This window comes from Stomoxys calcitrans, chromosome 3, assembly GCF_963082655.1.
Source record: "Stomoxys calcitrans chromosome 3, idStoCalc2.1, whole genome shotgun sequence".
In the NCBI taxonomy this organism is placed as follows: domain Eukaryota; kingdom Metazoa; phylum Arthropoda; class Insecta; order Diptera; family Muscidae; genus Stomoxys; species Stomoxys calcitrans.
The window spans coordinates 8,487,321-8,769,938 of record NC_081554.1 but is presented as its reverse complement, the minus strand read 5'-3'; the positions used below and the strand labels follow the sequence as shown (position 1 = coordinate 8,769,938).

At 38.0% G+C, this 282,618-nt stretch overlaps 7 protein-coding genes and 1 long non-coding RNA gene across 11 annotated transcripts; 4 read left to right on the top strand and 4 right to left on the bottom strand.

The window, feature by feature from the left end:
• Window positions 1-42,254: 42,254 nt before the first annotated feature.
• LOC106091918 (matrix-remodeling-associated protein 5) lies at window positions 42,255-44,409 on the top strand. Its single transcript, XM_013258624.2, has 4 exons — window positions 42,255-42,492; window positions 42,556-42,658; window positions 42,726-43,686; window positions 43,754-44,409. The coding sequence occupies exons 1-4, from the start codon at window positions 42,368-42,370 to the stop codon at window positions 44,164-44,166; spliced, it is 1,602 nt and encodes a 533-aa protein (XP_013114078.1). The 5' UTR covers window positions 42,255-42,367; the 3' UTR covers window positions 44,167-44,409.
• A 3,675-nt stretch (window positions 44,410-48,084) lies between these two features.
• LOC106091976 (seminal metalloprotease 1) lies at window positions 48,085-49,010 on the bottom strand. The gene is made up of 2 exons (XM_013258705.2): window positions 48,747-49,010; window positions 48,085-48,673 (listed from the first exon to the last, which is right to left on the bottom strand). Exons 1-2 carry the CDS (start codon window positions 48,970-48,972, stop codon window positions 48,126-48,128), a joined length of 774 nt encoding a protein of 257 aa, XP_013114159.2. The 5' UTR covers window positions 48,973-49,010; the 3' UTR covers window positions 48,085-48,125.
• Window positions 49,011-124,007: 74,997 nt separating this feature from the next.
• On the top strand, window positions 124,008-124,789 carry LOC131996358 (uncharacterized). Its single transcript, XR_009397796.1, has 2 exons — window positions 124,008-124,464; window positions 124,518-124,789. It is a non-coding gene; the product is annotated as an uncharacterized LOC131996358 (long non-coding RNA).
• An 11,265-nt stretch (window positions 124,790-136,054) lies between these two features.
• LOC131996396 (uncharacterized) lies at window positions 136,055-136,778 on the top strand. The gene is made up of 2 exons (XM_059366061.1): window positions 136,055-136,219; window positions 136,281-136,778. The coding sequence occupies exons 1-2, from the start codon at window positions 136,116-136,118 to the stop codon at window positions 136,771-136,773; spliced, it is 597 nt and encodes a 198-aa protein (XP_059222044.1). The 5' UTR covers window positions 136,055-136,115; the 3' UTR covers window positions 136,774-136,778.
• Window positions 136,779-146,244: 9,466 nt separating this feature from the next.
• Window positions 146,245-262,780, top strand: LOC106092151 (synaptotagmin 1). Of its 4 annotated transcripts, none has more exons than XM_059364637.1 (10): window positions 146,245-146,339; window positions 220,107-220,305; window positions 220,387-220,643; window positions 220,707-220,796; window positions 225,031-225,225; window positions 225,349-225,525; window positions 248,766-248,874; window positions 250,556-250,689; window positions 260,671-261,130; window positions 261,300-262,780. In XM_059364637.1, the coding sequence occupies exons 2-9, from the start codon at window positions 220,116-220,118 to the stop codon at window positions 260,875-260,877; spliced, it is 1,359 nt and encodes a 452-aa protein (XP_059220620.1). In that variant the 5' UTR covers window positions 146,245-146,339; window positions 220,107-220,115; the 3' UTR covers window positions 260,878-261,130; window positions 261,300-262,780. The 4 variants fall into 4 exon arrangements, with proteins under 4 accessions (XP_059220620.1, XP_059220618.1, XP_059220619.1 ...); XM_059364635.1 differs by having other exon boundaries at window positions 248,760-248,874; XM_059364636.1 differs by having other exon boundaries at window positions 220,701-220,796.
• Window positions 176,766-181,453, bottom strand: LOC106091880 (seminal metalloprotease 1-like). Its single transcript, XM_013258570.2, has 2 exons — window positions 181,228-181,453; window positions 176,766-177,427 (listed from the first exon to the last, which is right to left on the bottom strand). The coding sequence occupies exons 1-2, from the start codon at window positions 181,451-181,453 to the stop codon at window positions 176,766-176,768; spliced, it is 888 nt and encodes a 295-aa protein (XP_013114024.2).
• On the bottom strand, window positions 182,723-183,577 carry LOC106091869 (zinc metalloproteinase nas-13-like). The gene is made up of 2 exons (XM_013258560.2): window positions 183,334-183,577; window positions 182,723-183,267 (listed from the first exon to the last, which is right to left on the bottom strand). The coding sequence occupies exons 1-2, from the start codon at window positions 183,551-183,553 to the stop codon at window positions 182,723-182,725; spliced, it is 765 nt and encodes a 254-aa protein (XP_013114014.2). The 5' UTR covers window positions 183,554-183,577.
• LOC106091858 (seminal metalloprotease 1-like) lies at window positions 188,544-189,285 on the bottom strand. The gene is made up of 2 exons (XM_013258550.2): window positions 189,222-189,285; window positions 188,544-189,082 (listed from the first exon to the last, which is right to left on the bottom strand). Exons 1-2 carry the CDS (start codon window positions 189,283-189,285, stop codon window positions 188,544-188,546), a joined length of 603 nt encoding a protein of 200 aa, XP_013114004.2.
• Window positions 262,781-282,618: the final 19,838 nt, after the last annotated feature.

Below are 282,618 nucleotides of genomic sequence, written 5' to 3'. Positions count from 1 at the left end.
TGCGTATTCAGGATTCACCATATAAAAGCCGCATATCGCCGAAATTTGGGAAGTAAGTTGCAATACAACATGCAATATGTGAACGGAGTATGGATCAGACCGTAGTATATTTGGATAAAGCTGCTATATAGACCGATCTGCGGATTAAGGGACTTAAACTCATAAAAGACACATCTATCATTCGATTTCTGTAATTTGGAACAGTGAGTTAGACAAGGCCATTCGATATCCGAACCAAGTATAGGCAATAGCAGAACTTATTAAGATATTGCAGTAATGAAGAGCGATCTGCTGATTTAAGGTATTAAACAAATAACAAGTAAAAGTTACAAACAGAATGACGAAATTAGTATACCCCCATTCTATGGTGGAGGGTATAAAAAGTGCATTTAGTGCCCGATTTGACAGAAATTTGGAACAGTAAGTTGCGCTTGGCCAAACGATATCCGAACCGATCATGGTCCACATTAGACCTGCCTTCTAAACCGATCTGCCGATTTAGGGTTTTTGCATGACATAGTGCATTTGTGTGGTACTATGTCATGCAAAAACTATCCTCTCGCTATACCCTCGGTCGCCAGTATTAGGAAACTACTGCTACAATTTTTTTCAGATGTTCTCGCCAGGTTTCGCACCCAGGCGTTCAGCGTAATAGGCGGATATGCCAACCTCTGCGCTAGGGTGGGCACCCTCAAACAATCATAAAAGTCTCATTTATAAACCATTTTCTCTGAAATTTGAATCCATAACATGTGTAAAAGGCTTCTCGGCTTCATGAGCCTAATATATTCAGATCGACCCTATGTGGATATAGTAGGGTTATAATAAAACAGAGTAGCAAATATATCCGTGGTGATGGGTTTCTAAAGTTCAGCACGACCGAATTTAATGATATTTTACTTTTTATACCCTACACCACTACTGTGGTACAGGGTATAAGAACTTAGTGCATTTGTTTCTAACACCCAGAAGGAAGAGATTCGATTTTGCTATGTCCATCTGTCCATGTTAATTTATGTACAAACTATAGGCCGCAGGTTTCATCCGATCGCCTTCAAACTTAGTATAGGTATGTTTTTCGACCTAGAGACGTAGCCTATTGAAATTGGAAAAAATCGGTTCAGATTTGTATATAGCTCCAATATATATGTTTGTCCGATTTGCAGTAATAGTGCAATAAAATCAGTCATTTGTTATCCGATTCTCTCGAAATTTGGAAGGAAGGATTTTCTTATGACCCACGACATTGCTGATGAATTTCATAGAAATCGGTTAAGATTTAAATATAGCTGTCATATATGTATATCGCCCGATTTTATCTCAAAGAGCCACTGCAAGCGCATTTATTGACCAATCTTGCCAAAATTTTGCACTACGCTTTCCGCGACGACTACCACAATGATTTTATATAGCTCCTTTATATATATTCGTCAGATTCGAAATTTTATACGGATTGTTTAGTAACCCATCTGAAAATATCCGCCGAGGTCATTCAAAATTGGTTCAGAGTTGGATATAGCTCCCACATTGTACTTATACGGTAGGTGTAGGATATTATACAGTCTGCACCGGCCGACTTTTGCCCTTCCTTACTGGTTGGTATTTATTTTGGAGTTCATAAAAATAAAATATCGTTCAATTGTTTATGAAAAAGTACAAATTTCTTGCAAATTCAAATTTGCCCTCGAACATTCAACGAAGGAACAGGGGGAAAACTTCTCACTCTACTGCCCAAGTGAAGTTTAAGCCCAATGGTAAGGGACGCGTTATGCAGGTCGATACCTCTTTGGGGAAAAGTTTTTACATGACATGTTATGCCATTTATATGGCATAATACCTCATAAAATGTCGTCAACGTTAGAAGGGAATAGCCACCGTTGCAAATTTTTCTTGCGACATAGGCGCAAAAAATACATACATTTCTAAATGCCAGTAATACAAAGATTCTGTTTGTAGCCAAAATAAAACCCCTTTTGAACTAGTTTTGAATAAAAGCAATACTTAAATTTAACCCAAGCAACTTATATTTTATCAATATTAAGTTGCAGTTCAATAAAAACAAAAAAAAAGCAAACAAACACTCAACGAATGATTGACCATGGGCGAAAAAAATATCATTCATGCCATCATCGTAGACATAGTAGCTCGTCAAAGGTATTAAACAGTCAGTGTTGGACGAATGGAAATTTCTTGCATACATGTCTGTGAACAGCTTTTATTGATTGCCTTATATAAACAAGGGCGATGACAACGATAACACTCAATAAAAACAAGGACAACAACATGGCCACTCTCTCACACACACATAAGTGGTGAGCTTTCATATTTCACACATACAAACTTACATAGTTTCAAGAGGAGAAAGCATTATGCAAGTCGTTGCACAGCATACGCTCACAAGCACAGCCACACGTAGGAAATGATTTGGTTTGTTGTTGATATCGCCTTACTGTCAATTTAATTCAATTAATTTTCCAATTATTGCCTTTTAATTTCGTTCAATTTATCTGGCAAATATAACCATAGCCACACTTGAAGAAAGAAAGAATGATTGAAAGTTTTTAGAAGGATTTTGAAAAAATAAAGTGAAAAATTCTTTAGCAAAACAGGTTTTAAAGAGGAGGAGATGGTCCTCTGTGGCTTTCTAAAACCACAAACGTACACTCGAACTAAATACTTCATAACCTTTAAATGGATCCTGGCCAAGCCAGTCATTTTTGATCTTAATACTTAACACATATTGTGCAAGGTTTTTATGATCCTTCTTGAATATCTCAACTAAAGTGTTTTCTACAAAAAAAATCCAATACCGAAGAAAGGGGGGATAATCATATTATCATTCCATTTGTATCATATCGAAATATTTATTTCCGACATCACAAAGGATACATATTCTTGATCGTCGAAAGTTCTAGGACGATATAGCCATGTATATCCATCAGTCTGTGTGTGGTAATCACGCTGCAGACTTTGAATATTAAAGCACGCTAACTTTCGAAGCTATTGAAAATTTGAACAAATAATTTTTAATAGTGCAGGTCAGTTGGCGTTGTAAATGGGCCAGATCGGTCCATGTTTTTATATAGTTGCCACATAAACCGATCTTGGGTCTTGACTTCCTAAGGGCGCAATTCTCGTCCGATTTGACTGACATTTTGCTCGTGATGTTTTGTTACGTCTTCCAACAACTGAACCAAATATTATAAAAATCGGTGAATGACCTAATACGGCTGCCATATAAACCGATCATGGATCTTGACTTCTTCAGCTTTTAGAGGGCACAATTCTCATCCGTTTTGGGTGTAATTTTGCACGAATTACTCTGTTATGACTTTCAACAACTGTATTGAGTATGGTTCAAATCGGTTCATAACCTTGTATAGCTGCCATATAAACCGATCTTGGATCTTGACTTCTTGAACCTCTAGAGGGCGCAACTCTCATCCGATTTGGCTGAAATTTTGGATAAGGTGTTTTGTTATGTCTTCCAAGAACTGAGCTTACTACAGCGTAAATCAGTACATAACCTGATATAGCTGCCATATAAACCGATAATGGGTTTTGACTTCTTCAGTGGCTAGAGGACGCAATTCTTATCCGATTTGGCTGTAGTTTAGCACATGGTATGACTTCCAACAACTGTGCTAAGTATGGTTCAAATCGGTTAATAACCAGGTATAGCTGTCATATAAGCAGATCTGGGATCTTGACTTCTTGAGCCCCTAGAGAGCGCAATCCATATAAGATTTGGCAGAAACTTTATACAACGACTTCTTCCATGATCTTCAGTATACGTTTCCAATATGGTCTGTAACGATCTTTAGCTTAATACAGCTCCCATGCAAACAGATCGAACGATTCTGCTTTCTGAGCCCCTACAAGGCGCAATTCTTATCTGAATTGACTGAAATATTACACAATGACTTCTACAATGTTCACCATTCAATTCTTTCATCGTCCGAAGCGAACTACAACTTGATATAGCTCCAATAACATAACAGTTCTTTTTCATTATTATTTGTTTGCCTCAAAAGAGATACCACGCAGTGTTTCAAGCGCCTTGCGCTCATTATAAAATCTCTGACACCAAGTCTCTCCTCTCCTCTCCTCTCCTCTCCTCTCCTCTCCTCTCCTCTCCTCTCCTCTCCTCTCCTCTCCTCTCCTCTCCTCTCCTCTCCTCTCCTCTCCTCTCCTCTCCTCTCCTCTCCTCTCCTCTCCTCTCCTCTCCTCTCCTCTCCTCTCCTCTCCTCTCCTCTCCTCTCCTCTCCTCTCCTCTCCTCTCCTCTCCTCTCCTCTCCTCTCCTCTCCTCTCCTCTCCTCTCCTCTCCTCTCCTCTCCTCTCCTCTCCTCTCCTCTCCTCTCCTCTCCTCTCCTTTTATTGTAAGAATAAAAGCAATTTTTCTGCATGTACCCACCACACACTTTCTTTCGATTTCGTTAAAGCACTCAGACCACAGATACAACCACACAAATACATTTATGGTGCTGGTATGAGAGCCACACTTATATAAATACAGCATGTGAGTCCGAATTTATATGCAGCAAATCCATGTGCGTAAGTGTGAAAGTGTTCTTGATGGTTATATTCACACACATACAGACACATACTCACACGTGAAAGCACACATTGCATCTAGAAGAGTATGTCTTGGCATGCATCCAAGCTCCATCATGCTTCAGTGCACAAACAAATAGTTGCAAGGGGGTTTGTTGAGCACGTGTGTATGTGTCAGTACCTGGACATTTCGACACATGTTTTTGCATAAGGGTGGATGGCAGTAAACAGACTTTTTCTTGAGTTAGGTGGGAAATAGGACAGCCCAGTAGCGAGCTCAAATGACCAGTGGATTAAAGGGGATTGCAGTAGACAAACTCTGGCTCGATTTAAGAAGAAATTAGAAACACCCTGATGAATTGTTAGTAAGTTTTAGTGCTGAGATTATGGTTTCAATTACCTTTCGCTGCTGTGATATCCCAATAGACAAAAATTGTCCAAGTGAGTTTTATTTCAAACCTTAAACTACCTTCGGATTTCATAGCCATATAGTGGATGAAGAAAAAGATTTAAGTAAACTTTTATCATCATATAAGGTGTTTGTATTGGGAAAATTTTTCTGATCAACAGTCAGTAATCACACTAGTAAAGGTTTTAGAATGAGCGCAGAAGATCGAGGCGCCTGTAATGCAATTCTACGTTCCGCTAGTGGAACAAATGTTTTGTCATAGCCAATTAAAGTAAATTAAAGTAAGTAATACCGCTTTAAGTTCGGCTGTGACACAATATAGATACCCACCACCACGGATTTATTCAATAACTTCTTTGATTAGAACTCTTATATCCATATAAGGTCGATCGGACTCATATTTGGTACAGGTACCGAGAGTTTTTATACAAGTTATGGATTAAAATTTCATACAAATCGGTTAATAAATGAAGGTTTTATGACCTTAGAACTCTAAATCGGCAGATCGAAAAATACGGTAGCTATATCCAAATAAGTTCAAATATCGACCATAATCGGTCCGGATATCGGTTGGCCTAATGCAACTCAAAAATGCAAATTTAACAAACTTCTCACATATCAATGAGTGCAGTCCGATGTAAGTTTAAGCGCGATTAAAGAGGTCCTCCTTTTTATAGGCGAGTCCGAACGGCGAGCAGCAGTGCGACACCTCTTTGGATAGAAGTTTATACATGGTGGTCTCGGTGTTTTTCTGGTGGTCTCACCAGGATTCGAACCCGGTTGTTCAGCGTCATAGGCGGACATGCTTACCTCTGCACTACGGTGGCCTCCTCAAGTGCAACTCACTATTCTCAATTTCAGTCAAATCGGTAAATAAATGCGTTTTTATGTGCTTAAGACCCTAATACGGCAGATAGGTCTATATGACATCTATATCGTAATAAATTCTGCTGTTGGTTTGGATATCGGTGGCCCAATCAAACTCACTGTGCAAAATTTCAGCGAAATCGGATATAAATCGGATAATTCAGCATATTCGTAGAGCATGTTGTGTTGATCCTCCCTATTATTCATATATACCTGTTGTATATATGTGAAATTTAAAAATCCTTACCATTACTATTGTTCGAGTGCTGTTTGCGTTGTGCATTATTTTGTTGTCGACTCATTAAAAATCATTTTTCAACATTTAATTGGTAATTTGTCAATATTTCATATGTCTTTGAACGTATGGACATCTTCTGTCCATGTCCACATCCTTTTGGGGGATTCCAACAGGTAGAGAAGAAAGGGAGAACTATTTTAACCCATATCCTATATTCTCTTAAACAAAAGACACGCGTTATAAAATTGTGGCTTTGAGGCTATTTAAGCAAGAGAGCAGCACTTCGTCTTCTATAGGCTAATTAAGGAAGCTTTACCAGCAACTGTAAACACGACAATATCAAACAAACTGCAAACTGGATCAAAAGGCTCCCGAATGAGAGAAATTCAATTATAGGTCACGTGGACTGATGTGAATAATAATATGTCATTCTATTTAAAATAAATACCATCGAATGAAATCAAATGAAAACAGAGTAGATTGCCATTAAGATGGCTGGACAAAGAATAATAGAGACAGTTTTCAAATTTACCAAAGTTGTGTTGAAACTTTTTCAACTTTCTGAGTTTAAGATGCTTTACGGACGATCCATTATGGCTTATAGCTTTTTTAGTCAAAAATTCAATGATGAATGCCATCTATATTTGGCAACGGTACTTTAGGTAAGGTTAGTTTAGGTTGAAAAAAGAGTCAGCAATTCCGTGCTACTTACAAAATCCTTAAGCGTTTTCCATACCAAGCCCATAAGTTGGTTAATGTTTGGTATTGTGTCCAAACCTGAGTGCCGATATCTTTTAATCGCGAAAGCCGTGCAGCTCCCATATTAACCTATCTCCCGATTTTGCTTCTTGAGAACCTACAAGGCGCAATTCTTATCCGAATAAACTGAAATAATACGCAATGACTTCTACAATGTTCAGCATTCGTTTATGGTCCGAATCGGACTATAACTTGATATAGCTTCAATAGCATAACAGTTCTTATTCAATATTCATTGTTTGCCTAAAGGGAGATACCGCGCATAGAACTCGACAAATGCGATTCATGGTGGAGGGTATTTAAGATTCGGCCGAGCCGAACTTAGCACGCTCTTACTTGTATTAGTTGCTTACAGGAGGCCACCGTAGCTCAGAGGTTAGCGTGTCCGCCTATGACGCTGAACGCCTGGGTTCGAATCCTGGTGAGACCATCAGAAAAAATTTTCATACTTCCCCTACCGCATAGGCATGAACATTGCATCACCTATATTCTATCTAATGAGCTTGCTGATGTCAGTTTGGTAAGCAATTGTCATTTGAAAAAACTTTTCTTTGAGTTTTATACCTTGTTAACTTATTGCTAGATTATTAAAAAAACATTTCTTCTTTCTTAATGATAACGTCATCTTCCCTCTGCGGCTAATGGCCAACATCATTATGCCATTAAAATTGGCTTTCAAGAAAAACCAATTCATTAACATATTAAAGGATATCGATGGGAGCACAGTTATTTCCACAGTTGGTTAAGGCAAACAACTATCGATGATAGCAGTCTTATCTCTTGTCGGCAAAACTATTGAAACTTTTCAGGACAATAAAAAAACTAGAAAAATTTTTTGTTTTTTTTTTTTTTTCTGTCTGATTGTTGTTGCTGGCTATGTTTAAAATTTGTCTAATTTTGAATGCTCTCGCAGGAGACCAAAGGCTTCCTGCTCTAGTGGGTGTGGGAGCAAATGAAGCCAAGATGGCAATGCGGCCACTAATGACCGCCGTTTTGTGCTAATGACACAAGTTTCATGCAATTTCTCGTCTATCTTTTTTTATCTTTTTCTCTCTTTGGCTTTTGGTGTTCATATAAAAATTTTGGTGGTTTTTGCAGCCGAGTGCGAAATAGTTGTTTAGTTAGTGGCTGACTTAGCTGTTGTGGGTAGAAATAGCCACGGTGGATAAACGGTGAATATCCAGGAATATTTTTGTTTGATATGGATAAACAACATACAGAAACCTGGCTTGATAAAAGGAACTCAATAGCAGTTTGTGAATATACGAAACATCTCTCTGCCGACAAAATTCAATACAATTTTTTGTAAAACAAAATTTTATAAAATTTTCTCTATGACATTTTCTCTAATGAAAAGATCTTCTGAAAACAATATAAAAAAATGTCTTTCCACATAAGTCGGGCGGTGCCGACTTAATAATGCCCTACACCTACCCTATAAGTACAAAGTGGGAGCTATATCTTACTCTGAACCAATTTTGATGGACCTTGGCAGACATTTTCAGATAGGTTATAAAACAAACCATATCAAATTTCGAGCAATGCAAATATGTTCAAACTGCAAATTTTGCCCATGAACATTCCACTAAGGAACAGGGGCAAACTTCTCACATATCAATGAGTGTAATCCGATTTAAGTTTTTAGCTCAATGATAAGGGGCCTCCTGTTTAGAGCCGAGTCCGAACGGCGTACCGCAGTGCGACACCTCCTTTAAGAGAAGTTTAACATGGCATAGTACCTCACAAATGTTGCCAGCATTAGGAGGGGAAAACCAACGCTGAAAATTTTTTCAGCGTCATAGGCGGACATGCTAACCTCTGTAATAATAACAGTCATAACAAAAGTCCTGCCTGCCAAATTTCGAGATAATCGGTAAACAAATGTAAGAAGGAGATTAACGCCTTCTCTGAGGATGGCAAAAACCGCATCGTTTGGGTGCCGGACGATAATGGAATAAGGGGTAATGAAAAGGCAGACGATTTGGCGGTGAAGGCCAAAGGACTGCCGTCAATAAACTTGGTTAACCCAAAGCCTTTCGGAGCGACGCAGTCCAACTTAAGGGAGTGGGCGACGAATGCTCATTCAACATTGTGGAACAATGAAACGACCGAAAGGACTGCGAAAATCCTATGGGGAGATTCAGATTGTGAGAGGACGAGGCTATTACTGAAAGGAAGTTAGAAAGGGGTCAGTATAACTCTCGGTATCATAACGGGACACATAGGACTACGAGCTCACTTATGTAAAATCGGTGCTGCAAGTGATAGGGCATGTGCAGGGCATACGGGGAAGATGATGAGACGTTGGAGCATTTCCTTTGTCATTGCAGATACCGGCACTTAGATGAAGACACTATACCAGACATGAACCAACAGAAAACAATTAAGAATTTTGTAAGTAGCACGGAATTCCTTACTTAAAATTTTCTTTTTAGAGCTTACTTTATGGTTTTTAGAGCGCTCAACAAACCGATTACTGGCTTATGTGTGTGTTTCCATAGTGGCATGCGGCAGATTAATATCTGCACCCTCTTTTCAACCTTACCTAACAAATGAGCACTTCATTGCAATATTTCTTAACATCGGTCGATCTACCGTTTTGACTTCTTGAGCCCTTACAACTTCAAGTTTTGTCCGATTTGGCTGCAATTTGGCATGTAACATTCAGTTGTCACTTCTAATAACTGTATCTAGTACGGTCCGAATCGGTCAATAACCTGATATAACTCCCATATAATCCGATCTCCCGATTTTGATTTCTTGAGCCTTTATAAGCCGCAATTTTCGTTCAATTTTACCAAAATTTTTCACTTATAAGCCGTAATTTTCGACCGATTTGGCTTAAATTTTGCATGTAGTGTTCTGTTATGACTTCTAATAACTCTGCTTATTGCGGCCTAAATCGGTATATAACCTGATATAGCCCCCATATCAACCGATGTCAAAATTTGACTTTTTGAGTCCTTACAAACCGCAATTTTTGTCCGAATTTGCTGAAATTTTTTAAGTTTTATTTTGTTATGACTTCCAACAACTTTGCGAAGTACAGTCCGAATCGGTCTATAAGCTGATACCACAGTACCACAGTAGTGGGGTTATGCAAAATTCAAATTTGAGGGCTGTCCGATTCAATTTGAAGCTCAATATTAAGGGAACTCCTTTTTATAGTCGAGTCCGTGAGGCGTGCTGCAGAGCGACACCTCCTTGGGGAGAAGTTTTTCACATGGCAAAGTACCTCACAAATGTTGCGAGCATTAGGAGGGTATAACCACCGCCGAAAATTCTTTTCTGACGTTCCTGCCAGGATTCGAACCCAGGCGTTCAACGTCATAGGCGGGCATGCTAGTCGATGCGCTAGTGGTGTGGGCATAAAAACAAGTAAAAGCATGCTAAGTTCGGCAGGGCCGAATCTTATATACCCTCCACCATGGATCGCATCTTTTCAAGTTGTTTAAATAACATCTTGAATTTATATATGAGGACCATACTTGTCATGACTGTTAGAAATCATAGAAAATTACCCCCCCATTAAATCAACTAAAAGTTGCAGCTCAGAGTGTAAAATTGGGAAATCGGTTTATATGGCAGCAATATCAGGTTATCAGCCGATTAAGACCATACTTGGCACAGGTGTTGGAAGCTATTTCACAACGATATGTGCAAAATTTCGTGATTTAATTTAAGCCTCCTCGGACTATATTTAGATATAGCTGTCATATAGACCGATCTCCCGATAAGGGGTCTGAAGGCCAGGAAAGCTTTAATTTGTATCCGATTTCGCTAAAATTAAAAACAATGGGTTATTTTAAGCCTCCCGACATCTGACATAAACATGGTTCAGTTCGGACAATATTTAGATACAGCTGCCATACAGACCGATCTCCCGATAAATGGCCTGAAGCCCATAAAAGCTTTAATTTTTATCCGATTTCCCTGAAATTTGTAACAGTGGGTTATTTTAAGCCTCCTGACATCTGACGTAAATGAAGTTCAGATCGGACTATATTTAGGTATAGCTGTCATATAGACCGATCTCCCGATAAAGGGTCGGAAGACCATAAAAGCTTTATTTTTTATCCGATTTAGCTGAAATTTGAAATAGTGCGCAGTTTTAAGCCTCCTAATATCCGACCCAAATATGGTTCAGATCGGACTATATTTAGATATAGCTGTCATATAGACCGATCTCCCGATAAGGGGTCTGAAGGCCAGAAAAGCTTTAATGTTTATCCGATTTCGCTGAAATTAAAAACAATGGGTTATTTTAAGCCTCCCGACATCTGACCTAAACATGGTTCAGTTCGGACTATATTTAGATACAGCTGCCATATAGACCGATCTGCCAATAAGGGGTCTAAAGCCAATAAAAGCTTTATATATTTATATATTTCGCTGAAATTTGAAACCGTGAGTAGGTCAAGACCTCCCAACAGCCGACCTAAATATGGTTCTGATCGGACTATATTTAGATATAGCTGCCATATAGACCGATCTGCCGATAAGAGGACTAAATCCCATTAAAACTTTATTTATTACCCGATTTCGCTGAAATTTTAAACAGTGAGCAAATTAAGACCTCCCAACATCTGACCTTAATATGGTTCAGATTGGTTTATAATGGGATATATCCGCCAAAAAGATCAATATTTTGTCTTACATAATTGAATAGTGACATATATATTAGACCACTCAATTTCCGTGCCGAATTTGAGTGCATAAGTTATCCAATTTTCACCGGATTGTGACGAAATAGGGTTTACATATATACCCGAGGTGGTGCCTTTTTACTTGTTTTTTTTTTTTTTCAATTTGTAAAAGTTCAAAAAATTTGGCCTAAAAGTCACACCTTCTATAAATTTCTTTTCCTTCATAACCACTGTGCAACAATTTTATTAGATGAGCCATACAAAACATTGTGGTAGAAAGTTTCTTAATTTAGTTTTATTTTCTATCATTTACATTCAGTAGCTAACGCTATTCTCCTTCTTTTCTTCTTCTCTCCCTCCCTCTACCCCTCCCTCACCATATCTCATTCACTCTCATAGTTTGGCGGTGTGCGTGCCAATGTTCGGGTATTTTGAAAATATTTTTGATTTTAATTCCAAAAGGAGCGTATAAAAGTTCGCAAAAGCTAAAAAAATTTCCCACTCACTGGCAAAATGAATTTAAAGTGTTCTTAATGTGAAACAAAATTCATGTGTATTGTGATGTGCCTGTGTGTGTGTGACCCCAAACACACACAAGAAAAAGGCAGTTTTTTTTTTTTGCTGAAATGAGTTTTAAGCCAAAAATATGTATGCTTGAGTCATTATCTTGGAATTCCCAGGGGTTATGGTCCTATGAAAAATTATAAACCTCCAAATGAAGATAAGAGCCAAATGAACATAATGTTTGAGTCAAGACAACATTTTTGAGACAAGCATGTCATAGGCACATTAAATATTACAACACTCGAAAATACTCACACTAACGCCCACATAACTCCAACACCATGTTCATGTCCATGTAGGCGCTAACATTTGTTAGCAGCATAAAGGACAAAAAAATAGGAAAACCCAAACACTTTCAGCCATATGAGCAAATGATGTCTGTGGCCAACTTTACACTGTTTACATCACTCACACACACTCTAAAATGCCATGGCTGGCACATATATTAACACACTTATGGGGTCCTAGTCCTAAACCGGAACTTGGACATAGCCAAAACAATCCAACAAAGTGTTGTTGATGCCACATACTGTGAACATAGCTATGAACTACGACAAACAACGCAAAGCACAACAATACCAGTAAGGATAATAGAGAAAAAACTCTCACCCAATGTAAAGAGGCAAAAAAAAAATACCCAAAGAACTTGAACAAAACAAAGCTGAAGTAGTAGCTCAACAACCAACATCGACTCGTTGGGCCAAGTTGGGCTATCACCCGACGCACAATATTGTCCACCACAAAAGTGGACAACTAAGTTACACCACCGAGATAAACGCAATTTACACGCTTGCTTTGCGACAACAGCAACAAGCGGCTCAGCGGCAGCAACACAACACTCCATGTGGGCTAAACAGAACAACAATGTGGACAACAAGGACATCAAACACATGAGCAAAAGAGCAGAACATAAAGAAACAAAAAAAAAAAACATGAAAACTTTTGCGGATTTTGCAATTGCACTGAAGAGCATTAAAAAACGAATTTAGGACACTGATGTACATCTTCTGGACTGGGAATATCTTGCAGATGGATGGGTTATATGGTATGATAGCACAAAATGAAGATGTTGTAAATTTAGCTATGTTTACAACAAAAAGGCAGAAAACACAAAAAAAAGTCAGCTTAAGATCTAAGTTGAAAAAACAACAAGACAGCAAGAGCCGAAGGGTTACCAGAAAAATAATTTAAGATCGAAGGCGACACGCTGACCAGGAATATACATTAGCTCGTCTATATCATAAGGCTAGAAGAATAGCACCTCAGCAGATTATACGGAACTCCGTCGTTTCATTGAAATTTTTCTTCTCCCCTGCTTTCCTTTTCCTCTTAAACAGCCATATTTCTGTCTTTTCTGGGTTGACATTGAAACCCCTGGGGCCCTTTAGGGCCTTCTGCATAGCTAGGTAAGGATCTGAACCAGCTTTGCAAAAGGGCCAAACGGGTCTTGCATATGGCATATGACTGAGCTAGACCCAGGTGTCTCAATGTTGACCCAGAGAAGACGGAAATATGCCTGTTCACAAGGAAGATGAAGGTGGGCCAATTTGGCGCGCCACATTTCCTCAATTAAACGATTTCGATATCTGACAAGGTCAAATACTTAGGAGTGATCTTGGATAGGAAACTTAATTGGAAGTGTCACATTCAGGAGCGTACTAAGAAGGCTCACAGATGTTGGGCTTTATGTAGACGGGCCGTAGGTTCGAAATGGGGCCTGAATCCGAGGATAGACCACTGGATCTACAGAAGTGTGATTAGACCTATACTTACTTACGCCTCCGTAGTTTGGTGGACTGCTATGGAGAAAAAGTGCAACGTTAGGACCATACAACTGGTTCAAGGAACATGTTGCCATGGCATAGGCGGAGCCATGTAGATCACGCCCACTAGGACACTAGAGACTATTCTAGATATCCAACCCGTTGACATACAGATTAAATGTGAGGCAGCCACTGCGGCTACGAGACTTAAAGCGATGGGAGAATGGATTTAGGATGGGAGCAGCTCATACCATTGTGGTATAATCGAGGCGACGATAGGAAACCTGGAAGGAAAGGAAGAGGTTTTCGATCGGACCTGAGACACTTGAGGTCGAGTGCGAGACACTGCTGCCAGCTGCACAGTCTTGGACTGACGGAACCCTAATATAACCGTCCGGAAGATCATGATACACGGATTGATCAAAGCTAGGGGAAAGAGTGGGCCTGGGAGTCCATATTGAGAACCCAGAGACTGACATCTGTTTTAGACTGCCTGACCATAATACGGTGCTGCAGGCAGAGATCCGGGCGATCACGAAATGCGTGAGGTGTCGTACGAACGCAAGGACGTCGAGTGTAAACATCTTTACGGACAGTAAAATTGCCATAAGGGCAATAAAAAAAAATTGCCAGCCAAGACGGTAAGATCACGATCAGTCTTGCAGTGAAAGAAGGAGATTAACGCCTTCTCTGAGGATAGCAAAATCCGCTTTGTTTGGGTGCGGGACATAATTGAGTAAGGGGGGAATTAAAGGACAGACGATTTGGCGGTGAAGGCCAGGGAACTGTCGTCAATAAACTTGGTTAACCCGAAGTCATTCGGGTCGACGTAGTCCGAGTTAAGAGCGTGGGCAACGAATGCTCATACAACCTTGTAGAACTGCGAAACGGTCGCTATGACGGCGATGGGAGAATGGATTGAGGATGGGAGCAGCTCATACCATCGTGGTATAATCGAGGCGACGATAGGAAACCTGGTTGGAAGGTAACCAGGACGGTAAGGTTAGGAACAGTCTTGCAGTGTAAGAAGAAGATTAATGCTTTTACTGAAGATGGAACAATCCGCATCGTTTAAGTGCCGAGACATAACGGAGTAAGGTGGAATGAAATAGCAGACGATTTGGCAGTAAAGGCCAGAGAACTGTTGTCGATGAACTTGGTTAACCCGAAGACTTTCCGGTCGCCGCAGGCCGATTTAAGGGCGACAAACGTAACACTGTGGAACAGCGACCCAGTCGGTAGGACGAAGAAAATCCTATGGGGTGATCCAGATCATCAGAAGTCGAGGCTATTACTGAAAGGAAGTAAGAAGGAGGTCAGTATTGCTCTCGGTATCATAACGGGACACATAGGACTACGAGCTCACTTATGCAAAATGGGTGCGGCAAGTCATAGCATGTGGGGAAGATGATGAGATGTTGGAGCATTTCTTGTGTCATTGCTCGGCTTTCGCTGCTAACAAACACCGGTACTTATTGTAAGTAGCAAAGAATTCTTAACATAGATTTTCTTTTTCGAGGTTACTTTTTGTTGTTAGAGCGCACAACAATCCGATTACTGGCTTAGGTGTATGTCCATAGTGGCATGGGACGATTTTATATCCTTTTTAACCAATCCTAACCTAATCTAGTTTTGCGGGAACATGTATCTAAAATCTTGCCTTTTGGGAAAATTTTTACTGAAATTATGTTTCTAGGGAAAATTAAATAAAAATGCTATCTTTGGAGAAAACTTCAATCAATTTTGCTTTTTGCAGAAAATTTTATTAAAATTTTGTCTAAAAAAAAAAAATCATTTAAATTTTGTCTTTAGTGAAATGCTTTTCATTTGTCCTTAGTATACTCCACCTATTGAAATTTTCAAGGCAATCTGGAACTTTCCTCGCTCTTTGACCAAACCTAAAGATTTATACTATTGACTAGCATGGTAAATTAAATTAATTTTCAACAAGAATTAAATCACTTCAAAGTTTGCCTTTGTTGTAGAAAAGTCTTTCAGACTTTCATTCATGTAGAAATGCTTCAGCAATGATTCATGCTCTGTTCGCATTTGAAAAGATTTATTGTGTAATGTTTACATTAAAAGGCGACATTACACTCAATGCTTCTTTGCCGAATGACACAACACTCATAGCAAAAGCTTAACTTCAAACTTGGCACAGCTCAGAGTAATCCATTTTCAAGAACTTCATAAAGTTGCAAAAAAACAATTTGCAACAAACTGCATGTAGAAATGCAACAATAATTAACACATTCCCCCAAAAGAAGAAAAGGTCTCAAAAGGAGAATGATGGATTTTTTCATGTGTCGCAACTAAATTGCCTTTCATTTAACCTAAGCAATGACCCAGCAACTTTTTTCAATTAACTTTTTCTCTGGGCCCACAAAAAATGTGCAACGTCACTTTCTATCGCCTCAACATGCACGCCCTTTTGGCGTGGCCCTAAAAGCTATACAACCAACTGATATCCTGTTTCTTGCTACACTTGTTGTAGCTGTTGCTGTAGTTGATGGTGTTGCCGATGTTGTTGCTATTGCTGTCAAACACTTGAAGCGTTTCATGTAATGACAAGCCAAAAACAACACCACTACAAAACTGCTGCTGCTACTGCCACTGCTACTGCTACTTGTAGTAGCTAGTGTTGCATAAACTTGTAAATTGTTGTTGTCATACAAACGATTCAACACAAAGGACATCCTAACTCACTCGCACCGGATTTCAGCGATACTATCACACAAACACATGCGAGCCGGGCGACAGACTTCAGGCCAGCAAAGGATGTCCTTACAGAGACATTGTTTTGTGTTACATCATCATTGCCATGATTATGAACCAGAGTGCGTCAAGCTTTGACTGGTTTCCATAGCCAGTGCCTGATAAAACCAACTAAACAACCAACCAAGCAACGAGCCACAACCTCATGGCGGAGATGGAATGTACGTCTAACCGGAAATTAAGACGAATCCTTTTTTTCTGTCATGTAGTTTTATGATTTTTCTGCCTTTTGCTAGGAATTGTCTTCATCCAGGCGGTTGGCGATTAAACGAGTAGTCGAAAACCATTGAAAATGATAAAGCGTTTTGAGCCAACAACGTTTTAAAGTGACAAATGTTTTATGAGCTTTAACTGGGGAAAAAGAGAATTTATTGCAGAAAATAAACAGCAACTAAGCTTTAACTCATGACTTAATGATGGATAGAAAGTATAAATAACATTTAATTTTCGAAAATGTTTTACCACAAACTATTTTATTGAAATATGTGAAAATCACATGTATTCCTCATCTTGTATGCCCATTATAATTTACCATAGATTTGGCATAGGCCCTCAAATTTTGCATCCTTGCATCTGGGACGATAAGAGTAAAGCTTATAATGGGAAGCAAATAAGCCTCATAAGCGAATTATAGCTAAGGCGAACAAATGGCATATGGAATCGGAACGAGAAAATCTGTGGATCGCTTATAGAAGGAAAGCCAATGAATTACCTAAGCGAAGGATAAAGGATTCGGGTAAGTGAAGGAATCTTGTAAATGAAGGATTCGGGTAAGCAAAGGAATCGCGTAAACGAAGGAATCGCATAAGCGAAGGAATCGCATAAGCGAAGGAATCGCATAAGCGAAGGAATCGCATAAGCGAAGGAATCGCATAAGCGAAGGAATCGCATAAGCGAAGGAATCGCATAAGCGAAGGAATCGCATAAGTGAAGGAATTGCATACGCGAAGGAATCACATTAGCGAAGGAATCACATAAGCGAAGGAATCGCATAAGCGAAGGAATCGCATAAGCTAAGGAATCGCATAAGCGAAGGAATCACATAAGCGAAGGAATCGCATAAACTAAGGACTCACATAAGCGAAGGAATCGCATAAGCGAATGAATCGCATAAGCGAAGGAATCGCATAAGCGAAGGAATCGCATAAGCGAAGGAATCGCATAAGCGAATGAATCGCATAAGCGAAGGAATCGCATAAGCTAAGGTATCACATAAGCGAAGGAATCGCATAAGCTAAGGACTCACATTAGCGAAGGAATCGCATAAGCGAAGGAATCGCATAAGCTAAGGTATCACATAAGCGAAGGAATCGCATTAGCTAAGGACTCACATAAGCGAAGGAACCACATAAGCGAAGGAATCGCATAAGCGAAGGAATCGCATAAGCGAAGGAATCGCATAAGCGAAGGAATCGCATAAGCGAAGGAATCACATAAGCGAAGGAATCGCATAAGCTAAGGACTCACATAACCGAAGGAATCGCATCAGCGAAGGAATCCCATAAGCGAAGGAATCGCATAAGCGAAGGAATCGCATAAGCGAAGGAATCGCATAAGCGAAGGAATCGCATAAGCGAAGGAATCGCATAAGCGAAGGAATCGCATAAGCGAAGGAATCGCATAAGCGAAGGAATCGCATAAGCGAAGGAATCGCATAAGCGAAGGAATCGCATAAGCGAAGGAATCGCATAAGCGAAGGAATCGCATAAGCGAAGGAATCGCATAAGCGAAGGAATCGCATAAGCGAAGTAATCGCATAAGCGAAGGAATCGCATAAGCGAAAGAATCACATATGCGAAGGAATCGCATAAGGGAAGGAATTGCATAAGCGAAGGAATCGCATAAGCGAAGGAATCGCATAAGCGAAGGAATCGCATAAGCTAAGGTATCACATAAGCGAAGGAATCGCATAAGCTAAGGACTCACATAAGCGAAGGAATCGCATAAGCGAAGGAATCGCATAAGCGAAGGAATCGCATAAGCGAAGGAATCGCATAAGCGAAGGAATCGCATGAGCGAAAGAATCACATATGCGAAGGAATCGCATAAGGGAAGGAATCGCATAAGCGAAGGAATCGCATAAGCGAAGGAATCGCATTAGCGAATGAATCGCAAAAGCGAATTAATCGCAAAAGCGAAGGAATCGCATAAGCGAAGGAATCGCATAAGCGAATTAATCGCATAAGCGGAGGAATCGCATAAGCGAATGAATCGCATAAGCGAAGGAATCGCATAAGCCAAAGAATCGCATAAGCGAAGGAATCGCATAAGCGAAGGAATCGCATAAGCAAAGGAATCAGGTAATCAAACGTATTAGGTAAGTTATTCAAACACCTAAGCAAAGTGAAGAAGGGGATTATGAACGCGATAAAGGATAGAAATAAACTGTTACGAGTGGCTTTCGAACCGCGATGAATCATAACCGGTGCACACAGACCGTTACATTTGTTAAATTTATTGAGCTTACTTGTGCAAGAGTTCTATTTTGTCGAGGCTCTGGTCCAGTAAAAGGAGAACAATTTAATCTTAAACAAATAACAAGTAAAAAGGCATTAAGTTCGGCCGGGTCGAACTTTGGATGCCCACCAACTCGGGTATATATGTAAACCCCATTTCGTCACATTCCGGTGAAAATTGGATAACTTAAGCACCCAAATTCGGCACGGGCATTGAGTGGTCTACTATATATGTCACTATTAAATTTTGTAGAACCAAATATTGGTCTTTTTGGCAGGTATATCCAAATATAAACCGATCTGAACCATATTAAGGTCGGATGTTGGGAGGTCTTTGCCTACTCATTGTTTCAAATTTCTGCGAAATCGGGTAATAACTGAAGCTTTTATAGGCTTCAGTCCCCTTATTGGCAAATCGGTCTATATGGCAGCTATATCTAAATATAGCCCGATCAGAACCATATTTAGGTCGGTTGTTGGGAGATCTTAACCTACTCACTGTTTCAAATTTCAGCGAAATCGGGTAATAAATGCGCCTGTTACAGGCTTAAGAATAAATCGTCTAAATCGCCAGATCGGTCTTTATGGCAACTTTATCCAAATATAGTCCGATGTGCCCCATTCAAGAACTCAACCTGCGTATAGAAAACCCAGTAAAGAAGGGCGGTAGTGACTGTATAATACCCTACACCTACCCTAAAAGTACTATGTAGGAGCTGTATCCAATTCTGAACCAATTTTGATGGACCTGGGTGGATATTTTCAGATGAACCATTTTTTTCTAATTTAAATAGTCTCTACATGCCTGTACCAAATTTTGAGACGATCGGATGAAAACTGCGACCTATAGCTTGTACCATAATACGGTCCTGCAGGCGGAGATCCGGGCGATCACAGAATCCGTGGAGTGATGTGGCGCTAACGCGAGGACGTCGAGTGTGAACAACCAGGACGGTAAGGTCACGAACAGTCTTGCAGTGTAAGAAGGAGATTAACGCCTTTCGTTTGGGTACGGGCCATAATTGAGTAAAGGGGGAATTAAAGGACAGACGATTTGGCGGTGAAGGCCAGAGGACTGCCGTCAATAAACTTGGTTAACCGGAAGCCTTTCGGATCGACGCAGTCCGAGTAAAGACAAAGGGCGACGAAAGCGCATGCAACATTGTGGAACACCGAAACGGTCGGTAGGACGGCGATTATCCTATGGGGGGGATCCAGATCGTGAAAAGACGAGGCTATTACTGAAAGGAAGCAAGAAGGAGGTCAGTATTGCTATTGGTATCATAACGGGACACATAGGACTACGAGCTCACTTATGTAAAATCGATGCTGCAAGTGATAGAATGTGTAGGGCATGCGGCGAAGATGATGAGACGTAGGAGAATTTCCTCTGTCACAGATACCTGCACATAGGTGGAGACACAATACCAGACATGAACCAACTTAGAGGAGTGGCAGGAAAACAATTAAGGATTTTGTAAGTAGCACGGAATTCCTAACTTAACATTTTATTTTTCGAGGTAACTTTTTAGTATTTAGATCGCACAACAAGCCGATTACTAGCTTAGGTGTATGCCCATAGTGGATTATTATCTGCAACCTCTTTCCAACCTAACCTAACCTTAACTGTCCCGCCATTTCAATAGCTCATGAAATATGAAAACCATTTAAACTATTTTTGCCATTTCAAAAAAATCCACGCCTTAATCATCCGCAATGACCTTTTGCACAACAATTGAATCCATCATCAATCAATACCAATATGTACCACAAACTGCGTGGTGAAAGTCAAGCCCCACAACTAGACCAATAGACCATGGACAAACAGAATTAGGCCAAACAGAGTCAATGGGGAAAACAACAACAGAGCAACAGCCAAACAAAAGTGGCTGCGAGAAAAATTCACTGCACTTCGCCATTGGTAAAACTGAAAAAAAGGCGAAACTTATCTGCGTTTAACTCCCAGCGATGGCCATTTGGGTTGGCTGCATCGCTTAGGAGAAGAACGAATGGAGAACAGAATCGCCCCAAAAAATAAACCAAGCATAACTATAATTTGTGCGCCTAATTAAGTGCGGCAGCAAGAGCGGCTTCTGCAGCAGTAGCTTCAGACTTTTTAATTAAGAATCTTAGACATTATTCATTTTAGCACGGCGTCGACGAAGCTGCAATGCTTTTGGCTTAAAAAAAAAACGAACGCCCAGACAGAAGCTATTGCACACTGTCAGAAAAACCTGAACTAAAATGTAGCCAAGTGCATAAATAATGGCCGATTCTCACTACAATGACAGCTGATAATAATTTGTGTGATGATAATGCAAATGCATGCGGCAGAAACATATGTTTTTCTACGGTTTTAAATATTTATTGTTGCCGGACAGATAGACAGACAGACAGACTCATGAAAATTTATTTATTTTATTTATTTTTTGTTAAGTCAATGTGTTATTCAAATTTATTTGCCATATGATGTGATGACGCTAGGGGCAGGATGAAAAAGACAATGGGGAAAAAACGATAATGAAAATTTTAATAAACTTTAAGAAATTAACACAAATTAATATAAAAAAAAATCAAGTAAAAGCGTGCTAAGTTCGACCGGACCGAATCTTATATACCCTCCACCATTGATCGCATTTGTCGAGTTCTATGCGGGGTATCTCTTTTTAGGCAAACAAAGGATAAAAGAAAAGAATTGCAATGCTAATTGAATTGAATGTTGGGCACCACAGTAGAAGTCTATGTGTAAAATTTCAGCCAAATCAAATAAGAATTGGGCCTTTTAGGGGCTCAAGAAGTCAAATAGAGAGATCGGTTTATAAGGGAGCTGTATCAGGCTGAAAACCGATTCAAACCATATTTGACACGTATATTGAAGGTCATGGGTCGTTGTACAAAATTTCAGCCAAATCGGATAATAATTTCGCCCTCTTGAGGCCCAAGAAGTCAAGATCCCAGATCGGTTTATATGGCAGCTATATCATGTTATGGACCGATTTGAACCATATTTGACACAGTTGCTGGAAGTCATAACAAAACACGTCATGCAAAATTTCAGCCCAATCGGATACGATTTGCGTCCTCTAGAGGCTCAAGAAGTCAAGACCCCAAATCGGTTTATATGACAGCTTTGTCAGGTTATAGACCGATTTGAACCATAATTGGCACAGTAGTTGAAAACCATAACAAAACATCTCATGCAAAATTTCCGCTAAATCGGATAGGAATTTTGTCCTCTAGAGGCTCAAGAATTCAAGACCCCAGATCGGTCTATATGGCAGCTATATCAAAACATAGACCGATATGGCCCATTTACAGTCCTAACCGACCTACACTAATAAGAAATATTTGTGCAAAATTTCCTTTTAAAATACCTTTACTCCTTCGAAAGTTAGCGTGCTTTCGACAGATAGACGGACGGACGGATGGACAGGCGGACAGACGGACGGACGGACGGACAGACGGACAGATGGGCGGACGGACGGACAGACGGACGATCGGACAGACGGACGGACGGACAGACGGACGGACGGACAGACGGACGGACGGACAGACGGACGGACGGACAGACGGACGAACAGATGGACGGGGACAGACGGACGGACGGACAGATGAACGGACGGACAGACAGGCAGATGAACAGACGGAGGGACGGACAGACAGACGGACGGACATGGCTAGATCGACATAAAATTTCATGGCGATCAAGAGTATATATACTTTTTGGGGTCTCGGAGGAATATTTCGAGGGGTTACAAACAGAATGACAAAATTAGTATACCCCCATCCTTTAGTGGAGGGTATAAAAATACATTGAAATGATAAAGACAAGAATGCACGCTTTAAGTTCGTCATAAAATCTTGTGTAAAATTAAAAAAAAAAAAAATCGTATAAAAATTTTACCTTCAATGAGCTCAAGATTTGTATATGGTACAGGGTATTATAACTTTGTGCATTTGTTGGTAACACCCAAAAAGAAGAGAAATAGAATAAGTATACCGATTGACTCAGAATCACTTTCTGATTCGATTTATCTATGTCCGTCTGTCTGTCTGTCCATGTTAATTTGTGTACAAAGTACAGGTCGCAATTTTTATCCGATTGTCTTCAAATTTTGTTTTTTGGTCTAGAGGCAAAGCCTATTGAAATTGGAAAAAATAGGTTCACATTTGGATATAGCTTCCATATGTATGTTCGTCCGATTTGGAGTAATAATGCAATAAAATGATTACTTGTTAATCAATTCTCCCGAAATTTGGCAGGAAGGCTTTTCTTATGACTCTCAATATTACTAGTAAATCTCATAGAAATCGGTTCAGATTTGGATATAGCTCCCATATATATGTTCGTACCATTTGCTGTAATGCAGCAAAAATATGGTCACTTGTTAACCGAATCTCTCCTAATTTGGCAGGAAGGCTTTCCTTACGATTCTCAATGATGCTGGTGAATTTCATAAAAATCGATTCAGATTTGGATATAGCTCCCATATATATGTTCGTCCGATTTGCAGTAATACAGCATTAAAATGGTCATCTGTTAACCAATTCTCTGAAAATTTGGCAGGAAGGATTTTCTTATGACTCTCGATATTACTGGTAAATCTCATAGAAATCAGTTCAGATTTGGATATAGCTCCCATATATATGTTCGACCGATTTGCAATAATACAGCAATAAAATGGTCATCTGTTAACCGATTCTCTGGAAATTTGGCAGGAAGGATTTTCTTATGACTCTCGATATTACTGATGAATTTCATAGAAATCGGTTCAGATTTAGATATATAGATATATATGTATCGCCCCATTTTCACTCCTAGACCCACTGCAAGCGCATGTTTTGGCCATTCTTCGCAAAATTTTGTACAATGGTTTCCTCGACAACTTCCACAATATCCATAAAGTTTGGTCGAAATCACCACAGATTTAGATTCAGCTCCCATGTTTATATTTGTCAAATTATTGATAATTTGTTGTCATTTTGCTTTGCTCGAAATTTGATACAGGAATTTTAATAATCGATCTGCATACATCGTCCGAGGTCCATCAAAATTGGTTCAGAATAAGATGTAGCCCCCTTTTGTTTTTGTAGGCTAGGTGTAGGGTATTAAAAAGTCGGCACCGCCCGACTTTTGCTTTTCCTTACTGGTTTTTTCTGGAAGAAAGATTGATGCTGAAGCTGCAAGGACTAACTTTCTTCATTTTTGTTTTGTTCAGTGTATTGTAATAGTTGCACCAAGCTGAGCACATCCTTAGGCCATAACTTCGCGATTCTTTTACAAATGCAGCTTCCCCCATTCCTTCAACTTTGCATTACGCTGAGACTACAAATCAAACAAAACAAAAAAAGCATAAAATAAATTCCAAAGAACAGGACACACAAAATGTAAGTAGTATAACAAAAGCGAACAACAGAGAGCCACAAGGATATGAGTGAAGAGGAGAAAAATCAAAAGAGTGCTTGTTATGCATTTCGTTTCGTTGCTGGTCTTATGGCCATTTCTTGAGCCCGCACGGATGCCAATGGCATTTAAATAATGAGCATTTAAGCGGATTAAATTAAAGCCCAAATTAAGTGGTCGACTGTTACTTTTCCATTTTTCATGTTTGCAGCGGGCACTAAAGTCATTTACATTGTTTTCATATGTAATTGGTGCCCCCCGCATCGCCCGACGTTAAGAGGATGGGTACATGGAGAAGAAAATGAATCTGGAAAGCAACGATTGTTGTATGAGAGATCTGTGAGGACAAAGGACAAAGTCTTAAAACTATTATCAACTGCTGCAGAATGCCATTGCCTTGGCACGTGAACCTTTGTAGCTGAGTGACGGAATGGTTGTTGTATGCCCTACACTACAACTGTGATGATTTAGTTGCTAGAAAAAGATGAAGTTGAAGTAGCAACTCGGAGACTTGATTAATATAGTTTTTTTTATAGATAAAGCGACGCTTAAGAACTGATAATCCAAACTCTCTACCAACTAAGGCCGCTTCAGAATTTCCCTATATGTGGAATATACGAACTCTCTAAAGCGATGCACAGCATACTCTCTCACGGCTATGATAAAAAAATTAAAATTCGATTTTACAACCTCGGTTTCGTAAAGGCTTTACAACAATACCGAACGGCGACACGTTATACTAAAGCTGCCACCATGCAAGACATTCAGTTAGGCTGGGCCAAACTTTGGATTTACACTACCTCGGATATATACATGTGTATGTTAACCACATTTCGCCAAAGTCGCATGAAAAATTCGACATGATGACCCGAAGAAATTTATTCCAAGAATTTTTCTATATGGCAGCTATATCTAAATGTAGTCCGTTCTGGATCATAATTGGTAGGGATGTATAATTTCAGCTCAATCGGGTTAAATGAACCTCGAAGTGCTGCAAACGCAACAGATGACTCTGTATACGCCACTAGACTGGCCCAATTTCTTCACGATTGCCCTTCTCATCCATATGATATGGTGGCACAAATGTCATGCCACAAAACCTCTATTCGTGAACGAAACGTTTGCCCGAGGAGCCGAAAAAAGCAACATTGTAGTGGATAGCAACAGCCGAGCAGTTCTTCAGCCACATCAACCGCGGACGTACATCTGCTACTGTATGTCTATGTGCGTAGAGATTCCGACCATCAGCCATTCCAAAATAATTGGCGCAAAACTTGACAGGCTTAATGGATTAAGCCCACATATTACTACAATTTATGACGGAGTAAGGCCGGGCCGCACCGGCTCTTGTACAAATACTTAGTGCCTATGATGATCGATATGACAATGCGGGTTATTGGCTCCTTTAAATAACCAATGGCCAACCTGTTCCAGCGGCGATAGTTCCTTTGGACTGGCTCGAGCTTGCTCATCTATAAGGAGCCTCCTTTTTAAAGTCGAGTCCGAACGGCGTGCCGCAGTGCGACACCTCTTTGGAGAGAGGTTTTACATGGTATAGTACCTCACAAATGTTGCCAACATTAGGAGGGGCAAACCACCGCTGAAAATTTGTTATGATGGTCTCGCCAGGGTTCGAACTCAGGCGTTCAGCGTCATTGGCTGACATGCTTACCACGGTGGCCTAAGAGCGTAAGATTCGATTCTACCACAGGAAGCCTCTAGGTCAGGCAATGAATCAATCAGATGTAAATTGCATTGGCAAAGGATATGGTAGCGGAAGGTGATGAGTAACTAATCTTGGAAACCATTCACCGCCTATCCAATCATCTCAGTAAACCAGAGTAGTTCCTGCTAAGCTTCATTTTAGCAGATGAAGCCTTCACAATAACAATTATGCTAAAAATATTGGGTTGCCCAAAAAGTAATTTTTCATATAGTCGGCGTTGACAAATTTTTTCACAGCTTGTGACTCTGTAATTTCATTCTTTCTTCTGTCAGTTATCAGCTGTTACTTTTAGCTTGCTTTAAAAAAGTGTAAAAAAAGTATATTTGATTAAAGTTCATTCTAAGTTTTATTAAAAATGCATTTACGTTCTTTTAAAAAAATCCGCAATTACTTTTTGGGCAACCCAATATTTCCAAAGATCTAGATTTGTCCCGCATGCAACCAGAAATCAAACAACACACGTCTAATATTCGTCCATCACGTTGACGGAATGAATGTCGTTTTCGTGCTGTATCCCTGTCCTTCCCAGAACCTTCTGTACATACGGATGGCCCTAAATTGAATTGGGTCGAAATGTTAAAAGTTTTCACTGAGTTCCTCGGAATCAGGGAATCATACAAACTTCTGTACGGCTGTAGCGTCTTTCCGGCGGAGGTACACGTGGTTTTGAGACCAATGGAGATGATGCCGATGCGGACTTTCGCAATATACATGGACAGTAAGGCAGTGATGAAGCGTCAAAGCGAGACTGGTTAAAGGATACAACTGCACCATCAAGGTGATGCAAGAAATGAGACAGCAGACGAATTGGCCAAGAATGGATCCTTAACACGGATCATGCTACGGAATCAGCCCTCTGCTATGCAAGAGCTGGGTACTTTTAGGGTTTTTCTAATACCATTTCCTTAAGAAACCCTTTTAGTACTCTTTACTTAAGGAAAGAATAGTTTTAGTACTTTAGGTATGAATCCTTAATAGCCACATATCATCCTAGGGAATCAGACCTCTGCTGTGACTGTTAAGTAAAGGGTAGTCTTAGTACCCCTTCCCTAAGGAAAGGGTAGTTTTAGTATCCTCTTTCTAAAAGAGCAGTTTTAGTGTCCATTCCTACAGAAAAGGGGTAAATTTTGTACCCATTCCTATAGAAAAGAGTAATTTTAGTACCAATTTTTAAGGAAAAGGGTAATTTTAGTACGAATTTTTAAGCAAAAGTGTAATTTGGTACCTACTCCTAAATGAAAAAGTAGTTTTCATGCCGATTCCTAAAGAAGAGGGTGATTTAAGTACCCATTCCAACGGAAAAGGATAATTTTAGTACCCATTTTTAAGGAAAAGTGAAGTTTGGAACCCATTTTTAAGGGAAAGGGTAGTTTTAGTATCCATTCCTAAGGAAAAGGGTAGTTTTAGTACTCATTCCTACAGAAAAGAAAAATTTAAGTACCCATTCCAGCGTAAAAGGGTAATTTTAGTACAAATTTTTAAGGAAAGCGGTAGTTTTGTAACCATTTCTAAGGAAAGGGTGGTTTAAGTAACCATTTCTAGGGCAAAGGGAAGTTCGGTACCCGATCCTAAGAGAAAGGGTAGTTTTAATACCCATTAATAAGGGAAGTGCAACTTTAGTACTCTTTTCTAAGAAAAATTTTAGTTTTAGTACCCTTTCCCAAGAGAAATGATAGTTTTAGTACCCATTCCTAAAGGAAAGGTTAGTTTTAATATCGTTTCCTAAGAGAAAGGGTAGTTGTAGTACCCTTTCCTTAGAGAAATGGTAGAATGGTAGTTTTAGTGCCCATTTCTAAGGGAAAGGGAAGTTTTTGGACACATTCCTAGTGGAAGTTTTAATACTTCTTAGGGGAAAGTATAGTTTTAGTACACATTCCAAAAGGAAAGAGTAGTTTAAGTATCCATTCCTAAGGAAAAGGGTAGTTTCAGTACCCATTCCTATGTGAATGGGTAGTTTTAGTACTCATTTCTAAGGAAAAGGTGGTTTTAGTACCCATTTCTAAGGGAAAGGGTAGTTTTAATACCCAATCCTAAGGGAATGGGTTGTTTTTGTACACATTCCTAAAGGAAAGCGTAGATTTAGTACCAATTCTCAAGGGAGAGGGTAATTTTAGTAGCTGATTCAAGTCATACCGACATACCGATGTTGGGTGGCTTGGAATATATTCACAATCCATTCCCTGATCGAAGTCTCATTCTAACCAGACACAGAACTTAAAAGACCCTTTCCCGAATCGGAATCGGTGCCAGGTAGCCAGAGACTCTCCTTTGTCTGTTCACCGCATTTATAGCATCCGGAATGGAACCGTAGTCGTATACTCTTGCTTAAGCAGCACTGAACACACACATTAATAAAGTGCATCCCCAGCCTTGCTTCCAAACGTGCCTGCGGTTTGAACCCTTACGCTGACGTGATTCCGACGCCAGCCAGTCTCTGCAACGTTTGAAACTCTCTGTTGCAAATCCTCTTCTCCTCAACTTTCCACAGAAGCTATTTGAAATTGGTTTTGATCGTTAACGCATAGTGGGAAAGACGATAAGGGAAAGATCGAGGTGCTTGGATATCTGTTGCTGGTTCGCACAAAAGATCAAACAGTCTGTGACCGTCAGTTAAGTAGGAAAGTGCTACATCACACGTAGTAGAGTCGTGCTTTACCACACGTATTATAGTCGACTATGCTTGATGTAAGCCTTTTTTTCCTTAAAACCCAATAGCAAACGACACTCCCCCCAAATATCTCTAGAAAATTAAAGAGACCAGCCCATTTCGCCTCCCAATTCTGGTTGGGCATGGGTAAATGAAAAAAGTTTTCATTTAAGTAAAATTAAATGTGAAATGGATTTTTGGCCCAGCGCCCAAATACACAACAGACACAACATGAGCCAAGTGCTTGGGCCAAAAACGAAAAAGGACTAAATCGTGAAGACAAATTGTTCTAAACAAAATGTGCTTTAATTTTACTTTTGGACCATAAATAAAATGCTTACATTGAAAGTGTGATAGTCTGGCGCTTTCTCTCCCGTTGCCTGGTGTCGCCAAGCCAGTATTTACATTTACACCAAAGGACGCGGCATTCCACGGGTTATCCTTAAAGCGTTCAAGTATTTGAGCATTTGGATGCATGCATGAATGGCCAAATACCGGACGGAGCTAAAGGCTTGCTTTGGACGGAAGTCATGGTGCGCCTTGGTGTTTTGTTGTTGACAGCGCCTTGTTAGCCTGCAAACGGAAACAACTAAGGAGCGGGACAAATCTTAAGAATTATTGTCTAAATTGTTTCAATGCTTGCCAGTACAAATGAGAATATCAGCTATGCATACATTGGTATGTACAGCCACTGGTAAGTTAATTAAAACGCCATGACTTCTTAAAAGTGTGAATAAATATTTTTTTAAATTTTCTCAAAGGATCAAAAATTATCAAAGGATCTCAAATTATCAAATGACAAGTGCGGCGTTAGCAGTTTTATGGGCTTTAGCTTCCATACTAACTTGTTTAAAGTGTTAAATCATTGGCTGTTGTTACTGTGGAATATCTCGTTAACATGTCATGTCCACTATAATGTGTAGGCCATGTAAGCTAATCATGGTGTGGAGTGCGGCCACTACCACACGGCCGGGCGGCAATATCAATTCGCTGTTGAACATTTTAGTGCGCTTTAAGCCACAAAAACGGAAGGAAGTCTTTCATTTCCGTTACGCGAGAAATTGCTTCAACATTTTCAGCAATGGCGGCAAATGAATGCAGACAAACCCACAGACAGACAATCCAATTGAATGACGAACACAAAGACACACAGCGACTGTGAGACATGCATTTGAATTTTGTTAAATTCTGCAAGTGGCATTTATTTACTGACAACATTAACAGTCCCAAGTTCGTGTCTATGCCCTCTCGCCCCCATCCCTGGCATCATCCCTTTCACAATTTCAAACGCCCACTATCCAACCATTCCATACCATTAGTCAGTGCATTCATCTCTGAATGGCAACCACATTAGTTGCCACAAAATTCAATTGCTTTCGAGTTGAAATGAGTGGGCGTAACCTTCTACAGCTATCCAACTCTGTGTCCGTCCGTCCATCTACCCGGCCATTTGTCTGCCCGCCATTCACTGCATTTGCGGTTAGTGTTTTGTGGCTTCATTTGGTTTCCTATTCCAAGACTCCGCTTTTCTCGTCTGCGCTGTTTTTGCACTTTGAATTGCAGCGCTAAAAAAGAGTCGGGAAAAAAAATCTCCATTCCATGTTTTCGGACGTGCATGTCGTTCGGACATTAATCTTTGAATCGTTGGGTTAATGTTCAAGATTCAAGATTAAGTTCCTTTTTTTTCCTGCCCCCTTCAGTTCTTCGCTATGCAAACTGGCAAATGGATGCTGTCTAAAACATCCAAAGTGTTATTGATTTTGGTAATGCAAAGTGCTTATAAATTATCTCCCAAAGGATATTGAATCGAATTTATTGGAATTATTTTGGTCATTTTAAGAAAGAAGCGCAGAGTAGGGAGAGATGGATACAAAAATCAATCGAAATGATTCCAAGAGTCTTAAGGAAATCGTTAGTTATGATAAGTAATTTAAAGATAAAGTACGATATTAAAGAAGCGACAATTGTGGTTGTGTTGCTGGGCCAGGTTCAACTTCAGATTTGCATCCCCAACTGACAATTAATTATGTCGAAACAGGGCCCAATGTAGATCATTGGGTCCCATTGCCCATGAACATTCCATTAAGGAACAGGGGCAAACTTCTCGCATATCAATGCAAACACTGTCCGATTCAAGTTTAAGTTCAATGACAGGGAATCATTGAATCATACCTAGCAAGGGTATTGAAAGTCATAACAAAGTCATGTTATTTCAAATTTCAGCCAAATCGGATGAAAATTGAGGCTTATAATGGCTCCAGAAGTAAAATCCGGCGATCGGTTTATATGGGGGCTATATCTGTTTGTCTTCCGGTCTATTGGTCAAGGTTGCCGGTTGGAAACGCAAATCAACTTCGAAGCTCAGTTCTATTCGTGATTTGGATCTAAACCATAGCCACCACGTTAATGCCAAAGAGGGCCTCACCATTGCAAGGCTGGGACCAAAGTCACACCCATGGTCTCCCGTCAAACACACCCCACACCCGTCACACCCATCGTAGTAAACACAAGAAGTCAAGATCCCAGATTGGTTTATATGGCATCTGTATCAGGTTATGGATCGATTTGAACCATATTCGACACAGTTGTTAGAAGTCATAACAAAACACCTCATGCAAAATTTCAGCCAAATCGTATAAGAATTGCGCCTCTAGTGGCTCAACAAGTCAAGATCCAAAATCGGTTTATATGGCAGCTATATCAAAACAAATTTGAAAGGAGGAGTTTAAACGGTTTGGAAGGAGGAGTTAAAGGGGGGGTCCTGATAATAAAATCAGCATCGTGCAAGAGCACGATGTTATTTGAGCCCCATAATGCCAATCATTTTGAAGGTGGCTATCAAGATATTCAGGGCAACGGGTCTCGTTTAGATCCACACAAATAAATTTTTGTTGTTGTTTTAGATATCCACATTCCACATCTTTAAAGATTTGTAGGTCCTCCTGTGTCTATCCCACTTGGGGGTAAAAAGTGTACTCTACTACCAAAGACCTTTTATTGCTGCCTTCATATATTATTTTAATACCTTGTTTTTTGGGGGTAGGATATGGGGAGGTGGATTGCCCTCCGTCACATCCTTTCATTTGAGTACAATATATTCTCGGCCGTCCAACATGAGAGTAGCTTTTATCGGGAGGAGGGGGTCGCTCCCCCCGACGCCAAGACCCAAAACACAATTGATTTGAGTCCTTTATTGTCGTGATATAAAAGTCCTGCTGGACGGCAAGACGGCTGGATGTGACCCAGAATCTTGAATCTTTATATCATTATAAATTCGAACTCTACTACTATAACAGAAGATTTAAGCTTTGTAAAAAATAAAACACATTTAAAAAAAACAAAAAATATAAATTTAATTTCTTAAAATTTTACTTTTTCCTATATATTTATTTCGCACTAGTATTAAAATATCTAATTTTGATAAAAGTTTCAGTGCAATAGGAATTTTTGGTTAGTTCATTTCCTCCTGTAACAAAATATGATGTATGAATCGGTGCCCACAGAAATGATGGATATGCTTGTTTGCCAGCAAGATTATTATCTTCAAAAAGATTTTGAATCATACGACATATTTAAAAATTAGAACAGTAGAACACGTTTTTTTGTTGTTATTGCCAACACTGTCGTTGATAACTTCTTTGGGGCAGCTAAAGCAGCATACAATTTAGTGGCAACTCTGCTTAACATATGGTATATCATGTGGGGAAACAAAGCTTTTCCAATATTAATTGTCGAAATAGTAAGTGTGTTCGTGTACTCAAAAATTTTTAGATATTGTTACTGGAAGTCGTTCGCGTACTTTATTTGCTAGCAAACGAGAGCTGAAGAGAGCGTAAGAGCAAACTCAATCTTAAGAGTTTGGTAATTGACAGGTTGGAACCATCAACTGGAGGTTTCTTTTCACACCAGAAATTAGCAGCATCGATCAGCTGTTTTATGAAAACTAGCTCACCCAGGCGTGCGCCCTCTTTAACAATATATAGAATAGAAATTTCCACATATTTGTATTATTAACTTCTAAGTTTTATGACTCTATCTTGGCTTTAAAGGTTTGTGTACAATGCAACGAACAAGTTACACTCAGAAAAATTTTGATGTTATAGCAGAAAGTCTTCTGGAAATGGGACAGTGGTATTTTTATACCCTACACCACCACTGTGGCACAGAGTGTTATAACTTAGTGCATTTGTTTGTAACACCCAAAAGGAAGAGAGATAGACCCATTAATAAGTATACCGTGTGTCTGTTAATTAGTCCGTCCGTCTGTCCGTCTATCTATATTAATTTGTGTACAAAGTAGAGGTCGAAGTTTTCATCCGATAGTCTTAAAATGTGGTACAGGCATGTTTTTCGGCCTAGAGACGAAACTCATTGAAATTGGAAACAAGTAAAAGCATGATAAGTTCGGCCGGGCCGAATCTTATATACCCTCCACCATGGATCACATTTGTCGAGTTCTTTTCCCGGAATCTCTTCTTAGGCAAAACAGGATATAAGAAAAGATTTGCTCTGCTATAAGAGTGATATCAAGATATGGTCCGGTTTGGACCACAATTAAATTACATGTTGGAGACCTGTGTAAAATGTCAGCCAATTCGAATAAGACTTGCTCCCTTTGGGGGCTCAAGAAGTAAAACAGAGAGATCGATTTATATGGGAGCTGTATCGGGCTATAGACCGATGCAGACCATAATAAACACGTATGTTGATGGTCATGAGAGAATCCGTCGTACAAAATTTCAGGCAAATCGGATAATAATTGCGACCTCTAGAGGCTCAAGAAATCAAGAATCCAGATCGGTTTATATAACAGCTATATCAGGTTATGAGTCGATTTGAACCATACTTGGCACAGTTCAAATCATTCAAATCGGATAAGAATTGCGACATCTAGAGGCTCAACAAGTCAAGACCCAAGATCGGTTTATATGACAGCTATATCAGGTTATGGACCGATATGGCCCATTTACAATACCAACCGACCTACACTAATAAGAAGTATTTGTGCAGAATTTCAAGCGGCTAGCTTCACTCCTTCGGAAGTTAGCGTGCTTTCGACAGACAGACGGACGGACGGACATGGCTAGATCGACATAAAATGTCACGACTATCAAGAATATATATACTTTATGGGGTCTCAGACGAATATTTCGAGTAGTTACAAACAGAATGACGAAATTAGTATACCCCCATCCTATGGTGGAGGGTATAAAAATCGGTTTAGATTTGGATATACCTCCCATATGTTCGTCGGATTTTCAATAATTATGCAATAAAATTGTCATTTATTGACCGATTCTCTCGAAATATGGCAGGAACGGTCTTTTTATGACTTTCGACAATACTGGCGAATTTCATGGAAATCGGTTCAGATTTAGATATTGCTGCCTTATATATATATATATATATATTGCCCGATTTTAACTTCTAGAGTTACAGCAAGCGCATTTGCTAACCGATCTTTCCAAAATTCTGCGCTACGCATTCTTTGATGACTACCACAATATCTAAGAAGTTTGCTCGATTTAGATATAGCTTCAGATTTAGATATAGCTCCCATATATATGTTCGTCCGATTTTGAGAAATATTACAATAAAGTGCTTATTTGCTAAACGATTCTCTCGTAATTTGGCAGGAGCGATTTTCTTATGACTCACGAAATTACTGGTGAATTTCATTGAAATCGGTTCTGATTTAGATATAGCTCTCACATATATATATCGCCCGATTTTCACTCCTAGAGCCATTGCAAGCACATTTATTGACCAATCTTCCAAAAACTTCGTACAATGATTTCCTCGACGACTGCCACAATATCTTTAAAGTCTGCTCAAAATCGAATCAGATTTAGATATAGCTCCCATATATATGTTCGACCGATTTGCAATAATATTGCAATAAAATGGTCTTTTGTTAACCGATTCTCTCGAAATTTGGCTCTCGACATTACTGGTGAATTTTATGGGGATCGGTTCAGATTTAGATATACCTCTCATATAAATATTGCCCGATTTTAACTTCTAGAGTCACAGCAAGCGCATTTATTGACCCATCTTGCCAAAATTTTGCAACACGCTTTCCTCGACGACTGCCACTATATCTGAAAAGTTTGCTCGAAATCGGATGAGATTTAGGTATAGCTCCCATATATATGTTCGTCCGATTTTGAGAAATATTGCAAGAGAGTGCTCATTTTTTTAACCGATTCTGTCGAAATTTTGCAAGTAGGAATTTCTTATGACTTTCAAAATAACTGGTAAATTTCATAGAAATCGGCCCAAGAGCCACTACGAGCGCATTGCTTGACCAATCTTGCCAAAATTGTCCACAACGTTTTCCCCGACGACTACCACATTATCTAAGAAGTTTGCACGAAATTGGATCAGAATTAGAAATAGTTCCCTTATACAAGTTCATCACGTCAACCGTAGTTATTACATTTTGAACATATTTGCCCGCCGAGGTCCATCACAATTGGTTCAGAATTGAATATAGCTCCCACATTGTACTTATAGGGTGGGTGTAGGGTATTATAAGGTCGTCGGCACCACCCGACTTTTACCCTTCCTAACTGGTTTTCATCTATATTCTGCACTCGCCTTTATAAAACCCTTGGCCGTCTAATAATATATATCAGCGGTTTAATTCAAATATATAACAAAAGAGAGTAAAGACCATTCTTACTCTCCTGCAAATTTTTTCTGAAAAAATACGCGAACAGACCTGATAACAGATGCCAAACAAATTCAGAGAGGAAAAGATTTGTTTTTAGGTAGTTCTCAATGCAATTCAGGTAAATGAGAATGCCAAACTCTTATCTCAATTTCTTATCTTTACTTTTAATACCCACCATCATAGGATGGGGGTATACTAATATAGTCATTCCGTTAGTAACACCTCGAAATATTCGTCTAAGACGCCAAAAAGTATACATATTCTTGATCGTTTCGACGATCTAAGTCGATCTAGCCATGTCCATCCGTCTGTCGAAATCGAACGCGTAACGATACCCGCTTGCAATTTTGCACAGATACTCAATATTGATGTAAGTCGTTGAGGGTTGCAAATAGGCCATATCAGACAAATAAACCGCACTCCCCATTTGACTTCTTGAAGCCAAAATTTTTGTCCGATTTGACTGAAATTTTGCACATAGTGTTCTCCTATAATTTCTAACAACTGTGTCAAGTACGGTTCAAATCAGTCTATAACCTGATATAGCTCCCATATAAACCGATCTCCCGATTTGACTTCTTGAGATCTTACAGTCCGCAAATTTTGTCCGATTTGGTTGAAATTTTGTATGTAGTGTTCTATTATGACTTCCAACAACTCTGCTTAATACGGCCTAAATCGGTCTATAACCTGATATAGCCCCCATATAAATCCATCTCCCGATTTGACTTCTTGAGCTCCTGGAAGCCATAATTTTTGTCCCATTTGGGTGAAATTTTGCTTGCGGTGTTCTATCACGACTTCCAACAACTCTGTTTAATATGGCCTAAATCGGTCTATAACCTGATATAGCCCCCATCTAAACCGAACTCCCTATTTAACTTCTTGAGCCCTTACAGGCCGCAATTTTTGTCCGATTTGGCTAAAATTTTGCACGTGGTGATCCGTTATGACTTTAAACAACTTTGCCGAGTACGGTCGAATCAGTCTATAACCTGATATAGCTCCCATATAAACCGATCTCCCGATTTGACTTCTTGAGCCCCTGGAAGCCATAATTTTTGTCCCATTTGGCTGAAATTTTGCTTGCGGTGTTCTATCACGACTTCCAACAACTCTGTTTAATATGGCCTAAATCGGTCTATAGCCGGATATAGCCCCATCTAAACCGAACTCCCGATTTGACTTCTTGAGACCTTACAAGCCGCAAATTTTGTCCGATTTAGCTAAAATTTTGCACGTGGTGTTCCGTTATGTCTTCAAACAACTGTGCCTAGTACGGTTCAAATCGGTCCATAACCTGATCTTGCTCGCATATAAACCGATCTCCCGATTTGACTTCTAGAGCCCTTACAGTCCGCAATTTTTGTCCGATTTGGCTGAAATTGAGCATGCGGTGTTTTATTACGACTTCCACTAACTGTGCCAAATACGGTCCAAATCAGTCTATAGCCCGATATAGCTCCCATATAAAGCGGTCTCTCGATCATCCTTGTTCGGTTCCTAGAACTTTTAATTTTTGCTGTTTTGACAGAAGTTCGGTATGTAGAATAAAATTGTGCCCTTGAAATAAATTTATTTTCTATAAACTTTTGCAGAATCCATGGTGATGGGTTCCCAAGATTCAGCATGGCCGAATTTAGCACGCATTTACTTATTTTTTTAACAGGTGAAAAATTACGAATTGCATTTATTTGTTGTGTTTAGATTTCAAATTCTGTACAGCTATTAGGAATAGAGGTTTTCATTCAAAACTATTGCTTATCTGTAGAAAAAAAGTAAAAAATAGATAACAACGCCCAAAAACTTCCCTGTCACAGCAGTACCAGACGCAACAGAAAATTACTCATATGTTGCAATGCAATTGATAACATGTAGATAATTCTTATCTTATCAAAATCTCGTTGAGCTACAATTTGTTGGGCAAAGTGTATTTTAGCTAAAGAATGGTAAATAATTTGGATTTTTATAGCCACCACCATGGCATGGGGGGGTATACTAATGTAGTCATTCCGTTTGTAACGCCTCAAAATATTGATATGCGATCCCATAAAGTACATATACATCGATCCAGTCGATCTATTCCTGTCCATCCTTAAGTCTGCCGTGGTTTGGCCGATCCTCACTTATGGATGCCTGGTGTGGCAGCGTGCCTTTAAGAGGGTGGGTCTACTTGGTATGATGGAGAAGGTAAAAGGTATTGCTGATATCGAGGGCTAGTACGAGTGCTCCAAGAGCAGCACTGAATGCAGTACTTGATCTGATCTGATCTGAACTTGTTCGGGGAATTTGTGCCGTTACGAACATTTCTTAGACTGAGGCAGTGTGGGACATGGCACTCTTCGGATTTCGAGCATTCAGAAGGCCGCGGGTGAGGGACGACTTCTTGGCATTGGCGACACAACGGACCAAGTGCCGGGCGGATCTTTCTTCGATGGCGATCCGGAGGTTGTTTTCCTGGGAAGGAAGCTTTGTGCTGGAGGCGTCCCACCCTTTTTGGGTTCCTCTGTTTATATAGTTTTTGTTGAACTCCTAATTAAAGGGAGTCACATAGACTTCTGAACAGGTTCAGTGTCCATCAGGGTAAAGTTTTTGTGATCCCCAGGGCCTTAAATGTAATACCGAGTCACCCAGAAAGAAGAATGTCATAATCACTTTCTAATTCGATTTGGCTATTTCCGTCAGATTTAACGAAATTTTTCACAAAAGATGCTCATATGACTGCCGACATTTCCGCTGATTCTCTAAGAAATCGGTTCAGATATAGATATAGCTACCATTTAGCTTGTTTATTCTGTGTTCTTCTCAAAATTTGTACAACGCACAGTGTTGCTAAATCGAATAAAATAGTTCTAGAACTTTTGAACGGATAGAGATATGTACATAAAATTCCACAGAGTCAATGTTGTACATGCAAGATTTGAGGACTTTAGTAGGTCTAGAGGCTAATCCATTTCTAATCCGCATAACTTTTGACTTAAGAATCGGATTTCTAAACATATATAAATTCAATTTGTTTTTTTTTTTATTTGTTTCTTTGTTCCGTTTAGACTCAAAAACAGCTGAACCGATTACCTTGAAATTTTCACAAATTGTGTAGGTTGGTCTAGAAGGAAGCATAGGCTATATAATTTTTTGATATCGGGAAGGGGGCGGACCCTCCCCCTTACCCCAAAAATACTACCCAAAAATAAAAGTTAACCGATCGGGACGATATGGGATTCAAATGAAAGGTATTGAAGAAGAGAATACGAATTTCATAATAAATGTTGGGTCCAAGTACCTGGGGAGCCGCCCCAGCCCCAAAACCACTTAAAATAGATTTATTTGACAATATGGGACTCAAATGAAAGGTATTCAGGAGTAGATTACGAATATGGTCAGGAAGTAGGAATAGACTTTATAATTTGTTGATAACGGAAGGGGGCGGACCCTCCACCGTTACCCCAAAAACACCATCCAAAATCAAAAGTGTACCGATAAAGACAATATGAATATCATGGAAGTTATTAAAGAGTAGAACACGAATATGGTATTAAAAATTGGGTCCAAGTTCCCAGGAAGTCACGCTAACCCCAAAATGTCTAAAAACAGAAAAATTGGTATTCCATATCAATATGGGGCTTACATGAAAGGTATTCGGGAATAGATTACGAATCTGGCATACAAAATCAGATCGAAGTGTAGGGGGTCACCCCTCCCCCCAAAAACTCCCCTAATGGGCAAATGACACATCATGACTATATGGGACTCGGTTTGTTTGTTTGTTCCGTAGAATAAAAATAAAGGAAACATAGTTTATATAATTTTTAGATATCGGATGGTGGCTGACGCTCCCCCTTACACCAAAAACGCCACCCAAATCCAAAAGAGGACTGATGGGCACAATATGGGTATCAAATGGATGGTATTGGAGACTGGAAAATAAAAATCATATTAAATTTTGGGTCCAGCGGGCCGCCCCAAACCAAAAACTCCTCCAAACAGAAATATTCGACGTTCCTATCAATATGGGACTCAAATGAAAAGTATCCAGCAGTAGATTACAAATTTGTGCATAAAAAATTAGGTCCAAGAAATGGGAGGTCGCCTCACCTCCAAATGGGCATATCAGCCTACCATGGCTATATAGGATTGAAATGAAAGATATTTGGGAGTAGATTAAAAATATGACATTAAAATTTGCGTTCAAGTCAAGGTTGCTCTTTTCCTCCTTAAAATACGTCGAATAGATTAATTGACCCATTACGGCAATATGGGACTCAAATGAAAGTTATTTGAGAGTAGAAAACTAATTTGATATTCAATTTTAGGGGTACGCCCTAAATCACCCCTTAAACTGAATTTTGTTTCCGACTATAGCAATATGGAGCATATTTAAGTCGAAATGTCTCCCCTGATTTCAAAAATACCAGATCTCGGAGATTGGTAATGCGATTAGTTCGTAATAGTTTAGTTATAGACCAATCACGGCAATATAGAGCCATGTGTTTGGAGAGCCCCCCCCCCCCCCCCCACCCCAAAATACCCCCCTTTTATATGAAAGGTATTTGGGGTTGATATTTATTTTAAAGCCGAGCCCATACGGTATGCCGCACGACACCTGCGACACCTCTTTGGTGAGAATTTTTTACATGACCATGCATGGTATGGTAACTCGCAAATGTCGCAAGCATTAAGAGGGGATAACCACCGCTTTACATTTTGTCCGAAGTTCCGCCATGATTCGAACGCAGGCGTTCAGCGTCATAGGCGGACACAGGCTACAGTAGCACGATAATCACATTCAGGGCGAAGTGTCCCCACGATAAATAGATATTAGAGAGTTAAAGAAGGCGCAGCGGAGCAGGAGCCTGTAATACGGCTCCCAATATCCGACCCAAGTATAGGTCAGATCTGACCATACTTAAATATATCTGCCATATAGACCGATCTGCCGATTAAGTGACCCATAAAAGCTGTATTTATTACCCGAAAAGTGCGATGTTTTAAGCCTCATCACATGCGACCCATATATTGTTCAGATCGGACGATTTTTAGATATAGCTGCTATATCGGCCGATCTGCCGATATAATTTCTAAATCACTTAAAAGAGAGGTAACAAACTCAGACATGGCTTGAAATACCTTTGAACGTAAAGAAGTATCAAAGGCGGCTTTGTAGTCAACAAAGAGATGGTAAGTGCTATTTGTCCTTTTCACTTCTTTTCCAGGATTTGGCACAGTGTTAAAATCTGCACCAAGGTGGATTTACCAGGTCTAAAGCCGTATTGATAGGTCCTAAATATCTCATTGACTTTAGGTTTCAATCTATCACACACTACACTCGAGAGTATCATGTATGCGATGGGTAGAAGACTTATTCCTCTGTAGTTGGCACATTCCGTCTTGTCTTCGGGTATGCGTTCTTCTAGCCAGATTGTGCAGATAAGCTGATGCATACGCCTTATCGGCATGTCGCCACCGATCATAAATAGTTCAGTGGGTAACCCCTCGGCTCCTGCTGCCTTGTTGTTCTTTAGTCGGGTCACTGCTATTTGGACCTCATTCTGACTAGGAGGTAAACATTCCATACCATCGTCAGGGATTGGTTCTGCGTTATCCACTTCGACGCCAACGTCCGACACTAGCAGTTGGGAAAAATGTTCTTTCCATATGCTCAGCATGTTATCTGTGTCAGTTGCCAGATTTCCTTCTTTGTCTCTGCAGGAGGATGTGCCTGCACCAAAACCATCGGCTTGATGTTTGAGTGGGCAATAGTTTGCCACTGCGCCATTATATCATCGGAACAAAGAGTGCTTTCATCAAGCAGTTAGGTCAGTCGAGTGGAGTATGCCGCTGCCATTTGTTGTGTTTGTAGCTTTTCAATGTCCAGCTTCCGTGCAGTGTCAGATCGTACTTTCCTCACCATGTTCAAACGGGTGCGAACCTTTGCTGCAACAAGGTAATGATCCGAATCTATATTCGCTCCACGGATGGATCGTACATCTAACACGCTGGATGAATGCCTTCCATCTATCACAACGTGATCAATTTGGTTTCTCGAATATTTTTATGTTGAAATCTGGTGCTACTAACTACCATGTTTTTTGCCGCGGCGAAATCTATCAGCCTCAACCCATTACTGGACGTTATCTTGTGGAGGCTAAACTTTCCGACTGTTGGACCAAAAATGTCTTCTTTCCCTATCTTCGCATTAAAATCTCCCAGAACGATTTTAATATCATGGGCGGGGCAGCGGTCATATTCTCTCTGGGCGCTCGTAGAAAATATCCTTGGTCTGCTCTTCTTTGTGTTCCTTCGGCGCATGGGCACAAATAAGGCTGATGTTGAAGAATTTAGCTTTTATGCGGATTGTGGCTAGCCTCTCATCCACCGGAGTAAAGCTGGAGAAAAGGTGTTTCAGTCTACGACTAACCACAAATCCACAGCCAAATTCATGCCTCGTGTTATGGCAGCTATAGTATAGTTAGTCACCGTTTGGTGTTTATTATTAGATAAAACTATCATACAATAATGTTGCCGAATTTCTACCCGACTTTTGTCCGTCCGTAATTGTTTGAGTTTATAATATTTCCCACTTTGCATCCACTGCAGTAGCATAACTTTGTGGTCGTTGAATTCTACACCAAAGTCTTTCAACACTTTTGGAAATTCGAAGGCAACGATTACTCATTGGCCCATCGCAGTAAGACCAGGGATTTTAGTCGTGTTTCTTACGTCGAAAACAAAGCATGAACACAAAAAAAAAATCAAAATAAAAATTTCAATAACAGAAACACAATGAACGAAAGCTATCAGTGTTTCAATGAATTTCACTAAACGAGGAATCAACGAAAACAAAAAATAGTTAAACAAATTGCAGTTCAAAACCTGGTGACAATGGCAAAAGTACTAATTTTCGGCATTATTGTGGCTCAGCTGGCTTTGGTACGAGCAGATTCTAATGCTTGCCCAAGATTTTGTAAATGCGATTTATATCTCAATTTAAATAGGGCTCAATGTAGGTAAGAAACAAAGACAACCTTAAGTTAATTCGAACAAGTGAAATACCTCATGCATTTTTAAAGCTCTAAAAAACTTATAAGTGCTGAAATTGATGCCCCCAAATATGTGCAAATTCTGGACTTAAGCTACAATGAAATTGCCGCTATAGAAAACACATCATTGCAGGTTGTTCTTCTTTATATAGCAAGTGATTCATAATTTGTAATGCCTTTTAAATTCCCCTCTCTTTTAGAAATATTCTCACCTCAAATATCTCAATCTCTCCCACAATGCAATTCAAGCCTTGGATTTGTATTCTTTTTCCCATCTTGGGCGCCTCATGGAACTAGATCTCTCCTACAATCGTCTCGAGTATATGGATGAGCGTTTATACGAAAGGAATCGTCTGTTGACTAAACTCAACCTAGAGGGCAATAAATTCACGACCTTGTCCACCAAACCTTTGTTGAAGAGCTCTTCGCTGACGGCAATCAATTTGAGAAATTCGCAATTGATTTACATTCATGAGTCCATGTTCTCAGCCTTGCCCAATCTGAGAGAACTGGACCTATCACAAAATCTTTTGAATAGCTTCAATGCCAATGATTTCATAGGCTTTCGGCATTTGCAGAGAGTAAATCTATCTCACAATCCTTTTAAATGTAGTCAACAGATTCGGGAGAATTTAGATTTGCTGAAAAGCCAAGGCATAACTGTTGTGGTAGAACAATGCCAGTTGGAGTCAACGGAAATCATTAGCCCCATTGAGTCTTTGGGTAACAATGAAAAATACCAAAAAATGATAATGGCACCTGCTATGGGAAAAAGAGTGGAGCAAGAAGATGATGAAGAATCTAATCTTTTAAAGCAATGGCATTTGACTCTGGACAGTGAAGAAGACATCGACCAAGACGAACACTTGGATCTTGACTCATCTGAGGCTGAGGATGGATATCTGGCCAGCAGTGAATGGCTACGTTTTGCCCCGGATGAGGTGCTCTGTGAAGCACAAAAGTTTCGACTTTGTCAAAGTTATAGGCACTGCCTTGTCGAGCTCAACACTGCCCGACATGAAAAACGAGCTTTGGATGCGTTTACCTCCAATGAGGCGAAATTTTCCTTCTTTCTGGGAGCAGCATGTGGTATAGCTCTCATTATAAGCATTTTAAGCTGTGCTTTATGCGTGAAAAGTTCTTGCAAGACCCACATAAGGGGTAGGTGCATACATGTATGCAACAATTTTCCAAAATGTTACAGTTTTTTATTTTTGGTATTTTTAAGCACACCGCCCTGATATTGCCAATCAAGAACTTGACGATTTCACCTCTCAACCTATGGCGCGCCAGCAATTGCCTCCTGCTAGCCGTAGGCAGCCCCACCGACGAGCCCCTAATCCCCCTGCTCGTCCTGCTTTGGTGCGCTACGAAGGACCTGTAGGTGAAAATTTCCTTTCACGACTATTTGGTCGTCCTGCCAGACGCCAATATTATAGAAGCATCAATCAAAATACGGCCACTCTAATAAGACGTTTAAGTCGCAGCAATTTGTTCAACAACCGTTTGAGCCAACATCTTGCGGATCGTCAGAATTCCAGAGAGGCCTCTAGCCCAGAGCCTCAGGAATATAACCCATCAGCACCGAGACCTGAAACTCCCCCACCTTGCTATGGAGATTGCGTGGTGGATGTTAAGTAGTTGTTCGATATTTCGAAGAGTTAAGAAAAAAACATTATCTCAAACATTTCCGAGAGGGTTAAAATTTAACAAAAAAACGAGACTGTAGCTTAAAATTATACAACTGCCTTTTTATGTAAAATAAAAAAAAAAATTTACCCTCATAACTTCATAAATTAATGTAAAGTACGCAATATGTGGAAGGGTGGAAAATCAAAGTCTGCCATGTATTCTATAAAAAAATAGTCTAAAAACCTATGTCAAATTTCGTCAAAACCGGCATCACATATTCGTTGGACTGGGAATGGCGTCACAACAACACCAAACGGTGACAAACTACACTATAGCTGCCAAGACACGAGGCTTGAATTTGACTGCGGATTTGTGGTTAGTAGGAGACTGAAACACCCTGTCTCCAACTTTACTCCGGTGGATGAGAAACTAGCCACAATCCACATAGAAGCAAAATTTTTCAACATCAGCCTTATTTGTGCCCTTGCCCCGATGGAAGACAAGGACGAGCAGACCAAGGATATTTTCTGCAAGCACCTAGACAGAGAATACGACCACTGACCCCCATCGGATAATAAATGCGGCTTGATACGGCCTCTAGAGGCTCAAGAATTCAAGATCCGAGATCAGATTATACGAGACCAATAACAAGTTTTAAACCAATTTGAACTATAATTAGTGCAATTGTTAGAAATTAGAACAAAACACTTCGTGCAAAATTTCAGCCAAATCGGATAATAATTGCGGCCTCTAGAGGCTCAAAAAGTCAAGATACGAGATCGGTTTATATGGGAGCTATATCAGGTTACGAACCTAGTGGTTGATGGTGAAACCAAAACACTTTATGCTAAATTTCAGCCAAATAGCATAATAATTGTGCCTTAAGTGGCTCAAGAAGTCAAGATCCGAGATCGGTTTATATGGGAGTTCTATCAGGTTATGAACCAATTTGGACCATACTTGGCGGGATTGTTGGAAGTGGAAAATTTCAGTCAAATAGGATACGAATTGCCCCCTCTAGAGGCTGAGAAGTAAAGATCTCATATCGGTTTTTGTTTTTTTTAATAAGGGTAATGAAAAGTGCTTTTTTTAGGAGAGGGATGGCACCTCAAACATTTCGACTCAAATATGGATATCAAATTCGTGCTGCACTCCCAAATCCATTTAATGTGAGCCCCAAAAGCCATGGTCGGTAAATATGAACCGTATGGAGGGTGTTTTGGGCTGGGGTGGCCACCGGCACTTTGCTCTGAAAATAAATATCAAATTCGTTCTTTACTCCCAAATACCGTTGATATGAGCTCCATATTGCTATAATCGGAAATGAAGTTCAGTTAAGGGGTTGCTTTAGGTAGCACCCCCAAAAATTTGCCTCCAAAATTGGATATGAAATTCGTTTTCTACTCTCAAATACCCTTTATTTGAGTCCCATATTGTCAAAATGGGTCAATGAACCTATTTGACTTATTTTTGGAAGGAAAAGCGTCACCTAGACTTGAATACAAATTTTAATGCCATATTCGTAATCTACTCATAAATACCTTTCATTTGACTTCCATATAGACATGGTCGTCTAATAAGCCCATTTGGGGGTACTTGGGGTGGAGCGACCTCCCATTACTTGAAACTAATTTGTTATGCTATATTTGTCCCATATTGCCATAATGGGCCAATTAATCTATTCGACGTATTTTTGGGAGGAAAAGAGCCACCTTGACATGAACGCAAATTTTAATGTCATATTTTTAATCTACTCCCAAATATCTTTCATTTGAATCCCGTATAGCCATGGTCGGCTGATATTCCCATTTGGGGGTAAGGCGACCTCCCATTGCTTGGGCCTAATTTTGTATGCCAAATTTGTAATCTGCTGTCGAAAACTTTTCATTTAAGGACCACATTGACATGACATGAACGTCGAATATATCTGTTTAGAGGAGTTTTTGGGTTGGAGAGGCCCGTTGGGAACTTGGACCCATATTTAAGAACGATATTCGTTTTCTAGTCTCCAATACCTTTCATATTGTTCCTATCGGCCCACTTTTGGTTTCGGATGGCGTTGTTGGGGTAAGGGGGAGGTACCTCCCCCCCATCCGATATCCAAAAATTATATAGCCTATGTTTCCTTCCAGACAAAAGCCCTTCTCCAAAACCCCCTTAAAATAGGTTTATTTGACGATTACGATAATATGGGACTCAAATGAAAGGTATTAGGGAGTAGATTACGAATATGGTCAGGAAGTAGGAATAGGCTTTATAATTTATTTATATCGGAAGGGGGCGAACCCTTCACCGTTACCCCAAAAACACCACCCAAAATCTAAAGGGGACCGATAACGACAATATGGGTATCAAACGAAAAGTAGGCGGGAGTAGATAACGTATCTGGCATACAAATTCATGTCAAAGTATAGGGGGTTACTCCACCCCCCAAAAACGCCCAAAATGTACACATTAGCCAATCACGGATATATGGGACTCGGTTTATTTGTTCCGTATAGACTGAAAAACTGCAGAACCGATTTTCTCGAAATTTTATGTTGGTCTGAAAGGAAGCATACGCTATATAATTTTTCGGTATCGGAAGGGGGACGGACCCTCCCCCTTATGCCTAAAATAAACCCCATATTCAAAAGTGGAACCATTGGTGCAATATAGGTACCAAATGAAAGATATTGGAGAGTAGAATACAAATATGGTATTAAAAATGAAGTCTAAGTACCCATCGGGCCGCCCCAACCCCAAAACTCCCCCAACAGACATATTGGACGTTCATTTCAATGTGGGGCTCAAATGAAAGGTATTCGGGAGTAGATTTCGAATCTGGCATGCAAAATCAAATCGAAGTATAGGGGGTCACGCCAACCCTCAAAAACGACATTAAACCCATTATGACATTATGGCTGAACCCATTTCCTTAAAATGTTCATAGATTGTGTACGTTTGTCTGGAAGGAAACATAGACTATATAATTTTTAGATATCGGAGGTGGAGGCAGACCCTCCTCCTAACACCAAAAACGACACCTATGTCCGAAAGTGTTCCGATGGGCGTAATAAGGGTATCAAATGCATGAGGAGAACAGAAAACGAATATGGTATTAAAATTTGGCTCCAAGGCTCCAAGTTTGATATCCAATTTTGGCGCCAAGTGTTTTGGGGTACGTCCTAAAGCACCCCCTAAACTGAACTTTATTTCCGTTGGTAATAAAGAACGAATTTGATATCCATATTTGAGTCGAAATGTCTGAGGTACCATCCCTCCTCTAATGAGAACATTACCCTGAGGAAGAACATTGCCACCAGGAACCGAGAAGGGGCAATTTCTCACACATCAATGAGTGCTTTCCGATTCAAGTTTAAATCCAATGATAAGGAACCTTTTTTTATAGCCGAGTCCGAAAGGCGTTCCGCAGTGCGACAACTCTTTGGGGATAATTTTTTAAATGACCAATGAAACCACCAGGATTCGAACGTGTTCAGCGTCATAGACTACAATGACACGAATTCGATATCCGCATTCAGGGCGAAGTGTCCCCACCCTAAAAAGATATTAGAGAGTTTAAGAAGGCGCAGCGGAGCGGGCCCCGTTCGGCTAGTGTTATATATAAAGATGGAGTCCTAGATCAATATTTCGAGGTGTTACAAACGGAATGACTAGATAAGTATGCTCCTATCCTATGGCAGTGGGTATAAAAAAAAATAAAAAATATTTTAGCTGTGGTTATTCCCTCCGAATGCTGGCGACATGTAAAAACTTCTTCCCCAAGGAGGTGTCGAACTGCGACACGCTGTTCGGACTCGTTTATAAAAATCGGACAGCACTCATTATGAGATACGTGAGAAGTTTGCCACTGTTCCTTAATGGAATTTTCAACCTCAAATTTGCTTTACCTTAATATTCAAAAAATTTTCAGAAAAAAGACTCAATTTCATAATATTTATTTTCAAAAATACCACCCATCACAATCACTTCACCCAAACGGGGCACTGATACATAAGGTTCAATTTGGCAATATCGCTGGAACTCAAGGCACGACGCTGGCCTATTTCAATATCCTCACCCAGCAAGGGAACAATGGTCTTTTCGCCATTCTTGGAAAAGGCGGTAGAGCTATAATGCAAAATGCTGCCATAATCATATTGAATGCCAAAGTCCGAAACAGTATTTTCATCGTATTTCTTGAAATTACTCTCCTTGCCATCCTTGATATTCTCCTCCACTATGCGTACAAAATCATCTCGATCGGAGGCACACTGTTGATGGTGGAAGCCAAGGGAGTGCAAGACCTCATGCATAATGGTGCCCAATTTAAAACAGCCCTTATCCAAGGGATCAACTTGCAAATTCAAAGTCTGCAATTTGCCACGATAGCCCACCTTGGTGTGGCAGCCACTGGGCTCACCAATGAAGTGGAGATAAGCGGTCATATCACCACTGGCTGGAATGAAGCGAATGCAAGAAACCTCTTCGATGGTTTGGAGAGCACGCAAAATATGGGCTGTGTGATCGGCATCTAGAATGAACGAAAGTAGATTTCAGCATTTTGTTTGTTTACTATTTTTTTTTTTTTTTTTGCTTAAACTCACCAAAAACTTCATCAATTTTAAAGTGAACCACACCATTGGGCCATTTCCTGCTTTCGGCTATTTCTCCATTGCGGGTAAACTCCACTTCCATGTCGCCTTGGAAGTAGCCACCAATCAACTCATGATCCTCTTCCTGCTCATTCCAAGTATCAACGGGAGCTGTTAGTCCCTGCACCACCAAAACACCCAGTATGATCCATTTCAGCCAAATAAAGAGCGATTTCATTTTCGCATGTACTCCGTTGGTGTATTAACTTCAAACAAATAGCAGAGTTCTCATGAACTCATTTCGACAATTTATAGCCTGCAAAACAACCACTTTGAAATGTTGATAATATTTTAACAAACTGATCAGTATCACTCCTTTGCAGCCACTTGAACAGCACCAACTTTCGTCATGGAAAATGTTGAACAAAAACACAAAAACAAAAAAACTGAAGATAGAACATTTGCTGTTCGAAAAAAGTATGAATTTTTAAATTTTAAGAGCTTTAAAAGAGCGGTGATTGTTAAGCTTTTAGAGAAACGCATACCCACTATTTTTGGACCTAATAAACGAAATATCATGAGGATCGGTTAATGATAACACGTGCCGCAACGGCATTCCAAAATGGAAGAGTACATTTTTATACCCACCACCGAAGGATGGGGGTATATTCATTTTGTCAATCCGTTTGCAATACATCGAGATATCCATTTCCGACTCTATCTTATATATAAAATTCTATTTGTGTTTGTTTGCTCGGATAGATATTTTGGGGTTCGGGCAACTTCCTGGGTGCTTGGACCCAATTTTTAATACCATATTCGTATTCTACTCTTCAATACCTTTCATTTGATATCCATATTGTCTTTATCGGTCCTCTTGTGATTTTGGGTGGTATTTTTGGGGTAACGGGGACCCTCCCCTCTTCCGATATCAACAAAATGTAAAGTATATTATTTATTATTTCTTAATGAAAGGTATTCGTGAGAAGATTACGAGTCTGGCATACAAAATCAGATCGAAGTTTAGCGGGCCACCCCACCCTCCCAAACTCCCCAAATGTGCATAGGACCCATCATGACTATAAGGGACTCGGTTTGTTTGCTTGTTCCGTAGAATCAAAAAAAAAGAAACAAAGGATATCTAAAAATTATATTTAGATATCGGATGTTGGTTGACCCTCCCCCTTACACCAAAAACGCCACCCAAAACCAAACGAGGACTGATGGGCACAATATGGTTATCAAATGAAAGGCAGTGGAGACTAGAAAATGGAAATCATATTAAATTTTGGGTCCAAGTACCCAGTGGGCCGCCCAACCCAAAAACTCCTCTAAACAGAAATATTCGACGTTCCTATCAATATGGGACTTAATGAAAGTATCCGTCAACAAATATGGCCTACAAAATTAGGTCCAAGTAATGGGAGGTCGCCTCACCCCCAAATACCCAAATGGGCATATCAACCGACCATGGCTATATAGGATTCAAATGAAAGATATTTGGGAGTAGATTAAAAATATGACATTAAAATTTGCGCTTAAGTCAAGGTGGCTCTTTTCCTCCTAAAAAGATGTCGAATAGATTAATCGATCCATTATGGCAATATGGGACTCAAATGAAAGGTATTTGAGATAGAAAACGAATTTGATATCCAATGTTGGAGGTACGCCCTAAATCACTCTTAAATTGAATTTTGTTTCCGACTATATCAATAAGGAGCTCAAATCAATGGTAGTTGGGACTAAAGAACGAATTTGATATATATTTTCAGGGCAAAGTGCCGGTGGCCTCCCCAGCCCCAAAACACCCTCCAAACGGTTCATACTTACCGACCATGACAAAATGGGGTTTTGAACCCTTGTGAAGGGATTTGGGAGTGCAAAAGAATTTGATATCCTTATTTGAGTCGAAATGTCTCCCCTAAAAAGCACTTCTCATTACCCTAGTTTCAAAAATACCAGATCTCGGAGATTGGTGATGCGATTAGTTCGAAATTTTTTGCACTCTAACAATCACCAAAAAAAACATGGTTTCTATTGTTGGGAGCCAGCCCAAAATCCGCCAAATGGATATATGGACCAATCACGCCGATATAGAGCCATGTGTTTGGGGAGACGCCCCACCCCAAAATACCTATTTGGGGTGGATATTTATTGATTTTCGGAAAATTTATATTAATTTTCGGGACGAAGACCCTGGAGTCCACTCTACCTTCAAACACAACGTATTTATGTTTCTGAAAGTAGAGCACGAATTTTATATTAACTTTGATGGCCAACTGACCACCCCCGAAATACCCCCTAAACCCGAAATATTTACCAATACAGTAATATGGGCCTCCAAAGGAAGACATTTGGGAGTAGAGTAGAAATATACCCAGGAACCGAGCGGGGGCAATCTTTTCATACATCAATGAATGCTTTCCCATTCAAGTTGAGTTTATCAACGATAACGGACTTTTTTTATAGCCGAGTCCGTACGGTGTGCCGCAGAGCGACATCTCTTTTGGAAGAATTTTTTTCATGACCATGCATGGTATTGTGCCTCGCAAATGTCGCAAGCATTAAGAGGGGATAACCACCGCTTTAAATTTTGTCCGAATTTCCGCTAGGATTCGAACGCAGGCGATCATCGTCATTGGTGGACATAGGCTACAGAAGCATGATATCCTCATTCAGGGCGGAGTGCCCCTCCCTAAAAAGATATAAGAGAGTTAAAGAAGGCGCAGCGGAGCGGGCCCTGTCCAGCTAGTAAAGTATATATATTCTTGATCAGCGTAAAAATCTAAGACGATCTAGCCATGTCCATTCGTCTGGCCGTCTGTCTGTTGAAATCACGCTACAGTCTTTTAAAATAGAGATATTGAGGTAAAACTTTGCACAGATTCTTTTTTTGTCCATAAGCAGGTTAAGGTCGATGATGGGCTATATTGGACTATATCTTCATATAGCCCCCATATAGACCGATCCGCCAATTTAGGGTCATAAAAGCTATATTTATTATCCGATTTTGCTGAAATTTGGGACAGTGAGTTGTGTTAGGCCCTTTGAAATCCTTCTTCAATATGGCTCAGTTCGGTCCAGATTTGGATATAGCTGCCATATAGACCAATCCGCCGATTTAGGGTCTTAGGCCCATAAAAGCCATATTGATTATCAGATTTTGCTGAAACTTGGGACAGTTAGTTGTGTTAGGCCATTAGACATTTTTCTTCAATTTGGCCCTGATTGGTCCAGATTTGGATATAGCTGCCATATAGACCGATCTCTCGATTTGAGGTTTTGGGCCCATAAAAGCCTCATTTATTGTCCGATGTCGCCGAAATTTGGGGCAGTGAGTTAGGTTAAGCCCCTTAACATACTTCTGAAATATGGCACAGATCGCTCAAGATTTGGATATAGCCCCCATATAGACCGATCTGCCGATTTGAGGTCTTAGGCCCATAAACGCCACATTTATTATTCGATTTTACTGAAATTTGGGATAGTGAGTTCTGTTAGGCCATTCGACATCCTTCGTCAATTTGGTTCAAATCGGTCCAGATTTGGATATAGCTGCCACATAGACCGATATCTCGATTTGAAATCTTGGCCTCATAAAAGGCGCATTTATAATCCGATTTCATTGACATTTGACACAGTGACTTATGTTAGGCTTTTCGACATCCGTGTCGTATAAGATTCAAGATTCAATATTTTGTTATACACAATTAGACAATGACTTGTGTTCATAAGCATTTGGTCCAAATCGGAAAATATTTCGATATAGCTGCTATGGGTCATAAGGTATGCATTTTTCATCGGATTTTGACGAAAGTTGGTTTACATTTATACCCGAGGTAGTGGTTATCCAAAGTTCGGACCGGCCGAACTTAACACCTTTTTACTTGTTTAACATATTTTGACTTCAAAAATGGTATATCTTTTTAATGATTTATCGAATTATGATGCATACTGCAGAAAAATCATTGTAAATTTTTTCATCAAATCGAACCACAAATGCCTACGTGAAATCCAAAATACAAAACCAATCTCGCCCAAAATTTCAAAAAATTTAAAGTTGGTTATCCCCGAAGCGCGAAATTGTATAACCCTCTATAATTTTTGTAGGGATTTTCAGCACCATTCAATAAAAACAGAATTTTGGAAATCAAGCTAAAAATTAAGATTCGGCAGCCGGAAACATTTTTCGAAAAGCCGAGGTAAACAACTTTAGGAGCCTGACAGTGTTATTTCTACACATTTTCAAACGGCATATTTTTTACTACTTTTTTCGATGGTATACAACTGTGTGGCGGCTCAATAGATATATTTAAACCATTTATATGCCCATGAAGTGGTCCCGAAATTGTTGTACTGTTTGTATCTCTTCTTCCAAATTTTGCGCAATATTTTTTTTAGTCCCCTTGCACCATGAAGGCCAAGTTGCATTTGACACTGGATAATAAACAGGAGTTGTAAGTTTAACTTTGCATTTTGTCCGCAGTTTTTTGTCAGCAAGATGCCAACTTTTATGTTAAAAATAAATTCACTTAAAGTTTAGCATTTGTTTTTGTTTTTTTTTTCTTTTTTTTTGTTTTCATCCTATTCGCTTGTTTCGCTTTGCTTTCAAAAAAATATTTTCAGTTTCTCGTATTTGGTGGCGGTCGTAGTCAGCTTAGAGGGATCTGCGGTTTAAAGTCAGTTTGCGACGGTGACAAAAGCGTTGGTCGCCATGGCCATGGTATTTTTCACCAAAGGATTATGCCAAAAGTTTTTCATTAATTTTTGAATGTTTTGTATTTTCACGCACAAAAAACTTTGTTGCAGAGACTGTCGAACAATTGTGACAGCGGGAAAACAAAGTTTAGCCGCATTATAATTTTCTTTTGGAGACACTACCTACAGTAGATGCAACACAAGAAATGGATAAAAACTTCAGATGTGTATTTTCGAGATCGGTCTATAAGGCTGCTAAAGAAAAACTTTGACTTCTCGGGACCATATTGAGTAGAGAAGGTAAACTATTGATAATCGTAACATTCGATAATATCGATATCGTATGAAAATGACACGCAACAAGTAAAACCGTGTTAAGTTCGGCCGGGCCGAATCTTGGGAACCCCCTACCATGAATTCTGCTAAAAATTTATACAAACTAAATTTAGTTGAAGGGCATCATTTTATTCTACATACCAAAATTCTGCCCAACCAGCAAAAATTACAGCTTCTAGGAACCAAACAAGGATAATCGAGAGATCGCTTTATATGGGAGCTGTATCAGGTTTTACACTAGCTTGGACCAAACTCGCAGATTTGGACCGTTGTTGGCACAGTGGTTGGAAGTCGTAACAGAACACCGCATGGGAGTTATACCAGGTTACTGACCGATTTAGACTTTTCTTGGTAAAGTTGTTGCAAGTCATAACAAAACACTACATGCAAATTTTCAGCCAAAATCGGTCAAAAATTGTGGCTTGTAAGAGCTCAAGAAGTCAAATTGGGAGATCGGTTTATACGAGAGCTATATCAGGTTACAGACCGATTAGGACCGTACTTGGCACGATTATTGAAAGTCATAACAGAACACCATCGGCAAAATGTAAGCCAAATCGGACAAAAATTGCGGCTTCCAGGGGCTTAAAAAGTCAAATCGAAAGATCGGTTTATATGGGAGCTATATCCAGATCTGAACCGATATGGCCCATTTTCAATCTCCTATGACTTACATGAAAAATAAATATCTGTGCAAAATTTTAAGCGGCTTGCTTTACGAGTTCGGCCGCTGTCGTGATTTCGACAGACGGACGGACGGACATGGCGAGCTTGATTCAGGCTGTCGATATTTCGAGGTGTTACAAACAGAATGACTAGGTTACTATATCTCCATCCTATGGTGGTGGGTATAAATATCAGAAGATCGTTTTATATAAAAGCAATATTAATGCACAGACCAAAACAAAAAAAAAATTAAACAAGTAACAAGTAATCTTTGGACACCCACAACCTCGGGTATATATATGTAAACCACCTTTCGTCAAAATCCGATGAAAAATGCATACCTTATGCCCCATAGCAGCTATATCGAAATATGTTCCGATTTGGACCAAATACTTATTAGTACAAGTCATTGTTCAATTGTGCATAACAAAATATTGGCCTAACATATGTCACTGTGTCAAATTTCAGTGAAATTGGATTGGAGATAACGGTCTATATGGCAGCTATATCCAAATCCGGACCGATTTGTGCCAAGCTGCAGAAAATTTTCAAAGAGTCCGACACAATTCACTGTCCCAAATTTCGGCGACATCTGACAATAAATGCGTCTTTTATGGGCGCTAGACCTTAAATCTAGAGATCGGTCTATATGGCAGCTACATCCGAACCTGGACCGATCTGGGCCAAATTAAAGAAGTCCAAACACAACTCACTTTTCCAAATTTTAGCAAAATCGGCTAAAAAATGTGGCTTTTATGGGCCTAAGACCCTAAATCGGCGGATCGGTCTATATGGCAGCTTTATCCAAATCTGAAACGATCTGTGCCATATTGCAGAAGTATATTGAGATGCTTAACTTGACTCACTCTCCTAAATTTCGGCGACATCGGACAATAAGTGCGCTGTTTATGGGTCCAAAACCATAAATCGAGAGATCGGTCGATATGGCAGCTATATCCAAATCTGGACCGATCTGGGCCAAATTGAAGAAGGATGTCGAAGGGCCTAAAACAACTCACTGTCCTGAGTTTCAGCAAAAACGGATAAAAAATGTGGCTTTTATGGACCTAAGACCATAAATCGGCGGATCGGTCTATATGGCAGCTATATCCAAATCCGGACCGATCTGAGCCAAATTAACAAAGGATGTCGAAGGGCCTAACACAACTCACTGTCCCAAATTTCAGCAAAATCGGATTATAAATGTGGCTTTTATGGGCCTAAGACCCTAAATCGGCGGATCGGTCTATATGGGGGCTATATGAAGATATAGTCCGATTTAGCCCATCTTTGAACTTAACCTGCTTATGGACAAAGAATGAATCTGTGCAAAGTTTCAGCTCAATATCTCTATTTTTAAAGACTGTAGCGTGATTTCAATAGACAGACGGTCGGACATGGCAAGATCGTCTTAGATTCTTACGCTGATCAAGCATATATATATTTTATAGGGTCGGAAATGGATATTTCGTTGTCTTGCAAACGGAATGACAAAATGAATATACCCCCATCCTTCGGCCGTGGGTATAAAAATGAATGAACTCTTCATTGGAATCGATTGTACAGTCAATATAATTTAATGTTTGAGGATTATTTCATGAAAATGTTGATTATGAATGCTCCTCAAATGGTCGATAACGGTCCGTATAAATTAATGTTTGAAGATTATGTCATGAAAATATTGACCGTGATTGCACCTCAAATGGTCCATCCGCTTTGTCCAATTTTGGCATTCTCTTTCCAACATTTGGGTCAGTATCTCACGAATAAATGCTTCAATGTTGTCTTCCAATGCATCAATTGATGCATTGTCTGTATAGAGATGAGATTTAACATAGCCCCACAAAAAATAGTCTAAAGGCGTTAAATCGCACTATCTAGGCGGCCAATTGACCGGTCCCATACGTGAAATAAAATGTTCTCCGAACTCGCCTCTCAAAAAGGCCATTGTTACGGGTGCTGTGTGACATGTGGCACCGTCTTGTTGAAACCACATGTCATGCAAGTCAAGCTCTTGCATTTTGGGTAAAAAAAAGTTGGGTATCATCTCACGATAGCCCTCACCATTCACAATTACTGTTCGTTTCGCATAATCTTTGAAGAAGTGCGGTCCAATGATGCCACCAGCCAATAAACCGCACCAGACTGTGACTTTTTCTAGATGCATTGGTAGCTCTTGCAATGTTTTTGGCTGATCTTTTCTCCAAAATCGACAATTCGGCTTGTTTATGTACCAATTGAGCCAAAAATTAGCTTCGTCGCTCAATGGAAGAAGCGCGCGATGAACTTTATTTAAAGAGCAAGCAATTGCAATTCATGGTTGAGTTATAGACCAAACTGAATTTGTTTGACTGTGAAACAAAACACGTTAACTGCGTGGGCTGTTTACACTAATGTTGCCTAAAAGATAATAGCTAAAAAATCTCCCTTTATTAAATATAGAATAGGTTAATGTGGCAGTCTGACATCAGACTCACTCAGACGTTTTCGTTCATTGTGATACCACAGGAACTGCAGCCGGAAGATGCCTTCCAGCTCCTACCTTTAAGCCAGTAAATCAGTCAATCATGACGGACACTATGACTAAGATGCCTGTTCTAGCCAGTGCGATTGAACTCTTTAAGTCTAAATTGGCCCACATAATTTTGGAGTGTTCACAACCCGCACTTTGTGACCTACTGTCGTTAGGGTCGCATGAGCTCTGATTCTGAAGACTTAGTTTACAAATCGCTAGAGGCATATTCACAGATTTCAGTTCCCTGAAAAGTTGTCCCGACATCTCGTCTGTTCTACAATTCCCTAGGATAACCTTGTGGGCCGGCACCCAGAACAGGTGGATTTTGAACTGTTTAACCAACGAGAAGAGCATTTTTTGAATTCAGAAATACATACTCTAAAGAGTTAATGGCTGCCTGGTTGCCCCAGAAGATATTTATGCCCATCATCGTTATGACATTATATCTCAGCCATTCCACTACTTCTTTAATTTCAAGGATAAACTTCTCGATATGACCAATCCTAGATCTTCAGAGTACACCTTAAGGCCCACCTGGCCGTTTAGTTTGGAACCATCTGTATAGCAATCTATGTAACTTATATTGCAAGGAAAAGTGGTAGTATTAGGATATAATAAGCGATTAAATATCATGGCCTCATAGAAAAGGTATTTTTTGATCCGTTGGTTGATATGTTCTTAAAATCTCATCTTTTAAAATTAAAAGTCATAGATATATTTCCATTTGAAGCCACAAAATATTCTGATGTTTTGTTTCCAAGAATGTATTCATTTCAAATTTGTTAAGATAACCAAGTAGCTGTTCTATCACTTTTTCAACATCACCATCATCGCCGACCTTGCCTGGTTGTTAGTTGTAGCTGTTGCATTTAACTTTAAGTTTGAAGTTTACCTGGTTTCCAGTGTTGCGGCAACTATGAAACTTTACTATTTTTTCCCTATTCAAACACCATACGATAGGGTGTACATTAATCTAGTCACTCCGTTTGTAACAACTGCAAATATTGATATGGGACCCTATCTTCTTTTTCTTCTTATATATATAACAAGTAAAAAGGCGTTAAGTTCAGCCGGGCCGAACGACCTTTCGTCAAAATCCGGTGAAAAATGCATACCTCATGCCCCATATCGAAATATGTTCCGATTTGCACGAAATACTAATAAATACAAGTCACTGTTCAATTCCGTAAAACAAAATTTTGATCTTTTTAGAATATCTAAAAATAAACTGATCTGAACCATATACGACCTGGATTTCGAAAAGCCTAACATAAGTCACTGTGTTAAATTTCAGTGAAATCGGATCTTTTATTTGGCCAAGACTTTAAATCGACATATCGGTCTATATGGCAGCTATATCTAAATCTGGACCGATTTGGACCAAGTTGCAGATAAATATCGAAGAGCCTAACACAACTCACTGTCCCAAATTTCGTCGAAATCGGACAATAAATGCTCCTTTTATAGGACCAAAACTTTAAATCGAGAGATCGGTCTATATGACAGCTTTATCCAAATCTGGACCGATCTGTGCCATATTGTAGAAGTATGTCGAGGGGCTTAACACGACTCACTGTCCCAAATTTCGGCGACATCGGACATTAAATGCGTCTTTTATGGGCCCAAAACCTTAAATCGAGAGATCGGTCTATACGGCAGATATATATATATATATATATATATATGCAAATCTTTACCGATCTGAGCCAAATTTATGAAGGATGTCGAAGAGCGTATGCAACTCACTGTCCCAACTTTTATTGTATTATCGGATAATAAATGTGGTTTTTGTGGGCCTAAGACCCTAAATCGGCGGATTGGTCTATATCCAAAAAAAAAACCGACCGGACCCTCCCCTTTCCCTTTTTTTCAGAAATCCCAGATCTCGGAGATGCGTGATGCGATTTAAGCGAAATTTTTTGTGCTCTCTTATAATAATCTACAAATAGAAATTTAATATCCAAATTTCGAATGGGGTTCCTAGGGGAGGGGCCACACCACCCCCAAAATCTACCATATATATATGTATATACCAAAATCACGACATTCTGGAACTCAAATGAAAGATTTTTTAGATCAAAAAACGTATCTGATATCCAATTGTCGGACCAAGTGCTAGGGGGACCACCCCAAGCCCCAAAACAACCCAAAATCGGACATATTTAGCGACCATTTCAATATGGGACTCAAATCAAAGGTATTTGCGAGTAGAATATGAATCTGATATCCAAATGTGAGACCACGTTTCTGGGGGTCCACCCCTACCCCAAAACACCCCCCAAACTGAACTTATTTACTGACCATGGGATTATGGGGCTTAAATAAAAAGTATTTGAATGTAGAATACGAATCTGATATCCAAATATGGGACCAAGTGTTTGGGGGGCCGACTCTCACCAAAAACATCCCCCAAAGGGGACAAATTTACGACCATAGCAAAATGGGGCTCAAATAAAAGGTCTTTGGGAGAAAAGCACGAATTTGATATCAATATTCGGGAAAAGTGTCTATGGGGCCACCCCACCCCAACAACACCACCCAAATAGGAAGTATTTTCTGACTTTTGCAATATGAGGCTCAAATAAGAGGGTTTATAAAGTGGAATACGAATCCGATATATATTTTCAAGGCCAACTCACTGAGTGGCCGCCCATCCCTCAAAACATCCCTCATGCCGGTCATGTTTGCCGACTATAGAAATGTGGGGCTCAAATTAAAGGTATGTGGGAGTAGACCACGTATCTGGTATCAACATTAGGGGCCAACTGTCTAGGGGACGTCTGACCACCATAACGACCCCCAAATAGGACGTATTTGCTCACCAAGACAATTTGGGTCTTCATGACTGTGGAGCTCGATATTCTTAGTTTTTAGCCCCATCCACTCAAAACCAATGGCAATATGGGGTTTAAAAATATGGCATTTGAAAGAAGAGTACCATGCTGATATTTTTAGGGCCAAGTATCTGGGGGGCCTCCTCACCCCCGAAAACACCCCTAAATCAGACATCAAGGGAATATCGGGGTGAAATAAAGTATTTTAAGAATGGAGTACACCTTACATCCTAACTTAAATTCGTAGACCAACAAAGATCATATGGGATTCAGATAAAGCCACTTATATTGTTAAACTGTTAGTCAAGCGATATTCTATTTTCGTAGCATGGTATTTCACTAAAAGCTCTTTAAATATTCAAAGGGAAATTTTGCTCCACATAAAGTAAAAGAAGGCGCATCAAATCGGGCCCGGTTCAGCTAGTAAAGTATATATTGGGTTGCCCAAAAAGTAATTGCGGATTTTTTAAAAGAAAGTAAATGCATTTTAAATAAAACTTAAAATAAATTTTAATCAAATATACTTTTTTTACACTTTTTTTCTAAAGCAAGCTAAAAGTAACAGCTGATAACTGACAGAAGAAAGAATGCAATTACAGAGTCACAAGCTGTGAAAAAATTTGTCAACGCCGACTATATGAAAAATCCGCAATTACTTTTTGGGCAACCCAATATATTCTAAATCATCTTGACACTCCAAGTCAATCTAGCCATGTCGGCCTGTCCACCTCTCCGTCTGTCGCTTGAAATTTTGCTCATATGCTTCCTATAGATGTAGATCGTTAGGGATGATAAATGGGCCATAACGGTTCAGATTTCCATATAACTCCCATCTACAGTGGTCCTTCACCTTGATTTTTTTAAGCCCGTGGAAACTGCAATTATTTCTAATTTGGCTGAAATTTTGCACATAGTGTTCTGTAACGACTATGATGCCAAATATGATTTAAATTGATTTTTAACCTGAAATATTTCATATAAACCGATCTCCAAATTTGACATCTTCAGCTCCTGAAAGCCTAAATTTTTTTTTTTCGATTGGACGGAAATTTGTACATAGTGTTTTGTTTTGACTGTCAACAATTTTGACAAGTATGGTCTTAATCGGTGTATGGTCAGATATAATTCTCATATAAACCGATCTCCGATTTGGCATCTTGAGCCCCTGAATGTCTTAATACTTATATATACGATTGGGCTGAAATGTGGTATGTAGTGTTCTATATTCTGATAACCCGGTCTGTAACCAAGTGCAGCTATGCCCTTCAACTAAATTCATTTTGTGTAAACTTTTAGCTGAATCCATGGTGATGAGTTCCCAAAATTCGGCCTCGCCGAACTTAGTACGCTTTTACTTCTTTTGTTTACTATCCAAGGTATTCACAACTAGTGTTTGAGTGTATTGTGTGTGGGTTGTTAAAATGTTTGTCCTTTTTGTTCGGTGTTGTCTCCTGAAGATTGTTAAACTTGTCCATGTATTTATAGTTGCTGTTCATTGCCATATGAAGTTTTACTTTTTTTGCCTCTATGCTTTTTTTCGTCATTATCTTGTGAAAGTGAGAATTCTTAAGAGATTGTTTTTGTTGCTTTTCTCTTTATTTCGAGAAGAATAGATTTCCCTCAAACGTATTGATGGTTTTTTGCACTGTACCGAACCAAAGTTGGTTTTTGTAAATGAATGAATATGGCTGAGCTGCTTCTAATGTTCATTTTGGGAAAAGTTTTGCTAAAACAATTCATTCAAGAGCATAAATAAAACTTCTTTTTATTGATATACAATCCTTTGTGGATTTGAGGTATTTTCCTTCTACTTTATTTTGCTCCTACTGTGTCTCTTTCCTTTTTCTTAGAGTTTTTTTTTTCCTATTTTCTTGCGGCAATCATGTATGTGGTCAGCAACTCTCTTTGATTTAGAGGATAAAACAAGAGGAGATTTTGATTAGGAAAATAAATGAATTGTCATTTTTCTTTGAGAAAGGCATTTTCCTAAGCGAAACGAAGAGTTTTCCATTAAAAAGGTGCATGCAGGAAATGAAATGACTGAAAAAGCCATTAAATTGAAACTTCTTGAAACGATTTGAGTTCTAAAGCACCTTAAGACAGGACATTTTTAAAATTTTGGTTGAAATTTTCTACGGCGAATGGATGATTTGCTTTCCGTGCGAAACTTTCAAACCAAATATTCCAAATTAAACTACCATAGTTAACTTAGTTGTAATCCTATTTGGCTGAAATTTTGATACATTGTTCTCTTATATGTTAACTACTTGCTGTAGCCGGTCCGCTCTACTGCGCCTTCATTAGCAGCATGCGTGAAAAAAGTTTCTAACTTACAACCATATGTATCTTCCCAGTACAATTTGTTTATTTACTATCAAATTCCTTTTATTCTAACCCATATAGCCACGATTGACAAATATTCACATTTTGGGAGGCATTTTGAGGTTGGGCAACCACTCATTCCTAATCCACTCCCGAAAACCTCTTATTTGAGTCCAATATTGTCATGATGGTCTAATACGCCCACTTGGGACGGTTTTGGTTTTGGGACGCCCCCTTGGTAGTTACTCCCAATTCTTAATATTCGATAACCATATTCGTACTCTACTCTCGAATGCCTTTCATGGGAGTCCCATATGGCCCCGATTAACACACTTTAGATTTTTGGCGGTTTAGGGCTTGTGATGGCGCTCTAGATACTTGTATCCAAGATTTGACACCATATTGGTATTCTACTCCCGAAAACCTTTCACTCACTTACGACCCATATTGTCCCAATCGGTTCACTTTGATTTTTGATGGTATTTTTGGGGTGGTTTTGAGTTTTGGACGGCTCGCTAGGTATCTGGACCCAATTTTAAATATCATATTCATACGCTACTCCCAAACACCTTTTATTTGAGTCCCATTTCGTCCCGATCGGTCCACTTTCAATTTTGGTCGCTACTTTTGGGGTTGTTTTGGGCCTGGAGCGGACTCCTAAGTAATTGGACCCAACTTTTAATACCATATTTGTATTTAACTCCCAAAAACATTTAATTTGTCCTGCTGTCAGACATCAAGGAATAAATTTGTATGTCAGATTTGTACTCTACTTTTAAATGCCTTTCATTTGCAATCCATATTGCCAAAACGGTAAAAGTACCCTGTTGGGTGGTGTTTTTGGGGGTGCGGGACCCTCCCGACATTCGAGATGACATTCTAATGCCAAGTTTCTACTCCGCTCCTAAATACCTTTCATTTGATACCCATATTGTTCCAATCGGCAAACATGCCCGTTCGGGTGGGTTTTGGGATGGGGCGTCCCCCTGGTTATTTGACCCCAAACTATTTTACCAATTTCGTGTTTTGGGGTACCATAAGGTGGCCTAATAAATTTCGCTTAAATCGGTGCGCCGATCTCCAAAATCTGACGGTTTTTGAAAATTGCTGTAGGAGGGAAGAGGGTCAGCCCTATTTGGGATATCAACAAGTAAAAAGGCGGTAATTTTGGCCGGGCCGAACTTTGGATACCCACACCCTCGGGTATATATGTAAACCACATTTCATTAAAATCCGGTGAAAATTGCATACCTTATGTCCCATAACAGTTACATCGAAATATGTTCCGATTTGGACCAAATACTAATAAGTACATACGCTTTATCTAAAAACAAACCGATCTCAACCATTTACGACATGGATGTCGAAAAGCCTAACATAAGTCATTGTGTAAAATTTCAGTGAAATCGGATTATAAATGCGCCTTTTATGGGGCAAGACTTTAAATCGGTATATCGGTCTACATGGCAGCTATATCCAAATCTGGACCGATTTAGGCCAAGCTGCAGGAAAATGTCGAAGAGCCTAATACAAAGCACTGTCCCAAATTTCGGAGAAATCGCACAATAAATGCGGTTTTTATGGTCCCAAAATCTTAAATCGAGAGATCGGTCTATATGGTAGCGATATTCAAATTTGCACCGATCTGGGCCAGATTGAAGAAGGACAGCGAAAAGCCTAACTTAACTCACTGTCTAAAATTTCAGCGACATCGGACAATAAATGCGCCTTTTATGGCCCCAAAACCTAAAACCGAGAGATCAGTCTCAGTATGGCAGCTATATCCAAATCTGGACCGTTCTGTGCCATATTGCAGAAGTGTGCCAAGGGGCCTAATTTAACTCACTGTCCCAAATTTAGGCGACATCGGATAATAAATGCGCCTTTTATGGGCCCAAAACCTTAAATCAAGAAATCGGTCTATATGGCAGATATCTAAATCTGAACCGATCATGACCAAATTGAAGAGAGATGTAGAAAGGCCTAAGACAACTCACAGCTATAACCAAATCTGGACCGATCTGGGCCAATTTAACGAAGGATGTCGAAGGGACTAAAACAACTCACTATCCGAAATTTCAGTAAAATCGAATAATAAATGTGGCTTTTATGGGCGTAAGACCCTAAATCGGCGGATAGGTCTATATGGGGGCTATATCAAGATATAGTACGATATAGCCCATCTTAACCAGCTTATGGAACAAACTTAACCTGCTTATGGACAAAAAAAGAATCTGTGCAAAGTTTCAGCTCAATATCTCGATTTGTATAGTGATTTCAACAGACAGAAAGACGGACATGGCTAGTTCGACTTAGTATTTACGCTGATCAAGAATAGATATACTCTGTAGGGTCGGAAATGGATATTTCGATGTGTTACAAACGGAATGACAAAATGAATATATCCCCATCCTTCGTTGGTGGGTATAAGAAACGTAAAAGCAAAGTTAAGAAAAATTTTATCTTTAGCAACAATATTTTCGAGAAGGAGCGGGCCTGAGCCAAATTTTGTTTTTTAAGAATATTTAATTGAAATTAAGTTTTAGGAGAAAATTTCAATGATATTTTGTGTACAGCGGACATTTTATTGAAAAGTTGTCCTTAGAAAAAAAATTTTGGGGCGAGGGGGCTGGGCCCACTCTGGCTACGTCCCTGGTTTAAAATATATCAAAATCTGAACCGATTTTTGCACTTGTATGGAAACTTCAAATAAAACATCTCATGCAAAATCTTATAAAGATCGGAGCAAAACTGTGGCTTTTACAATCTTAACAAGTAAAAACGCATTTAGTTCCGCAGTGGAGAACTTTTGATACCCACCACCATATTTGGTTCGGGTGCCGAAAAGCTCTATACAAGCAACAGTTCCAAATTTCAGCGAAATCGAGTAGTAGTGCGCCGTTCATGTGATAAAGCCCTAATTCGAATGATCGATCTATATGACAGTTATATCTAAATATGCTCCTATCTGGACCATATTTGAGTTGGATGTGGGGAGTTTTAAAGGAACTCGCCGTTTCAAATGTCAGTAAAATCGAAATATATGTACGGTTTAAGGTACATATAAATGCACCTTTTATGGTCTTAAAACTGAAGCTGACAATCGGTCTCAATGACAGCTATATCTTAATACAGCCACCTCTGAACGATATTCATGACAGCTGTTGGGCATCTTGATACAACTCACTGTTCACAATTTCAGCGTAGTCGGGTAATAAATGCGCCTGTTATAGCCCTAAGACCCAAAGTCCGCACATTGGTCTATGTGGCAGCTATATCCAAATATATGCCGATCCATTTTTTGTTCGAATATCGGCAGGCCTAATTAAACTCACTATGCCAAATTTCAACGAAATCGGGTAATAAATGCTTCGGTTATAGGCTTAAGACCCTAAATCGGTCAATGTGGCAGCTATACTCAAATATAGTCCGATGTGGCCCATTCAAAAACTTAAACTGCGTATAAAAGAAATACAAGTCTTTTGCACACGTAATGGGACGTTAAATAAAACATCTCATGTTTTCATCTCTCAATTTTGTAAAGATCGCCACAAAATTGTGGCGACCACGGACTTCAAAGTCCATATCGGGTGAAATATATATTGGGTTGCCCAAAAAGTAATTGCGGATTTTTTAAAAGAAAGTAAATGCATTTTTAATATAACTTAGAATGAACTTAAATCAAATATACTTTTTTTATACTTTTTTTCTAAAGCAAGCTAAAAGTAACAGCTGATAACTGACAGAAGAAAGAATGCAATTACAGAGTCACAAGCTGTGAAAAAATTTGTCAACGCCGACTATATGAAAAATCCGCAATTACTTTTTGGGCAACCCAATATATGGGAGCTTTATCTAAATCTGATCAGATTTTAATTCAAATTTCAATAGCGTTCGTCCTTGGATCAAAAGGGAAACTTGTGCAAAATTTCATGACAATCGGACAACAAATTGGATCTGTACCTTGATAACAAGAATACATGGACAGGCACAGGTAAATCCAATCAGAAAGAGGTTCTCAGCCAATCGGTATACTTATCAACGGGTCTACCTCATCTCATTCTTAGCGTTGCAAACAAATGCACAATGTTATAATACCCCATACCACAGTAGTAGTATGCGGTATAAATAAAGCTAAAATTATTTGGTAAAAAATGGGTTAAGCTTTAATGTTGTACATACTCCTCCATACATACTTCAGTACTCCCGCTTCTGGGTTAATAGAGTATTGCCATACACATGCATAGAGAGAGAGAGAGAGATGTACGACACCATGTTCTTACAAACTTTAGACTATAATGGTCATGCGAGTATGTGTTATACATGTGCGTTGCTTATCTTCATACGAAAAATGTAAACTAGGATTAATGCTATTAAAACCAATGGTGAAATATGAAGACGCCCCTTCTTCTCTCTCCAACCATGTTAACCATAACCCCTTAAATTTATAACTACACTGCACTTGCATGGGGGGTTTTACTACCCGGTTTAGTCGCTCTCGGCTGGTCCATGGTAAGCCAAACAATTTTGCTACGGTTTAAGGCAGTGCTCTTCTAAGCAAGCCATCATCGGCAGCAGCAACAATATCCTGTTGCGCACAATTTCTCCTTGTCCTCTTTGCTTTATCAGGGTTTTACATAGCCAAGATTTTAATTGTATTTGTAATTCATTTCAATGCAATTATTGCAATTTGTGCAACGAGAACGGCCACAATAAGACAAGGAAAAATATACAGAGCAAAGGGAAAGTATGGAAAAAAATTACAAAAAAAAAACATATTTTCGCTGTTATCCTTTTTAGATTGGTTTTCCATTAAGTACCAACAGAAGCAGAGAGTCATTGAGGGGCATGGAGTAGGGTAGGGGAATTGCTTGCCACCTCCTCAGCCATAGCAAACGATTATCATGTTGTGTGCCCTGTTTGCGCAGTTATTTACAAAGCAATTAGCAACGACAAAAATAAAACCAAAGAACAAGCACTGCGACGACAGTTAAGTATTCGGTGTTAAGGAAGCAATAATAGCAATTTAAAATGAGTGCAATATGTTGCCCAGAAATATTTGCAGCAAACTTAAAAAAATTTGCATTTCGCCCTTACAAAATTTGAGGAAATAGTCCCTAGAGCAGACAGCAAACAAAATTTTGCCCTTAGAGTTGGCTTTCGAAAGTATTTTCTTTGGTTTTCCCTAGGCCCTTAGAAGACCCCTTACAGACAGCTCTCGACTTCCTTTGTCTGAACATCACCTTCACTCACTCATCTTGAGTTTAATTAATCGTATATTTCTCCCTTAGGGCCAACAGCTGTTATACTTTTGAAGTTGTTTCTTCCATTGAGCCCAAAGTGAATGCAGCATTTATGGAGTCGCCAGCTTATTTCAACAATGTTTTTGGCTTTAACACCAGCCCTTGCCCATCGCTGAGCATTTGTGGCAATAGTTGAGGTTACAATAGTTTTGGTGTGCAACCCTCGAAGAATTGTTTTCAGCACTTTGCAACTTGCAAATTCTGATGGAAAACTTTAAGTTAGTTAATTGGCGAAAAAAGTACCCCATAGTTTTGCGAGACTCAAGAAAACAGAAGTATTTGACTATTATAAATTTAGAGTGAATTAGGATGGCGTGATGTTAGAGTGTTAACTGAAGAAGATGATTAATTAAAAAGGCCCCTACTTTTATTCTTAACCAGCAATGGCAGACCACTAGTGTCGCTTAATGATTATGCCATCCCGAAGAAAACAAAGGCGAACAATAGCTGTGTTTTATTTTAGTACAGTGCAATGAAATTTTTATGAAAATGGCATCCTTCCAGGACAACGAAGTTCTGGATAAATTACCAGTGCAGGCTTATGTAGAATATCTGTTGTCAGTATTGCCATGATATGTTTTTCACATGTTCCCAGGCATGTTTTGCAAATTTTATTTATAAATTTTACAATTATTCACCGATTTTTCTCACAAATTTTTTTTGACAGATTGGCAAATGGCGTTACCATCCTATGGCAAGCGAATAAACTTGCACTGAAAATTCTTTTTTGCGTTATATTTTTGCCCTTCGCGACTTGTCTGGCCAGTACTAAAATAAAACACAGCAAATACGAGGGTTGTCCTTTATATTTCGCGATTGGACAGCCAATGTGTTGCAATCTGCCAACTGACAGCTCTATCGTAAAGATTGACTTTCTTGAGGTTATACGTACTCAGAACGTTTTAACATATGAGCGCGATTTGCGTTGTTTACAATACCTAACAAGTAAAAAGGCGTTAAGTTCGGCCTGGCCGAACTTTGGATACCCACCACCTCGGGTATATATGTAAACCACCTTTCATCAATATCCGGTGAAAATTAAAAATCTTATGTCCCATAGCAGTTATATCGAAATATGATCTGATTTGGATCAAATACTAATAAGTACAAGTCATTGTCCAATTGCAGAAATATGTGGAGGGGCTTAATTTGACTCACTGTCCCAAATTTCGGCGTAATCGGCCAATAAATGCGCCTTTTATGGGCCCAAAATCTTAAATCGCGGGATCTGTCTATATGGCAACTATATTCAAATCTGGACCGATCAGGGCCAAATTTAAAAAGGACCTAACAAAACTTACTGTCCCAAATTTCAGCAAAATCTGATAATAAATGTGGATTTTATGGGCCTTAGACCCTAAATCGGAGGATCGGTCTTTATGGCAGCTATATTCAAATCTAAACCGATCTGTGCTATATTGCACAAAGGTGTCAAAGAGTCTAACACAACTTACTGTCCCAAATTTCGGCAAAATCGGACAGTAAATGCGTCTTTTAGGGGCCCAAAACCTTTAATCGAGAGATCGGTCTATATGGCAGCAATATCCAAATCTGGACCGACGTGGGCCAAATAGAAGAAGTATGACGAGAGGCCTAACACAACTCACTGTCCCAAATTTTGTCAAAATTGGACAATAATTGGACAATATGTGCCCAAGACCTTAAATCGAGAAATCGGTCTATATGGCTATATCCAAATATAGACCGATCTGGAACAAATTAAGGTCGGAAGCAACACTGTCCCAAATTTCAGCAAAATCGGATAAAAAATGTGGGCCTAAGACCCGAAATCGGAGGATCGGTCTATATGGGGGCTATATCAAGTTATAGTCCGAACTTAAACAGCTTATGGACAAAAAAAATATCTCTATTTTTAAAGACTGTAGCGTGATTTCAACAGCCAGACGGACGGACATGGCTAGATCGTCTCAGATTCTTACGCTGATCAAGAATATTTTGGTAATTGCGGATTTTTTAAAAGAAAGTAAATGAATTTTTAATAAAACTTAGAATGAACTTTAATCAAATATACTTTTTTTTACACTTTTTTTCAAACTAAAGGTAACAGCTGATAACTGACAGAAGAAAGAATGCAATTACAGAGTCACAAGCTGTGAAAAAAATTGTCAACGCCGACTATTTGAAAAATCCGCAATTACTTTTTGGGCTACCATATATCAGATTATAAACCGATTTGAGCCGTACTTGGCAAAGATGTTGAAAACCATAAGTGCCAGTGGTAACTGCTTCGAAGCTAAGATAGATACCAGTTTGGGTATTTGTACACGATGGGTGCGACTAAATACGATGTGGACAAGGCGACGACATTTGAAACAGTTTCCTATTTAAGTCTTCCCAAGATTTATTTTCCAATAATAAAGGAAAACGCGGACGTATATTGGGATGTGTATTACACACCGCTCAAGGAATACAATAAGATTAACAGAGGGGAAAAACGTGCCTCCTGGAAGCTTTTCTGTGACCAGATCGATAACGTTATGAAGTCGCCAAGATGAAAAAGTTTCTCTCAAAAACCTATGTACAAACTGAAACGTTAGTAGACGACATGGGAGCGGTCAAACGCGTAAAGCTAGCCACTTGGAATTTTCAACAGATACTTAATATTAACGTAGGTCATTGGGGATGGCAAATGATTTGACTTCATGAGCCCCTGGAAGCCGCGATTGAGCTGAAATTTTGCTATGTTATGTTTAACTATGACTTCCAAAAACTGTGCCAAGTACGGGCCGAATCGATCTATAATCTGATATAGCTCCGATATAAGCCGATGTAACACCTCAAAATATGCTTCTAAGGCTCCCTGTCCGTCCGTCCGTCTGTCCGTTCGTCTGTCTGTCCGTCCACCCGTCTGTCTGTCGAAAGCACGCTTACTTTTGAAGGATCTCGATTTCTTGAGCCTCTAGAGGGCGCAATTCTCATCCGATTTGGCAGAAATTTTGCATAACGGCTCCTCCCATGACCTTCATTATACGTGTCCAATATAGTCTGATTCGATCTATAGCTTAATACAGCTCCCATATAAAACGATATAACGATTTTGCTTCTTGAGCCCCAACAAGGCGCAATTCTTATCCGAATGGACTGAAATATTACCAAGTTCGGACGGGCCGAATCTCATATACCCTTCACTTTGGATAGCATTTATTAAGTTCTTTGCCCGGTATCTCTTTATATGCAAACAAATGATAACGGATAAAACTTGCATGCTATTAAAGCTTTATCAGGTTTTGGACCAATTCAGGCCATACATGGTTTGGATTCTGGAGACCATAGTGGAAGTCATCGAGCAAAATTTTTTGGCGGTATATATAGGAGCTATATCAGGCTATAAACCGATTAAGACTATACTTGGCATAGTTGTTGGAAGACTAAACAAAATACTTCATGATAAATTTTAGCTAAATTGGATAATAATCACGCACTCTAGACTTAAGAAGTTAAGATTCCAGATCGACTTATATGGCAGCTAGTCGTTGAAAGTCGTAACAAAACGCTACGTGCAAAATATTAGCCAAATCGGATAAGAATTGAGCCCTCTAGGGGCTCAAGAAGCCAATATCCGAGATCGGTTTATATGGCAGCTATGCCATTACATGAAACGATTTGGCCCATTTACAATCCCAACGGACCTGCACTAATAAGAAGTATTTGTGCAAAATTGCAAGCTTGCTTTCGACAGACAGTCAGACATGGCTAACTCGACTTAGCACTTCAAGATAATCAAGAATATATATACTTTGTTAGGTCTCAGATCAATATTTCGATGAGCAAACTGAAGGACTATATTAGTATACCCCCACCCTATGGTGAAGGGTATAAAGATACATGTCTCTGATAATAATAACCAAAAAGTTCTTTGCCCTTTTTAATACTTATCGAGACTATAAACCGTTCAAATCCGTCTGAGTACAAGACCTCTTTTGTCCATTTTCATGATCCATAATTGTATGATTTACCTGTTGCGCGTCAAACACAAATAGAAAATCCTACCTGTAACACTACGACAACAATAACCCATAGAGATGTTCCAAAAACACCATCTACTCTATGTATCCTTTGACAAAAGCATGCCAATTTCGTGTGTGTGGTCTTTATGCCCTAACAGCCATTGCTATGGGCCTAACTGTATGTCTATGCCAGCCAGCCAACCATTCATCAGAGCTTCAACTCTCTAGACATGTGGCTAATCGCTTTAATTCGCAAGTATTGTGAATTCGAATGCTGGTGCGGTTTTCACATTTGGAGTCACTTTCCCATTACCATTCAGTTTTACATCGTTCTGCGTGTGTGTGTGTTTGTGTTTTTTTGGCATTTGCAACCAATGACAATGATGATAAGGATCTTTGTGACAGGAGTATTACGAGCATTCTGCCTTTGTTCGTCAACAAACTAAACATTTTCATTTGTACGTCTAATCGTCCCTTAAGGCAAATTTGTTGAACATCATCATTTTGTAGATGTTAGGGTTGCGGCGTTGTCTTTGTCGTCCTGCTCGCTATCGGCCACATCCTCATTCTGCTTTGTCTAGCGTTAGCATATGCCCAAAACATACTTATGAATGGATATGGATACACGCGTCTAACCTCCCATATACAAATAATAAAAAAAAACTTCTGTTCGAGAGCATGCCAGTAATGGACACGCCAAAGGCAAAAGTACATTTCCAACACCTTTGAAATGGTGTGTTATTTTGTTTTTTTTTTTTTTGTTTTTAGAGTTATTCCATATAAAAAAGAATTGTTGTCAGCAGCTTTGATACTTCGTTTAAGAAGAAAACAAATGCATGGTGCACCACGTCCTTTAAACGCAAGACTGACGCTCGGGATTCTCGGGAAAAACAAAATTTCAGTCGAAATTAAGTTTTTACTACAAAAAAAAGAAAAATAAAAAAAGAGAACACGATGTTCGCCACTCCTTCACCACCACTCTTTTTTACCAACTCAGAGCAATAGCCAGCGCAAAAAGTGGTCATATCGAGCAAAATTGAATGGATTATGGAATTTAGATTACTTCTACACATTTTTGTTTTTCGAATCAATAAAATTTAGCCGAAATTTAGCATGAAGTGTTTTTTTACTTCTAACAACTGAGTTAAATATGATCTAAATCGTCTAAATCAGCTTATAACCTGATATAGCTGCCATGCTTTGACTTTTTGGCCCTCGATTTGGCTGAAATTTTGCTGGTGGTGTTTTTCTATTCGAAAAAGTCATTCAAAGAACTTGACAAATGAGATCCATGGTGGAGAGTATATCAGATTCGGCCCGGCCGAACTTAGCACGTTTTACTTGTTTCGAATAGAACGCATTGAATTCCAATGATTTCTAGCTGGAATATATTCGTTATGTGTCAAGTTTCATTCATTTTTGAGTACGATTCAAAAGTCGGGATTTTGCGATATTTTTCCCAATATTAGGGAGTCGGGATAATCCCGACCATCAGACAAGCCGAGGTGCACCTTATTTACATCTAATCACAAAGTGATTCTAAGTCAATCGGCATACTATAAATATGGTTCCGGCTTTTCTGTTCGTAATTACAAAGTTTAACTTAATTATTGATCCTCTTCTTCTTTTCTTTTCTCTACTCAACCCCTATTGTACCTCTACCCTACCTCTATTCTACTTTTACTCTACCCTCTATTTACATCTACTATATCTCTACTTTACATATATTCTAATTCAAATCAACCTCACCTCACCTCACCTCACCTCACCTCACCTCACCTCACCTCACCTCACCTCACCTCACCTCACCTCACCTCACCTCACCTCACCTCACCTCACCTCACCTCACCTCACCTCACCTCACCTCACCTCACCTCACCTCACCTCACCTCACCTCACCTCACCTCACCTCACCTCACCTCACCTCACCTCACCTCACCTCACCTCACCTCACCTCACCTCACCTCACCTCACCTCACCTCACCTCACCTCACCTCACCTCACCTCACCTCACCTCACCTCACCTCACCTCACCTCACCTCACCTCACCTCACCTCACCTCACCTCACCTCACCTCACCTCACCTCACCTCACCTCACCTCACCTCACCTCACCTCACCTCACCTCACCTCACCTCACCTCACCTCACCTCACCTCACCTCACCTCACCTCACCTCACCTCACCTCACCTCACCTCACCTCACCTCACCTCACCTCACCTCACCTCACCTCACCTCACCTCACCTCACCTCACCTCACCTCACCTCACCTCACCTCACCTCACCTCACCTCACCTCACCTCACCTCACCTCACCTCACCTCACCTCACCTCACCTCACCTCACCTCACCTCACCTCACCTCACCTCACCTCACCTCACCTCACCTCACCTCACCTCACCTCACCTCACCTCACCTCACCTCACCTCACCTCACCTCACCTCACCTCACCTCACCTCACCTCACCTCACCTCACCTCACCTCACCTCACCTCACCTCACCTCACCTCACCTCACCTCACCTCACCTCACCTCACCTCACCTCATCTCAACTCTACTCTACCTCACCTCTACTCTACCTCACCTCTACATCCACTCTACCTCACCTCTACCTATATTTACTTCTAATCTACCACTACTCAACCTCTTTTCTACATAAATTCTACCTTTTTTCTATCACTACTCCACCCCGACTCTATATCTTCTCTAGCTCTACTCCATCCTCTATTCTACCTCTACTTTATCTCTACTCTACCTCTTTTCCACTTCTATTCTATCTCTACCTCTACTATTACTATTGAATGACGGTGTTGCCCACCACTGCTTAAGAGTGGCTTACTGAAGAACAACTCGATAGACCGATGGATAAAGGGTAGCCCCTCAAAGCTCCCATTAAGTTTCCATAAAGGCTGAACTCCAGTTTTGACTTATTCAAGCTCTCGCGAGCTTAATTTGAGTCCAGCTAAAAAATGTCCTTTTTCAACCACGAATGGCTCATACAAGCGTAAGCACTTTTTTTTTTGGTGCTTGTGTCAGCAGGCAAGGCGCGCATATCTGTATTCTAGTGTTCCCACCTCGTTTTTTATGTAGAAAATTTAATTTCCAACCATTTACAGGTGTCGGTGGGACTCTTTCATATTGGTGCCCAGATCTATGTTGGCGTTTTTTGGAAGTTTTTTTTTCCTTGTTATTGTGTTTTTTTTACATTTTCTGCCAACGTGGACTAAGAATGGGTAGAGAGAATTGGTATGGAGGGGGGCTTTAAAACAAATAAGCACAAATTTGTGTCTGGGGAACGATGTTTGGCTTTTATGTTGGCAAACAAACAAAACATACACGAGTCCCAACATCATCTACCATCTACCATCAACAACAACATCACCATCTCCATATCAATGGGACAAATACAAGGATGAACATCAACAGCAGCAGCGGCCACCCCACCATTACCAGCCATAACCGGAGTGCTGCTTTGACAAGAACACGACCAACAACAACGGAACAATCAAACCTCCATTAAGGACCTGGTCCAAAGGAAGGATGTCACATAATGTTGGCTGCTGGGGTTGTTTATGGGGGGGGGGGGGGGAGAGGAGGGGCACAAAATAAACATGACGACTGGCTTAATAGGGAATGTTTTCCATTGAAAGGGTTTAGTTGTCTTTTCTTTTTATATGGGCTCTTCATATTATTTTACCGATGATGCTCATGCCGATGACGCTGTAGATGTTATTGCTTTTGCTGCTGCTTTTGTTCCTGCCATGTAGGATCATCGGCAAACGATAAGGAAACAATTATCGTCGCTACATCCCAAACAAGCGATCAATGTTTATGTGATTTTTGTTGTTCGCGGAACTACGCATTGCTCTGGCATCCACACAGCAACAACAACAACAACAAAATGGCAGTGAATGAACGTTGGCATAAGGTCTCCCATAATTGTTTTGACAAGGGTTGGATTTGCATCTAATCACACCTGAAGTGGAAGTTATCGTTATTTTATGTTAAAGAGGATCAAATACCTGGCTGTTGGCTTTTATATGGGATTTCTTAATTTAGTTAGAAATACTTAAAACACTTTGGCGCTTCCGATGGGTTACAAATAAAAATTTTAGGTTCATCCCGTGTTTAGTTTTTAGTCTCAACGCAAAATTGTTAAAATGCTACAAAATGTTATTTCATTTATTCAACCGGGCCGAATCTTATATACCCTCCAGCGTAGATCGCATTTGTCGAATTCTTTTCCCGATATCTCCTTTAGGCAAACAAAGTACAATATAAAAGAAAAGAATTGCCATAATATTGGAGCTATATCAAGCTATGGTCCGATTCGGACCATAATTGAATTGAATATTGGAGAAGTCATTGTGTAAAATTTAAGACAATACGAGTAAGAATTGCGCCCTTGAGGCGCTCAAGAAGTAAAAAAGAGAAATCGGTTTATATGGGAGCTGTATCAAGCTATGGACCGATTCGGATCATACAAATCATACGTTGTACAAAATTTCAGCCAAATAGGATAATACTTACGCCCTCTGGAGGCTCAAGAAGTCAAGATCCCCGATCGGTTTATATGGCATCTATACCAGGTTATGGATCGATTTGAACCATATTCATCATAGTTGTTAAAAGTCATAACAAAACATGTCATGGGAAATTTCAGCCAAATCGGACGAGTATTGCGGCCTCTAGACGCTCAAGAAGTAAAGACCCCAGATCGATATATATGATAGCTATATCAGGATATGGACCGGTTTCAACCATACTCAACACAGTTGGTGTTTCATGCAAACTTTCAGCTGATATAGCCCATTTACAATCCCAACGGACCTACGCTAATGAGAAGTATGTGTGCAAAATTTCATGCGGCTAGCATGCGAAAGTTAGCGTGCTTTCGACAGACAGACGGACGGACATGGCTAGATGGGGTCTTAGACGAATACTTCGAGGACGAAATTAGTATACCCCCATCCAATGGTGGAGGGTATAAAAATGAACCAAGCCTTCTATTATGTTGTTAGTATATGAACTGAAATAAGTTTGATTACATTTACAAAAATTTTACCCATACTATATGGGGGTATGCTAACTACGTAGTTTCGTTCGTGACTCATTCTGTGGCATAAAATTCCCCCAAGCCAAACTAAACGCGCTTTTCTTTGTTTATGACTACCAGGAATCAACATTTGTCAGGTTTGCTTCCTAAAACCACAGCCTTGGATATGGGAAAAAAGTTTGGTTTGGCTTCGTTCGACTCTGTGACTTAAGACCGGTTCGTGCCGATTATTGGAAATAAAGTCAGCTTTAAACGCTTCAGTTGTGGGAACCGAGATTAGTTTTTGGAAACCCATGAAATATCTGAGAATAAATGTTGATACTAGGGATTAAGGTGGGTTGTGGTAACAAAGATCGTTCCTTATAGCATAGTTTTAATTGCTAAGGTCGGTGCTTGGAACCAAGAATGGTTGTGGGAACGAAAATTGGTTCTGGGTTATCAAGGTAGGTTCTGAGAACCAAGATTGGTTCTGCGAATTGGAAACCAGGGATGGTTCTGGGAACCAGGGATGGTTCTGGGAACCAGGGATGGTTCTGGGAACCAGGGATGGTTCTGGGAACCAGGGATGGTTCTGGGAACCAGGGATGGTTCTGGGAACCAGGGATGGTTCTGGGAACCAGGGATGGTTCTGGGAACCAGGGATGGTTCTGGGAACCAGGGATGGTTCTGGGAACCAGGGATGGTTCTGGGAACCAGGGATGGTTCTGGGAACCAGGGATGGTTCTGGGAACCAGGGATGGTTCTGGGAACCAGGGATGGTTCTGGGAACCAGGGATGGTTCTGGGAACCAGGGATGGTTCTGGGAACCAGGGATGGTTCTGGGAACCAGGGATGGTTCTGGGAACCAGGGATGGTTCTGGGAACCAGGGATGGTTCTGGGAACCAGGGATGGTTCTGGAAACCAGGGATGGTTCTGGGAACCAGGGATGGTTCTGGGAACCAGGGATGGTTCTGGGAACCAGGGATGGTTCTGGGAACCAGGGATGGTTCTGGGAACCAGGGATGGTTCTGGGAACCAGGGATGGTTCTGGGAACCAGGGATGGTTCTGGGAACCAGGGATGGTTCTGGGAACCAGGGATGGTTCTGGGAACCAGGGATGGTTCTGGGAACCAGGGATGGTTCTGGGAACCAGGGATGGTTCTGGGAACCAGGGATGGTTCTGGGAACCAGGGATGGTTCTGGGAACCAGGGATGGTTCTGGGAACCAGGGATGGTTCAGGGTTGGTTCTTGCAACCAAAGTTTATTCTGGCAATCAATGTTTATTCTGAGCACCAGGGATGGTTCGGGATATCAGGGTTAGTTCTGGGAACCAGTTTCTGTTCACTGAACTAGGTCTGGTTCTTAGAACTAAGAGAGGACAGTTTTACGGTGGGGAACCCTCCCTGACTTATTCTGCCTTTACATTGTCCAAGGCCTTGAAGGATGCCATATTGTCTGTTATAATTCTAGGTTAAGAAGGCGGTATATCGTTTCTCAAGTTTTCATTTGGAGCCAATATATAGTCACAAACCTATTCCTGGATGCAGTAGACTCCTCCCGCAGTGTCACCGAGATATCGTTTCAAGTGTCTAGTGTTTTGGAGAAGACCCTTAATCCCGTCCCTAATTCCCACCTGGAGTCATCAGTGAAAAGCAAGAACTCACGCTACTTTATCAGAGCATCCATGTCCTACTCCTGTCTTTCAGTTAAGCGAATCCTTATCATACTACATCCGTTGCATATCCTGCATCGCTTCCAAACCCCTATACGATGTGAGTATTATCTCTCCCATGATTCCGGTGCAAGACTATTTTTGCACCTTCTGTATCATTTCGGTGCTAGATCCTTTTCCTTCCACCATTCCAGTGGCCCATGTAGTGGTCTGATAATGGACGGGTATCCCCCTGCAGGAGTAGTAGGCACCTTCTTTTCCTACTCCTTCCTCCGTTTTCCTTTGTTCTCATCTAAAGGACTTGGAATCAGTAGATCGACATTAATAGCAGAGATATCCGAATACGGTTCGATCAAGAGCATATATGGCACAGTATTCGTAAGACGGACTAAGAATCGGACTTAGAAAACTTATTTTGCGAGGTCTAGACCTCATAAAGGGCTGTCGGCTTATATGCTGCGAAGTGAGGATAAATTTGTTTCACTCTGAAATTCGCATTCATTATTTTTTTTTAAGAACGCCAGAAGAAGAGTTTAATTTTTGCCAATTTAAACTTTTGTCCAAATTGCATCAAATGTCTGTGTTGTATTTAGTTGAATTATGTCTGTGCATGCATTTGTGTGACTTGAACATTTTCAAACATTGCCTTTGCAATTATCCACTTAGTAAGGACTATCCATTGTGAAACCGCAACATAGCTGCTATCCTTCAATTCCTTCCTTCGTCGCATGACAATTAGGATCATTATCGTGAGTGTGCTGAAGTGGAGCAAAGTGCTTGTGCATCATCGCTTTAATTACTTTCATGGCACGTAATGCAATTAATTGAATTACGAAAATATTGCCACAAACAAATCATTGTAGTGGTAATAGCCTTGGAGTTGTTTGCCAGCAGGATGATACTGATAGTGATGATGATGATGATGACGACGATAAAGAAGAATTGCAGTGAATAGACAGACCACTACTGTCAAGGCATTGGTAACGAAACGAAATTTAAGAATTGGGTAGAGAGAAGCTTGGATGGCTAAACTGCAATCAATATTTTTTAAATCTTAAGCAAATAATGCGTAGTCTTTCTGCTAAGGTTACCTTAAGACAAAAGTTAAATTTTTATAAGACATTTATTATGACATCAACATTCTTCTTATGCCCGCAGGATAAATAAATTCGACTTATGCTCACCATATGCCCATTTGTGTCATTTTAAGCTACGAACAAGACAAATGTTATCGAGTTTGTTTTTCAGTTCATTTCGACAACGTGACCACTTAAAAAATATTAAATCAGTTTAACACACACATTCGCAGACTGGCATGACAGCATTACTCCATTATTTCAATATCAGACGTCAGGCAAGAGCTTTAGCAGGGAAAGACATTGCTGCTATCGACGGCTTGTGTGAAGGTTTGTTTGTTTTGTTTGTATTCGCATAAGATTTGGACAGAGAAAACGGAAACCAAAATCAATTTCAACATAAGTCATGTGAGCAATTTTTATTGAAAAAAGACAGAATCAATGTCTCTTGGGGTTATTTTAACAAAAGAAAGTTGTCGTAGCAAATTAAATAGACAGCAAAGTTTTGCCAAAAAGCAAATTTAAAAATGGGTTTTCTATATTAAGAGTGTCAGCTCGGTAATCTTTTAGTTATGAAGTAAAATTAAATTTGCCAATTTAAGAAATAAGTATACAAATCAAAAAAATTAAATAGACAGTAACAAGTAAAAGAGTGCTAAGTTTGGCAGGGCCGAATCTTATATACCCTCCACCATGGATCGCATTTGTCGAGTTCTTTTCCCGGCATCTCCTCTAAGGCAAAAAAGGATATAAAAAAAAGATTCAGACCATAATAAACACATATGTTAAACACGTATGGTCATGTACAAAATTTCAGGCAAATCGGATAATAATTGCGACCTCTAGAGGCTGATTTAAACCATACTTAACGCAGTTGTTGAACGTGATACCAAAACACCACGTGCAAAATTTCAGTCAAATCGGACCAGAATTGTGCCCTCTAGAGACTCAAGAAGTAAAAACCCAAGATCGGTTTATATGGCAGCTATGTCAGGTTAGGAACCGATTTGAACAATACTTGGCACAGTTGTTGGATATCATAACAAAAGACTTCGAGGCAAAGTTCATTCAAATCGGATAAGAATTGCGCCCTCTAGTGGCTCAAGAAGTCAAGATCCCAGATCGGTTTATATGGCAGTTATATCAGGTTATGAACCGATTTGAACCATATTTGGCACAGTTGTTGGATATCATACTACGTGCCAAAATTCATTCAAATTGGATAAGAATTGCGCCCTCTAGAGGCTCAAGAAGTCAAGACCCAAGATCGGTTTATATGACAGCTATATCAGGTTATGAACCGACTTGAGCCGTACTTGGTACAGTTGTTGAATATCATAACAAAATACGTCGTGCAAAATTTCATTCCAATTGGATAAGAATTGCGCACTCTAGAGGCTCAAGAAGTCAAGACCCAAGATCGGTTCATATGGGAGTTACAATATATGAAAATATGGACCGATATGGCCCATTTACAATCTTAACCGACCTACGCCAATGAGAAGTATTTGTGCAAAATTTAAAGCGGTTAGCTCTACTCCTTCGGAAGTTACCGTGCTTTCGACAGACAGACGGACGGACAGACGGATAGATATGGCTAAATCGACATAAAATGTCACGACGATCAAGAATATATATACTTTATGGGGTCTCAGACGAATATTTCGAAAGTTACAAACAGAATGACGAACTTGGTATAAAAATGTCAGATGGCTAGATCGACTTAAAATGTAGTGGCGATCATGGGGTCTACAACTATATTTCGTTTTGAAACAAAGGGAAGGTCGAAGTTTTTATACCCACCACCTACGGATGGGGGTATATTCATTTTATCATTCCACTGGCAACATAGCGAAATATCCATTTCCGACCCTACAAAGTATATATATTCTTGATCGTCGTAAAAATCTAAGACGATCTAGCCTTGTCCGTACGTCTTTGAACAGATTATTTTTTTGTCTATAAGCAGGTTAAGTACGAAGATAGGCTATATCGGACTATATCTTGATATAACCCCCATATAGACCGATCCGCCGATTTAGAGTCTAAGGCACATAAAAGCCACATTTATTATCCGATTTTGCTGAAAATTGGGACAGTGGTTAGTTAACATCCTTCTTCAATTTGGCCCAGATGGGTCCAGATTTGGATATAGCTGCCATATACAGATCGCTCTCCATTTAAGGTCTTGGGCCAATAAAAAGCGCAATTATTGTCCGATTTTGCCAAAATTTGGGACAGAGAGTTATGTTAGGCTAGTCAACACCCTTCTTCAATTTGGCCCAGATCGGTCCAGATTTGGATATAGCTGCCATGTAGACCGATCTCTCGATTTAAGGTCTTGGGCCCATAAACGGCGCGTTTATTGTCCAATTTTGCTGAAATTTGGGACAGTGAGTTGTGTAAGGCCCTTAGACATCTACCTGGAATATGAGTTCTAAGACAACTCACCTTTAACAGTCTTCTTTAATTTGGCTCAGATCGGTCAAGATTTTGATATAGCTGCCATATAGAACCTCTCGATATAAGGTTTTGGCCCATAAAAGGCGCATTTATTGTCCGCTTTCGCCGAAATATTGGACAATAAGTTGCGTTAGGTCCTTCGACATCCCTTTCCAATTTGGCCCAAATCGGTTCAGATTTTGATTAAAGTCTAGGGCCCATAAAAATTGCATTTATTGTAGGGTAGGAAATTGATATTTTCATGTGTTGCAAACGGAATCGTCAAATTACCCATCCTTCGGTGATGGGTAAAGAAACTAAAATCGGTGATATATCAGTTATCAGTAGTCAAACAAAATTGAAAGTCATAGTCAAACACTACTTGCAAAATCTCAGCCAAATCAGGCTGCAATTGCGCCTTCTAGAGGCTCAAGAAGTAAAATCGGAAGATTGGTTTATACGCCAGCTATGTCAAAATATGAATCGATTTGGCTTATTTACAATCCAACTGACCTACACTGATAAGAAAAATTGGTGTAAAATTTTAAGCGCCTAGCTTTACTCCTGCGAAAGTTAGACTGCTTTCGACAGACAGGCGGACGGACGGACATGACTAAATCGACTTTGAATGTCCAGGACGATCATGAATATACAATAAAAATCGTTTCAGCCGTTTAAGGAATCATACACAAAAACAAAAGAACAAACTTTGACTTTTACATAAAAGTTACCATTTGATGGTATTTCTTGGTTTTATCGCTTAGTCAGCCATTTACTGTTTACAATTTAAATTAATCTTTAAAAATGTGTCACTTATGACATGTTAGTTTAGAAGAAAGCATTTTTTAATCCAAACTATGCCATCTTAAAGTCAGAGATTTTCAGTGCTGCTTGTTGTTCAACACACCCATACATATGCTGTAAAGGAGACTCGCCATAGCCTGTGAAGCCATATTCCAAAATTTTGCACTTCTCTGGCCACAAATCCTTATGACTGCACATGCCTATAATCCATGGTAGGATTTGATGATTTAGTAACTGTTTCTTGTTTTCCTTATAGCAGAGCATCGATTGAAGCCCATGGGCCATAAACGAAGATGGCTAAAAAAGTTTGGAAAAAAGAATCGTAGAATCAAAATCTGCCACCCACCATAATAAATAGTGTAGGCAATAAACTTCACTCTCTCTTCTACAAAGGACCTGTGAATCCCATTGTTAACTAGCAACTACAAAAAATGAGATCAAGCCCCTCCCGTTGGCGTGGAGCTCTTTGCAAGTATTGACCTTAAATATCTCATTTCAGCAATGGAGACATGAGCGGCTATAGATAGCGTAAAGTGAAAGAGCCGAGCATCTTACCATCCACGAAATCATAGAACTACATACTGTCACTACATCGTAGTCACCAGTAAAGGGAGCTTTTATACACCTTGATGGAACCTCTAGCTACCATATAGACCGATCTCCCGATAAAGGGTCTGAAGACCATAAAAGCTTTATTTATTACCCGATTTCGCCGAAATTTGCAACAGAGAGTAGTTTAAAGCCTATCGACATCTGACCTAAATATGGTTCACATCGGACTATATTTAGATATTGCTGGCATATAGACCGATCTCCCGATAAATGGTCTGAAGACCATAAAAGCTTAATTTTTTAACCGATTTCGATGAAATTTGGAATTGTGCGCAGTTTTAAGCTTCTCAACATCCAACCCAAATGTGGTACAGATCGGACTATATTTAAATATAGCTGCCATATAAACCGATCTCCCGATAAAGGGTCTGAAGCCCATTAAAACTTTATTTTTTAACCGATTTCGCTGAAATTTGAAACCGTGGGTAGTTTTACTCCTCAAATATGGTTTAGATCGGACTATATTCAGATATAGCTGCGATATTGACCTATCTGCCGATAAAGGGTCTGAAGGCAATAAAAGCTCTATTTATTAACCGATTTTGATGAAATTTTAAACAGTGTGTAGTTTTAGGTCTCCCGACGTCCGTCCCGAATATGGTTTGTATCGGACAATATTTAGATATAGCTTCCATACAGAGCGATCTGCCGATGAAGGGTCTGAAGCCCATAAAAGCTTTATTTTTTATCCGATTTCGCTGAAATTTGAAATACAAAATTCTGACTTATATTTATTAGACCACTCAATGTGCGTGCCGAATTTGGATGCAATTTTCACCAGATTGTGGCGAAAGGGGGTTTACATATACACCCGAGGTGGTGGGTATCCAAAGTTACTTAAAGCCTTTTTAATTGTTTTCGAATACCTCCATAATTTCCACTAAATCTTTCAATCAAACTGGCCACACAACCCTCGTATTAATGCATATGTCAGTTTTCGTTTTGTTTTTTCTTGTTGCCTTAGCAAATACAAATGTATGGCCATGACTGTTTGGAATTGCAAAAGTGTTTTGCAAGTACGAGTATGATATGTGTCGCCTGCCTCAGAATATTCGAATGTTTGAGTTCAGCCCAAAAATAGGCAATGGATTTGAACAGAATAACAACAATCCCATAAGTATGCTAATGATCATTTTGTAAGCACCGCCACACAAAGTTTTACGATGAGTTGGCAATTTTCATGAGGAAGCCTAACATCGTACTCAGCCAAACCCTTCAAAATACCAACAAACGTTGTTGCCACAATGGAGAGAACAAAATCTGTTTTTTGCCTGCACCATGTGAGAATTGGAGCACAGCTCCTTGGCCAGCACTGACAATGGGGCTTTAAGATTTCTAAGTCTATTGTATGCCTTGATGTCGGATCCACTTGTAAGGCTGGCTATATGCGGCAACGGAGTACATGCGAATTGCAACAAAAGCACATTTGGTTTGGCCAGCGCTATGCTTTAACTCGTTTCTCGTTTAGTTCCTTTTTGCTTCTCCATTTACTCTATTAAAAATTCATAAACGCTTCGCTTTTATGGCCCATAAAAGGCATGAGTAAGGCAACGACACAACAAAAGAGGAGAGTGAGTGAGTTGGGCGACGGGTTGGAGTTAAGGGTATGGCGGTATTTGAAAACCGAATGATGAATATGGGCCAAAAGCAATTTCCTGACTCATTGCACACGCAATATTGCGAAAGGCAAAACGGGCCAAACTAAGGCTAAACCAAAACAAAAGACCAACAATACTGTTGTTGTTTTTACTTTTGTTGCTCTTGTTGTGTTGAGGCAAGAATATTTGCAGTAAATTTTTGTTACGCAATATGAAATGTTAAGTTATTAGAGATGCTTGGGCCAGAGCTTAGAGGATTTTATAAAACACCAAATAAACCAGACGTTGGAATATTGCGCACGCCATTTTTGGTAGTAAATAAATGAGAGAGAGAGAGAGAGAAGAATTTTCAGACAGACAAAATTTTTAAGAAATTTTCTATGAAGAGGATATTTTAAAGCGATATTTTTCGAAAAACTAATTTTCTTTAAAGTTTACTAGAATTTTCAATGCAATTTGTTAAGGAGTTTTTTTCTCTAAAGACTTAATTTCAATAAACTTTTCTCTCATGACAAAATTTCTATGCAATTTTCTCGAAAGAAAAAATGTGAATTGAATGGAAGAAAAGAAACTTCTCTTAGGAAAAAATATTTTAATCAAATTTTCTCTAACGAAAAATTTAAAAGAAAAAAATGTTAATGAAATTTTCACTTAGAATAAAATTTTAATGAGATTTTCCCAACGACAAACTTATTACCAATTTTTTCAGAAGAAACAATTTCTGTGAAATTTTCTCTAATGAAAAAATGTGTGTTTTTAGTAGAATATTCAAGAATGGCTCAATTTGTTGGTTCTTGAATTTCTCAAGTCGTTAAGATTGCCAAGATCTCCCAAAACTGAGGATTTATGTGCATAGTATGGCAGTATCTTGAGGAGGGAGGAAGGGACTTAGGTTAGACGAGGTAAAAGTGGCAGTCCTTTACAGACTCACTTAGACAATTTTAGTTCGTTGTGAGATTACAGTAGCGACAGACCCCGGTTTTGTGTTGGCATCAAACGCACTAATAAACTATTCAGGCGCACCTGAGGGAGGGACTTACACCGACAACAACCAGGAAATGGAGGAACCACTGATGAAGACGAATTTTCAAGCCAGCCAATAGAAGATTAGCGATCAGAATGTCCTATTAAGCTCAATGATAAGGAGCTTCAATGGGAGTACGAGCGGCGAGCCACTAGGTAAAGATGATTTAACATGGCAGGATACGTCACAAATGTAGCCACCATTAGTAAGGGGATAACCACCACTGAACATTTTTTCTGATGTTCACGCCGTTATTTGAAAACAGGCGTTCCGAGTCATAGACGGAATTGCTAACCTCTACGCCACTATAGCCTCCAAGTGATTTAAGGTGTAAACGTTTAAAAAGATTTCAACTGTTGAGCTTTGCTTTTGTCGACATTGTATGTAGAGTTGCATTTTTAATGAGCGTGCGTACTATGTAACTCCACCTTAGCGGTGGTAGTCTGTCTTTCGCGCTCGCTTCCAAATTCCTTCTCACAGAATCGTTCCTGGCCGTAATTAGATTCTGTTGGGGTTTACCCTATTTCGGGAGTATAAAAGTGTCGTTCAGAAATGGACTTCAACGGACCATCAGAACTCCGGAAAATTTCGAATGAGTGGGTCCGTTAGTTGTATGTTCTGCCTATCGTTCAGCTCGCCAACACTCAGATGCTAGGGAATTTACGACACCACTGTTTTTTATGGGGTTATTTAAAATTCCTTGCTTATGTCGATCGACCGCGGATCAAAGCATAACTCTCTAAAACTACATTCGCGACGTCATTGCCAACTTTCCAATTGATATGCTGCAAAAGAGGACACGAATTTCTAAAACCGACTTAAACAATGTATGCGCAATGAGGGTCGTCATTTACACCATATCATTTTCAAGACTGCATGAAAAAAATTTGGGATAGTGTATTCTTAAATAAAACAAGTAAAAAGGCGTTAAGTTCGGTCGGCCAAACTTGGGATACCCACCACCTCGGGTATATATATAAAACACCTTTTGTCAAAATCCGGTGAAAAATGCATACCTTATGCCCCATAGCAGCTATATTTATATATGTTCCGATTAGGACCAAATACCAATAAGTACAAGTCATTGTTCAATTGAGTATTACAAAATATTGATCTTTTTAGTAGCTATATCTAAAAATAAAACGATCTGAACCATGTACGACACGTATGTCGAAAAGCCTAATATAAGTCACTGTGTTCAATTTCAGTGAAATCGGATTATAAATACGCCTATTATGGGGCCAAGACTTTAAATCGAGATATCGGTCTATAAGGCCAAGTTGCAGAAAAATGTCGAAAAGCACAACACAACTCACTGTCCTTAATTTCAGCGAGATCGGACAATAAATGGGCCTTTTATGGCTCCCAAAACCTTAAGTCGAGAGATTGGTCTATATGGCAGCTATTCCAAATCTTCATCAACCTAGGCTTAATTGCAGAAATTTATCGAAGGGCTTAACTTAACTCACTGTCCCAAATTTCGGCGATATCGGACAATAAATGCGCCTTTTATGGACCCAAAAACTTAAATCGAGCGATCGATCTATATGGCAGCTATATTCAAATTTACACCGATCTAAGACAAATTGAAGAAGTATGTCAAATGGCCTAAAACAACTCAATGTCCCAAATTTTGGAAAAATCGGACAAAAAATGCGCCATTTACTGGCGAAAGAGCTTAAATCGAGAGATCGGTCTATATGGTAGCTATAACCAAATTTGGACCGATCTGTGCCAAATTGAAGAAGGATGTCGAAGAGCCTAACACAACTCACTATCCAAAATTTCTGCAAAACCGGATAATAAATGTGGCTTTTATGGACCTTAGACCCTAAATCGGCGGATCGGTCTATATGACAGTTATATCCGAATCAGGACCGATCTGGGCCAAATTGAAGATGGATTTTGAGTGGCCTTACATCACTTACTGTCCCAAGTTTCAGCAAAATCGGATAATAAATGTGGCTTTTGTGGGCCTAAGACCCTAAATCATCGGATCGGTCTATATGGAGGCTATATCAACATATAGTCCGATATAGCCCATTTTAGAATTTAAGCTGCTTATGGACGAAACAAATCTGTGCAATGATTCAGCTCAATATCTCTATTTTTAAAGACTGTATCGTGATTTCAACAGAAAAACGGACATGGCTAGATCATCTTAGATTTTTAAGCTGATTCTTCGGTGGTGGGTGTAAAAAGAATTCAAATATTAATAGAAATTTTTTATTGAAATTTCAAATTAGAAAGTTTCTCTAGCACATCATGTAAGAGATGATATGGACAGTGCTAAATCGGTGGAGAGGTGAGAATCTGTACAAGGATGCGCAATTGGCAGAGTAATTTTGCCTACTGTCAACCGCAGGAGAACAAAGTAGCTGCTGACTTTTGATACAAAGTCACTGAGTACTATTACATGAATTATTACCGGTTACTTTTTAATAGACCATAGATGGCGCACATGAAAACTCCGCATAATGATTACAGCAGAATTTGATTTGACGAGAATGAGAAGGTGGTAATCGAGCACTTGCTGTTTTTGTATTCGGGGGTCTTCAGTTGCACCGGCTTTCCATCTTGGGGAGGCGGGTTTTCTCCCATCAGGGTGATGTTGATGAAGTATATCTAACAGTTCTCCCCATATATGTGAACAGGACTGGATAATTTCGGCAGTGGAGGCCAAGAAATCCTACATGTGCGGGTAGACGCGCAGGACCACGAGTGTGTGCCAACACACCGAGTAGACTCTTAGTGGGGAGTGGATCGGTGCTCCTCCAGTTGAAGTAGACACTTAGATGGGCATGGACCGGACTTAGGTGGGCATGGACCGGACATAGGTGGGCATGGCCGATTGCTCTCTACACTCTTTAAAAACCTCGTTGACATCTTCATCTCCCCCTCTCGTCTCTTGGTCTGATCTGGCAAATCACACTTTTCCTTTTTTTTATCACCTACACTTCATCTCTGACTAGAGTATCACATTAGAACAAAAGTGGTGCTTAGCCATCCAAAAGAGGCCCTTCTACTTTTTTGGGGATTTTATATAATTCACTGGTCCACTTTTCAGTGTAATCGGGAAATAAATAAGCCTTTTATGAGTCCACCCTTTTATAATGAAGTGGGTTTATATGGTGATTATATCTAAATATCCCGACATGGTCCAAACTCAGTACACCGATGTGTAAAACTAACTGCTTCAAATTTCATCTTAACCGTTATGGACTGAGGAGAAAATCGGGAGATCGGTTTATATATGTTATATCAAAATAAAGTCTGATGAAGCCCATTTTTTGAACTTAACCTGCCCATGGTAAAAGAATATCTGTGAAAAGTCTCTGGTCTGGTGCGCTGATTTTAGCATGTCCGCCTATGACGCTATACGCCTGGGTTCGAATCCTTGCGAGAACATCCGAAAAAATGTTCTGCTCTGGTTATACCCTCCCAATGCCGGCGACAATTTTACATGACATTCCAGTAAAAAATTTTCCCCATAGAAGTATCGCACTGGGGTATACCGTTTAGACTCGGCTTTAAAAAGGAGGTCCATTATATCAGATGTTTCTCCCTGTTTCACCTCGTCCTTCGTTGCTGGATTTAAAAATAAACTTCTGCACTCTTACATTGACACACATTTAGATTTCATGAATATCTTGCACAAAGATCCTTTTGATACTTTCTTCCTTATTTGGTTTAAACAAATATTGAATTACTTAATACGTTTAAGCTCTCCCACGAGCAATGGGACGAGTGTTGAATGTTGCATTTCACTTTAATTTTCCACACCAAAGAAGGAAGAACTGCATGGTGGCATTATCCGCAAACAAGAACAACAACAGAACATTCTGTATCACCACCACATATTTTTAATACATAAACTGACATTGCCTCATCCTCCCACCACAAGGCAATATAAATTCTACACTCTCCGACTGAGAACAGTGTGTGCAGACATCTGGATATATCAAATATTCCATGAGGACCATGAGCCACGAGGATGCTCATCCACTTACAAAATAAAGGAGACATAAACTTGAACGCCAGGCAACACATCGTGCACAGGACATGCACTACATGCACACCCAAATACAGAGACACATTTATGTATAAGCAAATAAATTGTTGCACGTGTGACTGGCAGCCGTGGACAGTAAAGGACTGGATTGGTTAGCTGGCTGACCACAGCAAGACAACCGCGTCCATTGCCTCATGTTCAACACTCAGTCTGAATTCTTTATACGCTTGCTGGAACACTTTTGCATGGGTGTTAACATTTTGTTCACTGATTTTTTCACTTTAAACTCTGAACTGATCTTCTTGGCCACTGGTACGTGAACATGAATGATTCGTCCCCCTTTTGGTTTCTCAAACATAGTGCGTGCACACATTTTCCCCAAAATCACTGACTGGAAATCACCGAATAAAACAAAAATGGGAAAAGTACACCAGAATGCAACAGCGGACGTGGATACATGATACATGTTTTATGACAGACCAGCATAGGACAAAGGACGACAACATGAAACAACAAATCTAGAATTATTTTAAAAATTTACTGAAACCGAACAAACTCTCATTCGCCAAGCACAAAAAAAAACGCTTTCTGAAATGTCACGCAGGCAAATTTTTAACAAACTTTCTCTAGATATAAAATTTTAACTAAAAATTTTCTCTAAAGGCAAAATTTCAAAGAAATTTTCTCTAAAGACAATATTTCAAAGACATTTTTTCTAAAGACAAAATTTCAAAGAAATTTTCTCCAAAGACTATTTTCTTTAAAAAAATTTTTAATAAAATATTCTCTGTAAAATATGTGAATGAAATTTTCTTTAAACAACCCGAATTTATACAAAACTAGCTGGATGGGGCCCGCTCCGCTGCGCATTCTTTAACTCTCTAACATCTTTTTATGGTGGGGACACTTCGCCTTGAATGTGGATATCGTGCTACTGTAGCCTATATCCGCCTATGACGCTGAAAGCCTGCGTTTAAATCCTGGCGGAACATCGGGCAAAATCCAAAGCGGTGGTTATCCCCTCTTAATGCTGGTGACATTGTACAATGCCATGCATGGTCACTTAAACCATTTTCCCCAAAGAGGTGTCGCACTGCGGTACGCCGTTCGAACTCGGATCAAGTTTACATTGAGTGTAAACTTGATTCGGAAAGCACTCATTGATGTGGGAGAAGTACACCCCTGCTCGGTTCCTGGTGTTTTTAAAAATTAAGGTAATGAGAAGTTCTTTTGAGGGGAGGGATGGCACCTTAGATAATTGACTCTAATATGGATGCCAAATTCGTGCTGCACTTCCATATCCCCTTAAATTTGAGCCCCATATTCCCATGGCCGGTAAATATGACCCATTTGGAGGGTATTTTGGGGCTGGGGCGGCCCCCGGCACTATATGCTATAGGGCGTACCTTGGCTCTGAAGTGGACATAAAATTCGTTTTCTACTCTCAAATACCTTTCATTTGAGTCCCACATTGTCATAATGGGTCAAATAACCCATTTGACGTATCTTTGGGATGAAAAGCGCCACCTAGACTTGAACGCTAATTTAAATGTCAAATTCGTAATCTACTGCCAAATACCTTTCATTTGAGTCCCATATAGCCATGGTCGGCTAATATACCCATTTGGGGGGTATTTGGGGATGGGAGAACTCCCATTACTTGGGCCTAATGTTTTATGCCATATTTGTAGTCTACTGCCTAATACTTTTCGTTTGAGTCCCATATTGATATGAACTTTGAATATATCTGTTTAGAGAAGTTTTTGGGGTTGGAGGGACCCGCTGGGTACTTGGACCCAAATTTTAATACCATATTCGTTTTCTGGTCACCAAAACCTTTCATTTGATACCCTTATTGTGCCCATCAGACTACTTTCGGATATGGGTGGCGTTTTTGGGGTAAAGGGGGAGGGTCCGCCTACACCCGATATCTAAATATTATATAGCCTTTGTTTCCTTCCAGATAAACGTGAACAATCCATGAAAATTTTAAGAAAATCGGTTCAGCCAAGTATCATATAGCCATAATGGGTTTAATGGCGTTTTTAAGGAATGGCGTGACCACATATAATTCGATCTGATCTTGTATGGCAGATTCGAAATCTACTCCCGAATACCTTTCATTTGAGCCCCATATTGAAATGAAGATCCAATATGTCTCTTTGGGGGAGTTTTGGGGTAGGGGCGGCGCGATGGGTACTTAGACTCAAATTTTAACACCATATTCGTATTCTTCTCTCCAATATCTTTCATTTGATACCTATATTGTCCCGATGGGTTCACTTTTGATTTTGGGTTGTGTTTTTGGCATAAGGGGGAGGGTCCGTCCCCCTTCCGATACCGAAAAACTATTCAGCCTTTGTTTCCTTCCAGACCAACCTACCCAGTATATATGAAAATTTCTAAAAAATGGTTTCTGCAGTTTTTCAGTCTATACAAACAAACCGAGACCCATTTAACCGTGATTGGCTAATGTGCCCATTTTGGATGTTTTTGTGGGAGTGGGGTGATCCCCTTTACTTCGACATGAATTTGTACAACAGATTCGTTATCTACTGCCGCATTCTTTTCTTTTGATAAAGGGTGATTTTTTTGAGGTTAGGATTTTCATGCATTAGTATTTGACAGATCACGTGGGATTTCAGACATGGTGTCAAAGAGAAAGATGCTCAGTATGCTTTGACATTTCATCATGAATAGACTTACTAACGAGCAACGCTTGCAAATCATTGAATTTTATTACCAAAATCAGTGTTCGGTTCGAAATGTGTTTCGCGCTTTACGTCCGATTTATGGTCTACATAATCGACCAAGTGAGCAAACAATTAATGCGATTGTGACCAAGTTTCGCACTCAGTTTACTTTATTGGACATTAAACCAACCACTCGAATGCGTACAGTGCGTACAGAAGAGAATATTGCGTCTGTTTCTGAGAGTGTTGCTGAAGACCGTGAAATGTCGATTCGTCGCCGTTCGCAGCAATTGGGTTTGTGTTATTCGACCACATGGAAGATTTTACGCAAAGATCTTGGTGTAAAACCGTATAAAATACAGCTCGTGCAAGAACTGAAGCCGAACGATCTGCCACAACGTCGAATTTTCAGTGAATGGGCCCTAGAAAAGTTGGCAGAAAATCCGCTTTTTTATCGACAAATTTTGTTCAGCGATGAGGCTCATTTCTGGTTGAATGACTACGTAAATAAGCAAAATTGCCGCATTTGGAGTGAAGAACAACCAGAAGCCGTTCAAGAACTGCCCATGCATCCCGAAAAATGCACTTGGTGTGGTTTGTACGCTGGTGGAATCATTGGACCGTATTTTTTCAAAGACGCTGTTGGACGCAACGTTACGGTGAATGGCGATCGCTATCGTTCGATGCTAACAAACTTTTTGTTGCCAAAAATGGAAGAACTGAACTTGGTTGACATGTGGTTTCAACAAGATGGCGCTACATGCCACACAGCTCGCGATTCTATGGCCATTTTGAGGGAAAACTTCGGAGAACAATTCATCTCAAGAAATGGACCGGTAAGTTGGCCACCAAGATCATGCGATTTGACGCCTTTAGACTATTTTTTGTGGGGCTACGTCAAGTCTAAAGTCTACAGAAATAAGCCAGCAACTATTACAGCTTTGGAAGACAACATTTCCGAAGAAATTCGGGCTATTCCGGCCGAAATGCTCGAAAAAGTTGCCCAAAATTGGACTTTCCGAATGGACCACCTAAGACGCAGCCGCGGTCAACATTTAAATGAAATTATCTTCAAAAAGTAAATGTCATGGACCAATCTAACGTTTCAAATAAAGAACCGATGAGATTTTGCAAATTTTATGCGTTTTTTTTAAAAAAAAAGTTATCAAGCTCTTAACAAATCACTCTTTACTAACATTGTCCTTATCGGTCCACTTTTGATTTTGGGTGGTGTTTTTGGGGTAACGGTGGAGGGTCCGCCCCCTTCCGTTATCAATAAAGAATAAAGCCTTTTCCTGCTTCCTGACCATATTCGTAATCTACTCCCGAATACCTTTCATTTGGGTCCCATATTGCCATGATCGTCAAACAATCCTATTTTAAAGGGTTTTGGGACTGGGGCGGCCCCCCAGGTATTTAAAGCCAACTTTTATTGTGAAATTCGTACTCTAGTCTTGAATACCTTTCATTTGAATTCCATATTGTTCCGATCGGTCCACTTTTATTTTTGGCTGGTACTTTTGGGATAAGGAGGAGGGTCCGCCCCCTCCCGATATCAAAAAATTATATAGCCTATGTTTCCTTCCAGATCAACCTACACAATCTGTGAAAATTTCAAGGTAATTGGTTCAGCCGTTTTTGAGTCAAACAAACAAACACAATTTGAATTTTAAATACAAGATGTATAAAATATTAACCTGTGTTCAAATACTGGACCTTTCAGCAAAACCAGTTTTCCCCTCCTTTGAACATACCTTATAATTTTTGACAGGACTTTCAAATAAATATAAAAAAGATTTAAAAGAATGTGCAGTTCATGGCAACCGTGTAACCGCACTAAGGCCATGCTTGAGTGAAACATACGTTACTTGAAATTCAACAGATTTATTGAAACAACAGACTCGTTGAAGTTCTATGATAAATTATATGGTCCGCCAGAATGCGCCTCGAGATAATTCGTCCTCTTTCGCTTGGATTAATATGCATTGTTGGTTGGCGTGCATTGCGTTGAATGTGTGTGTGTGTGTGTATGCAGCTTCTTATTTGAACAGCAACTCAGGAAGGATGCACACCAACATATTCCTGTCAATGCTACATTACAGCCAAACAGAAACAATACAAAATGGGTAGAACACAATAAAAATTTTATTGAAGGGTGAATAAAAGACAAGTAGAAATTGACTAAATTTAGGCAAAATACAATCTTTTAGTAACCTAAGCTACAGCAAATAGAACAAGTAAGAACGTGCTAAGTTCGACCGGGCCGAATCTTACATACCCTCCACCATGGATCGCATTTGTGGTGTTCTTTGCGCGGTATCTCTTTTTAGGCAAACAAACAATATTGAATAAGAACTGTTATGCTATAGGAGCTATATCAAGTTATAGTCCCATTCGGGCCATAAATCGATTGATTGCTGAACACTGTAGAAGTCATTGTGTAACATTTCAGTTCATTCGGGTAAGATTTGCGCCTTGTAGGGGTGCAAGAAGCAAAATCGAGAGATCGGTTTATATGGATGTTGCATCAAGTTATTGATCGATTCCGACCATATTAGACACGTATGTTGAAGGTCATGAGAGAAGCCGTTGTACAAAATGTCTGCCAAATCGGATGACAATTGCGCCCTCTAGAGGCTCAAGAAGTCAAGATCGTAGATCGGCTTATATGACAACTATCCCAGGTTATAAACCGAATTGAATCATACTTAGCATAGATGTTGGAAGTAATAACAACACACTACGTGCAAAATTTCAGTCAAATCATGTGAGAATTGCGCCCCCTACAGGCTCAAGAATTCAAGACACAGGATCGGTTTTTATGGTAGCTATATCAGGTTATGCACCGATTTAGACCAAACTTAGCACAGTTGTTGGAAGTGATACCAATACACCACGTGTAAAGTTTCAGTCAAATCAGGTGAGAATTGCGCCCCCCTAGAGGCTCAAGAAGTCAAGTCCCAAGATCGGTTTATAAGGCAGCTATATTAAAACATGGACCGATTTGGCCCATTTACAATCCCAACCGACATACACTAATAAAAAGTATTTGTGCCAAAATTCAAGCGGCTAGCTTTACTCCTTCGAAAGTTAGAGTGCTTTCGACAGACAGACGGACGGACGGACATGGCTAGATCGACATAAAATGTCATGTCGATGAAGAATATATATACTTTATGGCGTCGTAGACGAATATTTGGGGAGTTTTAAACAAAATGACGAAATTAGTATACCCCCATCCTATGGTGAAGGGTATAAAACGCTTTTATAAGCTTCACACCCTTTATCGGCAGAACGGTCTATATAGCAGCTATATCCCAATTTGGTCCGATTTGGCCCATTCAAGAACAGCCTGCATGAAAGAGACGTATCTATGCCAAATTTCAGCTCAATATCTCAATCTTTGATGGCTGTAGAGGGATTAAAACATACGTACGGTAAGACGGACAGACACACGGACATCGTTACATCGTCTTAGAATTTTACGACGATCCGAAATATATATACTTTGTAGGGTCGGAAATTGATATTCCGATGTGTTGCAAACGGAATGACTAAATGAATACACCCCCTATCCTACGGTGGTGGGTATAATAATATCCTTGATGAGATCCAATAGGACTTTGTTTATTAGGAGTTTTGTAGAAAATTCATGAATTGATTTTAAGGCGGACATCTCATTACTCTGCAACAATATACCCTTAGTTCTTACAATAAATCTCAAAAAACAAAAGTAAACTAAGGTATAACTTCTTAATAAATTTTAATCCTAATTCATGTCAATGCCACAAATTAGCATAACACATAATAAACGCAACATTGATGTGAAACTTTTAAATCAATCTGTATGTGATACCCCATAGGAAAGTTATGTCAAACGCACTTTAGGTTTAGTTTCTTGTTAGACAAACACACGCACATACAACATACAACTTAATGGGATACGGAAACAAGCAACAGTGACCAGTAATGCCATATTGCATCAACTTGCAACGGAAAACGATCCCGATTGTGTGGCCATCGTTAGAGGATATGTTTGCATGTGTGTGTGTGTGTGTGCGTGCGTGTGGCTATGCACATTTGCAAATATAATGTCTTTTGTCACATAAGTTCAGGAAATTGCCTTTTATGTTGTGTGCAAGCATTCGCACAAAAACGCACACAAACCCAAACACACCTTCGAATTGCTTGTGCATGCATGCCCATACTGTGCTAAATCATTTAGGGTATCACGGTTGGTCACATGTGTCTCCACAGTCCATTACAAAGTGCACTACACCTGCTGACTGCTTGCCCAGAGGGGCTGCATGCTTGGATTACGTGTAAAACTTAATCCTGTGCACGAGTCCTGTTATCGTTATCCTTGGAAGAACTTACACCTACATACTCGTACGCACTGATTTGCAGAGTGCAACACATCATTATCCCTACAAGCATGCATGCATGCATGCATGTTGTCAACAATGCAACGAATAAGAGAAATGCATGCAAAAGCATGTGGGTGGGTGTGTATGTGTGTGTATGAGTGCGTATATATGCTCTCCACCATATGTCCGTTTTGAGAATTGTGCATTGCGTGCACTTTGTGTGCTCAATTGAGAATAAAATTGTATGCGAATACGAGTATACGATGGTGTGTGTGCTTGTGAGTCTGAGCTTCGATGCAACTGTTGAAATGACACATGATCCTAATCGGGCAACAAGTACAGTAAATGGCCATGCAAATTTTACGGTTAAAATATCTCGCCAGTGCTAAATAAATTTGATAGATACATAATTTACCCTCAAAAATCCTAGAGGTTTTGGGGCAGGTCAACTTCAAGTTTTTTCACAAAAATATCATGCATTCTTAGTAGGTTATTAAGGATATTGTGTCGGAGCCGAAAAGTTTCGACTCCTTTAAGTCGCCAGACCCTGAGTGTCGCCGGTTGAAATACAAGCTGTGTCCGACAGACTTGCTCATTGGCTTAGGGAGGGGCTTTTATCAGCATGTCATATATACCTGTGGGATGGAAGACACAAAGGTCATTTTCATTCAAAAAGCAGAAAAACCGTACCATACGATACGAAGATATTTACCCTATTAGTCTGTCATCCTTCATCCTGAAGACTCTAGACATATCTTAGATCACTGGAGATTGCCTGTGTCGGAAATATCATGCGTATATTAAGGGCAAGTCCTAGGTAGACGGGCTCGAAATGGGGCCAGAATCCTAGGATAGTCCACTGGCTCGACAGGAGCGTGATTAGACCAATACTTACATACGCCTCAGTAGTTTGGAGGTCTGCTATGGAGAAAAAGTGAAACATAAGGACCATACAACAGGTTCAGAGAACATGTCATGGCATAGGCGGAGCGATGAGGACCTCACCCACTAGGGCACTGGAGACTATTCTAGATATCCGACCCATTGATATACAGATTAAGTGTGAAGCAGCCACTGCGGCTATGAGACTTAAGGCGATGGGAGAAAGGATTGAGGATGGGAGCAGCTCATACTATCGCGGTATAATCGAGGCGACGATAGGAAACCTGGAAGGAAGGGAAGAGGTTTCCGATCGAATACCTGAGATGAACCTTGAAGTCGAGTGCGAGGAACTGCTGCCATCGGCACAGTCTTGGATTCTTGGACGGAAACCCTAGTATTACCATCTGGAAGATCATGTTACATGGATGGATCAAAGCTAGAGGACAGAGTGGCCTGGGGGTTTACATTGAAAACCCAGGGACTGAGATATGTTTTAGACTGCCTGACCATAATACGGTCCTGCAGGCGGAGATCCGGGCGATCACGGAATGCGTGAAGTGGTGTGGTGCTAACGCGAGGACGTCGAGTGGGATCATGACCGACAGTAAAATTGCCATATGCCAATAACAACCAGGACAATAAGGTCACGAACAGTCTTGCAGTATAATAAACAAATTAACGCCTTCTCTGTGGATGGGAAAATCCGCATCGTTTGGGTGCCGAGCCATAACGGAGTAAGGGGAAATGAAAGGGAGACGATTTGGCGGTGAAGGTCAGAGGACTGCCGTCAATAAACTTGGTTAACCTGAATCCTTTCGGGTCGACGCAGTTCGAGTTAAGGAAGTGGGCGACGAATGCGCATGCAAAATTGTGGAACAGCGAAACGGTCGGTAGGACGGCGAAAATCCTATGGGGGAGATCCAGATCGTGAGAAGACGAGGCTATTACTGAAAGGAAGCAAGAAGGAGGTCAGTATAGCTCTCGGTATCATAACGGGACACATAGGACTACGAGCTCACTTATGCAAAATCGGTGCGGCAAGTGATAGCATGTGTAGGGCATGCGGGGAAGATGATGAGACGTTGGAGCATTTCCCTTGTCATTGTCCGGCTTTCGCATACAACAGATACCGGTTCTTAGGTGGAGACACAATATCAGACATGAACCAACATAGGGGAGTGGTATTGCTCAACAAGCCGATTACTGGCTTAGGTGTATGTCCATAGTGGCATGGGGCGGATTAATATCTGCACTCTCTTTTCAACCTAACCTAACCTAAGGGCAAGTCCGCTGAAACAGTCCTTCACGACCTAATGTTTCATTTACTGAAAGCGCAAAATACATAGGCAGGAAATTAATCTTCACATCCAACATTTTTGAAAGGGCAAGAAAGGTGTACACCTGCAAGAGAGCCATTGCCAAAAGTTTGGTGTATAAACAGGGTGTCATGCATTGGGTATATACTGCAGTTGTCAGACCTATAATGCTATATGGTGTTGTGGTCTGGTGGACGGCTCTTCAAAAGTCTACCTACTGTTCAATATTCAACCGGATCCAAAGGATAGCTTGTTCCTAAATGCTATATGGTGTTGTGGTCTGGTGGACGGCTATTCAAAAGTCTACCTACTTTTCAATACTCAACCGGATCCAAACGAAATCTTATTTGGACATCACAGCCGCACTGAGAACTACACCATCTGATGCACCGAATATAATGCTACACCAAATTCTTTTGGACATTGTGGCGAAACAAATTGCTGCGGCCACTTCTGTGAGGCTAAGGGAGCTTTCTCTTTGGTCATGTGGCGGCTACAAACACTGTGTTTTCCTTGATACAATGTCCGATGTTCCAGACAGTCTGGATTACACCTAAGTTGCATTTTGATAAAAAGTATTGTAACACTATTCCTGAAAGAACCGATTGGAACTACGATATCCTAGATCTAATGATCTAGAAATGGTCATATCGAGATGATTACCCGACCAATATGGTATGTATCAAGCAGATATCCTTGCTATTAAAGAGGTGGAGGAATGGCTAGGATGTAATTTCATAATGACGATTGACATAAATCTCTTCTCAGACAGCTAGGCAGCTTTTAAATCCCTGGATAACGTATTTCTGAATTCAAAAACCGCCCTCGACTGTCGCAGATCTCTCAACGAGATGACTGAACAGTTCTGTGAGCTTTCAGAAGTTATGTGGCCTAATCAAGACTTGAAGAGGTCTACTGCTTTGCTGTCACTGGCTAGAACAGGCATCTCAGTCACTGTGACGTCATAGTGTACGTCCTGACAGGTCACTGTCTGATCAGAAAACATGCTGACTGACTGAAAGTTGCCAGCAACGACTTTTGCCAAAGCTGTGAGGACATCGAAGAAAAAGAGACTATGGAACATCTGCTCTATATGTATTCCGTACTGGCAATCAGAAGGAATTCCACTTTAGATTCTCATTTCGTTGAGAACTTGTCTGATTTAGCAGATGTGAACATCCGCAAGTTGTTTGGCTTTTTAAAGCGATCTGGACGATTCAACGGTAGGAACTAGAAGGCATCTTCTTTCTTCTGTGGTCTCACAATGGACGAAAACTTTGAAGTGAATCTGTTGACAGACTGCCACTTTAATCTAACTCGGGAATTGCAGCGGCCTCAATGCACTGGGATTTACGTATTAATGTCAAATTCGTCTCTACACCTAATTTTTAAATTTGTATGCCCTCCACCATTGGATGAGGGTATACTAAATTCGTCATTCTGTTTGTAACACCTCGAAATATGCGTCTGAGACCCCATAAAGTATATATATTCTTCACCATTAGTCCTTTTAAGTCCATCTAGCCATGCCCGTGCGTCTGTCCATCTGTCTGTCGAAAGCACGCTAACTTTCGAAAGAGTAAAGCTAGCCGCTAGAATTTTGCACAATAACTTTTTATTAGTGTAGGTCGGTTGGAATTGTAAATGGGCTAAATCGGTCCATGTTTTGATATAGCTACCATATAACCGATCTTGGGTCTTGACTTCTTGAGCCTCTAGAGAGCGCAATCCTCTACCGATTTGACTGAAAATTTGCATTTGGTGTTTTGGTATCAATAACAACGCTTAGTATGGTTCAAAACGGTCCATGTTTTGATATAGCTGCCATATAAACCGATCTTGGGTCTTGACTTCTTGAGCCTCTAGAGGGCGCGATTTTCGTCCGATTTGACTGAAACTTTGCACGTGGTGTTTTGGTATGACTTCCAGCACCTGTGTTAGGTATGATTTAAATTGGTTCATAATCTGGTATAGCTGTCATATAAACCGATCTTATATTTTGATTTCTTGAGCCAATAGAGCGCGCAATTCTCATCCGATTTAGCTGAAATTTTGCATGAGGTGTTTCGCAAATGGGGACACATCCTGATATAGCTTCCATGTAAACCGATCTGGGATCTTAACTTCTTGAGTCTCCAGAGGGCACAATTCTCATCCGATTTGGCAAAAATTTTGTACAAAAGCCATTTACGTGTCTAATATGGTCTGAATCGATCAATAGCTTGATACAGCACCCATATAAACCTATCTCCCGCTTTTGCTTCTTAAGCCCCTAAAAGGCCAGTTTTATCCGAATGAACTGAAATATTACACAATGTCTTCTACAATGTTCAGCATTCATTTATGGTCCGAATCGGACTATAACTTGATATAGCTCCAATAGAATAACAGATCTTATTCAATATCCATGGTGGAGGGCATATAAGATTCGGCCAGGGCGAACTTAGCACGCTCTTACTTGTTCTATACTATTTTTCGGTCTAAAAACTCTATCCGCCGCTTATAGAGTCGCAGCAACCCTTAGACATTGGGACCAACATTTCCAGAAAAAGTTTGAAACTCATTTTTAAATATCTTTGATTTCAGTAAAATTTTGTTCCATTTAATCTATCGATGTCCTTTTTTTTCAAATTTTTCCTCTTTTTCCAATCATGTTTTATTCTTAAATCTTTCCTATGTTAATTAAGTTTCCTTAGAAGAGAACTTCAGCACAAATTGTTTTTCAAAAGCCAGTTACTGTGAACGCAATCACGCTTCCCCAAATGGACTGACGACTCTAAGGAAGTCTCTTAATACCGATAATGCCTTATCGTTCATGTGGTGTGCGTGTGTCATTTGGCTAGCTGGTAATTCTACACTAATGTGTGTGAGTTACCGGTCTTCTTGTCCTTGCTGTTGCTGTTGTCCCGTGTGTTGTGGTGTGGCTTGGTGTATGTTTACTTTGCCATTGTTGATGGCGCTGGCATAGTCATGGCCATTGTCCTTGCCTCGTGTGCTCGCTTAGTCTCACATTTGGTCTTGTCCATACCATGGTTAATTGTGCTAATTATTGGCATATTTGTTGTGGTCCTTCGGATCGTTTAGGACAATTGCTTAGATTTATTTTGATGTCTTTGGTGTCAACATTTGGTAATTCCCTTAATGACTAGTCCGCATTACGAATGGCAAGTGGGCTTAGAGTGAAATCTTACATTAGCAAATTCCCCATGGGATTTTCATATTTTGTGTGGCATGAACAAAAGGCCATGGGTCGCTATACTGACCGACCGGGAGGCCGGCTAAAAGACCTGCAAATATAAATCGGCATCAGCACATAATCATCGAGTGCAACAATTCACTTTAACCTAATGGATGGATGCCAGGGATTGTAAATGGATAATTTGGTAGTAGCGGAAATCTCATGGCACACATGGCTATGAGATGAAATTTCGCCAAAATAAGCAAAATGCAACAATGCAGGTATACTGTTGATGTGGAGTAGGCAATTATGGGGATCAATGAAATGGATGAGATGCATAATGCCTTCATTCAGAGGCTAATTTGACTTATGAAGCAATGCATTGAATTGGTAATTAATCATTGTAATATGGCTAGATCTTGGTTGCAACTATCCACACAATCCAATCGAATGTTTGAAACTCCTCTAAATATTCGTCCAAGACCCAGTGAAGTATATATATATTATTGATCGTCGCGTCATTTTAGGTCAATTTAGCCATGTCCGTCCGTCTTTCCGCCCGTCCGTCTGTCTGTCGAAAGTGCGCAAACTTTCGAAGGAGTAAAGCTAGCTGCTTGAAATTCTGCACCAATACTTGCTATTAGTGCATTTCGGTTGGGATTGTAAATGGGCCATATCGGTCCAAGTTTTGACATAGCTGCCATATAGACCTTAAAACATTTTTCTGCGGTGGTTATCAGCCCACCAAATGCTGGCAACATTCGTGAGTATTTCAGCCATGTACAACTTCTCAATAAAGAGGTGTCACTTTTCAGTGACACGCCTTTCGGACTCGGCATAAAACAGAAGGTCACCTTATCATTGAGCTTAAATTTGAATCGGGCAGCACAAAATTGATAATCTGAGAAGTTATTTTCCCTCTAATTTGTTCCATGATGGGATGTTCAGGAAACATTAAACCACTAAAACCCTATAAACCGAGCTGGGGTCTTGACTTCTTGAGCCTCTAGAGGGCTGAAATTTTGCATGAGGTGTTTTGCTATGATTTCCAACAACCGTTCTGTGAGCGGTTGAAATCGGTTCATAACTTGATATGGCTGTCATATAAAACGATCTGGGGTTTTGACATATTGAGCCTCTAGAGGGCGCAATTCTTATCCGATTTGGCTAAAATTGCAAGACTTGTTTTTGGATATAACTTCAAATAACTGTGCCAAATGTGGTCTAAATTGCTTCCATATAAACCGATCTTGGATCTTGACTGCTTAAACCACTACAGGGTGCAATTCTTATCCGATTTGGCTGAAATTTTGTACAAGCGCTTCTCCTATAACCTTCAACATACGTGTCAAATATGGTCTAAATCGGTCTATAGCCTGAATCAATTCCCATTTTAACCCATATAGGATCTTGACTTCTTGAGCTTGTAGAGACTTCTTGATCGTCATGTCATTTCAAGTCGATCTAGCCATGTCCGTCCGTCTGTCTGTCGAAAGCACACTAACTTTCGAAGGAGTAAAGTTAGCCGCTTGAAATTTTGCAAAAACTCTTGTTTAGTGTATGTCGGTTGGGATTGTAAATGGGCCAAATCGGTTCATGTTTTGATATAGCTGCCATATAAACCGATCTTGGGACTTGACTTCTTGAGCCTCTAGAGGGCGCAATTCTCGTCCGATTTGACTGAAATTTTGCACGTAGTGTTTTGGTATCACTATCAACAACTGTGTTTAGTATAGTTGAAATCGGTTCATTATCTGGTATAGCTGCGATATAAATTCATTTTGGATCTTGACTTCTTGAGCCTCTAGAGGGCGCAATTCTTATCCGATTTGGCTTGCATGAGGTGTTTTGTTATGACTTCCAATAATTGCGCTTAGTATGGCGCAAATCGGTACATAACCTGATATAGCTGCCATATAAACCGTTCTGGGATCTTGACTTCTTGAGCCTCTAGAGGGCGCAATTGTCATCCGATTTGTGCAGACATTTTGTACAACGACTTCTCTCATGACCTTCAACATTCGTGTCTAATATGGCCTGAATAGATCAATAGCTTGGTGCAGCTCCCATATAAATCTATCTCCCGATTTTGTTTCTTGAGCTCCTACAAGGCGCAATTCTTATCCGAATGAACTGAAATATTACACAATGACTTCTACAGTGTTCAGCAATCATTTATGGTCCGAATCGGACTATAACTTGATATGGCTCCAACATCATAACAGTTCTTATTCAACATTCTTTGTTTGCCTGAAAAGAGATAACGCGCATAGAACTCGACAAATGCGATCAATGGTGGAGGGTATATAAGATTCGGCCCGGTCGAAGAAAGAACGCCTTTTACTTGCTTTAATTGGTTTTGGTTCAAGGTAATGTAAGGTTTCCAACGATTTGAAGGGTATGATATAACTCATTCAAATCATTGGAAAAATTACCTCATAATTTATAAAATACGAATGATTTTTCGCCAGGGCCATGCAAAATATCTCCCAAATCTCTCTTCAAATATATTAATGAATTTTTTCCATCCCTTGATCCTTTTCTCATCCTTCAGCTGATTTGAATTCTGAGCATACTCTTTTTTTTAATCTAAACACACCTACAGCCCAATAAACCAGTTCTTTGGAGAGATAGCTGACATTCAGCATCGATAACCCCAATCATTTGCCAAACAGCTTTTGACGATGAACTTTCCCTGAAATAGCAAAGAAAAAACAGGCTATAATCCTTCCTAATACAAAAAATATGAACCAAAAAATTCCTATGAATGCGGATAAATTTTTGGGTTTCTATCGATTAAAACCCCCTTAACATCTACTGCACCGTGAACTATTGAGGTTGAGTTGAAAAAGATGGAAACCCAAATATCCTCCACTTGTTCGGCAGGCAGGCAAAAATTTGACATATTACCTGCCAGTTGTGCGTGTACAAAGAGGGGACAGAACATGAATAGTGGATGAATGGATTGTTGGCATGGGTGAGCCTAGAAAAAATAACCACAAGACTAATCCTCATCTAACGAGACAAAGTTGTGATATTCACCAAGAAGAGAAAAAAAACGACACGAAATGAATCAAGCCAAAGAAAAATATGACGGCTTAACTTAAGCTCCAAAGCAGACAGAGGTGAAGGTTGTATGAGCAACACGAGGAGAGTGAGTGAAATTTAGGAAAAAAAAACCGAAAACAAATAAAAAGAAGTAAAAGCGTGCTAAGTTCGGCCGAATCGTGTATACGCTCCTCTATGGATCGCATTTGTAGAGTTCTTTTCCCTGTATCCCTTTTTAGGTGAACCAAAGAAAAAGAATTGCTATGCTATTGGAGCTATATCAAGTTATGGTCCGATTTGGACCATAAGTCATTGTGTAAAATTTCAGCCAAATCTAATAAGAATTGCGACCGCTTTATGGGGGAGATGTATCAGGCTATAGACCTATTCAGACCATAATTTACACGTATGTTGAAGGAAGAAGCTTGGAAGAAGCAGTTGTACAAAATTTCAGTCAAATCGGTTAATAATTGTGCCCTCTAGAGGCTCAAGAAGTCAAGATCCCAGGATGCTTTATATGGCAGCTATATCAAGTTATGAACCGATTTGAACCATATTCGACACAGTTGGTGGAAGTAATATCAAAACACTTCGTACCAAGTTTCAGCCAAATCCAATAAGAATTGCGCCCTATAATGGCTCAAGAAGTCAAGATTTGAGATCGGGTTATATGGTAGCTTCCTGTCATTGGAAGTCATAACAGAACACATCATTCAAAATTTCAGCTAAATCGGATAGTAATTGCGCCCTTTAGAGGCTCAAGAAGTCAAGACCCAAGATCAGTTTATTTGGCAGCTATAACATGTTATAGGTCGATTTGACCCGTACTTTACACAGTTGTTGGAAGTGGTACCAAATTTCAGCTAAATCGGATAATAATTGCGCCCTCTAGAGGCTCAAGAAGTAAAGATCCTAGGATGGTTTATATGGCAGCTATATCAGGTTATGAACCGATTTGAACCATATTTGACACAGTTCTTGAAAGTAATATCAGATCATGTCATGCCAAGTTTCAACCAACCAATAAGAATTGCGCCATATAGTGGCTCAAGAAGTCAAGATTCGAGATCGGTTTATATGGCAGCTTCCTGTTATTGGAAGTCATAACAGAACCTCATTCAAAATTTCAGCCACATCAGATAATAATTGCGCCCTCTAGAGGCTCAAAAAGTCAAGATCCCAGAATGATTTATATGGCAGCTATATCAGGTTTTGGACCGATTTCGACCATACTTGGCTCAGTTTTTGGAAATCATAACAAAACACCTTATCAAAATTTCAGCCAAATCGGATTGCAATTGCGCCCTCTAGAGGCTTAAGAAGCCAAAACCCCAGATCGGTTTATATGACAGCTATAACAGGTTATAGACCGATTTGAACCGTACTCAAAACAGTTGTTGGAAGTGGTACCAAAACACCATTTGCAAAATTTCAGCTAAATCGGATAATAATTGCGCCCTCTAGAGGATCAAGAAGTCAAGACCCCAGACCCCAGAACATGGACCAATATGGCCCATTTACAATCCCAACCGACCTACACTAATATTTGTGCAAAATTTCAAGCGCCTAGCTTTACTCCTTGGAAAGTTAGCGTGTTTTCGATAGACAAACGGACGGACAGACAGATAGACGGACGGACATAGATCGACTTAAATCGTTATGACGATCAAAAATATATGTACTGTAGGGGGTCTACGATGAATATTTCGAGGAGTTACAAACAGAATGATGAAACTAGTATACCCTCATCCTATGGTGAAGGGTATGAAAATATTATCAAGTTTGTCTGCTTATTGCTTATCTTCCATTAGCTAATAAGCCCCAATCTTTTTTTTCAAGTTTTCAATCAAAGACCCTTAATTATGTTACCCTCCTCCTATTTCCAATAAATTCCTCTCGCATATTGCGAAATAAAAAAAGACAAACATCATACATACATCATCAACACAACAGCAAAAACGCTACCACTTTCAAACCAACTTCTACCTGTGAATCAGAAGCAGGAACAGCTCCAGACCGACCAATTGGCACTACAACTACAAGGATACTAAGCAAGCTAATGGTGGATAACAGTGCCATATACAAACAGTTTAACGGCTATCGATCTCTGCACCCCGTAACATATATCACTACCGGCGGTATGGTGCAAAGAAAATATTTACCCTAAGGATTCAAGGACTCCTTCATCACAGCATATCTCAAAGTCAAGGGAGAATAGTAAGAAAAGAAAAACACCGGCCAAACGAAAACCCATTGAGAGCCAACTGATAAATCACTTGACAGTATAACCAAATGATACCCAGACTATGGTATAAGTACACCTGCTGCCTGCTACCTGCTACCTACTACAGAACATGTACCAGAGCAGCTTAAGTGTGAATACGTGTCATGGAGATACAAATAGCTGTAGTAAGTGATTCCACTCACTACAAAAGCCATAAATAAAATATTTTGATATAAAACAATGCGAATACATGCAAATGGTATAGAACAATATAATAAATTCACAGATAAAAACACATTTTTTTTATTTATTTTATTTCTTATTTCTTGGACGTGGTTATTGTCCTCCAAAACTTTAGCTAAAATTTCAAAAGGTGCATATGAATACGGATTCCAAAAGGCTAATTAATGTTAAAGAGAGAGTGACTCTCTCTCTTTAACTGAATTTCTAGTAGCTTATTATCAAGCCTTTTTATACCCTCCACCATAGGCTGGGGATATACTAATTTCGTCAGCTGTCATATAAACCGATCTGGGGTCTTGACTTATGGAACCTCTAGAGGACACAATTTCAATCCTATTTGGATGAAATTTTGCATGCGGTGTTTCGTTATGACGTCCAATATTTTTACCAAGTACGGTGTAAATCGGTCCATAACCTGATATAGCTGCCATATAAACCGATCTGGGACCTTGACTTCTTAAGCCTCAAGAGGGCGTTCAATGACCTTCTAACCGTGCTAAGTTCCTCCGAGCCGAATCTTATATACCCTCCACCATAGATCGCATTTGTCAAGTTTATTCAATGACTTTTTTAGATATGTAGAGCTATATCAAGTTATTGACCGATGTGGACCGTCCCTGTCATAGCGATTGGAAGAAACAGGAAAACACCACCTCCAAAAGTTTAGGCAAGTCGAGTAATAATTGCCCCCTCCAGAGGCTCAGAAAATAAAATTTGGAGGTGGGTTTATATGGCAGATAGATCAGATTATCAACCGATTTAGAACATACTGGGAACAGTTGTTGGAAGTTATACCAAAACGATATATGCAAAATTTCATCAAAATTGAATAAGAATTGCGCCCTCTAGAAGCTCATGAAGTCAAGACCTAACATCGGTTTATATGGCAGCTATATCAAAACATGAACCGATTTGGCCCATTTTCAATCTCAATCCCTACACTAATAAGAAGTATTTGTGCAAAATTTACTCTTTCGAAAGTTAGCTTGCTTTCGACAGACAGACGGACGGAGGAACCGACATGACTAGTTCGACTTAAAATGTCTTACGATCAAGAATATATATATATATGGGTTATGGGGTCTTAGACGCATATTTCTAGACATTACAAACGGAACATCCTATGGTGGAGGGTATACAAATTAAATTGGTGCAGATGGTAGAGTTTGACGCCCTGGTGAAAATAGGGTACTAGCTTTTTTGATATTGGACCCTAAACATACCCCAATTTTCAAAACCCTAAATCTCAGAGATGGGTACACCGATTTAAGCGATATTTTGTATGTCACCTTATGATACCCCAAAAACATGAAATTGGTGTAACATTTTGGGGTCAAATAACCTTGGGAGACGCCCCATCCCAAACCCCATCCGAATGAGCATGCTTACCGATTGAGACAATATAGGTATCAAATGAAAAATTTTTAAGAGTAGAGTACGAACTTGATATAGAAATTTCTTCCCAAGCTTTTGCGGGGTCCCCCACTCCAAAAACCCCCAAAAAGGACGTTTTCACCGCTTTGGACAATATTAGTATCAAAACAAAGGTATTTAAAAGTAGAGTACAAATCTGAGAAAAAAAATTTGTTCCTTGGTGTCTGAGGCGAATCCCCAACTCCATAACCCTAGCGGGGCATATTTACCAATTGGGACAATATGGATATCAAGTGAAAAGTATTTGAAAGTAGAGTACGAATCTGATATAAAACTGTATTCCTTGATGCCTGATATATACAACTGTATTCGTTTGGTTGCTGGGCCATTGCGGACTAAGGGCGAACAAAAACGGAGACTAATCCTTTCGGGGCGACGCATTTCGAGACAAGGACGCAAGTGACGAACTCGCATGCAGCACTGTGAAGGGGGATCTGAGAATGACATAATCCACATCGTTTGGATGCTGGGCCATTGCGGAGTAAGGTGGAAAAAACGGAAGACGAATCCTTTCGGGGCGACGCAGTTCGAGTTCAGGACGTAGGCGATGATCTCACATGCAGCAGGCGGATACACATAGTGAAAATGGTCACATAGGATGCTAGCTAACTTATGCAACATAGTGCGGCAATTGATTGCATGTGTAGGGTATGTCAATTCCCGGTTTTCGCAGCTTGTAGACTCCGTCACTTAGGTGTGGATTCCATAATAGACTTAGGGGTATAGCATGGAAAACGATTAAGAATTTTGACAACGCATGAAGTTTGTTCGCGATTACTTTTCGGATTTAGAGAAAATAACAAACCAAGTAGCTTGTTTGTGTATCCATTATGGCAGAGGCAAAAAAGAATCCGCACTCTCTTTTCAAATAAGCCTAACCCACTGTGCGCCCTTTGCTTCTGCTGAAGGATGTTGGAAAGGAAGTGGGGAGAAAGTCTAAAAATGATTCACTGGATGTATACAGCCACCGTAGCGCAGAGGTTAGCATCTCCGCCTGAACGCCTGGGTTCGAACCCTGGTGAGACCATCAGAAAAAAATTTCAGCGGTGGCTTTCACCTCCTAATGCTACAATAGTAACATTTGTGAGGTACTATGCCATGTAAAACATCTCTCCAAGGAGGTGTCGCACTGCGGCACGCCGTTCGGACTCGGCTATAAAGAGGAGGCCCCTTATCATTGAACTTCAATTTGAATCGGAGTGCAGTCATTGATATGTGAGAAATTTGCCCCTGTTCCTTAGTGAAATGTTCATTGGCAAAATTTGCATTTGGATGTATACAGCAAGTGCTGGCATATGTAGCTCGGTATTGGGTGAAGATTCCAGATAAGACGACTCCAACTCCAAATCACTGATTCGTTGGGATCCACAAAGCAGATAGCTTGAAAGCGATGCTAGATATACAACCGATTGTGGTCTATTTTATGAACGTTGCACTTAGGCTGAGGTAGCTCGCTATGCTGAACGAGGATAGGGACGTCCACATTTCCATTCTGGCTATTATGGACGTGGAGAACTGAGAGGAGAACTGGACTGAGGAGGGCGACGAAACGATTCAGGTTTGGAATCTTCAGGATGTGTGAATTGGTTGATTTATTGGTTGAAAGACACGAATCAGGAGTTCGATCAAAGATTGGCTTGCGTCGGGATCACTGAGGCATTGAGATCCGAACCGTAGTCGGGCTTGGAAGCGATGCTTAATATGCAGCCCATAAAGGTCTATATTCCAGAATTTGCCGGCTCGATATGCTGGGCGCCCCGATAGCCGAGTTGGTAGCGTGCTTGGATTACCAGTGCAGGGGCGTAGGTTCGATTCCCGCCAGAAGCCTTGGTCTGTCGGTACTGTGGTATCACAATGGACTTAAAATTGTGAGTCTGTAAAGACTTAAGTGAGTCTGTAAAGGACTGCCACTTTTACCTTACCTATCCTATGCTGAAGTGGGATGGGTACAGCCACAGATCCATTCTGTCTATCAAGAATGCGAAGGGTAGACTGAGGGAAGTCTCAGACTACCTGGCTCCAAGACCATCTCGGGGTCAAAATATTCCAGATTCACTTTGCCCGAAGAGAAAATTAGTAGACAAATGCTGCTTTTAAGGAGAATGAGACCTCTGTATTCACATACGGCTGCAAGATTGAAGTCAGGGACATGACTGGGTCACACGATATTGGTATGTCGCTGGGACTACCGAACGGGTGTATGGTATTTCAAGCTGAGATATGCGCCATCACAATAGCTTCAGGAGATTACCACCATCTAAATTGAGAATTTATTTGGACAGTATTGCGGTGCTCAAGGTCTTGGATTCAAGGATGATGAGGTTGGGGTGCGTGGCGCGATGTTTGGAGTATTTGAATGAACTTTGGGTTCATAACATGGATCTGACTTGACTTCTCGAATATGGTGGCCTTCCTGGAAATGAGAAAGCAGACGAATATGCGAAAAAGGGTTCTTCCACAGCAGACAAACTTATCACCGGTCTCGCTTTTGTGCCTTTTTCGGACTTCTGAGCATAGTAGAGGGCATGTCCGATGCTAGCTTGCTGGCGAGTACACTCTGATTCGCACTATTACGTAACCTGGCACTGTGCCTTATGTCGGCGCTAATGAAAAATCCCACATGGAGATATTTGCAGAAGCTTTCTTGACTAGGATGAGAAGCAAACTATAGAACACTTGCTTTGTTCATGTCCGAATCTACAGGGGCACATGCTTTTCATTTTAAGCAGACGGTACTTCTAGGATCTGGGTGAACTTGCAGAAGTATATCCAGTAGATTTTTTCAGAAACCTACTGAAGAAACTTTAAAATGGTGTCGATTGGGAACGCGCTAAAATCCTGCATGCTGGTTCCCTACTCTATTCTTACATTTTTCCATCTACCTATCTCGTCTCAGGGTCACATCTAAGAACTAACAATTTGCCTTCTCATTTTCTCTCTACATTTCTTTCACGCTAGGCTGCCTCAATGGGCCAGTAAAGGCCCATTGAGGCAGCCTTCGAGCATTCGAGCGAACTCACTTTTTGTACCCTCCACCATAGGATGGGGGTATACTAATTTCGTCATTCTGTTTGTATCTCCTCGAAATATTCGTCTAAGACCCCATAAAGTAAATATGTTCTTGATCGTCATGACGTTTTAAGTCAAACTAGATATGTCCGTCCGTCTGTCTGTCGAAAGCACGCTAACTTTCGAAGGAGTAAAGCTATCCGCTTGACATTTTGCACAAATACTTCGTATAAGTATAGGTCAGTTGGGATCGTAAATGGGCTATATCGGTCCACGTTTTGATATAGCTGCCATATAAACCGATCTGGGATCTTGACTTCTTGAGCCGCTAGAGGGCACAATTCTAATCTGATTTGACTGAAATTTTGTATGAGATGTTTTATTATGACTTTCAATAACTGTGCTGAGTATGGTTGAAATCGATCCATAACCTGATATAGCTGTCATATAAACCTATCTGGGGTCTTGATTTCTTGAGCCTCTACAGGGAGTAATTCCTATCCGATTTTGCTGAAATTTAGCATGAAGTGTTTTGTTATGTGGTGAGTATGGTTCAAATCGGTCCATAACCTGATATAGCTGCCATATAAATCGATCTAGGGTCTTGACTTCTTTAGCCTCTGCAGAGAGCAATTCCTATCCGATTTGGCTGAAATATTCCATGATGTTTTTTTTATGACTTCCAATAACTGTGTTAAGAATAGTTCAAATCGGTCCATAACCTCATATAGCTGCCATATAAACCGATCTGGGGCCTCGACTTCTTGAGCCTCTACAGGGAGTAATTCCTATCCGATTTTGCTGAAATTTTGCATGAGGTGTTTTGTTATGATTTACAACAATTGTGGTGAGTATGGTTCAAATCGGTCCATAACCTGATATAGCTGCCATATAAATCGATCTAGGGTCTTGACTTCGTGAGCCTCTAGAGGACGCAATTATTGTCCGATTTGGCTGAAATTTTGCATGGCGTCTTTTGTTATGACTTTCAACAACTGTGCTAAGAATAGTTCAAATCGGTCCATAACCTGTTATAGTTGCCATGTAAACCGATATGGAATCTTGACTTCTTGAGCCTCTAAAGGGTGCAAGTATTATCTGATTTGGCTGAAATTTTGTACAACGGCTTCTCTTATGACCTTTAACATACGTGTCGAATATGGATTGAATCGGTTTATAGCCTAATATAGCTCCCCTATAAACCGATCTCCCTATTTTACTTCTTCAGCCCCTAAAGTGAGCAATTCTTTCCATATTTGGCTGATATTTTACATAATGACTTTTACTATGGTCTACGATATTCAGTTCAATTATGGTCCGAAATTAACCAGAACTTGATAGCCTAGAAAGAGATACCGTGGCAAGAGTTCGACAAATGCGATCCATGGTGGAAAGTATATACGATTCCGCCCGGCCGAACTTAGCACGCTTTTACTTATTGTGGCTACCTTTAGCCACATAAAACTTTTATGCGGGGAAGTGTCTTTCTAACACCGTACGGCCTCTGCTATTAAAAGACGATATGTACCTTTGTAGCCTGGATACCTTAAAGATTCCTGGTTTAACAACTATAGCTCTATTTTCAAACACTGACAAATATTTGCAACTACACTTTGTCCGTCGGCCCGATACATAACTTAAACATTTCAAGTAGAAAAAGCTAAAATTGCTGCTGAGTTAAATTTGACGAATCTCTTAACGCAACTTGTTGTGAAAAATTCCATCCCTTTAACATTATTTGATCATGGACATTCTGTCTGCTGATTTCACCTGCATACCGTTATGGCTAAACAAATATTCAAAGGCAAAACGAAAACAACAATTAATCCCACAATCGACAGCCATCCATCAAGTGCATAGGGGGCCAAAGAAAAGGCAGACACGAGACTAAAAAAAGAATGCACCCACCCACCCGTCCAATCAATTGTAACAAAAATCAATGGAGCATTTCTAGCATCGAGTAACTACAAACGAGCATTTGGTACCGTCATCTAGTAAAGGCAAAATGAAAAATTACCCTCAACCTTTTGAAGAGAAAAGTAATGCCCAAAAACAAAGCTTGAAATATGCAGACATTCCTAGTCTGTAGTAATCCTTGGTCAAATTCATGGCAGCGAAATATTCAGTGCCGGGCTACAAGGTAGTTACAACGCATTGCACTGCCAAAGCGAAGGGGTGATTGCGAAAATGGAAGAGAATACACGGAATTTTTGGTCTATGAACAATGATGATGATGATGATGACTTTTCGACAGTTGAAACTCGCTTTGGAGGTTTGGTAATCATATGCTGAATAGTAAGATTTTGTATTCCATATTGTCCCCAACGGGGATGGGGCACCAGTTGTCAATTTGGCCTCTCATTTTGATGTCAGATACATACTATACTCCCAAATAGTTTTACATTTCATTAAAGTCCTATATAGTCTCATTAGATTACATGTTCAGCCAGAGTGTTTTTGGATGGTCCCGTTGTTACAGATTCCTAACTTTTGATATCAAATTTCTACTCAATTTCTTATATGGGTCCCATATTGACCCGTTCAGTATTTTTTCTGTGTACCCACTGTCTTGTTTCGTTCACAAGTTCTCAGCTGAATTTTAATCCATCACTCATACACGGATTTATGGGTCGGAACTACTACACATTTCAGTGGCTTGCTGGCCAAACATTTATTCAATAGCAAATCTTCTGTTGTTATTGTTGTTGTGTTTGTCGATGTCTATGTTGCTGCTTTAGTTGCTTTCTACTTTCGTGGCACTTTATTGTATGTATGTATTCATTCTTTATTTTATTTTATTAAACGTTATAAAAATATATAATACTATATGTTTTATTTATTATCTATAAAGAATATTCAGCATGGTTTTTCTTAAACCGTCTGCTGGAAAATTGAGTTTAAAAATTTACGTTAAAATTAATAATTAAATTCATTTATCAATAAATCTCTGTATTTAAGGGCTTCTCTAAGGTAATTATATAAAGTAGACCAGGACATATCTTCACCTCCATCTAACTGAAAGATAACCTCATTTTCATCAAGAAAAGTTTTGTTAAAAAATTTTAGTCTGTAATTGGAAAATATTGGGCATCTGCCCACGAAGTGACATACTGATTCCTCTTCTCCCATATTACAAATAGAGCATATACGACTAATGTTATTTCGGTAGATAGATCCGTTTAAAGGCAAAATATCTCCTCTGGCTCGTATAATGCATGATATTTGACTTAGTTTAAAACTGTTGTTGCAGTATATTGGTCCTACTTCATAATTAAGGTATTTGTAGATTCTGTGAGCACTCTCACGGGCTTTGGTCATGTGATCCCTTAGGCTACGCATTTTTATTCCTTCAATAAGTTGATAGCATGCATTATTCCATGTTTCCTTGCTTTCGCCAATATCAGCACTTTGGATTTGGTATTTTGATAGCATTAATTTTAAATCATTGTACCAAGAAATATTTCTTTCTATAACTTTCAGAGAAAGTTTATTTGGCAATCGATGCCCTTGCATTTCAAATATCACTTTTTGCAAGTACTTTAAGTGCATTGAATAAGTGTACACATATCCTTCCTCGTAGCTTGTTTCCAAAGCCAATAAGTAATTGGGCGTATTTTCTGGTAGCTTCAGTATACGTTTAATAAAATATCTGTATAATTTTTCCACGTCCTCAAAATAAGCATTTCCCCATATTTGTGAACCATAACTCTGGATCGCTCTACAAACTGACAGAAACATTTTCCACTTCGCAGTTAGTGAAATATTCGGTTTTCCTGTGAAATCCTTCCATGTTACATTCAGACAAATTTTGGATGCATTATTTTTATTCTCAATATGTTTAGCGAAAGAAAGCTTTGGTGTCAAAGTTATGCCAAGGTACTGATATTCATTTACAACCCTCAGACTTTCTCCCTTATATTTCCATGTTTCAACGTCAGCAATTCTCCCTCCTTTTCTGAATACCATCACTTCTGACTTGTCTTTGTTTACTTCCATTCCCCAGAGATCACAATACTCTGCCAGATTGTTTATCATTTTTTGTAGTATATCTTTATCATCTGATATTAAAACAATATCATCTGCATACATCAAAAGACGGACATTCAAATTGTCTATGTATAGACCACCTCCTAAAGCATCGTGCAGATCATTTAAATAAAGGGCAAAGAGTAAGGGCGATAGCAGGCAACCTTGTTTCACTCCACATTTTGTTTCAAAATATCCAGACAACTCCTTACCGTTCCATATCGTTGATTTTGTATTCTTATATACTTTAGCAATAAAATCCACAATTTTTGATGAGAGCCCTATTGTGTGCATTTTGTATATAAGTTGCTGTCTTGGAACCCTGTCGAACGCTGCTTTGAAGTCGACAAAAAATGAGTAAACTTTTTTTCTTTCAGCAAGCTTTAGATTTATAATTGACACTAGGTTAAAAACATTGTCAATTGTCGAATATCCTTTTCTAAAACCAGCTTGAAACTCATTTAACACCTGCAGTCTATTCGTCCACTCAGTTATTCTGTTATTTATCATGCCCAACAAAAGCTTTGCTATGCAGTTCATAAAACTTATTCCTCTATAATTTCCGACTGCATTAATATCACCTTTTTTATGTATGGGGAATATAACGCTGGTGCGGAAAGTATCGAAGTCTTGGCTACCATTGAAAATTTTTGTATAAGTTTGACATAAAGCTGAGAGAAAGTCATCCGTAGCATTGATAAAAAACTCGTATGGAATACCGTCTTCATGGCACTTTATTGTCTTTGCCCAAATCATTGTGGCTTGAGTTGACAGCGAGCAAAACTTGCGGCTGTTGCGGTGGCTTGTATCGACGAGCAGGTATTTCAAGGATACCAGGACCCTCACTACCATCACCACCACTCCTTCACAAGGACCCCCAACGCACATTTTACTTTCTCAAGAGAAATGTGAGCCATGGCAAAAGAACGACAAATAAAAGTGATTTAAGATCTGTAGTCCGGCATCATCTGTGCAAAAAACGTTGTACGTGTATGTGTCTTTGTGCGTTGGAGTGTGTGTTGAAGTTTTCTGTCAAAATATTTCAAGGATCATTATTGGCACGTTTGGTATTTGTCAAGTGGATGTGCATTGAAGAGTTTGCGGATTTTCATGTCACCGTTTGGCATAAAAGAGTTTGCCTTTAACATCTTCCATCTTTGCTTTTGATGCATATATAGATAGGCAAGGATGAGAATAACCCAGAATTTAAAGCAAAGGGAATTATTTATTATTTTGGCATATTCAAAATGGAGAACTGATTAGTGTGGTTTCTAAAATTTCATTTGATTTGGATGCCATTTCTTTCATATGAATGATTGATTCAAGAATATTAAATGTCGAGATGACCAAGTGATGGAAGAATATATAGACTTATCTTTTTCCTTTTATATCCAACACAATAGGATGGTGGTATATTAATCTAGTCATTCCGCTTTCCTCGAAATATTGATCTGCGACTCCATAAAGTATATATATTCTGGATCGTCTCGACATTCTGTGTCTAACTAGCCATGTCATTCTGTCCGTCCGTCTGTCGAAGTAACGAGTAAAGTTAGCCCCTTGAAATTTTGCACAGATACTTTTTATTGATGTAGGTCGCTGGGGATTGCAAATGGGCCATATCGTGTCAGATTTGGATATAGCCCCCATATAAACCGAAACCACTATTTAACTTCTTAAGCCCCTAGAAGCCTCAATTTTCATACGATTTCGCTAAATTTCCATGACAAGTATAATTCGAATCGGTCTTTAAAGAGGTATAGCCCCATATAAACAGATCCCCTCAATTTTCATTCCATTTGGCTTAACCGGCCTGTAAACAGATATAGCCCTGTTTTGGCTTCTTCAGGCCTTAAAAACCTAAATTTTCACTGGATTTGGCTGAAATTTAGCCTAAACCCCTACCTAATGACTTACAACATCAATTCCAAGTTTTATCCGAATCGGTCAATATGGTGATATAGGCCCCCCTCGATATGGCTTCTGGAGACCAAAATAATTCAGTTAACATTCTTCAGGTACATTTTTAGCGAATGCCATGGTAGTGGGTACATAAGATTCGGCCCGGCGGAACTTAGCAGATACAGATACTTTTTATTGATATAAGTCGTTGGGGATTGCAAATGGGCCATATCGGTTCAGATTTGGACATTGCCCCCATATAAACCGATATCCCTATTTAACTTCTTAAGCCCCTAGAAGCCTCAATTTCATACGATTTCGCTGAAATTTGGAACAAAGACTTGAGTTATGATTTTCAACATCCAAGACAAGCATGATTCGAATCGGGTTTTAAAAAGGTATAGCCCCTTATAAACGGATCCCCTCAATTTTCATCCCATTTGGCTTAACCGGCCTGTAAACAGATATAGCCCGGTTTTGGCTTCTTCAGGCCTTAAAAACCTAAATTTTCACCAGATTTGGCTGAAATTTAGCCTAAACCCCTACCTTATGACTTACAACATCAATTCCAAGTTTTATCCGAATCGGTCAATATGGTGATATAGGCCCCCCTCGATATGACTTCTGGAGACCAAAATAATTCAGTTAACATTCTTCAGGTACATTTTTAGCGAATGCCATGGTAGTGGGTACACAAGATTCAGCCCGGCGGAACTTAGCACGCTTTTACTTGTTAGTTTTGTTTTGCATTGAGTAAAACAAAATCACCCAGGAATCAACATCGGCAGGATCGCGATCGTGTGCAGATGTATACTCGAAAAGTGAGAATTTTTCAGACAGACAGTACCATACAGCCATGTGGACGCGTCTGATAAGCTTTGGCTTCCTATCTTATTTTTCTGATGCTATGTGCGTTCGAAATAGTACCCTGGTACTAAATAGTACCCTGGTACTAAATAGTACCCAGTTACTTAATAGTACCCTGGTACTCAATAGTACCCTGATATTAAATAATGCCTTGATATCAAAAAGTAACCCGGTACGACATTTTGTTAAGTCTCTAAGTAAAGTCACCTTGATGATGGGTCACCCATTCAACCTAGCCTAGATAAGGTTAGCTTTGATATGGAGACTTCTTAGACAATTTTATCTACTACAATACCACAATAACCACAGACCAAAGCCTCTTGTTCGAATGATGCCCATGACTCCCGCACTGGTTATCTAAGCACTCTGTCAATTCAATCCCAATAAAATTAAAGAATATCAAGTAGAAGGCGTTAAGTTCGGCCGGGCCGAATTTTGGATACTCACCACCTCGGGTATATATGTAAACCACCTTTCGTCAAAATCCGGTGAGAAATGCATAACTTGTGCCCCATAGCAGCTATATCGAAGTATATTCCGATTGTTCCGATGCTCCGAAGGGCCTAACACAACTCAATGTCCTAAATTTTGGACAAATCGAACAATAAATGCTCCTTTTATGGGTCTATATGGCAGCTATATTCAAATCTGGACCGATCTGGGTCAATTTGAAGAAGTCGAAAGGCCTAACACAACTTACTGTCACAAATTTCGGAAACATCGGAAAATAAGTGTGCCTTTTAGGGCCCAAAACCTTTAATCGAGAGATCAGTCAATATGGCAGCTATATTCAAATCTGGACCGATCTGGGCCAAAATGAAGAAGGACGTCGAAGAGCCTAACTAAACTCACTGCCTCAATTTTCAGCAACATCGGACAATAAATGCGCCTTTTATGGCCCCAAAACCAACAACCGAGAGATCGGTCTATATGGCAGCTATATCCAAATCTAAACCGATCAGGGCCAAATCGAAGAATAATGTGGAAGAGCCGAACACAACGTACTGTCCCAAATTTCCGCAAAATTGGATAATAAGTGTGGCTTTAATGGGCCTAAGACCCTAAATCGGAGGATCCGTCTATATGGCAGCTATATCCAAATCTGATTTCTTATCTTCTTTCTAAGTTTTTCCCGGAATTTCTTAAATTATGCAAATATTTTTAGCAAACCAAACACCCGAATTTTCTTTTATAAGCTTAACAAGTCATATTTCTAACCCTAGGTGTAGACTAGATGTCTGCTGATGATAGTTATGCTAATATGTTTGTGTGTATTTACATATGTTAATATGTATGCAAATGTGAGAGAAAGATTTTCGAGGCCGTTATAGATATACTTGTGTATGTAGGTGTGTATATGTGTGTTTATATTTTTATTGATTAATAATGAAATCCTCTGACGTTTAATAACATTATCACCATATCAATGTTGTTTTATTGTCTAGTCATTTGTTTGTTTTAAAAGATTTTGGGATTTATGCGTTTACCAAAGTTAAAATGATTTATGCATACAGTGAAGGCCAAATGTTTTCTTAGGTAGGCATAGCTGAATATGATTTAATTTAAAACGGTAATAGAAATATTTTTGGTATTTTGTGGATTATTGGTTACTACTACTACTACTTGTTTTGGGGGGAGACTGTTTTAAATAACCATAAATTATTAGAAAATTATTGTTGGTTATACAAAAAGGTGTCAAAACAAATATTTATCATTACTTTACATGACATGCAGTTTGACAAAAAGCCAAAGGGTTTGGAAAACCTTCAACACAATGCAAATGAAACGAACACCATGAGACATTAAAATTTTGGACAATCATTAAACAAAGGAATTTAAAGTTGATTAGTGGAATGTTTGGGGTACACTCAGTTTATAGCATGATGAAATATTCTCTTAAAGAGAAATTTTTGTAAAATTTTCCTCAAAGACAAAATTTCAAAAAACAAGTAAAAAGGCATAAAGTTTATCCGGGCCGAACTTTGAATACCCCCCGACTCTGATATATATACTAAATGCTTTTGATCATAATACCGTGAAAAAAGTATCATTTGTGAACCCATAGCAGCTATATGTAAATAAAGTCCGGCATCCACCTTATTCAAGAAGGCTATAAAACTCATTGTACCAAGTTAATCGATTAAAAAATTCACCTTTTATGGGCCTGAGACCGACCTAAATCATACAGCCCACGGATATCGAAAAGCATAACATGGCCCACTGTGTCAAATTTCAGTAAAATCAATCAATAATTGTGCATTTTACAGATCTAAAATCTTAAATCGGTAGATCGGTCTATATACAGCTATATCTGAATATACATCGATCTGAGCCGTATTGAACATTAATGTCAAAGGACCTAACACAGCCCACTTTGCCAAATTTAAGCAAAATCGAGTAATAAAAGTGCTTTTATGGTCCCAAGAACTTAATTCGTTCTGGCGAATTAAGTTCTTGGTATATATGACAGCTACAGCCAAATATGGACCGATCTGGGCCGTATTAAACAGGGATGTCGAGGAGCCTAACACAACTCAACACGCTACATTTGAACGAAATCGTTTAATAAATTTACCTTTGATGAGCCTAAAACCTTAAATTGGTATATATGGCAGCTACATCCAAATGTAGACCAATCTGGGCCGTATTGAACTGGGATGTCAAATGGCCTAACGCAACTCACTGTCCTAAATTTCGGTGAAATCGGACGATAATGCACCTTATATGGGCCCAAGACCTTAAATTGAGAGATCGGTCTAGATGGCAGCTATACCCAAACCTGGACCGTTCTGGACCAAATTGAAGCAAGATGTCGAAGGACCTGACAGAAATCACTGTCCCAAGTTTCGGCAAAATCAGACAGTAAATGCGCCCTTTATGGGCCGAAGACCTTAAATCAAGAGATCGGGGTTTATGGCAGCTATACCCCAATCTGGACCGATTTGAGCCAAATTAAAAAAGAATGTCGAAGAACCTAACGCATCTCACTGTCCCAAATTTCGGCAAAATTGGACAGTAAATGTGCATTTTATGGGCCCCAGACCTTAAATTGAGAGATCGGTCTATATGGCAATTAAATCGAAATATAGACCGATTTTAACCATACTCGGTAAGAATGTCAATGGGCCTAAAACAGCACTTTGAGCCTTATTTCACCGAAATCAGTTAATAAACTCATCTTTTATGAACCTAAAACTTTAAATGTGGAGATCGGTATATATGGCAGCTTTATCCAAGCCTGGACCTATCTGAGCGGTATTGAACAGGTATGTCGAGGAGCCTAAGTCAAATCACTAACCCAAACTTCAGCGAAATAGGACAGTCAATGCGACATTATGGACCAAAGTAGAATTCGTTGTGTAAAATTGCAGCCAATTCGAATGAAAATGTCGCCCTTTAGGGTTCAAGAAGTAAAATAGGGAGATCGGTTTATATGGGAGCTGTATCAGGCTATGGAACGATTCACCATATCGCACACGTATATTGAAGGTCATGAGAAAAGTCGTTGTACAAAATATCAGCCAAATCGGATAAGAATTGCGCTCTCTAGTGGCTCAAGAAGTCAAGACCCAAGATAGGTTTATATGGCAGCTATATCAGGTTATGGACCAAATCAGACCATATTTGGCACAGTTATTGGATCATAGTCATAACAAAGCACTTCTTGCAAAATTCCTGCCAAATCGGATAAGAATTGTGGCTCAAGAAGTCAAGATTCAAGATCGGTTTATATGGCAGTTATATCAGGTTATGGACCGATTTGAACCAAACTTAGCATAGTTGTTGGAAGTCACAACAAAACTACGGTTTCTTCTACGGCTACCACAAAACATGCGAATTTTGATCGAAATCGGTTCAGGTTTGGATATAGCTTCTATATATATGTTCGCAAGATTTGATCGAATACAGCAATAATATAGTCATTTGTGGACGGATTCACATGAAATTAGGCACAAAGGATTCCCTTATGACTCTCGATACTGCTTTTGAGTTTTAAAGAAATCGGTTCATATTCAGATATAGCGCCCATATTTATGTATCACCCGATTTTCACTTTTACAGCCTTGCTCACAGTATTTCTTAATAGATTTTTTTTCTAAATTTTGCACAATGTCTTTTCCTATTGTATTAACTGTGTATACCGATTTCGGTTAAAATCTATTTAGATATAGTTCTCATGTGGACTAATAACGGTTATCAATTGACCAATAATTTGGTCATATGATAACCAATCTTCCCAAAATTTGTCACTAAGGTTTCTCTTATCACTTTTTTGATCACTTGTTAATTTCATAGAAATTTGTTTAGATTTAGCTCCCATATGTATGTATTTCTCATGTAAACCGATTCCCCAATTAGTGTACGTCACCATTGCAGTAGCTTCTCAAGATTCGGCCAGCCGAACTTGGCACATTTTTACAAATATTATTCATTGTAAATAAAGGGTGATTTTTTTGAGGTTAGGATTTTCATGCATTAGTATTTGACAGATCACGTGGGATTTCAGACATGGTGTCAAAGAGAAAGATGCTCAGTATGCTTTGACATTTCATCATGAATAGACTTACTAACGAGCAACGCTTGCAAATCATTGAATTTTATTACCAAAATCAGTGTTCGGTTCGAAATGTGTTCATTCACCGTAACGTTGCGTCCAACAGCATCTTTGAAAAAATGCGGTCCAATGATTCCACCAGCGTACAAACCACACCAAACAGTGCATTTTTCGGGATGCATGGGCAGTTCTTGAACGGCTTCTGGTTGCTCTTCACTCCAAATGCGGCAATTTTGCTTATTTACGTAGCCATTCAACCAGAAATGAGCCTCATCGCTGAACAAAATTTGTCAAAATTTGAACACATTTCGAACCGAACACTGATTTTGGTAATAAAATTCAATGATTTGCAAGCGTTGCTCGTTAGTAAGTCTATTCATGATGAAATGTCAAAGCATACTGAGCATCTTTCTCTTTGACACCATGTCTGAAATCCCACGTGATCTGTCAAATACTAATGCATGAAAATCCTAACCTCAAAAAAATCACCCTATATTTCATTATTAAATAAAAATAGTTAAAAAAGCTTTTTCTCTCAATTTTATATCTTTTCGATTAACGATTTGCGGAATAAACTTTTTTGTTTCCCCATTTTAATGTCATTATTTAATTATCCTGTATCCTAAAGGGGATTAATTTCGAACGATTCATTTCGATTTGCCAAAGATTAGCAATCTCCATGCACAATGACATTATCGGCTATCCATGCAACGCAAGCCAAAAACAATTTATCCTCGTATCATACTATGATAGTGACAAAAAGGCGGTACTAATGAACTCAGTATTCCCCTAGGAAGGGAGGTTAATCGCAAACAAATAAACCAAAACAAACAAAAAAAAAACAATTTATTTCATTGAATAACATTGTCAACCTTTGTTAGCCGATTTAAGGCAACAGATTTAAAATGTCAATCAAAAACGTAGAGAGAAAAAAACCAACAACAACAATATCTCAACCTCATGCGTAACCAAAGCCACTAATTTAACAACTTTAAACTGATCCAAATTATGGTGACAGCAAATTTCCATACAAATTAACACATCTCCACGTGTGTAAGGGTTCTGCCCAGGTTCGTATGTGTGTCTGCCATGCAAACATTTTTGATTGCCAAATTATCTTCAGTGAATCTTCTAGGTGAAGGTTATGATCGCGGGCGAGTTTGTTTAAGAGTTGCACACGATTCCCCTGTCGTGAGGAGTGGTGTCTTCCAGCATTCTGCGAAGGTTAAGTTGCTAACGTGTAAGTCGGAAGAGTTTTGGAAGATCTTATAATCGGGCATGAATCTTGTGGACAGAATCATTAGTGTTCTGGAAAATAAATAAAATAATCTTCTGGAAGAGTTGCGCATTACTCTCTCGGACGAGTAATATAAATGTTTTTTAAAATTTATTAAATATTATTCTATAAGACTTGCTATTCTATAAGACTAGTTGTTCGCTTGGAAGATGTAAAAATGCTTTCGTTTGTTTATCAAAAATGTAACAACTTCGACAAAAATTAAAAAATCTTCGTTTGTTTCTCTTTCGAGACAAGCTCAATGATCGGAGATTACAAATGGAAAAGGAAAGCCAAAGATAGCAACACACTCCAACCACTATGGGACGCATTTCGTCTTTGGTTAGAAGACTTTTCAACCATATTAGGTGTGACGGCTTCAAAGGTCGTGCGTTGGCATGTTGTATTTCAATCGTATTAATTGCGAAAACGCATCTATGATACAACTACCACATTAACCACGCTCGACAACCATGTCTATTAGCAGTACTTATTCCCAATGCATGTGTTTTTGTGTAATGACAGACATTTTGCCCCCATGGCAATTACACTACTTCCGTAGCACATATGATTATGTACATCAGTTCGAAGTTGTATTGATGGCTTCGAACACAACGACAACGACTTTCGCTGTTGCTCCGTGTACCCAGGTTCAAATCCCGGCCGGGCTTTGCCGAATTTTTTCATTTTTCATGTTTATTTTCCCCTGTTAGGTCGAATATCATTAAATTTTTCAATTTTTGTTTGTTTCTCTTTCGAGACGAGCTCAATGATCAGAGATTGCAAATGGAAAAGGAAAGCCAAAGATAGCAACACACACGAACCACTATGGGACGTATTTCTTCGTCATACTAAGTACCAATCGTCATATAAGCCAAGTGAGAATTTAATACAAGTCCTGAATGCTCCACATATGAAAATACAGGCGAACCTCGATTATCCAGGAATCGATTATATGGGAACCTCCATTATTCGGTTGTCTATTAGCTGAATCCTTCTGTCCGATACTTCCATTATTAAATTCAGCCGATGGTCTAAGATGCAATATGAAGACTTATCGAAAAATTTTCCAGATATAGAAATGACAGATACTATACATCAGATAATGCTACAGAAATATTAAATGCAACGAACGATTTTACTATATGATTAGATAGCTCAGGTTTAATCATGTTTCCAAATTTGTCCGATGGCGAAATTAAAGATATGACATATGGCACAGATAAGATTCAAAAGAAAAACAAGAAGTAAAATAGAGAGATCGATTTATATGGGAGCTGTATCGGGCTATAGACCGATTCAGACCATAATAAACACGTATGTTGATGGTCATGAGAGGATCCGTCGTACAAAATTTCATTCCAATCGGATAAGAATTGCGCCCTCTAGAGGCTCAAGAAATCAAGACCCAAGATCGGTTTATATGGCAGCTATATTAGTTTATGTACCGAATTGAACCATACTTGGCACCGTTGTTGGATATCATAACAAAACACGTGGTGCAAAATTTCATTCTATTCGGATAAGAATTGCGTACTCTAGGGGCTCAAGAAGTCAAGACCCAAGATCGGTTTATATGGCAGCTATATCAAAACATGGACCGATATGGCCCATTTACAATACCAACCGACCTACACTAACAAAAAGTATTTGTGCAAAATTTCAAGCGGCTAGCTTTACTTCTTCGGAAGTTAGCGTGCTTTCGACAGACAGACGGGCGGACGGACGAACGGACAGACGGACGGACATGGCTAGATCGACATAAAATGTCGCGACGATCAAGAATATATATACTTTATGGGGTCTCAGACGAATATTTCGAGTAGTTACAAACAGAATGACGAAATTAGTATACCCCCCATCCTATGGTGGAGGGTATAAAAATGCTAATGAAACTGATGGGGAAGAAGTTTTTCACCCAAAAATATCTTTAAAAGAAGGCGTACATGGTTCCACAAAATGTTTTGGACTTCTTGGAATGCCCTAGCTACTCGGCCATTTCAGACCAAAACAAATGTTATTAAAGACCCGATCATCCAGGATAATCGAGGCCCGACTGTAAAAGTAATCGCGAAAAGTTAACACGAGCGATTTATAAAGAAATCCTCTAGACGATAATAACTCGACGAGTTGCATAACAATCTTCTCGAAGAGTCGCTAAAAAATCCGCACACGCAATGGATTGCCCAATGATATCACAGAAGAGTGTTTCGTGACTTATACAGACGATTAAAACACAATGGGCTGTTCGATAATTGTCGCGAGGAGTTACTAAAACTTCCTCACAAGCAAATGTTGGCCAATGGGAGCCCATATGGTAGAACACTTGCGTAATAATCTTCCAGAAGATTGTTTTATTTATCGCGGGGACGAACGCTCTTCCAAAATCATGAAAAATGTTTCCAGGGTACTGTCTAGTATATGTGTCTGTGACAGTGTGTGTTTTTGTGGGCCTAGTATGGATTCTCATTGTGTTGCCAGCACATTACAGGGGATAATTGAATTTAACAGAAAATAGCCCACCCATAGACAGACAGACAAAGAGGCTTTGGCCAAATGACCCTTCTTTCCCACTGACTTAACAAACAACAACCAAGGAATCGAAATGACAATGATGTCTTCGGATAAACACTAGTGGGGTATGATACCCCTCTATACCCTATAACAATGGAGCCACCTACGTTGGGATTTTAGACAAAATAGTTCTCCACATGCCTCTCCACATTTTTCTTTCAGGCTAATGTCTGTAACGGATAAATGGAAACCCCAACACATGCTGGGCTACCTGCCTCCGAGTTAATCGAAAAAAAATATAGGTTATAACGAAGCAAAGTCGACTTTATGCTACCCTACACCGACTTTGAGCTACCCTCTAACGCAATCTTTTTGCAAAGGGTGTTTTTCGGGTTGCCAACACTGGTTTGCTAATTTTATGGCCAAACGTAATATGTGAAAAAGAAAAGTGTTCAATATACTCTGCCATTTCATCACGGCGAAACTGACAAACAAGACAAAAACTGCAAACCGTTGATATTTATTAAATTCGTGCTTTGTGTCACCATAGGATTCTTGATAGTCGTGACATTTTAAGTCGAACTAGCCATGTCCTTCCGTCCGTATGAGTTGTTTTATTATGACTTCCAACAACTGTGCTGAACTTGGTCAAAATCGGTTCATAACCTGATATAGCTGCCATATAAATCAATATTTGTTCTTGACTTGTTGAGCTTTTGAAAGGCGCAATTCTTATCCGATTTGGCTGTAATTTTGCACGTGGTATTTTGTTATCACTTCCAACATTTGTGCGAAGTATGGTTCAAATCAGTCCATAACATGGTGTAGGTGATATATAAGCCGATCTTGGATCTTGACTTCTTGAGCCACTAGAGGGCGCAATTCTTATCGGAATTGGCTGAAATTTTGCATGAGGTGTTTTATTATGAGTTCCAACAACTGTGCTGAGTGTGGTCAAAATCGGTTCAGAACCTGATATGGCTGCCATAAAAACCGATCTTGGGTCTTGACTTCTTGAGCTTTTAGAAGACGTCATTCTTATCCGATTTGGTTGTAATTTTGCACATGGTCCAAATCGGTCCATAACCTGGTGCGATTTATAAACCGATCTTGGATCTTGACTTCTTGAGCCGCTAGAGGGCGCAATTATCATCCGATTTGCCTAACATTTTGCGTGACGTGTTTTAATATGACTTCCAAAAACCATAACTTGGTATAGGTGAAATATAAACGGATCTTGGATTCATGGTGGAGGGTATATAAAATTCGGCCCGGTCAAACTTAGCACGCTCTTACTTGTTGTAACTGTAAGGCGTCCAATTTGTATTGAAGAAAATTTAAAGATAAAAGAAAAAAATGGATTTAGAAACAGAAGCTGCTGTATGTTTGGAGGGCAACATGAAACAGTACAAAGAGGCGTATCAAGCGGGGCTAGACAACATTCATGCCGGCACGGAGGCAGTTACGGTGGAAGAAGACCGCCACATATTGCATCTAAAGAAATGTAACCCGATCTCCCGATTATATGGCTGTTACCCGATCTCCTGATTTTGTGCGTAAGTGCCAAATATGGTCTGAATCGAAATCTCCCGATTTTATTTCTTGAACCTCCATAGGGCTCAATTTTTATCCGATTTGGCTGAAATTTTGCATAATGACTTCCAGTATTGTTTTCAATATCAAAACCATTATTGATCCGAATAGGTTCTTAACCTAGTATAGCTACAACAGCATAGCAATTCACATCCATTATCGTCTGTTTGCTTTTGAAAAAATACCAGGCCAAGAACTTGGCGATCCATGGTCGAGGGTATATAAGATTTGGCTCCGCCCTTTCCATGGTTCCAAGGAGCTCTTTGCATCTTCTACTTCATATAGTTTGACGCCAAAGCCTTCAGCCTCGCTAGTATGTAATCATTCGCGTAATCATTCAAGCTTCATCTTCATTCCGCAGGAGAAAATAAGGATGTCCAGTGACATGGAGGTCACTGTCAATACACCGACTGCTACCGTCATACGTTCCATGTATGAGTTACAAACGTCAACCTCAGACATGGTAGTCCAATACTGTCACAGATTCCCTTTAGGGTACGGTGAGAAAACTGTGTGGATGGGCAAGGCCAAATGGACTTAGCATAAAGCTCAGAAAGACAGAAAGGGTGTTGTTCACCAGAAGGAGGACGTATGACGAGTTCAGGGGACTGATCCTCAATGGAGTGGAGCTGCCTGGACGTTATTCTTGACCATAAATAGAAGGGGAGAAAGAACGTTGAGGAAACGGAGTCTGCGCTCTATTCATGGCGCAACTCAATAGACAGTAGTTGGGAACATAGACCGGGAGCGGTCCGCTGGATGTACTTTGCTGTGGTATACTGACCTTCACCTATGAGCGCTTGAGAGAGGTTGAGTCTACTCGGTGTGGTGGAGGAGATACAGGGTATTGCAGCAATGCTGATATCGGAGGCAAGGAGGAGTGCTCCGAGAGCAGCACTGAATGTGATACTCTGAGACCTTTGCACTTGCACGCGCAGGCCATGTTGTTGAGGTTTGCCTTCTGATTGATGTAGTCAGGGACATGGCACTTTTCTAATTTCGGGTATTCGTTTGTTCTGCGCAAGATCGATGGCGTGGGACGTTTTGACACATGCTCGAACGAAAACAAGAAGTCAGTACTAGGCTTAATAAGGGGGAAAATCTTGATATTTTGCCTTTATGGAAAATTTTGTCTTCAGGGATAAAGTCATTAAAATTCTGTCTTTATGGAAAATTTCATTGATATTTTGTCTTGAAGGGAAATTCGGGGGATTTTGTCTTTAGTGAAATTTTAGGGAAATTTGGTGCTTAGGGAAAATTTGATTGATATTTGATCTTTAGGAAAAAGGTTATTGAAATTTTGTCTTTATGGAAAATTGCGTTAAAATGTCTTAAAGAAAATTTCATTAAAATTTTGTCTTCAAGGAAAAATCTATTGAAATTTTGCCTTTATGAAAAATGTCATTAAAATGTCTTAAGAAAAATTTCATAGCAATTTTGTCATTGGGGAAAATATCATTGAAATTTCCCCTTTAGGGAACATTTTATTAAAATTTTGGCTATAGAGAAGTTTCATTGAAAATCTCTGTGTTTAAAAAAATTGCCTTGCAATTTTGTTTCTAGGTAATATTTTTTTAAAATTTAATTGAAAATGATGTATCTGGTCAAAATCCCTTTGAGACTAAATTTCGACCCCGTGAGTAATTTTTAGACCATCCATCTACCCCTTAGATGTTATCAAATACTCAAAAGTGATGTAGGGTATATAAAATACTTTCCAACTAAATACATATACGCCCTAAGATATGGTGACAAGGACAATGGCAAAACGACACGCATTCCACGTTCTCTGTCCTTAAGGTCGTTACATTTTAGGCTTTAGACATAAAGCCAATCCTACCAAAGTCTTGGCAGGAATTTAAATGGGATCATCCCTCGACTAGGAGTAAGACAAGCAACCAAAAAAAAAAAAAACAAACACAGCAGAGACGAAGACAATGTCAAAGACGTCAGACAAACTTATCCAGGCTGGTGTCACGTACCAAAACGTTTTGTTTTTATTTTTGTTGTACCCGTGCGAGAGGTGACACAATCTATGCTTCAGCTTTGATTTCATTCAACATTTTTCCACTCTTAACGCGGTTGCAATTTGCCAAAGAGTAAGGGAGCAGAAAAGGAGGTCTTGTGTAAAGGGATAGGGTATTGTGTGTATTGTTGTATTTGCACGCGTAATAACCATTCACACTTAAGCCTGATTGATTTTTTTGCGTACATTAGACATGCAGTCAACCTGACGGCCCTAGCAGTCAGTTAGTTGCCCAGACAGCAGGCTGTATGAGTGGAGTGTAGGTGTCCTTCAGTCACATTCTTGCATGATGATGATGATGAGGATTCATGCTGATTTTTCAACATCGTTGTCTTCGTCTGGGTCTGGGACTATGCTAATGGCATTGAATCGAAGAATAGCTTCACACAGTCCTTTGGGGATTGGTTAAATTTCTTGGCGTATGAACGATCTAATTTGTATTCAATTACGTTTTGCCTATCCATTCAAAGATCTTGGTGTTTATTCTATACCTCTCTTTATTTTTTGAACAAAACAACAACCTTAAGTGTTTGCAGCATCTGGTCATGGAATCAATACAATTTTTTTGAACGGCTAATAATTTAGTTGATCTCCATTATAAAAATGAACTCAGCTTTAAGATAAAAATGGAAAATAAAAGTAACGTGCTTAAACCCCTGGGAGGTAGTTCACTCCAGGTTACCAGTGCGTATTTCTGTCTCCGTGTCCTAAACAAGTCCTTTTTATACCCACCACCGAAAGATGGGGGTATATTCATTTTGTCATTCCGTTTGCAACACATCGAAATATCCATTTCCGACCCTATAAAGTATATATATTCTTGATCAGCGTAAAAATCTAAGACGATCTAGACATGTCCGCCGTCTGTCTGCTGAAATCACGCTACAGTCTTTAAAAATAGAGATATTGAGCTGAAATTTTGCACAGATTCTTTTTTTGTCCATAAGCAGGTAAAGTTCGAAGATGGGCTATATCGGACTATATCTTGATATAGCCCCCATATAGACCGATCCGCCGATTTAGGGTCTTAGGCCCATAAAAGCCACATTTATTATCCGATTTTATTGAAATTTGGGGCAGTGAGTTGTGTTAGGCCCTTCGACATACTTCGTCAATTTGGCTCAGATCGGTCCAGATTTGGATATAGCTGCCATATAGACCGATCCTCAGATTAAGGGTCTTAGGCCCATTAAAGCCACATTTATTATCCGATTTCGCTGAAATTTGGGACAGTGAGTTGCCTTAGGCCCTTCGACTTCCTTCGTTAAATTGGCCCATATCGGTTCAGATTTGGATATAGCTACCATATAGACCGATCCTCCGGTTAAGGGTCTTAGGCCCACAAAAGCCACATTTATTATCCAATTTTGATGAAATTCGGGACAGTGAGTTGTGTTAGGCCCATCGACATCCTTCGTTAATTTGGCTCAAATTGGTCCAGATTTGGATATAGCTGCCACATAGATCGATCCTCCGATTTATGGTATAAGGCCCATAAAAGCAACATTCATTATCCGCTTTTGCTGAAATTTGGGACAGTAAGTTGTGTTAGACCCTTTGACATATTTCTTCAATTTGGTCCAGATCGGGTTAGATTTAGATATAGCTGCCATATAGACCGATTTCTTGATTTATGGTTTTGGGCCCATAAAATGCTCATTTATTGTCTGATGTCGCCGAAATTTGGAACAGTGAGTTTAGTTAAGCCACTTGACATACTTCTGCAATATGGCACAGATCAGTCCAGATTTGGATATAGCTGCCATATAGACCGATATCTAGGTTTTAGGTGTTGGGGCGATAAAAGACGAGGCATTTATTGTCCGATTTCGCCGAAATTTGGGACAGTGCTTTGTGTTAGGCTTTTCAACATGTTTATGCAACTTGGCCCAAATCGGTCCAGATTTGGATATAGCTGCCATGTAGACCGATATCTCGATTTAAAGTCTTGGCCCCATAAAAAGCGCATTTATAATCCGATTTCACTGAAATTTGACACAGTGACTTATGTTCGGCTTTTCGACATCGTGTCGTATATAGTTCAGATCGGTATGAGGTATATAAGTATAAGGTATGAAATTTTCACCGTATTTTGATGAAAGGTGGTTTACATATATACACGAGGTGGTGGGTATCCAAAGTTCGGCCCGGCTGAACTTAACGCCTTTTTACTTGTTTAGAAAAAAAATTGTTTCACATTTAGATACAGCTCGCATTCACATATCTCATTCGATATTAGCTGCTGTGACCGATTTGACTTCTTCTTCCTGGAGGCCGCAATTTGTATCCATATATAAAAAAGCTCCATGAGATGTATTGCTGGACCTTACAATAATATTTATGCTTTTGTTTATAAAGAGAAGCCGTGCAAGGACTTGACAAATGCGATCCATTGTGAAGGTTATATAAAATTGGGTCAGGCTGAACTATGCACCTTTTAACTTATTTTGAACTATGTTTTAAAGATATGTTACCACATTTTAATTTAATTAAACCAACTTGTTCTAATATTTTTGCCTGATGCTGTATATGTAAGTTTATAAGATATCCAGCCTAATATTTGATTATTGCATGTTTTCGTTCTTTGAGCGTCAACTAAAACAAATGAATTCATACCTAATGTTGTCATTGATTGAATTTTTTCATTATCCCCTCAACTCAGTGAAGAACTTATAAAAACACACATCCTCAGTTTCATTCACACACGGCCATTTGAAGGTGTGTATGTTAAAACACAGTACCACAAAGATCTTAAGTGTCATATCATCGGTGCTATGAGTGCCTGACTAGCAAAAATGCAAATTTTCCCATGAACAGAGGCAAACTTCAGAGCCCAAACGGCGTGCCGCAGTGTGACACCTCTTTGGGGAAAAGTTTTTAACTGGCATAGTACCTCACAAATGTCGCCAGCATTAGGATAACCACCGCTGAAAAATATTTCCAATGTTTTCGCCAGAATTCGAAACCAGGCGTTTAGCGTCACAGGCGGACATGATAACCTCTGCGCAGCGGTGGCCGCCTATTGTTTGACTAGCTAGATCTTAAAATGTCGACCCTCCCTCTTACCCTAATTTTCAGAAAAGCCAGATCTCGGAGATGGGTGGTGCGATTTAAGTGAAATTTTGTGTGCTCTCATATAGTACCCTAAAAATAAAAATTTGGTATCCAAATTGCGGATGGGATACCTAGGAGGGCCGCCCCATCCTAAAACCTACCAAACATATATTTAGACCAATCACGACAATATGGGACTCAAATGAAAGGTATTTAGGATAAGAAAACGTATCTGATATCCAATTGTCGGACCAAGTGTTAGGGGGACCACCCCAACTCCCAAAATACCCCTTAATTTGACATATTTATCGACCACGGCAATATGGGACTCAAATGAAAGATATTTACGAGTAGAATACGAATCTAATATCCAAATGTGGGACCTCGTTTTTGGGGGTCCTCCCCTTCCCCAAAACACCCCCCAAACAGGACTTATTTACTGACCATGGGAATATTTGGCTTAAATAAAAGGTATTTGAGTGTAGAATTCGAATATGATATCCAAATATGGGACCAAGTCTTTGGCGGGCCGCCTCTCCCCAAAAACATCACCCAAAGGGGACAAATTTACGACATAGCAATATGGGGCTCAAATGAAAGGTCTTTGGGAGTAAAGCACGAATCTGATAACAAAATTCGGTAAATGTGTCTAGGGGGTCACCCCACCCCCACAACACCACCCAAATAGGAAGTATTTGCTGACTATTGCAATATGAGGCTCAAATAAGGGGGTTTTTAGAGTAGAACATGAATCCGATATATATTTTGAAGGCCAACTCCCTTATTGGCCGCCCATCCCCCAAAAAACACATCCCAAGCCGGCCATGTTTGCCGACTATGGAAATATGGGGTTCAAATTAAAGGTATTTGAGAGTAGACCACGTATCTGATATCAACATTAGGGACCAACTGCCAAGACGACGTCCCACCACCATAACAACCCCCCAAATAGGACGTATTGGCTCTCCAAGACAATTTGGGTTTTAAAGAGAGTGGGACTAAATATTTATAGTTTTTAGGGCCAATACCCCAACCGGACATATTTGCTGAATTTTGCAATGAATATCCAATTTTGAGGCCAATGACAATTTGGAGTTCAAATAAATGATATATAGTTACATGAGAATAGAGCATGTGGCTAATATATTTTCGGGGCTTAGTGTTTGGGGCCACCCCAATCCCCAAAACACCCCTAATTCGGGAATATTTACCGACCATGTCAATGTGGAGCTTAAATGAAAGGTATTGGGCGTAGAGCAAGAATTGATACCCACTTTCGGGACAAGTTTTCCAAAATACCAAAATACCCCACATTCCAAGGAAAATTTTGTTTCATATAAAGTAAAAGAACGCGCAGCGGAGCGGGCCCGGGTCAGCTAGTAAGCCCATAAAATGTGCAACTATTAACCTATTGCGACGAAATTTAGCACAATGAGTTGTCCAAAGGCCTTCCGACAGTCGTACCGAGTATAGTGAAGATCGGGCTATAATTGGATATAACTACCATATGTAACGATCTCCCGATTTGAGTTCTTGGGCATATAAAAATGTATTTGTTTCCCGATTTCGTTGATATAAAGGACAATGAGACAATGAGCCTAGCCAACGCAAGCGTTGTATTTCGATACGTTTAACTGTGCTAACATCGCCATACAGCTCATATAGTTCGTGGTTCATACGATGCCGATACTCTCCATTATCACAAAATGGTCCACATATTTTACGAAGAATCTTGCTCTCAAATACTCCAACTGCTTACCTAATCCAAAGTAGTATCTGTTTTTGCCAGTATTATTCTTCGCTTTATCTCAAAACTGGCTAAGGTTTCATATATGGTGTAATTTTCACCAGACTTGACGTAATGATGTTAGTATGTAGTAAAAAAAAAATAATTTTCTTCCATTCAACACAACATCCCTTTTGTACTCACCACCATAGGATGGGGTATACTAATCTAGCAATTCCTTTTGTAACACCTCTAAATGTTGATCTAAGACCCCATAGATCGTCTCGACATTCTGAGTCGATTTTGCCATGTCAGTCCGTCCGTCTAGCCGCTTGAAATTTGAGCAGATTTCATGGTGGTGGGTTCCCAAGATTCGGCCTGGCCGAACTTAGCACGCTTTTACTTGTTTTACTTATTATATGTTCGTACATGCATATGAAATATGAGTCAGTCATTATATTTTTTGTCTTTTAACCAGCTGCAGATCAAAAGAGTTTTGAAATATATTTTTGTTGTACAATTGATTTAAAATATGTCAATTTCTTTACAATATTTAAGAAATGATGTCTGGTTAAATATGCGCAGAAGTGCTATAGCTGCCAGTGGGCGACTTGATGGCTGTATTTTAAAGAGAATGTAAGTAACAATGACCAATATTATGATTTGTTTATAATTTTTTTTATTATTCACTTTCCAGTTCGAAATGCTTGCTTATAGCAGAAAACCCATTTTATTCAAACGTCACCAACGTTATGTATAGACAAACTGTAAACCCAGATGTCCAACATTTGATGAATGACAGTTTTGAAGATGAAGAAGACTTCTATAAATTTACAAAGAACAACAAAAAAAAATTTTTGTTTGCATATTTTAACGCAAAGATGTTTTTGGTAATCTTACAACATTTAGCAATGTGGATATGTCATTTCTTGTGGATTTTCAATACAAAACTGTCATATTTAGCCTTACGAAAACCAGACATCCACACAGCAAGTTGCCTTTGTATGCATTGGATGGCCAAAACGAAGTGTAGAGATATGACTTACTATATTAAAAGTTTAATCTTTGGTGTAAGGATTTTATCTTTGAACATTGTTTATATTATCCTATCGCTGTATGAGTTAGTTTTTAGCTTTTTACTTGTATTTAATAGATTTATGTATGTGTGCCTGTGTTCCGGACTACAATAAATTTGCCTTAGTTGCTTTAGTTATTTATCAAAGCAAAGCACCTTTCGTTTAAGCTCTATATTGTCGTGATTGGTCTATATACCCATTTGTGGGTTTTTGGACTGCCCACGAGGCACCCGACCCCATGAATAAAAACCATGTTTTGGTTTTGACTGTGAGAGTGAGAGAAATATTAAATTCGTTCTTTACTCCCTAATACCGTTGATTTGAGCTCCATATTGCCATAATCGGAAATTAAGTTCAGTTTAGGGGGCGCTTTCGCTTTCTAGTCTCCAATATATTTCATTTGATATTCATATTGTGACTATCGATCCTTTTTATACCCACCACCCACGGATGGGGTGTATTCATTTTGTCATTCCGTTTGCAACACATCGAAATATCCATTTGCGACCCTATAAAGTATATATATTCTTGATCAGCGTAAAAATCTAAGACGATCTAGCCATGTCCGTCCGTCTGTCTGTTGAAATCACGATACAGTCTACAAAAATAGAGATATTGAGCTGAAACTTTGCACAGAATATTTTTTTGTCCATAAGACTATATCTTGATATAGCCCCCATATAGACCGATCCGCAGATTTAGGGTCTTAGGCCAATAAATGCCACATTTATTATCCGATTTTGCTGAAATTTGGGACGGTGAGTTGTGTTAGGCCCTTCGACATCCTCCGTCAATTTGGCTCAGATCGGTCCAGATTTGGATATAGCTGCCATATAGACCGATCCTCCGATCTTGGGTCCCAGGCCTATAAAAGCCACATTTATTATCCGATTTTGCTAAAATTTAGGACAGTGAGTTGTCTTAGGCCTTTCGACATCCTCCGTTAATATGGCTTAGATCGGTTCAGATTTGGATATAGCTGCCATATAGAGCGATCCTCAAATTTAGGGTCTTAGGCCTATAAAAGCCACATTTATTATCCGATTTTGCTATAATTTGGAACAGTTAGTTGTGTTAGGCCCTTTAACATCCTCCGTCAATTTGGCTCAGGTCGGTCCAGATTTAGATCTAGCTGCCATGTAGACCGATACTCCGATTTGGGGTCTTAGGCCCATAAAACACGCATTTATTATCCGATTTTGCTGAAATTTGGGACAGTGAGTTAAGTTAAGCCCCTTAACATATTTCTGCATTATCGCACAGATCGGTCCAGATTTTGATATAGCTGTCATATAGACCGATCTCTCGGTTTTAGGTTTTGGGGCCATAAAAAGCGCATTTATTGTCCGATGTTGCCGAAATTGTGGACAAAGAGTTAAGTTAAGCCCTCCACATATTTCTACTATGGGACATAAGGTATGAGTTTTGCACCGGATTTTGACGAAAGGTGGTTTACATATATACCCGAGGTGGTGGGTATTCAAAGTTCGGCCCGGCCGAACTTAACGCCTTTTTACTTGTTTGGTTTTGGATGGCGTTGTTGGGATATGGGGGTGGGACCGCCTCCATCCGATTTCTAAAAATTATATAGCCTATGTTTCCTTCCAGACAAACTTACACAATCTGCGAAAATTTCAAGAAAATCGCTTCAGCCGTTTTTAATTCTACGGAACAAACAAAAAACCGAGTCCCATAAAGTCATGATGGGTCATATACCCATTTAAAGCGTTTTGGAGGGAAGGGGGACCCCCTATACTTCAATCTGATTTTGTATGCCAGATTCGTAATATAGCTTTCATTTGAGGCCCATATTGACATGAACGCCCAATATTTCTGTTTGGGGGAATTTTAGGGTTGGGGCGGTCCGATGGGTACTTAGATCCTAATTTTAATACCATATTCGTATTTCACTTTCCAATACCTTTCATTTGATACCCATTTTGTCCCGATCAGTCCACTTTTGATTTGGGTGGTGTTTTTGGGTAAAGGGAGTGGGTCCGCCCCCTTCCGAAATCAACAAACTATAAAGCCTACTTCTCCTTCCTGACCATATTCGCAATCTACTGCCGAATTTGAATTTGAGACCCATAATGATGGCCCAATAAACCTATTTTAGGGGGTTTTGGGGTTTGGACGGCCCCCCAGTTACTTGGACCCAATTTTTAATATAAATTTCGTTCTCTACTCTTGAATACCATTCATTTGAGCCCCATATTGTCCCGATAGGTCCACTTTAATTTTTGGGTAGTACTTTTGGGTTAAGGGGGAGGGTCCGCCCCCCGTCCGATATCAAAAAAATTATCTAGCCTTTGTTTCCATTTCAAGGTAATCGGTTCAGCCGTTTTGAGTCTATACGGAACAAACAAACACAAATTAAATTTTATACATAAGATTTGAGCATTATCTAGCAAAAAATTCGAAATCAGACGACAGCAGATTATTTACTCGTTTTTTTCGATTATATCCCACTGTTCGACGTCCATCCTCCGCGTTATATCAGACCATACCTGAGCTAACCATTCAAAACTTGAAGGAGTTTACTCTACCCTTTCCCAAACAGCAGATTTTTTACTCGTTTTTTATCGATTCTATCCCACTGTGCGTCGTCCATCCTCCGCGTTGTATCAGACCATACCTGAGCTACCCGTTCAAAATTTGAAAGAGTTTTCTCTACCCTTTCCCAAACAGTAGATTTTTTACTAGTTTTTTTTTAGATTCCATCCCACTGTGCGACGTCCAACCTCCGCCTTATATCGGATCATACATTTCTAGCTGCGCCTAGACGACACTAAATCTTGCATTAGCCTTAAAAACATTAATTAAAGCCAAATGTTTTTTCCTTCACCTTTACAATTTCTTCTTACATTCTCATTGCACCACCCTCCCCACCGCCTTATAAGCATGGCAAATATCCTTTGTTAGTCCATAGTGCTTTGTGGGCTTGCTATAATTGCTTTTGTTGGTTCTATATTTGGCAACATTGTCTCATTTACGGAATTTTGAGATAAAGTTGTTACGATTTGGAGACATGTAGTGATGGGTAACCAAGATTTGATTGGATGTCTTTCTATGTCTGTCTGTCTGTCTGTCCACTACCTTGGTTGCCCATCAATATTCATGGTACATAGCCGTTAGCCCCCACGTTGTCGTGGTCACATTGCCATGTTTTATTTACTGTTTTTCTACTTTTCTTCTCAGTTGGGGATTATTTGTTGCCGTTGTTGTTGAGTTTTTGTTTAAGTCCTTGGATTTTATAAATAGCTTGGAAATTCCTTTTGATTGCGAAAAATTTAATACAATTTGTCATTAAATTTCTTTGACAAATTGAGAGACACAATCAATAATAAACCAAAGAAAAATGCTCATGTTTACTAATCATATACTTTAAAGGACAATTTTAGCTGGCAAATTATTTTTAAATCAGCAAATTACTGTAAAAATTTCATTACAGTTATTTATTTTGGTTGTCGAATAAAAATCTGATGTTGATATTAGGGACGAAGGGAAACGCCCCACTCTAATGAAGGCATGTAGTAGGATCTGGACAATTCGCCCGTCACTTTCAAAAGGGCATGCAGGCTGAACGGGACTTAGGGGACTCTTATGAAAGGCCTTTAAGAGTAGAGAATAAATCTGATATCTTATATATAAAAATCAATTTGTGTTTGTTTGTTTGTATGTATGTTTGTGTGTTCCTTATAGTCTCAGAAACGGCTGAACCGATTTTCTTGAAATTTGAAACAGATGGTGCATAATGACCCCGTGGTGAAAATAGGGTACTACATTTTTTGATATCTGAAGGGGGGGGGGCGGACCCTCCCCCTTACCCTAATTTTCAGAAACGCCAGATCTCGGAGATGGGTGGTGCGATTTAAGCGAAATTTTGTGTGCTCTCATATAGTACCCAAAAAAAATTTGGTATCCAAATTTCGGATGGGGTACCTAGGGGGGCTGCCCCACCCTAAAGCCTACCAACCACATATTAAGACTAACCACGACAATATGGGACTCAAATGAAAGGTATTTAGGATAAGAAACGTATCTGATATCCAATTCTTGAACCAAATGCTATGGGGAGCATCCCAAGCCTCAAAACACCCCTAAATCGGACATATTTACCGACCATGGCAATATGGGACTCAAATGAAAGGTATTTGCGAGTAGAATACGAATCTGATATCCAAATGTGCGACCACTTTTCTGGGGGTCCACCCCTTCCCCAAAACACCCCCCAAATAGGACTTATTTACTGACCATGGGAATATGGGGCTTAAATAAAAGGTATTTGAATGTAGAATACGAATCTGATATCCAAATATGGGACCAAGTGTTTAGGGGGCCGCCTCTCCCCAAAAACCTCCCCTAAAGGGGACACATTTACGACCAAAGCCACATGGGGCTCAAATAAAAGGTCTTTGGGAGTAAAGCACGAATTTGATATCAATATTCGGGACAAAGTGTCTATGGGGCCACCCCACCCCCCCCCACAACACCACCCAAATAGTAAGTATTTTCTGACTATTGCAATATGAGGCTCAAAAAAGAGGGTTTTTAAAGTGGAACACGAATCCGATACATATTTTCAAGGCCAACTCACTGAGTGGCCGCCCATCCCCCCAAAAAAATCCCCCAAGCCGGCCATGTTTGCCGACTATGGAAATATGGGGCTTAAATTAAAAGTAGAGTAGACTACGTATCTGATATCAACATTAGGGGCCAACTGTCTAGCGGACGTCCCACCACCTTAACAACCCCCAAATAGGACGTATTTGCTCACGAAGACAATTTGGGTCTTAAAGAGAGTGGAACTAAATATTCATAGTTTTTTTTGGGGCCAAGACATAAAATCGAGAGATCGGTCTATATGATAGCTATATCCAAATCTGAATAGATCTCAGCCAAATTGTAGTGGGATTTCGAAGGGGCTATCACAACTCACTGTCCAAATTTTCGGCGAAATTGGATCCAAGACCTTAAAACGAGAGATCGATCTATATGGCAGCTATCTTAAAATGTGAATTAATCTGAGCCAAATTGAAGAAGTATGTCGAAGGCCCTGATACAACTCACTGTCCCGAACTTAACCTACCTATGGAAAAAAAAATCTGTGCAAAGCTTTAGGAGACCACCGTAGCGCAGAAGTTAGCATATCCGCTTAGTCCTGGCGAGACCATCAAAAAAATTTTTCAGCGATGGCTTTCCCCTCCTAATGCTGGCAACATTTGTGAGGTACTATGCCATGCAAAATTTCTCTCCCAAAAGGTGTCGCTCTACGGCACGTCGTTCGGACTCGGCTATAAAATGGAGAACTTAAATTAAATTTCAATGTGTAGAAAATTAAATGACAAAATGAATACACCCCCATCCATATTTCGACAAAATCCACAGAAAATGAACCATTTATGAACCCAGAGTAGCTTTATAGAAGTATGATCCCATCTGGGACAAATTCAGCAAGGACGGACGTCAAGGGTCTAACGCTACTCACAGTTTCAAAATACAGCAAAATCGGATATTTATGGGTGAAAGACCATAGAACAGTAGGCCGAAAGGTCAAACGCAGCTTTCAGTGCCAAATTCCATCGACATAGAGTAATATATTGGGTAAATACCCAATAAATGCCTTTTTTGGGTATTTATAATTTTGCCGATATCTTAGACATAAAAATATAATATAATAATTTTTGATGATTTCGTATTCTTTGTATATAAACCAGATCTTCTGATCTCATAAAATCGGATTTTAGTGATATATAGCCGCTATATAGACCGATCTTCAGACTTTTAGACTTGAAGCAATAAATTGATCATTTTTCATCCGACTTCGATGAAATTTGGCACAGTGTGTTCTGGTAGACCTCTACCCATTTCTGTGAAGTGTGGTTCGGATCGAACTATATTTGGATATAGTTGCCCTTAGACCGACAGCCCGATCTCCCGATATATGGCATTAAGGCCATAATGTTGCGTATGGCAACACAAAATGACGCTCTATTTCAGTCGTTAAGTTGAAAATTTTGTAACTTTGGCGCCATGCTTTTGTAGGATTTGTTTGCAGGGTTGCATTTTTCAACGCAACTCTCCTTAAAACGCTCATCTTGTTTTGGTCTTTAATTTTTCAAAAGTTTTTTTTAAACCGATGACAATCTGATGGGACATCTATTCTTTTGACGTGCTGTAGTTTATTTTTCCCGCCTTGGACATAAGGACCACCTGACCTATGTCCATGACCTCCATATGTAGAATTTGCCCAGGATTTCCATGATAATTCGTATCAGGTATGGCAGTAGTGCTGTTCGGTCCAGCCGATTTAAATGGCTTGGAATTTGCAAAACATACACTCTAGTTTCTCGACAATGTCACCGGTGATATCTTCCGTAGAAGCAACTTCTTTCGCTTTGCCAAAAAAACGTCCCCATCAGAAGTTCCACTGTCTTTTTTATACCCACCACCGAAGGATGGGGGTATATTCATTTTGTCATTCCGTTTGCAACACATCGAAATATCCATTTCCGACCCTATAAAATATATATATTCTTGATCAGCGTAAAAATCTAAGACGATCTAGACATGTCCGTCCGTCTGTCTGTTGAAATCACGCTACAGTCTTTAAAAATAGAGATATTGAGCAGAAATTTTGCACAGATTCTTTTTTTGTCCATAAGCAGGTTAAGTTCGAAGATGGGCTATATCGGACTATATCTAGTTATAGCCCCCATATAGACCGATCCGCCGATTTAGGGTCTTAGGCCCATAAAAGCCACATTTATTGTCCGATTGTGCTGAAATTCGGGACAGTGAGTTGTATTAGGCCCTTGGACATCTTTCTTCAATTTGATCCAGATCGGTTCAGATTTGGATATAGCTGCCATATAGACCGATCCCCCGATTTATGGTGTTAGGCCCATTAAAGCCACATTTATTGTCCGATTTTGCTGAAATTCGGGACAGTGAGTTGTGTTAGGCCCTTGGACATCCTTTGTCAATTTGGCTCAGATCGGTCCAGATTTGGATATAGCTGCCATATAGACCGATCCTCCGATTTATGGTGTTAGGCCCATAAATTCCACATTTATTGTTCGATTTTGCTGAAATTCGGGACAGTGAGTTGTGTTAGGGCCTTCGACATCTTTCTTCAGTTTGGTCCAGATCGGTTCAGATTTGGATATAGCTGCCATATAGACCGATCCTCCGATTTATGGTGTTAGGCCCATAAAAGCCACATTTATTATCCGATTTTGCTGAAATTCGAGACAGTGAGTTGTGTTAGGCCCTTGGACATCTTTCCTCAATTTGGTTCAGATCGGTTCAGATTTGGATATAGCTGCCATATTTTGATTTATGGTTTTGGACCCATAAAAAGCGCATTTATTGTCCGATGTTGCCGAAATTTGGGACAGTGAGTTGCGTTAAGCCCCTTGACATACTTCTGCAATATCGCACAGATTGGTCCTGATGTGGATATAGCTGCCATATATACCGATATCTAGGTTTTAGGTTTTGGGGCCATAAAAGGCGCATTTATTGTCCGATGTCGCTGAAATTTGAAACAGTGAGTTTGGTTATGCTCTTCGACGTCCTTCTTCAATTTGGCCCAGATCGGTCCAGATTTGAATATAGCTGCCATATAGGCCGATCTCTCGATTAAAGGTTTTGGGCCCATAAAAGAGACATTTATTGCCATTTTTAAATTTATTGAAATTTTGGACAGTGCTTTGTGTTAGGCTCTTCGACATTTTTATGCAACTTGGCCCAAATCGGTCCAGATTTGGATATAGCTGCCATGTAGACCGATATCTCGATTTAAAGTCACTGATTTCACTGAAATTTGACACAGTGATTTATGTTAGGTTTTTCGACATCCGTGTCGTACATAGTTCAGATCGGTTTATTTTTAGATATAACTAGTGTACTAAAGTGTATTTGGTCCAAAACGGAACATATTTTGATATAACTGATATGGGACATAAGGTATGAAATTTTCACCGAATTTTGATGAAAGGTGGTAAAATATGTAAATGCATTTTTAATAAAACTTAGAATAAACTTTAATCAAATATACTTTTTTTACACTTTTTTTCTAAAGCAAGCTAAAAGTAACAGCTGTTAACTGACAGAAGAATGAATGCAATTACAAAGTCACAAGCTGTGAAAAAATTTGTCAACGCCGACTATATGAAAAATCCGCAATTACTTTTTGGGCAACCCAATATATACCCGAGGTGGTGGGTATCCAAAGTTCGGCCCGGCCGAACTTAATGCTTTTTTACTTGTTTTTCTTCAAAATATCTTCGTTCAGCCAATTACTATCGAGATCCACTTCGACTTTCAGCTCCCTTGCGTCCCAATTTCCTTATTCTCTGAAATTTTCTCATTCTGGTAATTTTCGGATGTCTATATAGAAACTTGTTCTATGGTTGTCCAGAACGAGCACTGTGTAGAAAGGATTTAATTGAGTCAAAGGTCGTCGCAAGCGCTATTTTAAAATTTTAATACATTTTTCTCAGAATACAAAATATCCAAAGCAAAATTTTATTTACAAACAATATTTCAACATCTTGCTTAAATCGAATTTCAATGATTTTTTTTTTCAATTAGGATTTTAGTTTTTTTTTATTTGTAATTATTTTCTTCTCTTGTATCATTAAATTTCGTGTTTACTTTTCACTTCATTCAAAAGCTCCATCAGGCGGCTAATAGGCTGCATAGTACATTTACGCTCTAACACACTACATTAGTATCGTCTCGATTATAACATTTATCCAATGCAAGACTCTCTTAGAAGGCTTTCAAAATTCTCCTATAGTCGTTTACCAAACCTTTAGCAAATACAAGCTTTTTGGCTTTCCTCAATGCTTAACTAAAATGTTTAAGCTTTACATGGTAGCTTTTAACACATGCCATTGAAGCTTTTGACATTCCCAATAACTTTTTTTCAAAGTCAACACTGAGTAGCACATGTTTAAGGAGTGATAGACAAAATACATAACACACACGACACCACAACTGTGATGATGATAAGACACAATCCTTGAGTAAAATAAATGGGATGGGTGAGGAAAAAACAGACGAAATAAGAGAGAGAGGGCGATAGAGAGGGAGAGCAAGAGGTGTCACACTGCAAATACGCAAAAGAGATAAATCTGTGTGAGAGAGAAAGAAAGTGAGCGATAACTAAAGATGAGATAAAAAAGCACAAAGAAGATTAATTTTAGAGAATCGAATAAGGAAAATGTCAAGGAATGTCATATGAACAAAAGCAACAGAGTTGCCATCAATCTAACAAATAATCTAAATAGAGTATCTTTGTAGACATTTTTATTAAACATTACGTGGGAATTTCAATGGGAAGTTGTGTTAATTTTTGCTTACGCCTTTAATAGGGAGTTTTGCGACATTTTTTTCTGTTACATTTCTGTTACTACCCATTATTGCATCCCTGTTTGTGTAGGAAGTGTTGCAAGCTCTTGCCCACTAACAAATAAATCGATTGCTCCATACATGCGCAGTTTGAGCTGATGTGTGCTCACCACACATGAAGGAAATAATCAGAGCTTTTTCTTCAGTAGGACTATCATTGGCTATATTACCTACAAACGCTTATGAACATCGACCGTGAACGTTTATAAAATCGAACGAACTAAAAATTTTTTTGCTGCGCTTTACTAAACTAAAAAAAGGTGATTAACTAAATCTTACTGTGAAAAAAATCCATTGGAATTAAAGTGAAAACAAAAACCGCATCACATGAAACTAATTAAGAAATTGGAAATTCGATATTCTAAACTAATTCAAGGAAATACTGCTGAAAAAATTGAAATAAAAAAACAACAAGAAATTATTGTGAAAAAATATACATATATATACATACATACATATATATATATATAGAAGATAGTTATACTTGTGTGGCGAATTTTATGTAGATGGAAAGAAAAAGTGTGAGATATTCCAAAAGCAAGAAAGAAAGAATGAAAAAAATGATGGCCAGAAAAAAATTGTGTATCAGCCTTAAGAAGGCAATGCCAAACAGCGAACAAAACCAACCAACGAAGCGACCAGCCAACCAACCAACCAACAAACCTTCCATCCATCCAACCATCCATCTAGCCAGCCAGCCTGCGACCAACATTTTCTATATTCGGGGTATACATGCTAACGAACACAGGCAAGAAAGACGTTACACATATACGCAGGCACCCATACCTCCCCCTGTGTGTGTGTGAATGTGTTTGTGAAAACGGGGCCATCAAGTGAAGGAATTTTTGTGTTAAATAATACCTCTAAGGCTAACAATAAAGATCTAATCTGAATCTTTTTCCCCAGCAGATTCCAAGGAAAGACAAAATCCAACAAACGCAGTGAGATTTAGAAAACAAGCATTAAAAAAAACTCTTCTTTGGATAAAAAAAAAAATCATATATTGATTATTTTCCCCAAAACGGAATTAAATCGTAGGTGTTGTAATAATCTAGGAGAATAGGATTTAATTTTTGAATTTGCCAATTTTAGTTGGTGGCAAAAGGGTTTTTAGTATTTTAAGAATCCCACTCTTATGTCGAGTATTAATTATTGTCTTTAGGCTAACTAAAGGAAATTCTTAATATCCCTAATAATTAAAAGTAAACCATTTTTTTTTCTTACTTCGTTTGTCTTTTCCCAATTTTTTTTTTCGGGGTAAACGTAACAAAAACACTGCCACAGCAAAAAAAAAAGAAAAGCTTTACTCTCACTCTTAATCAAAATGTACAGCTATTTAGGACCCTCTCTAGAGAGTTTATAAATTTGCTCTCTTTGTCATATTCCCTCGCTATATCTCTCTCTCTCTCTCTCTCTCTCTCTCTCGTACTAACTCAGTCTCTAGTTTGCTACTCTCTCAAAACATATACATACACATTTTGTTAAGCACACACTCAAACATCACTTCTGACTACGCTGGAATTTATAGTCTCATAGAGAAAAAGAAGAAGAAGCAGTATACGCCATCACAAGAATGATAATCGAAGAAAAAAAATTGAAAAACGGCATTAAGTTCTAGGTCTGGCCGATGCGAGTAAATTGGGCATTAGAGAAATATGAAACAATTTTGATCATAATTTCAATGAAAATTCATAAAGACTGTCTTAGGTAAAACACTTACTCTATTAGGGACATGGCCTATCTTAACATTGCAAAATGTTGGCAAATAACACGAAATTTGCCCACAGATTTAAAGTCTAGATTAACATCTAAGATGATGGAACAATCCAAATAGCCCCATGGAGCCCCTTCTCCCCATGGGGCTATATGGATTGTTCTATCATCTTAGATGTTAATCTAGCCTTTAAATCTGTGGAGAGTCAGAATACAAAACTGGCAATTGTTCACATGTTTATGTGACATATATGAGGTCATGAGTTATGTGGACCCTAATGTGTGTGTGGAGATGCAAAAGCATAACCCAACATCATGCAAATCAAAGCATACGAGAGTTGACTTTCTTTAGAGTTACTACATAAGGTTGGAAACTTTCAAATAAATTCCAAAAGCTAGATTTCCAGAGTTAAATGTGGTTACTATGCTTAAAAAAGGTTGAATCTCTTTTCCCACGAGTTCAACTAATGAACTGCGGACTGCCCGATCCCACGATAGGTTAGGTTAGATAAGGTTATGCCATCTTAGGTTTTGTGCCACTCTGCAATTACACTCACATAAACTTTTAAATGAATTTAACATTTCGATGCAAATTTGCCCATGAACATTCCATTAAGGAACAGGGGCAAACTTCTCACAAATCATTGAGCCATCTTCGAATCAATTTTAAGCTCAATGACTAGGGACCTCCTTTTAATAGCCGAGTTCGAACGGCGTGCCGCAGAGCGACACCTCTTTGGAGAGAAATTTTCTCATGGCAAAGTACCTTACAAATGTCGGCAGCATTAGGAGGGGATAACTTCTGCTAAAAATGTTTCTGATGTTCCTACCAGGATTCGAACCAGTCGTTCAGCGTCATAGGCGGACATACTAACCTCTGCGCTACGATGCCATTAAGGAATAATAGAAAGAATTCCTATTTATAGCCGTGTCAATATGGTAAGCCGCAGCACTAAAATTCTCATAAATATAGTGTTGAGTGGGGGCAAAATATTTTTTGATACTATCGCCAGGATCCTAACCAAGTTTGTCTAGAAACATTTACGGATTGCAAACCTATGCCTTACAGTGTGTGGGAGACACAAGCCATATAATCCATTTCACAAAATTCTTGACGGATTATTTAGATAGACTAGCCGAACCGGGCCCGCTCCGCTGCGCCTTCTTTAGCTCTCTAATATCTTTCTAGGGTGGGGACACTTCGCCCTAAATGCGGATATATAATTCGTGCCATTGTAGCCTATAACGCTGAACGCGTTCGAATCCTAGCGAGAACATTGGACAAATCATTGCAATTTTCTTTAAAAACAAAATTTTAATAAAATATTCTCTTAAAAAATGTGAACAACCCAAATTTATACAAAACTAGCTGGTCAGGGCCCGCTCCGCTGCGCCTTCTTTAACTGTCTAATAACTTTTTAGGCTGAGGACACTTCGCCTTGAATGTGGATATCCTATGAATCCTGGCGTAACTTCGGACAAAATTTAAAGCAGAGTTTATCCCCTCTTAATGTTGCCGACATTTACAAGGTACAATGCCATGCATGGTCATTCTAAAAATTTTCTCCAAAGAGGTGTAGCACTTCGGGACGCTGTTCGGACTCGGCTATAAAAAATCAAATCATTGAGTTTAAACTTGACATTTCGACCCAAATATGGATATCAAATTTGTGCTCCACTTTCAAAACCCTTGAATTTGAGCCCCATATTGCCATGGTCGGTAAATATGAACCGCTGGGAGAGTGTTTTGGAGCTAGGGGGCCACCGGCACTTTGCTCTGAAAATATTGATATAGATATCAATAGATATCAAATTCGTTCTATATTCCCAAAGGAAATGAAATTCAGCTTAGGGGGAGCTTTAGGGCGTACCCCAAAACACGTGGCTCCAAAATTGGATAACAAATTCATTTTCTACTTTCAAATACCTTTCATTTGAGACCCATATTTTCATAATGGGTCAAATAACCCATTAGGAGGAAAAGCGCCACCAAACTTGAACGCAAATTTTATTGTCATAATTGTCATCTACTCCCAAATAACTTTCATTTGAGCCCCATATAGCCATGGTTATGGCTAATATGGTCATTTTGGGATATTTGGAGGTGGGGCGAAATCCCATTATTTGGACCTAATTTTTAAACCCTCCACCATAAGATGGGGGGTATACTAATTTCGTCATTCTGTTTGTAACTACTCGAAATATTCGTCTGAGACCCCATAAAGTATATATATTCTTGATCGTCGTGACATTTTATGTCGATCTAGCCATGTCCGTCCGTCTGTCCGTCCGTCCGTCCGTCCGTCCGTCTGTCTGTCGAAAGCACGCTAACTTCCGAAGGAGTAAAGCTAGCCGCTTGAAATTTTGCACAAATACTTCTTATTAGTGTAGGTCGGTTGGTATTGTAAATGGGCCATATCGGTCCATGTTTTGATATAGCTGCCATATAAACCGATCTTGGGTCTTGACTTCTTGAGCCTCTAGAGTGCGCAATTCTTATCCGGTTGGAATGAAATTTTGCATGACGTGTTTTGCTATGATATCCAACAACTGTGCCAAGTATGGTTCAAATCGGTCCATAACCTGATATAGCTGCCATATAAACCGATCTTGGGTCTTGACTTCTTGAGCCTCTAGCGTGCGCAATTCTTATCCGATCAGAATGAAATTTTGCACGACGTGTTTTGTTAAGATATCCAACAACTGTGCCAAGTATGGGTTGAATCGGTCCATAACCTGATATAGCTGGCATATAAACCGATCTTGGGTCTTGACTTCTTGAGCCTCTAGAGTGCGCAATTCTTATACGATTGAAATGAAATTTTGCACGACGTGTTTTCTTATTATATCCAACAACAGTGCCAAGTATGGTTCAAATCGGTCCATAACCTGATATAGCTACCATATAAACCGATCTTGGGTCTTGACTTCTTGACCCTCTAGAGGGCACAATTCTTATCCGATTTAAATGAATTTTTGCACGAAGTATTTCGTTATGATATCCAACAACTGTGCCAAGTATGGTTCAAATCGGTTCATAACCTGATATAGCTGTCATATAAACAAATCTGGGGATTTGATTTCTTGAGCTTCTAGAGGGCGCAATTCCTATCCGATTTGGCTGAAATTTTGCATGACGTATTTTATTTTTACTTTCAACAACTGTGTAAAATAAGGTTCAAATCGGTTCATAACCTGATATAGCTGCCATATAAACCGATCTGGGATCTTGACTTCTTGACCCTTAGAGGTCGCAATTATTATCCGATATGCCTGAAATTTTGTACGATGAATCCTCTCATGACCATCAACAAACGTGTTTGTTATGGTCTGAATCGGTCTATAGACCGATACAGATCCCATATAAATCGTTCTCTCTATTTTACTTCGTGAGCCCCAATGGGCGCAATTCTTATACGAATTGGCTGAAATTTTACACAGGTCTCCAACATATAATTTAATTGTGGTCCGAACCGGACCATATCTTGTTTTTTATGTCATATCTTTAATCTACTGCAGAATACTTTCCATTTGAGTCTCACATTGACATGAACTTTCAATATATCTGTTTAGAGGTTTTTTGTGGTTGGGGGCGGCGCTTTGTAGTTGGACCCAAATTTTAAATCATATTCGTTTGCTGGTCTCCAATACCTTTCATTTGATGCCCTTATTGTGCCCATCGGAACACTTTCGGATATGGGTGGCGTTTTTGGGGTAAGTGAGAGGATTCACTTACACCCAATCTAAAAATTCCAGACAAACGTACACAATCTATGAAAATTATAAGAAACTCGGTTCAGCCAAGTTTCATATAGCCACAATGGGTCTAATGACGTTTTAGAGGGGTGGCGTGACCCCCTATACTTCAATCCGATTTTGTATGCCAGATTCGAAATCTACTCCCAAATACCTTTCATTTGAGCCCCATATTGAAATAAACGTCTAATATGTCTGTTTGGAATAGTAGTACTTAGACCAAAATTTTAATACCATATTCGTATTCTACTCTCCAATACATTTCATTTGATACCTATATTGTCCCGATCGATCCACTTTTGATTTTGGGTTGTGTTTTTGGCATAAGGGGGAGGATCCGTCCCCCTTCCGATACCGAAAAATTATATAGCCTATATTTCCTTCCAGACCAACCTACAGCATATGCGAAAATTTCGAGAAAATCGGTTCTGCTGTTTTTCAGTCTATACGGAACAAACAAACCAAGTCCCATATATCCGTGATTGGCTAATGTGCCCATTTTGGGCGTTTTTGTGGAGATGGAGCGACCCCCTTTACTTCGACATGAATTTGTATGGCAGATTCCTTATCTACTCCCGCATACTTTTCATTTGTTACCCATATTGTCCTTATCGGTTCATTTTGATTTTAAGTGGTGTTTTTGGGGTAACAGTGGAGAGTCCGCCCCTTCCGATATTAATAAATTATAAAACCTATTCCTATTTCCCGACCATATTCGTAATCTACTCCCGAATACCTTTCATTTGAGTCCCATATTGACATGATCACCAAATAAACCTATTTTAAGGGGTTTTGGGGCTGGGGCGGTCCCCAGGTACTTGGACCCAATTTTTATTATGAAATTCGTACTCTACTCTTGAATACCTTTCATTTGAATCCCATATTTTCCCGATCGGTCCACTTTTATTTTTGGGTAGTACGTTTGGGGTAAGGGGGAGGGACCGCCCCCCTCCCGATAAAAAAAAATTATATAGCCTATGTTTATATAGACATGTTCTGCAAGGCTTAAATATTCACAATATCCCCTGGTTCAACTAGGTTGTAGCCACTGCTGAAAAGCGAGTTTTGATGTTCGTGTTAGACAGGCAGCCTACGCCATTCTACGCAGCATGGGCATGAATGGATGTACGAAAATTGTTAAAAAAGGAAGTCGGTCTATATCCAAATGTGGTAGGATTAAGGACCAGGATTTTGACGGCCATACGACAGTTCATTTTTTGTGAATTTCAGCGAATCTTGGTGAGAATTGGGTATTTTATGGGCTTACGACCTTAATCCAAAAGATCGTTGTCAAGGAAAACTACATCCAAATATAGTCTGATCTACTTAAATTTAGGCAAGGATTGCGAGGTGCATAATGCAAACCACTGATATAAATTTCAAATCGGATGATTAATTCATTTATTATGACCTCAACAGCTTAAAATAGGTGTCGGTCCATATTGCAGCTGCACTGCAAATTTGCCCATGAACATTCCATTTACGAACAGGGGCAAACTTCACTCATGTCGATGAGTGCTGTCCGATTCAAGTTCAAGCTCGATGATAAGGGGCCTCCTTTTTATATCCGAGTCCGAACGGCGTACCGCAGTGCGACACCTCTTTGGAGAGAAGTTGTGCATGGCATAGTACCGCACAAATGTTGCCAGCATTAAGAGGGGATAGCCATCGTTGAAAATTTTTTCTGATATTCGCGCCAAGATTCGAACTGATGCGTTCAGTTTCATAGACGGACATGCGAACCTCTGCGCTACGGTAACCTTCAACAGCAGCTGTATCCAAATATATATCGATCTCCACTATTTTCAATGGGGAAGTCAAAGGATTTACTAAGATTACTAACTTAGTTAAAAATTGGTAACCAATGGACCTATTACGACCCCAATACCTTAAAACGCTAGACCGATTTAGATGTCAGTTACAGCCAAAATTATGTATCCTGATCTAGACTTGATGAGGTCTACCGCTTTGCTGTCAATGGCTAGAACAGATGTCTCAGTCTTGGAACAGACGTCTCAGTCATAGTGTCATGACAGGACACTGTCTGATCGGAAAACATGCTGACCGACTGATGGTTGCAAGTAACGACTTTTGCGTGAAGAGTTCAAGGAAGAAGAGGCTATAGAACATCTACTGTGTGTGTGTGTGTGTGTGTGTGTGTGTGTGTGTGTGTGTGTGTGTGTCGCACTGGCGATCATAAGGAGTTTCACTTCTCTCATTCTTTTCATTTCTTTGAGAACCTGTCTAATTTAGCGGATGTAAACATTCGCAAGTTGTTGGGGCCTTTTTAAGCGATCTGAATGGTTCAACGGTAGGAACTAGCAGGCATCTTTCTTCTCCCCTTCCCTGTGGTAGCACAATGGACGAAAATGTCTAAGTGAGTCTGTTGCCAAACTGTCGCTTAAACCAAAACTACTATTCCTCCTTAGATGCTGCTGTCGAAGCACCTTTTGAGTTCCGTCCTTCAGCGCTGACGCAACACCTTGAGCCTAATCCCACCCCACAAAGGTGTCGGCTACCATTTCGATGTCTTCCCATCCTGCTTTGAATGGGGCAGAAGGATATTCAGTCTCCTGCAATCTGCCAGACTTTAGAGATGTGATGTGAAGATTCCCAAGTTATTGGACTTTTTAAAGCGATCTGGATGGTTCAACGGTAGGAACTAGAAGGCATCTTCTGTCTTCTGTGGTATCACAACGGACAAAAACGTCTAAGTGAGTCTGATGGCAGACTGTCACTCAAATCTAACCTAACCTAACCTAGATATGTGGTTTATAGTTCCTAAGACAAGCATTCAGCAACAATTGCTGAGTCGTCTCCTGATTCTTCTCCCACACCGCTTCTATACATCTTCATTATCAACTTGTTGAATACCTAGGATACAGCGCCTTCAGACTTGTAGAGGTCTGCTATACAACCGGAGTTTAGTACGAATACTGCATGCCTCCGACCGCCGTCAGCCTCATCCAATCTACAGATCTTCTAGCCGATGGTTGAAAGATTAAACCCAATCTTTCTTTCAGTCTCCCAAGTATGGATTCAGGATTTGAGTGAATCCTTCATATCCAAGCGTGTGGCATTGGTCGCGAAGGAATACCTTACTTATTGACTAAATCCAGTGCTGAGCCTGCCCAGATCTCGCCAATCTTGTTGAGGGCGCAAGAATACATTTCAATTGAGTGTTGGTGCCTGAAAGCCCCTATGGCAGCCTCCATCGTCACAAACTAGAGGAGGTCCTGGCAATTTCGCAAGGACATCGGAGTATACCGATGACAGTCCATTGATTTTCCCACTCCAATTGTTCCTTGGTATGCAGCCCACATTATAGCCATAGGAAAAAGCCTTAAGTACCTAGGAGTTGTGTTAGATAGCAACTTGTCATTCGAACCACATATCTCTAAGATCACCGAGAAAGCATTGAGTACATCAAGAAAACTGATTTGGATTATGCCCAATCAAAGAGGTCCACGCCAGATAGTTAGGAGGTTTATTACCATGGTTGCATATGCACAATAGCTGAAATTACAAGAAACTATCAAATATGTTGGAGAAAGTACATTGAATGTGTTCACTATGGGCTACGTCTGTATATTGCACGGTATCGACAACTGCATTATCGATACTTGTGGCAATACCACAGTGCCACTTATCCTAAGGGAAAGAACATGCATATATGATCAGCGCAAATCCCTAACAGTTAAAGAGACTTAGTTCACATTAAAAGAGAAGCGAGGAGACCTCTTTTTGCGAAGTGCCAACCGGCATGGCAAAACTTTCCCAAAGGCAAATACCCCTTTCGCTTCATTCCGTGTATTGAAACATGGATACATAGAAAACATGGTGAAATGCATTTGTACTTGACGCTAGTTTTTAGAGGACATGGCAACTTCCGAGCTTATCTGCACCGTTTCCACATAAAAGAAAACGCAGTTTGTGAAATTTGTTCAAAGATGGAAGACAGCGTAGAACACACAATTCTTAAGTATGAACTTTGGGAAAATATTAGGTATAACCACGGCATACTTACCCTATGAAGGAAACACATGAGAAGTGGACCAGGTACGCAGCCTACATCCACTGTGTAATGATAGGAAAAACGGCATATCAATTTACATGTTGTTGTCGTAGTCACATTTACATATGGATGTGGTAATCCTCGTCAAGCTCCTCCGGTCCAAGGGACCGATCGCAGCAGAAACAGGTTGCTCATTGGTTATTTAAAAGCGCCAATAACTCGCCTTTTCATGTCGAGCATCATAGGCATTCAGTATTTGTGCAAGAACCAGTACCGCGCGACCTCTCACTGAGACTCTCCGCTCGATACCGCTGATTGTCTGCGACTGCCTTTGCAGCTACTCCGTATGAAGCATTCCACTACCCGCAACCTGTGGATGCGCCCGGTAGCTCGCAGCTAAACGTCTCGTGACAGCAATGAACACCACACAGATCGGACCTCAATGTTCCAGTCTGTGTGGTGCTCACAGCTATCCCGTACCGGGAATATACATAGTGTATAGAGGACGGGGAGTAGACATAGAATGAATACTGAATGACATAGTTCAAGAACACCATCCCGGGGCAAAGCGAGAGCTGTCTCGTGTTGGCATTTTCGGCGTAGGACCACTATTGTAAATGCGATATCATTACATCCATTGAAAAAAAAGGTATACAGCTCTTTATACTTGTCGACAACTACCATAACCAAGCTTTCCTTAGCGAAATTAGCAATAGTTCTTCGAACCATATCGATATTCTTCGCTTTAGTTCTTTTGGGCATGGGATGCCCTGCAGGTGACCTCTTGGTTGACTGCGGTTCCCTTTCCAAATCTAGACGAGTACCTTTTTTGGTAGCTTGTCGCTGCATGGCATAGTACCGCTGGCAACATTTGTGCGGTACTATGCCATGCACAACTTCTCTCCAAAGAGGTGTTACACTGCGGCATGCCGTTCGGACTCGGCTATAAAAAGGAGGCCCCTTATCATTGAGCTTAAACTTGAATCGGACTGCACTCATTGATATGTGAGAAGTTTGCCCCTGTTCCTTAGTGGAATGTTCATGGGCAACATTTACAATTTGTTATACGCCCTCTATTGTTCCAACCTCTTAAAGAGCGAATTGGTTTGCCGGCGAAGTCCGATGGCCTAGACAAATTATAGGCATGAGAAGATAAAATAGGTACGGCCTTGTCCTTAACACTTGAACAGGTCGACTTCGTCAAAAGCCCCTGCCGACCAATCGCACGTCGGCAAGTGGACCTGGCGCAGCCGCTCCACAACTCGAGGTCTCAATAGTTGACAAATGCTCGTGCATTATAAAAATCTGTTTCCTTGGAGTATTTACACTCTACACCACTGTAGTGTAGTACGGGATATTATGAATTATAGAATTTCTTTGTAACACCCAGAAGGAAGGGAGATTGACCCATTGATAAGCGTACGGATCGACTCAGCATCAATTTCTGATTTGATTTAGCTACTTCCGTCTGTCGGTCTGTTCATGTTTATTTGTGTACAAAATACGGATAGCAATTTTCATTGCATCATCCTCAAACTTAGTTCAAATATCTTTTTTGACCAAGCCTATTGAAATAATTTATACATTCATCCAAGTTTGGACTCATAATTGAATAATGAGGTCATATGTTAACCAAAATTTTGCACAAAAGATTCTCTTATGACTTTTGACGTTATTGGTGAATTTTATCAAATTGGATCAAATTTAAATATACAACTAAAAACTAAATTGCCCATGAATAATCCATTAAGGAACAGGGGATTCATCTCACACATCAATGAGTGCAGTCCGATTAATGTTTAAGCTCAATCATAAAGGGCCTACTTTTTATTGCCGAGTCCGAACAGCATGTCGAATGACCCCACTTTGTAGAGAAGTTTTAAAATGGCAAGATACCTCACAAATGTAGCCAGCATAAGTAAGGGGAAAACCTCCGCTGAAAATATTTCTGATGTTCAAGCCGGGATTTGAACCCAGGCGTCATAGGCGAACATACTAACTTCTGCGCCACGGTGGCCTCAAATTTAGATATAGTTGTCATATATATGTATCGCCTGATTTTCACTGCTAGAGCATTTGCAAGCAATTTTATCAACATTTTGCACAAGGCTTTTTTTAACTTCCAGAATACCACCGGATTTCCGGGTCGATTCAGATATATTATATATAGATATAAATCCCATATATGTGCTCGTCCGAATTTGAGTAATATTGCAATAATGCGGACATTTGTTAACCGATTCTCATGAAATGTTGCACAAAGTATTTCGTTATAACTCCCAGTATCGCTGTAAAATTTCATAGAAATCAATTCAGATCACCTGATGTCATTTTGTATTAAGGGAATGAAGTTGTATTGAAACACTTACTAAAAAATTATTTTTTCGAACTTAAGATCGTTCACTCGTTGATCAGCGTTAAATTGGTAAGGTCTTCCTCCTTCTTTAACTCATCTCTTTGTTATTCCCCAATTTTGAGAAATAACTAACATTCTCATACAGTCCACTCGCATCGGAATCTTTCCACTACGCCTGGGAGGTGTTATATTTACCTATTTTGTTTTGCTTAAGTCTTTTTGGAAGATTCCCCATACCTCTTCAAGTATTAAATTAAAACACAATTAATATGTGTGTAAAAGCCTGTATACCCAATGTGGTGTATGGTCGGCGTTGCCCGACTTAAGCCCTTCCTTACTTTCTGTTTTTTTTAAGGTTTGTAATAGTCGCTGAGGGGCCAAACCTGGTTAATACTAGGGGTGCAAAAGCAATTCGTAACGTTGTAAGTCCAGTTTAGCCATAGTGAGAAGCGCCTTGGGCCGTAGGGCATTGTCTGTCGTTTTTGGTCAACTCTGAGAAAACTGTGTTCCCATTTGGAACACAGCTTTTTAATAGTGAAAAGCTCGAGCATGTTTCTAGATATAAGTGTTTCTTAACACCTTCAACTTCTCTTTTCGGTTCTCCAAAACGATTTGGAGCACTTGGTGTGAGCAACACGTCTTTTGGGCTACCAAAACCTGGTGTATCATTGCCCTTGCGGCCATCTTTGAAATCAGCAAACCACTTCTCAACTGTATGTCTCGAGGGAGCCGAATCTGAATAATATTTATCAAACCAAAGCATGGCTTCAATAGTGTTTTTTCACATGTGTCTTTCTATAGCCCTATAAATTTCTCGAGTAGAGTTTTTGAGCTCATACAAACCTTTTTTTAACCCTCTTCCATAGGATGTGGATATACTTACTTCGACAATCCATTTGCAACAAATCGAAATATTGGTCTAAAACACCATAAAGTATACATATTCTTGATCGCCATAATATTTCAAATCAATCTAGCCATATCCGTCCGTCTGTCTGTCTGTTTGAGTTGGAGTAAAGCTAGACGAAAAAATGTTGCACCAACACTTCTTTTTACTATAGGTCGGTTGGGATTGTAAATGACCCATTTACAATTCATCTTTTGATATAGCTGCCATATAAACGATCTCCCGATTTGACTTTTTGCCCCACTAAAGGGTGCACTCCTCATCCAACTTTACAAGTTGCGTCTTGTAATGTCTTCCAACAAATGTGCCAGATATGGTCAAAATTGGTTTATAACCTGATATATCTTCCATATAAACTCATCTCACATTAATCTCACGATTAATTCTTGAGCCTTTAAAGGGCGCAATTCTTATCCGATTTGACTACATTTTTAAAGGTGGTGTTCCGTTACGACTTCCAACAACTGTGCCAAACATGGTCCAAATTGGTCGATAACCCGATATAGCTCTCATGTAAGTCAATCTCCCTATTTGACTTCTTGACCCTCTAGAGGGTGCAATTCCTATCCGTTTGGACTGAAATTTTGCACGTAACGTTTAACTGAGACTCCTAACAACTGTGGTAAATATCAATGCTTCAGTCTAACCATTCGGAATGGGGACTCTCCATCAAATTTCTATACAGTGAAGCGGCAGCCCATAGTAAAATTCTAAGTAATCTAGACATATCCGTCCGTCTGGTAGCATTCCTGATCAGAATTACTCTTGTAAAACTTGGCACTTTATAACCCCATAAAGACCGATCTGATTAGTAGACTTTTTTGAGTTCATAGAAACCAGTTTTAGCACAAATTTGTAACAATGAGTTGTATTAAACCCCTTTACACATGTGGCATAAAATAGTTCAAATTGTACCATACTTGGATATATCCCCCCCAAATAGACCAACCGATTTCGTTGACATTTTAGACAGTTAGTTCTAACACATTGCCTAATGTTATCAAAATGGGTTCAGATATAAACATATTTCTCTGAAATGTGTATCAGGGAGTTGAATAAAATCCATCGACATTCTTGCTGAATGTACACCAGATCGGACTATCTTTGAACTAGCTGTCATATATGTATACCGATCTCAAGATTAAAGAAGCATTTATTACGTCATTTCGATATGCATAACCGATATGGTATAGATTTTACTGTAATTAATTGGTGGCGGCTTTTATGATAACATGATTGCTCCCCATACTTGTAGTGCATTCAAAGCCTCCATTTTACGACCAACTGTCACTCATCGACTTTTATCTGCTATCTTGAAGTATCACCTTATATGTACAGTTGCGTTCAAAATAATAGCAGCGCAGCAATATTGAAATTGAAATTAAACTGTCGGTTAGCAAAATGCAAATTTTGTCCATGAACATTCCACTAAGGAATAGGGGCAAAATTCTCACATATCAGTGAGTGCAATCCAATTCAAGTTTTAAAGCTCAGTGACAAGGGGCTCCCGTTTTATAGCCGAGTCCAAACAGCGTGCAGCACCTCTTTGTACTACCTCTTTGGAGAGAAGTTTTTACATGGCATAGTAACTCACAAATGTTGGGGCGTTTGGAAGGGAAAACCATTGCTGAAAATCTTTTCCGGTGGTCTCGCAAGGATTCGAATCCTGGCATTCAGCGTCACAGGCTTTTGGTTAATGTTAAAAAATTTTCAAAAATGGCTCGTGAAAGATTGTTTCAATAAAAAAGTTGATATCTGAGAAAAAAAACCTTATAGAAGTTATGAGATATGCATTATTAAACAAAATGAAAGTGAAAACAAGAGATAGAAAATGTTTTACGTCTTATATGACTAACTTACTAACTAACGAATTTCCCATGAATATTTCTCAATGATAACGGTCCTCCTTTTTATAGCCTTTTTATAGAGTCCGAACGGAGTGCCGCATAGCGACACCACTTTGTAGAGAAGTTTCAACATTCCTCACAAATGTAGTCAGCTTTAGTAAGGGGATATCCATGGTTGAACATTTTTCTGATGTTCACGTCGGGATTTTAACTCAGACATTCGTTGTCATAGGCAGACATGCTAACCTCTACGCCACGGTGGCCCAAAAAACCAAATATACACAAAAAGAAATTTAAAAGAATTTGTTTTGGTTTTAATTGCTGTAACTTAATCTATTCTCAAACAAAAAAACAAAAACTTTAACAAAACCAAAAAATTACCCCTAGCGCCACAAGTTTTAAGGCTTTAGATCAGCCATTTCGTCCATAGTGCGATAGCTGTTGAATCTGAAATACTTTTTAATATTTTTCTTTTGTAATACTTATAACAAAAATTTGCTGGAAATCATTGAGAAAATCAGAAAATAAATCATCGTGGCAGGTCTTAAAATGTTTATAGATTTTACGCCATCCCATGCAAGTATTGCAAACGGAACAACAAAATTAATTTGACCACTTCTCTTTCCAAATGATGGCGGTTATAAAATGTGAATCAAAATTTTTACCAACCACTGTTTTATTTCGCTTTCCCTTAGCCTGAGAATGGTATCACCACAATAACACTCATACGCACCCGCAAACACACAAACCTACACTTTGCCACACACACACACACACACACACACAGATGCTGGCCTCAGGCACTTGAGGAAAGTGGAAAAACCTCCCTCAACTCCTGCTGTTGTGGAATCATTACAGCAGCTCATCAACACCACCGACCCCATTACATGTTTTTTCTTCGCCACCATTCAAAATAACGTAACAATAAATGTTTTAGAGAAAATTGAGAGCGAGAGAAAGAGAGAAGAGAACAGAAGAGAGAAGCGAAAAATCAAAGACTCAACACCCGCATATACAACATAGCACTACACTCACGCACTCACGAACATGGCATCACATGCCAACGAGCGAAAAAGGCACGATGTGACTGAGGACTAAGTAGTTTAGTTGTACTACCACCAATCGATGTTGTTGTTGTTGTTGTTCTTCATACCACGACATTAAGAGCAATATCTGCTCTAGTAAAAAATATGTTGCGAAGACAGGGGGAGAACCGAAAAGTTGTCATAGTGATGCTGATGAGAAATAACATCACGAACAGCAGCCGCAGCGTTTATGCCATTTTTTCCTTCATTCCATCTCAAGCCATTGCTGTTGGTGATGGCGACTGTGCTCTGCGGCCAATGTCTCTCTGCTCTCGGGCATAACTGTATCGATTACAAAGACGTTGTCGACGTTGTGGTATAACTAAGGTTGGTTGATGGTTTGTATTGTTGCCGTTGTTTTTGCTGCTGCTGCTACTGCTGCTGTTCTTATCATGCCTCGCCAAATATCATAAGACACACACCAACACACTCGTAGAGAGCTTTCTTAGCATCTTAGAACCTTTTGTCTATGATTTGATTTGGGTTTTAAGGCAAATTTGATAATGGCTTTTGCCTTGGGCTTTCATCAGCATAGCAAAAACAACACCAACTTTAAAAACCTTTTCTTTTTGCCTTCGTATAGAAACAACATTTTTGACAAAATTTCCCAGTGACCCAACCTGCAACAACCGCCATGTAATGGCTGACTGGATGTCTATGCTGTCTTTTTTTTAGATTTCTCTTCGTTCCAATTTCATTTTTGTTGTCGTTGTCGCAGTCATTTTCGTTGCCTTTTTTGGCCAATAAGGGAGAGACTTCGTAAGGCGATGTTGACACATTTTGCTTGCCAAAAAGTTCATTCAGATGCCACCAGGACTACTGCTGGCATCAGCAAATACTATACTTAAAGTTTGTTGTTGCAAAACAAACAGTAGAAAAAAAAACTCATAAAACCTTTCTGAGGACTTGCATATGAAAGGAATACATGGTATTGTTAACCTTAGGATTTGATCGGCAATCCTATACAAAAATCTTGCCAATTATGCCCTTCAATCCAAGGTTCCACGTGGTTTACAGATGTGATGTATATTCGAATTTCAATAAATTTTTCTCTAAGGAAAAATTTTAATGAAATTTTCTAAATGGGACAAAACTTTTTCGAATTTTTCTTACAAATCAAAGTGTTTAACCTTCACCTAAAACGCTAAATCTACAATATGTTCTCCTTACAAAAAAAGAAGCAGAGGTTAAGGTTCCAAACTAAACGACCATGTGGGCATTGGGTGTACTCTAAAGATCTAGCACTGGTTATATCGAAAGGTTACCCGACCACTGCAGTGTGTATCAAGCAGAGATCCTTGCAATTAAGGAAGTGGTGGAATGGCTAAGATATAATGTTATTATGACGACATCTTTTCAGACAGCCATTAAATCACTGGAGAACGTATTTCTGAACACAAAAACCGCCCTCGACTGTCGCAGATCTCTCAACGAGATGGCTGAACAGTTCAAAATTCACCTGTTCTGGATGCCGGGCCACAGAGATATCCCAGATAATTGTAAAGCGGCTTGCGAGACTAGGAACTACTCTTCACATTCCAGGTACTGGAATGCCTCTGGCGACATGTAAGCTAAGTTTTCAGAACCAGGCCCGAAGGACAACAAATGATAGATGGTCACAAAGAGGGTGCTGTGAGCATTCCAAAACTATGTGGCCTAATCTAGACTTGAAGAAGTCTACCGCTTTGCTGTCATTGGCTAGAACTGACATCACAGTCATCGTGTCCCTCATGACAGGTCACTGTCTAATCGGAAAACATGCTGACAGAAAGAAGGTTGCCAACAACGACTTTTGCAGAAGCTGTGAGGACATCGAAGAAAAAGAGACTATAGAACACCTTCTGTGTGTGTGTCCCGCAGTAGCAGTTAGAAGGAGTTTCACTTTAGGTTCTCATTTCTTTGAGAACCTGCCTGATTTAGGGTCCGAAATTTGAGACAGTGAGTTGTGTTAGGCCCTTCGACATCCTTCTTGCTCGGTTTTTGTGGGAGCTTTATCAGATTATAGACCTATTTGGATGATACTTATGGTAGATATTCAGGCTAACAGAGTGCATCATGGAAATTTTCAGCCAAATCGGATAATATTTGCGACCTCCAGAAGCTCAAGGAGTCAAATCGGGATATACGGTTACAAAGGAGCTATATCAGGAAATATACCGATTTGAACCATACTTCGCTTTGTTCTATATTACACTCAAATATACTTCTATGCAAAATTTTAGAGCTCTATGTTAACTCTAACTATTTTTGTCCAACGAAAGTATGAGGAGGCAACACGGTGCGTCGTCGGCTAGTTGGCATAGACCAATCACTTGTCACATCGTACGAACGAGGCGGCTAATTGACTTGAGGTAAAGAGCTTGTCTTACTTTCTCTTCAATAAATCGATTGTAACGTGTTCTGTCTAGCTTGTGACACCGTATTGTTCAAACCACATGTCGTCGAGGTCTATATCTTCCAATTTAGGCCAAAAATATTCAATGAGCATTGTGCGGTAGCGTTGTCCATTCACGACAAAGTGACGATTGGCTTCGTCGACGAAGAAGTAGGACCCAATGACGGCGCCGGCATGCAAAACGCACCAAACAGTTATTTTTTTGTTAATGAAGTGTTGATAGGTGGAGCTCATGTGGATTTGACCTCGCCATTAACGGATATTTTGCTTATTGACGAGCCCATTAAGCCAAAAATATACTTCCTTATTGAAGATGATTTTGCGACGAAGACGCTCTTAAAGTTGCCGTCAAATGCAAATTTGCCCACAAACATTTCATTAAGAAACAGGGGCAAACTTCCCAAATGTCACCGAGTGCTGTCCGATTCAAGGCATGTTGCAGTGCTACACCTCTTTAGAGAGAAATTTTACATGGCATTAAACCTCAAAAATGACATCAGCATAAGGAAGGGTTAACCACCGCTGAAGTTTTTTTTTTCAGATATTCTCGCTAGGATTCTAACCCAAGCGTTTAGCGTCTAGACGGACATGCTAACCTCTTCGCTACGGTGGCCTTTAAGAAGCTGTCACCGACTCCGAATTTCAGTAGTAAATTCTCATGATTTGTAGACGTGGAAGGAATAGAATAGAAAAATACTATTAAAAAATAGTCCATATGCGATCCCACATAAAGAAATCTCTTTGAAATTCGAGATCGAGATTATGTGTAAAATTTCAGACCATAGATGGTCCGGGCGCCTCTTGGCAGGGCTCTAAGCTCGGTCACCTCAGCATTTTGAAAAATTGTTTGAGCTGTCAGTTCTTCATTTGTGGTAACAGCCAAGAGGCTCCCAGAAAATCTAAGGCTTTGATATTATGCACATGATCTCAATAACACCTCAGCTCTAACCATGTCAAACCTCATCCGTTCTCAAGTGGCATATTTTTTACCAGTTGCTTTCGATTCTATCACACTGTGCATCGTTAGTGTATCATGAGGAAAATGTTGAGTTTTCTGAATAAATTGACAGTTCGATGAGCAGAGTACAGAATTCATAGTTGCTAAGTCCCTATTGGGCGCCTCAGTAGCCGAGTTGGTAACGTGGTTGAATCACCAGTGCAAGGGTCGTGGGTTCGATTACCGCCAGAAGCCTTGGTCTGTCGCTACTGTGGTATTACAATGGACCTATAATTGTCTTAGTGAGTCTGCCACTCTTACCTAACCTAAGTCCCTATTGGAAAACCCTTTACATGTTGATGCCTAATATTTTAATAAAGACTGTCGGTTATGTGAGTTGGGGTAAAGCCCTTTTCCTCGCCAAGTCGATTTTTTTCTTCCCCCAGGGAGTATGGTAAACTTCCAACGGGCCTTAGGGGATCAATACAAACAGGTGTTGCCAATCACAGCATTAGGATGTCTCCACTATACTCGTCGCAGCTCATGATTTAAATGGGTGGATCTTCTACTTTTGCAAAATCTGCTTGTTAACTACATCCACGACTTAAACATGATAATCTGGTTAAATCTCAACGGTTGCACTACTGATTATGGTGACTGTATGCTTCAGCTTGTCTTTGTTGTACCACTTGCCTACTTTTGAGTTATATGGCGGCTATTTACCTCTATCAACGAACATGTTTCTCTCCCGAGATGACTTTGGCGTTCTTTTTGAAGCCACAGTCATTACTGAGGAGACAGAAACAGTGCGCTTCCTTCATATTGTATCCAACTTTATCTTGCACAGATACTAGGTCATTGGGGATTGCAAATGGGCAATATCGGTTCAGATTTCGATATAGCTCCCATCAGACCGAACTCCTGATTTGACTTCTTGAGCCCCTGAAAACCGCAATTTTTGTCCGAATTTTTTTGAGGAGAGTGTTCTATTATGACTTTCAACAACTGTGCTAAGTATTGTCCAAATCGCTTTTAAACCTGATATAGCTCCCATTTAAACCGATCTCCCGAATTGAATTCTTGTGCCATTGGAAGCCGCAATTTTTTTCCGATTTGGCTGAAATTTGCCAAATTTGGTGTTCTTTTATGACTTCCAACAAAAGTGCCAAGTACGGCCCAAATCAGTCTATACGCTTATATAGCTCCCTTGTAAACCGGTCTCTCGATCATCCTTGTTCGGTTCCTAGAAGCTATAATTTTTACTGGTTTAACAGAAGTTTGGTATTTAGAATAAAATTATACCCTTCAACTAAATTTACTTTGTACACATTTTTAGCTGAATCCATGGTGGTGGGTTGCCAAGATTGGTCCCGGACGAACTTAGCAAGCTTTTACTTGTTGTTTTTTGAATGGGGCGACCCCCAAATACTTGGTCCCACATATTATTAACAGATTTATACTCTACTCTCAAAAACCTTTTATTGAGTCCCATGTTGTACCGATCCACTTATTTGTATTTTTGCGGAGTTATTTTTTAAAAGGGGAGTACTTAGTTATCAGATTCGTACTCTATTCCCAAACGCTTCTCAATTGAGTCCCATATTGTTCTGATCGGTCTACATGCCCATTTTTAGGTTTGTTGGATGAGGGCTTATAACCATCTATCGAACTTCATGCCTACATTGGTTTTTTAGGTGGGAGTAGGGAGTTGTCCGACCCTCGGCCTAAAACTTGGTATAGGTATTTCCAACCTGTACTTGACCTCTAATTTTTATGTAGGACTTCTATTTTTGGATTCCTATAAGAAAAATTCACTTCAGTTAACCAACCCTCCCACCATGCTGAAGTTCAGACGTTTTTGAAAATTGGGATAAGGGATAAAACTTTTCGATTCCCTAAAACATTACCAGCAAAATCTTTGACTTCGATATTGGACTTTGACTTTTCTTATGACTATGGGTGGTGTGAAGCAATATTTGAGCGGCAATCAATGTTTGGTGTTCTTTGTGTTTTTCTTTCAGTTTGAGTGGGCTTGGGGCTTGAGTGCCCCCAAGGTTTTGAGACATGAGTTGGTTAAACAAGGACTGCTGATCAACCCATTTTATGTTGCATTTGTATCCACACATTGCAACCAATGTTGCTGTCTACTTTCACTCTTTTATTTCGATCATAAAAATCTTTTGGCGACTTTTCGAGCATATTCTAACTTAAGATAACTTAAATTTTGTTTTGTATTCAAAGAATAGCATCCCAAAGACTTTATAAAATTTTTACAATAGCGTGCTGTTGTCAAAAACACTTTGAATGACATGGTGGTTCGCCATTTCTGGTACTCCATGTATCTTCATCGACACCTTTGTCAAATTAATTAAGGTGCTCTACATACCCAACGACTATCGAGTACAGTGTAGTGCACGTTTTTGTTCTGAACAGTACACAATGCTGTCGTTTATCTAAGGTCAGTACAAAACACCCCAAAAAAGTGTGGAAATGTGCACAACATCTTAAATGCAATTAAAAAGAGGTGGTTATGCCAAAACTTGGTTTTTATATTGCCAAGTTTTTGCAATGAAGTTTTCTTTGCAATGAAAAACCGAACAGGAAACAATTTAGTTCAAACATTTTCCAAAACCAAATGCTCGATTTTTTACAACTGCCAAAAATTTCGCCTTCGTATTTCCGTTTGTAGCAAGCTCATAAGTAGTCTCCATGGCGTCTTAACCACATACAACTAGAAATCAAACCTGTGATATCCTTCAGCGTTCCCTGGCTGTCACTGTACATAATAAATGGTTGGTACTCGTCGATCTCTGAGACCTGCTCTGCGCCAACAAATGCTTCGATCTTGTTCTGAAAAATGCTGCATTCTTTGAGTAATCGAAGAAAAATGTTTGATTTCATTGCAATATCTACCACAGACGCTATCAAACCTACATCTCTCTCTGTTTGTAAGCCTAATCCGCCACTCAACAAGAGTAAACCTAATCCACTACTCAACTAGAGTAAGTAAACTTAAGGCCAATCTTCTGTCGACACCTTCTTTTCCCATCTTGAAGTCATTCTAAAAATACCGAAACAACAAATATTTGTATCAATCTTCAATTTCATTTTAAAAATCTTAAAGCAAATCTTAAAATTTGTTTAGGTTTGAGAGTTCACGATTATATCGCATTTTCTTTTTTTAACTTTTTGAATCTTTCATATTACAAAAATCTTCACGAATTAAAAATCTTTCATCCCTTCACCTGTTAACTCTTTTGATGTAGTGAAGTGTTTGTATTATCTCTGGTAAGATGATTAAAAGCAAGCGATTACTTGTTCAAAAGGATTTTATTAACAACAAGGAGCATACTTTCAGGCGAAAACATCAAGTTCAACAGCGATTAATAAACCAGAGCTGCAAGGTATAGGACAAGCACATACTGTTTGGAGGGGCAATTTATCAAAAAACTCCCACGTTGATGGTGTGTGGTCCATAAAAAAATATACACATATACAAAACAAACAAAGCTACGTATATAAATGCAAACACACACCCACACACTTGCTGACACACAAAGCAGGCAAGACAAAGCATGAGAGAGAGAGAGAGGGAGAGAGAGAGTGAGACCAGATATTATCACAGCATGTTACAGAGTGTAGGAATTAGTTATGTTTGTATACCCACATACATACAAACACATGTATTATAACCACATATAGGTATGTATATAGTATTGCACACCCAAGAACTTGCCTCTCACTTGCCTGTCAATGCTAGTCAGTATATTATCCCATATTTATGGTATGCGTGTCCTGAAATCTTGAACAAAATCAGGCGGAAAATTACTTTTTTTTCCCTTCTTCTTTTGTTTTTGTTTTGGATGATACGGTTGGTGTTGTTGTTATTGTAGTTCTTTCACATCGGTTGATTGTAATTTGTTTTTTAATAATAAACGAGTTTCTAAGTGGAAGACGAAGGTCGGTCAAAGTCGACCAAATGAAATTCTAAGTCGCATTAACATGGGTCCTACTTTATTTTTGTTTTTCATCATCAATACATTTCCACATTAAAGGCTTCTCGGAATCTTTATAAATGCATTGGGAAATTCTGAAAAGGGCCATTGAGAAAATAATGTAAAAATTAATAATACAAGGCATTACTTTTAGCTAGAGTATTAGCCAACCAAAATGTGCTCAAATCCAAAAGTTGAAAAAACAGATCATAACTAAACAAGGGGCCTTAAGAATTAAATAGATATAAAGACCAGCCATGTAAACAATTTAATCAATCATTTAGTGAAGCTGTCAAACAAAATAGGGATAAATAAGATCAGAAAGTGCTTTCTTAGAAAGCGGAAAATTTTCATCAAACGTTTCCTTTAAGAGAAAAATTCATTACAATTTAGTCTTTAGAGCATTTTAGAAATTTTGTCTTTAGAAAAGAAGTTATCACAATTTGTCTTAAGTCATATTTCAACGAAATTTCGTCATTAGGGAAATTTGAAAAATGTTGTCTTCAAAACGAATTTTTTTGAAAAACATTTCTTTTTAAAAAAATTAAAAAAAAAGTCATAAAAATTTTAGCTTTATTATCATTAAAAATCTCACCAATTGGGAAAATCATCATCATTTTATCTTTTGGCATAGAAGGAAAAATCTTATCGATATTTTGGATGTGGAAAAATATTGTCGAAATCTCCATTTCGTAATAGAATATTTTTTTTTTGGAAATAATTTTATTAGACTTTAGCTTAACTTAATACTGACTTCGACTTTTCGGCCGAACAACTGTCAAAACGCACATGTCGCTGCGCCAACACAAATTTCGCTTCAATTATTTGCCAATGTTATTAAATGCTCACGAATTGGACACCAATCAACTCTGTTTCTATGATGTTGTCTTTGTTGTGTATTGTTGTTTGACTTTTGCATTTTCGCTACAAATGAAGTCAGTACTAGGCTTTAAGGAAAACTTTTATCGAAATTTTGTCTACACATTTTCGTAAAATTCTTCTTCTGTAAAGAAAATTTCTGATAAATTTTGCAAAATTTTTTTTTTTTGGCAAATTTTTTCTGAAGTTTTGTCTATAGAAAAAATTTCAATTAAAATTTTTCAGAAAGAAAATTTGAATGTTGGAAAATCTCATTGAAATATGTAAAGGGTGATTTTTTAGCTTATATCATTTTTGCAACACTAGTTGAAACAGCTCAAGCACGTTTTGTGTTTTATTCCATTGTCAAACATCTTCAGTTTGGTCAATAATTTAACCAAGAACCGTCATACAAACGAACAAAGCTTGCAAATTATTGAATTTTTTTATCAAAATGCGTGCTAGGTTAACAAAGTTCATCGCGAGGTTCTTCCATTTTATGGACGAAGCTCATTATTGGCTCAATCGGTATGTCGATAAGCAAAATTGTCGGTTTTGGAGTCAAGATCAACCAGAAGCATTGCAAGAGCTACCAATGCATCCAGAAAATGTCACAGTTTGGCGCGGTTTATGGGCTGGTGGCATCATTGGCCCGTACTTCTTCAAAGATAATGCGAATCGAAACTTAACTGTGAATGGTGAGAGCTATCGTGAAATAATATCCAACCTTTTTTATGACCAAAATGCAAGAGCTTGACTTGCATGACATGTGTTTTTAAAAAGACCACATAACATACAGCACGCGTAACAATGGGCTTATTGAGAGACGAGTTCGGTGAACATTTTACTTCAAGTTCGGGACCGGTCATTTGGCCGCCTTAATTGTGCGATATAACGCCTTTAGATTATTTTTTGGAGTCCACCGTAGCACAGAGGTAAGCATGTCCGCCTATGACTCTGAACGCCTGGGTTCGAATTCTGGCGGAACCATCAGAAAAAACATTTTTCAGCGGTTGTTTTCCGCTTCTAATGCTGGCAACATTTGTGAGGTACTATGCCATGTAAAACTTCTCTCCAAAGTGGTGTAGCACTGTGGCTCGCCGTTCGGACTCGTCTATAAAAAGGAGGCCCCTTATCATTGAGCTTTAACTTGAATCGGACTGCACTCATTGATATGTGAGAAGATTGCCCCCGTTCCTTAGTGGAATGTTCATGGGCAAAATTTGCATTTACAAAAGTTTGTCTATTTGTCTGTCGGGATGATGTCATAGAAATGTTCTCTTTTAGTAAAATATCATTTCTTTAAGGAAACTGTTATCGAAGTTTTGCCTTAAGTAAATTTTTGATCGAAAGTTTGTCAGTTAATCGAATTCTTGCCTATACGGAAAATTTAACAGAAATGTTATCTTTAGGGCAAATTTCCCAAAAATTTAGTATTTAGGGAAATTCAGAATAACTTGTCTGTAGAAAAAATTTCATTGAAATTTTGTCTGTAAGGAAATTTTGATTTTTTGCCTTTAGGAAAAATTTCATTGAAAATTTGTCTTTAGCGAAATTTCGGCGAAATTTTGACCTTCGGAAAAATTTATCATTAGGGAAGGAAGATTTTTTCATAGAGAAAATTTCATACAGAGTTGATTTTTAGGGAAAATTTCACAGAAATGTTGTCTTTAAGGAAAATTAAACTAAAACTTTGCCTTTAAAGAAAATTTGGCTAAAATGTTGTAGGCAGGGAATTTCATAAAACTTTTGTCTTTAAGGTCTTTAAGGAAAATTTTAGCAAACCTCTGTCTGTAGTGAAAATTTAAGCAAACTTTTGCTTTTACAGAAATTTTTAACGAAATTGTGTGTATTCAAAAAATGTCATCGATAATTTGTCTATACATCGATAATTGGACTATTTAATCGAAATTTTGGAAATAATGATTTTAGAGAAGTTTGTATCAAAAATATCCATAAATTTTGACTGAAGACGTGAATATGTTATCAGTTTTGTTTGGGAAAAGTTTTATTGAGAATTGGTCTTTAGTGGAATCTCGTTGAAATGTTCATCTAAATCACTCAAAATTAACGTAAGGGGAATTTTTATCAAAATTTTCGTGGAAATTCTGCTTTTAGAGAAATTTTTATCGAAAATTCCGATAAATTTTGCCTAAAGACAAAAATTTCGTTGAAAATTTGCCTTTAGTGATATCTTCTTATATATAAAAATGAATTTGTGTTCCGTATAGACTCAAAAACGGCTGAACCGATAATCTTGAAATTTTCATAGATTGTGTAGGTTGGTCTAGAAGGAATCATAAGCTATATAATTTTTTGGTATCGGGAGGACCTTCCCTCTTACCCCAAAAGTACTACCCAAAAATAAAAGTGGAACGATCAGGACAGTATGGGATTCAATGAAAGGTATTCAAGAGTAGAGTACGAAAATAAAAGTTGGGTCCAAGTACCTGGGGGACCGCCCCAGACCCAAAACCCATTAAAATAGGTTCATTTGACGACCATGACAATATGAGACTCAAATGAAAGGTATTCGGGAGTAGATTACGAATATGGTCAGGAAGTAGGAATAGGCTTTATAATTTATTAATAACGGAAGGGGGCGGTTCCTCCACGGTTACCCCAAAAACATCACTCAAAATTAAAAGTGGACCGATAAGGACAATATGGGTATCAAATAAGATAACGAATTTGGCATACAAATTCATTTCGAAGTAGAAGGGGTCATCCCACCCCCACAAAAACGCCCAAAATGGGCACATTACCCAATCAAGGACATATGGGACTCGGATTGTTTGTTCCGTATAGACTGAAAAACGGCTGAACCGATTTTCTCGAAATTTTCGCATATTGTGTAAGTTGGTCTGGAAGGAAACATAGGCTGAATAATTTTTCGGTATCGGAAGGGGGAGAAACCCTCCCCCTTATGCCAAAAACACAAACCAAAATCAAAAGTGGACCGATCGGGACAATATAGGTATCAAATGAAAGGTATCGGGGAGTAGAAACGAATATCATATTAAAATATGAGTCTAAGTAGATATCGGGCCGCCCCAACCCCAAAACACCCAAACAGACATATTGGACATTCATTTCAATAGGGGGCTCAAATGAAAGGTATTCGGGAGTAGATTTCGAATGTGGCATACAAAATCAGATCGAGGTAAAGGGGGTCACGCCACCTCTCAAAAACGCCATTAGACCAATTTTGACTATATCATAATTGGCTGAACTGACTTTCTTAAAATGTTCATAGTTTGTATACGTTTGTATGGAAAGAAACATAGACTATATAAGTTTTAGATACCGGTTGTGGACCGAAAGTGGTCCGATGGGCTCAATAAAGGTATCAAATGATAGGTATTGGAGACCAGAAAACGAATATGATATTAACATTTGGGTTCAAGTACCCATCGGCCCGCGTTCAGGGCGAAGTGTCCCTACCCTAAAAGGATATTAGAGAGTTAAAGAAGGTGCAGCGGAGCGGGTCCGGTTCGGCTAGTATTTTCTTTAGACAAAAAATACATAGAAATTTATTGAAATTTTGTATTGAAAGACGATTTCCTTGAAATTTCGTCTGTAGGGAAAATATGATTGAAAGTTTGTCTTGAAAGACAATTTCATTGCAATTTTGGATTTAGAGAACTATGCCTACAACAATTTATAGCAGTTTTCTGTATAATGAAGTTTTTAAATCACTTTCTAGGTATTGCAAATCATAACCATTTCTAATGCTCTTTTCTGTTCCTATTCCATATTGTGTGCTTATTCCATATTGAGAAAGACCTTCGAGTTTTGTCAAACGCTATTGCAATGCGTCATTCATTCACATCCGTAATCAATTGGCCTTCTTCCAATGGGGATTTTTTTAGGGTTTCATGTGTTGAAAAAAAAGCCTACAGGCTTGCAGCATTCTCTACCTCTTTCCTTTCTCACTTTCTCTTAGAGAAATCCTTCAAAGTTTTTCGATATGTTATACGAAATGCGTAAAATCATAAATTACACATTATGACCCGAATTCAATCAAGCGAGACTACAATCTTTCACAGTTATTACCAAGAAAATAAATGTTTATGTTTGCCTCAAGGACTATACGAACACTAAAGTAGGCGCCAACACAGCAACCAATGAATTAATTACAAATGCCCTCATATTTGTTTAGGGGGATATCTTGCTTAGGAGACACATACATAACAAGAAACATATGAGTATGGGTAAGTAAGTGTTGGTCTAATTAAATATGTATCAGTGTGAAGAGAAAAAGAAATGGAATAGCCCATCGCAAAGCAGGCCTGACGGAAGGCCTTGGTCTCTAGTTCAGGATTTGTTTCGTAGAGACTGAAAGGTATTTGGGAGTAGAAAAAAGCTGCTGGTTCCACACACACACAAAACCCCCACCCCAAAACCCCCACCCCAAAACCCCCATCCCAAAACCCCCACCTCAAAACCCCCTCCTCCTCCAAAAAATCCAAAATGGAAAGGAAGCCAGATCAGGTAGGAGATCGCAAAATGAAAGGCCTTGGAGGCAAGTGTTCAAGGACTTGCCAAAAAAAATCCTCAAACGGACATGAGGGCCAATAGGAGAGTTTTTTTTGGAATTTGTGACCAAATGATAAAAAATACCGCCCAAAAAATTTTATGCCATTTTGATTTGGAGTTTTACTCCAAACTCAAACTTTTGTCGTTAGGAAAATTTTCTTTGAAAAAGGGGGAAAAAGCTAAATTTTTTACTCTATGGCTCTGTATAAGGCCCTTAACCGTTGTTTCTAAGATCTTAGCACAGCCACCAGTGTGTCAACATACAATAATAGGCTGCCACTCATGTACATAATCGTAAAGAACTCTATGTTTTCTTGTAGCAACATAACATATCTCTTTTTGGGAGTTATGTCAGAATTGTTCAACACCTAAAAGCACTTCCGTATGGGCAATTCCCGTGCCCCTTTGGTGTGTTTTAATAGCACAAATATTTTCTCTGTAACATTTGAAGCAACAGCCAATGGCGTACTCATAACGAATTTTTGTTTAATGAATCTATGAAGGTCGGTCTTAAATTTAGCAAAGATAAAAGTTTGAAGAGCTTTTTAAGGAATCATGAAGAAATTTGGCATTATAGGTGCTAAATTGCCACTGACATAAGCAGGAGTTCATATTGACGTGTGTAATGGAGCACTCAACTAGACGAGATGGTAGAATGTTTGTATTGGGTTGCCCAAAAAGTAATTGTCGGTAATATAGTAGTAATATAGTCGGCGTTGACAAATTTTTTCAACGGCTTGTGACTCTGTAATTGCATTCATTCTTCTGTCAGTTATCAGCTGTTACCTTTAGCTTGCTTTAGAAAAAAAGTGCGCGAAATTTTGTTTACATTTGTTTGTTTGGCGTCAATTTTAATATGGGTACCACATGTATTGAAAGAAATTCATTTAACAAACCGAATCAACGCTTGTGATATGCACCTTAAACGCAATGAATTCGATCTGTTTTTAAAACGAATCATAACTGGAGATGAAAAATGGATTGTTTACAATAACGTTAGTCGAAAACGATCATGGTCCAAGCATGGTGAACCAGCTCAAACCACTTCAAAGGCTGATATCCACCAAAAGAAGTTTATGCTGTCTGTTTGGTGGCATTGGAAGGGTGTGGTATATTTTGAGCTGCTTCCAAGGAACCAAACGATTAATTCGGATGTTTACTGTCAACAATTGGACAAATTGAATACAGCCATCAAGGAGAAGCGACCAGAATTGGTCAATCGTAAAGGTGTCATATTCCACCAGGACAACGCTAGACCGCACACATCTTTGGTCACTCGCCAAAAACTGAGTGAGCTTGGCTGGGAACTTTTGATGCATCCACCACATAGCCCTGACCTTGCACCATCAGACTACCATTTATTTCGATCTTTGCAGAACTCCTTAAATGGTAAAACTCTCGGCAATGATGAGGCTATAAAATCGCACTTGGTTCAGTTTTTTGCAGATAAAGGCCAGAAGTTCTATGAGCGTGGAATACTAAATTTGCCAGGAAGATGGCAAAAGGTTATCGAACAAAATGGATATATATAATATATATATATATATTATTTGATTAAAGTTCATTCTAAGTTTTATTAAAAATGCATTTACTTCCTTTTAAAAAATCCGCAATTACTTTTTGGGCAACCATATTAGGCAGAAGGTTACAAATATGGCACAAAAAATTAGGTCAAAGTAATGGGAGGTCGCCCCACTCCCAAATGCCCGCAATGGGCATATTTCAAATAACCATTTCAAATGAAAGATATTTTTGAGTTGATTACGAATATGACAATAAAATTTGCGTTCAAGTCTATGTGGCGCATTTCCTTCCAAAAATAAGTCAAATTGGTGGATTGACCCATTATGACATTAAGGGACTCAAATGAAACGTATTTGAGAGTAGAACTAGAATTTTATATCCAATTTTGGAGCCAAGTGTTTGGGGGTACGACCTAAAGCACCCCCTAAAGTAAACTTTTTTTTTCGATTATGGCAATATGGAGCTCATATCAACGTTATTTGGGAGTAAAGAACGAATTTAATATATATTTTCAGGAAAAAGTGCCGGTGTTTTTCGGGTAAAAAAATAAAGCAAGTGTGTAAAAATGTTTAGTTTTTTTATAAACAAAAACCACCCAACAAATTTGACAAATGCGTTCCTTGGTGGATGATATGCAAGACTCAGCTGAACATAACACGCTTTTACCTGCTACAACATATTCAGTGAAAAGAAATTCACACTTCACTATCAATTATTCTTAAAATTTCTATTTATTCAAATTTTTTCGTTATAAGTATCTTACAAACTACGAGTATCAATAACCACATCGTATTCAAATCCACTTCCCTCAATTGCTTCACCCTTACCCATTTCCACACCCGTTGATCCTTCATTTACTTCTTCTTCATCCGTTGATCCTTCAAGCTCTTGCTCTTCCGTACAATTGTACATGGCATTCAATTTGGCTATATCCTTCATACTCAAATAATCACGTTGCCCTATGTTGGCAGCAGGATCTAATGGTGTTATGGTTGGCTTGCGATTTGCCGAAAATCCTCGGCGTCCATAATGCATAATACTCTCATAATCATAGCCCACTCCAAAATCGGTGACAGTTTCATTATCGAGTTTACGGAAAAATTGCTCTTTTCCTGGGATTATATTTTCCCAATTCACTACAATATAATCATCTCGATCAGTGGCCATGTGCTCGTGGTAAAAGCCCAAAGCATGTAGTAGTTCGTGAATGATAATCAACGGCTTTGAGCAATGTGCCTGATCTTTTCCCAGATTTAGACGTTGTATGCCTCCGCTATAGCCAACCATGGAATTACAACCGGTTATCACGGAAACGATATTCAAATAGGCTTTGGTGGTAGCATTGGCCTCATAGAAGCGCACACAGGAAACCTCTTCGAGAATGGACATGGCCAATTTAATGTTAGCCACATGTGATTCACCTGGATAGGAAAGAAGGAAAGGAGTATAAGATGATCATTATTGGAATATAAGGAACATTATATAATTTTCTATGAAAGATATAAATTGATGCCATTTTGGTAGAATTTCTACTCAATTTTCTATAGATAATTTAATGCCATTCTCAGGCTAAAGTATGTCTTAGGCATTTCATCAAACGTCGCTGGCTTGTTGGCATAGATCATAGACTTGACGTAAACTTACAGAAAATAGCCTAACAGCGTCAAATCGTACGACCGAGGCGGCCAATCGACTGGATCATTTCTTGAGATAACACGTTCTCCAAACTTGATTTCCAATAAATTCATTGTGACAATCGCTGTGTAGCTTGTAGCACCATCCTGTTGGACCACATTTCCTCCAAGTCCATATCATCCAATTATGGCCAAAAATACCCTGTTATCATTGATCGATAGCGATTCCCATTCACAGCAACGTGCCGGTCTTGATCATCACGGATGAAGAACAGCCAAATGACGCTGCCGGCCCATAAACCGCAACAAACCGTAATTTTTCCGGGATGCAATGATAACTCATGGAGTACCTGTGGATTGCTGTCTAACCAATAAAGCATATTTTGCTTATTGACGAAGCCATTCAGCTAAAAATGAGGCTCACCACTGAAGATGATTTTTCGATGAAAATTAGAATCATTTTCAAGTTGTTACAAAGCCCAATTCACGAAGACACGATGCATACATACACATCCATCATGAAATGTGCAAACCTTACTGAAGAGATATGTCAAAAGGGTGGCAAAAAATATGGCGTCGTTTGCTGTCCCTATCGGTCTACTTTTGCAGCATTCCTAAAAAATACCCTTTATTTCTTTAGCCCCCAGAGAGTATAATTCTAATCCGATTTGGCTGAAATTTTGCTCTATGACTTTTCCTTTAGCTACCAATAGAATTAGCAATTGTGTTCCGAAACGTTCCAAAAAGCCCATGTAAACAGATATCCCGATTTTACTTCTTGAGACTCTGAATTTCGCACAATGACTTCCAATAAATATAGCAGGTATGACCAAAATCAGTCCATAACAAATCCCATATAAACCTTGAGCACCAAAGTCCATGGAGATATCTTAATATAGCCTCCCATTTTCCTTTTTATACCCACCACCGAAGGATGGGGGTATATTCATTTTGTCATTCCGTTTGCAACACATCGAAATATCCATTTCCGACCCTATAAAGTATATATATTCTTGATCAGCGTAAAAATTTAAGACGATCTAGACATGTCCGTCCGTCCGTCTGTCCGTCTGTCTGTTGAAATCACGCTACAGTCTTTAAAAATTGAGATATTGAGCTGAAATTTTGCACAGATTCTTTTTTTGTCCATAAGCAGGTTAAGTTCGAAGATGGGCTATATCGGACTATATCTTGATATAGCCCCCATATAGACCGATCCGCCGATTTAGGGTCTTAGGCCCATAAAAGCGACATTTATTATCCGATTTTGCTGAAATTTGGGGCAGTGAGTTGTGTTAGGCCCTTCGACATTCTTCGTTAATTTGGCCCAGATCGGTTCAGATTTAGATATAGCTGCCATATAGACCTATCCTCCGGTTTAGGGTCTTAGGCCCATAAAAGCCACATTTATTGTCCGATTTTGCTGAAATTTCGGTTCAGATTTGGATATAGCTGCCATATAGACCGATTTCTAGATTTATGATTTTAGGCCCATAAAATGCTTATTTATTATCCGATGTTGCCGAAATTTAGGACAGTTAGTTAAGTTAAGCCCCTTGACATATTTCTGCAATTTGGCCCAGATCGGTCCAGATTTGGATATAGCTGCCATATAGACCGATTCTCCGGTTTACGGTGTTAGGCCCATAAAAGCCACATTTATTATCCGATTTTGCTGAAATTTGGGACAGTGAGTTGTTTTAGGCCCTTCGATATATTTCTGCAATTTGGTTCAGATCGGTTCAGATTTGGATATAGCTGCCATATAGACCGATATCTAGGTTTTAGGTTTTGGGGCCATAAAAGACGCATTTATTGTCCGATGTCGCCGAAATTTGGGACAGTGCTTTGTGTTAGGATCTTCTACATTTTTGCGCAACTTGGCCCAAATCGGTCCAGATTTGGATATAGCTGCCATGTAGACCGACATCTCGATTTAAAGTCTTGGCCCCATAAAAGGCGCATTTATAATCCGATTTCACTGAAATTTGACACAGTGACTTATGTTAGGCTTTTCGACATCCGTGTCGTATATAGTTCAGATCGGTTTATTTTTAGAGATAGCTAGTGTTTTTATTAGTATTTGGTCTAAATAGGAACATATTTAGATATAACTGATATGGAACATAGGTAAGGTTTACATATATACCCGAGGTGGTGGGTATCCAAAGTTCAGCCTGGCCGAACTTAACGCCTTTTTACTTGTTAATATTCGGATAATAAAGAGGGACCACGAAAAGATCTTGCAAGATGCGATCCATGGCGGAGGGTTTATAAGATTCGGCCCAGCGGAACTTAACACTCTTTTACTTAGGTTAGGTTACGTTTAAGTGGCAGTCTGCCATCAGACTTACTTAGACATTTTCATCCATTGTGATACCACAGGAACAAAAGAAGGAAGATGCCTTCTAGTTCCTACCGTTGACCATCCAGATCGCTTTAAAAAGTCCAATAACTTACGAATGTTCACATCCGCTAAAGCAGATAGGTTCTCACTGAAATGAGACTCCTTCTGACTACTAGTGCAGGACACACACACAGAAGATGTTCTATAGTCACTTCTTCTTCGATGTCCTCATAGCTTCTGCAAAAGTCGTCGCTGTCAACCTTCAGTCTGTCAGCATGTTTTTCGTTTAAACCTGTCTTGACGGACACTATGACTGAGACATTTGTTCTGGCCAATGACAACAAAGTGGAAGACCTCATCAAGTCTAGATTAGGCAACATAGTTTTGGAATGCTCATAGTCCCCTCTTTGCGACCATCCATTATTCATTGTCCTTCGGGCCTGGTCCTGAAAACTTAGCTTACATGTCGCTAGAGACATACCCACAGATTCCAGTAACCCTGGATAGTTCATTGGGTAGTTCCTAGTCTTGCAAGCTCGTCCGTTTTAAAATTCACTGGGATATCTCCGTGGCCAGCACCCAGAACAAGTGAATTTTAAACTCTTCGGCCATCTTGTTGAGAGATCTGCGACAATCAAGGTGTTCAGAAATACGTTCTTCAAGGATTTAATCGCTGCCTGGCTGTCTGAGAAGATATTTTTACCAATTGTCGTAATGACATTATATCTTAGCCATTCCACCACTTCCTTGATTGCAATGATCTCCGCTTGATACACACTGCAGTGATCGGGTAACCTTTTCGATATGACCAGTTCTAGATCTTTAGAGTACACCCAAAGACCTACTGGTCGTCTAGTCTGGAACCATCCGTATAGAAGTCTATGTAACTTTTAATACCAGCAATATCGTTGTTCCAATCAGTTCTATGAGGAATTGTGGTACTGTACTTTTCAAATAGCGGCTCAGTTAGGGTATAATCCGCATTGCCTGGAACATCGGATATTATATCAAGGATAACCCAGTGCGACTGTGATGTACAAACAAACCATCCTTTGGATTCGGTAAAGTATTGAGCAGTAGGTGGACTTTTGAAGGGCCGTCCACCAGACCACAACACCATATAGCATTAAAGGTTTGACAACCCAATTCATGGCACGCGGTCTAAACCCCCAACTTTTGCCAATGGCTCTCTCTCTTGTACTTGTTTTCATTAAATTATCACTTAAACTTTACCACTTACTGTAATAGTCCGCTATTTTGTAGAAAACTGTGGCATTTGGCCACCTTAAGGCTGGATCTAAGGCACCATTTCTCAAAACAGGAAGTATCATATCGTCCAGCAGTAGATCATCAAGCAAATCGGATGTATCGACTTCTGCAACTTCGTTCAAAGGAGCTGATCCAGAATATCTCAAAAGCATGACCAGCATGCCAATAACAGAAACTATGCGACAACTCTGCTTCATTTCTCTCGCTTTGTTCACTTAGTTAAGAAATACTGCTTAGAACTGATGTGAAAAATAAAAACTATAAAGTTTTTATACTAAATAACTAAAAAAAATAGAAGCAAAAACCAATAGCAAAAAAAATTAAGGTAAGACAGTTCGGTGAACTATTCATGAACATGAACATTTAGCACTTTTTGGAGATGCCAAAGTCATAAAGATGCCTAATCATACCGAACAGATAATCATGGCGTTATCTGCCGTTATGAATAGTAGAGATAATAATTTATTAGCCTTAATATATGGTTTATGATCATGGCTCATTACAGCGAGAAAGCTACACCACCTACGCCATCTTTGCTTTTGGTAATCCAATCTGAGATACATTTGGTGATAAGAAATCGCACATTGCTACCTAAGTGGCAAATGTGGCAGTTGATGAAAGCTTACATTTATTACAAATTTGAGATCGGCAAGAAGAAGAAGGAGAAGAAAAGGGAGACCAGACAGTTTTGATGTTTTGAACTGACAAAATTGAGTTTGGCCAATTTATCCCAAGAGAAAATATAAACTATGGGTTGCCCAAAAAATAATTGCGGATTTTTCATATAGTCGGCGTTGATAAATTTTTTCACAGCTTGTGACTCTGTAATTGTATTCTTTCTTCTGTCAGTTATCAGTTGTTACTTTTAGCTTGGTTTAGAAAAAAAGTGTAAAAAAGTATATTTGATTAAAGTTCATTCAAAGTTTTATTAAAAATGCATTTACTTTCTTTTAAAAAATCCGCAATTACTTTTTGGGCAACCCAATAGAAGCTTTAACAAGCCGTTTGCAATATGATAGCTGATTCCCCTTTACATGTTAAAGAAGGGATTTTTTGCAGAGAAAAATTTACATTCATAGAAAATTTCATAAAAATAGAAGAAGTAGAAAAAAAATTTCGTGCTCTTCCCCGTACTCAATAGTCGTTGGGTATGTAGAGCACTTTATTCAATTTGGCAAAGGTGTTTATGAAGGCACATGGCATATCAGAAATCACGATTCACCATGCCAGTCAAAGCGTTTTGACAACATCTTACACTTGCTAAACTTTTATAAGTTCTTTACTATGCTATTCTTTGCATAGAAATCATTGAATATAATTGATCTCGAGCTGGAAAATGTTCACAAAATCACGAAAGGATTTTAAAGATCAAAGTAAAAGAGCGAAAACAGCCAAATTTTCATTTTCTATTAAAACTTTTATCAAAATTTTATTACCTTTAAATTTTTTGCGATTTTCTTTTGCCTTCATAAAGTTTTCTCAAACGTTGCACAATTATACATGGCATTTAATTTTTGTATATCCTTAAGACTCATACCAATGTGTTGACCAACCGTGGCATTCTTATCCAATGGCTCTATGGTATCCAAACCATTAACCGAAAAACCTTTAATAGCATAGTGCATAAGACTCTGAAGATCATAGCCAATTCCAAAATCTGTGGATTTTGTGTTGGCTAATTTCTCAAAAAATACCTTCTTGCTGGGCATTATATTCTCCCAATTGATCTTGATGTAGCTATCGCGATCTGGCGTCAAATGTTGATGATAGAAACCCAGGCCATGTAGCAATTCATGCATAATGATCACCGGGACAAAGCAGGCCGTTTTGTTTTTAGATAAATTCAAGTTTTGCACTCGCCCGCTATAGCCGACACGAGGGGAGCAACCCTCCTTCTCTGATATGATGTTTATATAGGATTTAATGTTTTTCTCCACTTGCTGAAAGCGTACACAGGAGACGGCCTCAATTGCACACATGGCCCGTTTGATGGCTTTCACTTGAAGTTTGTCTGAAAACAAAAGTTTGAAATAATTTTAAAGGATTCATAGGTGAAAGACTTCCTTGTCTTATTTACCAAACTCCTTTCCAATTTTGTATCGAACTATGCCTTTGGGCCATTTCATGGCTGGTTTGATTATGGCATTTCTGGACATGCCAATAATCATGTCATCCAATAGAATTTCATCAACTTCGTCTTCATCATGAATTAAGGGATCCAAAGGAGCCATATGTGTAATGCTCGCAACGAGGACAAATGTAAAAAGCCATAGAACAGTGTTTAATGTTATCGCCATTTCCTTATATTCGTTTGAAACGATTACCAACGACTAACCCCCTGGTGTATAAAATCTTACAGTTTTGTTACAGAAATAGGCCTCATTTAGGTTAAAAAATTTTGTTGGACTAAAATTTTATTCTCATTTCAATATGCCATATAGGGAAATTTTTACATTTATATACAAAATTAGGCCTCAATTAGGCACAAAATATTTTTTTTACCTAAATTTTTATTCTTGCCCTTATCCAAATAGAGCTATTTTTACATTTAAGTATTCATATCTTATTTCTCTTTAATTTTTAATTCGTTGAAATGCTCAGGTTTGGTAAAAAAAAGTGGGCGACTAATGTGACACACAATTTATTACATGAAACAAAATCTTAGTTACTGGGTCAATATTGTGAATATGTGAATTTTTATCGAGAACACTGAAAAAAAAACTTTTAGTATTATAGAAAATTACAATAAAACTTAAGAGATTGTAATAGCAAAACTAAAAAAAAAAGATTTTCGCATTACTTTGAGATGTACCACATATCTGCCACTTATCCACATCATCTTCGCTGTGTCTGCGTCCAGACCTCCGCATTCATACTCTTCGCTGCTGCTTCCAGCTCTATCTTCTTTCTGCGCAGTGCTTGTTTGGCGTATCTCATCAGCGCCTCCCAGTTTTGCATGTCTTCCAGCATCCTCTGGACTATTGCCCCAGGCGAAACGTCGCCAATCGCTGCTCAATTGTCTGCGTCTTTCAAACCAACACTCGCAGTGGAAGAATTTGTGTTCCACATCCTCTGCAACTTCCAGCTCCTCATAAACTCACTGGCTGGGGGAGCTATAGACTATTCTATACAGGTATTTCCAGAAGTAATCATGGCCCTTCAACATTTGTGTGACGTAAAAGTTGAAGTCGCCGTGCTTCCTATCTCTTCATATCCTTACATCAGGTATTAGTCTTTCACCTGGCCCCATTTACATTCGTTCAACTTTGTTGTATTTTTCTCGTATGGCCGGTGTATGATCCGCTTGAATCCCACCCTGCCCTCTCAGGGTGTCGCATATCGCTGTGTGGAGCCTGGCGCGCTTCATGGCCTGTTGGTCTCTCGGAACCATTCCGGCTACAAGGGCTGCGAGCTCCGCGACTATCCGGTAGCATGATATGATCCTAAGAGCCGCCGTCGTCTGTACCGAGAGCAAGGATTTTGCTCGGCATGATTTTTGCAGCATCTATATATCTCTCCCATTGCATGTCTTCATTAAGAGTCTGCTCCCTCTCGGGAGAATTCCACCTATGTTTGCCATCAGTCGACTGAGATGAGCCGTTTTCCTCGCCGTCTTTGTTGCCGCATGCCGAATTTGCTCTGCATAGGTCAGCTTTGTATCTACTCGGATCTCTAGATATTTGACCTATCTCTTGTTCTTCACCAATGTGTCGCCTATGAGCATATCCACATCCACTGGGATATTTTTTCTCGTAAACACCATCCTTTGCATGGCAAGTTATAAGCCATGGGAGTCCAGCCAGGCTTTTGCCCTGAGCATCACCTATCGTAGTTTGCGCTCTGCACCTTCGGTGTCTCTTGCCGTGATGCTTGCAGCGATGTCTTCAGCATATCCTACTAGAAAGATACCGACTGTCATTTCTGTTCGAAGTATTCCATCACAACTCGCATTACGTAGTCCGATATGTCCCGTAAGGATATCGAAAGCCACACCAATTCCTTTCAATAATAGAATCGTCGACTCACGATCCGGATCACCCCATAGGGTTTTCGTCGTCCTAACGACCGTTTCATTGCTCCACATTTCTAAATGGGCACTCACACTCAACCCGGAATGCGTCGCCCGAAAGACAGTCCTCTAGCCCTTACAGTCTAGCAAGGCTAGTTATCCAAATGATGGGGACCATGCCATCATCAACGAAGGCATTTATTTTCTTCTAACATTTCAAGACGGACCGTGACCTTACCGTTCTGGTTGTTATAGACCTAATGGCCGACTTACTATTCGTAAAGATATTCGCAAACGATGACCTTGTGTTAGTGCCGTAGCACTTCACGCATCGTATAATCAGCCGGATTTCCGCCTTCTGGACCATGTTATGATCAGGTAGCCGGAAACAGAACCCTGGGTCTGCAATGACGAGACCCAGACATGTTCTAAGGTAAAGCTTAAATATATCAGTTCCATTCATCTTTCACATCATTCTATGATTACCTGAATTTCCACCTGCTGAACCATGTGATGATCAGGCAACCGGAAACAGATCTCAGAGTCAGGGTCTGCAATGAAGTGACCTAGACATGTTCTGACATATCTATCCGTTCCATTCATTTCTCGACAGATATCGTGCTTCTCATACAACGACGAAGGACAGATAGACTGACGGATGGACAGGGCTAGATCGTCTGTCTATTTGACGAAAGTAGGCGTACAGACGAGCTACATTATCCCCACGATTTGATTGCACAAATACTTCTTATTAATGCAGGTTGATTGGAATTGAAATTGGGCCAAATCAGTCCATGCTTAAATATATCTCTCATATAAACCAATCTTATCCTGTTGGGATGAAATTTTACGCCATAAATTCTACCATGACCTTCAAGACCTTTTGGATTGCCCAAAAAGTAATTGCGGATTTTTCATATAGTCGGCGTTGACAAATTTTTTCACAGCTTGTGACTCTGTAATTGCATTCTTTCTTCTGTCAGTTATCAGCTGTTACTTTTAGCTTGCTTTAGAAAAAAAGTGTAAAAAAAGTATATTTGATTAAAGTTCATTCTAAGTTTTATTATATATGCATTTACTCTCTTTTAAAAAATCCGCAATTACTTTTTGGGCAACCAATAATATGAATAGGTTCATAAACTGAAATATACCAATCTCCCGATTTTTATACCCTGCACCCCTACAGTGGTAAAGCATATTATAATCCCAGCACAGTATAACTGTGAACACGACACAGGCTGAAACATTGAGGTCTTTTCTGTTTGGTGTTCATTGATGTCACGATAAGTTAAGCTGCAAGCCAAGGGCCAAGGGTGACATGCACCATACGATGCTGCAACGGTAGTCGCAGACAATCAGCGGTATTGAGCGGGGAGTCTCAGGGAGAGGTCGACCGGCACCGGCTCTTGCCCAAATACTAAGTGCCTATGATGCTGGACATGACAAGGCGAGTTATTGGCGACTTTAAACAACCAATGGCCACCCTGTTCCGTCTATCTATGAATCTGTCCGTCCTACCTGTCCGTCTGTCCATGTTAATTTGTGTACAAAGTACTGATCGCAATTTTCATTCGATCATCTTCAAATATAGTGCAGGCATGTTTTTTGCCCTAGAGAGAGAGAGATTTGTGGTCATTTGCTAACCGCTTCTCTCGAATGTTGTTACGATAGATTTTCCCTCAATGAATTTGTTTGAAATCGGTTTAGATTTAGATATAGCTCTCATATAAATATATCGCCCGATTTTCACTTCTAGAGACACCGCAAGCGCATTTATAGACCAATCTGGCCAAAATTTTGCACAATGCTTCCCTGGACAACTACCACAATATCTAAGAAGTTTGTTTGAAATCGGTTCAGATTTAGATATAGCTCCCATATATATGTTAGTCCGATTTAGACTATACTGCAATAATGTGGTCATTTTTTAACCGATTCTCTCAAAATTAGGCAGAAAGGATTCTCTTATGACTCTTAATATTACTGGCGAATTTTATAGATATATCGCCCGATTGTCACTCCTTGCAGAGGTACTGCAAGCGCATTTGTTGACGAATCTTGCCAAAATTTGCACAGCGCTTTCCTTGACGACTATTGCAAAATCAAATGTGCCATATCGGTTCATGTTTTCTCATATAGCTGCCATATATACCGATCTCGGATCATGACTTCTTGAGCCAATAGAGGGCGCAATTCTTATCCGGTTTGGCTTAAATTTTGCATGAGGTGTTTTGTTATGATTCCCACAACTTTGCTAAGTATGCTTCAAATCATTCCATAACCTGATATAGCTGCCATATAAACCTACCTGGGATCTTGATCGAGTTGGCTGGAATTTTTGAAATTTACAACGGCTTCTCCCACGACCTTCAATATACGTGTCAAGTAAGGTCTGAATTGGTCTATAGCGTGACCCAGCTCCCCTATAAACCGATCTCCCTATTTTACTTCTTCAGTCTCTAAAGGGGGCAATCTTCTTAGATTTGGCTGAAATTTTACAGAATAACTTCTACTATGGTCTCCAACATTCAATTCAATTATCGTCCGAATTGAACCATAACTTGATATAATTCCAATTGCATAGCAATTCTTTTATTTTATCCTTTGTTTGCCTAAAAAGGGATACCGGGAAAAGGACTCGATAAATGCGATTCATTTTAAAGGGTATATGAAATCTGGCGTGGCCAAACTTAGCACGCTTTCACTTCTTTAAAGCTATATAGGACGCACTTTTCATTCGATTTGGAAAAACTGATCTTTAAGACCGAAAGTGTTAATGCAAAAAATGTTCCGGGCCCAAAACCTGATATAGCTGCCATACAAGCCGATCTCCCAATTACCTTTTTGGAACCTCTAGAAAGCACCATTTTATGGGATTTGACTTAATTTTGCCACAATATCTGAACCAAGTATAATCCAAATTGTATAATAATTTGATATAGCTTCCATCCGATCTTCCGAATTGACTTCTTAAGCATATACAGCAAGCAACTCTTATCCAAAAATAAAAAAAAAAAATTATCCAAGGGATTTATTTTTTCGTTTTCAATATGATTTTTTTTTAATAAAAAATTTGTATATACTTTTTCAATTTATAATGGACTTTGATTCAAAATACCCTTTTAAAATCTAATAACTATAAAATGTTGTTGTTGTTGTTGTAGCAGTGTATGGTACACCGAGGCGGCAGCCCGTGCCGATGAAGGATTACATCGGGTCAATCCGGTACGTACAACCGGCTGCCATGGGATTGCCTATAATAAGTGTTATGCTCCTTTCTAATCCACTTCCTCTATATTCTCCTGCTCTATTGTTTCTTCAAACGTTCCACATCGGTACATGGCATTTAATTTTTGTATATCTTTAAGACTCATTCCATGACGTTGACCAATTACTGCATCCTGATCTAATGGTTCAATGGTATCCAAGCCATTAACCGAAAATCCTTTGCGAGAATAGTGCATAAGACTCTCAAGATCATAGCCAATGCCAAAATCTGTGGATTGGGCATTACTTAATTTCTGGAAAAATACTTTCTTGCGCGGCTTAATGTTCTCCCAATTTATTTTGATATAATTATCACGATCCAGTGTCAAGTGCTGATGATAGAATCCCAGGGCATGTAACAACTCATGCATAAGAACGACTGGGGAAAAACAGGCCGTAGTATTTTTGTACAAATTTATTATTTGAACTCGTCCACTATAGCCAACACGGGCGGAGCAACCCTCCCTCTGCGATACGATTCTTATGTAGGCTTTAATTTTCTTTTGCACCTGTTGAAAGCGTACACAGGAAACAGCTTCATCAGGTTCATCTAAAATCAAAAAGTACACAATTTTAAGGATTCAAAGAACCTTTGATTCTATCTTACCAAATGTTTTTCCAATTCTGTCTCAGAGCTGGCTCCATCCTCCATCTCAGAGCTGGCTTGATTATGGCATTTCTGTTCATGCCCAGAATCATATCATCCACTAAAATTTCATCAACTTCATCGTCATCGCGAATGGTTTCATCCATAGGAGCAGTCAAGGCAATAGTTATGATGAGGCCAAACACAAATACCCATAGAAGAGTTTGAAATGTTCTAGCCATTCGCATTTATTAGTTTTAGACTATTGCTAATCACTTATTTTGAGAAATCTTCAAAACAAAATTTCCGCATACAATGAGTACAGTCTTAAATTGTTCTTAAAACCCTACAGCCTCACCGTTTACAGGACACTGGTTCATTGTTTGGAAATTACATGCCTATATATACTATACGACATGCAGTATTAACTAAGATGTAGGATTAGGATTAGGCTTATGACACACAGACACCTACCTACTAATCATACATTTCGAACAAGTATGTCGATAAGGTTTGCCTGTTAACATTCCCAAGGGATGCATACAAAATTAAGACATATGCTGCATGCTAGCGTCGCCATCTCGCTTTATCTAGATTTCCCCATCAGCTTTGTTTTTGAAATCCCTTATCTACAGTTACCTCAAATCTGTTGCCCTTACAAATAATATTTAGCCTTCGCTATGTTGGTATTCCCCATCAACAAAAATGCATCTGCCTTTAAACAAATAAGGGAAGACAAAGGACGGGCGGTAACGGGAACCCAGTTCCCAACTTGTATATTTATTGCATATATACAAGTTGGGTTCGCTGGCCTGGAGTGCTGCGCTAAACACATAAGTGTTTGCGACCCCCTTTTGACATTGTTCAAATTCAAACATTATTTATATATTTTTATTCAACTCTGAAACAACTTTCATTAGAATACCATATTGTCCTGTTCGGTATAAATGTCCATTTGGGTCATAATTTTGAAATTGATCCAATATTTGTATATAGTTTTTAGGGTGATTTTTAGGGTAGGGCGCCCCCTCTGGGACTTGAACAAAAATTTTAGTATAAGTTTCTCCAATTCTCCAATTACATATGATTTGATATCCATTTTGCCCTAATCGGTAAACATTTCATTTTTGGGCGGTTTTGGGGTGAAGCAGACCCCCACGCCCGTAACATGTGCGTTTGTATGAGTTCTGGGGTAGGGCGTCCCCCCAGGTTTGTGTTTTTAGTTTACCATAAAGTGGCATTCAAAATTTCTCCTAAATCGGTGCACCCATCTCCGAAAATTGTGGCTTGGGGGTAGCGCAGAGATTAGCAAGTCCGCTTATGACATTGAACGCCGGGGTTCGAATCTTGGCGAGACCATCAGAAACAAGTAAAAGCGTGCCAAGTTCGGCCGAGCCGAATCTTATATACCCTCCACCATGGATCGCATTTGTCGAGTTCTTTTCCCGGCATCTCTTCTTAGGCAAAACAAGATATAAGAAAAGATTTGCTCTGCTATTAGAGCGATATCAAGATATGGTCCGGTTTGGACCACAATTAAATTATATGTTGGAGAGCTGTGTAAAATGTCAGCCAATTCGAATAAGAATTGCGCCCTTTGGGGGCTCAAGAAGTAAAATAGAGAGATCGATTTATATGGGAGCTGTATCGGGCTATAGACCGATTCAGACCATAATAAACACGTATGTTGATGGTCATGAGAGAATCTGTCGTACAAAATTTCAGGCAAATCGGATAATAATTGCAACCTCTACAGGCTCAAGGAGCCAAGATCCCAGTTCGGTTTATATGACAGCTATATCAGGTTATGAACCGATTTGAACCATACTTGGCACAGTTGTTGGATATCATAACAAAACACGTCGTGCGAAATTTTATTCCAATCGGATAAGAATTCCACACTCTAGAGGCTCAAGAAGTCAAGACCCAAGATCGGTTTATATGGCAGATATATCAAAACATGGACCGATATGGTCCATTTACAATACCAACCGACCTACACTAATAAGAAGTATTTGTGCAAAATTTCAAGCGGCTAGCTTTACTCCTTCGGAAGTTAGCGTGCTTTCGACAGACAGACGGACGGACGAACGGACATGGCTAGATCGACATAAAATGTCACGACGATCAAGAATACACATACTCTATGGGGTCTCAGACGAATATTTCGAGTAGTTACAAACAGAATGACGATATTAGTATACCCCCCATCTTATGGTGGAGGGTATAAAAATTGTCAGCGGTGGTTTTCCCCTCCTAGTGCTGGCAATATTTGTGAGGTACTATGCCATGTAGAACTTCTCTCCAAAGAGGTGTCGCACAGCTGCACGCCGTTCGGACTCGGCTATAAAAAGGAGGCCCCATATCATTGAGCTTAAACTTAAATCAGACTGCACTCATTGATATGTGAGACGTTTGCCCCTGTTCCTTAGTGGAATGGTTATGGGCAAAATTTGCCTGAGGGTATGGTTCCCACCCGCCCCTTCGGATGACAAAACTTGGAGTACCATATTTTTACCGTAGGATCAAACCCTACCATCTGTGAAAATTTCATGAAAATCGGTTGAGCCGTTTTTATACCCACCACCGAAGGATGGTGGGTTATTCCGTTTGCAACACATCGAAATATCAATTTCCGACCCTATAAACTATATATAGGCTTAATCAGCGTAAAAATCTAAGACGATCTGTCCGTTCGTCTGTCCGTCTGTCTGTTGAAATCACGCTACAGTCTTTAAAAATACATAATTGAGCTAAAACTTTGCACAGATTCTCTTTTTGTCCATAAGCAGGTTAAGTTTGAAGATGGGCTATATCGGACTACATCTTCATATAGTCCCCATGTAGACCTATCCGCCGATTTAGGGTCTTAGGTCAATAAAAGCCACATTTATTATCCGATTGCTGAAATTTGGGACAGTGAGTTGTGTTAGACCCTTCGACTTCCCTCTTTAATTTGGCCAAGATTGGTTCAGATTTGGATATAGCTGCTATATAGACCGATCCTCCCATTTAGAGTCTTAGGCCCATAGAAGCCACATTTATAGTCAGATTTTGCCAAAATTTGGTACAGTAAAATGTGTTAGACCCTTCGACATATTTCTGTAATTTGCTCCAGATAGGTCCAGATTTGGATATAGCTGCCATATCTCTCGTTTTAAGACCTTAGGCCCATGAAAGCCACATTTATTGTCCGATTTTGTCGAAATTTGGGACAGTGAGTTATGTAAAGCCCCTTGACATACTTCTGCAATATGGCACAGATCGGTCTAGATTTGGATATGGCTGCTATATAAACCGATCTCTCGGTTTTAGGTTTTGGGGCCATAAAAGACGCATTTATTGTCCGATTTTGCCGAAATTTGGGACAGTGAGTTGTGTTAGGCCCTTTGACTTCATTCTTCAATTCGGCCTAGATCAGTCCAGATTTGGATATAGCTGTCATATAGACCGATCTCTCGATTTAATGTTTTGGTCCCATAAAAGGGGCATTTATTGTCCCATGTTGCCGAAATTTGGGACAGAGAGTTAAGTTAAACCCCTCCACATATTTCTGCAATTTGGTTTAGACCCATCAAGATTTGCATATAGCTGCCATATAGACTATTTAAAGAATTGGCCCTATAAAAGCCGCATTTATAAACTGATTTCAGTGAATTTTTATACAGTGACCTATGTTAGGCTTTTCGACATCCGATTTATTTTTAGGTATAGCTGCCAAAAGGACCAATATTTTTATATACACAATTGAACAATGACTTATACTTATTTGGTCCAAATCGGAAAATATTTCGATATAACTGCTATGGGGCATAAGGTATGCATTTTTCACCGGATTTTGGCGAAATGTGGTTTTTTTATAAAACCGAGGTGGTGGGTATCCAAAATTCGGGCCGGCCGAACTTAACACCTTTTTACTTGTTTATACTCTAAATGGCGCAATTCTTATCCGATTTGAAATTTTGCACAATAATATCTGCTACGACCTCAAACATCCAAACCATTTACGCTCCGAATCAAACGATCTCCCGATTTTACTTCTCGAGACAATAGAAGTCGCTATTCTTATTCTCACGATGATCTATTATGATCTCCAATCTTCATACCAAGGATGGTACAAATCCGTCAATAACCTAATATCTCCAATTAAACCCGATTTACGATATGAAGTTTTGAGAGCCTAGGGGGCACCATTATAAGTCGACAATGTTTTGTTATACCTTCCAACATCCATGTTAAATATGGTTCAAATTTATTTATAACTTCATATACAAAGCTCTCATATAAACCGATTTCTTCATTTGACTTTGATTCAATCTAATTTGAACTTGTATTCACTATGGTATAATGTATCAAAGAAAGGCCTTTGGCAGACTTCACTCCTCACTCATTTGGTTTATGCTGAAAAAAAGCACATCAAATCTAAAATTGTTTTTTGTTCATTTTTACTTTCACTAGAAAAGGCAACGGATGTTGTCAAACCCTTATAAACCATTGTCACAAATTACAATATGTCAACTGAAATTTCCCAGCAATTCAACGAAAGTAATTGTACAAACTAATAAATATAAATAACAATGGCATATACACACCCACCTATACATGTACAAATACTAATCGATTGTTATGTATTGTTCATTACGGCATTCGTTGCTATCTTCCTCTGCTTATGTGTATGTGCGGCATATTTAAGTTGTTATCATAGAAATTAAGTTAAGACTGATTAACACGAAATGCTTCCGTTGTGAAGTGGGTAGTGGGTAGTGGAGAGTCGTTGATTTACTCCTCATTAAACCTGGCCACCACCATCCATCTGCCATATATAACATTTGACAGTTCCATACACATTGGAATTTTACCACAATTTAGTTGTGTTTACAATCCATTCCATCGATGGCTACAACAAACAATCTGCTTCAATTGCTGTTGAATTAAGTGTAGCAGGGCACAGTTGGGGGAACAGTGGTTGAAAATGATGATATAAAGATAAGATTTTCCTAGAAACAATTTTTGGTTAAGCCTTATTTATACACTACATCACTATAGTCATATTAGGTTAGTGAATAATTGGGAGAACTAAGGTCAATTGTATGCTCCATAGAAGAATGAATAAAAGACAAAAGAAGGCGAAGAATACTGACTAGTACAATGCTCGTCAATAAAAACAAAACATGTAAAAGCTGGTTTGAATCTAATATACTACTCTCCGTCTTTCTATACCACAGGAAAACTGAATGTAAAAACAAGAAATTCCATGTGGTTTTTACATATGTGAACAAGAATTATTGTTCAAAATTCAGACTTATCGGTTAACGCACTCTAGATGCCCAAGAAGTCAAATTGAACCTCTAGAGGTTCATGCAGTGCAATTGGAAGGTCGGATTATATGGAAGCCATATGATGTGATAAAGCGATTCGGGTCATCCCTCTATAAGCACAATTTCGTTAGCTTTGGGAGTTAAATCTAAACATGAACCAATTTATCCCATTTACAGTCCCAAACAACCAACATCAATATCAAGTATTTGCGCAAACTTTCGCAAAACCAACGCACAAGACTAAAACGAAAGACGAGAGCTTCGGCAGGTGCAGAATGACGCGCCTGGAGAAGTGTTTAACCATAATCCGGTGTCTTCTTTCAATTTTATGGCAACAATGTACACGATGCTCCACTGTTTACAACTTCTCCTCGTCATAATAGAACTGCTTCTCCCAGGGTCCAGCGAGAAGCTATACCTGACAAGTTATACCTGACCTAACAGCTAACAGAGATCATATTATAAATGCCAATATACGCCCAGTTACGCCAAACACCCGGCCGCAATGTCTAGGTCACCCTGCAAACCACGGCATCCGTCCACGCCTTAATCCCGTACTTTTCGTAGAAGCGTTCACCCTACCATAAATAAGCTCACAGAGCAGAGAGTTCATAAAATCAGTAGTGTGATCTGCGCTGATCAGCAATCTATAAGCTCGGTGATTAATAGATAGCTAGCTCTTCGGCCGACTCGTTCCCAGCAACTGCTTGATGGCCCGGGACCCATCAAAGCCAGGTAGAATTTCACAAGATTACGTTTGCATCTCCTGCAAATGCAAATTTTCCGATGAACATTCCACTAAGGAACAGGGGTAAATTTCTCACATAGCAATGAGTGCAGTACGATTCAAGTTTAAGCTCAATGATAAGGGGACACGGCTAGATCGACTAGTTATGTCTCGCCGAACCAGAATATATTGGGTTACCCAAAAAGTAATTGCGGATTTTTCATATAGTCGGCGTTGACAAATTTTTTCATAGCTTGTGACTCTGTAATTGCATTCTTTCTTCTGTCAGTTATCAGCTGTTACTTTTGGCTTGCTTTAGAAAAAAAGTGTAAAAAAAGTATATTTGATTAAAGTTCATTCTAAGTTTTATTAAAAATGCATTTACTTTCTTTTAAAAAATCCGCAATTACTTTTTGGGCAACCCAATATATACTTTATGAGGTCGCAGATCGATATTTCGATGGGTTACATAGGGAATGACTAGATAAGACTGCCCCCATCCTATGGTGGTGGGTATAAAAAGGAAGTCGTCATCCAAAATAATGTGGACTTCATTCGTTTAAGCAATAACATTAACCCTTTCCCCGTCAAAGGACATGAAAATACCACTGATAACCAAAAATGAATCTAACTACAATCTTTCCAATCGGGCCCTCCGCTAATGTTACCCTTCGCCTTGAAGGATCTGCGAATCTATCTCATTGACAACTAAATGCCGTAAAAAGGCGAAAAACCTCCTTGCGGAGTTCTTCTCGTGATAGTCTTCCTATTCCAGCCTTCTGCTAGCTATGCGTCTATCTATTCAGCATCTTATTAATCCAGTTCACCAGCGGAGATGGTATCCTTAGTGAGTCATGTATAAACTCCAATTTTATCTTATTAAAAGCCACTTCTATGTCGTCAAAGTGAAATCGTCTATCCCCAAATTCCCTTCCAAGAATGCCAATAGCTGCATACCAGTAAAGGGTCTCGAAGGTTTCTAACTATTCATGTGGCTTCTACTATTCATCCCAAAGTTCTTAGAAAGAAGGATAAGAGACTTATTGGACTGTAATCTTTGGGCTGGCAAAATCTCAATATTCCCGCTTTAGCTATGAAACGTAGCCTTCACTCCCGCTATCCTGGTGGCAGCCTGTTTAGCAAAACGCAGCTTCTAAAAATTTTGTATGTCACATGTTCCTGTCCTTTACAACATAGAAGTCAAAATGCCTTCCGGTCCCATCGAACCATATCCGCCCGTTTTTCCCTCAGTTATCATATCCAGTAGAGTGCCTTGACACTGCACTGTATCCGAGGGATCGCCCAAATCGATCTAAGCACTCAAGTAAGTGTGTCACAGTCAGTTGCTCGAAAGTCTTAAAACAAAACCCCGCCAAAATTTGTTTACCTCTCAGAATTCACCAAGGGTTTTCGAGTTCTTAGATAGAAACTTGGGAACCTGCAAGAACAATTAACTGCCTCTATGGATCCATTTTCAGTCTCTCGAGGCCGATTTCACCTCTCTCTTGTATTTATTTATGGATTCCTTGTGCGGACTAGGACCTGTCCGCACGCTTCTTGATCCATACAATTTTTTTAGGACAACCAGCTTAGTTGTTTCCCAAATTTTCCAGCAAATGGTAAGACTTCTCATATGACTGTATGTGATTAGAGATATTTGAAAGCAATCTAATCCCCATCCCTCAAACTCCACGGATATCCTTTCAACATTTAACCCAAGATAACGTTTTAATGTATTTAACTCACCAAACATCACTTTATTTTATTATCTGCCCAACTTAATCCGTGATACTCAAACATCCTGTGATTTATTGTAATTTTCTTATCACTTACCACTGTACAATGTTTGCACACACACACAGATGCAACTCTATAGGTATATGACTTATTTTAACGATAAGATAAAACAATAAAAACACAGCTAATAAAAATTCGTTGCCATGAAAGAGGGTATCAGCTGTCTATGATGAAAATGAAATCACAGAAATCGTTCCCCAAACTGACTGCCTATGTGGCAGTGTAATAGCAATGGCCCCCTTCGGAACAAAGTCTTCTTGATCAAGCCAATAAAATGAATGTCTAACTGCAAATAAAGCATGAGCCAACATAAATCTGATATAGAAATTCATGTACACATACCTTGACATCGCACACCAACACAAATATTTCTTATCCAAATGTGTATGTATATGCACATACCAGTATCATATTGCCCTATCCATTTGCCCTTAAAGACGTCCTCCTCTCTTAAAGTGCTCCTAGGGAAGAATTAGGTTATCACCGTTTTTATTAATCCATTTCCTTGCCTTGGTTTTGTTTTTTTTTTTTCTTTCTTGTAACCGGTTAGGCAGTTCTGCTATATTAAGCAACTCATCTGACTCGCTGTTTGCTTTTGCCAAAAGAGCATACAAAAAAAAATACGAAAAAAGACAAAACGTCATAGGAAAACGAAAAACCAAATGTGAACAACGAAATGAAAGTAATAAATGCGCAGAAGTCAAAATATGCGAAAGAATAGGGCAAAACGGCAACGAGGATACATAAAACCAACGAATCGAACTGTCTAAACTGAATGACAGTTTAAGTGTCAAAATACATTTCATGGACATTTCGACATTTCCAGTGAATGGCAGGCAGAACGGCAAAACGCACGACCCAAAGAAATTATCACAAATGCCACAACATTAGCACATCACCCACATCCTCAACATATACAGACAAACACACACTGCTACAAATAAGAGAAAATAATTCCCTGTTTGTGTGTAGCATAGATGGTGAACAAGGAAATGCGTATGATATTTGAGTGTATTAGTGTATGTATAGTTCAGCGATTATAAACGCGTGCATGTAGTGGTATATGTGTGGATAGGAATATAAATGTACGGTTATGTGTATGTGCTTGTGTGCTGTGTGTGTCAAGATGACTACGCTAAAGGCACAATTTACAAATTAAATCGATTAACTCCACTTGGCCATTTCCATTTCGGGAGGAATTGACAAACGAGAAATTAAAGCATTTATATTTTCCAATGAAAATAAATGGTTTTCAATAAAACTATACATTTCATGAGATTGACAGCTATAATGAAAATGTGCTTAATTGGGCATTTTGCTTTAAAAAAGAAAAACAACATTTTGTTTATTATTATTATAAATTTTTGCATTTAAGCTAAGGTTAGGTTGAGGGTGCTGATTATATTGGGTTGCCCAAAAAGTAATTGCGGATTTTTAAAAGAAAGTAAATGCATTTTTAATAAAACTTAGAATGAACTTTAATCAAATATACTTTTTTTCTAAAGCAAGCTAAAAGTAACAGCTGATAACTGACAGAAGAAAGAATGCAATTACAGAGTCACAAGCTGTGAAAAAATTTGTCAACGCCGACTATGTGAAAAATCCGCAATTACTTTTTGGGCAACCCAATATATATATTAATTAAGTATGAATTCGAAAAAATTAAAAACGGACAGACGGGTAGATGGACAGACGGGTAGATGGACAGACAGACAGACAGGGACTATGGAATAGAGGAGTATATAAAAAGTCCATTGTTACACTTGGCAAAGGGCACAACTTATCCCAGTTTGTGTATAACAAACTAATTCACTATGTTCTAATACAACATGCATAAAAATAATTCGTTTCACATAAAGGAAATTATCGACAAGTAAACATCTTTTGTGAAAAATGTTGGACTTTGTTTACTATGAAAGTATTGGGTTGCCCAAAAAGTAATTGCGAATAACGATAGAGCAATACAACGCTACCCACATTCCGACGATGTTCAAGAGAAGCAATAGAGTTGGGTACCCCACTGTCCCCAATCAACGCCATCGCTCTCCTCTGTACACGGTCCAGTAGCTCCAGGGATGATTTTGAAGCTCCAGCCCATACATGTGAGTTGTACTCCATTTTCGGCCTTATGAAGGTGGTGTAGATGTTAAGAAAATCAGACGGGTTGAAGTAATTCTTACACCGTTTAAGGAAGCCTAAATACTTGAATGCTTCTTTCGACACTTCGAATTCATGATAAGCCCAACGGACATCATTTTGTATTTTCATGCCCAGAACATCAAGAGCTTCTGATTGCTCAACATCTACACCGTTGATAGACAAAGACGATCGTAATTGGTCAGCGAATCGTTTGTGTGACAACAAGCCGCACTGAGTCTTCCGTGCATTAAAATCTACTCGATTCATTCGACCCCACTCAGAAATGGCCAGCAAATCCTGGCAAAGTGTATTGTCCATAACACGCCTCTTGTCCTCAAACTCTCAAAGACTTGGCCTATGGTCGAATGAGTACGAATGACAAATATAACTGTCATCCGCAAATGAGTAGATCGGATTCGATGTCTGACCCAACAGATCGTTGATGAAAATTAGAAAAAGAGAGACCGCAGGGATTCAATTTGTGGTCATTGGATGAGAACCCATCTATAACAACTCGAATAGTGGAATCTCTGAGAAAGCTAGAAATAAAACGAACGAAGCCATTACCGACATGAGACATGATATGAGAGAAGTATCCCATATTCCTTAACAAGTAAAAAGGCATTCAGTTCGACCGGGCCGAACTTTGGATACCCACCACCTCGGGTATATATGCAAATCGCATTCGTCACAATCCGGTGAAAATTGGATAACTTAAGCAACCGAATTCGGCACGGACATTGAGTGGTCTAATATATATGTCACTATTAACTTTTATAGAACAAAATATTGGTCTTTTTGACAGATATATATATAATTATAAATCGATCTGAACCATATAAGGGTCGGCTATCGTGATGCTCAGAAAAACTCACTGTTTAAAATTTTAGCGAAATCGAGTAATAAATAAAGCTTTTATGGGTTTCAGTCCTCTTATCGGCAGATCGGTCTATATGACAGCTATATCTAAATATAGTCCGATCTGAACCATATTTAAGTCAGATGTTGGGAGTTTTAAAATAACCTACTGCTGCAAATTTCAGCGAAATCGAGTAATAAATAAAGCTTTTATGGTCTACAGACCCTTTTTCGGGAGATCGGTCTATATGGTAGCTATATCTAAATATAGTCCGATCTTCACTGTATTTGGGTCAGTTGTCTGAAAGCCTAAAACTATTCAATGTTTCAAATTTGAGCAAAATCGGATGAAAATCTAAGTTTTTATGGGCATTAAACCCTTTATCGGAAAAACGGTCTATATAGTAGCTATTTCCAAATAAGGTCCGATTTGACCCTTTCAAGAACTTAACCAGCGTGCATCAAAAAGACGTATCTGTGCCAAATTTCAGCTCAATATCTCAAGTTTTGAAGGCTCTAGAGTGATTACAACAGACGAACGGACAGGCGGACAGACACACGGACATCGTTAAATCGTCTTGGAATTTTACGACGATCCGAAATATATATACTTTGTAGGGTCGGAAATTAATATTTCGATGTGTTGCAAACGGAATAACTAAATGAATATGGGTATAAGAACCTATGCGTGTGTGTTTCTTTGTACAAATTTGGTACTACGAAAGCAGACGGCGAGAAAAATACTTTGTCTGAAGCAAAATGTACCCAAATATATGCATTGTACAACGTTCACTCACTGAAATCTGAATCAACCTTTTTATACCCTCCACCATAGGATGGGGGTATACTAATTTCGTCATTCTGTTTGTAACTACTCGAAATATTCGTCTGGGACCCCATAAAGTATATACATTCTCGATCGTCGTTCTGGGATCTTGACTTCTTGAGCCTCTAGAGGTCGCAATTATTATCCAATTTGCCTGAAACTTTGTGAGACGGATCCTTCCAAGACCATCAACATACGTGTTTATTATAGTCTGAATCGGTCTAAAGCCTAATACAGCTCCCATATAAATCGATGTCTCTATTTTACTTCTTAAGCCCCCAAAGGGCGTATTTCTTCTTCGAATTGGCATTTTACACAGGTCTCCAACATATAATTTAATTGTGGTCCGAACCGGACCATATCTTGATATCTTCTAATAGCAGAGCAAATCTTTTCTTTGATCCTTTTTTTGCCTAAGAAGAGATGTCGGGAAAAGAACTCGACAAATGCGATCCATGGTGGAGGGTATATAAGATTCGGCCCGGCCGAACTTAGCACGCTTTTACTTGTTTACATTCACTCATCTCCTTGTCTTCGTGTATTGTTATCTGTTTAACTCAGTTCTCAATTGTCTCATACAATGTTGTATACCTGTGTAAATATACCTCCAAGAGATCACTTCTGTCTCATCGCCAGAAAAGAGGTTCTGATAAAAAAAAACCTCAAAAGCTCCTCTAATGGACATTAGGGTGAGTCAATTTGTGTGGATCAAAAAAAGCACACGACGAATTCTAAGAATTTTCAGCCAAAAAAAGAATTGGTTTTTAGCCAAAATTGAGCTTTCATTCAAAGTTTTAAAAAAGTTTGACATTTTTATTTTAATTTGTAAAACCTTTCCGTTTGTGACAATTCCTGCCATGACTACTTCAAATTGCTCTAAAAACTATTTATAACCTTTTTTATAATGGCGGCAAATTATAGCCATTTGTAAAGTCACTCGCAGAGCTGTAAACATTGTCATTCCCAAACTTTCTTTTTCACAAACATACACAAAACATTCTTCATACCAATTTGTTTGCTACGTAGTAGAATATACAACCAAAAGAAATGAAAGGTTGTCTTTGAAGATTTACATATAAATATATACACATTCATTTGGACACTCTCACTCATTTCCATTCGTGAATATTTCATGAGACATGCGTTGGCACAACAAAGTTCAGTCGTAAAATATTTAAGGAAAATTATAAAACAGAGCCAAGTTTATTATCACAAATGTTTTTAGGGGAAGATGAAAAAAAATTAAAGTAGAGCAGAAAAAAATAATGAAAAAATAGAAAACATATTTTAAAACTTAAAAATTACAGAAATATTGTCTAGCTTTTAAAGCAATTGTTTTTAAACAAACTTTAACTTAAACAAAGTAAGGCATTTTCTGTATTTATCTCTGGACAAGTGCAAAGTTGATTAAACCAATTAATCAATTCAAAAATCAATCACTGACCTTTCCATAATGCCATGATTAGGTATACAGCTCTCTACCTCTAATTAGCAACAATTACGCTTTGTAAATATAACCTTCCATTCCCTGGTCCTTTGGGCCTAAGCAAATAAACTGATTTGATTTGAATTCTTGTTTAAACTTATGGGAGGAGCCCAAAGGCAAATTAGATTAAAGAAATTCCAATAAATTTATGCAAATGATAGTCAACAGCTAAACATAAAATTCAAATTAGACGCCCCCCCCTCAAGAAATGGAACAAAAGCAACCACGAACAAATGGAAAAATCCATACAAGAATGATATCACAATGGCTCATCTTTCACATGGAAATAAACGGCAACAGTACAGTGCAACAACAACAAAATCTGTACAAAAGCATTGAGTGCAAGCCATATGGGTCAAATAAAATGAAATAAATTCTATGCGTCCCTATGCAGACTATGAGTTTATACTGTAGTCTGTATGACTATTCTGTGGGCGAATGTTAGACAGTGGTCTAGAATCGAAATCTTGGGGTCAAAGGTGTATAAGTTTGAAATTGATGGAATTATTTTAGTTCTGAAAGAAAAGAAAACCTTTTTTGGCTAGGTTATATTTTTCAGCGGTGGTTATCCCCTCCTACTGCTGGCGACATTTGTTAGGTACTGTACCATCTGGTGTGACCGCCGTGTAAAAACTTCTCCACAAAAAGGTATTGCATTTCGGCACCCCTTTGGGACTTGGCTATAAAAAGCAGGCCCCTTATTGTTGAGCTTAAGCTAGAAACGGACAGCACTCAGTGTATGTGAGAAGTTTGCCACTGTCCCTTATTAGAATGTTCAGGGGCAAATTTGCATTTTTATACCCACCACCGAACGATGGGGGTATATTCATTTTGTCATTTCATTTGCAACACATCGAAATATCCATTTCCGACCCTATAAAGTATATATATATTCGTGAACAGCGTAAAAATCTAAATCCATGTCCGTCCGTCGGTCTGTTTTAATCACGCTACAGTCTTTAAAAATAGAGATATTGAGCTGAAACTTTGCACAGATTCTTTTTTTGTCCATAAACAGGCTAAGTTCGAATTCGAAGACCGATTCGCCGATTAAGGATCTTAGGCCCATAACAGCCACATTTATTAACCGATTTTGCGGAAATATGGGACAATTAGTAGTGTTAGGCCCTTCGACATCCTTCTACAATTTGGTCCAGATCGGTCCAGATATGGATATAGCTGTTCTATAGCCGATTTAGGGTCTTATGCCACTAAAAACCACATTTATTATCCGATTTTGCTGAAATTTGAGACAGTGAGTTGTGTTAGGCCTCTCGACATCTTTTTTAAATTTAGTCCAGATCGGTCCTGATTTAAATGTAGCCAGATTTAAATACCGATCTCTCGATTTAAGACTTTGGGTCCATAAAAGAAGCGTTTATTATCCGATGTCGCCGAAATTTTGGACAGTGAGTTGAGTTGGGCCCTTCGACGTTCTTCTTCAATTTGGCTCAGATCGGTCCAGATTTTGATAAAGCTGCCATATATACCGATCTCTCGACTTAAGGTTTTGGAACCATAGAAGGCACATTTATAATCCGATTTCACCGAAATTTGACACAGTGACTTATGTTGGTCTTTCGACATCTGTGTCGTATATGGTTCAGATCGGTTTATTTTAAGATATAGCTACTAAAAAGATCAATATTTTGTTATACACAATTGAACAATGACTTGTATTTATTAGAATATGGTCCAAATCAGAACACATTTCGATATAGCTGCTGTGGGGCATAAGGTATGCATTTTTCACCGGATTTTGACGAAAGGTGGTTTAGATGTACACCAGATGTGGTGGGTATCCAAAGTTCGGCTCGGCCGAACTTAACTCCTTTTTACTTGTTATTCTAATCCAAACCCCAAATGCACACAACACACAATTTGGCTGATACTAAAATTTGTTTGTGCCCACAATCATAGTATGGAGATGTACTAATCTAGTCATTCCGTATGTAACATCTCGAAATATAAGTCTGCGACCCCATAAAGCATATATGTTCTGGATCGTCCATCTGTCGAAATCACGACAGCGGTCGAACGCGGAAAGTTAGCAGCTTGAAATTTTGCACAGATACTTCTTATTGATGTAGGTCGTTGTTATTGTAAAATCGGTTATATCGGTTCATATTTGGATATAGCTCCATATAAACCGATCCCCGGATTTGACTTCCTGAGCCTTTAGAAGCCTGAAATTTCATCCGATTTAGGTGAATGTATGAATCCATTCAACGTCTCGAATAAACACTTACCTTATTGCTTAAGAAAATATTTATTTCCTGACATTTAAGTTGATATATCCACGTCCGTCCGTCTGTCCTCCGTCGGTCCGTCCATCCGTCATTCGAAAGCACGCCAACTTTCGAAGGAGTAAAGCTACGCACTTGAAATTTTCCACAAATACTTCTTATTAGTGTAGATCGGTTGGGATTGCAAATGGGCCAAATCGGTTAATGTTTTGATATAGCTGCCATATAAACCGATCTGCCGATTAGAATACTTGAGCATCTAGAGGCCACAATTCTTATCCGATTTGCACATATCCTTTTGGTATGATTTCGAAAAACTGTGTCAAGTATGGTCTTAACCTGTCCATATCCTGTTATAGCTGCCATATAAACCGATCAGCCGATTAGAATTCTTGTTCAATATCTCTCAATATTATTTTATTTTATTTTATTTTATTTTATTTTATTTTATTTTATTTTATTTTATTTTATTTTATTTTATTTTATTTTATTTTATTTTATTTTATTTTATTTTATTTTATTTTATTTTATTTTATTTTATTTTATTTTATTTTATTTTATTTTATTTTATTTTATTTCATTTTATTTTATTTTATTTTATTTTATATTATTTTATTTTATTTTATTTTATTTTAATTTATTTTATTTTAATCTATTTTATTTTTTTTTTTTTATTTTATTTTATTTTATTTTATTTTTGTTTATTATATTAGTTATACCCCTTTACATTTAACCTAAAGAAAATATGCTTCACTAGTTGTTGCAAAGGTAGCTTAGTTAGTGGCTTGACTTGACGGACAGGTGTAGTTGACTCTAGCTGAAGGTGAATGTGATAGCGTGCTCCTAACCACTACACGCCCACTTAAAATCATTGGTGAGGTCGGTCTCTCGCATTCATTGTACCAACTGTGCCTGAACACAAATGGCATAGTGCTGAGCTTTTGCCTCTTCTTTTCATTAATGTCACAGATTCGTTTTGTTAGTATTAGTGTTGCTGAAACACATAATGCTCTTCTCACGCATACACAACAATGTTTTTGTGTTGTTTTTTTTTTATTTGTTTCTTTACAAAAACAAAATAAACGTAGACCATTGAGAAGAAACGAAATATTAAACATTGCGGTACTTCTTCTCATTTACATTCATAGGCCGGAGACTACTTGTCTACGTTGAATTCAAATTTATTTGTTGTTGTTGTTGCTCTGCTGTTGTATATGCTCTTCGCTAGCTGTGCCTCAACAATTGAATTGAGAAAAGAACTCTTAAGGCCATGTATAGTGACATCAATGGGCAACAAAAATGGCATGTAGACATGCAATACTTAAAAAAAATATTTCTATGAGATACTAACAAAATTTTATTCCAATAATAATACTGTGGAACACAATTTAATCGCAAAAAAAAAATAAATTAATTATGAAAGAAGGGGGAAATAAGCATATAGTGTGGAGCGAAAAATATTTGTGACATCTATACCTACGTATGGCTTTAACTAGAACAGAGAAGATCTACAGTACAACCCTTTTATTATCTCTATACTTTCATACCTCTAAAAAATCTTTCCCTCGAGTGGGATTTTTTATTTTTAGACCCCATTATTCAAACCAACCAATGACAAAACTTTTCCTAGTATCCTCCTGCTAATATCTTGCAGCTCTCGTATTGCTATCATCCGAAATATAACCCCCACAACCTAAATGTTCCCTGCCAGTTTTATAAAAAAATTATTATGAATTCTTCTGCAAACTTTCTTACCCAAAAACTAAATGTTCTCTTGACCCATACAAGACATTTATCTTAGCAATAAAAAGAAGTCGTATATTAAACTCCATATTATGGTCAAAAACAATTTACCCCAAAGTTATTTAATCGACAACAATTATTATCATCATTATGCTTGTTGTCCCATATACATGTCATAGATCATGAAATAAGGGTCACATTAGGAACGTCGTCACCAGTTCTTTAGACCGTTTCTTCTATGAAATACAAGGCATAGTAGTTCGTTCAGCCATTAAGAAGATGATAAACTCAGATAGCATTTGTCAAGCTGCCATAAACCAAACGCAAGAATATAGACAAAACTGCAAAGAAAAAACCCCAAACGATTTAGGAAGGAAACAAAATGAAGGTTGGAAAATATGGATAGAAAACAACATTGGTTGTAGTTCTTAGTCCTTGTCTTGTAGAGTTTCCCTACAAAACATGGTAAAGCATAACAATTTCAACCCACTCTCTTCCGCTTTGGCGCATAGCTCCAAAGTTCAATGCAGTCAAGGTTATTTGGCTTGTGAGTATGTGAACCAAACCATATAACTACAAAGGAAAAAATCTACTGGCACACAATCTCTGCTGGCAACCCCAGTCAGTGTTCCATTTCGCTTCTACGTATTGATCTAATTTCAATGAAATCATTTAGACTTACTGGCAAAAAAGGATAACGGAAGTTAGGAAGGGAAAAACCACTCATACTGTCACACTTCAATGAATCTGTGACAAAGTGGCGTCGTTCGAATGGCAACGTTTACTGCACTCAAACAACAGTCGCGAAAGTCAAACTGCAGTTCAGCGGCGGGTTACGACAAGGACTTGCTTTGCATTGTGTACAATATGTGGTCATAGGATTTAATAACGATGAGAGGAGAGGGAGAGAGAAAGGGAAAGATAAGATGTTTATTGGTGTGTTTATTATAGATAACAAACAATATGCGCATACAAATGGTGCCAGCACCACTATAGTTAAAGATCTACATATTCTGGGGCATTTGATTTGAAATTCTTGATTAGATATTGAAAATTAAGAAACTTTAAATTTAGTATAATTTATTCCATGATATTGTCTAGATAACAAGTTTTTAGAACATGTTTTCTATAGTTTTTATTTACCAAAGGCATCATCTGTTAATGATAAGTACCACTCATATGATGTGCTAATCATTTTCAATAACATTTCCATACGCTCTTAATGCAAATGATGAATGAGCCTTGTCATCATTTGGACAACAATTGATTATAATATGAGTGAGTATGAGTTATTTTCAATTAGCATATTAATCATTCGATATGGGTTACTACTTAAATGCAATTACTTACTGTAATCTAAAATGCAAATGAGCTCAAAGGGAAAAATCGAAAAAGCTTATAAAAGTTAGAATAAGTAACAATGCTTGTAATCAGTCCGAGCAGAATTTTCGATAACAGCTAACATTGTTATACTCGTAGTTCTAATCCTTTCTATATAACAAATTAAAACGTGACATTTTCGGCCGGGCCGAATCTTGGGTAACCACCACCATGGATTCTGTCATGGAAGATTATCACTATGGCTGCTATATAAATGTCTAACCTAATGATAAGAATAAAAATGTTTATCACCAACAAGTAAAAAAGTGCCAAGTTCGGTTGGACTGAATCTTTCAAACCCACTATCATGGATTCTGCGTAAAATTGATTTAAAAAAAATTAGTTGAAATGTCTGATTTTACTCTACGTACCAATTTTTTTGCCAAACCAGACAAAAATGAAAGCTTCTAGGAACCGAGCAAGGATAATCGAGAAATCGGTTCATATGAGAGCTACATCAGATTGGAGACCGATTTGGCCCGCACTTGGCACAGGCATTGGAAGTCGTAACAGAGCATCACATGCACAGTCGGACAAAAATTTTGGCTTCCAAGGGATCCAAACTTGAAATCCGGAGATCGGTTTACATGGGAGTTAGATCAGGTTACAGAACGATTTCAACCTTACTTACCACAGTTGTTGGAAGTCGAAACGGAACACTACATGCAGAATATTAGCCAGATCGGACAAAAATAGCGGTTTCTAGGGGCTCAAGATGTCAAATCGGGAGATAGGGTTATATGGGAGCTATATCGGGTTATAAACCGATTTCAACCGCACTTGACACTGATGTTGGAAGTTACAACAAAACACTATAAGCAAAATTTCAGCCCAATCGCATAAAAATTGCGGCTTCTAGGGGCTAAATATGTCAAACCGGGAGATCGGTTTATATGGGAGCTATATCCAAATCAGAACCGATATGGCCCATTGGCAATCCCCAACGACCTACATCAATAGGATGTAACTGTATAAAATTTCAAGCGGCTAGCTTTGTGCGTTTGACTATCGTGCTTTCGACAGACGGATGGACGGACATGGCTCGATCGACTCAAAATACTCAGACGATCAAGAATATAAACGGTGATTTTTTAGCTATAATCTTTTTGCCAACACTGGTTTAAACAGCACACGCACGTTTCGTGCTTTGCTTCACTGCCAAACATCTTCAGTTTGGTCTATTATTTAACCATGAATAGTCTTACAAATGAACAAAGCTTGCAAATTATTGTACTTCGTTATCAAAATGAGCGCTCTGTTAAGAAAGTTCATCGCTGGCTTCTTCCATTTCATCGACGAAGCTCATTTTTCACTCAATGGGTACGTAAATAAGCAGAATTGACGATTTTGGAGTAAAGAACAGCCAGAAGCACTGCAAGTTTGGTAAGGTTTATGGGCTGGTATCTTTGGAACGTACTTCTTCAAAGATGATGCGAATCCTAACAAAGCTGTGAATGGAGAGCGCTGCCATGAGATTATATTTTTTTTTTTTTTGCCCAAAATGCAAGAGCTTGACTTGGATGACATGTGGTTTCAACAAGACGTTGTCACATGCCACACATCACGCGTTACAATGGACTTATCGAGAGGCGAGTTCAGTGAACATTTTATTTCACGTTCGGGACCGGTCAATTGACAGCCTACATCGTGAAATTTAACGCCTTTAGACTTTTTTTTGTGGGGGTATGTAAGGCTCATGTCTATACAAACAAGCCCGTTTTAATTGACGCATTGGAAGACAACATTGAAGTATTTTTTCATGAGATACCGGCCGAAATGTTGGAAAGAGTATGACAAAATTGAACTAGGCGAATGGAACATTTGAGGTGCAAATATTGTATTATATGGACCGCACTATCGATTCAAATGAAGATTCCATCAATTTTTCTGAATTTTATGTATCTTTCAAAGTATCCTCCAGCATGATTTATACAATTGTTAATGTGCTCAAACCTATTGTCATTCCCATAGATCCATGATTCACCACTTGTGACAATCTTATAAACATATAATGAAGCACCGCGATCGTATTTTTCAATATTTCTTCGAATTAATCGATAAGAGCCTTTTTTGAGCTATTGTTAGATTATGCAGAATCCAACGAGAATAAACCTTTTTATACAATGTGTTTATGCAATATCATATGTTTGCTGGTGGAAGAAATGCCCAAAGATGCCTCTATCTCATGGTATGTCACATGCAAATGCAAATTTGCCCATGAACATTCCATTTAGGAACAAGGGCAAACTTCTCACTTTTCATCGTTGTCCGATTGCCTAGGTCACATTGATTCGATTTCACATTGTGTTGCCTAGGTCAGAAACTTATGTAGCAGCCCTCGTATATAGTACAAATATTCAGGTCGAGTGGTATCAATATCAATCTGATATAACACGCTGACGATTCACTTTCTAGATTGAAGACATGGTAACAGAAAACATGGTAACTACGAGTCCACAAGAACGAATGGCGTACTTCCAGCTATGTTGCAAAAAGCAGGACCATTTTCAATACGACTCCTTGAGACGATTTTTAGCAGCTGCGTTTGGCTTGACTACGTACTGACTGGTTGGCGGTAGGATAGTGTGGCTCTTATCCCGAAGGTGGGATACCGAGCCATTTTCTACTCAAATACACAGCCAATCCATATCTCATCCTTCATTTCGAAGAACCTGGAGAGACTTATTGATACATATATTACAAACCGCCTCAAACCTTCACTGGTATGGTCCTGCCTTACACCAAGGATCGATTGACAGTGTCCTTAATGAAAAAAATATCAGATTCCCCCTGGCAGTAATTGATTTTGCCTAGGCCATAAACTTATATAGCAGCCCTCGCATAAACCCCACTTTTTTCATAGGGTATGAATACTAGTCTTACCTCTTGTCAATTATGCTATGAATATGCCAGCCAGATAGGTTACAGAATAGCACATTCCCTTTGTAGTAACTCCAAAATATATCTTCAGCCCTTGGTGACTTCGATTCTCTGGCCATTATATCTGTAACGGCTAACTCTGGATTAGTTTGCATATCTTAAATGTCTTCTCAAATAGCCATTGAAACTCTCGAAAATTTTATAAATTGCACATTTTGCCCATGAACATTCCACTAAGGAACAGGGGCAAACTTCTCATCTATCAATGAGTGCAGTCCGATTCAAAATTAAGCTCAATGATAAGGGGCCTCCTTTTTATAGCCAAGTCCGAATGCCGTGCCTATTACCTCACAAATGTTGCCAGCATTAGGAGGGGAAAGCCAACGCTGAAAATTTTTTGTGATGGTCTCACCAGGATTCGAACCCAGGCGTTCAGCGTCATAGGCGGACACGCTAACCTCTGAGCTACGGTGAATTCAAAAACCGCCCTTTAATGCCAAAATCCTTTAACTAAATGCCGGAACAATTAAAAATGTACCTAATCTATATGCCGGACTGTAATTAAAGTGTCGGCAAGTTGTAGATCTGACGAGCTGGCAAGACTTAAATGACTTTTTTTCCTGCACTATCAAGCAGGACTTCCAGTTTGAGTTATCATTGATGACATGATGAATTATCGCATATTTAAAGCAATTTTTTCACGTAACCAACACGCAGGGGATGTCCCCTATAACTGGAGTGCATTGCGTTGGCAATTAGAAAAGTTAAGGGTTGGAGGGAGGAAAGAGGCAGTAGTGTTTAGTGATATTAGTCTTAAATTTCTGAACGTCAATGTCGGTGAGAAAGACATTTAGCCGGAAGACGATTCTACATACGAATGGTTCGGGCGAAAATTTCGGAATTTTCTCGGTAATGCATGGTTCGGTCGACTGGCCAATCAATTACAAACGGGTGTGAGTTCATGGCAAGTCTTGTATTCCTGGTGAACATCCTAACGTCAGGGATAAGAAGACGAATATCATTGGAACACACGCCATGAAAATAACGATAGAGCAATACAACGCTACCCACATTCCGACGATGTTTAAGAGAAGCAATAGGAAACCATACTGTCCCCAATCAACAACATCGCTCTCCGTTGAACACGGTCAAGTAGCTCCATGGATGATTTTGGAGCTCCTACCCATATAAGAGAATTATATTCCATCCTCGGCCTGATGTAGTTAGTATAGATATTGAGAAGGTCAGAAGAGGTGAAATATTTCTTGCACCGCTTAAGAAAGCCCAAACACTTGAATGCTTCTTTCGACACTTCGAATACGTGTTTTGATCAACGGACATCACATTGTATCTTCTTGACCAGAACATCAAGAATATCTGACTGTACCGTCGATAGATATCGACAATTGAAGTGGGTCAGTGATTCGCTTGTGAGACCAGAAACAGCACTGCGTCTTCTGTGCGTAAAAGTCTACTCTGTTCATTCTACCCCACTCGTAAATGACAAGCAAATCCTGGGAGAGAGTCTCATCCATAATGCACCTCCTGTCCACTATTTCTTGAGGACTGAGCCTATGGTCGATTAAATATCAATGAAGCGGTATGGACTTTAAGATATCCCCTTTATCACTATGATTTTTTTGATCTAGATCTTTGAAATTCAGATATCCAAACTCTCTTTTTCTCTACCTTCAATACCGTTTTGTCTAAAGGTATACCCTTTTTGAGTTACGGTGTCAGTAAGGCATACCATCCTTTGCTATATTTCATAATACTCAAACATAGTTACTGGAATAGTAATTCAATTTGCATTTCTGTAAAGTCTTTAGCACAAGTATTTAGCCATTTAAGCCCTTTTGCACTTTTCCAAGATTCTCCTGAGTTCGTTAGCACTGATCAATGGTGCGTTGTATGTCATCGTCAAACAAGTGTTTCCTTTGCCAGCATGGGGTGTGCTTCGATTGGAGCATCATCTGATGACAACAGAATAGGTGAATGCATTCGCATTTAATCGAGAAAATGTCATTGCAAAATGAAAGGAAAACTCAACTTTAATGTAAGATAGGATGCCAAGCTGGCGGCTAAACAGCGTGTGGTCCTTCAAATAAAGTGTAGGCGGTTTGTGTTTCTTTTTTTTTTGTTTTTCTTTTTTGCTGACATTTCTACACACACTAAGGCACACACAGAGTAATAGGTGTATAACAACTTATAAGGGTTATAAATAACAGGGATGTATGTGTGTGTGTCTGTGTGTGCTGAACTCATAAATTGGCGATGAGATTAACAAGTAATTGGATTGCAAAGAAGTTTTGTTCATGTTCTAACGATTCTCTTTAACTTGCATGTGGCAGAGGTGGTTACGTTGTGACTTCATAAAGGACATGTAGTTCAGTTTGAACCACATTCATCATGACTATTGATATGCTAAAACAAAATTGGGTCAAAATTTCCATTTATGAGTCTAAGAAATTAAATCTTGAATTCGGTCTATATAGCAACTTTATAAAAATTTGGTCAGAAATGGACAGGAATCCTAAGGGAACCAGAGGGATGGTCTTGGAATTTTATAAAAATCAAGACAATTTATGCTTTGTAGGGTGGGCAGTGGATATGTCGATGTGTTATAAAGGTAAAAACATCCAATTGATTCCCATACCGAGTCCTACTTATGGTCTTAAAGCTGTTCATTGATATCTCTTTTCATTGCAATCATACCCCCTATTGGTCTGTGGGTGCGTATGAGTGCTATTAAATTTTGTTATCACTTATACGCTACGTGACACTTTGCGAATTTTTAAAAACTGTATGACTCAAATCTCCAAGGAGCTACAAAAATATACAATTTGCTTATTTAACTCTCCCTCCTACCCTTCTCTCCTCTCTTGCTGTCTTGTTGCTTTGCTGGTCCTAGAAATTGGGCCAAAAATACGAAAAAGTCACTGAATAATGAAAAAGAAAAACAAATGAAATCAAATTATGCGGAGACAAAGCCAAAGTTGAAAGCGTAGCACAAAAACAGCTTTTATAAGCAAATATCAAAAAACACAATACATATTTCCCCCCATATCCATCCAGCTCCTCCATCCCTGCTCCCCTTAAGAAGCCGTTACATATTTAATTATTTATGAGCCCTTATATACATGTAAGTATCATTGAAATTCAAATAAAATGCAGCAGAAAGTTAAGTTAAATTTAAAAATTTAATTTTCATTTTGGTTACAATGAGAGTACATAGTTACATGAATGTATATGCATATTTACTTAAATACATAGAGATATAAATGTGTGACTTCATTGTATTTCTTTTAACAATATTGGCGTAGAAAATTTCCCTTTGCCTTTGTCTGTATCTTCTCCAACGTCGTTGACATTTAAATATAAACGTCGCAATTAATGTACGTTTACTCATAGTCTCAACGATGCTGCCCACACAATTTGCATTGAATTTCCCAGTAAAATGTAATCGAAAACTTTCATGACTGTTATTTTGCATAAGTAGGAGTAAATAAGTCGTCGTCGTCATCGCTGTCGTTCAGATGGAAATCATTGAGAACAAATGGAGGAGATTATAAATTAACTTTTGCCCCATGAGAGAGTGAATATTTTATTACTTAATCTATTATAACTTGGAAAATGGATTTCATTTTCTGTGGCAATTAAAATAATTATAAAGTTGTAACAAAACACTTCAATCAATTCAATCAAAATTAAGCTTTTAATTTATGAAAGGCTTTGAGGATTTCTGGGAATTATTGGCCAAGTTTAAAGAAAATTGATATCTAACACCACACCATGGTTATAAATTGAAAATCTGACTTTCTCTTCCATAATGCTAATTATTAAGTCCAAATTGCTTTTGCCTTAGGTGTGCTGAACTTTATACTACTTGCCAACATTGCAGTTTATACCGATATATAAAAGTGCTGGTTAGATATTTCAATATTCTTAAAAAAGTAAAATCAAAAAAAGGCATTAAGTTCAGCCGGGCCGAACTTTGGATACCCAGCACCTCGGGTATATATGAAAACCCTCTTTCGGCACCATCCGGCGCAAATTGAATAACCTATGCACCCAAATTCGACAGGGATATTGAGTGGACAAATATATATAAGTCACTGTTGAATTTCAGCCAAATCTAAATAGTAAGAATTGCGCACTTAAGGGGCTGAAGAAGTAAAATATTGAGATCGCTTTATGGGGGAGCTGTATTAGACTCTAAACCGATTCATATTCGACACATATGTTAAAGGTTATGAGAGAAGATGTTGTACAAAATTTCAGCCAAATCGGATACTTGTTGCGCCCTTTAGAGGATCAAGAAATCAAGATCCCATATCGGTTTATATGATAGCTAAATCAGGTTATAGACCGATTTGACCTATTCTTAGCACAGTTGTTGAATGTCATAACGAAACACTTAATGCAAAATTTCAGCCAAATCGGATAATAATTGCGCCCTGTAGAGGCTCAAGAAGTCAAAACCCCAGATCGGTTTATATGGCAGCTATATCAGGTTATGAACCGATTTGAACTTTTCTTAGCACAGTTGTTGAATGTCATAATAAAACACCTCATGCAAAATATCAGGCAAATCGGATAAGAATTGTGCCGTGTAGAGGCTCAAGAAGTCAAGACCCCAGATAGGTTTATATGGCATCTATGTCAGGTTATGAACCGATTTGAAATATTCTTAGCACAGTTGTTGGAAGTCATAACAAAACACCAAGTGGAATATTTCAGCAAAATCGGATGGAATTGCTCTCTGTAGAGGCTCTGTAGGCAAGTCAAGACCCTAGATCGGTTTATATGGCAGCTATATCAGGTTATGGACCGATTTGAACCCTTCCTAATACAATTATTGGAAGTTATAACGAAACACCTCATGCAAAATTTCAGCTAAATCGGATAATAATTGCTCCCTGTAGAGGCTCAAAAAGTCAAGACCCCAGATTGGTTTACATGGCAGCTATATCAGGTCAAAACCCGATTTCAACCATACTCACCACAGTTGTTGGAAGTCATAATAAAACCCCTCATGCAAAATTTCAGCCAAATCGGATAAGAATTGTGCCCTCTAGCGGCTCAAGAAGTCAAGACCCCAGATCGGTTTATATGGCAGCTATATCAAAACGTGGACCGATATAGCCCACTTACAATCCCAACCGACCCACACTAATAAGAAGTATTCGTGCAAAATTTCAAGCGGATAGCTTTACTCCTTCGAATGTTCGCGTGCTTTCGACAGGCAGACAGACGGACGGACATGGCTATATCGACTTAAAATATCATGACGATCAAGAATATATATACTTTATGCGATCTAAGACGAATATTTCGAGGAGTTACAAACAGAATGACGAAATTAGTATACCCCCATCCTATGGTGGAGGGTATAATAAAGCTTTTATTCGCTTCGGACCCTTTATCGGCAGATAGGTCTATGTGACAGCTATATCTAAATATAGTCCGATCCAAACCATATTTGAGTTCTACGTTAGGAGGCGTAAAACTACTTAATGTTTCAAATTTCAGCGAAATCGGTTAAAAAATAAAGCTTTATTGACTTTAGACCCTTTATCGGGAGATCGGTCTATATGGCAGCAATACCTAAATATAGTCCGATTTGATCCATATTTAGAAAAGATATCAGGAGGCTTATGATAACCCTCTGTTTAAAATTTCAGCGAAATCGTTTATTAAATAAAGCTTTTATGGACTTCAGATCCTTTATCGACAGATCAGTATATATGGCAGCTATATATAAATATAGTCCGATATGGACCATATTTGAGTCAGATGTCGGGAGGCTTAAAACTCCTCACTGTTTTAAATTTCAGCGAAATCGGATGAAAAATAAGGCATTTATGGGCATCATACCCTTTATCGGAAAATCAGTCTATATAGCAGCTATATCCAAATATGGTCCGATTTGGCCCGTTCAAGAACTTAACCAGCGTGCATCAAAAAGACGTACCTGTGCCAAATTTCAGTTCAATATCTCAGTATTTGAAGGCTGTAGAGTGATTACAACAGACGGACGGACAGGCGGATAGATGGATAGACGGACAGACACACGGACATCGTTAAATCGTCTTATTGTAGAATTTTACGACGATCCGAAATTTATATACTTCGTAGGGTCGGAAATTGATATTTCGATGTGTTGCAAACGGAATAACTAAATGAATATACCCCCTATCCTACGGTGGTGGGTATAAAAATGGTTTTATGGTTTTTCAAAGTATCCTTCAGCATGATTTATATACTTTTAAATGCACTCAAACCAATTGTCGAAGCACTTTTTCCACGTCCATAGAGACGCCTCCAAAACATGGTTATTGTTCTATTTCACAACATCTTCAGGCGACATAAATCATTGGCCAAGCATTTCTTCCGTAATGTGAGGGAATTCAAAGAAATCATTGGGTGCCAAGTCAGGGTTGTACACAAGATGACCCATAAATTTGATGTTTTTGCTAGTCAAAACGGCACTGGCAAACAAATTGTGGTGTACAACTCAGAATTGACTTCCTACGTTGCTTTGGCGGAACAGTCGTCACATGACATGACAAGCGACCATTTCACTTTAAGTACTTCTTCCACCAACAACTTTCGATTTGTTGTTTTGGTTCGGGCTCACACGAATAGATCCACCATTCGCATCCTGTGACGATTTTATAAACGTATTTTGAATCATCGCGATGGTATTTTTAGCCTTCCACGATAGAATAGGAGTGTACTTCTTTCTTCATTCCGTTTGTTACTCCTCGAAATAAAGGGCCAAGACCCCATGTATTGGGTTGCCCAAAAAGTAATTGCGGATTTTTTAAAAGAAAGTAAATGCATTTTTAATAAAACTTAGAATGAACTTTAATCAAATATACTTTTTTTACACTTTTATTCTAAAGCAAGCTAAAAGTAACAGCTGATAACTGACAGAAGGAAGAATGCAATTACAGAGTCACAAGCTGTGAAAAAATTTTTCAACGCCGACAATATGAAAAATCCGCAATTACTTTTTGGGCAACCATAGCAATGTCCGTCCGTTTGTCCGCCAATCTGTCTGTCGAAAACAAGCTAACTTTTGAAGGAGTTAAGCTAGATCGATTGGGATTGTAAATGGACCAAATCGGTCCATGTCTTGATATATCTGCCATGTATATTGATCTCCCGATTTAACTTCTTGAGCTTCTAGAGGATGTAATTCTGTTCCGATTTGCCTGATATTCTGCACGAGTCGTTTTGTTTTGACTTCCAAGAACTGTGCTAGGTATGGCTTAAATCAGTCTATAACCTGATATAGCTGCCACATAAACCGATCTTCAGATTTTACTACCTGAGCCTCAAGAAAGCGCAATTATCACCCGATTTGATTGAAATTTTACGCCTGGTGTTTTGATATGACTTCTAACAACTTGGCCAAGTAGGGTTTAAATCGGTTCATAACCTGATATAGCTGTCATATAAACCGATCTTCCGATTTGACCTCTGAAAAGCGCAATTGCCACCCGATTTGATTGAAATTTTGGACGTGATGTTTAGTATGACTTCCAACAACTGCGTCAAGTATGGTCAAAATCAGTCCACAACCTGAAGTAACTGCCATATAAACAGATATGCCGATTTAACTTCTTGAGCTTCCAGAGGACACAATTCTTATCCGATTTGGCTGAAGTGTTGCATGTAGTGTAACAACTGTCGCTAAGTTTGGCCTCCCTCTACATGGATCGCATTTGTCAAATTCTTTGCCCAGTATCTCTTTATAAACAAACCAAGAATAATGGATAAAAAATGCCATGATAATGGAGCCATATCACGTTATAGACCGATTCGGACCATATATATTTAGTTTGGGTGTTGGAGACCACATTAAAAGTCATTATGCTAATTTCAGCCAAATCGAATAAGAATTTCGGCCTACAGGGGCTCAAGAAGAAATATTGGGAGATCAGTTTATATGGGAGCTAAATTAGATTAAAAAACGATACAGGAGGCCACCGTAGCGCAGAGGTTAGCATGTCCGCCTATGATGCTGAACGCCTGGGTTCGAAAACTGCCGAGAACATCATGAACAATTTCAGCGGTGGTTATCCCCTCCTAATTCTGCCGACATTTGGGTATGGCAGCCATGTAAAAACTTTTCCACAAAGAGGTGTCGCACTGCGGCACGCTGTTCGGTGGTCCCTTATCATTGAGCATAAACTTGAATCAGACACCACTCGTTGATTTGTGAGAAGTTTGCCCCTGTTCCTTAATGGAATGTTCATGGGCAAATTGTCATTGACAGACCATATTTGGCACACATGTTGAAGGTTGTAGGAGAAGTCGGTTCATAGTGCTATACGATGGTGGTTCATCGCCATACTGAAATCTAAGTTCATCAATGCGCACTTGTCGTGATACTCCTAACTGCATCTTGTAAAAATGTATGCACAAATATGTTCAAGAGTTATTTTCATTTTTTTTTTTTTTGCAAACTTCAAAGCGTTCTGAGTACGATTGGGCTAGAAAATGCCAAATTTTCTAACGGAAAGATTACAACACTAGGTGTTGCCCAAGCTAGAAACTTATATAGCAGCCCTCGTAGGCTATGCCAAACATTATTTTTTATCATTTACTCAACTCAATCTAAGTTTGGCAAGGTTCATACTCATCTTATCGTTGTATTTCTTTATCCACCTGAAACCAATTGGCTTTGATTTTGCTTTTATTTAGAAAAGAAAGTCAAATAAAAACCTTTCTAAATATTCAAGGCATATGTGATGTTCTTAAATGCATTGGGCTCAAAGCTTCATCATCAATCCGCTAACCCCTAAAAGATTACACGCTTCCACCTACTCAATAATTAGTGAGCTGTGCAATGGTAGAAGCATGGAGGCCACCGTAGCGCAGAAGTTAGCATATCTGCCTATGATGCTGAACGGCTTGGTTTGAATCCTGGTAAGACCATCAGAAAAAATTTTCAGCGGTGGTAATCCCTTCCTAATGCAGGCAACATTTGTGAGGTACTATGCCATGTAAAACTTATCTCCAAAGAGGTGTCGCATTGCGGCACTCCGTTCGGACTCAGCTATTAAAAGGAGGCCCCTTATCATTGAGCCTAAACTTAAATCGGACTGCATTGGTAGATGAGAAGCTTTCCCCTGTTCCTTAGTGGAATGTTCATGGGCAAAATTTGTGGCTGTATGCCTCTTATTAGTGGGGGATTAGCTGACTGATGATGAATCTTTGATCAGCTTCGAAATCGCAATCTCCTTATGCCTTAACTTTTTAAAAAGGTTTTTATTTTGCTTTCTATTCTAAATAAGAGCAAAATCAAAGACAATTGGTTTCAGCTGGACAAAAAATCAAACTATAAAAAACCAAAATAAATTTTAGCCCAAAAACAGGGTTCGTATTCATCTCTAGAATACACCATGGATTTTTTGTTAAAATTATTTTTTACAGGTCTTCGATCAATATCTTCGAAAAACATAAACGCATGGCTTGGTGGATGGTTGGTAATATGACTAAAAATTTTAAAAAAATCAACAATGAAAAATTTACTAACGCTTTATATATTTTTTTTCTTTATTTTCATGTGCGCAGTAAGCCAACATGCCACCAAACGCAGAGACAGTCGATGGATCTGGTTCTGAAATACCACCGGCAGAACCACCATACGAATCGGCCAGTCACAAAGCAGAGGAACCAGAGCCCATAGCAAATCAACAGGCCGAAGAGCAGAGACTCAACAAAATGGTAGAACAAACGACTCTAGCACCCTCAACAACGGCGGAACCTGAAGGTTAAAAAACCCCTCTCAGAAAAAAATTAAGAAAAAAACGCTTAACATCAAACCTTCCTGTAATCTCTTTACATTTGACAGAAGAAACCACAACAAAGTCAGTCCTACAAAAAGTCGAAAAAGTAGGTGAAAAAGTTACCGAAGCGATTGCGGAAAAAACCGGCATACCCACCTGGGGTGTGGTAGCCATCATTATTCTGGTATTCCTGGTCGTATTTGGCATCATATTCTTCTGTGTTCGCCGATTTCTAAAGAAACGACGAACCAAAGATGGTAAGGGTAAGAAGGGTGTCGATATGAAATCGGTGCAATTGTTAGGATCGGCGTACAAAGAAAAAGTAAGTATCAAATGCCCTATTAAATTTAAATAGTTATTGGGTTCTGGTATGCCATAGGTTCAGCCTGATATGGAGGAACTCACCGAAAATGCTGAAGAAGGCGACGAGGAGGACAAGCAGAGCGAACAAAAGCTCGGCCGACTGAATTTCAAGGTAAGTTAAAGATTGGACAGTGATCCAGCGGTGACAAAACGAACGTAACATGCCGAACACTGAATACTGAAAAAACATACAGACACTCGGTCTCAAGAGACAACGACTGCCCAGTCAGTCCTTAGCTTTCGACAAAGAATGCACAGAAGTAACCTAAAAACACTCTTTTGGAATGGGTAACATTTTTAGATTTCCTTTTTTTAAAACTCTTGCTCATATTCATAGCATACTCGAAGACATTTTCATACAATAATGTTGTGCATGCTCATTTTCAGCATATCGATGAAGTGCAGGAACTTTTTTTTTGAATGTCAAAAAATTTTGAGGGATTAATTTGGGTATTGAAAAAATTTCTTTGAAAAATCTCTTTTTTAATGCAGAGTGACAAGTCATAAAATATAAAAACGATTTTTTTAAAAAAACTATGTTCTTCAGAACCTTCCGGAACTTTTCATTTAAGACTAATATTGTACCGATGGCTCTATGTCCCCCTTTCTGGTGGGAAGTAAAACGGGCCCCCTGAAACAACTTTGCCCATAAATTGTAGACCAGATTTGCACGCTTGTACCGAATACCTTTCTTTTATATTCCATGTTGTACCGATCGGCTCTAGATACTTGAACCGAAATTTTAATATCTGAATTGCGTTTTAGGGCTGCTAGCGCAGAGGTAGGATGTCTGAAAAAAATAATGCTGGCGACACATGTGAGGTACTATGTCATGTAAAAACTTCTCCCAAAAAGTACCGCACGCCGTTTGGACTCGGCCACAAAGAGGAGAACCCCTATCATTGAGCTTAAAACTTTAATCCGACAGCACTCATTGATATGTGCTAAGTTTGACCCTGTTCCTTAATGGTATGTTCATTGGCATGTTTGCATTTGCATTAAGATACAAGCCACAATTTCTATAAATTGGCCAACCCATCTTTGATAAATCACCCATATATGACAAAATAAAGATAACCTTTGTGTGTGATTAAGGTTATATATGAATGAGAACTTTGAACCTTTTTTAGGTTTTCTCTTACCAACCTAATAACATTACTCTAACCTAGAATGCACTACCCCCTCAAGATGAGTCACATATGCAAATGGCAAATTTTCGTATGAACATTCCATTAAGCAACCAGGCAAATCTTCTCACATATCAATAAGTGCTCTCCGATTCAAGTCTAAGCTCAATGATAAGGGACCTCCTTTTCTATAGCTCAGTCCAAACGACGTGCCTCATTGCGATACCTCTTTGGGGAGAAGTTTTAACATGGCTAGCACCTCATAAACGTCGCCAGCACTAAAAGGGGAAAACCACGGATAAAATTTTTTTTGGATGTTCTCGCCAGGATTCAAACCCAGGTGTTAAGTGTCGTAGGGGGACATGCTGGCCTCTGCGCTATGGTGACATTCACATATTTTGTACTTCCTCTAAATAAACCACTTTTCCAAAATGTCCGTAAAGTGATCACTAAGCCGAAACCCTGTTTTAAATATTTTGTAGCGTGTGACAACGAAAGTACCAGATAAACGTTTTCGCCTATACATTCATATTAATTTCTTGGAGTTTACAGCACCTTTTATGATTTTGGATAAAATGCACTTAGCTCATTTCATCACAAAACGGTGCTTACAGAGTTGGGTTGTTAGTCCTTATACCGGCTCTTTTTTGTGGCAACAAAAAAAATCAAGCATTGTTTTCGACGATTAGAATGAAGGCAACGACACCAAACCGGAGCTTTTTTCGACTATGTCAAACATCGACACAACATAGTTACCTTTATCACTTCTAGTGACCCAGTGACCCACGTAAATCTGTAAGTTCGTCACGTCTCATTGATTGACCTAGTCAGGGTTTGCCCTTGTACCAGGTACGCCAAAGAAACTTACGAGAGGGGGAAGGATCGAGAGGAGGAAGGGTCGAGAGGGGGAAGGGTCGAGAGGGGGAAGGGTCGAGAGGGGGGAAGGGTCAGAGGGGGAAGGGTCAGAGAGGGAAGGGTCGAGAGGGGGAAGGGTCGAGAGGGGGAAGGGTCGAGAAGGGGAAGGGTCGAGAGTGGGAAGGGTCGAGATGGGGAAGGGTCGAGAGGGGGAAGGGTCGGGAGGGGGAAGGGTCGAGAGGGGGAAGGGTCAAGAGGATATCCCCAAGCTTATTTTTCTTTCCAGTCAGTTGCCATTACGCTCTGGACTAGCGTGAAGCTGGCCTTCGCCTTCGAGAGCTTCTTTTCTAACGGTCACTCATTTGTTGCTACGCAACGTGCCTTCGAAATTGAAATTCCTTTGAAATTCCTCCTCACAGACTCGTTTCGGGAATATGGAAGTATCGCAAAACCCAGAAATGTACTTCAACAGACCATCAGAACTCCGAAAAATATCAAAAGAGTGTGACAGTCACCCAGCTGCTACGGGAACTTCTGGCACCACTGGTCAACGAATTCTCCATCAAGACCTTAAACTTAAACCCTATGAAATGGCTGTTGTGCAAGAATTAACTGAATGCAATTTTGTTGCCCGTCAAAGTGCATATGAATTGCTAATTGACAACCTAACTGGGGTGGCGAACTCCAGTTGCAGGCATGCTCTCCAGATTTGAGTCTGCAGTTTCTACACAAATAACCATCGACAGACAGGAACACAGACGGACAAACGGTCAGATAGACGGACAGACAGATGGACAGACAGACGGACAGACAGACGGACAGGTAGACGGACAGACAGACGGACAGACAGACGGACAGACAGATAGACGGACAGACAGATCGACAGATAGACAAATAGAAATCTGAAAGATGTCGCACTACCCCAAAAAATCCTCAGAGGACATTGAGCTTGACAAGAATATTATAGGACTCATAAAGAAGTTTTTTCAAAGTAGAAAACTGCATTAGGTTAGTTAAGAAGGAAAAGAGGTTGCGGAATCTAATCCTCCCCATGCCACTTTGGATATATCACTATATCGCCTTTTTTGCTTACCAAATCCGAAAAGTAACCCCGAAGAAATCTGTGTCAGGAATACCGTCCTGTTTACAAAGTCTGAAAAGTTTTCTCTTCTATGGACCTAAATTGATTCAAGTCTGGTATCGTGTACGCACCCAAGTGCTGGAGTCTGTAAGCAACGAAAGTCCAGTATAGACATAGAAAATGTTCCAACGTCTCATCATTTTTCCCACATAATCTACACACGCTGTCACCTGCCGCAAATCCAATGTTGTCCGTATTGATACCAAATGTCATATAGATATATATCGTAATTCCTCCCAGTAATAACATCGTCTACTCACAAACCAGATTTTTTGTCGCCCTACCGACCGTTTGAATGGGCGTTTGTTAATAATGCCCCTAGCTCGGTCTGCCTCACCCCAAAAAGCTTGGAAATGACCAACTTTACTGATGGCAGTTCTCTGGCCCGTAGGGGCCTGTCTTCTTCTCTAAGTAGAATACTATGATGAATCAAAAATTTGGCGTCAAATATCTGAGAGCCAATTCAACTCCAAAACACCCTAGCAGATATATATTCCATTCGGTACAATATTGAACTCACCCAGCCCCCAAAAAAAACCAAGCAAGGTTAAGGCCTGAGATAAAGCAATAGAATACGAATCTTACATTGACATTCTTAATAAAGTGTACGATGTGCCTTCAGCGCCAATGGGCTGGTACTATGAATGCTAAGGCAAAGTCTCGCTACCTAGAGTTGTAACGCCTATAGTTTTAAAATGTATTATAGTAAAATCCACTTGCAGATACATTTAAACTCCTTGAAATCACAAGACTCTTTTTTTAAATGAAACCCCTACAGCAACGTAGTATACATTTTATTGTAAAAGACAAACGTGCCGTGTTCATTAGTTTTCTTTGGGATAGTAGGATTTTTGATCTGCTGCAGATCATATCATATATCTTGCCTCTGTTCCTTAGTGGAATGTTCATGGACAAATTTTGCATTACAGTTCATATCTTAACATTATATTCGAAAGTCGCATACCTACATCTGCATTAATAGGAATAATTGATACGTCAAAAAATTAAAAAAAAAACGCACACCTACAATCACAATACTACATTTCCAATCATATAATATCTTGCGAAAAAAAAATAGCTAAAACTCTCAACTAACATTGTATTATATTTTATTTCTTTCCTGCAATGCTTTCCCCGGATACTTCGATTGCTCGATGGACAATTCTATAATTGATCCTTAATGGGTGCAACAATTCTCTGTTTTATTATTTTCTTCCATCTAGCTTGAATATGATTTCAATGCCAACAGTTTAGCAGTAACTGTTATACAAGCTGAAGAATTGCCTGCCTTAGATATGGGTGGAACCTCCGATCCATATGTCAAAGTATATCTATTGCCCGACAAGAAAAAGAAATTCGAAACCAAGGTGCATCGTAAAACTCTCAGTCCTGTCTTCAATGAAACATTCACATTTAAGGTAAGTCCTAGATACCAGCGACCACACTCACAACACCACAGAGGCTGAAACAAGACTCTGCCACATGGAGTACGAGTTTAGGAGGTGATTGCTAAACTAATCGATTTGCGCTTTGTCTTAAAGAGTTTACCCTATGCCGATGCCATGAACAAGACTTTAGTATTTGCCATCTTCGATTTCGATCGATTCTCCAAGCACGACCAAATTGGCGAAGTCAAGGTTCCACTGTGTACCATCGATTTGGCGCAAACCATTGAGGAATGGCGTGATCTGATCAGCGTCGAAGGAGAAGGCGGTCAGGTAGGTAGAGATTGCAAAATGCATATGCTTAAGATTTTTATGCTTTTTATTCCTAAAAAAAAAAACAAACAAAAACGAAAATAAATTTTTCCAAAGCAAATATCATTTGTATGAAGTCAAACGTTATTTGTTTTACTTTTTTCTTAAACTTTTTTTAAACCTTAACGCAAAACGCAAACTCTTAAAGTGTATACCATAATAACTGATTTTACTACATATATATAAAGTATATAAAAACATAATATAGTTGTAGCAACTATATTATTTTTGTTTTAAATTTAAAATCTAAAAAAAACAACTAACTTGTATGTGTGTGTTTGTGTGAAAAACCAAGCAATTACTTACAACAACCATAAAAATATATTCAACGAGTGCTTTGAAGGGATTTCAGTAACTACAAAAGAAAAGTAACTACAGGAAAAAAAACAAACAGACGAGTACAGCTCTCTCAAAAGCTATATCTGTATATGTATGTGTGCCTGAGGGCATGCAGACATATATCTAGACACACCCAGTTCAAAATGTTACCAAAACCGTTAAGACATCTTATGAGAAGTTACAACCTATCCAAAAAAGAAAACAAAACCAAAAACAATCTAAACCATTATAACAACAACAACAACAACAGATCCTCCCCCCTCAGTCCAAAGCAAAGAAAGGAACTCTCTGTCTCTCTCGCTCAAACTCTCTCTCTCTATATATGTCTCTACAAAATTGATAATACTGTTACTCTTTAACACATTGATTGGTATGATTTCAGTTTCCCCTATTTTTTTCGTTCTCTTTCCGTTTTTATTTGTGACAAAGTTTTTTATTTGGAATTTTTTTCCCAAAAAGAAAAAAAAAGAAATATACAAAAACATCTAAGACATGGAACAGAAATAATTCTATTAAAATTCTAATTTTCTTTTCTGATTTCCCAAAATCCCCCACTCCTTTGATTTCAACCTTTTTTAGAAGGTAAATACCAAAACGTTGTACAAAATCAAACTCTCTCAATCTATCTCTTACTGTCTCTCTCTCGCTCTATATACTATTTCTTTTAACTATCAGTATTCTGTTACATACACCCAGTACTACCACACCATTTAACTGCATTGGATAATACAACCCGATTTTTTTTTTTTTTTGGTTTTTGTATAATTTTCCCTATGATTTTTGTTTAGTTTCTTATTTTGAAGTTTATGCAACTGCAACATTTGCATCGTTTAAACATTTTCCACAATACCTACCTAATCGTAACTGGTACTCGTATTCGTTTTTCTCGCATCACTAATATTGTAGTTGAAGACGTTTGTGTTTTAAATGTTCTGAAATGCATTGTTATGAACTCTTTTTTATTAAAACAAAAACAAAACAAAAAATGTCGAAACTCAAAACTGCTGTCACCATGTACAGTTTTTTCTAAAAAAAAACAATTTTCAATGTTAGTTTGAATACAATTTTATAAAAAAAAAACATAATTTTGTCATTTGTTTTTATCTAACTAACTTCATAGAACATACAAAGATCAATCAATCCAAATCATATTTTTAGTTCAAAAAAAAATTCCTAACCATTTTACATATGGAAATTGAACATATATAAGCGTAAGTAATATTTATATATGTCTTAAAAAAAAACTACAAATCATTTTGCTACAATATTAGTTTGTTGAGACAAACCAAAAACCAAGTAAAACAAATGTCAGTAGAATAACAACCAATTTAAAATTTTTTTTTGTAACTCAAACGTTAAGTTCGGCCGGGCCGAACTTTGGATACGCACAACCTCGGGTATATATGTAAACCACCTTTCATCAAAATACGGCGAAAATTGCATACGTTATGTCCCATAACAGTTATATCAAAATATGTTCCGATTTGGACCAAATACTAATCGGTACAAGTCATTGTTCATTTGTGTATAAAAAAATATTGGTCTTTTTAGAAGCTATAACTAAAAATAAAACGATCTGAACCATATGCGACACGGATGTCGAAAAGCCAAACACAACGAATTGTTCCAAATCTTTTATGGGCCCAAAACTTTTAATCGAGAGATCGGTCTATATGGCAGCTATATTCAAATCTGCACCGATCTGGGCCAAACTGAAGAAGGGCGTCGAAGAGCCTAACACAGCTCACTGTCTCAAATTTCAGCGACATTGGACAATAAATGCGCCTATTGTGGCCCCAAAACCTAAAACCAAGAGATCGGTCTATATGGCAGCTATATCCAAATCTGGACCGGTCTGGGCCAAATTGACGAAGGATGTCTAAGAGCCTAACGCAACTCAATGTCTCAAATTTCGGCGAAATCGGACAATAAATGCGCCTATTATGGCCCCAAAACATAAAACCGAGAGATCGGTCTATATGGCAGCTATATCCAAATCTGGACCGATCTAGGCCAAATTGACGAAGGATGTCGAGGGATCTAACACAACGCACTGTTCCAAATTTCAGCAAAATCTGAAAATAAATGTGGCTTTTAAGGTCCTAAGACCCTAAATCGGAGGATCGGTCTATATGGCAGCTATATCCAAATCTGGACCGATCTGGGACAACTTGACTAAGGATATCGAAGGGCCTAACACAACTCACTGTACCAAATTACAGCCAAATCGGATAATAAATGTGACTTTTAAGGGCCTAATACCCCAAATCGGAGGATCGGTCTATATGGCAGCTATATCCAAATCTGGACCGATCTGGGAAAACTTGACTAAGGATGTCAAAGGGCCTAACACAACTCACTGTTCCAAATTTAAGCAAAATCTGAAAATAAATGTGGCTTTTAAGGGCCTAATACCCTAAATCGGAGGATCGGTCTATATGGCAGCTATATCCAAATATGGACCGATCTGGGAAAACTTGACTAAGGATATCGAAGGGCCTAACACAACTCACTGTACCAAATTACAGCAAAATCTGATAATAAATGTGGCTTTTAAGGGCCTAGGACCCTAAATCGGCCCATCGGTCTATATGGGGGCTACATCAAGATATAGTCCGATATAGCCCATCTACGAACTTAGTCTGCTTATGGACAAAAAAGAATCTGTGCAAAGTTTCAGCTCAATATCTCTATTTTTAAAGACTGTAGCGTGATTTCAACAGACAGACGGACGGACATGTCTAGATCGTCGTAGATTTTTACGCTGATCAAAAATATATATACTTTATAAGGTCGGAAATGGATATTTCGATGTGTTGCAAACGGAATGCCTAAATGAATATACCCACCTATCCTACGGTGGTGGGTATAAAAACAGAATATTGTTCTTCATGACAGCTATAAACAAATAAGGCATTATTTGAACCATATCAAGTACGGATGTCGAAAAGCCTAACATAGGTCACAATGTCGAATTTCAGCAAAATAGAGTAATAAATGTGCTTTTTATGGGCTCAAGGCCTTAAATCGGGAAATAGGTCTCTATGGCAGCTATATCCAAATATAGAATAGTTGAACGCTGATATCGGATAACAAATGCGCCTTTTATCAGCCAATTTTCAGCAAAATTGGAATAAATCTGCTTTTTATGGGCCCAAGTTCTTACATCAAAAGATCGATATATATATATGACAGCTATATCTTAATATAGAACAATCTGAACCATATAGGTCACAGATGTCGAAAATCATAGGTCATAGGCAACTTTGTAAAATTTCAGCGAAATTGGATGATATATGCGTCTTTTATGGGCCCAAGACCTCAAATCGGGAGATCGGTCTATATAGAAGTCGTAAGCGCAGGTAAGCCTCTGGGGGATGGGTTAAGCACCCCCAGAAAAAAAATTTTGTTGCCTTCGATAAAATTTGGCAATTTTATTGCAATTCAAAAGGTGTTAGCTTAACCTTGACCATACTCGGCACCAATTTCAAGAAGCCTAACACAAGACATAGTGCCAAATTTCAACGAAATCGGATACTAAACGTGGCTTTGATGGGCCTACGACATTAAATCACAGATTGGTATATACGGCGGCTATATCAAGATTTGTTCTGATGTAGCCTATCCTCTAGACCTATCTACAGGCAATAAAAGAATCCGTGAAAAGTCTTAGCAAATTATCTTAATTTTTAAAGACTGTAGCGTGAAACGGTTGCTTTAACAGTTCGGGAATTACGCCTGAATACTTAGCGTGATCTGATAAAGATATTTTTTGACCCCGACCATTTAACCGCCTCACTTTTCTCCCAGTGTACTTGCTATATGACAGTGGCCAGTCAACATCCGCTATCAGTCTAGACAAGTTCCGTGGGAATAGGAAGAGGATCGGGCTCTGGCAATTTTCATTTCATTCACAACAAAAGAGGATTTGTTACACAGAAAAAATTTTTATATTTACAATGTGCCATAAGAATAAGAATATTGGCTCGGGGTTCCAAGTGCGAGCTACTGTTACCTAACATGCCTTCGATATCAATGTTTGAACTCCATGCAAGGAGTACCGCAGCCGATTAATATTTCTATAGAGTTCGATGTGCGATAGAAGCCTTCTTTATGGCATGTATCTCTGCCATTGCAGTGTACTACTTATTGAGACGGCACCCGAATTGGTTCACCAATTCATTTTGCATAGGTCCGAATGCACCTTGGTTCCACTTGGAAATTTCACTTAAAAAGGTTGATAAAAGGTCAAGATTGGAATTGATGAGGTGATGATCGTATCTTTTGCAAGAAACTGAATTATGCGGGCATGAACATGTTCTGTCTTTTCAGGTTAGAGAGCGCCCAATGTAAATGCGAGTTGTCAGAATATGCTATAGAGCAAGATTCCATTGCCCCTTTCACCCCGATAAATGCAGATCTCCGTATACTATAAAGCCTTTTCTGTGTAGTACTATTTTCCATTGCAGACTGCCACACAAGGCTCCATAGGCGATCATGTGCCTGATTATCCAGCGGCGAATCGAAAGTACCAGCGGTTACCAAAAATTTTATGTATTGTGATATGCAACAGTTGCCTAATGAGCGTGCTAATGATATTTCATGACTTCGTAACCGCGGCAGATCAAAGTTTTCTTATTTGGTTTTTGTGATGGATAACACCATTCTAGTTTTCTTCGGGTTCACCACTATGCGGCTACAAGTGGCCCAGGTATGCAGTGACTTCAGGGCCCACTTCATGGTGGCACTAGGTTAGGTTAGGTTTGGTTGGAGTGCGCGCGACTAGCAACCTCGGCTACTAGCCTCTTCACTCGTAGACCTTATGTACATTATGTTCATCTTAGAAAGAAGTACAAGATGGACAAAAAATAAATAAATATACACCATAGAATACAGGTAAAAGGCAGCAAATAATGACTGAAAAATTAAAACTAAACCCTTCTACATTATTTTTGGATCATAATCACCGTCGGGAGTATGGTCCTATCAGTCAATTCATGACTCTGTAGAACTTAAGAATGACAAGGGGGCTAAGAGCCTGTAGGGAATCCAGGCTAGAAAAGAGGTGTGCACCCATTATCCCCTGTCTTTTCCTCACAAATGCTGGGCAGTGATACAACAGGAGCTCAACCTTCTCAAACTGCCTTTCTCTTCACCCAGCACGACATCAACGACCTGACGTTCCAAAAACCAGTTAGGACACCTAGTCTCAATACTTAATCATTGCATTTCTCAGCCCCAAGATAAGCAACGTCTGTTTCGCGAAATAATGGGCCACAGGGCCTTTGACAACCTACAGCACTAGCCCACGCATTATTCGCGCAGTCATCGTAGAAGGGGGTCAACGCTACCAAAAGGCTCGCACAGTGGAGGTTTCACTGATACCATAGCAAGATCTGCGGCAATCAGCGATCTTTTGGCCAGCTGGTCCGCCGCTTCATTCTCCGCCACACCTTGAAGGCTAGCAGCCTCTGCTGGTTCCATGGTTCTGAGAAGCTCTTTGCATCTTTGTACCAGTTTTGACCTCACGCGGCCCTACGCCAGAGGCTTCAGCTCCGCCTGACTGTCCATGTATATCGTGACGATCTGATCGGGCAGCCGCTTCCGCACCAACGTCGTCTCCATTGCCTTCATGATCTCGAAGACATACGCCTGAAACACGCTGCACCCATCTAGAACTCTATTAAATTCCCTGGTTCCAAGGAATTCAATGAAAGCGGGAAGGATGGCGTGCTCCCAAATCAGAGATCCCTTTTCGGGAGAACGACTTCCAAGCCTTATTGATGGCTAGAAGGATTCCCTGCTATATAATCAGTTTTGACCCTTTCTTCGACGTTTCTTCTCCAATTAGTTTCTGGTTAAGAATCTCGCTCAACTATTTGGCCTCCGAAGAGAGCGGCAGCTCCACCCCATTCAGGACAGGTCCCTTGAAAACACGTAGCTTCCTCCTCCTGGTGAAAAGGACCAGTTCAGTCTTTCTGGTAATTATCCCAAGCCCTTTGACCCTCGCCCATCGAGTCATCGTCAAAGCTCCCTGAAAGAGGTCCGTAAATGTAGAGTGGAAACGGCAACCCACCATGGTGATGGCGTCGTCCGCGTTGACAATTACCTTCACACTCTCCCTATTGAAAGATCACAGAATCCTATTGATCACCAAAATCCACAATGGAGGGAATTCTCAATTATTTAGATTTCGCAAGACCATTGGAGATGGAATATCATCGACATATATTCGACGAAATAGAATGCTTCGATTCTTTTTCTTTTAAGATCCTAAAAAACATTCTACTGACATTTTACTTGATAGCATACAAATGAAGTGAAAAATTCTTCCAAAAATTATTGTTAATAAAACTTTTATGTTTTCCATTATATTTTGATTTTCATATTTATTTCTATTTCTCTCCTTAGTTAAAAATAACTCACTAAAGTATGACATCCAATTTCAAGTTTCCTATTTTTGCACCAATTTTTAATAATAACAAAAAGTAAATAATAAATAATCCCAACAAAAAAAAAACAACATTTCCGTAACATAATAAATTACGTAGCTAACCATTTCTTATTGCACCAACAACAAATAAATCTCTAAAAAAACATTTTTTTATAAAATCAATTCTATTTTCCTCTCAAGATACTTGTATAATCAAATAATGAAAATTTCCATAGAAATATCGTCCACTAACACATGTTAAAGGCACACTCAAATGAAGAAATATGTCGAAACACTCGCCCGAACCCCCTTAATAAAATAACAACATTAACAACAACACCACCACCTATTACTTACTTACATACCTATGGCTATTAGATGCTACACTCAATTCGATTCGAAACTCTACAATTCTACAAACAGTTCTACACACAAACACACTCAAAAGTCATTGAATTAATACCTTGTACACACATACACACGAATACATGATGCAAAAAAAAAGTAATCGATCGGTTATTGGCAAACACTAATAAAACAGAGAGAAACATTGTTATACATATGCTCATAATCATGCTCATAATCGCTCATGGGAGCAGTTTTATAGTCAGCTGAAGTTGGTTGATTGAAAAATGATAAATTGCAACAACTTTGGACTATACAATGGACCCAATATCCTCATTGAAATGTTGGAAAAGACCTGTGTTCCAACTGGGAAGTAAGAAGAAGAACATCATTGATAATAGCTTCAGTTTTTGGTTTTAATCTATAATCCATACCATCGGAAATAGGTAATAGATCAGGAGGTGTTTCATGTAACGTTATGTATAACAGAAAAGGATATAATTTTTTTATTGAATTTTATTGAAGTTGAAATGGCAGCCAGGAACAGTATTAAGTATTGCCGAGAAATCAAATTTTATGACGTAGTAAAATTACATTCACTCTCATCTAAAATCCAAGGTTCCTAGAATCCGAAGCTCGATTATGTTGGTAGACCCACGATTTCTTGGGAAAATTTTCTCAAAATTCGTCTTAGATTTCGATTTTTGCAATCGCATTGTCGACAGGAAAAACTTGAGCCATTTAATGCACATAACCCTAAGTCAATAATCGGTTTATTTTACGCTCTAAATACTGAAAATTTAGTTACAGTTCAGTTTCCTATACTAGATCGCAAATTTGCCCATAAGCATTCCATTAGGGATAAGGGCAAACTTATCCCTGACCTGTCCGATTAGAGTTTAAGCTCAATGATAAGGGATTTTTTTATAGCCAAGTGCGAACACCAAGCCGCAGTGCTCCACCTCTTTGGGGAGAGGTTTTTACATGGCATTGTGCTCCACCTCTTTGGGGAGAAGTTTTTATATGGCATAGCACCTCACAAATGTCGCCAGCTTTGGGAGGGGATAACCACCACAGAAAAATTTGTTTTCAGGTGTTCTCGCCAGAATTCGAACACAGACCTACAGTGTCATAGGCAAACTTGCAACGGCGGCTATGATAACTCTCATATATTATCCCACAATATTATGACCTGTTCCTATGTTCTATCCCCTCTCCCATCGCTTTTAGTCCCAAGCCACAGTGGCTGCCTCATTCTTATTCTGTATGCGAATGGGTCGGACATCTAGTATAGTCTCCAGTAACCTAGTAGGCGTGGTCATTATCATTTCGCTAAGACAACAATGTCTCTGAACCTGTGTCCAACAACTGTAAGCCTGAAGTTTCCTATCCAAAATCAAACCCAAATACTTTATCTCGTAGCATTGAAAAAAAAAGTTGGTCCAATGAAAACAAGCCAAGAATCAAAACTTTAAAATAAAGATGTTATCCTTAATTAAATTTCCTATTTACTAGCGGACATGTCCATCAGTTTCAAATTTTGATCGCTATTTGATTTTTATTTTATAACACAGATGACTTTAGTAGTGGAGTTATAATAAAATAGGATGATGAATATAACCATGATGGTGGGTATCGAAAGTTGGGCACGTTCGAATCTAACACGTTTTTAATATTTTCTAAATTCTCAAAAGTTCATGGGTCCGAATGAAGTTATATGGGGTCAACAAAATATCAGATTCCTAGCATGGATAAACACCATGCATGGAAACAATTCGTATTTGGATTGGTTCGCTACCTATTGAAAACTAGCACATAGTTTTCACTTGCAAGCCGCACTGGTCTACCAAGTAGTGTCGCTCTATGGCTCGACCGACTCGGTCCTAAAAAGGAAGCCCCTTATCATTAAGCTTTTCCCATATTGGGATTTTCATGGGGAAATTTTAAAATAGCAGACAGTTTTTACTATGCTTGCAAAAAGCCATATCATGGAAAAGGCAGTACATTGACATACTCTACAATGTACTATAAACAATGACCTCTTTGTCTGCCTCGAAGGCCCACTTTTGTATAACCCAAGAGTTTGATGGAACGGCAATTTCAGCTAATATGGAAAAGTTTCGATATAAAAATGGGTTCGTCAATACCAAAAGAACTCGCAAATAACCTAAAATAAATACCAAAGCCCGTCTAGATATGCGAATTTTAATCAAAGTAATTGTCTTTCATTCACATAGATCTTATTTACGACATCGAATATCAGGTGTAGGTTAGGATAGGTTGAGAAGAGGGTGCAGTTATTAATCCGCCACATGCCACCATAGACATACACCTAAGCCAGTAATCGGCTTGTTGTGCGCTGAAACTAAACAAGTAAAAAGGCATTAAGTTCGGACGGGCCGAACTTTGGATTCCCACCACCTCGGGTATATATGTATATCCCATTTCCTATTATAAACCGATCTGAACCATATTAAGTCGAATATCGTGAGGCTCAGAAAAACTCACTGTTTCAAATTTCAGCGAAATCGGGTAATAAATAAAGCTTTTATGGGCTTCAGACCCGTTATCGGCAAATGGGCAAATATAGCAGCTATATCTAAATAAAGTCCGATCTGAACCATATTTAGGTCGGATATTGGGAGGTCTTAACCTACTCACTGTTTCAAATTTCAGCTAAATCGAGTAATAAATAAAGCTTCTATTATCTTCAGGCCCCTTATCGGCGGATCGGTCTATATGGCAGCTATATCTAAATATAGTCCGATCTGAACGATATTTAGGTCGGGTATGAGGAGGCTAAAAATAACTGAATATTTCAAATGTTAGCCAAATTGTTTAAAAAAAGCTTTAATGTGCTTCAGACTTATCGGCAGATCGGCCCTATCGGCAGATCGGTCCATATGGCAGCTATATCTAAATATAGTCAGGTCTGAACCATATTTCGGTCAGTTGTCGGGAAGCCTTAAACTACCCACTGTTTCAAATTTCAGCAAAATCGGATGAAAAATAAAGCTTTTATGGCCTTCAGACCCTCTATCGGGAGAACGGTCTATATGGCAGCTATATCTAAATATAGTCCAATCTGAACCATATTTAAGTCAGATGACGGGAGGCTAAAATAGCCCACTGTTGCAAATTTCAGCGAAATCGGATAATAAATAAAGCTTTTAAGGTCTTCAGACCCTTTATCGGGAGATCGGTCCATATGGTAGCCATATCTAAATATAGTCCGATCTAAACTATTTTTACTTCAGATGACGGGAGGCTAAAGTAACCCACTGTTTTAAATTTCAGCGAAATCGGGTAATAAATAAAGCTTTTATGACCTTTATATCCTTTATCGGGAGATCGGTCTATATAGTTTGATCTGAACCATATTTGGATCAGTTGTCGGGAAGCCTTAAACTACTCACTATTTCAAGTTTCAGCAAAAAAGGATGAAAAATAAAGTTTTTATGAACCCTTTATCGGAAATTCAGTCTATATAGCAGCTATATCCAAATATGGTCCGATTTGGCCCGTTCAAGAACTTAACTAGCGTGCATCAAAAAGACGTATCTGTGCCAAATTTCAGCTCAATATCTCAATTTATTAAGGCTCCAGAGTGATTACAACAGACAGACGGACAGACACACGGACATCGTTAAATCGTCTTAGAATTTTACGACGATCCGAAATATATATCCTTTGTGGGATCGGAAATCGATATTTCGATGTAATGACAATGGAATGACTAAATGAATATACCCCCTATCTTACGGTGGTGGGTATAAAAAAACTAAAAAGTAACTTCAAAAAAGAAAATTTAAAGCTAGGAATTTCGTGCTACTTACAAAATCCTTAATTGTTTTCCATACCACTCCTATAAGTTGGTTCATGTCTGGTATCGTGTCCCCACCTAAGTACCGATGTCTTTTAGCCGCGAAAGGCGGGCACTGGCATAGGAAATGCTCCAACGTCGCGTTATCTTCCCCACACGCCTTACACATACCATCACTTGCCGCATCACTTTTGCATAAGTGAGCTCGTACTTCTATGTGTCCCGTTATGATACAAAAAGCTGTACTGACCCCCTTTTTATTTCCTTTCAGTAATAGCCTTGTCCTCCCACGATCCAGAACACCCCATTAGATTTTTACCGTTCTACCGATTGTTTCGCTGTTCCACAGTGTTACATGTCGTTTGTCGCCCACGCACTTAAATCAGACTGCATCGACCCGAAAGGCGTCAAGTTAACCAAGTTTATCGACGGCAGTTCTTTGCCCTTCACTATCAAATCGACTGCCCTTCATTCCCCCTAACTTCATTATGGCCCGGGACCCAAACGATGCGGATTGTGCCATCCTCAGAGAAGACGTTAATCTCATTCTTATACTGCAAGACTGTTCGTGACATTACCGTTCTGATTATTATTGCCCTTATGGCCATTTTACTGTCCTCACGCATTCCGTGATCACCGGATCTTTGTCTGCAGAAACGTATTATGGTCAGGCAGTCTAAAACAGATCTCAGTCCCTCTGTACACTCTAAGACCCACTCTGTCCCCTAGCTTTGATCCATCTGTATAACATGATCTACCAAACGGCAATACTAGGGTTCCGTGGCTGCAGCACCTCGCACTCGACCTCAAGTGTCGTCTTAGGTATCCGACCAGAAACCTCTTCCCTTCCTTCCATCCTCAATCCATTCTCTCATCGCCTTAAGTCTCATAGCCGCAGTGGCTGCCTCACGTTAATAGGTGTAAGATCTGAAAGTTTTCCACATTCAACAAAGCTATTATCAATGACTACCTACTCCCATTGCAACACACTACATGTTCCACCTTTAATCACATAGACACCATGAACAATCGCAACACTACTACAACACATAGAAATCTTCAATTGATGATTCATGAAAAAATAACACATTACATTACAGCAAGATCTCAAAACTGTGCATGCTAAAAGCTTACTTCAAAACTTTTTCTAAAAAAAATTCAAAATTTTCCAAAATACATATATATTTTTTTCTTTGCCAAAATTTATTTAGAAGAGAAAAAAGCATATAAATCATTTATTTCAAACTATTGCAGCTAAAGCAACCAAAAAAAAAATCGTTACCATCCTACTTAACTATGTGACAGACATACATTTCACCTAAAATCAAATCTAATCATCAAAATGAAAAAAACAACCATCAGCAATTTCTATTAAATCAAATCAAACCACTCATATCTCGTCCTTGTTTTTTAAATAATTTTTTACTATAGTATATATCAAAAAAAAAAAAAAAAACAGCAAAAAAGCATTTTTTAATCTTTTTATTCTTCATATATTTTTTCTCTAATTTCGTATGAAAACCCAAAAAAAAAAAACAATGTAACGCTCTAATCGAAAAACAAAACAACTTTAATTTCAAAAAAACAAAAAACGAAAAAAATCGTTCATGACATCTGAAAAAATATTTGTGTATATTCGAAAATCATTCTTCAAAATCAAAAAAAAAAAAAAACAAATATTGAAAAAATCAACCAATCGAATATCGAACTCAAAATCAAAAAAAAAAACTCGATTCAAAATTCGTCAACGCTGTGCTCACCACTCACGATTACTCGCTCAATCTCAATCTCTTTCTCTGTCTCACTGATCGACTGTGTATGTGTGTGTTGTAAACGGAACATGTAAGTACCTGAGTTTAGATGAAAAGGAAGAAGAAGAAAAGTAACGAATAACCAATTCAAAATGTTTTTTCCGTTCGTTATCTCGTTCTGTTGGTATTTTGTATTTGAAACTGTTTACCATTATTTTTTGTATTCTCTCTTTGTTTTGTTTATTCCTTCCTATTCGTGGTTATTTATGTTAATTGATGTTTTGAATTTTTTAAATACATAAACATGGCGCCATAACTCTTGTTGCGGTAGAGGCGCCTCAAACTCAAATTGGCTATTCGTAAAGACAATGAAATTCGTTAATTGATGTTGTAACAAAATGCATAATTTTGATAGAAAATTTTTACCAAATAACTCTCAATGATCCAACACATATAGCTCTTGTGTGTGTATATGTATGAATGATGTGCTAAATTATTAACTTTAAATTTATACCAAAAAATAACATTACTAACTGCTTGATATTTATGTTTTTTTCGTTTGAAATTATTATTTGTTTTGCGTTTTTTTATTGTTTTATATTTATGCTTAAACCCTATGAAAGAGCAGCTTCGATATGTTTCCCATCACTCTATATCTCTCTCTCTCCAGAAAAAACTTACAATATGGGATTCCCCCCATACTTTTTTTATTATGAATGTCATTCCTTGTTCTAAACGTTTAAAATCTATTTCTGAGTTTGTTTTCGTTTTATATTTTTCTTTAAGCTTTGATCTCTTTATAGTTTATTTTTCAGTATTTTTTTTATATTCACTTTTGTTCAAACATACTCGTAAACATTCAACACTTAACATTCAGAAAAAAATTCTCACTCCAATCTCAATTTGTGGGTAAGTTTTCATAAGTGATTTTTTCCAAATATTTTTTTAATACCTACCATAAGTAGTTGAAAATCCTCCCTAATAAATATTGAAAAAAAACCAAATCTACATACAATATTAACAATTTGCATAAATTCTTGGTTTGAATGTGCAAGAGGTGCAACTCTATACCCAGTAATTGAATTTAAGATTTTATACGAATGCATTTTTGAATATAAGGATGTGGTGAAAACTAAGTTTCCAATTGTCACAGATATTTTAAACAGTACATAAATATAGTGGTGCTATAGAACAAATTAGGAAATTTACACAATGTAGCAGTGAAATGGGTATACATATACTACATTATTGAAAATAGAATCATAACATAGATATACATATATAAAAATATGTTAAAACAAGTAAAAAGGTCTTAAGTAAAGCCGGGCCGAACTTTGGATACCCACCACCTCGGCTATATATGTAGACCACTTTCGTAATAATGCCGTGAAAAATTCATATTTTATGCCCCCTTAGCCCCAATTTGGTAGGGCAAATATTGGTTTTCTGGTAGCCATACCCATATACAGACCGATACGGACGTCGAAAAGCCTAACATAAGTCATTGTGTCAAATTTCAGCGAAAATGGATTATAAATGTTCCTACTATGGGGCCAAGACTTTAAATCGAGCGATCGGTCTACATGGCAGCTATATCCAAACCTGAACTGATCTGGGTCAAATTGAAAGCAATATCAAAAGGCCTTACACAACTCACTGTTCGAAATTTCAGCAAAATCGGCCAATAAATGCGCATTTTATGGACCCCAAACCTTAAATCGAGAGATCGGTCTATATGGCAGCTATATCCAAATTTGGACCGATATGTGCCAATTGCAGAAAGTTTTCGAAGAGCCTAACGCAACTCACTGCTCCAAATTTAGGCGACATCGGACAATAAATGCACTTTTTATTGGTCCAAGACCTTAAATCGAGAGATCGGTCTATATGGCAGCTATATCCAAATCTGGACCGATCTTCGCCACACTGCAGACATTTTTCGAAGAGCCTAACGCAACTCACTGTCCCAAATTTCGGCGAAATCGGACAATAAATGCGCCTTTTATGGGCCTAAGACCTTAAATCGAGATATCGGTCTATATGGCAGCTATATCCAAATCTGAACCAATGTGGGCCATATTGCAGAAATCTGTCGACGGCAATAACTTAAGTCACTATCCCAAATTTTGGCGACATCGGACAATAAATGCGCCTTTTATATGTCCAAAACCTTAAATAGAGGAATCGGAACCAAAACCTTAAATCGAAGATCGTTGTGAAAAGTCGTCCAATTCGGATAAGAATTACGCCCTCTAGAGGCTCAAGAAGTATTATCGAGAGATGGGTTTTTATGGAAGCTATATAAGGTTTTGGACCGATTCGGACCATTCATAACGTATCTGTTAAATGTCATAGAATAAAATTTCGGATAATAATTGCGCCCTCTATTGAACAATAAGTCAAATCGAGATACCGGTTTATATGAGAGCAATATCAAAACATAAACTGATATGACACATTTACAATCCCTTCCAAAGTTAGCGTTCTTTCCCCAGACGAACAGATAGACGGTCAGGCGGACGAGTATGGCTAGATCGACTTAAAATATCATGATTATCAAGACTATATACATACTATATACAAAACGGAATGACGATATTAGTATACCTCCCTATAATAAACCGAGGTAGCTAAATCTGGCAAATAAGTTGCGTGATGAAGCAACTCGAAGTTTAATTAATGGATCTTTGCCAGAATTCGGGTATTGGTATGTGGTAGTTCAAGGATCAAAGCTAGAGGCCAGAAGAGGCCTGAGCGTTTCCATTGGGGACCCAGAGACTGAGTGATGTTTACGGTTTCCTGACCATAACACGGTCCTGCAGGCGGAAATCTGGGCGATCACAAAAAGCGTGTTGTGTTAAGGTCTTAACGCGGGGACGTCGAGGGTGAACATCTTTAAATCCCACTTACACTGCTTATTTAATCCTGATTTAAAGCTCTCGCCAGCTGATTTTATAAATGGTAAACAGATGATCGAGCCATTAAATCCGGATTTAAAGAGCAGAGTAAACGGGGTTTTACAGATAGTAAGCCGGCCATTAGATCTAAAATAATCAGGGCGGTAAGGTCACGGACGGTCTGAGAGTGTAAGAAGGAGATTAACATCTAATGGCAAAATACGAATCATTTGGCTGCTGTGGATTGAGAAGGCAGACAACTTGGCTGTATGAGAGGACTGGGGACTGTCATCAATAAGAAGAATGTGAAGCCTTTCAGGGTGAAACAGTCCGAGGGCGATGAGAGCGCATGTAGCACAGCAAATGTAAATTTGCCCATGAACATTCCACTAAGGAACAGGGGCAAACTTCACTGACATATCAATAAGTGCTCTTCGATTCAAGTTTAAGCTCTATGATAAGGGACCGCCTTTTTAATAGCCGAGCCCGAACGGCGTGCCGCTGTGCGACAGTGGAGAGTGGAGTGGAAGTTTTACATTGCATAGCACCTCACAAATGTTACCAGCATTAGGAGGAAAAAACCACCGCTGACAATTTTTTCTGATGTTCTCGCCAGGATTAGAATCCTGGCTTCCGGCGTCATAGGCGGACGCGGCATATAGCTCCGTGGGACAGTAAAACTTTCGAAAGGACGACGAAAATCCTATGGAGGTCATGGGAAGACTAGGCTATGTGGGGAAGATGCCAGTCGTTGGAATATTTCCTATCTCATTGTTTGGATACTATAGGGACATAGAATGGAGAACAATTTTGTGAGCAGCACGGAAATCCTGACGGAAATTTTGTAGGGTTACTTTTTGAAATTCAAAGCACACAACAAATCAGGCATGATAGACGTTTCCTAGACATTTTTATGTGTACTGTTTAAAATATCTGTTCTCAACTTCAATGCATCCTTTTGTATATTTGTAGGGAATTTTTTTTGCAAAATTATTATGTTCGAATTTGACTGTATGAAACTAGAAGAAAGCGCAGGGAATAACAAATTTTCATTGAAAATTCATATCTGGGGATTTTCAAGTAACCTTCGGACTAAAGTCACCATCTATCCTCTCATAAGGCCAAATTCTAAATTAATAATTTTGCAAAACACCCCCTCGAATCATATTGTATATATCCAAAAAAAAAAACACACACATACCACATCAACAACAACCAAATTTTCTATCAACTCCACATCGATGGTATACCTTCCAAGGGTTTAACCTTAATTCTAAGCATAATTTCATTGTTTGTTTTTATTCCTTAAAGATTTCCTTTGAATTTTTTCATCTGTAATATGAATTAAACAAAAGAATTTTTCCTATACTACTTTTTTAAAGTCTATGGTATGCAATACTTCTTTTTTATAACATATATAACTAGAGCTTGAAATTACCTTAAATTAACAAAACCAAATTTACAATTTTATTACCTCCTAACACAATTGTAACATCAACAATAAGTTTTTCTTTTTTAATTTTCCGTTTCATTCAATTCAATTTCCTTCTTAACATGTCTTAATAATTATTTAGTATTTAAACTAAACTTTTTAAAACGAACAGTGTTAGACGCTTCTCTAGCCATCGAAAAAATTGCTTAGAACAACATGAAAAACTGAGAGAATTCATTGATTAGACCCCCCCACCACGAAAATGAGTTGCTATGACAGTGATCATGTGTTTTTGATTTTTGTTCAGCAATTCCAGAGCACAAGAAAAGTGGTGTTTTAAAAAAAAAAAAACAAAACAAATAAACACACACAAAAATTGATATTAAATTTTGAGCTGGGTGTAAGCAAAACTGCAGTATTAACGTACCAACTAAATACAAGTAACTACGCAAACAGTTAGTGTAAGTTCTAGAGACCACACAAACGACCAGCAAAACAAATCTACTAAACAAACCAACCAACCAACCAACCAACAACCAGTAAACTACAAAACCAACAACAAAGAACCAATCACACAACAAAACCCAAACCAAACCAAAACAAACAAATCAAACTTTGTTTCAAAGTACTTCTGTGTTTTTTTAATGATTTTCGATTTTTTCGTTGTCTCTATGTTGTTAATCAATGTGTTGCATTGCGTTACGTTACGTTACGTTATGTTATGTTTTTTGTAATAATTTACTTTGTTTTGTTTTTATAACAATTTTTATAAAACAAAAGCAACTGTTTTTGAATTTTGTTTTGAAATAATTTTTTTTATAATCGAAGCTCTCGGACCACAGCGACGTGTCACGTATTGAAATGAATTGATGTGATTTTTTTTTTTTGAAGAAGTCTTGATTTATGTTTCTGTTTTTCTTTCGATTTTTCTTTTCTAATATTTTGTGTTTAGTATACGTAATTAATGATCGATGTTTGTGTGACCAATACCAAAGAAAGATAATTTGAAGAAAGTAATAAACAAAGTAATCAAATACTTATCTGTCTGCCGCAAGAATATCCCTCAGATATCCTTTTGATCGATATATGTATAAACCCATAAATTCGTAATCTATGGTATATTGTTTTATTTTTGTTCTACTTAATAATATTTCGTACTACTACCACTCTACTCTAAATGTTGTCGATGTTGTCTTAAACTGCAGCAGTTTCAATTGTGTATTTTCAACTAAGCTACATCCAAATTGATTTCTATGCGATATTAGTTGCAACTTGTGAAACAAACCACAACTATACAAAACTAAGCAAATGGTACTAAATCTGTAAGTGTGTAGACCTTGATACGCTTCAAAATGATCTTAAAGAACATAAAATAGGATAATAACAGGGTTAGAGGAGTGAATTGCCATATTAACATTAATTAATTTTAATTTACTTTATCGCCCAAATGGAATGATCCACTGCGGTATTGTGGCATGTGGTATTGTAGAATGCATATAATAGTGTCTTAAAAATTTTAGGTTTACATTAGCTTTCTGTAATAGTTTTCGTGATCAACGAGCAAACATGACGTCTAACTATTTTGTATAGTTTGTAGTGGCTATCTTTTGATTAAGGCTTAAACGAAACGGATTAAGCTAGAAGCCTTCGATTTTGAAACTTTTGGTGTTTGTGATATCGGATCCGTACGACTTCTTGGTATGGTGAGAAAGTAAATACGCTTTACTTGTGAGTTATATCAAGCTATATTCCGCTTAAGTTCCAATCATCGGGTATGCGTTCTTCTAGCCAGATTGCGCAGATTAGCTGATGCATATGCCTTATCAGCGTGTCGCCTCCGGTCTTAAATAGTTCATCGGGCCACCCATCGGCTCCTGCAGCCTTGTTGTTCTTCAGTAGCGTCACAGCTATTTGGACCACATTCTGACTAGGAGGTAAATATTCTATACCATCATCAGGGATTGATTCTGTGTGGTATCCTTTTCGCTGTCAGCGTCGGACACTAGCAGCTGTTTAAAAGGTTCTTTCCGTATCCTCAGCACGCTATCTGTGTCGGTTACCAGATATCCTTCTTTGTCTCCGCAGGATAATGTGCCTGTATCAAAGCCACCGGTTTATTGTTTGATTCTTTGATAACATTTTCGGATTTCATTCTGACTCCTGTACATCTCAAGTTGCTCACACACATGCCTTTCCACTTTCTTTTTCTTTCTGCTGAGTAGGCGATTCTCCTCTCACCTTTTCTCCCGATGCTTCTCCTTCATCTGTAGCGTTGCTACTGATTGCAGGGTTCCTCTTTGGTCCTACCAAGGGATTTCTTGTGGAACGCTTTTGGTACCTAATTACGGATTTCGCAGCGGGCAAATGGATTGACACTACGCCATTATATCATCGGGAGCAGGAGTGCTTTCATCAAGTAGTTGGTTCAGTTGAGTGGAGTATGCCGCTGTCATCTGTTGTGTTTGCAGCTTTTCAATGTCCAGCTTCCGTGTAGTGTCAGATCGTACGTCTCTCATACCATGGGTTCTTTGGGGGAGGCTTCCTGTACATACGTTTCTTGCCACTAAGGCGGGTGCGAAACTTTGCTGCAACAAGGCAATGATCCGAATCGATGTTCGCCCTTCGGATCGATCGTTCATCTAATACGCTGATTGAATGCCTTCCATCTATCACAACGTGTTTCGATCGGGTGATAGCCATGTGGGCGTGTGAATCCTTCGAGGTTGGAATCTGGTGCTGCTAACTACGATGTTCTTTGCCGCGGCGAAGTTTATTTGCCTCAAAAGTCTATTAGCGAAGCCTATTAGCCTCAAGTTTCTTCGTGTAGGCAAACTCACTGTTTCGATTTTCATTGAAATCTGATAAAAAATGCTCCTATTATGGGCTCAAATCTTTATATCGAGAGATCGGCGTATATGGCAACTACAATATAATCAAATATGATTCGATCTGGAACACATTCAACAAAAAGATGTATATGTCTACCTGAGTTTTGAAATTTAATTGAAATCGAAAAAAAATTGCTCATTTTATGGGCTCAATTCTCTATTTCGGGAAAAAAGATGTCTACCAAACTTCACTGTTTAAAATTTAATTGAAATCGGTTGAAGTTGCTCCTTTTATGGGCTCAATACTTTACACATGAACAATATGTTGGGTGTGTGTTCAATCCAAGCACAAAGAGTAAGAGTAAACTCAAATTCATAACTGCTTTACAAGATAAGGCAAAATATGACGACTGACGTCGGAAGCAAAGGACGATGCTGTTTGTTCCAAAAATAGGCAATTGTTTTCGTTTACCTTTATCCGCGCTCATTATAAACAAGTGGTTGGCTGAGTTGCGCAGAGGTTAGCATGTCCGTCTATGACGCTGAACGCCTGGGTTCGAATCCTGGCGAGACCATCAGAAAAAATTGTCAGCTGTGGTTTTCCACTCCTATTGCTGGCAACATTTGTGAGGTACTATGCCATGTAAAACTTCTCTTCAAAAGAGGTGTCACACTGCGGCACACCCTTCGGACTCGGCTATAAAAAGGAGGTCACTTATCATTGAGCTTAAACTTAAATCGCACTGCACTCATTGATAAGTGAGAAGTTTGCCCCTGTTCCTTAGTGGAATGTTCATGGGCAAAATTTGCAATTTTGGTTGGCTGAGTTAGACGGGCATCTGAATAGAGGACCCATGCTCAAACCCCAATGGCGGCAAAAAGTAAAGGTGGAACTAATATAAAAAAATGGTAAAAAAATAGAGTTAAATAAAAAAACAAAAACATTTAAATGTAAAAACAATGAACAATAAAAAAGCAGAAACAATTGAACAATCTTTTTTTTAATTTAAGACATTCTAATAAGAATAAAGAAAAAGAGGCCAATTTTCAGCGATATTTTAGAAGGCCTGCTGCACAACTCTTTCCGCCGCTTGGTTCTGTTTCAGATAAATGAACGATGAATCGACTTAAAAAAATATACAATATTTAAATTATTTCAAATTTCTTCCTAAGTCTTAGTTACGAAGAATATTTACATCACAGCATATATAAAGACCTTTATTGATAGCTTTTTATACCCACCACCGAAGGATGGGGGTATATTTATTTTATCATTCCGTTTGCAACACATCGAAATATCCATTTCCGACCCTGTAAAGTATATACATTCTTGATCAGCGTAAAAATCTGGACATGTCCGTCCGTCTGTCCGTCTGTTGAAATCACGCCACAGTCTTCAAAAATAAAAATATTGCTGAGCTGAAACTTTGCACAGATTCTTTTTTTGTCCATAAGCAGGTTAAATTCGAAGATGGGCTATATCGGACTATATCTTGATATAGCCCCCATATAGACCGATCCTCCGATTTAGGGTCTTATGTCAATAAAAGCCACATTTATTATCTAATTTTGCTGAAATTTGGTATAGTGTGTTGTGTTAGTCCCTTCGACATCCTCCGTCAATTTGGCAAAGATTGGTTCAGATTTGGATATAGCTGCCATATAGACCGCTCCGCCCATTTAGGGTCTTAGGCCCATAAAAGCCACATTTATTATCTGATTTTGCTGAAATTTGGGACAGTGAGTTGTGCTAGGCCCTTCGACATCCATGTCAATTTGGCCCAGATCGGTTCAGATTTGGATATTGCTACCATACAGACCGATCCTCCGATTTGGGGTCTTAGGCCCATAAAAGCCACATTTATTATCCGATTTTGCTGAAATTTTGGGCAGTGAGTTGTGTTAGGCCATTCGACATTCTTCGTCAATTTGGCCCAGATCGGTCCAGATTTGGATATAGCTGCCATATAGACCTATCCTCCGATTTAGGGTCTTAGGCGTATTAAAGGCGCATGTATTGTCCGATGTCGCCGAAATTTGGGACAGTGATTTAAGTTAAGCCCCTTGATATACTTCTGCATTATGGCACGGATGGGTGCAGATTTGGATATACCTGCCATATAGATCGATCTCTGGGTTTTAGGATTTGGACCATAAAGTGCGCATTTATTGTCCGATGTCGCCGCAATTTGGGACAGTGAGTTGTGTTAGGCCATTCGACATCCTTCGTCAATTTGGCCCAGATAGGTCCAGATTTGGATATTGCTGCCATATAGACCGATCTCTCGATTCAATGTTTTGAGCCCATAAAAGACTCATTTATTATCCAATGTAGCTGAAATTTGGGACAGAGAGTTAAGTTAAGCCCCTCCATATATTTCCGCAATTTGGTATAGATCGATCAAAATTTGGATATAGCTGCCACATAGATCGATATCTCGATTTAAAGTCTTGACCCCACAAAATGCGCATTTATAATCCGATTTAACTAAAATTTGACACATAGACTTATGTAAGGCTTTTCGACATCCATGTTGTACATGGTTCAGATCGGTTTATTTTTCGATATAGCTACTAAAAGGACAAATATTTTGTTACACACAATTGAGCAGTAGCTTGTACTTATTAGTATTTGGTCCAAATCGAATCATATTTCGATATAACTGTTATGGGACATAAGGTATTAAATTTTCACCGGATTTTGATGGAAGGCGGTTTACATATACACCCGAGGTAGTGGGTATCCAAAGTTCGGCCCAGCCGAACTTAACGCCTTTTTACTTGTTCAAATTCATTTTATTTACTTTTAGTTATTATTTATGATGATGTACTTTTTTTTCTGCATTTATGGTAGATATATTTTTCGGTTAACATTTTACCTTGCAGATTTAGTACCATGGACTGCTTTCAACTCTATAAATCTATTGAGATAACTGTACTGTACCCTAATACTAGCTATAAAACTTACTTATTATGTACGCAACTCAAAGTAATTTTGTTTAATGGATTTAAAATTAAAAAAACAACATAAACCTATTAAATGTTTGATGGACACCACGAAACAATTAAAACTATTAATAAAAGAAAAAAACAAACAAACAAACAAAACAATACTTGTGTAGAATATATACAAATGCAAAAAAAAAACCAAAACAGGATTAATTAATTTCCTATATAATTACTATGACAACGATACATGTCTATGTTTTTTGTGTTATTATTATGTTACAACTAACTAACATAGTTGAGAAATATTTTACTAATTCTTGTGGGTGTACTTTCTTCTCTTCCCTTTGTTGTGTGCCTTTTGTGTTTATTTATAAAACTAATGAAAAAAAAAACTACAGGAAAAGCTTGGTGACATCTGCTTCTCACTGCGTTATGTACCGACGGCTGGCAAGTTAACCGTTGTCATCTTGGAGGCTAAGAATCTAAAGAAGATGGACGTTGGTGGATTGTCTGGTAATAAATTTTGGAAGCCAAAATATTGTGATAATTTGGTTTTATGCTTTTACATATTTTTGCCTATGTGTGTATGTATGTCAGTATGTGTTTTACGCAGTATTTTGTGTTTAACGCAAAGAAGAAAAAAAAGAAAACTTTTTTATTCATATTTTTATAAACTTTTAGTTTGAGTTGATTCTTTTTGGAATTAATTGATCTAATTAAATGTGCATATATAAAAGTAATTATAGGTTTTATTATTATATGTATAACATAAAGCAAAATATAATAATTGATATAAAAAAGGCACTTTGATGAGTTCTTTAAGCTTGAGAAACAACAAGAAACTCTTACTAAAAAATACTGTAAATTCGGAATTTCATTAAATTTCCTTGTCTATAAAATACTACACCTCTTGTCATTTGAAACTACAAAGCAAGGGAAACATTTCAAATTTTCTTTAAGAGTCTTTTTTAAGACTTTTGTCTTAGTAGGACAAAAACGAAAATGTTCGTTTTGAACTCATGACAGTGCCTAAAAGTAGTAGTATTTTTTGTATTTCCCATAATTAATTGATATCAGAATTTAACCTATCATAGTTTTCCAAATTAAGAATAACTAGTACTAACATTTTTTCCCTCAATCATTTTTTTATCAAAACTAGTTTTTCATATTAAAACAAAACAAAAATATCAAAAAAATAAATTTTTTTGCTTAATATCTTTTTCTTAAATTTCTAACAAAAAGCTTTCAAATGCTAATGATTACTTCCAAATCATATATCAATTAACAAAACAACTACAAAAAAAAAGCTTTCATTATAATTAACATAACTTTTTCCAATTCTTAAAGCCTATGACATTTTTATGTATTATCAAACATAATTTTTTTCATATCTGCCTTACAATGATATTTTTTGATGGCAACTCAGTGAATGGAATGAATGAATTTTTTCCCCTCCTGAGGAAATGGACAACCCTAGGGTTTTCGATCTCCTCAAGACAAACTGCCTGACTTGGTGTCTCGTTGAAATTTTAAGTTGCCCTTAGCCTTAGTCCAAGTATTTGTGTATGTTGTGTTGTGTTCGTAGTTGGCTTTTTACTTACGCTTGTTTCCTTATCTTTTTTAATTCAGGGTAAAAATTTTCCGCAATTTTTGCTCTTTCGTTATTGTTGTTTTTTTGTGTTAATTTTGCGCTTCAAAGTTGCCTCAAAAAATATCTCCCCACCTCCATAAATGAGAAAAAAGATCTTCTAGGCTTTTACAAACAAACTATTTGAGAGAAAATAATCTAAATGAAAATGCGTTTTTGGTAAATTTTTATTGGTTTTGTGTTATTCGAAATTGAGTATACTTCGGTTGATATTCTGTTGATTTTTTGGTGTTTTTTAAGTTGATCTAATTTCTTGTTTACCAGATAATGTTCAATTAACTATATAACGATTTGTGTTTTAAATTATATATTCGACTTTTTGTGTTGGTTGAAATTTTAACAAAAAAAAAAATACTAAAATATAATCCAAAAGATAATAGAGTTAATATTGCCTTAATCGTAAATGATGATGATTTAACGAGTATTAAATATGTGTTTTTTGGCAAACAAAACAAAACAAAATGAAAACCATTCAAAAAAAGAAGAAAATATGGAATATTTTATTATTTTCTCTTTCTTTTTATTTATTTCTATTTTCTTTTATAGATCCATATGTGAAAATTGCCATTATGCAAAATGGAAAACGTTTGAAAAAGAAGAAGACAAGTATCAAAAAATGCACCCTCAACCCCTATTATAATGAGTCGTTCTCATTTGAAGTACCATTTGAACAAATACAAGTATGCGAGAATGTATTATACTATCCTATATAAAGAATTACAAAAAAAAAATACAACAAACCCAACCACCCCACCTACCTACCAATAACCAGAAAATAAATATAAAATACCAACTACCGAAAAACTTAAATCCCCCCCCACCCCACTCAAGGCCTGTGTTTTATATACATGAACAAACAACTGTCTGACTCTCTTTCTATCTGTCTATCTCTGCCTGAAACTCTCTCTCTCTCTCCCTCTGCGTCTGTCTCTCTCAGAATAAAATGACACTGTAATTTGTAGAGAATTTCTATTCCCCCCGATCAAAACTTCCCCCGATTTTCACACAATGTCCCTTCTCACACTCACTCATTGGCCCCAACGGGTGATGTGTAAAAACAAAAGTCCCAAAAACAAAAACACCAGACAATCTCAATACAAAAGAGCCACACAGCTCCTTCCCGCCACTTAGAAACGGACAAGGACTTGACATTTTCCATGCCCTATGGAATGGTTAATTCTATCTATCAAAAACAGTTCCTATAAATAATAAATTGATGTTTTGATGTTTTAATGTTGTGCTTTACCCAGAAAAAAAAATCACCAAATCAAAAACAAACCAAAATACTTAATTGTTTATAATTTGTGTATACAAGTTCATTTTATGTTTTATAGTGTGTATAAAAATTTAAAACTTTTTTGTGTTATATTTTTGGTTACTCAAAAAAAAAAAACAACAACAGGCAGTGTGTTACATTATAAAGTTGTTACAAAGTCAAAACGTTTATTTTTAATTTGTTAGAAATACTCAAAATGGAATATATTTCAATTTTAAGGATTGATAATGTTTAAGAGGTTCAAGAGGTAATTTCATTGTTTAACAAGAAATTATGAAAGTCGTATGCGTCTCATGCTTTTAAAATTGTTCAGGTTTGTGTCTTAAGTCTCAGGTATTACGAATAATCTACCGAATGACAATCTATTCAACCAATGTTAAAATTGTCTTATATCTGCCGCCTGTCTGTTAAATTTTCTTATATCGCTACTCATGGTTTACACGTATCTTATAAAAATGGCGTGCCCACAATTTAAATGCAGCTTACAAAAAGGTTTCCACTATGACAAGTAAGCCAGGCTCGATGAAAACCATTGAAAAGTGACCATCGACGGCCACAACCGCCATCACTTGAGTTGGAAAATTAATTGGGGTGGTAGTTTTCGGGCCTAGCTTAGAAAATCGTATTGACAAGTCTGGCTTGACTTAAAAAGTTGCTAATCCTTCCTAGGCATTTTAAACAACATCACATAATAGCCTGTAGCTGGCTGGCTCAATAAACTTGTTTTGGTTTGTGCCTTAAGACCATGAGTTTACAATGTTAAGCAAAATTTTGAAGGTTCCGGTCTAAAGTCTTTTGTTTTTTATATAAATGTTTTCCCATACAGACTTCTGTAGACTCGCCTCTACACCCTTATTTAACATTTTTTATGGCTTTGTGTCTTAAGGCTTCAGATTTTACAATTTTAGATATGTACTAAAAGTTTGTGTCTTAAAAACCCACTCCATCTCTCTGACTTAAAAGCTTTGAGGTTTATGTCTTAAGTCTTTAGATTCGCAAAGTATAGAAGGTTCGTGTCTTAAGTCTATTGTTTTCTGAAAGCATAGAAGTTAGGATCAGGTTCGTGTCTTAAGTCTATTGTTTTCTAAATACATGTCCAAATCTACGGAACATCTAAAAACTTTTGTGGATTCGTAGATAGCGCTCTCTCTCTCTATCTATCTTTATTTCGATCTGGCTTAATAGCCTTTGCATGTATGTGTCTTAAGTCTATGGAATCCCAATGCTGGGAAAGTTCGTGTCTTAAGTCTTTTGTTTTCTAAATACATGTGGTCCAAATCTACAGAACTTCTTAAAGCTGTTGTGGATTCGTAGAGAGCTCTTTCTCTCACTCGCTCCCTCTATCTATCTCTATTTCGATCTGGCTTAATAGCCTTTGCAGGTTTGTGTCTCAAGTCTTTGAGTTTATCAATACCTATGGAAATCAATTGAAAGTTGCTGCCTTAAGTCTTTTGTTTTCTAACTGAATAGAAGGCATACAAAAATCTAACAAAACTTGCAGTTTCGTGTCTTACGGCTGTTGTTTGCTAAATACATGTTCTCCGCATACTAAGCCTTCTTTCTCTCTCTCTCTCTCTCTCTATTTTCCCGTTGTCTTTATGTGTTTTTGTAGGTTTGTGTCTTAAGTCTTTTGATTTACCAATACAAAGAAATGTATTGAAAGTTTGTGCCTTAAGTCATTTGAGTTGTACTTACATGTTCTCTCACTTGATACTCGATTTTAAACCCTCTCTTTCTCTCTGTGTTAATTACTTTTGTAGGTTTGTGTCTTAAGTCTTTGGAATCCCAATGCTGGGAAAGTTCGTGTTTTAAGTCTTTTGGTTTCTATTTAAATAGCAGGCATAAGAAAACGTAACGAAAGTTACAGGTTCGTGTCTTAAGTCTTTTAGTCTCTAAATGCGTGTTTTCCGCATTTTTAACGCTCTTCCTCTCTCTATTTCGCTCTGGCTTAACATTAATAACATTTGAAGGTTTGTGTCTTGAGTCTTTTAGTTGCACAACATAAACATACGAATTTTCGTATCTAAAGTCTTTTTGCTTTCTGGATAAATAGAAAGCATAAGGAAACCTTGCGGAATATTAGGAAACTTTTCTGTCTTGACAGTTTATCTGCCAAAACCACTAACTTTTTGTCACTGCATTCTTTGGTCAACTCACGAATTCTGGTGATTTTCTGTTGCTGACCAAAAAACCTCACTATCTTCTAAAGTTTGGGAGCTATTTGAACTATGTTAACTCCTATGTTAACTCATTTGAGACTCATTTTCTCAGCCGGAAAAGTAATTAGAATATTTTTAATTTTTCATTCTTTTTTGAGTACAACTATGTCAACACACTGTCAGTTGGTTTTCCCAAATAGAAAAAAACTTCTTTCAAAATTATATGGCGTTATGATTTTGCTTTAAAATCACTCCCAATACAATAAAAAATATTACTGGTAGTTTTAAAATTGATGTGCTTTTTCTTTGTTTTTGTTACCATTTGTTCAAATTGATATTTTTTCCTTCATTTGGTTAACTCTATGGTTTGCTAACATAATTATTGAACAAATTAAATTTATTAAAGCAAAGGTTATCTACCTCAAAACTTAGATTGCAGTAATGGCAAAATTTTCAAAAAAAAAAAACAAAAAACCCCCTCAACCCCCCAAAAAAAACCTAAATGTTTAGAACCTGCTCCTTCACCTGCCCCCTTTAAAACAAAAAATTGTTCAAACAACAACAACAAAAACTTATAGTTAAACAGCAACAACAAACAACAACAAAATGCATTGATATTATTTTGTTTTGTAGTAATGAAACACTACACTTTAATTAGATGTTATTTACATAAGTAATGAATCCAAGTTCAAAACAATAATTTATGTTGCTTTTCAAATGCCACACAGAGCATACACCAACTTATATATATATAACCAACTACCAATCAATTACAATAACAAAGAACAGAACTCTGTACCGTTTCCAAAAAAAAAAAATGAATAGACAATTTTTTTTTACCAAATAGAACACTTAACAATTTTACACTCGTTGCTTTAGTTTTGGAGTTTTGTTTTTTTCACCACCTGGGAGAAAACACTTCAGAAATAATTTAACGAGACCAAAAAACAGTTTTTTACGAAACTCAACCAGTGAGCTTTTCATGGCCCAGCAGCCATGGTAGCGCTCACTGCAGCGTCTTCAAACACGCCCCCGGGGTTCGTTGTTTTGACACTGTCTTCTGATTTGATACAAAACCATACCAAACAAAAAGATATCTCAAAAAAAAAAAAAGAAAACATGCAACAGAACACCTTCACAACAACAACAACAGTAACTACTACAGCCAAGAAAACACCTTCACCAACAACAGTAACCTTGATAATAACAACAACATCAACAACAACAGTAACAAATAACATCAAGTAAACAAACGCAAATGTTTACTGCTGTACACTCTAGGAATTTCGGAAGACAAACCTAAAACCTCAAACGGCCTGTAAAAGAATTTTTATTTCTAACTAAATAAAAGCCAGTCAAAACCTTGCAACTGGTCTGGTGAAATTTTGAAAAGAAAGCTAAATCCCCTTTACCTTAGACTTTAGAAATGCGAAAGCCCCATACCTGCATAGAGGCCTTTATAAGGCCTACGACCTATGTAAGCTGTAGGAGAGTGGAAAAATCAAAACCAAGCCCCCCTTAAACCCCCTCAAAAACCCAGAAAGGAAAAAAATCTTAACATTAGGATTGAATATTATACATTTTCGTTTACCAGTATTTAATGAACAATGTTCTTTTCTCCCATAAAAAAAAAACAAAAAAAAACTAAAGCAAAAAAAACACCTAACACCCAAGCAACTGATTTATCTTACAATTGGCCTTGTTAGTTAGTCACCAAAATAAAAAAAAAATGGAAGAAAAAGAAAATTGTTCATTTAATAATTTTACAAAAAAAAAGAAAAGAAAAAACAATGTACCAACCATTACACCCAACACTCAGAAAATATTTACCTCCAAAACTAGGGGAAACACCTATCTACATTTTACACCCCCACTCAATCACTGCCTCACTAACACACAACCATCACGGCAATTGCAACCAAAAAAGCATTCATAAGCCTCAATTCGTACACAAGCCCACACCAAATAATTTCCTAAACGGTAATTGTATGGTATGTAGCAGCAAGCACGACACATAAAACACCTAAGAAACAAAATAATGCATGTTTTAAATTCTCAAAAAGAAAATCAGAAAATCATAACTTTACAACACATTCTTCTCCCTCTTAAATGACTATCACTTCTGCATATGAAAGTAGATGAAAGTTTAACACTCACTGCCAACATTCACACCCATATCAATTTAACAACTTTCACCCATACACTGTATCATTCAATGTCAAGCCTATATACATATCAACTTATGTAACACTATAAATAGTTATGTATGTGTATAAGCCTCACATTTGTTTGTATGTACGTTACCATACAGCAATACCCGCATAAAACATGGCTGTCTAAAGGAATAACCAACGCCCTTAGTAGTAAAGAAAAAGCTTATATTTTATTTTCTTTCCTTCCTTTAAACACATTTTTAAGTTCATTTGTATTTTTGTCCTCAACTATTGTCATCTGTTAATTTTTGAACTCATCTGCAACCACAAAAAAAAAACCCCAAAAACCAACAAATGTTTATTTTCAGCAAAGTTTATTGAGAATGACAACAAACGTAAGTTTTTCTTTTTTAAAATTAAAATTTATAACTTGAAAATGTTTACTAAACAACAACTGAATTGAATAGTTTGTCCAATAACAATTGATTTCTGGCTAAAACATTAAGGGACAAGTTGCGAGTATGCTACAATTCAAGGAGAATATCACAGGACAGGACATATCAAAAGGACGGTCAAAAACCAACGCAAAATAAATTTTTTTTGTGTGTTTCTAAATTTGATTTTCAATAATGTTTTTGTTTTTTCAATTTTAAGAAATTTTAAGAATTTATTTATTATTTTTTAATAACGAATTTTTTTAAGGATTTTTATACCCACCACCGTAGGGTAGGGGGTATATTCATATTTAGTCATCCCGTTTGCAATACATCCTCATATCAATTTCCGACCCTACAAAGTATATATATTTCGGATCGTCCTAAAATTCTAAAACGATTTAACTTTGTCCGTGTGTCTGTCCGTCCGTCTGTTGTAATCACCCTAGAACCCTCAAAAATTTAAATATTGAGCTGAAATTTGGCACAGGGCCAAATCGGACCATATTTGGATATAGCTGCTATATAGACCGATTTTTCGATAAAGGATCTAATGCCCATAAAAACTTTATTGTTCATCCCATTTTGCTGATATTTGAAACAGTGAGTAGATTAAGGCTTCCCGACAATTGACCAAAATATTGTTCAGATCGGACTATATTTAGATATAGATAAAGAGTCTGAAGCCCATAAAAGCTTTATTTATTACCCGATTTCGTTGAAATTTAAAACAGTGGGATATTTTAAGCCTCCCGACAAGTGACCTAAATATGGTTCAGATCGGACAATATTTAGATATAGCTGCCATATATACCTATCTCCCGATAAAGGGTCCGCAGCTGATGGATTAGATCGGTTCATATTTAGATAAAGCTGCCATATAGACCGATCTCCTGATAAAGGGTCCGAAGCCATAAAAGCTTTATTTATTACCCGATTTTGCTGAAATTTGCAACAGTGGGTTATTTTAAGCCTCCCTACAAGTGACCTAAATATGGTTCAGATCGGACTATATTTAGATATAGCTGCCATATAGACCGATCTGCCGATAAAGGGTCTGAAGCCCATAAAAGCTTTATTAATTACCCGATTTCGCTGAATTTCAATACAGTGGGTTATTTTAAGCCTCCCGATATCTGACCTAAATATGGTTTGGATCAGACTATATTTAGATATAGCTGCCATATAGACCGATCTCCCGATAATATGGTACAGATCGGGCTATATTTAGATATAGCTGTCATATATACCGATCTGCCGATAAAGGGTCTGAAGCCCTTAAAAGCTTTATTTATTATCCGATTTTGCTGAAATTTTAAACAGTGAGTTTTTCTGAGCCTTACGTTATCCGACCTTTATATGGTCCAGATCGGTATATAATTGCACATATCTACCAAAAAGACCAATAGTTTGTTCTACAAAATTGAATAGTGACATATATGTTAGACCACTCAATTTCCGTGTCGAATTTGGGTGCTTAAGTTATCCAATTTTCACTGGATTGTGACGAAATGGGATTTATATATATACCCGAGGATTTATATTTATATATACCCGTGGTGGGTGGGTATCCAAATGCCTTTTTACTTGTTTTTTTTTTTTAATTTTTGTACTTTTTTCATTTTTATTTTTAAGTATTCAAGCTATGGCGATATCACAATAATGCGTGTGAGCTTACCATTTATAAAAAACCTATTTTCCACCCTTGGATCCCCAGCAGCCCCAATTTGTTTTTCGATTTCGATATAACTCCTAAAGTACACCTTTGATTCCAACACTCACACCATATACGGTCTTTATTGGCCAAAGAAAAGATATAGACTCAACGAATTGAGTAGTTTTTTAACTTATGTTAGTAAAAGTACGTCTTATGCATAGTGTGATTATTTATAGGCCTGATGGCTTCGCATTGCATGAAATGAAATAAATAAATAAATAAAAGTATATTTGTTTAATACGAAATTATGACATCTTCACTAAACACGGTTTCCAAAAAGGTCTATTATACCATTAAGGAAGTATGAGTAGAAAAATATCCAAGTATAGAGCTAACTTAGAAAAAATTCGAACTCGAATTAGGTATCCTTATGAAATTTGCTTGTTAAAACAAGTAAAAGAGTGCTGAGTTCGGCCGGGCTGAATCTTACAGACACTCCACCATGCATCCCATTTTTCAAGTTATTGGAATGACTTTTTCAAATATATATGAACTATATCAAGTTATTGACCGATATGTTCTTGTTATAGCTGTTAGACGTCATAGAGAAACACCACTTTCAAAATTTCAGCAAATCGAGTTATAATTGCGCCCTCCAGTGGCTCAGAAATTCAAATACCAAAACGATATATTCAAAATTTCACACAAATTGGATATGAATTTCGCCTTCTAGAAGCCCAAGAGGTCTAATCGGGAGATCGGTTTATATGGCAGCTTTATCAGATTATGAACCGATTTAAACCATACATAGCATAATTGTTGAAAGTAATACCAAAACCTCAAGTACAAAATTTCAGCCAAATCGAATAAGAATTTGGTCCTCTAAAAGCTTAAAAAGTCAAGACCCAAGATTGGTTTATATGGCTACTATATCAAAACATGGACTGATTGCGCCCATTTACAACCACAAAGGATCTGAAATTCACAAGTAACTTCGAGTGAAGAGAAAATCCTTCATGTCAAATTTCAAGAGAATCGGTTAACAAATGACCATTACATATATATGGGAGCTATATCCAAATATGAACCGATTTCGATGAAATTCTTTCGTATGTCGGGAGTCATAAAAAAATCTTTCCTGCCAAATTTCGAGAGAATCGGTTAATAAATGACCATTTTATTGCCGTATTGCATGCCCATACCAAATTTTAAGATGATCGGATGAAAATTGCGACCTGTAGTTTGTACACATATTAACATGGACAGACGGACAGAAACACAGGCAGACAGACAAACGGACATAGCTAAATCGAATCAGAAAGTGTTTCTGAGTCGATCGGTATGCTTATCAATGGGTCTATCTCTCTTTCTTTAGGGTGTCACAAACTAATTCGCTAAGTTATAATACGCTGTACCTCATTAGTGATGTAGGGTATAATTAATTGATTCAATTCATTTTTCAATCGGATCTTAAACAATTTGCAAGTATGATGCTTTAGTAGCAGGGGAGTTTTCCTTTTATATGGGTGCTCAAGGACCTTTGCCCAAGAAACGCATCTTAAGTTCTTGTTCCCGGTACACACCATTCGTGTATTAAATATTATAAAAAAAGGAAACATTTTTAATTGGATAAACTAAAAATTAATTGAAAACTTCAACAATTTTTTAATTGAATTTTCCATTTTTATACCCACCACCCAAGGATGGGGGTAAATTCATTTTGTCATTCCGTTTGCAACACATCGAAATATCCATTTCCCAACCTATAAAGTATATATATATTCTTGAACAGCGGAAAAATCTGAGACGATCTAGCCATGCCCGTCCGTCTGTCTGTTGAATATGGCTCAGATCGGTCCATATTTGGATATAGCTGTCATATAGACCGATCTCTCGATTTAAGTTCTTTGGCCCACAAACGCCACTTTTATTGTCCGATTTTGCCGATCTTTGGGACAGTGAGTTGTGTGAGGCCCTTCGACATCCTTCTTCAACGGTCCAGATTTGGATATAGCTGCCATACTAAAAAATTAATTGGATCAAATAATTTCGTGATTGAAACCGATTTTCATTTTTTTTCTGTGTAGGATGAATTTAGTGATTGCATTTATTTTTGAATTTATAATTTTTTTTTGTTATTTTTAAATAAGATCTTTTAATAATTTTATATTCTAAAAAAAAGATCAAGCTATTGTAAATATGATGTAAAACATGTGATTAATTCCATACACTAACTAATCCAAATAATTTTAATGTTGTCGTTTTAGAAAATCAAAAGTAGTTATTTCTTTCAAAACCCCAAAAAACATTTGTTGCTTTTAAGGTTTTTATTCCAACTTACCTCTCTCATGTGCTCATTAATTTTATGTTGTAAATATTTTACCCCAACGCCTTATATTAAGTGTTTGAAAAGAAAAAATAAAAACTTTGGCACCAACTCCCGAGTATGTATGACACCAACTCCGAAATAATTCAACCAAAACAAATATTAAACTAAAACAACATCTAGCATTTAACCCTTAAATATGTCTTCTACGACTTTTGAATAACATCACTTCGACAATATAAAATACAACTGCCTTCATTACTCGAACATAATGTTTGAAGAAAGATACTCAAAACCACCAACACCAAAATGACTCTTGACCGAGTCTTCCAAAAATCTTCCTTCGCCCGAATAACAGACTTCTTTTTCAAAAAAAAAAAACCGCTAACCAAAAGAGATGATACATGACCAAAAACCTAAAAACATATCTTCTCTACTTACCAACAACAAGCTACAAAAAAAAATGTTGAAATTTTTGTAACTACTAATACCATTTGACTAATATTGTATTTTCTTTTTTCTACTCCCCCCGCTTTTTTTGTGTCTCTCTCTCCAAATATGCGTATGTGCTTGAAATTCCATTTTCGATCATGAAACAAATAAATTATTCATCATCATGTGTGTTGTTGTCTAACTATCATTGAAACATCCATAAGAAAATCTGTCTGGTTATTACTGTTGTGGATTACGATCGTATCGGTACTTCTGAGCCCATTGGACGCTGTATATTGGGATGCATGGCTACGGGCACTGAATTGAGGCATTGGTCAGATATGTTGGCTTCACCACGACGACCTATAGCCCAATGGCATACCCTCAAAGATCCCGAGGAAACAGATGAAATTCTTAAGAATATGAAGTAAATTGCATACAAATAAAGGGATACGTTCTGATCCATCATCAATCATAACCAGCAGCTGAATATCGAGTCATCATTTCTCAAAAAAAAAAATATATATATGTATCATCTCTCAAAACGCTTAATGCAAGCAAGCAAAACGACAAGCAACAAACCACAAAGGAAACGGAAATGGAAGATCACAAAAACAACAACAAATCCAAAATAACAGCAACACAAACTATATGACTACGACTATGAGCGAAAATAAAGAACAAGTAAGCATTACATTAAGGGACAATTCCGCAATATGAAAAATACCGAAAATCATATAACGAATGGGTAAAGCATTTTTGAGGGTCTCTCACCTTTACGGTTTAGAGTCCCCCAACCTCTTAAGGTCGTTTAAATGTAAAGAACTCGCTTAAACCAATTTTCTACTTCAAGGATTTCAAGTGAACCTTTTCGCGCCTTTATCATCAACATGAAGAACATGGAAAAACAACCTCAGCCGCCATCAAGAAAATTCCACACACACACACAGGACAACAAAATAACGAATAAATCAACAACAAAGCCATCATCGTTCACCGTCGTTGTTAAGTAGTTTAAAGTTATAATTTTCATTGAACAAAACAGCAAGGAATATAAAACCATATAAAATGTATTGATAATGGAGAAGAAATTCTTCTTTTCAACACCACCACCACCCCCAAATTCCTAACCCCATATGTATCATTAGCATATACAACCATACTACATATAATATAATAACAATAACTACCGAAACCAAAGAATGTTAAAAAAAAATAGTTTAAAATTTTCAAAAAAAAAAGACAGGAAAACCCAAGAATAATAATAAAAACCACAAATAATATCCAAGTTGGCCATTTAAGAAGAAGCGAATCATAAATAAACGATAAAATACAATCAAGTGTGCATAAAAAACTAGAAGCTCATGTCACACACACACACACACATACCACACATGGAACAAGGCATAAATTGGTGACAAAAGCGATAACGGACATAAATGGGCGTTTAAAAAGTTAATGGGCGTTTACAATCTCCTCAATATTTGCATAGATAATTTATGAAAATTGTAAGAAATGTTGTTTATTACATTTAAAATTTTACAAAAATCGCATATATACAAACATTTGAGGGATATAGCAAAGTGAAATCGTATTCCCTTTTCGGCTATTCAATGGTCCTTACAGCAGAGTAAGACATAAAATTCTTTTTGAGGAACAGATTTTTAAATTCTTCACGTCTGCTTTTTTCCAAGCATGGGCAAGAACAATTCAGGGGAGAATGAGCTATCTTAATGAGCTGCTATATACCAATTCCCCTATTCACTGGTTGTAATAAGAGAACAGTTTGCAAAAAAATTAAAATTTTTTTAATAAAAATTTTAGTTTATTAATTCCGAATAATATTTTCATTGCCCAATCATCCCGTTTTGCTAGTGTCACCCGATTTCATTCTAAACTTCATTCCAATTCTGCTTTTATTATGCATTTTTTCATACATCATTTTCTTTTGTAAAAGACATTTTTTTATGAAAAATTTAGAACAAACTAAAAACTCACAGACCCCCATGTGTCTGCGCGCAATTCAGAGACAATATTTTCCGAGAAAATTTATTAAGAAAACAAAAAATAACTAAAACAAAAGAAATTCGGAAGCAAGGTAACCGCACTTGAACGAATATAATCTCAAAAAACGGCTTTTGAGTTAACATTTAAAAGAAAAGTAGATTTTCTAAATTATTTCGAAAATTTATTTAAATGATTTTTTTATTATTTTATTTATTTATTTTTTGAGTTAACATTTGAGGAAAAAATTACTATTTCAAATTTATTAGAGATTTACTATTGTTGATTTTAAATATTTTTTTATAATTTGATCCTTAAATCAATAAATAAATAAATTAAAATATTATATAAAATTATCTCAAATTGAAAAAAAAAATTTATAAAATATTTATGTTTTTTGAATATATTTAGCTTTTTCTACATTTTCAAAGATATAAAATCGAAACCGCATAACTGTAATACGCTTTGGTGAAAAATCCCACTTACGCATAAGTGAAAATCGCATAACTGCAAATACCGCTTAACTGAAAAAGTTGTCACACCACAAATTCTGTTTTTATATGATACTGAAATCGCATAAGTGAAAAAGTTATTTCTATGGAAATTCGTATGAAGTTTAAAAATAAAATTCTGATCAATTTTGCCACTCAACAAAATAAGCTCCTTCCAAAATTTAAGAAAAATCCTATCAAACCCGACCAAAACCTACCAAGTGTTCTACAAACCAAAATATGGCATATGTTTTTTTATATACCACCACCGAAAAGTTGCCTATTTTTCCATGCCATTTGCTACACATAAAATTATACACTTTCAACTCTACAAAGTGTACATACATACGGTCGTTATATTCATAGATCCTCTAGACATGTTCTTCCGTCTGTTTGTTGAAATCACTCTACAGCCTAAAGTTCAAAGATGGCCTATATCGTGATATGCAAATGCACATTTGCCCATAAACATTCCATTAAGGAACTGGGGCAAACTTCTCACAAATCAATGAGTGCTGTTCGATTCAATTTTAAACTCAATGATAACGGAACGGCGTGCCGCAGAGCGACACCTTTTTGGGGAGAAGTTTTTACAAGGCAAAGTACCTCACAAATGTCGCCAACATTAGGAGGGAATAACCACCACTGAAAAATTTTCTGATGGTACTGCCAGGATTCGAATCCAGGCCTTCAACGTCATAGGCGGACATGCTAACCTCTACGCTACGGTGGCCTTCTCTTGATATAGCGCCCTTTATACCCATCTCCAATAAGAAATCAAGACTTCATAAAAATCCGAATTTGGATAAAGCGATCTCCCGATTTAAGAGTTTGGGTCCAGAAATGCGCTTTTACCACCCATTTTTACAATGAGCTGCATGGATTCTTCAATGTCTGAGTATGAATCAAATCTAACCATATTGATATGCAGCGACCATATAACCTTGTTTACCCATTAAAGGCATTGAAAGCACAAAGGCCACGTTATTTACACAAATTGGAAAAGATCCCTGAACACTCGTACCAGTTACAGTCAATATCATAACTTGCGCTTTTTTCTTGAAATTTGAAGCAGTGAGACCCCTTGTAACAATATTTGGCCCCTGGACATCCGTGGTTTTATTCTCAAATCTTAACGAATATACAGAAACTACAAACGAATACACAGAAACTACATGAAGAGAAATAATTTTGAGTTAATCCCTGGTGATTTTTTCAGTAATTAACTTGGTATATATTGAAAAAACCCACCAAAAATTGAGATCATCCTACCAATTGAATAAAAACCTACCAATTTTGGTAGGAACCTACAAAAAATGGCAACACTGATTGTGATGTATCATTTATGACTTTGTCTGTGACTTTTAAAGATTGCTGGTGAGCATTGCTCTTCTTCAACTCAAGTTATTTCATACACAATTAATGCGTTGACATGAAAATTCGCTCGGTTAACTGGAAACTTATTGCACTTATCCGAACTACGCTTAACTGAAAATTACGGATAAGTGGAACCGACTTCATGTATTTTTAGCGTTAGCACTTTTACGGTTTCGATTGTATCTTAATACATTTTAAATATTTAAAGTACTGAATCCAATATAATGAACTTAATATGAAATTATGAATTTAAATGATAATCGCAAAATAAAGAAAACAAAAATAATAATAAATAATATTTTTTATCTTAACATTCTCTTAAAAATTTGTGAAAAAAAAATTTAAATAAAATTAAATTGGAAAACAAAAATAATATTTTTTTTTTATTTTTATTGATTTATCTATAAAATATTTTTTTTTTTATTTTTTATTAAAATTTTTTTTTAAAACATTATTTAATATTCGATTTCGTTTCATGTTGTTTTGTTCTTTTTTGTTATGACATTTTATGTTTAATTTGTATAATTTTTTTAAGTTTATTTATTTTCTTAATTTAATTTATTTTTATTTCTAATCTTGTTTTATTATTATTTTATTTTGTATTGTTTTATTTTATTTTATTTACCTTTATTTTATTTTATTTTATTTTGTTTTATTTTATTTTATTTTATTTTATTTTATTTTATTTTATTTTATTTTATTTTATTTTATTTTATTTTATTTTATTTTATTTTATTTTATTTTATTTTATTTTATTTTATTTTATTTTATTTTATTTTATTTTATTTTATTTTATTTTATTTTATTTTATTTTATTTTATTTTATTTTATTTTATTTTATTTTATTTTATTTTATTTTATTTTATTTTATTTTATTTTATTTTATTTTATTTTATTTTATTTTATTTATCCTATTTTATTTAATTTTATTTTATTTAATTTTTTTTAATTTATTTTATTTTTATTATTTAATTTAGTTTTTTTTTTACTTTATTCATATTTTTTTTTTGTAAATTGTATATTTTTGTACTATTTATCTTTACTTTAGCTCAATGCTGACATTTTTGGAAATATTTTCGTTATGGTTGCCTTGCTTGCCCAACCCTTGATGTTGGTCTTCTTTACCTCTCTTGTGAAAATATATGACAAAACAAATATCTGAAAAAAATTTAAGTAAATACAAAAAGCTTTTCCTTTAAAGATCTCTATTATTGTAAAACAAAAACTAAGCTATAACAAAAAAGAACTAAAGAAGAAATTCTATTGAAAAATTATTATGATTATTATTATTATCATTAACAAAGTCTATATTGAAAAATCAATTTCAAAGTTGTTAAATTTTAGTCAAACCAAAAAGAACTTACCTTTCAAACAAAAACAAATTTAAAAAATATACAAAAAAATCCAAAAAAAAAACGTTAACATATATAAATAATATGTCTTATTATTTATTATTAAAAACAAAAATAAATAAAAACGAATGAATATACATATATATATATATATATATGATTAAATAGCATAAAAAAAAGAAAAAAATAAACAATGTTTAGTTTGAAATTCAGTTACACTACTTTTTAATTATACTTAGTCTGTTTATAATTTTCAAATGGATAAAAACCAATGTTACTACTGTTACAATGTTAAAAACAAGAAAATCATAAGAATAAACGAATGATATGCCAGCAACAAATAAATCGTGTTAAATTAGAACGAAAGAAGAAAACAAAAAGAAATTGCAAGATATAAAAGAAGCAAAAACACAATACACACACAAAAAATCGTACACTAGGACAGACGGACCTTAAGCATGGACTATGAAGACTATCTAAACAGAAACCCCCGCAAAGAAAACTGTTATGTACATTATACTATTTTAATGAAGAAGAAAAAATAAACCCCCTCAAGAGAAAAGAAAACAAAAAGAGATTATTTAGCAAACATACAAAAAAAAAACACTTAAAACAAAACAAAATTATTAAATGAAACAACAAAAATACATAACACTTACATATATTATATATATATATATACAAATAAATACAACCAACTCTATATATATAAATAAAAAACAAAAATTAACAAAAAAAATCTCTTTCTCTACAGCAAACACAAACAAAATGAAATTCCTTTGAAACAAAAATGATAATTACAACTAAAAGCAAATACCACAAAGTTTAACTTTAACCAGTGATTTGGCAAGGAAATTATACATATTGTAATTGAAAATTATTATTATTAATTTTAATTTCAATCAAAAAGAAATACAAAATGAAATTATCAGAAATTTAATTTATTCAACTATAATTTGTTTTTAAATTATCTTTTTGAATATTATAGAATACTTGGAATAGAAAATTCACAGCTTTCAAAGATTTTAAAGATGTTTTGCTTTTAAAAACTATGATCTGCGATCTGAAACTACTTCCCTTATAACAATGCAATGTTGAAGATTATTCGGTTTGAACCATATATGTGGAAGAGAATAACTGCTTTGTTCAATGCATGTTGTTGTAGAATAATCGAAAGTATGACTTTTATTAACAATCACCCACCCACCAGTGATCTATGAGTCATTAAAAGGCATTTCATTAGCTTTAATAATTCAATTCCATTGTTTTGTGTCTCAAATCAGTTGGATTGGTATATCAGCCAAGGAAACTGAGACTTGTAGCCTTTGTGAGTTCGTTTTAAGTAAAAAAGTTGTACTCTAAATTCATGGATACATTATATTGACTAATTACAAAGATACTAGATAATGTTAACTAACTCACCTTATAAGTGCATTGAAATTTTCTAAAATAAAACCACTTAAAGATTGAAAAACAGGTTACAGATTTTTTAATTTCTCTTCCTACTCTGAAGAAATATTTAACCAATTCTTCTCCAAGTATTCCATATCTTTTTTTATATATATTTGTTTGGCAAAAGTCCTCAAAGTTTAACTCTTATTTTTATTCTTCAAAAATAAACCTAGAAAAAGAAAAGCACCTGCAATTTTATTTGCCTAAGGAAGCTGTATGAGTATTGGAATATAAATATATATACATATATAACTATATAAGCTTAGACAATTTAATTAATTTAACAAAACAAATGATTGTTGTAATAAAATAACAATTGGCTCCAAATAAACTATGTTTAGTCTGAAAAATAAAAACAAAACCACCCTCTTTTGAATATTTTGATCAAGGTTTGATCGGTTTGGCATGTAATGTAGTACTAGCAAGCATAGCATTTTCATTTTCGTTAGCTTTAATTAGATAGAATTTATATGAAAATTTCCGCTCGAATACTAAAAGTCCGATTTCGAACTGTAAACAATAGGAGAAACAAGAAATCCAAGGAAAAGTTCTGAATGATCTTGGTTTAGAATATCACAAAGCATCTTTAACTCAAAAAGTCAAAAATAATGTTTGGAACATTTGAATACAACTACAATAGATGTAACACTACATCTAATGTTTGCCAAAAGAGCAAAATTAAGATTTCTATATTTCTTCTGTATTGTTTCCAAATATTCAACAGTAATTTTATGAAAAAGTATTGGCATAAAATCTTCAACTTTGAGGTTCTTCCTACTTTTAAATCTTTGTTCCTATATTCAAAACATTCCAACATTTACGGCCTTTTTCACAAAACTTATGCAGATTTGAAATAGGTTTATTTGACAGTTCTTTTGAGGAAAACTGTCAAATAAACCTATTTCAAATCTACATTAAGTTTTGTGAAAAAGGCCGTTTACTTCAGCATTGCAAGATTTGCGGCCTAATTCCCAAAACTTAATAAAGCCTTAAAATAGGTTTATGTGACAGTTCAATAAAGGAGATCTGGCAAATTAAACTATTACCAGTCTACATCAAGTTTTGTGAATACCGGTGTTATTCTTCAACATTCATTATGGAACTAATGATGTAGATGTAAAGCATTTTTCAAAAAACCTTTAATAGCTTTTTAATTGGCATCATCACCCTGATCTCCTAGGATATCACATCTTCCAAATGTACAACAAAACAAAGCAATAAATTAATATTTGAAATGGTTTCCATATTCGAGACTTGCTTTTGTATGTTTCGTAATATTGATTTCTAAACTCGGTATATATTTCTTTACGCATACTAAGCCTTTCTAAGCTTAGCATTCGATTACTTGCATACCTTGTATGAAATGAAGTTTAATGGTAAGTAATTCCCGTTTTTCTTAACCAAAAAGTAATTAAAAGCCCTATTGGCTGAGTTGGTAGCGAATCTTCCACCAGAGGCTTTAGCTTATCATAATGAAAAATGGACGCAATGGTTATAATATGGTTATCCATACCAACTTTAGATAGTTAAAAGTCAAATTTTTATAGTCTGCGGCATCATATCCTAATCTTTTGTTTTCAGTCTAAATAGGGCCTTCTATCGCATATCAATGGGAATTATCAACTCTGCTTGTTAAGCTCATTTGATATATTATTTCACCCTTTCGCTAAGGCCTCCGAACTGAACGTTTCACATTAAGCGTCGTTTGGGTAATTTTCCTGTTTCCCTTATGTACAGTAGAAGATGCTTGTACAAAAACCTATGCTAAGCTATAAAATATATGGGTTGCAGGCGCAATACTGACATATGCAACCCAGAAGCCTCTATGTGGAAATTCGTTTGTCTCAGGTTTTTTTTTTGCTTCTTACAATATAAAAACCAATTTTATCAAAGGTTTTCTCCTCACGGTCCTCAAACTGTGTGTGTTTTAGACTCGTCGGTTTACTTTCGCAAACCTAGCGAATGGCTTGAATTCTGTACAGTGGGTTAAAAATATTGCTGGTCTGTGAATTTTAGAAGAAGAATTTTGTGCATTGATTTATTTTGATCGTCATTTAACTTACTTTGCTGAGAGCAATTACTTGTTTTTCTGCACAATAGGATAAAAAAGCCTAGCGTAGGCCTTGACTCCCGTACAGTGGGGTTAATTTTCAATTTTGGAACCATTATAGTGAGCATTGATTGATTTTGATTATCACTTATTGTTTTTTCCTGAGAGAATATTCTGGTTTTTTCACAGTGGGCTGATAAAGAGCAATTTCGTTTTTGTTTTAAGCAGCTTTTTACTTAAATTTATTACTCGCAGAATGGAATTAGTATTAAAAAATAATAATTTGGAAAACAAAATTCTCAATTTACTTTTTCCAAGTTTTAAACTTAATGCAATCTAGGTAATTTTTTTCATAGAAAAATGCATATTCATTCAACTAAATTGAATGCAAAAATATTCAACGTAAATTTCGTTTAAGAATCAGTAATAAAAATTAATTTCGATGTCTAAGTTTAGTAAATTATATATTTTTCAAACCAATATTAAAATAACAAAACTTTTGCTGAACTTTTTCCTATAATTCTAATGATTTTTTTAATCAAAATAATTATCAAGCTAAAAAAATAAAGTGAAACAATATAAAAAGATACATAAAATATAATAATGAATAATAAATAATAAAATTTAGAAATATAAAATTAAAAAATTTAATGAAACAAAAAAAATTAAAAAACTAAAAAAATAAATTACAGTAATAATAAAAAATATAAATTCTTTAATTAAATTTCTTTCATTTAAATTCTTATCCTATTTCATTATTTTTAAAATTTTTTTATATCCCTTAACTTCATATATTTATCAATTTTATTTAATTTTTTCTTTTAATTTTTTTTTTTTTTTTATTTTATATTATTTTATTTTATTTTTCCTATTTTATTATTTTTAAAATTTATTTTATATCACTTAACATTATTTATTTTATTTTTTTTTTGTTTGTTTTATTTTATTTTACTTTAATTTATTTTATTTTTCCTATTTTATTATTTTTTAAATTTATTTTATGTCTGTTTACTTCATTTATTTAATTTTTTTCTTTGTTTTATTTTATTTAACTTTAGTTTATTTTATTTTACTTTATTTAATTTTATTTTATTTTACTTTAGTTTATTTTATTTTATTTTACTTTATTTTATTTTATTTTATTTTGTTTTTGGCTTTTTAGTTTTATTTTATTTAACTTTAGTTTATTTTATTTTATTTACTTTAATTTATTTTATTTTATTATATTTTGTTTTTGGTTTATTCAATTGCATTTTATTTTGTTTTTGGTTTATTTATCCTTACTTCATATTAATTGGTTTTATTTTTAATACCTACAGAATAATTTTCATTTTTCTTTCCTTTTGTGTTAAGAAACAAAAAATGTTTTAAAATATTCCATTATTCCAAAGTATTTAATGTATATTTAAATAAATTGAATACAATTTTTATTGATTTTTTTGTCTTAACAAACTTACCAATTGAATTATATAATTTCCACTACACACATATAGACGAAAAAAAATATATACATATACTATATCAAAAAAATGAGAAAAAAAATCGTAAAAACCATTTAAAGAGATTATTAAGAACAATAATAGTTATTACTTACTTATTTATATTATATGCATATTATTAAAAAAAAAAAAATACAAAAATATTATAATAATAAATATTAGCATACAAAAATAAAAAACTACAAAAAAATTAAGAAATATATATTAAACAGTAACAACTAATGTAACACAATATATTATGTATGTGCAAATTAACTAATAATATATTGATAAAATTAGTTAAACATAAAATTAAACACAAAAAAAAGAAAACTAGCAAGGAGATTATATATATATACATATAAAAAACAGAGGAAGAAACAATAATATTTCGTCTTTTTTTTAATACAAAAAAAAACTAAACTCCAGAAAATGTATAAGAAAAATGAATAATAATAATAATACAAGATAACAAGAGTAGATGTTTTTTGTCCTGTATAAAAATTACCAAAACGAAAAGGAAATAGAACAAATAATAAAAACAGAAAAGAAACCAAACGATCAACACTACAAACAATGGCCATACAGAAAAATGCAACTAAACTAAATACAGAGTATAAAGTAAAACAGATGTATAATAATATTAACTATATATATATAAAAAAACAAAAAAATATACATATATACATACCCACAAAAAATGCAACAAAAATAAATTTTGGTTTCCATATGTAGTTTTTTTGTGTTTTTGTTTTTTAAAAAAATGATTTAGCATAGTTTAATGAAAATGAAATAATAAGATGTATAAAATTAATTTAAAACTAATGAAAAGAACAAAATCACTTACACGCAAACACCGACATCATACATATAACATACAACAAGTATCACCACATACATATTATCACAAACACTTACATTATACATACCACTTAAAGAAGAAAAAACAAAATCAAACCATGTTATATAATTTATCATATACATCCACACACACACAAATACATATACATACACACACAAGCATAGGTAGTATATTATTCCCACATATATATACTATATATATATATATATACAAACAAACATACATATATTCGAAATCGAACAAAGATGAAAAGAGCTGAAGAAAAACAAAAAAAAAAAACTAAAAACAAAAATGTGTTGAATGTTTCAAATTTGATTTATATAAAGCAAAATCTTAATCTATACGTTCCAATAATAAACGATAACAAATAATTATATATTAACATGAAACTTTAATTGAGTTTTAGTTTTGAACCTTGACTAGGTTGTCCATAATTGGTAATTTTTTATTATTATTTATTTAAAATTTTTATTTTGTTTTATGTCCTCTAACTTCCTCGTTGGCTATCACAAGTAACATTTGTACCTCTCTTGGCAAACATAAAAAATATTTAAATACGAGCAAGATCTCTAAGGAGTGCGAGGTTCTTGTTCTAAGATTCAAATCAAGAATTTGTAGCCAATCTATAGTATAAAATAAAATTCTTTATCATACATACATGCAAATAATTTGTATATCCTTTAAATGTTGATTTTTTGTTTGTTTAGTTTGTTTGAAATGACCAATATAAAATAAAACATTACATATTCCACAAAACAAAAAAAGACGTTTATTTCTTTTGGTATGGCATGTCGTCCGTTGTGTAGCTTTGTTTGATATAGGTAAAACTTATTGCTCATACAACAAGCAACAACAAAATCACCTTATCGTAAAACCATGTATAGGGTTTTCTCATTTGAAAAAAAGTAATTTAATAAACATTTGAAATCTATCTTAAATTCTGACCTGGTAACATAGATGTTGACTAGGCTACCTCTACCTCGGTTAAGGTCAAGAATTATACCCTAATTGAAACTGGCAGCATTTGTATGTATTTGAGCCATATTCAACTTTTCTACAAGAGGTGAAAATAAGGAACATCGTTCGGAAACAGTTGCCAAATATGTAAACAAATTCTGCCTTTTTTGTGTTGCAATGCTATATAGTATATTTCGCTTGTAGTCCAAATTACGATATAGTTCAAAATGTTAAATTTTCGAGTCGAATATAATCAATTTTCTCCAAATCGTTCGTTATATAGTCCTTTAGCGAAATTGTCAATTTTCGTTTAAAAGCCATAGAAATGTAGCACTCATAACATACACACAATTAAAGGAAGACATAAAGCCCACTAATTCGCCATCTTCGTTTTTGTTGATTTGATTTATTCCACAGTTCTCTTTGTTGTGTATATGCCTTCCAGATCATTGGTTTTTACTTGGCATTTACCACAGGGATAACTATCAAACAAATGGTTGACCAACATGGTTATAAATCGCTAGCTGATTTACAATGTCATGACGATTAAAACTATACTTACTTTCAAGGATCTTAGATCAATACTCCGCTTCCTTTTGCGGAGTATATAAAAAAGTTTGCCGTAAACAGAGTGTAATTTCCTATTTCGCATATTTGGTTCACTTTTGGCGAAATTTTTTCGTGATAACTTTTTTTGGATAAAAGATTTGAAGCAAAACAAGTAAGAGCGTCCGAAGCAAGATATATTCATTTACAGGTAGTGGCAGTGGCAAAATATTGAGTGGACTATCTGTCAAAATCAGCGATTAGTGCAACTCTAATTTTGTGTATGTAACTAGTTCGCACCATTTCTTGTTGTTTGTGTGTGTATAGTTTTTAACTTTAATACACACGCACAACCAAAAATCGTCGACAGATAGTGCACTTTGCAAAAATTGTACTCAGCTGTTTACGGTACACTACCTGTTAAATACGTCATGGTGCTAAGTTCGGCCGGGACAAATCTTATATACCCAAAGTATAATGGAAAAGAATTGTTTGCCGATTTGGACCATAAGTGAATTGAATGTTAAAGACCATAGTAGTCATTGGCTAATATTTCAGTCCAATCGGATAAGAATTGCTCCTAGTAGGGGCTCAAAAAGCATTATCGGGAGATCGGTTTATATGGGAGCTATATCAGGCTATTGATCGATTAAGCCAATATTGGACATGTATGTTGAAAGTCATGGTAAAAGCCGTTGCACAAAATTAAGAAGTCATGATCTAAGATCGGTTTATATGGCAGCTATATCAGGTTATCGACCGATTTGAACCATACTTAACACAGTTGTTGAAAGTGATACCAAAACATCATGTGCAAAATTTCAGCCAAATCGGATAAGAATTGCGCCCTCTAGTGGCTTAAGAAGTCATGATCCAAGATCGGTTTATATGGCATCTATACCAGATTACGAACCGATTTAAACCATAGTTAACATAGTTGTTGGAAGTGATACCAAAACATCAGGTGCAAAATTTCAGCCAAAGCGGACGAAAATTGCGTCCTCTAGTGGCTTCAGAAGTCATGATGCAAGATCGGTATATATGGCAGCTATATCAGGGTATGTACTGTATTGAGCCATACTTAACACAGTTGTTAGAAGTGATACCAAAACATCACGTGCAAAATTTCAGCCAAATCGAATAAGAATTGCTTCCTCTAGAAGCTAAAGAAGTCAAGACCCAAGATTATGTTTATATGGCAGCTATATCAAAACATGAACCGATTTGGCCCATTTACAATCCCAACCGACCTACACTAATTAGATATATTTGTGCACAATTTCAAGCGTCTAGCTTTAATTCTTCGAAAGTTTGCAATCTTTCGACAGACGGACGGATGGACATGGCTAGATCGACTTAAAAAGTCATGTCGATCAACAAAATATATACTTTATGGGGTCTTAGACGCATTTTTCGATGTGTTTCAAACGGAATGACGAAATTAGTATACCCTCCATCCTGGAGGGTATAAAAACATACAGATTTCGTTCAGTAAGGCATTCCCACATAATATATAAAACAATTTTAATAAATGTATTAAAGTACGTTTACATTGGGCACTAAATCCCGATTTATGACCTTCTCGAGTTATAAAAACTAAATTCTGTGTTTTTTTTCAGGTTTAACCATACCAAAATAAATCCCATTTTATTTTTAAATCTCAAATAAACCCGATATCATGGCTGAATAATCGATAATCGAAAGTACCAAAATATGCAACTGTTTTCAAAAATTGTGTATGGTTGTATGTGATAAGCACATTCATGTATACGCATATACGCTTGTGTATGTCGCAGCGTAAACGGACCACAAAAATTTCAATGTAAACGTGCTATTGTGTTATCATTGACATTTTTGTAGTATTTCAAAAAAGTAACTACGACAACCTTGAGTTTCTAACTGTAAAAATTGAACGTATTACCAGCCTATTGTATATTTGTATTGTATGCGAATTAAGTTATTATCCTACAAGTAGAAGTTCAGCCGGGCCGAACTTTGGATACCCACCATCTTGGGTACATATGTAAACAACCTTTCGTCATAATCCGGTGCAAAATTCATTATTTATGCACCCATAGCAGATATATCCAAATATGGGCCGATTTCGACCAAATTCATCACAGACATGGAGTTGTCTAATAAATGAAAGTCACTGTTCACTATTTGCCTTTATGGCAGCTGTGTCCAAATATAGACCATTCTGAAACTATAGGACACGGATGTCGAAAAATCAAACATAAGTCACTGTGTCAAATTTCAGCGAAAATGGATAATATATGCGTCTTTTATGGGGCCAATACCTTAAATCGAGAGATCGGTCTATTTGACAGCTATATCCAAATCTGGACCGATCTGGGCCAAATTAAAAAAAGTTGTCACTGTCCCAAATTTCAGCGCAATTGGACAAACAAAAATGCACCTTTTATGGTCCCAAGACCTTAAATTGAAAGATCGGACTATATGGCAGATATATTCAAATCTGGACCGATCTTGTCGAAGGGTCTAACACAACTCACTTTCTCAAACTTCAGGGAAATCGGATAAGAAATTTGGCGTTAATGGGCCCATACCCTTAAATCGGTAGATCGGTCTATATGGCAACTATATCCAAATTTGAACCGATCGAAGCCAAATTAAACAGGGATGCCGGCATAAGCAACTCACTGTCCGAAATCGGACATAAATGCGCCTCTTATGTACCCAAAACCTTAAATCGTGAGATCGGTATAAACAGCTATATCTACTTGAACATTCTTTGAATTTCAATGCAAGTGCTTTTTGTGCTTGAGCCGCATTGACCTCCAGTACAACGATGGGCCGGTAGACAAACTTTATAAAGCAGAGTATTCTGTTTTGCCCATGTTAATTTGAGTACAAACTACAGGTCGCAGTTTTCATACATCATACATTTCATTGGTAAGGAGACGAAGACTATTGAAACTGGAAAAAATTGTTTCAGATACGGTTTACTGCAAGCGCATTTTTTGACCAATCTTCCCAAAATTTTGTACAGCGCTTTCCTTGACGTCTTCTTCAATATCTATAAAGATTGATTCAGATTTAGATATAGCTCCCATATATATGTACGTCCGATTTTGAGAAATATTGCAATAAAGAGCTCATTTGTTAACCGATTCTTTCGAAATTTGGATCTTAATATTAGTGGTGAGTTTCACAGAAATCGGTTCAGATTGTGATATAGCTGCCATTTATGTATATGTTCGTCAGATTTCGGGTAATTTGCAATAATATTGTAGTTATTTGAACATGTTTGCTCGAAATGTGATACGGATTGTTTAATAACCCATCTGAAAACATCCGGCGAGGTCCATCGAAACTGGTTCAGAATTAGACATAGCTCTTACTTTGTACTTACAGGGTAGCTGTAGGGTATTATAGAGTCGGCGGCGCACGACTTTTGCCATTGACGGTAAATTTTCGTGCCATTCTTCGTAGTTTCTGATTTGATAACCGCTTTGTCGATTAAAAAATTGCCCCTTATGATTCCGAAAGCTATACTGATCTCCTTTTTACTTTCTATTAGCACTTGCCTCGTCTACTCAAAGGGTTTTCGTTGTCCCACCGACCATTTCATTCCACTCTGCCAAGTTTAGGTTCGTCGCCACGTCCTTAACTCGGACTGCGCACATGATTGCAGTGTTTCATTTTAGTACTATACAGTGCAAATCACGATTAATCGATTATTATTATCTGTAATCGCATGTTATCGATAACTATCAAGGACAACATTGTTTGTACTCAAAGTTTATCCACAAAATCTGGCTCATACTGGATAGGACTGAAATAAAATACGGCTATTGACGCAAAAAATTAATTATGTAGCATTAAAAGTGTTCTGCATGAGTCAAGTCCTAAATTCCATCAGTACCGAAAGTTCGAATAAAATTGCAATAAATATTAGTAGGTTCACATATTATCGGATGCCCATTCTTACAAAAATTTCGATATACTTTCGCTAATCTTTCGGCTATAATTACTACTTTATTAGTCAAGTGTTATATCAGGTTAAAAGTTCTCACGATGTAAATAACAAAGCGCAAGTTTTTATTTTATTAATAATTGTATCATTAAAAATGGAAATTTATTAGCTGAAGGACCATTGGACAATTAAGAGGTATCGTCATTAGCACAACAACAAAAATCTACCCCCAATGAAACAACCTTGAATGGCAAATGCCGTAAATGGAAATGTGAGTGAGTTACGTTAAGCCCCTCGACATATTTCTGCAATAGTGCACAGTTAGCTCCAGATTTGGATATAGCTGTCATATAGACCGATCTCTCGATTTAAAGTTTTACGGCCATAAAAGGCGCATTTATTGTTCGATGTCACCGAAATTGGGGACAGTGAGTTGTGTTAGGCCCTTCGACATCCTTCTTCAGTTTGGTCTAGATCGATCCAGATTTGAATATAGCTGCCAAATAGACCGATCTTTTGATTTAACGTTTAAGGGCCATAAAAGCCGCATTTTTGTCCGATGTCGCCGAAATTTGGGACAGTGAGTTGTGTTAGACTCTTCGACATTTTTCTGCATGTTGGCCCAAATTGGTCCAGATTTGGATATAGCTGCCATATTGTCCGATATCTCGATTTAAAGTATGGGCCCCATAAAAGGCGCATTTATAATCCAATTTCACTGAAATTCGACACATTGACTTAAGTTAGGCTTCTCGGCATCCCTGTCGTATATAGTTCAGATAGGTTAATTTTTAGATATAGCTACTAAAAATACCAATATTTTGTTATACACAATTGTACAATGACTTGTACTTATTGGTTCCAAATCGGTCCAAATTCGAACATATTTCGATATGACTGCTATGCATAAGGTATGCAATTTTCACCGAATTTTGATGAAAGGTGGTTTACATATATACCCGAGGTGGTGGGTATCCAAAGTTACCTTACCAAAGAACCTAACGCCTTTTAACGTGTTTTTTTTTTTTTGGGTAGAGTTGCCAGAGAGAAAAAATAGAAAACGATTTCTGTTAACTAGGAACTAAACCCCGTTTACACTGCTCTTTAAATCCGGATTTAATGGCTCAATCATCTGTTTTCCCTTCATAAAATCAGTTGACGAGAGACTTAAATCAGGATTGAATGAATAGTGTTTCAGAGAATAACATACATAGTTGTTAGTGCAAACGAATTTTTTGTCGACATATTTAACTAAACCATGTTCGTTATAAGTTACAGAATTGCGGTACAGGTTACCCCTGTAATTTTGTTCAGTGAATTAACCATGCCTGATCTCTTGGCTTAAGATGTATTTGTAGCCCTTTAATCCGAACTTTGACCTAAGTTCGTTTAAATTTGGAACGATGAGCTACTTTCGATTAAATTCTTTAACACAACTGCCAAATACTATTTAAAGCGGAGGGCATTTGAATACTCATATTGCTGTCTTTTAGTCCAAACCCTCGAATTTACTTTATGGTCTCTTAAAATGCGTACTTAACATATTACAAAATTGTTGAAATTTGGAATAGTAAGTTATATTTAATACCACACTATCTATGCGAAATACAATTCAAATTGATTGAACACAAAAATTTTTTGAGCTCCCTTATGACATCTCCATGTAGATTGACGCCTATATACTATTTAGAATATCACTATAATGCATTGGTTAGCGTTCCTGCTTTGGCATAATATATAAATTATTATGTTTCCGAGCATTTTAGATTTTTGTTTTTTATACAGAGCAACAGAATACTCACATATATGTACAATATTTATGTATACAGTGACACAGAAAAGTATACATACCCCATCCAAAATACCATTTTCACAAAATAAGATATATAAATATAATAAAGTTTTCTGCTGAATGACGGATATCATTATCATTTTTGTCCCCAATTATTATTAGTTAAAACTTATTTGGTTAAATTCTCATTTAGACAGATGTCGGTAGAATTTTCTCTGCCACTGCATATACCTAATAACAATATTTCAAAAAAATCCCATGATTTCTAAGTTATATACATTCCATAAATATTGTTAAATAAAAAAAGCACTTAGAAAAAAAATATAATAGCAAAATAGAAATCATAGTTTTTAACTATATACAAAACATAAAACTATATACTCAAGACAACAACTCATTTATACATAATCATCAGCACCACATAGTATGAACTAAAACCTCCACAATAAATTAAACAAAATAGTAATAATTCCATAACATTTAATATAACTAAAATTAATCCTAGCCCAAGTAATCCGAAAAAAAACAAAATGCACCAAAGTTTAAAGACTTTACGAATATATATTTTTTTCATTATCTAAGTTGGTTTAACCTTTATAAAAATTTTCCTTCTTAAAAAGCATTTGCTGAATTGGAAATAAAGACGTTAAAAAAAATAAATAATTTAAAAAAGAAAAACTAATATCTTCTGTTTTTTTACAACTTTTGTAAAATACTTGTTATTGCTAATCTTAAAATCTCATTTCAGTCAATCTTTGTATAAATTTTTAAGTCATTATTTTCAATTTTTAGTTTTACACAAAAACCAAAGAAAAATAAGCCATTTTAATTCAATAACAAACTTATAATTACAACAACAAACTTCCCCTGTTTTCATTATGAATTATGTATTAATTCGAATGAAAAAAAAACTGAAAATTATCTACGCTGAAATTGAGTTGAAAAAATGAGAGCAAAGAAAAAATAAGGAAATTATGAACGAAAACTGTTAAATGTTATATACAAAAAAAAAAACATACCTACAACTAACGTATATTATTCATATTTCTTAAATATATTTAAACCAAACAACAACAATCTGGATTTTACCATGAAAAAAAATATAACTATAACAAAAAAGAGAAAACATTTTATTTAAATACAAACATGAACATATTTATATTGCTGACAAACTGAAACAGCAACAAAATCTTGTAATGAATTTAATGAAAATGAAACTAAACAAACCCAACCATAAACCAACAACAACAACAAAACAACAACCAAAATAAAGGAGCAACAAAATCCAAGAGAAAAAAAAACAGACAACATGTGTAGTTAAATGAAATACAAAATTTATATAAGTTAAAATAAAATATGTTTGAAACTAACTTTATGCCTTTTATTCAGGATAGTAGACACAAAGGTAAAGGCTTTTCGAACTGTCACTGTCAATTTATTCAGTAAAATACTCATTTCCATTATGGTAAAGTACACGAACGAACAACGTTTGCAAATCATAAAAATTTACTACAGAAATTCGGAGTCGGTAACCGCTACTTTAAAATCAAAATCATCTTCGTTGACGAAGCTCATTTCTGGGCTTAATGATTTCGTCAATAAACAAAATATGCTCTATTGTTCTGGTGAAAATCCACATGTGCTTAACGAATCAACAATTCATTCACAACAAATAACTGTTTGGTGCGGTTTGCATGCCGGCGGCGTCATTGGGCCATACTTCTTTGTCGACAATGTCAATCGTCACATTACCGTGAATTGACAACGCTATCACATCATGCTCACCGATTATTTTTGTCCGAATTGGAAGATACACAGAAAAAATATTGATATTGAAAAAATATTATTGATAAAAATATTTTCAAACAATGTGTTAATTGCTCTAATTATTATACCCTTCACCATAGGATGGGGTATACTAATTTCGTCATTCTGTATGTAAGTCCTCGAAATATTCGTCTCAGACCCCATAAAGTATATACAATATATTCTTGATCGTCATGACATTTTATGTCCGTCCGTCTGTCTGTCGAAAGCACGCTAACTTTCGAAGGAGTAAAGCTAGCCGCTTGAAATTTTGCCCAAATAGTTCTTATAGGTGTAGGTCGGTGGGGATTGTAAATGGATTATTTTACTTTTTGAGACCCTAAAGGGTGAAATCCTTTTTCGATTTGGCTGAAATTTTACACAATGACTTCTACTGTGGTCTCCAATATGGTCCGAATCGGACCATAACATGATATAGCTCCAATAGCATAGCAATTATTTTCATTTATCATTTTCTTTTCTTTGTTTGCCTAAATAAAGACACCGGGAAAAGAACTCGACAAATACGAACCATGGTGGAGGTATATATAAGATTCGACCCGGCCGAAATAAGCACAGTTTTAGTTGTTAGATATATAGCTGCTATGGGGCATAAGGTATGCATTTTAACCGAATTTTGACGATAGGTTGTTACGATAGGGTATCCAAAGTTCGGCCCGGCCGAACAATTGAAAATAGAAATTCGATATGGAAATTCGATATTTTTATACCCATCACTGTAGATATTTTTATACCCATCATTTAGTCATTCCGTTTACAACACATCGAAATATCATATGAAATATCATACAAAGTATATATATTTCGGATCGTCGTAAAATTCTAAGACGATTTAACGATGTCCGTGTGTCTGTCCGTCCGTATGTTGTAATTACTCTGCCGCCTTCAAAAATTGAGATATTGAGCTGAAATTTGGCACAGGTACGTCTTTTTAATGCACCCTTGGTTAAGTTCTTGAACGGACCAAATTTGACCATATTTGGATATAGCTGGCATATAGACCGATTTGCCGATAAAAGGTCTGAAGCCTATGAAATCATTATTTTTTAACCGATTTCGCTGAAATTTGAAACAGTGGCTCTCAACATAGAATCCAATTTGAGGCTCTCAACATAGAACCCAATAATCCATAGAACCCATATAGACCGATCTGCCAATAAAGGGTCTGAAGCCCATAAAAGCTTTATTTTTAACCGATTTCGCTGAAATTGGAATCAGACCCAAATATGGTAAAGAACGGACTGTATTTACATATAGCTGTCATATAAACCGATATGCTGATTAAGGGTCAGAAGCTCATAAAAGTTTTATTTATTACCCGATTTTGTTCAAATTTTAAATACAAAATTCAACAGTGACTTATATTTATTAGACTTAATATCCGTGGCGAATTTTGTTGCACAAGTTATCCAATTTTCACTGGATTGTAACGAAAGGGGGCTTACATATATACCCGAGGTGGTGGGTATCCAAAGTTCGGCCCGGCTGAACTTAATGCCTTTTTACTTGTTTAATTTTACGGCAAGTGATTGGTAAATAAGGTAGAGCTGGAAAATTATTGATAATCGCAATATTCAATATTTTCAATAGTTATAAATATAAGTATCAATAGTATCGATACTATCGTTAATTTTCCATCACCTTTTTTTCCAAAAAAAGTGAGAAGTAATAATCAGGAGATCAATTTCTATAGAAGCAATATCAATGCACAGACCAAATAAAACGAAGCTTAATAAAGCCAGAGAGAAAGAGAAATAATTGTACAATATGTTAGTCAAATCGGATGAAAATTGCGCCCTCTACTGGCACAACATATCTTAAAGGATACATTCAGTGTCGGATTGCTTATTATTGTTTAGTTTTGCAAATAAATTTAGTCTTTGCGATAGTATTCATCGGAAAAATTTCAATCGATATTTAGTCAAAGAATTACATATCGATAGTGCCATCGGAACAGAGAATTGTGTTGGGCCCTTCGACATCCTTCTTCAATTTGGCCCAGATCGGTCCAGATTTGGATATAGCTGCCATATAGACCGATCCG

Coding starts and splice junctions, on each gene's coding strand:
- LOC106091918 (XM_013258624.2), top strand. CDS start 42,368: ATGGCAAAAGTACTAATTTTCGGCATTATTGTGGCTCAGCTGGCTTTG. Junction 42,493..42,555: donor TTAAATAGGGCTCAATGTAG/GTAAGAAACAAA, acceptor GCATTTTTAAAG/CTCTAAAAAACTTATAAGTG. Junction 43,687..43,753: donor TTGCAAGACCCACATAAGGG/GTAGGTGCATAC, acceptor GGTATTTTTAAG/CACACCGCCCTGATATTGCC.
- LOC106091976 (XM_013258705.2), bottom strand. CDS start 48,972: ATGAAATCGCTCTTTATTTGGCTGAAATGGATCATACTGGGTGTTTTG. Junction 48,674..48,746: donor TAAAATTGATGAAGTTTTTG/GTGAGTTTAAGC, acceptor CGTTCATTCTAG/ATGCCGATCACACAGCCCAT.
- LOC131996396 (XM_059366061.1), top strand. CDS start 136,116: ATGTCAATTTCTTTACAATATTTAAGAAATGATGTCTGGTTAAATATG. Junction 136,220..136,280: donor GGCTGTATTTTAAAGAGAAT/GTAAGTAACAAT, acceptor TTCACTTTCCAG/TTCGAAATGCTTGCTTATAG.
- LOC106091880 (XM_013258570.2), bottom strand. CDS start 181,453: ATGAAGCAGAGTTGTCGCATAGTTTCTGTTATTGGCATGCTGGTCATG. Junction 177,428..181,227: donor CAAAATAGCGGACTATTACA/GTAAGTGGTAAA, acceptor TTTCCTATCCAG/GTGAATCACATGTGGCTAAC.
- LOC106091869 (XM_013258560.2), bottom strand. CDS start 183,553: ATGGCGATAACATTAAACACTGTTCTATGGCTTTTTACATTTGTCCTC. Junction 183,268..183,333: donor CAAAATTGGAAAGGAGTTTG/GTAAATAAGACA, acceptor TTTTGTTTTCAG/ACAAACTTCAAGTGAAAGCC.
- LOC106091858 (XM_013258550.2), bottom strand. CDS start 189,285: ATGGATGAAACCATTCGCGATGACGATGAAGTTGATGAAATTTTAGTG. Junction 189,083..189,221: donor AGTGGATGATATGATTCTGG/GCATGAACAGAA, acceptor TTTTGATTTTAG/ATGAACCTGATGAAGCTGTT.
- LOC106092151 (XM_059364634.1), top strand. CDS start 220,116: ATGCCACCAAACGCAGAGACAGTCGATGGATCTGGTTCTGAAATACCA. Junction 220,306..220,386: donor AACAACGGCGGAACCTGAAG/GTTAAAAAACCC, acceptor TACATTTGACAG/AAGAAACCACAACAAAGTCA. Junction 220,797..225,030: donor TCGGCCGACTGAATTTCAAG/GTAAGTTAAAGA, acceptor TCTTCCATCTAG/CTTGAATATGATTTCAATGC.